This window comes from Natrix helvetica (genome assembly GCF_964273705.1).
Source record: "Natrix helvetica genome assembly, chromosome: 10".
Taxonomy (NCBI): Eukaryota; Metazoa; Chordata; class Lepidosauria; order Squamata; family Natricidae; genus Natrix; species Natrix helvetica.
The window spans coordinates 13124275-13405238 of record NC_138561.1 but is presented as its reverse complement, the minus strand read 5'-3'; the positions used below and the strand labels follow the sequence as shown (position 1 = coordinate 13405238).

The 280964-nt window shown below is 44.7% G+C and overlaps 15 protein-coding genes across 33 annotated transcripts in view; 11 read left to right on the top strand and 4 right to left on the bottom strand.

The window, feature by feature from the left end:
• Positions 1-3997, top strand: part of TSNAXIP1 (translin associated factor X interacting protein 1) — a 21148-nt gene extending 17151 nt beyond the window's left edge. For all 6 annotated transcript variants that reach the window (XM_081963559.1, XM_081963557.1, XM_081963558.1 and 3 more), the window contains 3 exons: positions 996-1113; positions 2264-2370; positions 2777-3997. In XM_081963559.1, the coding sequence (XP_081819685.1) occupies positions 996-1113; positions 2264-2370; positions 2777-3035 (484 nt within the window). In that variant the 3' untranslated portion in view covers positions 3036-3997. The remainder of the gene's footprint in view (positions 1-995; positions 1114-2263; positions 2371-2776) is intronic.
• Positions 3998-4120: 123 nt separating this feature from the next.
• On the bottom strand, positions 4121-20724 carry CENPT (centromere protein T). 3 transcript variants are annotated; one of them, XM_081963552.1, is made up of 18 exons: positions 20476-20724; positions 18912-19020; positions 17598-17691; positions 16281-16414; positions 15851-15884; positions 14919-15064; positions 13691-14221; positions 12335-12541; positions 10581-10814; positions 10219-10449; positions 9838-10071; positions 9451-9684; positions 9069-9290; positions 8676-8897; positions 7297-7393; positions 5648-5812; positions 5277-5381; positions 4121-4721 (listed from the first exon to the last, which is right to left on the bottom strand). In XM_081963552.1, exons 1-18 carry the CDS (start codon positions 20560-20562, stop codon positions 4592-4594), a joined length of 3216 nt encoding a protein of 1071 aa, XP_081819678.1. In that variant the 5' UTR covers positions 20563-20724; the 3' UTR covers positions 4121-4591. The 3 variants fall into 3 exon arrangements, with proteins under 3 accessions (XP_081819678.1, XP_081819680.1, XP_081819679.1); XM_081963554.1 differs by having other exon boundaries at positions 9451-9545; positions 9942-10071; XM_081963553.1 differs by having other exon boundaries at positions 9949-10071.
• A 2523-nt stretch (positions 20725-23247) lies between these two features.
• On the top strand, positions 23248-26728 carry THAP11 (THAP domain containing 11). Its single transcript, XM_081963551.1, has one exon. It carries the CDS (start codon positions 23438-23440, stop codon positions 24272-24274), a length of 837 nt encoding a protein of 278 aa, XP_081819677.1. The 5' UTR covers positions 23248-23437; the 3' UTR covers positions 24275-26728.
• A 2528-nt stretch (positions 26729-29256) lies between these two features.
• NUTF2 (nuclear transport factor 2) lies at positions 29257-43374 on the top strand. The gene is made up of 5 exons (XM_081963453.1): positions 29257-29400; positions 35102-35225; positions 35914-35985; positions 37427-37525; positions 42791-43374. Exons 2-5 carry the CDS (start codon positions 35127-35129, stop codon positions 42902-42904), a joined length of 384 nt encoding a protein of 127 aa, XP_081819579.1. The 5' UTR covers positions 29257-29400; positions 35102-35126; the 3' UTR covers positions 42905-43374.
• Positions 43375-48262: 4888 nt separating this feature from the next.
• EDC4 (enhancer of mRNA decapping 4) lies at positions 48263-84835 on the top strand. The gene is made up of 29 exons (XM_081963452.1): positions 48263-48451; positions 49752-49908; positions 51111-51222; positions 52256-52355; positions 52536-52725; positions 53645-53792; positions 54502-54606; positions 57629-57738; positions 58774-58860; positions 59866-59961; positions 60081-60183; positions 61050-61230; positions 63378-63450; positions 63677-63768; positions 64967-65163; positions 66799-66887; positions 67670-67823; positions 69389-69855; positions 71090-71188; positions 72332-72484; positions 73325-73361; positions 74452-74632; positions 75574-75729; positions 76448-76563; positions 77402-77567; positions 78562-78748; positions 81283-81502; positions 83066-83229; positions 83922-84835. The coding sequence occupies exons 1-29, from the start codon at positions 48376-48378 to the stop codon at positions 84112-84114; spliced, it is 4209 nt and encodes a 1402-aa protein (XP_081819578.1). The 5' UTR covers positions 48263-48375; the 3' UTR covers positions 84115-84835.
• A 6082-nt stretch (positions 84836-90917) lies between these two features.
• NRN1L (neuritin 1 like) lies at positions 90918-104220 on the top strand (the record flags this gene model as incomplete). Its single annotated transcript, XM_081963102.1, has 5 exons — positions 90918-91004; positions 91224-91491; positions 92634-92759; positions 98834-98999; positions 101471-104220. 5 exons carry the CDS (start codon positions 90918-90920, stop codon positions 101754-101756), a joined length of 933 nt encoding a protein of 310 aa, XP_081819228.1. The 3' UTR covers positions 101757-104220.
• A 15724-nt stretch (positions 104221-119944) lies between these two features.
• Positions 119945-147275, top strand: PSKH1 (protein serine kinase H1). The gene is made up of 3 exons (XM_081963450.1): positions 119945-120080; positions 121879-122900; positions 139300-147275. Exons 2-3 carry the CDS (start codon positions 121980-121982, stop codon positions 139615-139617), a joined length of 1239 nt encoding a protein of 412 aa, XP_081819576.1. The 5' UTR covers positions 119945-120080; positions 121879-121979; the 3' UTR covers positions 139618-147275.
• CTRL (chymotrypsin like) lies at positions 146954-156253 on the bottom strand. Its single transcript, XM_081963451.1, has 7 exons — positions 156082-156253; positions 154026-154129; positions 152221-152300; positions 151335-151416; positions 148732-148912; positions 148433-148566; positions 146954-147314 (listed from the first exon to the last, which is right to left on the bottom strand). The coding sequence occupies exons 1-7, from the start codon at positions 156236-156238 to the stop codon at positions 147153-147155; spliced, it is 900 nt and encodes a 299-aa protein (XP_081819577.1). The 5' UTR covers positions 156239-156253; the 3' UTR covers positions 146954-147152.
• A 1126-nt stretch (positions 156254-157379) lies between these two features.
• LOC309397556 (leukotriene B4 receptor 1-like) lies at positions 157380-159311 on the top strand. Its single transcript, XM_081963671.1, has one exon. It carries the CDS (start codon positions 157814-157816, stop codon positions 158798-158800), a length of 987 nt encoding a protein of 328 aa, XP_081819797.1. The 5' UTR covers positions 157380-157813; the 3' UTR covers positions 158801-159311.
• Positions 159312-164312: 5001 nt separating this feature from the next.
• On the bottom strand, positions 164313-180042 carry EXOC3L1 (exocyst complex component 3 like 1). Of its 3 annotated transcripts, none has more exons than XM_081963569.1 (13): positions 179889-180042; positions 178267-178481; positions 176735-176954; positions 173759-174434; positions 172415-172532; positions 172091-172216; positions 171857-171957; positions 170935-171045; positions 170187-170328; positions 168354-168479; positions 166637-166792; positions 165560-165684; positions 164313-164607 (listed from the first exon to the last, which is right to left on the bottom strand). In XM_081963569.1, exons 1-13 carry the CDS (start codon positions 179929-179931, stop codon positions 164421-164423), a joined length of 2346 nt encoding a protein of 781 aa, XP_081819695.1. In that variant the 5' UTR covers positions 179932-180042; the 3' UTR covers positions 164313-164420. The 3 variants fall into 3 exon arrangements, with proteins under 3 accessions (XP_081819695.1, XP_081819696.1, XP_081819697.1); XM_081963570.1 differs by having other exon boundaries at positions 178267-178427; XM_081963571.1 differs by lacking the exon at positions 179889-180042 and adding an exon at positions 178903-178958 and having other exon boundaries at positions 178267-178427.
• Positions 180043-184053: 4011 nt separating this feature from the next.
• Positions 184054-200716, top strand: E2F4 (E2F transcription factor 4). Of its 2 annotated transcripts, XM_081963582.1 has the most exons (10): positions 184054-184302; positions 188236-188345; positions 189562-189725; positions 190917-190958; positions 191238-191299; positions 193527-193809; positions 196110-196301; positions 196929-196976; positions 197629-197673; positions 198179-200716. In XM_081963582.1, exons 1-10 carry the CDS (start codon positions 184174-184176, stop codon positions 198292-198294), a joined length of 1191 nt encoding a protein of 396 aa, XP_081819708.1. In that variant the 5' UTR covers positions 184054-184173; the 3' UTR covers positions 198295-200716. The 2 variants fall into 2 exon arrangements, with proteins under 2 accessions (XP_081819708.1, XP_081819709.1); XM_081963583.1 differs by lacking the exon at positions 196929-196976 and having other exon boundaries at positions 184055-184302.
• A 2944-nt stretch (positions 200717-203660) lies between these two features.
• ELMO3 (engulfment and cell motility 3) lies at positions 203661-232313 on the top strand. Of its 4 annotated transcripts, none has more exons than XM_081963434.1 (22): positions 203661-204138; positions 204262-204325; positions 207219-207332; positions 207490-207530; positions 209612-209684; positions 210241-210291; positions 213157-213326; positions 214470-214569; positions 215031-215182; positions 217123-217201; positions 217345-217395; positions 217650-217772; positions 217894-218025; positions 218135-218239; positions 219698-219806; positions 221100-221236; positions 222410-222573; positions 224323-224435; positions 225903-226007; positions 226834-226916; positions 228605-228682; positions 229711-232313. In XM_081963434.1, exons 3-22 carry the CDS (start codon positions 207255-207257, stop codon positions 229921-229923), a joined length of 2157 nt encoding a protein of 718 aa, XP_081819560.1. In that variant the 5' UTR covers positions 203661-204138; positions 204262-204325; positions 207219-207254; the 3' UTR covers positions 229924-232313. The 4 variants fall into 4 exon arrangements, with proteins under 4 accessions (XP_081819560.1, XP_081819559.1, XP_081819561.1 ...); XM_081963433.1 differs by having other exon boundaries at positions 204262-204349; XM_081963435.1 differs by lacking the exon at positions 204262-204325.
• Positions 232314-232449: 136 nt separating this feature from the next.
• LOC309397425 (uncharacterized protein) lies at positions 232450-249165 on the bottom strand. 2 transcript variants are annotated; one of them, XM_081963437.1, is made up of 7 exons: positions 249069-249165; positions 243936-244037; positions 241648-242631; positions 240378-240593; positions 238944-239156; positions 238361-238578; positions 232450-237157 (listed from the first exon to the last, which is right to left on the bottom strand). In XM_081963437.1, exons 1-7 carry the CDS (start codon positions 249093-249095, stop codon positions 236983-236985), a joined length of 1935 nt encoding a protein of 644 aa, XP_081819563.1. In that variant the 5' UTR covers positions 249096-249165; the 3' UTR covers positions 232450-236982. The 2 variants fall into 2 exon arrangements, with proteins under 2 accessions (XP_081819563.1, XP_081819564.1); XM_081963438.1 differs by having other exon boundaries at positions 238944-239045.
• Positions 249166-249252: 87 nt separating this feature from the next.
• On the top strand, positions 249253-256350 carry TMEM208 (transmembrane protein 208). Of its 2 annotated transcripts, XM_081963439.1 has the most exons (7): positions 249336-249377; positions 249525-249620; positions 249710-249833; positions 251488-251547; positions 252732-252868; positions 255040-255124; positions 255810-256350. In XM_081963439.1, coding segments are annotated over exons 2-7 (546 nt in total). In that variant the 5' UTR covers positions 249336-249377; positions 249525-249618; the 3' UTR covers positions 255948-256350. The 2 variants fall into 2 exon arrangements, with proteins under 2 accessions (XP_081819566.1, XP_081819565.1); XM_081963440.1 differs by lacking the exon at positions 249710-249833 and having other exon boundaries at positions 249253-249377.
• A 1602-nt stretch (positions 256351-257952) lies between these two features.
• On the top strand, positions 257953-278343 carry ZDHHC1 (zDHHC palmitoyltransferase 1). Of its 4 annotated transcripts, none has more exons than XM_081963179.1 (12): positions 257953-258152; positions 264074-264142; positions 265297-265515; positions 266362-266537; positions 267930-268031; positions 268720-268844; positions 269062-269220; positions 270355-270467; positions 271869-271954; positions 274255-274348; positions 275925-276045; positions 276707-278343. In XM_081963179.1, exons 3-12 carry the CDS (start codon positions 265297-265299, stop codon positions 277240-277242), a joined length of 1731 nt encoding a protein of 576 aa, XP_081819305.1. In that variant the 5' UTR covers positions 257953-258152; positions 264074-264142; the 3' UTR covers positions 277243-278343. The 4 variants fall into 4 exon arrangements, with proteins under 4 accessions (XP_081819305.1, XP_081819303.1, XP_081819304.1 ...); XM_081963177.1 differs by having other exon boundaries at positions 264074-264173; XM_081963178.1 differs by lacking the exon at positions 257953-258152 and adding an exon at positions 261160-261317.
• Positions 278344-280964: the final 2621 nt, after the last annotated feature.

The window sequence follows — 280964 nt, the reverse complement described above, 5'->3', positions numbered from 1 at the left end:
CAAAGCTCTATCTCTCTCAATCCCACTATATATATATCTCCTTCTCTCTTTCTCCTTCCTCTATACTTATCTCTGCCTCTATCTCTGTCTTTCTCTTTCCCTCCATCTACATCTCTCTATCTGTCCCCTTCTCTCTCCATCTCTCTCTCTGTATCTATATCTTTCATTCTATCATATTTATCTCTATCCATTTAATCTGTCTACATTCTAATATTTGTCTCTAATCTGTCTACTGTATCATCTGTCTTTCTGTTTGTCTGTCTGTCTGTCTGTATCGATCTATCGATCTATCGATCTATCTCCATCCATCCATCTATCTAATCTACTTTCTCTCTAATATATCTCTCTAATCTGTCTACTGTATCTATCATCTATCTTTCTGTCTGTCTGTCTTCTATCTATCTATCTCTATCCATCCATCTAATCTACTGTCTCTGTCTCCAATATATCTATCTTTAATCTCTGTCTACTGTATCTATCAATCCGTCTTTCTGTCTGCCCTATCTGTGTGTGTCTGCTTGCCTGCCTACCTACCTACCTATATCCATCCATCTAATCTACTTTCTCTCTCCAATATATCTTTCTCTAATCTTTATCTACTGTATCTTTCTGTCTGTCCTCTAGTGATCTAGCGATCTATCTATCTATATCTATCCACCCAATCTGTGTACCCTTTCTCTCTCTAATATATCTGTTTCTAATCTCTATTTATCATCTGTCTATATCTAATTTATCTTCTCTCCATTCCATCCATCCATCCATCCATCCATCTATCTATCTATAAAAATCTGTAGCCAAAGGGTAAGGGAAAGCCAGCATCTTCCACAGCTGGTTTGCTCAGTTTTGGGGAAAGTAAAGTGTCAGACATTGAATACAGTTGTCCGTCCCCTTTTAGAACAGGCTAACATAAGGAATGTTAGCCCTTTTTTTAAAAAGTTGTGCCTGAATTACAGACTGATATCCAAAACTAATATGTTTTCTTTCTCCTGCAACAGCTTTGCCTTGAAGACAGCTTTTCCACTTAAATCAGACGAAGAAATCCTGGAGTTACTTGATGCAGCAGGCTTCGGAGCAAACGTTCATAGTATTATGTACAAGCTGTTATTCTTGGAGGTAAGTTGGAACATTGGATAAGAAGCAGTTCAGTATTTATTGGAGGAGAGGAACTGGGATGTGTTAAGAATACTAGATTTCTAAAACAGGGCCTAACAGAGAAAGCATATAAGATATTATTTACCATTTTAAGTGGGGCGGGGAAACATCACAAGATTTTGGCTTATCTGCAATAGTGGGTGAGTGAAGAACAATATCATTAAATAAAATATTGCTTCTACCACGTTTCCCCAAAAATAAGACAGGGTCTTATTTTCTTTTGACCCCCGAAATAACTGCTTGGTCTTATTTTTAGAGTGGTCTTATTATTATTGAGGTGTAGGAGGCGGCAAGCATGGTCACCTCATGGCTGCTGCTGTGTTGCAGTATTTTCGGGGAGGGCTTATTTTAGCGCATGCGCTCAAAAGCCCAATTGGGCTTATTATCCAGGGAGGTCTTATTTTCGGAGAAACAGGGTAGATATTTCACTGTTCAGTTTTCTCATGTCCGCATGTGGGATTTTGCTCCTGGTGGGAGGGCAAAGGGCTCCACATGACAAGAGACGTTTTAGGAACACAGCCTGTTGCAGTTTTATTCAGTAAACCACGGTTAAACAAGCCTTCGTTGTCAAAATATGTAAACCCAGCTGGTGAATCCTCTGTATTCTTTCAGGGGGGGAAAACAACTCATTGTAATGTTGAGTAATTGCCCACAGGTGGGAGAAGAGAAATGCTTAATAGCAACATATGAACTTACACTCCGCTACAGCACTTAATGTCAGGGTTCCTAGTAACATCCCCAATGAAAGAAGACTCCGAGGCTTGAGTTTCTTCAACCTTCCATTTTATTAGAGATGTCATATTGGCACATCTGGGAAAACCCGAATCTGAAAATTTCCAGGTTTTCCCCATCCAAAAGAAAGTTCGAGTCCCTGCCCAGCACCCAAATGTCTCTTACATGGTCCAATCAAGTACTGTCCCAATTGAAGATGCCTCCCGGACAAGGTGACCTTGACTTTCTGAGAAGGAATGTTATTTTGGCTACACAACTCCTATGCTCCATACAATCCCTCTTCCCAGTTTCCCGCAGTACAATGCGTTTGAATATGTGGCAGGCTTGAGGCCCTATTCAAAGATGGCTTCCAAGCCTGACACTTAACATTCATTTACAGGACGATGAAGGGAAAACGGAACCCATCATTACAAAACTTAGGAACCAATATGTGATGGAGAAACAGACCTATCTGAATGAACTACGGGCTGAACTAGGAACCTTGGTGTGAGTATGTGGGGTGCGGGGGGGACGCCCATTGGTTTAAGTACATCTAAATTCAGATTCGTGGTAATCTTTTTTGGTGTGTGTGTGTGTGTAAGAGAGAGAGAGAGAAACTTGGGAGGAACAAACAGTGTCAACTTTAAATGGGCAACTTGTACAGGGGTGGATTTAATTTGATTTTAGTTATTTGTATTATTGACTGTATGGTTTTAATTGTGCCTGTACACCGCCCCGAGTCCCCTTGGGGAGAGGGGGCAGTCTAGAAGTCTAATAAATAAATAAATAAATAAATAAATAAAATAAACTCCAAAAATGGAATGCTAGAGATTTAGAACGCAGGTTTGACAATAAGATCAGGTAGCTTTTATACTTTCTCAGCAATGGCTTTTCCTCTCTTTCTTCTTCCCAGCGATGTGAGGCCCGATGATCTGAGGGCAGCTTTCTGCATAATTGACCACGGCTTAACTGAGCAGACCTTGGAATCTTACCTCTGTTACGCCTTCCAAGCTCCCAAAGATCAGCTGGACCCTGCCGTCTCCGTTCCCATCGAAATTCTGATGCAAAGGCTTATGACGGGAAATATCCACAGGCAAGGAGTGGCCCAGGGACCGCCGCAGCATGCGCCCCCATCCCACACAGCCGAAGAAACCGATCATTCCGGGATCTGACTCAACCCACTTGCTCTCCCCCTCTCAGATTCCTTGAAACGATAAGATCTGTTGAGGGAGAATTGAGAACAGATCCGCAGCTGGTAACTGAGACCCAGGAGCAAAACGGTTGATTTCCTTAGCCTTAGATAAAGCTTAAAATGAATTACAAAATCCAATGCGTGTGCTATTAAAATGTCTTAAAATCCACTCAAAAGCATTTAGTCCGGGGCATCACATCTCAGACTGGGTAATTTCCACTTGTGTAGGAAGCGTTTAAGGTGAATTGGGCAAGAGCTTCAGGTTTGCTTGCAAAAAGTACCAGAATTTCCTCTCTCGTGCCCATAAATATTCAATCACTGGAACCCACGAAGAAATGATAAAATGACAGTTACAGCCGACTGGATGTTAAAATAATTTAAACCTTATGCAATTTCAGAAGTTTTGGGTTTTATTTATCGCTTTTGAACTATCTGCAGCCCAGCCGGGGGCTAGAAAGTGTAGAAAAGTTTACATTATTAACACACAAACCAAGGGCAGCTAAAGCAAAAGAAGAGGTAGCTAAACAACATAACCCCCCCCCCCCCGGGCACTTCAACGTGTTTTTTCTAAGTTCCAGTTTGCATTGAAAAAAGGAAGGGAAGTTTACCAAGTCTTCAAAATTGATGGTTTCCAGATTAGTGATGCATTGTATATAAACGATGTTACGATACAATAAACTATTAAATAAACTTCTTATAAGTGTTCTATGTCTGAAAACAAAGGGCTTTATGCTAGAGGATTCTTTTTCCAGTGTGTTGCAGAGCAACAGATATGAACTTACAAGGGATGAAAAAAAATCATTTTGTCCATTTTTTAAAATCCAATGTATACTTTCCCTCCATAGTATGTGAAAGGAACCTGCTGTTACGAGAATAGTTTATGCTGTTCTTTCCAAAGTTGCCGTGTAAGTCTCAGCTGGAAAAAATGCAAATGTTGGATAAATTTATATACACAAATCTGTTCAGCAGGATAGACTGTCTCCAGAATATGCGTAGTTGAATAGCTACATCACTGACTTGGATCACCCCATAGTTTGATTTATTAATCTCTACTTAAGAACTGCATTTATCTAGGTTTGGATGTTTATTTATAATCTTAAAACATGGAAGAAAAATAGCTAGAATTACAAAAAAAAAAAGTTCTAATATCTTCAGAATACAAAGAAAGGTTTAGTAAAATAAACATAGGACCACAGGTTTTTGCTTGCTTGAGAACAAGAGTACAGAGAAAACAGTTTTATTCTAAAGTAATACAGATTTTTATTATTTTTTACAAAATATGACTTGCAACCCTGGTACAGACAGAAAATCAAGGCTCCTCCTGTGTCCTGCAGTAACTGGGACACAATAGGTACAATTCAACATTGCTTGTTTCTGAGAAGGTGCCACGATTAAATTAAATGCCGTGTAAATGATTTTGTCTTGGGGACAAATCTCCATCCGTTCTAGTCCAAAGCCGCAGGAGATCTTTTCCCTTCCGCTGCTTATTTCCCAACCAGAAATGTTCTGCCTCTGGCATCCAAACGGCTCAGTTACTCACTTCGGTTTCTGTGGGATCACTTTGTTCCCGCTGGTGGCGATAGGAATTAGCAGCTTCCTGTACTCCAAAGGTAAGTGTCGCTCGACCAGCACATTTAGAGGCATCTTGTCTGTTATCAGTCCTTGCCTGGATTGCGGAGAAAGGGATCACAAGAGAATAAGACCCAAAGAAGCACGCCTGTGAATTGGATAGTGCTCACCTCTTTCCAACCAACCCTGTAACAAGAACCCATGTCCCTCCAGTTTGGGCTTTGTCAGCTGTCCTGAGCTACAGGTAGTCCTCGAATTACAACCACAATGGAGCTGTAGGTAGCTACGTGAGAGATTTGTTAAGTGGGTTTTGCCCCATTTTACGACTTTTCCCATCACATTTTTTAACTGAAACACTGCAGTTGTTAAAAGTTAAGTCACGTGGTTGTTAAGGGAATCTGGTTTCCCCATTGATTTCGCTTGTCGGGAGATTGAGCTAGGTGCGTCTTATACTTCGGAGGGTCTTATATTCCAAAAAATACGGTACATTGTGATTACGATAGCCAGAATTCCCAGGAGCTGTAGTGGCCAGGAGTTCTCGCCCCCAAACATCTGAAGAGCCTTATGGTGGGGAAGCCTTCACTGAGATATCTTCTCAGTGAAGGCTTCTTTGGTTGATCTTGCAACCAACCTCACCCCACCTCCCCCTTACCGCCTCATGAGGAGTTCCAGATCAGCTGCTTCCGCTGTCTTCCGTCGTGCATGGTTCACGTAGGCTTCCAGGTCGTTGCTCAGATGCTTGAAGTAGACATTCACACTGGAAAAATGGGAGCCTAAAGTCAGTTGGGAGAGTTACAGCATTGCTCCCTTCTTGGAAGGCAGGTTGCAGTGCAAACCCCGCCTCCCCCGGTCAAGAAACCTCAAATGTCTGATCGCAATTAGATACCCGCGAGCAGATTGGTTTCTTGGCAAGAAACCCAAGCGTGGCAACAGGAGGAGGTCGCGCCACACATTTTAAGATTTTCTCCGAGCTCAGCATAGTTGGCAAAGCTCTTTTCTCCACAAGGGATTGGGATGACTTACCACCTATCCACAACTTGCAACGCCTCTTTGGTTACTGGCATCTTGACGTAGTGGGTGAACATTTTTTTCACCAAGTTGCCGGGGAGGGACGGCTCCCGTTTTTCCCGGCGGGCTTTCTTAGCTGGCTTGGGAACCCGTTGAACCAAATTCTGTTTCATTGGCGACCTCCAAGGAAAATATCAAAAAGACAGTCTAAGCAATTCAGTCTACTGCAAGGAGAGAAAACCAAGGAGCTGCCAGCTGTTACAGAAAGCTACCGCCCAGGCAATTCCAGATGGCACCATCACCTATCTGGGAAGTCCACACACCTTAAACCCTCTTCCACTGGGTCTGAATCAGAGGCGGGATACAGCAGGTTCCGACCAGTTCTTTTGAGTAATTTTGAGTAGTTCAGACAACCGGCAAATACCACCTCTGGCTGGCCCCGCCCCCATCTATTCTCTGCCTCCTGAGTCCCAACTGATCAGGAGGAAATGGGGTTTTTGCAGTATCCTTCCCCTGCCATGCCCACCAAGCCACGCCCACAGAACCAGTAGTAAAAAAAATTGAATCCCACCACTGGTCTGAATGCCAGTCACGGAAGGATGGAGTTCTTTTTCTCTGGCAGTCAAGGCAAAAAACCCTCAGTGTCGTCTTTATTCTTAATAGTAAGTGTTAGTCTATCCTCACCATCTATTACAATGTAAGCCCATGATGGTGAACCTGTGGAATGTCTGCTCTCTCTGTGGGCACGTGCGCTGTTGCCAGCTGGTCTTCGTGGGTGCTGGAGCACCGGAAAATGGACTGAAAATGGCTGTTTTGGGGCAGTTTTCAGGTCATTTTCAGTCTGTTTTTCGGACCATTTTTAGATCATAATGGGCCATTTTTCAGGCTGGTTTTGACCCAAAAAAGATAATGACCCAAAACCAGGCCGTAAGTGTGAAAAACGGACATAAGTCACTTTTTTCTGCCGTTGTAACTTTGAACGGTCTCTAAATGAACTGTTGTAAGTTGAGGACTGCCTCTAAATACAGAGTGGTTAGGGGGTGTTTTGACCCAGGCTTCCTTAACAAGCAAGAAACGGAGTCTTGGTCCCTGCAAAACCCCTTTTATTTACACGACTGTGAATTCCTTTCATTCACAGTCCGCAAGGCTTAGCAAACAGTCTTTCAGAGGAATGCTTATCCCCACGAACCTTATCTCGTTTGGAGAGCTGCCAAACAACTAGTTTCCAAATGCAGGGCAAGGCAACACTTGGCACAGAGTCTCTTAGAGTCACAAACAGAACTTTCCACTCTTGAAGCGACCGAATGAATGAATTGTTTCCTGCAACAGCCCACTCCCTGTTCGTTCCTCTTTTATGTCCTATAGGAGGGGCCAATCACCTCCAAGACGTATCTTTACTCTAAGTCGACCCTGCTTTCTTAGTTGTTCTTGTCTTCTGGTAGCTCTGCGCATGCGCACACTGGGAACAGACTCTAGCTGTTCCTCTGCCTCACTGCTGTCTAGCTTCCTCTCTGCCTCCGACGCAGAGCCCTCGTCCAAGCTTCCCTCAGCCCCCAGGACTGGCCCCTGTTCCTCCCCAACCTCCGACTATGTTGCTAGTTTTGCTGGCTACCACCAGGCCCCAACAGGGGGCTAAAATTCCATCCCTACAACCGCATACATACCCAGAAGCCACCTCTTTCGAAACAGGTGGGCTGGACAGCAATGGTGTACAGTGAAAAGCTTTAGTGCGGACAAAGGCTGGCGTTCTGCCAGTTGGTTCTGGGAGAGAATGAAAGAAAGCATCTCATATCACTTCCCCAAACACATGACGCTTCTGGGGTGGGGCTTCTATGTCCTTTACAGATAATCCCAAAGTTACTACAAGTAGTCCCAGAGTTACAAACACAGTGAAGCCCAAACTTTGTGGCTAGGGGAGACTTTTGTTAAGTGCAACCCATTTTGCCACCTTGCTTGCCACAGTTGTTAAACGAATCGCTGCAGATGTTAAGTCAGGAACAGAGTTGTTAAGCCAGGGGTGTCCAAACTTGGGAACTTTAAGACTTGTGGACTTCAACTCCCAGAATTCCCCAGCCAGCCATGCTGGCTGGGGAATTCTGGGAATTGAAGTCCACAAGTCTTAAAGTTCCCAAGTTTGGACACCCCTGTGTTAAGCGAATCCGGCTTCCCTCATTGACTTTGCTTGTCAGAAGGTCGCAAAAGGGGATCACATGACCCCAGGACAGTGCGACCGTCCTAAGTATGAACCAGTTGCTGAGCATCCAAATGTTGATCCTGTGACTATGGGGGATGTTACAACGGATGTGAACAAGTCACAAGTCACTTTTTTTAGTGCCGCTGTTAACTTCACTAAGCAGCCACCAGGCAAACTGTTCTAAGTCAAGGATTATCAGTAAAGGACTGGATTTTACAGCATTCACATTAAAATCACTTGATTTATTAAATTTAGAAAGAAAGAACGCTTCTGGAGAACCCCAAATGATGTGAGGAATAATTTGGGAAGAAGTCATCCTTTGGGAGGAGAGTAAACTTTCTGAAGCCCAACCATGACAGCTGTAAATGAATGAAGCTCTCAACATAGGGAACTGATTCCAGGTAAGATTAATTTCTAAATTGACTCTGAGGTCCCCAGGGTCAATTTCTTACATTAATAGCAATAGCACGTAGACTTATATACTGCTTCATAGTTCTTATATAGCCCTCTCTAAGTGGTTTACAGAGTCAGCCTATTTCCCCCAACAATCTGGATCCTCATTTTACCCACCTCGGAAGGATGGAAGGCTGAGGCAACCTTCAGCCTGGTGAGATTCGATCTGCCAAATTGCAGGCAGCCGGCAGGCAGCAGAAGTAGCCTGCAGTACTGCACTCTCACCACTGTGCCACCTTGGCTCTTAATCATTTTGAAATGCACCCAATAAGCCAAGTTTGCTTCAGCTGTGCTTTAGCATAGGGATCTTCCCACCTATCAGCATCTTGCCATCCAGACTCGCTTTTGTGTGACATGGGTGGCTATATACAAATATGGTTAAATAAATCAGCTCACCACCGTCCTCAGATTCTGACACATCCTCAACTTCTGGGTTGCCTTCCGTTTCAAACTCCAAAATCTGTTCCACAGTCCTTATTTCTTTTGTTCTGTTTCTATCACCTGTTTGTGGATTTGTTCTATCTCTCATTGACTTAAAGGAGTCCAGCCTCTTGGGAGTCTTTCCACTTGCACGTCTACTTGGAGTTGCCACTCTAGGACTTTGAGAGTTCTCATTAGCTAAAGAGAAAAAAAGGAAGAAACAAAGAAAGGTCTCCCATCTCCTTCACAGATAATCTGAAGGTTACTAAAGGACTGAAAGTTATCAGCGTCTTGCTCTCCAGAGTCACTTTTATGCAAGATGGGCAGTTATACAGTATAAGTATATATTAAGTAAGTAAATTAACTCACCAACGTCCTCAGATTCTGACATCTCGACTTCTGGGTTGTCTTCGGCTTCAAACTGCAGAATCTGTTCAGTTTCCACATTCCTCATTTCTTTTCTATCACCTGTTTGTGGATGTGTTCTATCTCTCATTGCCTTAAAGGGGGTCCTCTCCAGCGTCTTGGGAGTCTTTCTACTTGCACGTCTACTTGGAGTTGACACTCTAGGACTTTGAGAGATCTCAATAGCTAAAGAGAAAAAAGGAAGAAAAAAAAGAAGATCTTCCATCTCCTTCACAGTTAATCTGAAAGTTACTAACGGACTGAAAGTTATCATTGTCTTGCTCTGCAGAGTCAGTTTTATGTAAGATGGGCGATTATATAAATATGATTAAGTAAATGAACTCACCAATGTTTTCAGATTCTGACCTCTCCTCCACTTCCGAGTTGTCTTCGGCTTCAAACTGCAGAATCTGTTCAGTTTCCACATTCCTCATTTCTTTTGATCTGCTTCTATCACCTGTTTGTGGATTTGTTTTATCTCTCATTGCCTTAAAGGAGGTCCTGTCCAGCGTCTTTGGAGTCTTTCCACTTGCACGTCTACTTGGAGTTGCCACTCTAGGACTTTGAGAGATCTCAATAGCTAAAGAGAAAAAAGGAAGAAAGAAAGATCTTCCATCTCCTTCACAGATAACCCGAAAGTTACTAACAGACTGAAAGTTATCAGCTCTCCAGTGTCAGTTTTATGTGAAATGGGCGGTTATATAATTATGATTAACTAAGTAAATTAGTTCACCAAGGACCTCAGATTCTGAGATCTCCTCAACTTCTGGTTTGTCTTTGGCTTCAAACTCAAAAATGTGTTCAGTTTCCACATTCCTCATTTCTTTTGATCTGTTTCTATCACCTGTTTGTGGATGTGTTCTATCTCTCATTGCCTTAAAGGGGGTTCTCTCCAACGTCTTGGGAGTCTTTCCACTTGCGCGTCTACTTGGAGTTGCCACTCTAGGACTTTGAGAGATCTCAACAGCTAAGGAGAAAAAAGGAAGAAAAACAAACAAAAGAGAAAGATCTTCCATCTCTTTCATAGATAAACCAAAAGTTACTAAAGGACTGAAAGTTATCCGCGACTTGTTCTCCAGAGTTAGTTTTATGTGAGATGGGCAGTTATACTCACCAATGTCCTCAGATTCTGATATCTCAACTTCTGGGTTGTCTTCGGCTTCAAAATCCAGAATGTGTTCAGTTTCCACATTCCTCATTTCTTTTGATCTGTTTCTATCACCTGTTTGTGGATGTGTTCTCTCTCTCATTGCTTTAAAGGAGGTCCTCTCCAGGGTCTTTGGAGTCTTTCCACTTGCGCGTCTACTTGGAGTTGCCACTCTAGGACTTTGGGAGACCTCGTTAGCTAAAGAGAAAAAAGGAAGAAACAAAGAAAGGTCTTCCATCTCCTTCACAAATAACCTGAAAGTTACTAACAGACTGAAAGTTATCAGATCTCGAGAGTCAGTTTTATGTGATATGGGTGGTTATACTCACCCAGGTCCTCAGATTCTGACATCCCCATAACTTCTGGTTTCTCTTTGGCTTCAAACTCCAAAATGTGTTCAGTTTCCACATTTCTCATTTCTTTTGTTCTGTTTCTATCACCACTTTGTGGATTTGTTCTGTCTCTCATTCCCTTAAAGGGGGTCCCCTCCAGACTCTTGGGAGTATTTCCACTTCCACTTCCACTTGAAGTTGCCACTCTAGGACTTTCAGAGATATCAACAGCTAAAGAGAAAAAAAAAGTTAAAAAAGAGAAAGGTCACACATTCCATCAACAGCTTCTGTTTAAAACAAAGGCTGCTGGTATGTGTCACTGAGTCTGTTACTGCTTTGAGATCCTTCTTCCCAAACATTTCCTCTTTATTCATATGTAAAGGTTCATCTCAAAGTACCATCTGGTAGAACAGAGCCAGGAGCTTTTGCCTCTTTAGCTTTTGTGTGCAACTCACCCATTTCAGGTGTTAGGCGACTGGAGGCTAAAACATATAAATAAGAATGGTTGCTGGAATTGGGTAAGTCTAGTTTAATGGGGGGGAAAAGGACTACAGGTGACATGAAGGCAGTCTTCCAATCTCTCAGGGGTTGGCACAAAAAAGAGGGAATCAACCTCTTCTCTAAAGCACCTGTTGGTGGGATATGAAGCAATGGATGGAAACTAGTCAAGGAGAGAAGCAACCTAGAACTAGGGAGAACAATTAATCAGTGGAACAACTTGCCTCCGGAAGTGATGAATGCTCCAACACTGGGAATTTTTAAGTTTAAGAAGTTTTAAGGAAGAGATTGGATAACCATTTGTCTGAAGTGGTATAGGGCTTTCTACCTGAGTAGGGGGTTGGACCAGAAGACCTCCAAGGTTCCTTCCAACTCTAATATTCTGTTCTTGAGATATTGCCAGATGTTGATCATTTCTCCTGAGTTCTCTAAGTTATGTCTTCATTAACTTCAATAAAACTATACCTGTCTGGCTTTGTATCATAATAACTCACAAGCTAGAGGTTAGTTGGGCAGATTTTAGTATTCTGGGGATGATAATGAAAAGCATACAGAGGGTGGATTTCCTAGGCTTTTGTAGGTGTTGGAGTGAGACTCTTTTTTAAAAAAAATATCCATGTTTATTTCAAGGCTTAGATGAACATTTTGGGGTATTTCCTATCCTCAAAATCACAAAACAAAGGCAATTTTCAGCAGCTTTACTTAGAATTGCTCTGGAAGTCACACCAAAAAAAGAGAGAGAGAAAAGACTGGATTCACAAACTACATTAAATCAAAACCAAATGATTATATAGCTTAGTTCAAACTTTGAAGATCTCAACATTATCTACAGACCCTGAGAGTCAATAGTCTGTGTTTGAAACAGGATTCTTTCCCTGTTCTAACTGGAGATGGGAACTGAACTTGTGTTTTTATACATGATAAGATGAAGTGGAGGCGCTTAATTAATTATATGGAGGCAGCACATGTTTCAAGGCAATTATTCCAGAGCGAGGGCCAGAGTGGTAGAGGACAGCATACCTCCATTCCGAGCACTTCTTCACATAATTCTCGCAAAGGCTTCCACACATCTATTGCAGGAGTCTCCAACCTTGCTTTAAGACTTGTGGACTTCAACTCCCAGAGTTCCTTAGCCAGCAAAGCTTAAAGCAAAGCTGGCTGAGGAACTCTGGGAGTTGAAGTCCACAAGTCTTAAAGTTGCCAAGGTTAGAGACTCCTGATCTATTGGCTAACTACCAGACACGTACACTTACTTATTTCCCGAAGAGAAGATTCTTCCTCCGAGTCCACCTTGGCCATACCCTGTCCTGCAACTGCTGGGATGATGTTATCCAACTCCTTGGTAATTTGTGCCACCATCTCATTCACTGAACGCCGGACAATTTTTCTACTCAGCCAAGTTGAGAAATTTCTTTGAGATGCTCTTAGGAGCTGAGCATCTATTTGTGTGGATGGTCTTCCTGCACAAATTGGCAAAAATTAAGAAACAGTCACAAATGTTCAGACACACACAAAAAATAATACCAAAAGGTATTTTTGAAGGTTATACTAGTGCCTAAGCTTATTCTGGATGTACTCAAGGAACCATCGCATTTTAACATTTTTTTGAGAAGCAAGAAAAGCTTCCAAGTCCTGATGGAGCTTTATTCAAAAGGCAACTGGACTTTGTTTTTCCTAGAAGACGTTTTGCTTCTCACCCAAATCTTCAGTTCTGTCTGAGAACCGAAGAAGCATCTTGAATGAGAAGCGAAATGTCTTCAAGGAAAATGAAACGTCTAGCTGCCTTTTGAAAAAGCACCTTGGATGACCGAGCATCTCCACTGACAGAAGCTTCTAAGCCATCTACCAATGTGGAGAGAAAAATAATTGCCATAGATCAGAGTTCCATAACCCTTCTAGGTTTGCTGATGGGTGGCAGGGGCAGGGGGAAAAGGAGAGGGGATGGTTATATTAGTAAATTATAAAATAATAATTTGACTATAAAATATAAAATAATTTACTAAGACAATTATAAAATAATTTACTAAGTGCATTACTATTCTCATCCTTCCTAGTACCTATCTGTTCCCACTTATGACTATAACCCTGTTGCTTATAGCTTTACAATTTATATTGTTTTGTTTGTTTCTTAGCATGATTTGATTGCTTATTAGTAACCTATGACTATCACTAAATGTTGTATCTTATGACTGATGAATGTATTCTATTTTATTTTTCTTTATGTACACTGAGAGCATATGCACCAAAGGCAAATACCTTGCGTGTCCAATCACACTTGTCCAATAAAGAATTCTACTCTACTCCATTCTGTTTTTTCTATTCCCATTCTATTCTGTCTTCCTTTCCTTTCCCCTCCCCTCTATCCTATCCCATTTGCAGTAAGTGCGCACGCTCGCAGCTCCATTTGCACACTCAAACAAATGGATCATGTGAGCATGCGCCTGGGGATGCCACGTGCCCCTGGGCCCTCACCCGCCGCTTCTACAGCCCGGTTCCAAATGGCTCATGGTCCAGTAGCGGGCTACAACCTGGGGATTGGGGACCCTCGGCATAGATGATATATGAAGGGGTTTTTTTGTTTGTTCCTCAAGCCCCAGCAATGAACATACCAGTCTTCAAAGGCTCTGTGGGAGTGAGGAGTTCCTCGTCAGGACTGTTTCCCTGAAAATGCTTTTGCTGTTGCTTTTGAGGGGTAATTATTCCTTTTTGGGGAATGTTTTCTACGCTGCCGGCACCTTCGGGGCCTGGACTTAACTTCTCCTTTCCCAGACTGGGTCTCAATCCTTTTCCTGCATCCTGTGGGCTTTCTTCTGGGTAACCCTCTTCCTTTTCCGTGGATTCAGTTTCTGGTTCAACGGTACTTTCACTTCCCGGCATCAAGATTTGGGGGGGGCTGCTTTCATCCACTTTTTCAACTTCCATGTCAGATATTTCGTCCTGTGTTTGGCTCAGAGATGGCGCACTCCTACGACCTAAAGGTTTACTTGCCAAATCCGGTTCTGGTAGGACATTAGATGACTCCGTCTCAATCTCCTCGCCGGAATGAGGTGGGAGAAAGAGCTCTGTCTCTACCGAAAGAGCCTCTGTGTTGTTTGATTGGAACGTTGTAGTTTTCTGCTCTTCGGGGTTGTTTCCTGCCGCTGGCAACAATTTAAACAAAAATTATCCCTTCAGATGGAAATGTAACTTTGTGTTCTGGCCCAGTTCCCCAAACACGGCAAAACTTCTGAAGTTAATTCAAAAGATTCCTTTATTAGGTGTGCCAGCCACACCGGCAAAAAGTTTCTTTCCGCGCAGGCTAACAAGTCCGGCCAGAAGATAAATAATTGTCTGCCACATCTATTCATCTCCGCCCTCTGCCCTTTATCCCCAGAACTAGGGTGGGGCTTCACTAGCAGCAATGGATCTTCCATCCCAAGGACCAGCCCATAGTTTTCCACTGCTCTCCTCTCTTCTCTGCCTTCTGCACATCCATGCATCAGGCAATGGACCCAGCTGTTCCTCCTCTTCCTCATCAGCCACTTCCAGACCTGGGGGCTGTTGATTCTCCATCTGAGGACTGATGGGCAGCCCAGGTTCTGCCTCTACCTCTACCTCTGCCAGCTCCATTCCCTCTTCCCCCTCGGAGCTCTCAGGTTGCCTTGATGCTGACCCTGACTCCCACACTACCGCCTCCTCCTCTGAACACTTTGTTTTCATTTTCGCTTCTCGACACCACCCCGTGTTCCATTGATTCTGTCTCCAGAACAGATTATAACCCATTCTGACCAGGTTAGTTACCAGGTTGCTCTCTCTAACAAACACACCAGGGAAAAAAATACCCCAAATCAGACTCACAGTCTTTGATCTGCAACAAGTCTTGTTCAAGGCCCCCTTCAAAATCCTTCACATTAACTCCTCGGTAGTTTTTGGGACGACGGATCAAGCCTTTTCTCCCAGCGGAGTTCAGTGGTGCTGGGGTTGTAAAAGAGATCTGAAGAGATCTGAGAACAGAACAGCATATAGGAGTGATAGCTAACCCTTTTGTCCTCACGTGGTGCAAACGTGCCCACACCCATAAAACAATGTCCATGTCCCCCACATATGTACGTGTGACCCTCCCACCCCTTTTTGGACCTAGCAGGCCTCCCTGAAGCCAAAAACCAGGTGCGCTCTCCCTCCCCCCAGTGCATATGCATGCTGTTACCGATGTTATTTCTGCCTTGTATGCAACTTTATTCCTCTCTAGCATTCCTCTCCATTGTTCAGTGATGCATTTCCTGCCTCTCTAGGATTTATCTCTAGCTGTTCCTGTTCCTAGTATATACTTATATTCTCAATGGCTTGTATAGTGTTTTAACTGCATTTTGATTAAACAACATGGGCTGCAGAGACCCAAAAAGAGATCGAACAAACTTCTGGTTGGCCCGCTGAGGCCTTTTTTTTTTTGCCCTCCCCAGGCTTCGGAGGCTTTCCTGAAGCCTGGGGAGGGCGAAAAATGGCCCCAACAGCCCAACTGAAAGTTTGGAACCGATCCGTTTCCGGAGGGCCTCCAGGGAGGCCGTTTTCGCCCTCCCCAGGCTTTAGGAAAGCCTCCAGAGCCTGGGGAGAGGTTGCGCTTACATGCGCAGGGGGTAGCGCGTGCAGGGGGAGGATTGAGTGGGCACACGTACGATAGCGCGTGCGCATGCAATTTTGGCACGCCGTAAAAAAGGTTCGCCATCACTGATCTAGAGGCAAAGGAAGAAACAATAGCTTGAGCACAACCACAAAACAGAATTGTAACCTACTTTGTCAAAGATGTATGGTCCAGCAAGTCCTCAGCTGCAAAGAGAGATTAAGATATATTAGAGGGGCTGTTTATATGTGGAAGTCTTACTACTTAAATACTAATTAATGCAGAAGCAGAGCTATTCATTAGAAGTTGCTGATATTGCTGTCCAAAGCAGGATACATAATGTATTCTATTTATTGCCATGCCATCACTGGGAGTCCAGGCGCTTCAGCGAGCAGCACACTGGATTCGTATCAGGATTTAAAATTATGAATTTAGTGGTCCCTGAGGTCCGAAAGGTTGGTGACCCTTGCTTTAACTGGACTTGTAGGATGTCAAAACATACAGTCAACTATTATCTTTATTTCTTGGAGCAAAACAATTTTTTTTTAAAAAAAAAAAGCATTCAAAATTTGGTCAGAGTCGCCTCCAAAGGCCACATTTACCTGGGTTGGACTGAAGATGGTTGTTCAGATCCCTTTCAAATTCAGAGAGACGGACCTTTTTCGATCTCGTTGGATGCCGTGAAATCCTAGGCTTCTGTCTCTGAATGGAGTCCGACAGGCTGACTTCTAGATTGCTAACGGTCAACAAGACAGGTCTTCAGAGCTACCGGTAGCAGAATACTGTTCTCGAAGGACAAGTGCTTAAACCAGGGGTCAGCAACACACAACTCTGGAGCCACATGTGGCTCTTTCATCCCTCTGCTCTGGCTCCCTGTCATCTTTTGGCACCACAATTTTGAGAGGAGCTTTAGGTTGGGAGGGTGCAAGGCACAACGCGCCAGGAGGAGACTCCATGGCAAGGGGCAGGTTTTCTGGTCAGCTCCACAATTGATAGGGCTTTTGGTTAGGACAGAAACAGGAAAAAGGACGCTGCGCTAGGATACTCTATGGTGGGGGGACCAGACTTCCAGTTGGCTCCAGAATTGAAAGGGGGGCTTCCGGTTAGGACCTTTGTGGCTCTTTGAGTGTTTAAGGTTGTCGACCCCTGGCTTAACCCAAAACCTTAAGCAATTTTAGGCTGACTCAAAATGTACATACTGTACACCAATATGGTCATTCCCATTTTTAATCAATGCTGAACATAACGGACATAGCTACAGAATACCCCCCCTTTGTTAGGAAATAGGGAAACTAGATTATTCAATGAGGCCCAAAATGAGCAGTTATTATTCAGGAATGGCACATAATTCCCAATAAGTAAGTCCACATCCTGCATAAGTATTTGAATTTAATTTAACAGCTTGTATGTACACGTTCATACAGGTTGAACTGCATCTTAATGCAGCGTTCAGCAATCTTTTCATGCAATGGATGCCAACTACATGGAGAAAAAGGGAATGGGATTTTAGCAATATACGTTCCCAGAACTCACAAATGTAGACCATTAAAAGTAGCACAATATTTGCATTAACAATTTAATCAATAAGATGTACTTATTAATTTAATGTCAACAACACAATTAATAGATGATTAATAGATGATTCATTCCTTGCTTGAATGCATGTCAGTATCAGCCATTTCTGGGCTGATTCCAAGAGAAACAGAAATAAATTTTATTTAAGGCTTGGTTTGGAGCTTCGACGTTTTGGCTCTTAAGGTCCATGCCCATTGCAGAGAAAGAAAGATTTCATAGTGTTCGCCTTTTGAGCGCTGCAATTTTACATTGCAGATCCTAAGTATGTTACTCACAACAGTCAAAATAGCGGAAGATTTGTCGCCTTTATTTTAGTAACTGCAAAACACAAAGGAAGCACTTACAGGGAAGAGTCAAACTTCACAGGAAAATGGAAAATTGTATCAATTGGTTTTGGAGAATCAGGTTTCTCAGAAACAAGAGGGGAAACAATTGGTTCTGTCAAAAACAAACAAAGAATGAACATTATTTCAGCAAGGGCTGAATTCAAAAGTGCTTCAAAACCACAGCTACGGTATGTCACTGCCCTAAAAACAAAGACGTCTTCTACTCCTAAACACTGCCATACATTTTTTCACCGTCTGAGGAGCCTTTCATTTTTAAATCTTCAAGTTGCAAACTGTTCTATTTACTTGAGGATCATATTGGTTTTCAGAAATGCACTGAACTTACAGTGATGGATGGATTGTATCCTAGACCAGTGATGGCAAATCTTTTTTTTTCCTTGGGTGCTGAAAGTGCATGTGGGAGCGCAATAGCGCATGTCGACACCCATAATGCGATGCCCTGACAGGACCCAGCCCCTGCGCATGCGATTCCCCTGGGCTCCCCCCGCACATGCGCACATGATCACTTTGATGCTAGCAGGTCTCCCTGAAGCCTCCTGGACCAAAAACGGGGTGCCGCATCCCCCCTACTCTCTGCGCATGCACGTGTGACCCCCCCCAACCCTGTGCATGTGCGCCTCTCTCAACAGTCTCAAAAATCAGCTGACCAGTGAGAAGCGTGCACACATGCGCAATGGAGCTCTCCTGGGCAATGGCTTGCGTGCCTATTGATGGCTCCATGTGCCATCTGTGGCATACGTGCCATAGGTTTGCCATCACGGTCCTAGACTGTCTATCCAGATTCTCAGTTATCCAGGTCATGATTATCCCAAAAGGCAACTGGACTTTGTTTTCCTTGAAGACGTTTCTCTTCTCATCCAAAAAATGGAGTCAGAACTGAAAAAGTTTCTTGGATGAGATGCAAAATGCCTTCAAGGGAAAAACAAAGGAAGTCCAGTTGCCTTTTGAAAAAGCACCTTTGGAACACAATATCCTAGACTCTTCCTCTCATTTGGTACAACACAAAGGTACAACTGACCCTAGGTGAGGAAGAGGCTACTAGCCATCCTTCTGGATGTGGGACATATTATACCTAATAAATTCTGTGCACATCAAGATGGTGAACATTCAAAAAGCAGATTACCCATTCACATTTTTAAACCGTTACTGAAGTATTTTGTTTTTTGCTATATGTTTGCTGTTATGTTTCTGAGTCTTTGCCGTTGTTGTTGTGAGTAGCCTGCAATTAGCAATGACTCGGTTTTATCTGTGATTCGGTACTTCTCCAATGCAGCATGACCTGAAACATTGCTCTCCCTCAATCAGACTTACGTGTCTGTAGGACCTTCTTAAAAATGGTTCGAGGTGTTGCAATATCCATCTGTGCAGAGTTGGTAGGTGCCTGATAAGCCAAGGATCTTTGATAATTAAAGGGTGCAGCCTGAAGTAAAAACAGCCCAAAGAAAGCAAATTGCAATTGTAAAAGACAAGTAGCAACGAGGCACTCTAGTAATTAAATATTAGAATTTAAATACAATTAAGCAAGGACATCACCTCCTATTTTGCTTACTACATAAAAATTAGGCTCAATAATACTATATTTTGTGGCAATTGGTATTTTCATGTAATATAAAGGTTTTTCCCGCACATATGTGTTAGTCATTCCCGACTCTAGGGGGCAGTGCTCATCTCCGTTTCAAGCCAAAGAGCCAGCATTGTCCGAAGACGTCTCCATGGTCATGTGGCCGGCATGACTAAACACCAAAGGCACACGGTATGCTGTTTCCTTCCCACCAAAAGTGGTCCCTATTTTTCTACTTGCATTTGTACATGCTTTCGAACTGCTAGGTTGGCAGAAGCTGGGCCAAGTAATGGGAGCTCACCCCATTACCCGATGCTAGGGATTCGAACCACTAAACTGCCCACCTTTCTAATCGACAAGCTCAGCGTCTTAGCCACTGAGCCACCACGTCCCTTTCATGTAATATAGAGCCATGCAATACATCTTATAGTTATGTTTCTTTTTCTTCACATGCTAAAATGACTGCTGCACAATATTATTTTAGCCTAATCTAGTACATTACGAAAGTCATTTTCCCTAAAGGAAAGCTTTGGAGTTTTCTCTTAAACAACTATGCCTAGGTCTATTGTTCCTTGACAGTCTTTCAAGGAAGTACAAGGGAGAAATCACTGGAGTAAGGTGGGGGGAAATTTTTCTGTCTTTACTCTGAAATTATCCAAGGAAACTGTTGTCCATAAATAGGCAAATCTCAGGTTTTCAATCTTGCTCAGATGGATGGGGAGGTTTATTCCTGCATTTCAGTTGAAGAAGGGCTCACCACAATTGCAGCGACCTCTATTGTAAAGGATAGTCCTTTATTTCAAAAAAACCTGTCATTAGATTTATTGTTTTTTTCTTGCTTTTGCTCTTGAACGTTCCTTTGCAAAGCAAGGCTGTAAACATTATTTCAGGGGGTTTCAGTCCTTATGAGCTGCTTTTTTTTTTTACAGATTTGTCCCTTTTTCAGGCTGGACCTTCGGGGTTTTTTTCCCCCAAGAAAAGATGGTCACAGCAGATATAATCCTTCTGGAGGATCTGAGTCTCACAAGCAGAGCCCCATTGGGAAAGGTAGTCCCACACAGGTGGGAGAGGGAGGAGGGCTGGGGAGAATGGGAATTGGAGTCCTCCCCCACACCCCCTCCAGATTGAAAGAAGGTTGCTTCGGGAATCCGAGTCTCGCAAGCAGAGCCCCATTGGGAAAGGTAGTCCAACACAGGTGGGAGAGGGAGGAGGGCTGGGGAGGATGGGAACTGGAGTCACCCCAGATTGAAAGAAGTTTGCTTAGGGCTGCGGAAAGGAGGGAATGCCGCCGCCCAAGCCTTCTACTCCCCGCACCTTTTGCCTAGCCAGCCGCAGCGACCTCCTGCGCCCTTGCGGTTCCTCCTCCGGCTGCTGTCCTCGCAGGATCCTCCGAGTGGCCATGGCTCGGCCGCCGCCCGCCGAGACCGTTACGACGAGGCAGCAACGAGCCCGCGAGCGCTCCGCAAAGTCTTCTCCCGCGTCGGGATTCAAGCAAGCACCGCCCCTGAGCAAGTCTCGCGAGAACGCCCCACCTTTCCCTGCCTCGCATTGGCCGGTGGGAGATGGAGTTCCTGATAGGGCCCGCCCGGAAACGTTGGACCTGGGTTGGTTTCTATTCCTATCATTCCCCACGGGAGCGCGAGTATTTGACTCTCTGGGTGGGATAGAGTTAGGGAAGGCTGTTGTCCCATATCTGAGATAAGCGGAAAAGGGGCTTTTGAAGGCCGTGTGTGTGTGTGTGTGTGGCTTGCATCATTTTTTTTAATAAGAGTGAAATATAGCATCCAACCATCCTGCAGTGACTTCCTCTTCTGTGCAATCTTGAAAAGGTTCAGCGACGAAGTTGTCTTTTACAGCTGCCAGCTGCATCCTTGTCCAGCTGGACAAATAATTTTGTACACTCCACAGCGAATAAAGGGACCTATCGGCTCCAAACACGGCTATGCTAGCTAGAAATATGGGCGTTCCAGTCCAACCTATTAGGAAGGCAGCATATTTGCTAGCTGGGAGGCTGGGTTCACACAATATGCTAACTCAAAACAAACTAAATAGTGGCTTAATATGCCACTTTTGAATCCCGTCGACTTGGTAATGGACCAGAAACTATAGAGATGTGGTAGCTTATTGTTTATTAACTCAGGTTCTGATCTATTTAGCCCAACGTTAATACAATGTTGGGCTAAATAGATACAAAATGAATACAAAATAAATACAGCAATAGGCTGTGGCCTATCAAAGGCAACAGCAATCATTCTGCATTATTTAAGTCAACAGTGCAATCGGAGACATGACAGAACTTGAAGGCAAGCATTCTCTGGTGGAACTCTCCTTTGGAACGCCTTCCCATCAAATACAGGACCTGAACTCTTGATTTTTTTATAAAAACTTTTTAAAAACAGGACTGTTTTGAAATGGCTGGGGATTGGTAATGGAATGAGCAAAGTACTTAGTGAATTATCTTGCTGAGTGAAGATACTCAGTGCCATACCTTTACACTTGTAAATAAAGTCTATTTTTGTTTATGATTGAGTATTTGTATATTGCTGCTTTTCAGATAAACCTAGTTAATGCCTGAGTTAAAATCTAGTTACTTAAATGCTTACTAGATAGGAATATTGAATACTGGGGGGGGGGGCACTGAGTAATAACTGGAGAATTTCACGAATTGTAGATAATCATTCTTCAAGATCATTAAGTAGTAATGGGAGTGGTTTTTAGAGGGCATTAAATTATCTAGAGCCCAGTGTGATGAAGTGATTAAGCACCAGGCTCTGCTTTAGGTTGGGTGACCTTGGGCCAATTACTATCTCTCAGCCTTAGGAAACAGGCAATGGCAAACTATTCCAAAATTTTGTCAAAAAAACTGCAGAGATCTATCTAGGCAATCTCCAGAAGTCAACACTGGCTCAAAGAAACAAACACAAAACTCACCAGGATTCTATAGACATTGAATAGTAATGATGCTGAGAAGATCTGATGAAGTTATTAAACTAAATATTACAAAAAGCAGTAAAAGCAAATTAACTTTTTTTTCTTGGCAGAGCTGTCCTCGCAATATTAAAATATTAGAAAAATCATGTCATGCTATGCCTTCAGTTTGCTTTGAACTGAAGAAGCTTCTTGGATGAGAAGCGAAATGTTTTCAAAGAAAAAGAACCTCAAGAGTGTCCAATTGCCTTTTGGAAAAAGCACCTCTGGGACATTTCATTGGAGAAGAAAGATACCCCTGCTACTTTCTAGTGATGTTATATTTATAAAAGAAATTTTTTGTTCTCATTTAGAACTTGAGAAATCCAGGAAAATGAAGCTCAGATATTGTTTCTAAGTGATGTAGCAATATGAGAGACCAACACATGTCAGCAGCAACATTGTCTTTTATTTAAAACAATCTGCTTGGCATTCGTTTTATTCTTCGGAAGTGGGGTGGGCTGCAGGTGGGGAGAATCCCGCTAGGCCGACCAACTGGTCCTCGAGGTACCAAGGTTTAGAGATGCTGCTGCGGCGCCTAAAAAAACGGTTGCCATGGCAACAAGCAAAACGAACGCCGCTGCCCGGGCAACTGAGTTCCATTGCCGTAAGAGGCAAATCGAGCGTCTATGGAAGACGCTGGAACCCGAGAGCCCGTTGCACTGTGGGAAGCGTAGTTTCTTTTTCCTCTGTTTTGTTTCCACAATTCATAGGCCGTTCGTGGGCAGTTCCCGCGCTTTTCCTAGACGAGCCTCGCTGAGGTATTATACTGTAAAGCACCAAATGAGAGTAATAAACCGCCATTCCGACAAAAGGGGGGGGGATGAGGAAGAAGAGCAGATGAAAATAATAACAGGCAGACTTATGAACAGCAGCTTTATTAAAAGACACAATGAAAGCCGAGGGATTGTGGGAAGGCGGCATCTCATGATGGCGGCTGGGAGGCGTAGTTCCATCTTCCCTCCGGCCCAGGCTCCTCCTCCCTCTCTACCCCCCCCCCCCCCAATCCAGACTGAGGAGACCCGCGCTTTCCAAGCCTGGGCTTCGCAGCTCGCAGGGCCCGGCGGGAAAGAGAGTTCCGGCGTGGCGTCGCCGCCGCGGTGCTTTGTGGGGCGGGTAGTTCCGTTTCCTGTGGCGCTCTCGGGGAGGGCAAGGCTGCTGTGGCGTCGGCGCGGGAGAAGGAGGCTGCAGCCGCCGCCTTCTTGGACTCGCAATCGGGAGGCCTTGTGGGATCTGTAGTCCCGCCGCCTCGGGCCCGCCGGGGGAAGGAGGAGGAGGAGGCGGAGGAGGCAGGCACACCGCGCAGACCATGCCCGGGTTCACGTGCTGCGTGCCAGGCTGCTACAACAACTCGCACCGGGACAAGGCGCTCCACTTCTACACCTTCCCGAAGGACGCCGAGCTGCGCCGCCTCTGGCTGAAGAACGTCTCCCGCGCGGGCGTCAGCGGCTGCTTCAGTACTTTCCAGCCCACCACGGGCCACCGCGTCTGCTCCGAGCACTTCCCCGGCGGGCGCAAGTCCTACCTGGTGCGCGTCCCCACCATCTTCCCCTTGCGGGGGGTCAACGAGCGCAAAGGGGCCCGCGGGGCCAGGAGACCCCGGCACAACCCCGCCGCCGCCCAAGCCGCTGCCCAGGCGGCCGCCCAAGTCGCTGCTCAAGCCGCCGCCGCAGCCCAAGCCGCGGTGCTGCTGACTTTGCAAGAGGGGGCGTCTGGCCAGCCTGGCCAGGGCCTCATCAGGGCAGCCGGAGAAGGAGGAGGTGGCCCTGGGGGCCCTGGCGGTCTCCCTGGAGAGGATGTCAAGCCTATGGACCTGACGGTGCAGGTGGAACTGGGGGGTCCCGGGGCCATCGTGGCGACCCCGGTCCACCTGGCTTTCCTGGCCGACAACATTCCGCTGGTGGACGGTCCCCCTGACCATTCCTATTCGCTGTCCTCGGGCACCACGTCGGAGGAGCTGCTGCGCAAGCTGAACGAGCAACGGGACATCATCGCCCTGCTGGAAGTCAAGATGAAGGAGATGAAGGGCAGCATCCGGCGACTCCGCCTGGCCGAATCCCAGTTGCGGGAGGAGATCAGGGAGAAGGACCGCTTGCTGCATGCCGCCAGCATGGCTGGGGGGGCACGCAAGCGCCACGGCCTCTGAGGCGCCACAGCCTGCCGGGTCCCGAATATGCCTGGATGGCGGGGTGATCTTGACGGGGAGGTGAGGAGGGATCTTGCATCAAAAAGACTTGCAGAGGGGGAAAGCAGTTGCTAAGACAAATGGTGCTCCAGGCGGATGACATTTTTTGCCCCGGTTAGGCAGCTCTGCCCTGCCACGGGGGAAGTGACCAGTTTTGAGCCACTGGTTCTCTGCTTCCGAAGCCCAGGCTTCTTTGTGCGAGCTGGCCCGGATTTAATTCACGGGACCTCAACATGTGTCCTTAACATTTATCCCACCGAGAGACTTGCTGCGATACATCTGCAAAAGATGGTCTGGGATTCTGGTCACTGGCTTCTACTCCTCTCATTAAATACTGTCCTGAGCATAGTGGCAAGTCGGTGTAGCTGCTGCGGTACTCTGGATGATGCTGACTCGGTTGGAACGAGTCCCTTTTTAGCATTGCCCTCGTGAAGCTAGACTGTTAAGCATCTAACACCTGTAGTCAAATGTTGTACAAAGCTAATTTTGAGGAAAGAATCAGTTACTTTCTAGACAGGCACACCTGGGTTGTAATCGTTCATACTGGAGGAAAAGAAGATGGCCAAGGCACACTGTCACAGCGTTGTACCAGGATTATTCTGTGGGAAATGTCATGTTAAAAAAATCACAGCCATCAGTGCATTTATCTTTCCTTTTTATGAGAGGGAGTTGTAGGCATTTCTTCTCCCCCTGCCCCCCAGAACCTTTTGATGCAGAGTGTGCCATTTTTATTGTCAAAACGAATACTTAATATTTAAAAGAGGATATCAGGAGGATGTTTGTTATCTCCATATTGCCGTTGGGAGTTACTGTTTTGCTTCTATTCCTCTTTCAGCTGACAAAGTTATTGCGGCTTTCCTGACATTTCATGAATCCATGACCTGGGCATTTAAACATTGCTTGTTTCAGTTTTCAACAAATGTATTTTTTTTCCCTTGGAAAATCTGTGAGAACAGTAGCCTTCCTTTATGTTTTTCCGGGTTATAGTCACTGTAGCATAAGAGCAATGGGGTTAACCTCCCACAATTACACATACTTTACTTCTGAATCCACTATATTTCCTTAAGTCTTGAAAAAAAATATGACATGCACATACATTGGAAACTGAACTTGAGAGGAATGGGTGCAGAGTTCAAGTCCTAAGCAGTTTTTTTCACTACGACATTCTCCAGATGAATTAAAATGACAACTCTTATAGTCTCTAATCACATCGTGTAGCCCACTAGTGGTTTGGTTGTAGACTGATACAACTTTATTTGGGGAAGTCAGTGGTTAGCTTATATCTCTGTAAAACTGTTGCCATTTGTCTTAAAAGATGTGTGAGGAGGAAGGACTTAATTTTTGTCATGAAATGTTGATTTTTTTTTTTTTTGCATCCATCCACCTACGGTAGATACGTAGTGCCACTCTGGAATATATTTCAAATACGTACCATAACATTGTTTTCTCAGCTCTTTAGAAGATATCAAATTTTTGTTTAAATTAAAAGGAAGGAAACATTAAAACATAGGGTGGGGGTGTTTTTTTCCTAAGTGGTCACTTTTTTGCGTCATCTTATTAATAAGCACATTGACTTTTGTGTTTCCAGGCTTAAATGTTTCTTTTGTCGGAGCTGCTGTGACTTGATGACATTGATGAGGAACAGAATGGCCAGCTGTCCAATTTTTTTTTAAATTTGGTTATAGTATTTTTTCCCCAGCATCAATATGAATAGGAACCAGTCGTATATATTGGTTATATATGTTGTACCCATCCACAATTAAAGTTAATTTTTAAAGCTTGAAAACATACTATGATGAAAGTATATGTTCAACGTGATTATTCTTTCCCCCTATATTATATGTCATAAGAATCACCCAGTTCTTTTGTTCTTCTGCAGTTGGTGTAAATGACTGTATACGATATGACAGTAGAAATTAGGATTTACATTCAATGGGTTGTACGAACTCTCAGCTGTAGTCAGTGACAGCTCTTATCCAGTCCTTTTGAGTAGAGGTTCCAAGAACAATGTCCATTTTGTGCTATTATTTTGGATTTAACTCCAAATTTAGCAGATTTCAGTGCTGCCCTATATTTCTTATACAGAATATCTTTGCTATTGAGTGTCGCATTTAGGTCAGGCTTGGGCACACCCCTTTATGTTTTGCTCATATTCATCTTTTAGGATCTTGGGCAATAACATTGGTTTTCTCTCTCTCTGTAAATAAATGCCTGTGCATTCTAGCTGGCTGAGAGTGTTTTGAAGGTGTGTGTTGTGACCAATGTGGTACTTTTCTACCATCATTATGCACTAAAACATGTTCAGTCTATTGGACTGCTGAACTGGTTATCTATGTTGGACTGTTCTATTTTCCTGGTTATCCTGAGGTGCTAACAAATATGCTTAATTTGAATAAAATCTATTTTGTTTTGTTACGTTGTCGTGTAGAGTTTGTCCAGAGAGCCTAGAAAATGTTATCCCAGTTTCTTTTCCATGACAATCTCATGCATAGATAAGTAAGCCAGTATAACGTGTTTGTTTTAATTTTAAGTTGACTTTACAACAGTAAAGTTACTGTCCATGTTTTTTACCCATAGTAAGTTGCCTGCCAGTTAAATATATAAAGTCTGCATTCAAACAATATATTAAGGCACAAATCATGTTTTAGAAAATGCAATTGCTGAATCAAAATTATGGAAAACTCTTTGTCTTTTAAGGCACGATGTAGTTTGTTTTGACTAGTTCGGTGAATACAGTTGTGATTTAAAGCTGTTTAGTTTTTCCTCCCTTTAATGTAAATGAAAAAAGTAACGCATTTCACCTGCAAATAGATATGTATTTGGGTAACATGAAGAATTTTATTTTTATATTTAAAAAGTAGAGGATCAACTCGTTTGATTCAGCAATCTAAGAGACATATGATCATACATAAGAGTGTATTATTTCTGCTTTGTACTACTTCTTCCCACATTCCTTCTAAAAACTAACTCATGCAATTGCCGTGTTTCAACATCAGCCTTTTCCTATTATTATTATTTTTTGCATCATCCGGCATGCTCATCTTCGTGATATATTAGAATTACAGTCGCTAGAATTCTTTGCCCAGCATGGCAAAGAGCATTTAGAGAATTCTAAGAGATGAAGTACTAATGTAGCTTGAGCACAACAGGCTGACTAAGGTTCAGATTCTAACGGATGAAAAGTTCTGAAGACTACAAAAGTGTCTACTGTACTGTGATTTTCTGAAGCTTCAGTAGGATGGTTCTATAAAGATACCCATGGTGTAGATTGTTCGCATTCTGTATTTACTCGTTTTACAGATCTTGCATTTCTCAATTATAATTTTTCAGCTTTGCAAAGCCTACTAATCAAAAAGTGGTTGAAGATTGGTGAATCTGTGTGACAAGATAATCTCACTCACCTACAGAAATTTGGGGCCCAATTGGGGTCATAAGTCAAGGGCTACCCGTAAATTGGGGGATTCAGTTAAGCAAATGGCTTGCATGTTATTTTTGCAATCCTAGGCAGCAAATGTTCTTTGCCCCAGATACTTTCTACTACCTTAAAAGGGTAAAGATCCCCCTCGCGCATATGTGCTAATCTTTCCTGACTCTAGGGGGCGGTGCTCATCTCCATTTCAAAGCTGAAGAACCAGCGCTGTTCAAAGATGCCTCCGTGGTCATGTGGCCGGCATAACTAAACACCGAAGGCACATGGAATGCTGTTACCTTCCCACCAAAGTGGTCCCTATTTTTCTACTTGCATTTTTTTACGTGCTTTCGAACTGCTAGGTTGGCAGAAGGTGGGACAAGTAACAGGAGGTCACTCTTACACAGCGCTAGGGATTCAAACTGCTGAACTGCCAATCTTTCTGATCGACAAACTCAGCATCTTAGCCACTGAGCCAACACATCCCTACACCTTAGAATAACTTTATTGTCACTTTAAAGGTACAGTAATTGGTGTACATTAAAATGAATTTCATTGCATACAGCTCTCAAAGGAAGGCCACCCATCTCCAATATACACTATATAAACATGACAAAATAAATAAATGAATACAAAATTATACATATATACCCATCACAGAGAAACAACAGTCTAGTTCGGAGGTATATATGTACATGGCGAGAAAAACAAATCTTGCAAGTTTACCAGATGGATGGCATAGATCAGGGGTCCCCAAACTTGGCAACTTTTAAGACTTGTGGACTTCAACTCCCAGAATTCTCCAGCCGCTGGAGAATTCTGGGAGTTGAAGTCCACAAGTCTTAAAGTTGCCAAATTTGCAGACAGATTAACAGAGTTGGAAGGGACCTTGTAGATCATGTAGTCCAACCCCCTGCCCAAGAATACCCTACACCATTTCTGACTGATGGCAGTCTAATCTCTTCTTGAAAGCCGCCAGTGAGGAAGCTCCCGCAACTTCTGAAGGCAACTTCTATTCCATGGGTGGATTGTTCTGTCGGAAAATCCCTCCTTATTTTTAGGTTGAATCTCTCCTTGGTCAGTTTCCATCCATTATTCCTTGTCCGGCCTTCAGGTGCTTTGGAAAACAGCTTGACCCTCCTCCTCTCTGTGGCAGCCCCTCAAATATTGGAACATGTCTCCCCTGGTCCTTCTCTTCCCTCTGGCATAGATGGAACAAAGCTGGTCCAGAATCTGGTGCCTCTTGTGGTCCTGTCTAACTGGCCGTCAATGCACCATCACCCGCGCTCCCTCCCACCCCTCCTTCGCCCTTTGGCACCGAAGCTCCCCTTCGGGTCGGGCGCCTCCTCGCGCAGGGCTTGCCGGGAGCTGTAGTGCGCGCGTTTCGTCGTCGGAAAACGGAACGGCGAGGGCGAGGGAAGAGACTCGCCTTCCCAGCAGGCCCTGCGAATGGATCCGCGCGCCCGCCAGAGAGAGAGAGAGAGAGAGAGAGAGAGAGAGAGAGAGAGAGAGAGAGAGAGAGAGAAGTGGGGGAACGAGGGGAGGGGGCGTGGCCGGAAGAGGCGGTGCCCGGCGGGCGAAGCGGCGAGAGAGGGAGCGAGAGACCCACACACAGTGAGGCTGCGCTCGGGGGCTTCGGGCTGCGCTCGCCGCCGCCGCCGCCATCGCCATCAGCCTGGTAAGTCAGCGGGACGCCTGAGGCGCGGGGCAAGGAAAAGGCCCAGCGGCGGAGGGAGACCCGCTTTGCAGAGGCTGAGAGGCCGTGGGGCCTGCGCTTGGGCGCTGCCCCCTCAGGGTAGGGGAAGGGCCGGGGAAGGGCGTGTCGGGGGCTCCGCAGCCCTTTTAAGCCCCTCCCCGCCTCAAGGAAGACAGCGGCGGGGGGAGGAAGGGGAGGGGGCGACTCTCCTCCTTGCCCCGCCCGCCCCGCTTCAAACCCGGAGCCCCCACCCCTCCCTTCCCCGCGTGTTCGGGAAACGCACGTGTGAACGAGCAAGTTCGCGCCTCCCTCCTCTCCCGTGTTCGCGGGAGGCCACGTGCTTTTTTGGGGGGGAGGGGGGTTTCCTCCCAGGCGCGCGATTTGAAAGTTCCTCTGCTTTGGGTGGAAATGTCCCTTTTTTCTCCCAATTCCCTCTCTTTTTATTTGGCTGCTTTTGAGAATTCGGGATGAAGCGATGGGACGGAGGGGAAAGCCGCACCCTGCAGTTCCTCGGCCCGTTCCTTTCCAAACAAAACAAAAAAGATATGAATAAGAATTACTGCCTTTTTAAGGGAAGGGCTGGGGTTAAGTTGTGCACGTGGTGTGTGCGGGTGCCGCGTGCGGTGGATCTCGGAGGATCAGCCAAGCGATTACTTCTCCGCAAAGCGATTCCCACTTTTTTTAGACCTTGTCTGTGTGTGTGGTTTTCCCCCGGTTTTTTTTTCAAGTTAGACTTTTGACCAACTTTATTGCCACTTTGAATGATACACTGATCGGTATGCATTAAAGTGAACTTTGGTTGCATATAGCTCTGGCCACTTCCAATATACGCTACATAAATATGGCTAAATCAATAAATACAGAATTATACATCTACCCACCTGTATTATATGGGGACACTTGGCTAAGACCCTGAGCTTGTTAATCAGAAAGGTCAGCGGTTCGAACCCCTAGCGCCGTGTAATGGAGTGAGCTCCCGTTACTTATCCTAGCTTCTGCCAACCTAGCAGTTCGAAAGCATGTAAAAATGCAAGTAGAAAAATAGGAATCACCTTTGGTGGGAAGGTAACAGTGTTCCGTGCGCCTTCGGCGTTGACTCATGCTGGCCACATGAAAACAGGGACGTCTTCGGACAGCGCTGGCTGTTCGGGTTTGAAACGGATATAAGTAACTGCCCACTAGAGTCGGAAATGACTAGCACATATGTGCGAGGGTTACCTTTACCTTTACTTTATCTGTTATATGACACAGAGAGTGAGTGTATCTGTGTTTTTCAAAATTGGCAACTTTTAAGGTGTCTGGACTTCAACTCCCAGAATTGCCCAAGCAGCATGGGACATTCTGGGAGTTGAAGTCCACATCGTTTCAAAGTTGCCAAGTTTGAGAAACTTTGTATATCAGGCTACATCTTATGTAAAGTTTGTTAAGATTCTCAATTTTGGGTAAAAAATAAATTACAAATGACTAGTGCGTTCATAAAAAATGTTCCCAATGAGAAATAACGGAGTGCTTGAGTATCTATAAAGGGATTTCAACTTACCAATGACTGAACAGTGAGAGAGAATAGCTAAGATGCCAAAAAAAAACCTGCATCAAAGTTATAAAGTTATACTGTACTAAACTTTGTGGAAATATGTTGTTGGCATAAATGAATTAGGATGAAATGAATTAGGATGAATTAGGATATGAAATGAATCTTTTCATGGGCCACTTAGAATCATCCATTTTTCATGAATCCTAAGCTTTGAGAAAAAGTGCCAAAGAGATTCAAGCAGGGAGGGACAAGTAAAATATGTGCAGCTTCCTTCTGTGTGGGATATAGAGCATAAGAAAATCTAAGTATCTATAAATCTGTTAGATGATCAGAAGCGTCACATGCAAAACAGTTTGGCGGTTGATACAAGTAGTCCTCAATTTATGACCACAATTAAGCCTAAAATTTATGTTGCTAAGTGAGAAATGTTGTTAAGTGAGCTTTCCCCCCATTTTACGACTTTTCTTGTCACTGTTGTTAAGTGAATCTGGCTTCCCCATTGACTTTGTCAGAAGGTTGCAAAGGGGATCACGTGACACCCCCCCTCCGACACTTCAACTGTGATAAATGTGAGTCAAGCATCTGAATGTAAATCACATGCTGCCATGAAGTGTGAAAAATGATCATAAGTTAACTTTTTGTAACTAAGCGACCTGTTGTAAGTAGAGGACTACCTGTATAGACCTTTGCAATCCGATGCCTTTTGAATGGATTAGTTATAACTCTTAAGTTCTCTGTAAGTATAGTTATTTGGCTGGATGAGTATCTCAGCAGTTGTCAGATAGCACCAGGTTAATAAAGTCTGAACAAAAACATAACTATGCTTCTCTACTTTTACAAGAAAATACAAAATAATATACCGTATTTTTCAGAGTATAAGACTCACATCCCCCCCAAAAAAAAGGTGATGAAATTTTGGGTGCATCTTAAACATCTAATGTAGCCCTCCGCCTGCCCCCATTCCTTGGCCTCTGCCTCCCAGCAATTTGCCTCCTTGCAGCAAATAGCAAACAGCCTGTATCAGTTTCCGCACAGCTTGATTGGCACAAGCAGCTGATTATCGGTTTCAGGCTGCAGGGATTGCTATTGCTGCCTCCGTTTGCCCCTTTTTCAGCCTCCGCATCCCATTTTTGGCCTCTGTGTGCCTGGTTTTCCGCCTCCGTGCACCCCATTTTCCGCCCATTCCGATCCCTGCCGCCCAGAACAGGTGGAAACTGGAGCATGCAGAGGCTGAAAATCTGGGTACGTCTTATACACTGAATGCAGCATCTTTTGTCTCCCGGAATCCTGTCCACTTTGCAAAAATGGCCGTGCATAGCTTTTAGAAGGCTTTCAGAGAGCTCCTGGGGGATGGGGAGGACAGAAATGGGCAAAAAACGGGCCGTTTTTGGGAGGCTTGCAGAGTGCAAAAACTTTTTTTTTTTAAATTGCCTCTTCGAACCCTTGGTGGGTCTTATACTCCGGTGTGTCTTATACTCTGAAAAATACAGTACATAAAACTCCTCCTTCCTACTATTTTCCCCCCAACAACAACTTTCTGAGACGTGGGTTGGGCTGAGAGAGGGACTGACCCAAAGCCACCTAGCCCAGGGGTCTCCAACCTTGGCAACTTTAAGACTTGTGGACTTCAACTCCCAGAATTCCTCAGCCAGCTTTGCTTGTCTTTAGAGGCTGGCAAATTGTCATTGAAAAGCTAAAACTAAAGAACTTTAGCAATTACATATATTTAATATTTACAAGTAGTGCTCGACTTACAACAGCTCATTTAGTGACTGTTCCAAGTTACAACGGCACTGAAAAAAGTAACTTATAACCATTTTTCAAACTTACGACCTCAGAATCCCCATGGTTATGGGATTTATATTCAGATGCTTGGCAACTGACTCACATTTATGACGTTTGCAGTGTTCCCGGAGCCACATGATCCCCTTTTGTGACCTTCTGACAAGCAAAGTCAATGAGGAAACCAGGTTCACTTAACAACCATCTCACTAATTTAAGAACTGCAGTGATTCACTTAAAAAAATGAGGCGAGAAAAGTCGTAAAATGGGGCAGACTCACTTAACAACATGAATTTTGGGCTCAATTGTGGTCGTAAGTTGAGGACCACCTGTATTTAGAATTAATATTTCTTGACCAGAAAGGCTTCCAGCAAACAATAAAAAGGTTAGAATCAAAATCAATTGAAAAGTAACTTAAATCTACGTTATCAAGTAAGTGGATTATGAAAAATTACCTATATTACCTAAAAATTACCTAAGATGTCTTTAAAGTATTTGGCATTCCTCCACGAGAATAGAAAATTGATGGATGTATTGCAATTATATATACTTGTATACTGTATTTTGGACTATTAGACGCACCGGGAGTACAAGACGCATCATGATTTTGAATCACTATATACACTATATACTTTTATTAGAATTTTTAGATTTAGCAGGAAACCATTCTAGCATAAAGCGTAATCGCTCGGAAGAGATGTGCAATTTTCCACTTTTATCACCAGCTTCCTTTTGTCAAAAAAAATGTAGAGGGATTGGCATGGACTTTTGCTTTTTATAAGATAGAACCTTTCTTTCCATTTACATACTTTTCCGCATCCTCAAAAGGTTTGGTCAGCCTTGCAGATGGGTTTTGCTTTCTTTTCGACTCTTTCTAAAGTTTTTAAACCCAAGTAATATTACATTTCATTCAAAATATCAGTGTTTCAGTAGAAGCTCACTGATGTTTTATGTCGGCTGCCCAGCATTTTAAAGGACAGCCAACTATCCAGAATCTGTCAACCTTTCTTGACGGTCTGACCACGTTTCCATGGTCACATTAATCCCAGATTAAAATGAATGTGCAAGTCAAGCTGTGTGTACTGTTGCAAAAACGCTGGACAGATTAAGCCATCTTTTTCTGAACGCTCATCAATTCTTTTACCTTGTTCTTTTCTGCTGCAAACGTTTGTCACCGTTAGAGCTATCTAAATACTCCCTGAGTCCTTGTGAAGAATAATTGACCCCTTAATCTTTTTTTTTTAAATAAAAACATGGCTGTCCCTTTGAGGAAACAAGAGGCAGCTGTTCCTCTGTGCTAATGACAGGAACTTTTTGAGGATCTCTTAGGGCAGTGATGGGGAACCTTTTCAGCACCAGGGGCCCAAACCAGAACATGCATGCATCGGAGTGCCGGAAACCCGAAGAGGACCTGGCCGGTGTGCACTTCAACTTTAGTGCTGAGCACTTCAACTTTAGTGCTCAGCTTATAACTTGGATTGGATAGCTTTGTTGTGTTTCACAAGGAGGTACAGTGTACTATTTTTGAAACGAATTGTAGTTGAGCCTGGTTTTTTGTCATTGACATTAGTCCTCAATTTATTATCACAGCTGAGCCCAAACTTTACGTTGCTGTGAGAATTTTGGGTGTGTGAGTTCTGCCACATTGTACGACATTTCTTGCCACGTTTGTTAAGTGAATCACTGCAGTTGTTAAATTAGTAACGTGGTCGTTAAGTGAATCTGGCTTTCCCGTTGACTTTGTGTGTCAGAAGGGATCACGTGACCCCGGGGCACTGCAATTGTCATACCTGTGAATCAGTTGTCAAGCATCCAAGTGTAAATCACATGACACACACACACACACACCCGGGCATGGGGCAACTGTCGTAAGTGCGAACAATGGTCATACGTCCCCTTTTTCCATGCCATTGTAACTTCGAAACGAACTGTTAAGTCGAGGGCCACTGTCTATTAAACACACCTGCTTTAAAAGTAATTGACCCATCAATTCGACGAAAGCATTTTCATCCAATTGAATGCCATTCCGTATTTCGTTTGTGCTGACTGGAAACAGCGACTTCGGTGTAGTGGTGAAGGGATTAGGATCGAAACCTGGCGGCTTTTTTGTACAGTCACATTCTTTCCAGCTGTTTGATTTTTTTTCCTTCCTTTTTTTCAGATGGCGTGACTAGAACTGTAAACAGCATTCTACGTTTTGTCACGTTTTGTAGATTGATGTTGATAATAACAACATTTGCTTCTTTTCATTATGTTCTCCCGCGTGAAATTTGTCTGCTGTTAACAACAGCTGTACAAGAAGTTGGTGGTTTCATCAACCTGTGCATAAGAAGGTCAAATATCCTGTGTTTTTCTTCTACTTTCCAGTTGCTGGCTGCACTGAGAATTCAGAATGGGAGACAAGCCTATTTGGGAACAGATTGGTTCCAGCTTTGTACAGCATTACTATCAGTTATTTGATACAGACCGGACTCAGTTAGGATCAATATATGTAAGTAACTCTGAAACAGATGCTTTTATTGTGGGATGTTTTATCATTGACCTCCACCTTCCTTTGAAGTCAATAATGCTGGCGCTCTCATAATGCTGTTTAGCAGTACCTTACAGTTAATTTAAGGGACGTGGCGGCTCAATGGCTAAGACACTGAGCTTGTCGATCAGAAAGGTCGGCAGTTCGAATCCCTGGTACCGCGTAACGAAGTGAGCTGCCGTTACTTGTCCCAGCTTCTGCCAATCTTGCAGTTCGAAAGCATGTAAAAATGCAAGTAGAAAAATAGGGACCACCTTTGGTGGGAAGGTAATAGTAGTCTGTGCGCCTTCGGCATTTAGTCATTCCGGCCACATGACCACGGAGATGTACTGAGCCAACAGCGCTGACTCTCGGCTTTGAAACAGAGATGAGCATCACCCCCTAGTGTCGAGAACGACTAGCACATATGTCCGAGGGGAACCTTTATCTTTATCTTACAATTCATGTAATCTCAAGAAGCATTATTACATTCAATATTTGTCACTAATATATTGCCTATATTTATCTAATATATAAAGGTTGTCTTGAATCACTTTTGACTCTGTGAGGAGCTCTGGGAAATTACTAACTTGTTTTTAACAAGTATGTTACTATTTCTAGCGTGCAAAAATAAAATGTTTCTAAGCAGATTATTGTTTTATTGTTTCAGATAGATGCCTCATGCCTTACATGGGAAGGACTACAATTTCAGGGCAAAGTAGCTATTGTTGAAAAACTCTCAGTAAGTTTCTGATAAGTTGTGGTTCTGATGTTCAGCCTAAGATATCCCCCTCCCCAAATTCTAGAAATTGCCTCACCTGTACAATGAAATAAATGTCACCTTGGAAGTTAGCTTTCAGATTTCTTTGGGTGGGGAGCTGCATGCAGGCCACGAGTTTCCTGTTCTTGGCTCAATTCATCTTTATCTCCTGGATAGAGTAATCTTAACCTTTTCACCAAAATCTGTTCTCTGTAAGTAAGCTCCATTTTTTCATGGCATGCTGTTATCACTTAGGGCCGTGATGGTGAACCTATGCCACGTGGGCCAGAGGTGGCACGGAGAGCCCTCTCGGCTGGCACGCGCACCATCGCCTCAGGTCAGATCTCCATGGCATTTCTTTCATGAGCTTCTGTTTCCCTGAAAACGACAAAACAGAAGCTCACGAAAGAAAAAAGATCTTACCTCTTGCCACGCTGCTGGTGTTGGGATGCCCGCCTCCCGCTCAGGGTTCCTAGTAATAGATCCATTGCAAGCAAAAACTCTGAGGCAGGTGGATTCCTCAAAGAATAGCTTTATTGGAAATACCATATTGGCACAGATCTGGTGAAAGCCAACTCTGAGGGGGCCCTTGGTTTTCACCTAATTAAAAGTAAACATTTTTTCCTCAACCCCAAACAATCAGTCACCTGGCCCAATCACAGCAGCGTCCGCTGGTCTGGTGACATCACTCCTTCTGCCAGGTGTGAGAACGACCTTGGTTCCCAAGAGAAAGTATTTTGTTTTGACTATGCAACCCCAGCTATTGCTAATCCCCGCCCCCTTCCCTATCCCTCGCTGCAGAGTGGCAGCACCGAAGCTCCAAGATGGCCTTGTCCAGATCAGCTTCAGGGTTGATACCTGGGATACTAATTGTCATAAATATGAATCAGTTGGCAAGCATCTGAATTTTGATCATGTAACCATGGGGATGCTGCAACAATTGTAAGTGTGAAACAGGCCGTAAGTCACTTTTTTCCAGTGCCATTGTAACTTTGAACAGTTCGTCAAATGAACTGTTTGTCGGGGACTATCTGTAGTTCCCACATTGTAGTACTAATTGGGACTGGTATTTCCATTGCTAAGTGACACAGTTGCAAACTCTCAACATTGCACGACCACGCCACTTAACGATAGAAATCCCAGCACTTCTGGTTGACACAGTTAAGGGAATCACCACGTGTCATTTATCACGTGGTCACTATTTACGACCTCTGGCCAGCTTTCCCATTGTCTTTGCTTGTAGGAAGCCAGCAAAGGAGGTTGCTTGTGGCGATCCTGTGACTGGGATTGCTGCAACCAACATACGACCTTTCGTATCTGCAGCTCATCCGGAGCCCTCATTAAGTTTGAACAGTCACTGAATGAGTGGTTGTTAAATGACGGTGACCTGTAAATCCTTCCGTGTTTCTCCCTTCTCTTTCAGAGCCTTCCTTTTCAGAAAATACAGCACAGCATCACATCCCAAGATCATCAGCCTACACCAGACAGCTGTATACTCAGTATGGTAGTTGGACAACTTAAAGTAAGTCTGTTTTCAGGCTTGGGTTGCAAGAAAAAATATTTAGAACAGCATTTCCTTATCCGGGTGCTAGCTGGCCTGGAAATTCTGGGAATTGAAGTCCTTAAAATTGCCACGGTTAAGAAACACTGATTCAGAGCACTAGTCAAGAATCCGTTCGTAGCCTGCTTGATAGTTGAGTTTGATCATCAGAACTTTGACGGCTATAGCCTAAGCTAGCCTTAATGTCTCAAGACAGTGTCACATATAAGCCAATCGACTTTTGATTAGGTCAGCAAAGCCGAATGCACAGACTTCAACTATTAAGTCACCAGGGTTCTTCACTGCGGTTATTTCTCTTCCTTTATGCATAATATCTAGGGACGCGGTGACTCAGGGGCTAAGACGCTGAGCTTGTAGATCAGAAGGTCGGCAGTTCAGCGGTTTGAATCCCTAGCTCCGCATAACGGAGTGAGCTCCCGTTACTTGTCCCAGCTTCTGCCAACCTTAAAAGCATTCAAAAGCATGTAAAAATACAAGTAAAAAAATAGGGACCACCTTTGGTGGGAAGGTAACAATCTTCCGTACACCTTCGGCGTTGAATCATGCCGGCCACATGACCACGGAGACGTCTTCGGACAGCGCTGGCTCTTCGGCTTTGAAACGGAGATGAGCACCGCCCCCTAGAGTCGGGAACGACTAGCATATATATGCGAGGGGAACCTTTACCTTTATGCATAACATACAACGGCACAGTTATAACAGGCTGCAAAGTCTGCCTGTGCTGGCTGCTGGGAAGGAATCAAAGTAATAATCATTTTGCATTGCTAATTGTCTATGGAGGTTCTCAGTCATCCAGGTCATGCTTGTCCCAAAGGTTCTTTTTCAGGAGGCAACTGGACTTTCTTGGGGTTTTTTTCCTTTTCTTTTGAAGACATTTTGCTTCTCAACCAAGAAGCTTCTTCAGCTGAAGGAACTTCTTGATGAGAAGCCAAATGTCTTCAGAGAAAAAAACAGAAAATCCAATTGCCTGGTGAAAAAGAACCTTTGGGATAATAATCTTTTTATTGCAACCAATTGGAAAGCAGGGCCAGAACTACTTGCAAACAATTCTGATACTCTTGTCATTAAAGAACCTAAATGGGAATCTCTTAATGAAGTCCTGCGCAAAAAGATCCTGTGATCCCATCATGATTGATTGAAAGGATTCCCAATAAACTAAGGCTGTTGGGAAAGCTAAAAAGCTAAAATGGGGCACAGCCTATTACACTAGAAATAAGAAATAAGCCTAATGCAACATGGAGGTAAGGAGGGCACATACTGAATTCCATATCATGGAATTGCCAAAATCTACAAGTAACTACAATTCACTTGATATAATAATGTAGCAGCTTATAGTGTAGTGTTGATATAATAATGTAGCAGCTTATGTGCAGCTGTGATATGGCCATGTTATACCAGTTGCCAGTTTGCTCTCGAGTGCTACTCAAAAGTGCTGCCTTTGAAACCTTATAAGTAGCCTTTGCTTAGTGACCAGTAGGGACTGGCAATTCCCTCGCTAAACAGGGCAGTCGCTGAGCAGAAAAATCACACGATTGAGACCGACTTAGAAAGTCACTTCCCGTTTGGTCCTTATCTTTTTTTTTTTTTTTACTCATTTCCAAGACTTGAACTGAATACAATGACACGATTCATCTGCTCTTAATAACAAACAATTAACATGAGAGTGTAGCTTGCAAGTAGCTCCAAATATGATGAGTCATACTGAGCTCTGTTGTGCCTAGTGTTTTATCCCCTTCACCATGCCTCTTTTTAGAGCACTCCTTCTTAATATTCAGTAATATTAATAATCCTTTCGGGAGAGGGGGCGGTCTAGAAATCCAAATAAAAGTAAAAGTAAAGTAAGAGTAGAACCACCCCATCCATGTTAGTAACCCCATTTTGGCACATTCTATGCAAGTGCCATAAATATATCCCTGACAGAATTTTGCCAAGCTACCGCCATTTGATATTTTGAGATTGTAATGTTTTTCTCCTGTCCTGCTCAGGCAGATGATGACCAAATTCTAGGTTTCCATCAGACCTTTTTGTTGAAAAACTTACAAGGTGCCTGGGTATGCACCAATGAAGTCTTCAGGCTAGCCCTCCACAATGTTTAGCCTTCTGGCCACCTCATGCTCTGATCTTCGCTGCCCCCTCTCTGAGTAAGAAGCATTCTGCCTGTTTCTCTGCCCCACCTGATCTTGCAAAAAAAAAGCATGAACATTGCTTGTGTGTTACCCGAGGAGGGTTGCAGTATGACACTGTGGATTGCTTCAGGTTGATGACTCTCGAAATGAGCAGCGGTGAAGTTTCCTTTGCAGAAGCAGCTGCCAAACAGTTAAATGTAGTGTTTATATATATATATCAATCGGTTGCTTGTTTAACACCTTTAGGATACAAGCGCTGCTTAGAACTCTGGAACGTTGGAGTGGCATACAATGAATGCTTGCCTTGTCATGCCTGAAAACTGTCTGCATTCGTGCCTATAGGTACAACTGTGCAACTTGTTTCTTACACCAGGGTCCCCAGGGCGGAGGGCAGCTTACAGTTTAATCCGTTGTGAGCATGCCATTCGTAAACAGACATTTGTCTCAACTGCGAGAAGTTTCCAGTTGGTATATTAACTACAGCGGTTGATAAGGAAGAGGGAATGTCAAAACAAATTAAGAGTGGGCAAATGCAGTTGTGTTGATTGCTTTCTCTCAGTTAAGGAGAATTAAAGGGTTAAAACGAAAGGTTTTCACAGAAAAGGTGGGTTTAAAGAATGGGTTTGGCCTGGTATTTTTAAAGTGGAACAGTAGGAAGGATCTGGGAATTGATAGAAGGGAATATTTGTAACTCGCTGGAGATTGAACTCTGGAGTCCTTGGTGCTCTCAGCTTGGTTGTTTCCTTGTAGACATTTCATTACAGTTGTGGCCTGTCAGCCACCGGCCCCTCCACCAGCTGAATCAGACGAGGAGGCGTGGGAATCAGGAGTAGCATCAGGGCAACCTGGGAGCTCCGAGGGGGAAGAGGGAACAGAACTATCAAAGATAGAGACAGAGGCAGACACTGGGCTGTCTTATCAGCCCTCGGAGAGCCAACAGCCCCAGGTTTGGAGGTGGCTGATGAGGAAGAGGAGGAACAGCTGGGTCTAGTGCCTGACACACGGATGTGCAGAAGGCAGAGGAAAGGAGAGCAGTGGAAATCTGTGAGCCGGTCCTTGGGATGGAAGAGCCACCGCTGTTAGCGAAGCTCCACCCTAGCTCTGGGCATAAAAGGCAGGGGACAGAGATGAATAGATGTGGCAGACAACTATTCATCTTTTGGGCGGGGCTGCTGGCGCTCCTAATAAAGGAATCATCGATTTAAATACAGAGGGTTTGTCGTGTTTGGGGAGCTGAGTCAGAACAATTACTCAACTAGCCTCATAAGTGCTAGGTGATGTTATCTAGTTGGGTATTGAGATGTCTGCAAGAAAATAAGTAAGCTCAGGAAGCACCAGGACCCCGTGCTTCTTGGGAGGGACGGCATGGCCAGGTACTGCTCTGCACTCTTCCACTTTGGGTGCTGAGAGAAACAAATAGTAAAATTTTGGTTGCAGAAGGACTAACTTTTAGAAGCACTCTTATATCTCTCCACTATGGTTCTATGTTGACTTTCCCTAATCCCAATACGTTGGACAGCTGTTCCCAGCCAACATGAATGTGTTAGCAGGGAATTCTGACATATCAAGATGCCTTTTTGAAACTGACCCCTAAGTGGGGTTTTGCACAGGGGACGATAGCATGACTAGGCACACAATTGTAAGGATTGTCTCAGGCTATTTTTTTTTTTTTTTGAGGGAGGGGGAGAGTTAGAAGAATTTCTGAAGCCAACACAAAGTTTCCAGTCCCAGAATGCATTTTAGTTTGCTTTACCCCAACTGCTAATTGCTGGGCAACAGGCTACCCATAGACATGATTCCTTCTTACCTTTACCAAATATTTAACACCTAGATCTAGTTGATGTGTTGTAACCCTAATTAACTGGCTAGGACACAATTGGGTGAGTTCACACTCTTCTAAGCCACAAATATGGTTTGTATGCAGTGACTGGATTTACAAAGCATACCAGCATAAGAGTTAGCACAGTGTGCAAATACAGCCTTAAGTCTTGGAATGTCATGTTCCTCAACATTCATTAATAATAGCTACGATGTAACCTTGTTTTAACAGACTAATTGGGGAAATGCCCATTGTACAAAATGTCTATTCTATTAGGGAGTAAATAGTTGCACGGCATTTGTCATTTGTGGGATGACATAATTAGACAAATGGTCTAGATTGTGCGTCACATTGATGCTTTGGCTGAGCTGGGGTGGGCGTGGCCTGCGTGTGACGCATCCTGCCTGCAGGTCCCCAGTTTGACACCCCTGGTCTAGATCAGTGTTTCTCAACTTTGAGAATTTTAAGATGTGTGGACTTCAACTCCCAGAATTCCCCGGCCCATGTGCTAGTTAGGAAATTCTGTACATTAAAGAAGTTGAGAAACACTGGTCTAGATTGAAAATTGATCCATTTCCTGTGAAAACCATTGTTATCAACATTTTGCTTGGCTGTACTGTAAAACCAAAATTATTATGTTTGATAGAGTATATGCAGTTCATTTTCAAGATGATTATAGGCGAAGACACTACTCTACCTTAGCCAGTCATAAAAACATCACTGAAGGATCAGGAAGAAGTATTTCATATTTTATAACTGGAAGTGAAACTTAGTTCATTATCCAGATGTAAACTTACAGCTAGTCCTTTATGAGTGCAATTGGGACCAGATGTCTGGTTTTTAGTTGTTGCAGTTTTAAGTTGATGCACTTGACCAGATCTGATTTTACAACACTTTTGGCAGCAGTCATTAAGTAAATCATGATGGTCTTTAAGTGAACGCCACAGTCATGTGAACCCATTGTTCCAAATTCCTGGCTAAGAATTTTGGAAGCAAAAAAACTAAATTGGGGAACGTTGAATAATTACTGCCGCAGTCAGGAACTGCGCTTCAGTTTCCAGCAGTATTTAATAATTAATTCATGTCATTCAGCATCATCATGACTAAAAATGCATGTTGTGTTCTTGCACAGAGACAAAATGACATATGTTAGCTCTGTCACAAAAAGGAATTGCTGGTCAGGGAAGAAGTATATGCATGACAACATTTGGACTCCAGTGACAGGAATTGGATGCGCTGCTCAAAAGCATCTTAATTCTTGTTTTTCCTTTGTCTCTGCAGGCCGATGAAGATCCTGTGATCGGATTCCACCAGATATTTCTATTAAAGAACATCAATGATGCTTGGGTTTGCACCAATGACATGTTCAGGCTAGCATTGCACAACTATGGTTGAAATGACATCCCTGAGGCACCTTGCCTTTTTTTTTCTCCTCCTCTCCTCCTTACCAATATTAATCACACCCATGGAACATTCCAAATATCATACACAAACCTGCACACCATGGCAAGCAAGCAAGATTTGTGACATACCCTTCCGAAGAGTTTTATGTTGTGTCACTAGAAGAGTTCCTTGTGCATGATGTTTGGAAGTTAGAATTAGCTGCATTTGACAAAAGAAGGGTATGTTCTTACCAGCATGCCTTGGGAAGAATCCATAATACAAAACAAAAAAAAAGGTTCTGTTTCTGTACTGACAAGTTTCTCTAATAACCCAAAGAAACAAAAAGGATATGAAAGAATAGCCAGCCTGAAGCCAACTCAGATAATTGATTTCTTTTTTTTTCCTCTTTTTTTTTCTTTTTGTTGTTGTTCACATATTTCAGTGCTACATTATACAATAAAACCATGTGATTTTCTTAACAAGTTTAAATTGTTGGATCTTCAGTCTGTAAGTGGAAAGTCTTGCATTTCCAACTCTTGTGTTTGAATTCTTAGTTTTGGGAACATGTTTGCTGGAGGTATGGTTTTTAAAATGTCCACGTAGGCTTTGTGCTCCTGTTTTTGCTTTCGTTGGGAAGCTTGCGTGGAGTTGTCGCTGAACAATGGCTTCAAACTTGAAATGGGAAATATTACCTCTCTCTGAAAATCAGAACGTGGATTTATATTAACTGCACGTGCAGCAAGTTTATTATACTGATCCTCAAGTCAATTTCCCCGCCATTCTATTATGCAGATGTACATAAAACTCTCTGCAGACCAACAATGTGAATGTGCTTATTTTCAGGTTAATTTCTCCACATTATCCTTTCCTGGTCGGCATCTTGATATCATTCTGCTTTTGACATTCAAAAGCTGAGTCATAATTGCATTTAGCATCTTCAGGGTGCCAGTTTCAAAACGAGATGTTCATTTTGGTGCAGATCGGTAGAGTACTACATCCCATCCCATACTGTCTGTTGCTTATTTTGATATCTCAAGCGTCTGCTGTATCCTGGTTGCAATAAACCACAGCACCAGCAGCGCCATTTCAATGGTTCAGTTGGGTCAGTATTAGAAAACATTTTGAAGTGCCATTCGCTGCAAAGCTGATGAAGTTACAGAAGAGTTATGTATCTTCAAAGTGGTCAGATTGTTCGTCCGGTGTTTAGTGTAAGCTGGGCAATCTTGAATTCATAGGCCTTACGCCATTCCAAGACTATTTTTCTATTTTCGAAACTTAAGTTTAAAGCTGGGTTGGAAGTTAGGTTAACACAGTCTGGTTCCACATGGTCATCAATAGCAAAAAAGAAAGAAAAGGATGCAGTTCTTAATTATTGGTGTTCCATTTTGGAAGAATTGAGATCAAATTCGTTAATTTAGGCCAGGGGTGTCCAAACTTGAGAACTTTAAGACTTGTGGACTTCAACTGCCAGAATTCATATATATATGCCATCAGTGTAGCTGCTTCATTGTGTGGTGTGGTGGCCTAGAGGTTGAGCTCTCGCCTCACAATCAGGAGGCTGTGAATTCAATGAGAATATATCTGCTGAATAAAACTCCGCATTGGTGACAGGAAGGGCATCTGGCCATTAAACGCTGCTAGCTCCATTTCAGTTGCCCTGACTACCCCGCAAGGGATTATGGTGAGTTAAATGATGATGAGTGTAGCAAGGATCATTGCAAGGATCACAATTGAAATGAATCCATCTGGGGCAATGGGTCTTGAAAGTTAGTTTCTTAGTACCTACGAATAGGTTTAGTTGAAAACTCTTGTTGATGGAATTTGTTTCCAACACTAGCGTTCAAAGTATTCAAAGCTGTGACCGGAAGTTTCTTTTTATGAGGAAAAGTTGATGTTTGCGGGCGATTTTGATAGCTCAGCATCACCTTATTCAATATGGCTAGTGACTGTTTCGAAGGATTTCGTGGTATCGTGTTATAGTTGAATAGGTGTATGCCTTAATGAAGCAGTATGTAATAGCCATACATAAACAAAATGCCTTAGAAAAATTCCTTGAATATGTATTCATAGGAACACTTTTTGACTAAAGAGGCTTTACTCTTTTTAGTTAAGCATATGAATGCCTTTTGTCATCCATAAGGAGGGAATGACTCTTTTTTCCACACGTTACTTCAGCTTTCATTATTAGCAGATGGCATTCAATTATTAGACACTGTCGCTTCCCTAAGTGAAGCTTAAGATTTTCGTTGGGAGGCAAGAACTGGCTGCATTCTTCCCTGGATTCAAATTGCAGGAAGGAAAGTTCATCTGAACTATTTTTGAATTAAAGTTGTGTGATGGAAAGGCAAAACATATCTTAAAGACATTAGTTACTACAAGAAAGGATAACAAAATATTTGGTCTGGGAATATGGAAGACATGTAAATAGATTAAGACTATTGAACTGCTGATTAAATAAACTCTTCTTTCTATAAAAACAAAAGGGATATTCTGCTGGGATATGTGTAGATCAGGTCTGTGTAGATGTGACTTGCCACACTCATAACCTATCTACTGTATTGTATGGCTCACTAGGCATGTTATGTCTGTTTTTGTTATATTCTGGGCAAGAAACAAAACAAGTTTTCATGGCCTTCATATGTAAGTCATAAGCTCTAGCATTCTTTCTCCTCATTTTTCACTTTGATACAAAAGTGCTCTAAAACTTTGCTAGTATAATATTCAATTTGGCATCAGTTGCCAGAAACAAAATGTATTCAAGAACTACTAAGTTTACACACTGCTTAATAAGAAATACTTGATGTACATGGTATAAAGAAAGCAGACTTTAATATTGTGAAGCTTGGTTTACAGAGCATCGCTAGTTTTACCGATAAATATGCTGAAGTTTTGTGGAGTAAGGTCATCTACCTATTCCGTTATGGGATGTGTAATCCTGGCTTGTTTAAGACTGTACCTGTGGCAAATGTACTAATAAAGATTCTTTAACAAGCACTCTCTTGTAAGGCTAAGCTTAGAAATTGAAGAAACAATGAAAATGAAGATAGGGATTCTGTTGCTATAGTGAAGCAATGGCCATGAAAAGGTGGCCGGATATCCAGCGAGAGATAATCACTCTAAAATAAAAATGCTTTCAAATTATCCTCTTTGAATTTTGGTGCTTGCCTGTCAAAGAAATAATTCTTTATATTTCTGTAAGCAATATAATAGCTTAGTAAAAAAAAAACCTATATCAAGTAAAACATGTTTCTTCAGGTTTCTGTCATTTCTATGTTACATATGTTGTGATGTATAATAAAGAGGTAATTTTAGCACCTCTTACATGTATCCTATCTTGAACAATTTACAGTAATTTGGGTTGTGATCCTTTTGGTGCTGTAATAGTGCATTGGAACCAATCAAAATGATCTCCCCAACTTGGTCCTTCAACTCTACCAACGCAACCATGTGTTCCCAGTTTCTATGCAAGCACAAGCCACTAAGAAATGAATGAGGTGGTCAGCTTTCAATATTTCACACAGTTCTTGAAGAAATATTTACTGTAAAAAAAGCCATTCCTGTATTTGTTGCAAAAACTTGACAAAGTTTTTTTTTTATAAGAAGATAAAATCTAAGATTAACCGAGAACTGTGGTGCAGAAAGTTTTTCAATCTTGCTATCAATACCTAATATAGAGGCTTGTTTTCTATGTTCGATGGGGGAAGCTGGATATAAATACAATACGCAGAAGTTTCTCCTTTTTATTTTCATATCATTTCTACAGGCTTTGGGCTTGCAAAAAAGATGATCAAATATTACCAATATCATTGGTAATTTGTTGTATTATCAAATGCAGGTAGTTCTCGACTTACGACCACAATTGAACTCAAAATTTCTGTTGGAAAACAAAACATTTCTTATGTGAATTTTGCCCTATTTTATGACTTTTCTACCACTGTTAAGTAAATCATTGTTGTTAAATTACTAACATGGTGGTTAAATGAACCTGGTTTCCCCATTGACTTTGCTTGTCAGAAGGTCACAAAAGATGACCCCAAGACAGTGCAACTGTCATAAATATGATTCAGTTGCCAACCATCTGAATTTGGGTCACTTGACCATGAGGATGCTGCAATGGTGGTGAGAAAAATGGCCATGATGAATCACTTTTTTTCAGTGTCATCGTAACTTTGAACGGTCACTAAATGAACTTGTAAGTCGAGGGCTACCTATACAAATAGAATGTAAATGCTTTTTTTATGCAGAGAGAAAATACAACATATTTTCTAGAGTGTTTAATGAGGAGCTAGTCCAGTGCGTCACCGGGATGGCTGCTTGGCATACAGCTTCTTGAGCAGCAGGACTTCCAGAGGCTTCTTACCAGGCAATCCTGTGCATATTTAGAAATAAGAATCACTGTACTTAATAAAGGGGAATATGGGTAGCTCGGGATAGAAACGAGGGCGTTCCTTGGTGCTCTCTGAGCTTGCTTATTTTCTTGCAGACGTTTCATTACCCAAACTAGGTAACATCATGTTACCTGATTTGGGCAATGAAAACCTCTGCAAGAAAACAACCAAGCTCAGAGAGCACCAAGGACCCCTTAAGAATCACTGTACTTGCTTGCTTAATGAGCAACCAAGGTATAACTGAAAGCCTTACACGATGGGTTGCTCTGAAAACTTAATGTGTCATTGGGGAATGCAGGCTGTGTTCGTATCTTTCTATGAGCCTGGATAGAGTAGGTAGGTAGGTAGGTAGGTAGAGGATAGATAGATAGATAGATAGATAGATAGATAGATAGATAGATAGATGATAGATAGATAGATAGATAGATAGATAGATGATACAGATATACATACATAGATAGATTAGATATAGTAGATAGATGATAGACAGATATACATAGATTAGATAGTAGATAGATGACAGACAGATAGACCTAGATAGATTGGATGGATGGATGCGTGGCCGCTTTTCCCCCCTGGGAAAATCTATATTCGTTTGATGCAACTCAAAGGCATCAAAGGGGTGTGCCTAAGTCCATCAAAGTCCCTACCGTCCCTGTTCCTAATGTTTATTTGTATCCATTTCATGTATTCATAATCATGTTTATACTTATATCTGTTATCTAATACATACTTGACAAAATAAATAAATAAATAATAAAATAATAATAATAAAGGCATGTCCGCCATAAGAGAGGACGAGGCAGCTTTCGTCTGCCCTGGTCTTTGAAACAGACGCTTCCCTGCAGTCATAATGGCACGGCTCCCCTCGCCGGACGCCACGCTCCCCTTCTCACTTTTCCCTTCCTAACCCAACCCCTTGAAGCGTTTTCCAGTCCAGCCAGACGTTGGGCGGAACCCGCGCGCCGGGATGCAGTTTCCGCCGGGAAGGAAGAGGAAAACGGACCGGAAGCGGAAGTGGGGGCGGCGAGTCGGGCTCGGCCTGTCTGGGCGGCAGGCGGGCGTGAGCGGCGGCTTCGGCCTTGGCGGGGCCCAATGGCCTCCGCGAGCATCGACATCGAGGACGCCACTCAACACCTGCGCGACATCCTCAAGCTGGATCGGCCCGGCGGTGAGGCGCGGCGGGGGTGGTAGTGGTGGTCTCGGGCGGCGGCCTTTGGCGGAGCTCCGGGCGGGGTCTGTGATGCAGAGCCGCTTTGGAGGGCAGCTCGAGTGCCCGGCTTGGAATGCCTTCCTTCCCAGGCAATGCCGCCCGCGCCACGCTGATGATACGGAAAGAGCGAGGGGAGAGAAGCAGCGCTGCAGCAAGGAAGTCGGGCTGCCCTTCCTTCCTCGCCATTGCCCCGGTTGGCGGGAGGCGGAGGTTCTTTTCCCCACTCGGGCTTGTTATAGCATCCCCTGCCCTTCCTTGGGAGCCAAGCCTCTCGAAGGAGCTGGGACTCAATCCTATCCGAAGTGCATTTAAACTATTCTGTACATTTCTACTCAAAATGTTGTAATTTCTATGCATAGCAGCCTAGAAAATGGCTTGTGTTATTCTATAACGCTGTATGTTTAATAATAATATTTTATTATTATTTTGACCACTGGCTTGTGGTGTGAAAACTATAAATATAAACCACAAATGTATCATTTCAATAATTACAGTGAATGCATTAGCTCATCTCTGTGTTTGCCCTCTTTTGTCAAGCCTGATTTGCTGTTTGACATTTAGAGTGATAATAAATAACAAGTGCAGCTGTATTTGTAAAAACTGCAATCTGGTAATATTTGGGCAATTGTTTTGATACTTCTGTGCTGTGTGAAAATGTCTGTGGTTTTATATTGTAGGGCTTTTTTAAAAAGAGTTTTTAGTCAATTGCTTTCAATATAAGCAAAGTGAATAGATAGCTTAATTATACTTCATTTGAAAGTCTTGTAGGGGTATCTGAAGCCCTTGAAAAGTTGGGGAAATCATGACGCGGAACTTTTGTAAGTTGAAGGCCACACATCTGGAGAAAGCCTAAGTTGGGGAAAGCTGTTCTAGAAAGAGTCAATAATTTGGCCATCAACGAAATGTTTGATGTAATGTTGTAGATTAACGTTGAAGTATAATGCTCTATGGGTAGATTGTAGACTGGGATATACTTTTAAATCTATGGATGATTTGAAACAGATAAGCAATGTTTCGCCCTCCAAAAAATTCGGCAAGAATGGAAAGACAGTTCTTTCCCCATGCCCAAAAGTAGACTTATAGAATTAACTGCTATAGAAAATTGGCCTTGCTCTATTAAAAATACCACTGTTTCATAAGTCAGCAGTACACGGTACTTCAGTAAAAGGTTGGCTAGTTTAAAATATATGCAACTCTGTGACAAGACTAAGTAAATATGAATCTTGGCTTTTTTCTCTGTGTCCCCCATTCCTTTCAGGGTCAGTGAATGAAAACCAGAGAACATCCAGTTCCTATAATGGCGACCTGAACGGTCTTCTGGTGCCAGATCCCACTGCAGCTGGAGATGGTTCGTCCTCAACTAAGCCTATTCCACAAACCGTTCCTCTCGGAGCGCTACAAGACAAACAGGTTATGTAGGTATCTTAATTGGTGAGGCAAAAGTGAAAGGCTAAAATAGGTGTGATTTGTGGTCTCTGGAATACCAAGAAGCATCCTGGCAAATGTTTTCTCCTGCAGAGATGAGATTTCCCTCTATTCTGCTATGCCTGCTATTAAGGCTTTGTAAAATTGTGTGCAGCTTCTGGGGTGGGTTGAGTTAGTACAGTGCCTCCTCACCCATTGACCCTTAATGCTACAATGCAACCTGCTTTTCTCCAAATGAATTTCAGTTGCCATATTGGAGGCACTCTGTTAATAGAAGTCCAGCATGTCTGGAGAGACTCCAGACAGGTTTGGGGGAAGCTGATTGAGAAGAGCATGTGAGGGCCCGCCGGCAACCAGCAGAGCTGGCAGCAGAGTCGGACAGTGAGGAGGTTGGAGCCAGTCCTAGGGGTTGAGGAAAGCTCAGACAAGGGCTCTGCGTCGCAGGCAGAGAGGGAGTTAGACAGCAGCAAAGCAGAGGAACAGATGGAGCCTGTTTCCAGTGTGCGCATACGCAGAGATGCCAGAAGACAAGAACAACTAAGAAAGCAGGATTGACTTAAGAGTAAAGCCACAGCTTGGAGGCAATTGGCCTCTCCCAGAGAAACAAAAGAAGAGCGAACGGGGAGTGGGCTTTTGCAGGAAACAATTCATTCATTCGGTCTGGAAAGTTCTGGTTGTGACTATAAAAGACTGTGCCAAGTTTTGCCTTGCCCTGCATTTAGAAACTAGTTATTTGGCAGCTCTCCAAAGGAGATAAGGTGCATGTGGATAAACATTCCTCTGAAAGACTGTTTGCTAAAGCCTTGCTGACTGTGAATGAAAGGAATTCACAGTCCTGTAAATAAAAGAGGTTTTGTCGGGACCAAGACTTTGCTTCTTGCTTTCTAAGGAAGCTTGGGTCAGAAGAGAGAAGAAGCCTGTGTTGTAAAGAACAGTCACTGTCAGTTGGGGTTTGCTGCTCCTGATTTATTTTCTTCGTTTGCTCATGGATGGGCAACCTTTGTGTTCAATTTGGATCTGTAAAATACATTGTTGGGAATTCTACAATGTGGTAGCCATGCCATGTGCTTGATTCTATGGGCACAGTGACCATGGTCCCAACTCTTAGAAGAATTCACAGAAAAAGTTACCCTTAATATCCCAAAGACTGACTTCTTTTTCTCTTCACTTCCTGCCCCCGGCCACCTTTTAGCTGCCTCTCTGGAGATGATAATTCCACCTGCATGGTGATTCTCGCAAAAGATGTTGAAATAGTGGCCAGCAGTGATTCCAGCATCACCAGTAAAGCCAGAGGAAGCAATAAGGTAAAATACAAGAAAGCACTTTCTTATTGGGTCATAACTCTCTTCCTTCTCACCTGCTGATGACAAGCGCATATCTATCCTGGTATTATAAGAGGGGAAAAATATGTAAAAGAAATTGATCATTGGCAGATGCAGATGTTATATTGGGTACATGCTCTGACATTGTGCTTGAGAATGTGGCTTTGATATATTGACAGGCTGTGATCCAAGGGGCAGATTGATTGGAAGACTCTTTAGTTCATGCAGGGAAGGTCTGGAGTTCTTTCCCTCTCCCCCTTTCCATATCCAGTCCACATACCTCAGGCCTTTCTCCCCTCAGAAATGTCTGTGAACAAACGAGTAGGAGAACACTATACGTTATTTGGATGGAAACCCAAAAGAATGTTAACATCTTTTGCGACACTAAATGAACGATGGCACTCTAAATATGCCTTCATGTGTATTTCTGCCAATCAGTGCGTCTGTTCTAACAAAAGTCCCTTAAAATGGCTCAGTTATATTACCCGTCTTGTCAATCTGTCCGTGTGCAGTTGTAATTTCAGGAATTGCCAGCTCGTCATTTATGTCTGGTTAAGGAACAAAAGATTTGTTGTCTAATGTCTCTATATGTGGTTGACCATATTCTTTCCTTCTTCATATCATTCCTGATTCTTCTTTGTTGCCGAGAAACATTCTAAAATATTCAAAAGTAATGCTTGTTTGCTGATTTGTTTCTTTTTCACATGACTGTGAGCTTTCCTTCTTCTACAGATTAGACAGTGGCCATCTCCTTCTCAGCTTCACGGCTTTCTATCATAGAGCATCCATAGATCAGGGATGGGCAACAACAATGACCCCTTTACGTCCTGTGGACTTTCAACTTCCCTGCTGGCTCAGGAATTCTGGGAGTTGAAGTCTATAGGCCATAAAGGGGCATAGTTGCCTACCCCTCCTATAGATGGTCTTCTTTATTAGGTGGGGTATTCCTTTTTGACTGGGTATTGAATTGGTTCCTATGCTAGAGCTATTGTTTGTCTTCTTTTCTCCCCGCCAGGTTAAAATCCAGCCAGTAGCCAGGTATGACTGGGAGCAGAAATATTACTATGGCAACCTCATTGCTGTCTCAAATACCTACCTGGCTTATGCTATTCGAGGTAAGACATCTCCCCATCCTCCCACTGTCCATTCTGAAGTTTCAGGTTGGGCTTCTTTTGCATCTTAACTTTTGTCCAGTGGCCTGTGCTGGACTTTGTTCCATCTCCGCAATAGAAAGAGGAATTAGCACTCCCCCGGCTCCTTTGGACTAGGTGTGTTTAACCCATTTTTCCCCCCAGGTGCCAGCAGTGGCTCAGCCATGGTACGTGTCCTGAGTGTCAGCACAGCTGAGCGGACGCTTCTGAAAGGCTTCACTGGGGGAGTGGCAGATCTGGCTTTTGCTCACCTCAACTCCAACCAGTTGGCCTGCCTGGATGAAGCTGGCAACCTGTTTGTCTGGTGTCTGTCTATGGAGAATGGAAAAATCCAGTATCTTACTTCAATGTTAACCATAATGGCAAAGGGTCATAATATTGGTAGATAAACTAGTTGGTCTGTGGTACAATTTGCAAAGCCGTTGTAAACATCTGGCACTGTTTTTTTTTTAAAAAGCACCCCCCACACACACAAAAACCCTCTACAGTAATGCCATTATTACCTTACTTAATTCTGCAAGCCAGAACTAGGCATTGAGCTTTTTGATTTCGGCATGCAAAATCTGAAATCTTGACTAAGTTACGGTTAGAGTCTTGCATTCTAGTCTTCCCGTTAAGAATGTTTCTCAGTATTAACTGTTCTGTTTGTGACTTTTACACATCTATAACCTTCACTTCATCGAAACTAGCTAAAATCGAAGATAATTGAAGCATTTATCAAACAGAAATATAAATAATGAATGCTATAGAAAGGAGAATTCAATTGTGCTATAATGACAATTGTTGATCGTTTTTTAAAAAAAATAGAAATGGAGCTTTCCTGCCCAATCTAGAAAGCAGTGATGAAAACTTTATGCATTGGTTTTTCACATAAACTTTTAACTGTGGCATTCCATTGTCCTTAGTGGCTGAATTCACACATACTTCCTAGGAAGGAATCATGACTTATAAACCACAGTGACTAAGTTCACACAATGGGTTAAACCAACGGTTTAATAACGGTATTGACGGTTTTAATAAAATCTGCTAAGTCAAACGTTGGTAGTTTAATGTTTGCGCTTAGAAGTGGAAGTAGGTTTTTACTATTGCTAAAATATGAGGACAAGATGTTGCCTAAACTCAGATTCTCATTCAGTCATTCATTTATTTCCAACACTCTTGAGATAGACCAAAAAAAAAATCAAAATTGAACTCCTGGGAGGCTTTTGCAAAGGGTATTAATGATGGAGGTCTTCCTTAACTTCGGTGATCAGAGAAGAGATCTTGGTGAACATCAAACGACCCGATGGGACTCCTCTGAACAACTTTCGGAGGATAATCTGGTGTCCCTTCATCCCTGATGAGAATGAGGAGAGCTGCGAAGAAGGCAGCCAGACTCTGGCATTGCTGCATGAAGATCGAGTAAGCATTTCTGCGGCTTTCTTCTTTCCCTTGGCCATTTGGCCACTCGGCGTAAAGTTGGCTTTTTTTAAAGCAACGATGGGAATACAGGTAGTCCTCGTCTTACGTCTATAATGGAGCCCAGGATATCTGTTCTTAGGCACGTGGTTAAGCATGTTTTGCCCCATGTGATGCTTTTTCTTGTCATGGTTGTTAAGTGAGTCACTCCAGTTGTTAAGTGATTAACAGGGTTGTTAAGTGGATCTGGCTTCCTTATTGACTTTGCTTGTCAGAAGGTCGCAAAAGGGGATTACATGACCCCGGGGCACTGCGAGCGTCATAACTATGAGTCAGTTGCCAAGTGTCTGAAACGTGACCGGGAGGGCTGCTACAAGAGTTGCGAGTGTGAAAAACGGTCATGAATCAGTGCCATTGTAACTTGCGATGGTCATTAAAGGATTGGTTGTAAGTCAAGGACTACCTGTAGACTACCTGAGATAGGTAGGATTTATTCTCCACCGTTGAGTCAGCACTGAGGAAGCTTCTTGGGTGAGAAGCGACACAACTTCACGGGGAAAAAACAAAGTCCAGTTGCCTTTTGAAAAAAGCACCTTTGGGACAACCATGACCTGGATGACTGAGAATCTCCATAGGCATCAACCTGTTGGGATGATTCCTAATGGAGCTTTAGCATGTTCTTTTTGCTCACTTTTTCCCTTTGTGTTGGCAGGCTGAAGTCTGCGACCTTGACATAATCCGAGCCAACCATAGTTCATGGCCAGTGGAAGTAACCAACATCAAAGAAGGCTACATTGTGGTGAAGGGTCATAGCACGGTAAACATTTAGCCATTGTCTTGATGTAGCGGCATAAGTGTCTGAGCGAGGTATTATAGCTCTCTGTTCTATGTGCTTTAATTCATGAACCTCAAGTGTTCCTCTTCGCCTTCGTTCCAATGGCTGATGACACTAAAAGCAAGGCATTCTTTTGCAATTATTTCTGGCATTTGCACGTAATAAGCCAGGATGTGAGTGAGCTGTGATTGGAAAAATAAGCAGTGAAGAGTTTTAGATTAAATCTAAACTCAGGATTTTGCTGATGTGTCCTCCGATAATCTAGGATCAATGTCCTCACATCATCCATTTCAAATCGACTGGGGGGGGGCGCAGGGGGGGGGGGGTTTAGCTGTTGATCCTGAATATTTTGGTTCTACTTCCTTGTAATTCTGGATCTTGATCTCATACGATGTTTTCCACCTCCCAATTTGTGTAACTGCTTGTCCATACTGGGGCACCAGCATGCTACCAGTAGAAACATGATTTCTTCAGCCAGGATATCTGGTTTTTATGAACAAATAGACCTACCAAATGTTATCAGAAGAGAGGCTATTAAAAAATAGCCTTGTCCCCATTCTGGTGTGGTGTTGCGGCAAGACAGTTGGGATAGCGGGGCTCTGCAAATTCCCGGTCGATCCTTCTTCGTAGAGAGGCCCTAAATCACCCTGGAGGGGTGACGAAGTAAGGAGGGCTCCCTGGCTGATCGCGAGAGAGTAGCAGCTCGCTCGATCATAGGCACCCTCCCGATCAAGGAAGAGAAACTGCAGTTATGGCCGGAATGAAGCTGGGGCAACCGAAAAAAGAGATGAGCTGGAATGGTTCATGAACAGAAGTTTGGAACTGACAGAGACTATTTTCAACTTCTATATTAGAAACTTAAACCCAAACAAAATAATTTTTTAAAAGAAAGACTCTCCAAAACGTTGAGAAAGCAGCGAACTAATTCATGGAAATAGACAACAGACCCAAAGGAGAAATAAACTTTAATGGAAGACTACAAAGTTTTAAAATATAGAAAGACTGGGCTGGAACCTGTAGTATTGTGAAAGGTGACCTAATTTGTGGGAAATATTGTTTAACTATTGGAAGAAATTGTATAAAGAAAATGTTTTTCCCCATCTTTTGATAATCAGCTGTTATACTTTCGCTTCCTTTAATGCTGGAACTTAGAGCTGGGATGCCACCTACTGGTGAAAAAAGATATACTGTTATATGGTGGGAATAGTCCTTGACAGAGGTTTGATAAGAAGATGAGGTTTGATAACAGAAACAAAGAAGACAAAAACAATGAAATGCAAACAACACCTGGAAAGGATTTTTTAAAAAATATTATATATCTATTTGCTTTTTGGCTGCTTGGGATTAACTAGTGAGCCTATTGAAGATTTTCAAGGCAAGGTGGACTATAATCAACAGAAATTACCCTTGAAATTGGACACGACTGGATTAATGGGATTTCAGGAAATTTGGTGGGCCATTCTGGATTATCAACAATATCTGACAGAACATTCTACGAGGCGAAAGAAGAAAAATTAAACAAGATTTACAAAGTTGGATAACTTAGAGGGAGCAAATTGGAAGATTTTGAGGACTATAAAAATGGTGAATATTGAGTAACAATTCCGGGACTGAGCTAATTTGACTAATATCGGCCTTTATTTTTGGTTTTTCTGGAGAATTGGGATTTTGGTGGATTATTGAGTAACTTTCATCTTATTAAATTATTGCAAAATGTTTCAACAGGAAGAAATAAATACACTTCTAAAAGAATTGTTATTGATGCTTCAATGTATTCAAGAAACTCTGATAAGAAATCATAGGGAGTTGATGACTTTGATGCATGATACAGATGTGAGACAAGAAAACTCAGCAAATGATAATGAAAGATGAACAAAAAAGCCAGAAAATAGAGGAAAAATCAGAAGGAACTGAGGAAAGAACAGGAGAGATAAAACAACAAATGTCACAAGCAGATAAAGATATGGAAGGGACAGCAGAAATTCTTAAAATGCAACAGGTAGATTACTCTTTCAGAGGTCCAAACATAGAAGAGGATATGGAGAAAGATCTAGAAGTGATGAAAGAGTTACTGATGGGTGCTCTAGAGACTCAACAGCAAGAGACAGATGTTGAGGCGGATGAAATACTCAGACTTAAATATAAGAGATATAAGGAGATACAAGATCCCAAGGGAGGAGTATGGAAGATTTACCAAAAAGTCAAGAAGAATTGAAATATTAAAAAGGGCAAGAGATGATGGATAGATATAAATACTTCTTAATATGGCAGTTGCTTCATTAAGGGTTAGAAAATAAGAATTGGAAAATAGCATTACATAGACTGATACATAATAGAATACATTACAATTACTATGCATACGTAAATGTTAGAAGTTGAAAGCTTACCATTATGTATACCTACTGTAAATGTATACCATTAGGGAGGCGGTGGCTCAGTGGCAAGGACGCTGAGCTTGTTGATCAGAAAGGTTCGGCGGTTCAAATCCCTAGCACCACGTAATGGAGTGAGCTCCCGTTACTTACATGTCCCAACTTCTGCCAACCTAGGCAGTTCGAAAGCATGTAAAAATGCAAGTAGGAAAATAGGGACCACCTTTGGTGGGAAGATAACAGCATTCCGTGCGCTTTCGGCATTTAGTCATGCCGGCCACATGACCATGAAGATGTCTTTGGACAGCACTGGCTTTTTGACTTTGAAACAGAGATGAGCACCCCCTAGAGTCGGGAACGACTAACACATATGTGCGAGGGGAACTTTTACCTTTGCAATATCTAAGCAGTATTATTGTTGTTGTTGTTATAAAGTACAGTGACCCAGACAATACATCATTCACTAAGCACATATGGATGTTGTAGAAAAACTATGAATAAAATTATTATTTTTTTAGAATAACCTTGTGCCATCCCCAGCCAGACTAGCAGAAAGATGTCTGTTATTCTGTTTCAACTGTGCTGCAAAATATAGATAACTGCTATATTTTTACCCCTTTGTTCTTGTCTAGCGCCTGAGCGAGGGAGCGCTTTCTCCTGATGGAACTGTCTTGGCTACCGCAAGCCATGATGGCTACGTCAAATTCTGGCAGATTTACATAGATGGACAAGATGAGCCAAGGTAATTTCAGAAACAGAGAACTGTCAGGCAAGGGGAATGTTTGTAGCTCAGGGTTGAAATGAAGGGTTGAAATATTACATATAGTTCGTCTTTCTCTGTGAGGAGAAATATTGGCGCTCTCTTGAGCTCAGTTGTTTTCTTGCAGACATTCCATTACCCAAACCAGGTAAGAGCAAACTTCACTCCTTACTAGCACTGATTATGTTACTTAGTTTGGTAATGAAACGTCTGCAAGAAAACAACGAAGCTCAGAGAGCGCCAATATTTCTCCTCACAGAGAAAGACGAACTATATCTAATATTTTCCCAGGGTTGTAGAAACAGTTTCATTGTTAAAACCATTCAAATGTTGATTCGTCCATCGCCCTCTACATTTTCACATCACACCAAACCAAGAAGTGGCTTGTTTGGAATTCCCTTCATACGGACCTAGCTGTCGTAGTTTATAAACCACAGATTATCCATCTTAAGGGATAAAGTGAACATAGTCATTAGAAACTTCTTCGGGAATGCATGCCTAAAACACACACTGGCTTGGAATGAAGTTGTTGTTGTTAATTGCGAAGTCGTGTCCGACCCATAACAACCCCAGGGACAATGTTCCTCCAGGCCTTCCTGTCCTCTTCCATCCTATGGAGTTCATTTAAGTTCACGCCGACTGCTTCAGTGACTCCAGCCACCTCATTCTCTGTCGTCCCCTTCTTCTTTTGCCCTCAATCTTTCCCAGCATTAGGCTCTTCTCTAGTGAGTCTTTCCTTCTCATTAGGTGGCCACAGTATTTGAGTTTCATCTTCAGGATCTGGCCTTCTAAGGAGCAGTCAGGGTTGGTCTCTAGGACTGACCGGTTTGCTCGCCCTGCAGTCCAAGGGACTCACAGGAGTCTTCTCCAGCACCATCGTTCAAAGGCCTCAGTTCTTTGACGCTTTCTTATGGTCCAACTTTCACAGGCATACATTGCAACTGGGAAAACCATAGCCTTGACTAAATGCACTTTTGTTGGCAGTGACTATAACCACGGTTTGTTTTATTTCTTCAGTCGATGCCTCCATGAATGGAAACCTCACGAGGGCAGGCCTCTTTCCTGTTTGCTCTTCTGTGACAACCATAAGAAACAAGACCCAGAGTAAGTGATTGATCCTGTTCTATATGAAGGAGGGTGAGGGGCCCTTTGCCAAGTGGGAAGAAAATAGCTGCACGCACGCACACACACACACCACCTTGCATTCTTAAGGAAGGTCCTGCAGTTGTGAGGCTGGGCTGTAGAAAAAAGCCCTCAAAAGTGACTTGCAGAGCAGTGTTGTCTCTCTGCTGTAATGTGTCCTATAGAAGCTGTGTGTTTAGGTAGATACTTGACGGAAGAGAGCTCTTTCTCTTTGCAATTAGCAAAATTTCCTGGAATATCCAAGATTTCTACTTGCGGGAAAGATCTTTATCTTCCCAAGCTTTATGTCCTGACCCAGGCTTCCTTAGAAAGCAAGAAGCAAAGTCTCATATTTACAGGACTGTGGATTCCTTTCATTCACAGTCAGCAAGGCTTTAGCAAACAGTCTTTCAGAGGAATGTTTAGCCACACGCACCTCATCTCGTTTAGAGCACTGCCAGGGCAAAGCAAAACTTGGCACAGAGTCTCTTACAATCACAAACAGAGCTTTCTAGACCCGGTGAACGAATTGTTTCCTGCAAAAGCCCACTCCCGGTTTGTTCCTCTTTTGTTTCCTATGGGATGGGCCAATCACCTCCAAGGTGTGGCTTTACTCCTAAATTGACCCTGCTTTCTTAGTTGTTCTTGTCTTCTGGAAGCTCTGCGCATGCGCACACTGGGAACAGGCTCCAGCTGTTCCTCTGCCTCACTGCTGTCTAACTCCCTCTGCCTCCCGACGCAGAGTCCGCGTCTGAGCTTTCCTCAACCCCTAGGACTAGCCCATGTTCCTCCCCAACCTCCTCAGTGTCTGTTGCGGCCGCGGATGGGCCACAACACTTTACTCCAAACCTTGCTAAAGCTATGATCGACTGTATGAATTTACTATGGCTGGAGGAGGTGGTGTTTTTTTTTTTCTTGTTGCAAGCAACATTTCCTTGACCACAGTCTTTTTGAGTCCGTTTTCTTCCCATTCATTCATTTCCGCAGGGTTCCTTTTTGGAGGTTTCTCATCACCGGAGCCGATCAGAATCAAGAGTTGAAAATGTGGTGCACCGTCTCCTGGACCTGCCTCCAGACTATTCAGTAAGGGTTTCTGTAGCTGACATTCCTTTAGTGGGGGGAATCAGATGCCCCAGAAAAAGAAGAGGAATAAGTAAGTTCCCAAGTGTGTCATGACCACTCTCGTCTTCGGTTAATTCCAGGTTTTCTCCAGATATATTTAGCTCTGTGAGCGTCCCTCCCAGTTTGAAGGCCTGTCTGGATCTCTCAGCCGAGTACCTAATTTTGAGTGATGTGCAAAGAAAGGTAGGCACTTGAATTTTATTTTATTTAATATTGAATTTATTCGCCACCCGTCTCACTGACCTGCAGAACAGATGGCTGTTGCGATACAAACGTCTAATCTACCATGGTAGATTAGACATTTTAGTACTTCCTGTATTCTGTTAATATAGTGAGTGGAACTGGTAGTAGCTACTTGATTAAGATGATTAACACTTGCTTATGGTCCTTCGTTTATTTTATGATGTATTTAGAATAGAATAACAGAGTTAGAAGGGACCTTGGAGGATTTCTAGTCCAACCTCCTGCCTAGGCACCTACACCATTTCAGACAAATGGCTATCCAACATCTTCTTAAAAACTTCCAGTGTTGGGGCATTCACAACTTCTGGAGACAAGCTATTCCACTGATTAATTGTTCTAACTGTCAGGAAATTTCTCCTCAGTTTTAAGTTGCTTCTCTCCTTGATTAGTTTCCACCCATTGCTTCTTGTTCTACTCTCAGGTGCCTTGGAGAATACTTTGACTCCCTCTTCTTTGTGGCAACACCTGAAGTATTGGAACACTGCTATCATGTCTCCCCTAGTCCTTCTTTCTCTTAAACTAAACATACCCAGTTCCTGCAACCGTTCTTCATATGTTTTAGCCTCCAGTCCCCTAATAATCTTCGTTGCTCTTCTCTGCACTCTTTCTAGAGTCTCCACTTTTATTTAAATGATTTATGTGGCCATTTATCTGGTAGCAATGAATGGACATCATAGTGTTATTAAAGCAGTACTGCTAGTCCTTGACTTACGACCACGATTGAACTGGGCTTTACCTGCTTCCTGAGCCAAGATGAGACCATGTCTCCTCTTGCAGCCTCTGATGCGACGGATTATCTTTCACAGGTCTTGTATGTGATGGAACTTGTCCAGAACCAAGAAGAGGGCAAAGCTTACTTCAGCTCCATCTCAGAGTTCCTGTTGACTCACCCTGTCCTGAGCTTCGGCATCCAAATGGTCAGCCGCTGCCGACTGAGGCACACCGAGGTCCTCTCAGGAGAAGAGGAGAGTGATGGCATCAGCGCTGGTAAGTAAGTGATGGATGCCTCTTCCCTGAGATGAAGAAGCCCAGGAGACATCATTTCTGGACACAGAACAAGAGTTGGGCATGATCAAAACAAAGGCCTCTCTTGGTCAGTTGTCTCTTGGCATGTTGGTCAACCAGACTCCAAGTAGATGCTCACACCTTCTGCCCAGGTTCTCCAGACACTGGTTTTCTTACATAGTCTTTATAGACCAGAGGCCGGCAACCTTAAACACTCAAAGAGCCACAAAAGTCCTAACTGGATGGTTTCAATTTTGGAGCTGACAGGAAGTCCGGTTCCCCCACCATAGAGTCTCCTCCTAGCGTGGCATCCTTTTTCCTCTACCTGTCCTAACCGAAAGCCCTATCAATTGTGGGGCTGATAGGAAAACCCACCCCTTGCCATAGAGTCTCCTCCTGGTGTGCCCTGCTTTCTCCCCCACCCTAACCAGAAGCTCCTCTCAAAATTGTGGTGCCGACCAGCAACAGGGAGCTGCAGCAGAGAGATGAAAGAGCCACATGCAGCTCCAGAGCCGCAGGTTGTGACCCCTGATATAGACCATGACTAGCCTCTTCTTCCATCCGTTTGAAAAAGAAAAATCCCCCTTTTTTAGATTGTCCATTTCCAGTAGCAAAATCTTCACAGTGTGAAGCTGAACTGGCTTTTATAGCCCTAAATTCCTCGCCCGTTAATGTTTTGATCATCTTAAATGATGTTTAGCATTTTGGTAGAGGAGAAAAGAACATCTTCCGTCCCGAGTTCCTTCACACCATGTGTCATTTGATTTATTTCTCTCGTGTTCCTCTGCTTCCGTTGTTTTTTTCCTTTTAAAGTAATTTGTAGATTGATAAACCATGATTTCATCATTGTGTGTGCAAGGGAGAGAGGGGGGGGGGGAGTTAGATTAGAGAGAGATAGACAGATAGGGACAGATATATTAGAGATAAGTAGATAGATTGGATGGATGGATGGATGGATGGATGGATGGATGGATGGATGGATGGATGGATGGATATGATGATAGATAGATGATAGATAGATAGATAGATAGATAGATAGATAGATAGATAGATAGATAGATAGATAGATAGATAGATAGATGATAGATAGATAGAAGATAGATAGATAGATGATAGATAGATGATAGATAGATAGATGATAGAAGATAGATAGATGATAAAAGATAGATAGATGATAGATAGATGAGATAGATAGATGATAGATAGATAGATAAAGACAGAGACAGATGGTAGATACAGTAGACAGATTAGAGACAGATATATTAGAGAGAAAATAGACATGGATGGATAGAGATAGATAAATAGGCAGATAGGACAGAAGATAGATAGATGATAGATAGATAGATAGATAGATAGATAGATAGATAGATAGATAGATAGATAGATAGATAGATACATACATACATACATACATACAAATGGCAGATGATAGATAGATAGATTGATAGATAGTGATGACAGAGGTGATGATACATACAGTAGACAGAGATTAGAGACAGATATATTAGAGAGAATGTAGACAGATTAGATGGATGGATAGAGATAGATATGACAGAGTGAAAGATATATAGAGAGAGACTGTCTTGTGCCTTTGTGTATAGAACTCAAACCATAGTATTTCAAACAGGAGTTAGCAGAAGATACAACTTGGCACGATATCTCATTGTCTCATCCCAAGCTGTCCAGCTTGCTCAAGGAAGTTTTTATCTTTGTAAAACAAGAGGCACTCGCCACCAGCACCCTCAAACCCAAGGGAAGCTCCTTAAATGTTACTTCTTTCCATGCAAAGCCAGCGGTGGGATTCACTTAGGTTTGCCACCACTTCGCAACTGAGCACGCACGCGCCTTCTGCGCATGCGTGCTGCCTTCCGTGCATGCCCTATGCTTGCGCGCCGGGGGGGGTGCACACATTTGCGCGGTGTCGAAAACGAGGCTACGTAGGACATTTTGGAGCCTGGTTCGGTTTGCCGCTACCAGGCAATCTCTGCTTGCCTGGCTCTTTAGTTCAACCAAAAAGGTTCATAAACTGCTTCTATTTGAGTGTAATGGCTGGGAGATTCCTTTGGCGGCTCTTGGTGGTGACAAGACGGAGCGATTCATTTTCTTCCCTCGACTTCTTCCTTTTTCAGAAGGCGCTCAAAGTTCGGGCGCTTCAGGTTCGGCAGCAGGGGTGCTGATCAAACTCTTCTGCGTCCACACCAAGTAAGTTATTTTCAGCGTCTGCCCTTTCTCTCTCTCTCTCTCTCTCTCTCTCTCCCTCTCTCTCTCTCTCTCTCTTTCTAATGGCCTTCATTCTACGTGGAATGAATGTTGAAATGCTGATGTGAGGGCATCGCTAGCTTTCCACGATGCAGATTGAAATGGAACGGGTGCTTCGGTGGAGCCAGGTGAAGTGTGTAACTTGAAGTCATTTACCTAAATGTTGCAGGGCCCTTCAAGATGTACAGATAAGGTTCCAGCCCCTCCATAGTCCAGATACGGCCACTCCAGTCCCTCCCCACTGTTCCCGCGAAGACTTTGGTGAGTCCTTTTTCCCAGATAAAGTCTAAGCAGAGCCTGCAAGAGTTTTCTTCTTTTGTTTCTTGCTTGCTGTTTACAAAAGATGTATTAATTTTAAAAAATGGAAATTTAGTACAAATGCACATATCTAGATAAATTATTATCAAGATATGTGCGTTTGTCAATAAATAATCTAGATATGTACATTTGTATTGCACATATATAGATAAATTATCAAGATAAGTGCGTTTGTGAATAAATTATCTAGATATGTGCATTTGTATTATTTTTATAAATTTGGTTTCCAAGTTTGGATTTGTGGTATGAAGGAGTCCTTCCTTCCTTCTCCCTCTTTCTTTCCACCTTGTCTCCTTCCTTCCATCTCCCTTCTTCTTTCCCTCCCTCCCTCCTTCTCTTCCCTTCCTCCCTCTCCTTCCTTCATTCTTTCCTTCCTTCTACCTTGTCTCCTTCCTTCCATCTCCCTTCTTCCCTCCCTCCTTTCCTTCCCTCCCTCCCCTTCCTTCCCCTTTTTTTTCTAAAAAAATTATACACACACAATTGCCAAAATAATGTTTACACTTTTTTTAAAAAAAGCTTCTTTAAAAAAAAAAAAAAGAGGACAATCCCAATTAGCTAAACATACAAACTAAAAAGGGAAAGGGAAATTGTACTTAACATTTTTAACTTATAAATAGCCGCTGGTTTATCATAAATACACTACAGCTATATGTTCAGCACAAAACATTTTTGCAAAATGTCACAAAAATCTTTGCCGTAGTAGCATATATTGGCTACATTCTCTGGTTGGTTATAGAGAGGAGGGTTAGAGGAAAGATATTGTGTTTCCCCTCATGGAGATGCATTGAAGCCCTGTTTTTTTCAGTTTGCCAAATCTTTAGGATGGGTAGGTCATCCTCTCAATTGTGTTGCCTTACTCACACTTGCCTGAAGGTCTGTCCCACCATTTCCTTCCCCCTTTGCGTGCCTTTTGTGTAGGAGAAGGAGAAGCAGAGCCTGAGAGGTTGAGTCAAGAGAGGACTCAGCTTGGAATCATTACATCTCCACAAATGCTCCAAATGCACCGCCACTGAATTCCATTAAGTCATTTGTAGTGCCAGTTTAGTGCTGACAGTTGCCTGGATTCTTTGTATAGGTTTGAGCAATAAATCCTCTTGGCGCCTAACACCTTTGTGCTAATCTGTCCCTTTGTGTCCTGAAGCATTCCCTGATCACCTGGCCGACATTGGCATGGAAGGCCGGGGCTCTGAGAAGGGATCCATCCACGGCTCCCAGCCGGACCTGCGACGCATTTCGGAACTGTCTGTACCCGTAGACTTCCTCCCGCCATCGAATGACACCAAACCCAAACTTATGACTCCAGACGCATTCATGACTCCCAGCACATCTCTGCAGCAGGTAACTCCTTCAGCTCGGAAGAGGGCATCTGGTCTTCTTCTTCTTCTTCTTGGCTGGACTTTGTTCTGACCGAGGCTTCCCCAGAAAGCACGAAGCAGAGTCCTGGTCCCATCAAAACCCATTTTATGAAACACATGTGAATTCCTCTCATTCACATTCAGCAAAGGCCTGGCAAACAGTCTTTCAAAAGTGAATTTATAACCACAGACCTTATCTAGCTTGGAAAGCTGCCATGTAAATATTTTCCAAATGCAGTGATGTGCAAGGAAAGACTGGGCACAGAGTCTCTGAGATTTCAAGGACAGATCTTCACACTCCTGAAACGAATGAACAAATGAACTGTTTCCTGAAAAAGCCCACTCCCCTTTCGCTCCTCTTTTATTTCCTATGGGAGGGAACCATTCACCATCCATCTTTGGCTTTACTTCCAAGCCTACCCTGATTTCTGAGCTGTTCTTTTCTTCTGGCAGCTCTGCGCATGCTCACACTGGGAACAGGCTCCAGCTGTTCCTCTGCCTCACTGCTGTCTAGCTCCATAGGCACCTGATCACTGCCAGACGGCCTCTGCCTCCGACCCAGAGCCATCGTCCGAGCCTTCTCTAGCTTCAGGACTGGCCCATGGTCCTCTCCAACCTCCTCACTGTCCGACTCTGCTGCCAGCTCTGCTGGTGGGCCACAACACACTTGCAGCCAGTTTTCCTTGCTCTCCATTCATGCAAAATACAGAACCAAATCGAGATTATATTAGGGTTTCATCCATTATTTCCCAGACACTAACGGTTAAAAGAAAAGAAGCTGTTGAGGCATGGAAGGGCCTTGTTGGACAAAAAGGAACGGCACTGTTATTAAGAAGCTTTTTGAAGAGTGAATTAGCTGGTGTTCCAGGCGGAAAAGTCTATTTCAGGGGTGTCAAACTCAAGGCCCGGAGGTCAGATCTGGCCCGTGGGGTGCTTAGAACTGGCCCACAGGGCTGCCCTGAAAACAGCGAAGAACCAGCCCATGGTTCTCCTACTAGTGAAAATGGGCTACCTATGCTGGACCGAGCACTCTGCCAGTGAAAATGGGCTCCCGAGCTCCGTTTTTGGATACGATGGCCTCCTGCAATCCTCTGCCAGTGAAAACAGAGCATAGGCGGCACTCCCAAACTCTGTTTTGGCTGGCAGAGTTGGAGGAGGCCATCACACCCAAAAACGGAGCTCGGGAGCCCATTTTCACTGGCAGAGCGCTCGGTCACCACAGGCTCCCCCGACACGAGTGAGATTGAGCGCGCGCGCACACACACACACACACACACACACACACACACCGTGGTCAAACACAACCCTGATGTGGCCCTCAATGAAATCAAGTTTGACACCCCTGATCTAGTTTGTTTCGAATCCTCTGCATTGTCCATTCTTAAATTTTCCAAGCCAGCACTTAAGTCTAGGATTCCTAGTGTAGACTGGAGATCAGGAACCCACTGGGAAGTCAGAAAAGCAGACTTAAAGCACAGTAGCTCTTCAGCTGAACTAAACGGTTTTCTTCAGCAACCCAAAATCTACGGCCCTTAAGTGCAAAGTCCAAAGATCTAGTTTTGTGCGATTGATTCCCTCCCTGTCGCATCCGAATAACACACACTGTTGTCTGTCCCAGATCACAGGGTCTCCCGGAAGTAGCATCAGTTCCCTCACGGCTGTGACCCCCATGAGCAGTTCTTCGGTCGGCGAGCCCCCCCTTCCCAGGTAAGTCCCAATCGTGGGTCGAAGTACAACTAAGATTTCAATTAAGGAAGACGATTGAGCCCAGCTCAGCAGCAGGTCCCTGGGTCCATTTCATTGTGTTTCTTATTTATTCTCCTTTTTCATTGTGAGCTGGCCGGAGGAAGACTTTTAAGAAAGTCTTTTCTTAAAGAAAGTCTTAAGAAAGACTTTTAGCTGTACAATTTGGGATGAACACCCTTTGAATGGTGTGAGAGTAGAGATGGGTTTCCAGGTGGGAAAGTAAAAATTACAGACTACAGAAACCAGAAGTGACCCTGAGGCACAGGTAAAACATCCAAGGGGCCTCAACCACCCTCTAAAAGGATGCAAATGACCAGCTGTCTGCAAGGAATATAAATCCTTCCATTCCCCCACCATCCAGTCAGAGCTGAAGAAGCTTCTTGAATGAGAAGCAAAACATCTACAAAACAAAACAAAACAAGGAAGTTCAGTTGCCTCCTGAAAAAGCACCTCTGGGCTGGTGTTAAGAAAGTAAATGCACAGTTGTAATTTGTAAAACGGCAAAACTCACTTCACAACTGCCTTGTAGCAACAGAAATTTGGAGCTTGCTTGCGGTTGTAAGTTGAGGACTGCCGGTATTATGCTTGTGTTTTGGGAATGCGATGCTCCGCATGCTCCCAAGCACCAGAGTTGGGCCCTGCCTTGGGCAGAGCTGGGGGTTTCTAGGTTGCTTCTAACGGGAGGAAGTGGAGGGGTCTTATCCGTTAACGCTGCTCTTCCTCTTTCTTCCTGCCTGCGCCAGGCCATCGGAGGACATGTCCCTGAGCCCAAAGATACAGCTTGATGCCAACCTCACCCTGAGTGGCAGCAGTGGGAGTCTCCAGGCAAGCCCGCGGAACCATTCTGTCCTGCTCCCTGGCCTTCCTGACAAACTGACCCCAAAAGTCCCCATCCCGGTAAGGGAGATTCTCTCGAGACCGTCGTGATTCTTCTCAACTCCCCCTACTCCTTTCTTGCAACATCCGTGCCTTTACTTGCCCAAGCTGTCTCCCCTGCTGATTTCCAATAACCTGACTTCCCCTGCACTTTCTAACTTAAATGTTGATTTTTAAGCAGACGTTTGTTGTGCATATAACATTGCAAACTAAACTGTAAGAATTGGAGTGAGAGGGAGATAGTCTTCTGACCTAGGCTTCCCAAGAGCATGAAGCAGACTCCTCGTCCCGATAAAACCTCTTGTATTTAGATTAAAGGGAATTCCTCTCCAGCACAGTCCTGGCCAACAGTCTTTCAAGAGATTTCACAACTACAGACTTTTATCAGGCTTGGAGAGTTGCCAGGCCAATATCTTCCAAATGCCACTCTGTAGCAGACAATACTTGGCAAGAATTCAGGAATCTTCACCCTAATGAATTGAACTAATTGTCTCCTGCAAACTCCACTCCCCTTTCGCTCCTCTTTATTCCCTATGGGAGGGACCATTCACCGTCCACCTGTGCCTTTACTCCCGAGTCAGCCCTTGTTCCTTAGCTATTTTTGCAGCGGGCTCTTTTTGAGCGGGAGGGAAGGGAAGGGGGTGGAAGCACTTTGCTTCTCCTGCCACTGTTTTTGCGGCGAGCCCTCTTTTTTGCCCTGCAAACTGTACCGGTAGGTGGTACAGTGGTAATGGCGGGGACCAGTTGTGCATGCGCTTAAATAGTTGGGGGCGGGCTTATTTTCAGGGGAGGGCTTATTATGGCGCATGCTCTGAAAATCCCGATTGGGCTTATTAGCAGGGCATGTCTAATTTTCGGGGAAACACGGTATATATAAAAGCTAAATATCACTCACTCATCACAAAATCTCCAGAACCATAAAGCCTACAAACTTGAAATTTGGCACGTATGTTCCTCTCGGCTTCTAGGTGCATGCTAAGAAAGGATTTTTCTAAATGGCCATCAAATCATTAGTATTTCTTATACAGTAATTAACACGCTCTGATGCTAAGGAGTTCTACTTCCCCTCCCCACCTGAAAAGAACTCTGTTCCAACTGCCAGTTGCCTCATATTCCGTTACCTCAGTTCAAACTGGAACACGTTCCACTTCTTCACTCAGGAGCAGTCTGGGGCTCCTTACAGTTCTAAACGTCAGTACCTCAACAAAATATCTATGCCTTCCACTTATGGAACTGCTTCTGGACTCGGCAGCTGGAGTGATATTCCCTTATGTGTTTCAATCACCGACCGCCACTAAGCCAACTGATTGTGAACCAAATTTTTCCTGCATAACCCGATCACATAGTTTTGTCGCGAAGCACGGGTAGTTGCACAATTACTCTCTCGAGATTTTTAAAACCATTTTTTTCTGTGTGAGCTATGCATCTTATTGTTCATTCTACAACTTGTGAACTAAACCATCATTGTTATCATCCGGGCCTGTTAATGGAAAGGGGAAGGTAGGCAGGAGATGCCGGGATTAATTTCCCAGGATCGTGTAACGAATGCTACAAGAGAATCAACTTCTTTGTTTTTTCCGCTCAAGGTTTCCCCAGGGAACCCTCCTCCTTTGGCCCTGGAGCAGGAGGAAGTGGAGCCTCTGGTGGTACCCCAGTCCTCTCCAACTCGTGAGCGCTCCCCAGACGTCATCTCCTCAGCCTCGACCGCCATGTCCCAGGACATGCCTGAAATCGCCTCGGAGACCCTGCAGCGTAGCTTCGGTGCAGCCGCGTCTGGCCTCCCGGTAGAAATTCTGGACTCCAACCATCACACGGACAGCATGGCTTCGGCAGCCTCCGCCCTCCACTTGCTTTCCCCGCGCAACCGTCACAGCTCAGAGCCCAGCCATCATTCCTTGGACATGGCCCCCAACGAGGTGGACATGCTGACCGCCCCCTTGCTGCTGGAGACGGCCTTACCTCAGGAAAACGTGGCGTTGGATAGCGGGGTGAGTCAGCCGTGGCCGGCCGCCCCTGACATCACCAGGGAGACAAGGAACAGCATGGCAGACAGGTAAGGCCAGAGTCCATCGCTCTTCCCTGGGGCCCAGGATGGACCATCCCTTAGTTCCATGATGGCGAACCTATGGCACACAGAGCCCTCACTGTTATCGTCAGCTGCTCTTTTGGTTTTTGGTGCGCACATTTGTGCCGGCCAGCTGGTCTTTGCGGGTGCTGGAGCACTGGAAAACAGCCCTAAAAACGGCCCAAAATCAGGCACGCGCATGCCAGCCAGCTGGCCTTCGGGTTTCCGGTGCTCCGGCTCGTGCATGCGAGCACATGCGCGCATGGGCATTCTGGTTTGCGCACTCGGTGCTGAAAAGGTTTGCCATCACTGCCTTAGTTGGTTCTTGTACACCCCGTGAAATTAAAAAAAGAGCGCAGGAATATTCAGTCCACAATATTCACTGTCTTCAGAGAAAGAAAACAGGAGTCTAGCTTAGAAAAATCAAAAGGATGGTTAAACTTTTAAGAACAGGTGCCTGGTTACAGGTTTCCTTCTCCTTCCCATCCTCCTTTGTTGTTACGCTGCGTCCTGAGAGCAGGACCTGGTGGGTTGAACGATAATGAAAGGGGTTGACCAGGCTGAGCCTGAGCAAGGAGTCAAACGCGTCATCAGTTTGGAGTCATTGTCCTCCTGCAAGAGACCCAAGCCCAGACCCACCCACCCACCCGAATGCCCGCTTAGAGAGGGCTATAAAGCTCTGTGAAGCGGTATATAGGTCTTAAGTGCTATTGCTATGATCTAGCACCAATTTGGCTCACGCTTACTAGGTCAGATTCAAACTCTTTTTGCAGCCGTCGTTAAGCAAATGATGATGTCCATTAAGTGAATCTGTGGTTAAGCCAGGGGTGTCCAAACTTGGGAACTTTAAGACTTGTGGACTTCAAATCCTAGAATTCCAGAGGCTGGGGAATTCTGGGAGTTGAAGTCCACAAGTCTTAAAGTTGCCAAGTTTGGACACCCCTGCTTTATGGCAAGGGTTTTCCAGTCAGCTCCCCAATCGATAGGGCTTTCGGTTAGGACAGGTAGAGGAAAAAGGACGGCACATTAGGAGGAGACTCTATGGTGGGGAAACCGGACTTCCAGTCGGCTCCAGAATTGAATGGGAGTCTTCCGGTTAGGACCTTTGTAGCTCTTTGTGTGTTTAAGGTTGCCGATCCATGGCCTAAACCTTTGGTGCATGAATGGATAAGATACTTGGGTTTGGTGCAACCTGTGTCCCTTGTTTTATTTTCCCGTGCAGCCCCAGGAATGAAGTGGAAGAGAAGCATAAGAGCTCTTGTCACAGACATACCTATCGCTTGCTGCAGCACGACAGCCAAGATGCCAGTGCCGAGCAGAGGTATGGGCTGCGTGCCATTCTCTCTACCTTGATGCTTCTAGCACAACAGATGAATTTGAGGAAAGGGATCAGTTATCACATTAGGCAACGTTTGATCGGAATGACTCATTCCATTTGGAATCGAAATCCCATTTGGAAAACGGATCCGTTTCTCTTGGATGTCCCTGTCCAACCATCGGCCGGATTTGACATCTAGAAATCTGACCCCGAGATCAGACCAGATCAAATCTCCAACACGCTCCTATCGTTAGACCGCCAATGAATGCAATCTGATAACCCTTAAGAGAAATATGGACCATTTGAGCGGTTCAGCATTAGCGTTCTTCTTGGTGGTTGAATGTCAGAGACGACTGGTCAGTAGAGACTAGGATTGCTGGCTAATGCAAGGTGGCCCTGGGATTTGGATGGAGAAGATCTGAATTCATTCCTCCGAAAATCAATTAAATTGTCAATATTATAATGATAGGAAACCAAACATGAAAAGCATTTAAAGCTTCTTCGATCCTGTTGTCAGCATTCCAAATATCATCCAAAATTAAATCAGAGTTCAAGGCACAGCTTTCATCAAAGTTCCAATTTATTAAAAGAGCCATGTTGGCACATCTGTGGAAACCCGAATCTGAAAGCTTCCGGGGTTTCCCACCCAGTTGAAAGTTCATGATCTTGCCCTCCACATCCCCAAGTCCATCACATGGTCCAATCATCCACTGCCATGTGGGCAGTTCCACCCATTTAGTTCCGGTCACAGGCAGAGGTGCGGAGACAAAGAATGACCTTGGGCTCCTAGAAAGGAATGTTTCATTTTGACAAAAACATTCTACTCCTCACTATTCCCCCTCCCAATTCCCCACTAATGAAACAGCATAGTAAAATAAGAGAGAGTGTGGCAGGCCAAAGATCCTAAAAGGAATATGACTGGAGGCTTGACACCTGTGTCTTCTTGGTGAAGAATGGGGTGTGCTTTTAAGGAAAACTGATCCATCAGCTGCTGCTTCGGATGGCAAAATAATAGCCTAAATTCACCCTTTGATGCATGCCACCTTATTCCATGGCTGAGCTAACGTTGATCCGAGACCTCTATTATTATGCTACCATTTGCCGGGACGCCTGACTAATGGCCTTCCCATTCTCTTTCCTCTGCAGTGATCACGATGATGAAGTTGTGAGCTTGGCTACCACTTCCGGCGGTTTCACAACCAAAGTGACCTCCCAGCGGTTGCCAGTGAAGGACTGGAAGGCCAAAGTGTCTCCTCGGGCCTCCCCGAAGCTGAAGAGGAAGGGGAAGAAAGATGACAGGTGGGTGTATTTATGTGGGTGGAAACAGAGGCATTCCACATAGCAACCAATCAGAGGGAAAGGCAGAGAGAGAGACATAGATAGATGGTGGTTGATAGACAGATATGATAGCCATAGGCAGACAGGCAAGACCAGACCGACCATTTCCATAAGCTTTTAGTCTCACATGTCTACGGAGATTCTCAGTCATCCAGCTGATGGTTGTCTCAAAGGTGCTTTTTCAAGAGGCAACTGGACTTTCTGCGTTTTTTCTTTGAAGACATTTCAATTCCCATCCAAGAAGCTTCTTCAGCTCTGACTGGATGGTGGGGAATGGAAGGATTTATACTGCTTGCAGACAGCTGGTCATTTGCATCCTTCTAGAGCAGCGATGGTGAACCTTTTTTGCTTCGCGTGCCATAAGCGGGGGGAGGTAGCACAGGGGGGTCGTGCACGGGCACCCATAATGTAACGCGTGAACCCCCCCCCAGCGCGCACGACAGGCGCGAACCCCCATTTTTTGCATGCTTTTTTTGCCCTCCCCAGGCTCCAGAGGCTTTATGGGAGCCTGGGGAGGACGAAAAGAGCCTTTTTCAGCTTTATACGAAGAGTTGTACTGCCATACCTCTGGGGGAGGCAGCAAATTGGAAGCCACGGCTATCCTTGTTAAGTTAGGAATGTATCCTTGGCCTTTTTACTTAGGTGCTTCCTTTTATTGTTGTTGTCAATCTGGTGTTGAGAAAGCAGGTCCTTGAGTAAGAAATTATCAGAAGAGGGTTGTTTTCAATTGAGGGAAGAGCCATCTAAGTTGATGTTGTAATCGCGACAGGGCATCATTTAACATCTTTTCTTCGGTTTTAGGGATGTGCCACCGTCCCCAAGGTCCTTCGATCAACAGGTTGGTGCAAACTTTTTAAAATTTATTTCGCAGTTTCTCTTTCCCCCAATAAGGAATGCCTTTCTGCTCCCATCCCCTCCTCCAAAATTGCAGAGGTTCAGAATTGTGGGATGAAATTAAATCATGCAATAATGTCAGTTGTTAAGGCTCTGTCCCCAGATGTTGATCGTTTGCATCAATGATCATGTTTGTCTTAAGAATTTAAAACTTTATAGTTACCTTTAGAGCCGTGGTGGCACAGTGGTTAGAGTGCTGTACTGCAGGCTACTACTGCCGGCAGTTTGGCAGTTCAAATCTCATCAGCTTAAGATTGACTCAGCCTTCCATCTTTCCCAAGTGGGTAAAATGTGGACCCAGATTGTTGGGGGCAATAGGCTGCCTCTGTAAACCATTTTAGAGCGGGCTGTAAAGCACTGTAAAGCGGTATATAAGTCTTAAGTGCTATTACTTTTGGTTAAAAGTTGATCTGTTCACCTGATTTACTTCTTTCTATCAAGAGAAAGTAAGGCTGTTGGAATAATTGTCTCTCAATCCAGCCTAAGCCTAGCCACGTTGATGTATTTAAAAGGGGTACAATAAATTAATTTTGAAATCTGTATCAAGGAGGCAAATTAGAACATGGACATTCCCTGTAGTTCTTCTGAACCCAAGGCCCCAGACCTTAATTGAAATAAATGCTTCATTCCAAATGTTTCTTCGTTTGCATCATATATGAATATTTTTCTGCCTTTCTCCCAAACGACTTGCCCACCAATTCATTCCTTACCCGAGGGACAATGGGATTCCCTCTGAATAAAGCAGCAAGACCCACTGAAAATAGCAGTAGCCCTTAGACTTATATACCGCTTCACAGTGCTTTTACAGCCCTCTCTAAGCAGTTTACAGAATCAGCCCGTTGCCCCCAACAATCTGGGTCCTCATTTTACCCACCTCGGAAGGAGGGAAGGCTGAGTCAACCTTGAGCTGGTCAGGATCGAACTGCTGGCAGTCGGTATAATTAGACTGCAGTATGGCACTCTTAACTACTGCGCCACCGCGGCTCATCAAAATGACAGCAGGCTGTTGTTTATCTTGTGCCTTCTCCTTCCAGAGTGCTCCTGAATACCAGGAGGAGCTGATGTCTCTGCTCAGGACCCAGCAAAGGGAGATTGCTGAACTGAGACAAAATCAGATGGATCTGATGCAAAGACTGGCAGATCACCTGGATGCTGTCCAGAGCTCTCTTATGGGTCACATCGAGCGGGTGATCGACTCCCAGCAGGAGCAGGAGCGTATCCTCTCAGAAAGGGCTAACCGGAGTTTGTCCCATTCCCAACCCTGGATTGGGTGATCGCAGTAGTGGGACACTGTGTTCTTGTGGAGTGTCATGTTTCTACACACACACACACACACACACACACACACACACAAATGTACTTGGGCTGGAAGGAGCAGGAGGGGGGTCTGTTTGCTTGACATAGTTAGTGGTTGTTTTTTTCTACTTGCTGTATTTATATCTCAGAATCAGATATTAAAGGGATTACAGGGTCGTAAAAAGACACAGTGGTCCAGTGGCTAAGACGCAGAGCTTGTCGATCAGAAAGGTCGGCAGTTCAGCGGTTTGAATCCCTAGCGCCGTATAACGGAGTGAGCTCCCGCTACTTGTCCCAGCTTCTGCCACCCCAGCAGTTTGAAAGCACGTAAAAAATGCAAGTATAAAAATAGGGATCACCTTTGGTGGGAAGGTAATAGCATTCTGTGCACCTTCGGCGTTTAGTCATGCCGGCCACATGGCCACAGAAACGTCTTCGGACAGCGCTGGCTCTTCGGCTTTGAAACGGAGATGAGCAGCGCCCCCTAGAGTCAGGAATGACTAGTACATATGTGCGAGGGGAACCTTTACCTTTATAAAAAGAAAATAGAGTTCTCTAAGCAGCTTGACAAATTGAGAAAGCAGCAAAGGTTAAAATGTCTATCTGAAGTGAATTTTACTGCACCGATTTTTTTGTTAAATTTTAGATCAAATAAGAATAGGAGAAATAGTATGAAGAATGCCCTCTTTAGCGAAGTCCGGTTAGCAAGGAAGTTTGTGCCATTTCTGTGCAGGGAATTGTCTCCTGTACAGCATTATGAAGCGGTGCATAAGTCTTAAGTGCTTCAGCTGTTGCTATCTTTGGGATCTCTAGTCTGTGCACCCCTTTTCTTTTCCATGTTCCTTAACTCATTGTTTCAGAGCGGAGGCTGGACCAGGCTCTGGCCGAAGGACAGCAGCGCAGTGGGCAGCTGCAAGAGCACCTGTCCCAGCAGCTCTCCCAGTCCCTCTCTACGGCTGCCTGCAATCGGCTGGAGAGGACCATCCGCGAGGAGATGAAAAAGACAGTTCCCCCGTGTAAGTCTTGCACAGGGAATGATGAATTGCTTGCAAAGCATCCTGCAGGGAGAACAAGTTGAAATGGAAGTCCTGTCACCCTTAAGCTAATTTCTCTCAAGGCTCTGGATGCAGAGTTAGACGCTCCACAGAAAAAAATATGGGAGCTAGTTCGAGGGCATGATCTTGATTCCAGGGAGTTCCCATGAGAAGCATTTCTCACTCTCCTTGATAGCACCCGTTAGCCCTTCCTTCCTTCCTCCCCCCTCCCCTCTCTCTCCCTTCCTTCCTTCCTTTCCCTTTGTCCCTCTTTCTCTCTCTCCCTTCCTTTGTCTTATTCTTTCTCTCCCTTCCTTTCTCTTTCTCTCCCTCTCCCTCTCTTCCCCTTCCTCTTTATCTCTCTCCCTTCCTTTCTTTCTCTTTCTCTCTCCTTCCCTCGCTTCCTTCCTTCCTTTCTCTCTCCCTTCCTTTCTCTTTCTCTCTATCTCTTCCTTCCTTCCCTCCAAGAGAAAAAGAATACGAATGCTTACAGTTCATAGCTGTGATGGACAACAGATATTGTTAAACTGCAGTGAATTGTAGCTAACCAGAGCAAGATGAAGGATGCAGGAAGGTGCTGTCCAATATCTGGAGCTGTACGTGTTGCCTTCCCTCCGTTTTCAGAGAGGGTTCATCGCCAGCCTTTCCTATCTGGTTATTCCCCAAATAAATGATCCGCTCTCCTCTTTTTGTTTACCAGGTGTATCTAAGAGCTTGGATCCCATCACTGGACAGCTGAGCAACACTATTGCAAATAAGCTAACAGCCATCGAAGGAACTCTGAAGGAGAACATTGCCAAACTGGTGAAATCAAAGGTGAGAAGTTTCCAAGAACAAATTTCTCTCCCAATTCTCTATGCGATGACTGACACCTGTTTTGGAGCACATAGGAGCACATTCTGTGCTGGCTCTTCTGTTCAGGCGTCGCACCTACTCGGCCTGAAGCTACAGGTAGTCCTCGACTTACGACCACAATTGGGATGAGAATTTCCATTGCTAAACAAAGCACGTCCTTAATGGGTTGCACCAAATTTTACGACCATTGCAGTTGCTAAGTGAATAGTTAAGCCAATCCCACTTTCCTGTTGACTTGTCAGAAGCCATCTGAGAAAGTTACAGAGAATGAACCACAGCGGCACAGTGGTGAGAGTGCAGTACTGCAGGCTACTTCTGCTGACTGCCGGCTGCCTACAATTTGGCAGTTCGAATCTCACCAGGCTCAAGGTTGACTCAGCCTTCCGTCCTTCCGAGGTCGGTAAAATGAGGACCCAGATTGTTGGGGGCAAGAGGCTGATTGTGTAAACCGCTTAGAGAGGACTGCAAAGCACTGTAAAGCGGTATATAAATCTTAATTGCTATAGCTACAGATGGCAACCATTGTAAGTACCTGCTGATTGCCAAGCACCCATATTTTGATCATGTATCTCTAGGGATGCCTCCCCAGTCATCATTCACTTATTTCCATGCCGTCGTTATGTCAGACAAGTTCTAAATAAATGGTTGTAAATCAAGGATTACCAGCATAAACAGCCTTCAGACAGCAGCAGGATTAGTGCTTCAGCCAAAAAGAGTAGGGGGCCACTTCTTTAGTAACTTCTGTGAGATGGAGATAATTTTGCTAATCCTGGGGGATTTCTGCCTCGTTGCTTTCCAGAACCTTACCGATACCATCGCCCGGGCAGCCACCGATACTTTACAGGTGCCCATGCAGACGGCATTTCGAGAGGCCTTTCAAAGTATCGTTCTACCTGCTTTCGAGAAGAGCTGCCAGTCTATGTTCCAGCAGATCAACGACACCTTCAAGCAAGGCACGCAAGAATGTATGTCATTTTTAATTGCCCTTCTGCTTCCCAACTGTTTGCTCCCAAGCCAGGAAATAGGAGCAACGGTTTACGAAAACAGGTGAAACAAATGCCAGTTGAACAGCTTTTGGGATGACAGGGTGTGATCTAACAGTGGAACTTCTGCATTGGGAGGCTGTATGTCCACGGGTGGGATTGAAAAATGCTGGCAACCGGTTTTCTGCCTGGTTGCTGGGTGGGCATGGCCTAATCGGCCTCCGGCACCATGGTGGGGGGAGCATTTTTCCCCTCCCCAGTCAACAGAGACTTTTCCCGAGTCTCCAGGAAGGCGAAAATGACCTCCCCCGGGCTCCGGAGGCTAGAAACAGGATGTCTGGTACTTCTGGTGGGCCAGTTTTTTGCCCTCCCCAAGGCTCCGGAGGCCCTTCCAGAGCCTCTGTGCAGGCCCTGTACTTACCTGGCCGCAAACTCGCTTTCATTGAGGGCCGCATCAGGGTTGTGTTTGACCTTGGGGGCCGGATGGGCGTGGCCAGCTCGACTAGTGTCAGGGGCGCCTATGGTGGGCCACGCGCTCTGGCAAAAACGGAGCTCGGGGGGCTGCGACAGCCTCCTGCAACCCCTCCAGTAAAAACGGGGCTCAGGAGGGCCACACGCGGATTCGGATTCAGCCCACGGGCCTTAGGTTTGACACCCCTGTCGTAAGTCATTGGGGTTGTAAGTCAAGTCACCACGTGATCAGACTCAACTTTACCATTATTTTTACGGCCATCATTACAAAAGTGGCAGTCAAGGGAACCACATGGTCATAAGTCCAAATCCACTTATGAAGAAGGGGTTGCAAGTTTACTTTCCAAGGCGGTTGTAACTTCGATCGGTTGATAAGCAGCCGGTTGTAATCGACGGATTCCAGGGATGGTAAGCAAAGATGACGAGAAGCAGCGCTGGGAAATGAGGGCCATGAGAAAATTGGCTTCAGTCTCCCCAGTGGACATTGATGAATCCTCTCCCATAGATATTCTGCAGTTGGAGGCTCAGTTGAAGACTAAGAAGGCGCGGGAACAAGAAGCCCGGGACTCTCTCTTGGGCCAACTCCGGCAGATGGTCAACTCCTTCCAAACTGCAACTGATCAAATGACCACCGCCATTACAGCCAGCGTGCATTCTGAGATCCAGCATCAGCTTCACGTCATTGTGGGCAAGTGAGTGTCTGGGAACCTAGGTGGGCGCCCCCTGCAGGAGGAGTTGATTATCACCTACTGTGGCAGTGGCCATGGTGCACTTCCACAAAGTCAGACTAAGGGTCGTGGGTCCCTTTGGTAAACCATAGGCAAGATTCAGTGTGCAGCAGCCACCCAAAAAGCCAACCCAATTCTAGGCTGCATAAACAGAGGGATAGAATCAAGATCATGTGAAGTGTTAATATCACTTTATAATGCCTTGGTAAGGCCACACTTGGAATAGGGCATTCAGTTTTGGTCGCCACAATGTAAAAAAGATGTGGAGACTCTAGAACAGGGGTCCCTAAACTTGGCAACTTTAAGACTTGTGGACTTCAACTCCCAGAATTCTCCAGCCAGCTCTGGGAGTTGAAGTGCACAAGTCTTAAAGTTGCCAAGTTTGAAGACCTCTGCTCTAGAAAGAGTGCAGAGAAGAGCAACAAAGATGATTAGGGGACTGGAGGCTAAAACATATGAAGAACGGTTGCTGTAACTGGCTATGCCTAGTTTAATGAAAAGAAAGACTAGGGGTGACATGATAGAAGTCTTCCAATATCTTGGGTTGCCACAAAGAAGAGGGAGTCGAACTATTCTCCAAAGCACCTGAAGGCAGGACAAATGTCAGCGTTCCAAATATCATCCAGAATTAAATCAGAGTTCAAGGCACAGCTTTCATCAAAGTTCCAATTTAATAAGAGAGACATGTTGGTGCATCTGTGGAAAACCCGAATCTGAAAGCTTCCGGGGTTTCCCACTCAGTTGAAAGTTCATGATCTTTCCCCACACCCACAAGTCCATCACATGGTCCAATCTTCCACTGCCACGCAGGCATTTCCACCCATCTAGTTCCGGTCAGGTGCAGAGGTGCGGAGACAAAGAATGACCTTGATTTCTAGAAAGGAATTGTTTATTTTGAAAACAAACACATTCTACTCTTTACTATTCCCCACTAATGAAACAGCATAGTAAAGAAAGAGAGAGAGAGAGAGAGAGAGAGTGGCAGGCCAAAGATCCTAAAAGGAATATGACTGCAGGCCTGACAACAAGAAGCAATGGGTGCAAACTAATCAAGGACAGAAGCAACTTAGGAGAAATTTCCTGGCAGTTAGGAGAATTAATCAGTGGAACAACTTGCCTCCAGAAGTTGTGAATGCCCCAACACTGGACGTTTTTAAGAAGGTGTTGGATAACAAGGCAACTGACTCAATTAGAGCCTTCGTGTGTAAATTATGAGAATTCTGGACCCGTGTGTTTTCTGTCCTGATACGCTTGAGGGTCACCATTTCTTCACATTAGCCAGGTTTCTCAGCACTGGAAACTTCCTTCCATCTAGACATTGAACCTTTCCCTCATCTGGCCAAAAGTTTTTGTGCTCGGAGCAGTGAGGAGAATGTGTGAAAAACAATGACCTGTGATCCACTTTTTTTTAAAATCTCCCTAGAATTTCAGAGACTCTCCCGTAGGCCTGTTCAGGCCCTGTAAGGGAGAAAGGGCAGAGTTTTTGTTAAACCTGGTGCTTTTTCTTTTTTTTTAAATTTCAGTCTGATACATTTAAGGCGCTCCAGGTTGGGAAAGCCTTCAATGAAATTGATAGCATGAAGCCATTTGCTAAGAAGGTGGGCGGTAAAGAGAAGGTTTGGATGGATCAGAGCCAGTTATTTTGTTTTGCTACATCGTGTTAGGTAGCAATAGCACTTAGACTTATATACCGCTTTAGAATAGAGCAGAGCAGAATTGAATTCTTTATTGGCCAAGTGTGATTGGACACACAAGGAGTTTGCCTTGGTGCATAAGCTCTCAGTGTACATAAAAAGACAAGGTACATTGGTCCTGAATCATAAGGTACAACACTTAATGATAGTCATAGGGTACAAATAAGCAGTCAGGAAACCATCAATATCAAAATAAATCGTAAGGATACAAGCAACAAAGTTACAGACATAAGTGGGAGGAGATGGGTGATAGGAACGATGAAAAGATTAATAGTAATACAGACTTAGTAAATAGTTTGACAGTGGTGAGGGAATTATTTGTTTAGCAGAGAAAAAACTGTCCTTGTGTCTAGTTGTCTTGGTGTGCAAAGTCCTATAACGTCATTTTGAGGGTAGAGGTTGAAACAATTTACGTCCAGGATGTGAGGGCTCTGTAGATATTTTCACAGCCCTCTTTTTGACTCATGCAGTATACAGGCCCTCAGTGGAAGGCAGGTTGGTTCACAGCCCTTTCTAAGTGGTTTACAGAGTCAACATATTGACCTCCAACAATTTTGGGATTTCATTTGACCCACCTCGGAAGGATGGAAGGCTGAGTCAACCTTGATCCTGGTGAGATTTGATCTGCCAAATTGCAGGCAGCAGGCGGGCAGCAGAAGTAGCCTAAGCGCTCTAATCACTGTGCCACCGGGACTCATACCCAAGAAGAAGCGTTGAGTGCAAAAAAAAATCGTGTTTTGTCCCGTGTGTTCTGCATCTCTTGTCCTATAGCATCCTTGAGACCTCTTTTCTTCTCCTGCCCAGCATGCAGGAGTCCATCTTGACTCAGGTGCAGCGGGTCATCAAGGGGGAAGTGAGCACGGCCATGAAGGAGCAGCAGGCTGCTGTCACCTCCAGCATCATGCAGGCCATGCGCTCGGCTGCAGGCACGCCCATCCCTGCCACCCACCTAGACTTCCAGTCCCAGCAGGCTCACATGCTGCAGCTCTTGCAGCAGGGACACCTCAACCAAGCCTTCCAACAGGTACGCATCCTTCTTGACTCGAAGGCCAGGTAGGCTCTCCAGTTACCCACAGAAGGGTCTTCCTGCAGGGCCTTCCAGGGACCAGTTGCAGGGCTTACTATTGAAAAAGCCATTGAGGGTTTTTTCCAAAAGTAAGAAAGCGAGTTGCATCCCCTGGTCTCCTTTCAGGAGCCTCTCTCCGAGGCAGGAATATGGAACTTCAGGGCCTCCGAACTGCAGCTCCCAGCTCCCAAAATAAGGGCTGCAGCTAGGGGTGGGGGTTTAGCAACATCTGGAAGATTATATGTTGCCTGTTCCAGCTGTCTGGTTGCAGGTGTTTGCATGCTATCGAGCTTGTGTGTGTTTGTGTGGGTGCGTGTGCGGGTACACATTCAGTACCCACACATCAGGGGTGAAATCATCTTGCCTTCGCTAACAGTTCGCAAACGCGAGCGCGAACATACGCTCGTTTGCACGCGCCACCTTTGCGCAGGGACAGGACCTTCCGCCCGTGCGCAGAGCGTGAAAAACAGGACGTGGTGATGTCCAGGCAGCTGGGCGGGGCCTGCTACCGAGTGCGCTTGCAAAGGTATCCTATTTTGGGGAGCATAAGACGCACCGGAGTATAAGGCGCACCAAGATTTTGAAGAGGCAAATTTAAAAAAAAAACTTTTTGCACTCTGCAGACCTCCCAAAAACGGCCCGTTTTTTGTCAAAAAAAGGGCATGCTTAGCCTTTAGGAGGCTTATAAAGTGCTCCTGGAGGTGGGGGGGGGGAGGCAAAAACTAGCAAAAAACGGCCCATTTCTTCCCTCCCCAGCCCCCAGGAGCACTCTGCAAGGATCCTAGAGGCTATGAACGGCCATTTTGGTGAAGGGGGCGGGGTTTCAGGAGCCCAAAAATACTGTATTAGGTGTATAAGACACACCCAGATTTTCAGCCTCTTTTGAGGGAAAATGGTGCGTCTTATACTCCGAAAAATACAGTAAGTAGAACAGCCGGAGGGGGGGAGGTGTCCACTGTGCCAAGTGATTTATATTGGCTAGAAAGCAGGAAATCCATAGATTCTAGCTAATATAAATCATGTGTCACAGCTGATCATCGGAAATACCAGTTCACCCAAACCAGTAGCTTTTTTTTTTTTACTACTGGTTCTAGCGAACCGATCCAAACCGGTAGCATTTCACCCCTGCTACACCTACAGAATAATGTACAGTTCATTGTATAAGCAGGAATATTTTAATATCCGATATATCCATCCATGTGAAGGTGCCACATTGGGGTAACAGACTCCTTTTGCATTCGGGATCAATCAAAACAGTTCAATAACTCTTTCGCCTTCTTTTGCCTTCTCGTGGCTGGAACATCTGGGTGTTTTAAGAATTCCATCGTAGTCCTGCTGTTTGGGATAGGAATGCCACCAGCGCTTTGAGAGCAGAAATTTGAGCTTTCAAATCATGGAGCGTGGGTGGAATTGCAATCTGGGGAAAGGATCACCCGAGAGCTTCCTTTCTTTTCCTGTTTTATATCGGAAGTTTCCCAGCATTCCTCTGGATCTCCTGTATGCCTCTTTTCACCCTTGCAGGCGCTCACTGCAGCTGATTTGAATCTGGTCCTCTATGTCTGTGAGACAGTTGATGCTCAGCAAGTGTTTGGACAGGACCCTTGTCCTCTGTCTCAGCCAGTCCTTCTGTCTCTCATTCAGCAGCTGTCTTCAGATTTAGGCTCCCGGACAGAGCTCAAACTCAAGTGAGTAAAATTTAGTCATATGTACAGAAAGGTATATGGGGACACAAGGGCTCAGTGACTAAGATGCTGAGCTTGTCGATCAGAATGGTCAGCAGCTCGGCGGTTCGAATCCATAGCGGCGCGTAACGGAGTGAGCTCCCGTGACTTGTCCCAGCTTCTGCCAACCTAGCAGTTCGAAAGCACGTAAAAATGCAAGTAGTAAAGCAGGGATCACCTTTGGTGGGAAGGTAACAGTGTTCCGTGCACCTTAGGCGTTTAGTGATGCCAGCCAGATGACCACGGAGACGTCTTCGGATAGCACTGGCTCTTCAGCTTTGAAACGGAGATGAGTACTGCCTCCTAATGTCGAGAACGGCTAGCACATATGTGCGAGGGGAACCTTTACCTTTAGAGGAAGCTATACCCCCGTGATGGCAAACCTATGGCACGCATGCCACAGGTGGCACGCGGGGCCATATCTGCCAGCACGCAAGCTGTCAGCGCATGCACAGAGTGTCAAAAACAGGGCGTGATGACATCCGCGTGGGTGGGCGGAGCCTCCCGTCACCGTCAAACCAGATAGAATGGGCTGCATTTCATCACTGATCTCAGGCTTTCCTTCACCATATTGTAGCCGGAAATGACCTCTGGGTTAATCTGGGCTGTCTTCTCTCCTTCCATCCCCCCACTTCCCCCCCCCCCACTCTCCGCAGCTACCTGGAGGAGGCGGTGATGCACCTCGACCACAGCGACCCCATCACCCGCGACCACATGGGCTCGGTGATGAACCAGGTGCGCCAGAAACTCTTCCAGTTCCTGCAGGTGGAGCCTCACACCAACGTGAGCAAGCCCGCCCGGCGCCTGATGATCATGCTGCAAGGCCTGGCCACACCCAACATGGCCTAACAGGGCTTCGACCACTCTGGCTTCACGGCGCCCGTCCTGGGCTAACCAAGCAAGGGCGGCTGCTTTTTTACTTTTTTCCCTTTGGCCCTTCTCCTTCTCCTCCTCCTCCCAGAGCTCTTTGCTGACAAAAACGTCTCCGCGCCAAGCCAGACGGGATGCATCCTAGCCCGAGCCAGTTAGTTCCCCTACAGTTTCAAAAATACAGTACACTTCCTTCCCGCGCAAGTCTCTTTTTGCACTTGTGTGAGCAGAAGCACGAATCTCGCCTTTCCTCCCGCTTCAGAGCTCAGAGACCCCCCCCCCCTTCCCAAGCCTTCGGAGAGCGGGACGTGGGGAGGGGGGGTGTCTCCTGGGATTTTGCAGGAGTCCGTGCCTAGCAGGGAATGATGGAAGGGTGGGCGGGCCACGTAGAACCACGGCAGCCGTAGTGAGAGATGCCAAACCGCCCCCTCCCCTCCTGTGTCGTGGCTGGGGGAGATTGCGAAGGCCCCCTTCCCCTTCTGGGGCACAGGGGGCGGGCGGCATTGTTACTCAGTGTGGTGGAGCATGTTTACGGATCAGACAGTTCCTTTTTAGTCGGAGGGGAGGTTGTGTTCACACCACATCTTTTTTTTTTTCTTTTCGTTTTTATCTAGAATCTTAACTCTTTCATTTTTGAATAATGTTTAAAGGCAAGTTCAATAAATGACTTTTTGGAGGAAAAAATAAAGAAATAACGCTCTTTTCTTCTCACCTTGAGGTCCTGGTTGGGTCCCACCTGCCTGGGGAGACCCTCGCCGCTCCTAGAATCCAATGCTTTGCTTTGATTCGGTGGATCACATCAGCCGAGACAAATCTCCGTTTCTTCATCCGCGAGTCCATGGTTAGGAGGAAGTGAGCACATCAGCCGGTGGGAAAACTGACTGCTGGGTTTGTCAGTGACAACGGGTTGAGATGTGCAACACTTGGGAATGTGCAAGCTGGGGCTTGCTTACAAGCCCTCTTCAAGGGATCAAGTAAGACCTTGAGACAGATTTCTGGTCCTGCGTCTGCCCGTCCAATGGGCAGGAAGAGAGAACTGAAGGATGGCAGGAGGAGGAGTGGCTATGCAGCTTCCAGATAGCCCCATTCTTTGCTTTGGCTCTTTTTCTTTCTTTCTTTCTTTCTTTCTTTCTTTCTTTCTTTCTTTCTTTCTTTCTTTCTTTCTTTCTTTCTTTTTCTTCCTTCTTTTCCTTTCTTCCTTCCATTCTCTCTCCTTTCTTTCTTCCCTTCCTTCCATTCTCTCTCTTCCCCCGTCCTTCCTTCCATTCTCTCTCTTCCTCTTTTCCTTCCTTCCATTCTCTCTCCCTCCTTCTCCTTTCCTTTCTTCCTTCCATTATCTCTCTCTTCCTCCTTTCCTTCCTTCCATTCTCTCACTCTCCCCCCCTTTACTCTTTTCCTTCCTTCCTTCCATTCTCTCTCCCTCTCTCCTTTCCTTCCTTCCTTCCTTCCTTCCTTCATTTCCTCCATTCAGCCATGCATCCATCACCGATGCATCCACCATTTATTGGCCGCCCATCTTAGCGCAGGATAACTCTGGGCAGCTCACAACAGTAAAACGATAAAACCCTATAAATTACATATTACAAAAATGCAACAGTTAACAAAAGATTTGTCAGCTGTCGGCACCATCGGGAAAAAGGGTTCCTATTTCCTATGTGGAGTCTGGCTATTTATTCCAAGAGGGCCCAACGTGGGGCAAAATTCATCCCAACCCCAACTGCTCCTTTGCCTGTCTTCTGAGCGGAGTCATCTTACACCCTCCTCGCTCCTTCTCCTTCCTGAGCTGCCCCTCTGTGGGTGATGCCAAACAGATTCCTCTTCGCTTCTGCCCCACTGGTCCTTTTCAAGCCCTCTCTCTCAACGTGGGGGTGACGTTTGTCACCCTGGCAAGCAAGGCAATACTTGACACCTCCTTATCCCCATTTGTTCCTCACCCAGCAGCCGGAAAGCCATTTAACAGGTGGTTAATCTCATCCGAGCATCAGGCTTTTTTTTGCTGGCCTCCACATCTAATAGTCCTGGGCTCTAGGAAGCAGCTGTGACGTGCCATTTTGTGGCCCCCTGTTTCCAGCGGCCTTTGCTTGCAAAAGAGCTCCTTGACTTTTTCTTCTCAGGTACAACAGAAGGCATTCTTGAAATAAGCCCTTGGACTAAAATCTTTGATCATTTGCCACAGGCTGAGGGCGTGATTCAGATGTTACGTCTTTTCTATCCTCTATGGAGTAGAGAGCTGGACTCTGGACAGAAAGCCTCTCAAAGAGACGAGAAGCATTTGAAATGGGGATTTACAGGGCGGCTGTTACATATCAGCTGGGTTGACAACATCAGAAATGAGGTGAAATGCCGCCTGGGGAAGCCAAAGGAAATCATCAAAGCCATTGAAAAGCGAAAGTTAGAATATTTTGGACCTGTGATGCGACACCCAGAAAAATACGGCATCCTTCACTTCATCCTCCAGGGAAAGATTGAAGGCAAAGGAGGTCCAGGCAGAAGAAGAACATCATGGCTTCAAAACCTAAGGGACTGGTTTGGACAAAACTCAGCAGCACTTTTTCATGCGGCTGTTGATAAAAATAGGATGGCCAACATGATCAGCAACATCCGATGATGGATATGGCAGAAGAAGAAGAAGAGGGAGTGATAACAGGGTAGTTGGATCTTATGAATGGAACCCTCTGAAACACCTTTGAGATGGTCTCGATTCAGAATAGAATAGAATTCTTTTTGGCCAAGTGTGATTGGACACACAAGGAATTTATCTTTGGTGCATATGCTCTCAGTGTACATAAGGAGAAAATACATTCATCAAGAATAAAAAGATCCAACACTTAGTGATAGCCAAGGTTACTAATAAGCTATCAAATCGTACAAGGAAAGAAACAGAAACAATATAAATTGAAAGATACAAGCAACATGGTTATAGCCATAAGTGGGAAGAGATAAGATACTAGTAAGGAAGAGAAGAAGAATAGTAATTCAGTCTTAGTACATAATTTGACAGTGTTGTGGGAATTATTTGTTTAGCAGAGTGATGGCATTCGGGGGGGAAATTCCTTGTGTCTAGTTGTCTTGGAGTGCAGTGCTTTTTAGCGTTGTTTTGAGGGTGGGAGTTGAAACCATTTATGTCCAGGATGTGAGGGGTCTGTAGATACTTTCACAGCCCTCTTTTTGACTTGTGCAATATACAGAAGGCAGGTTGGTAGCAATTGTTTTTTCTGCAGTTCTAATTATCCCTTGAAGTCTGTCTCTGTCTTGTTGGGTTGCAGAGCCAAACCAGACAGTTATGGAGGTGCAGATGAGAGACTCAATCATTCCTCTGTAGAACAGAATCAGCAGCTCTTTGGGCAGTTTGAACAATAGCTGCGGGGATGTGACTATGTGGAGTTTTTGGAGATGGCATGGAAGAGAGTCTGCTACTATTCCTGGAATGTGTTTTGATTTTGTAATCTAGTCTATGAAATCAGTTTCCCGGGGAGTGAAAGGCACTGGGCGAGAAGCCAGGAGACTTAGGAGTTTTACTCCCACCTTAGGTCTTGAAGCCAGCTGGGCAGGTTTTGGACCAATCCTCTCAACTCCAGGAATAATGCAAATCCCACTCCTGAAAATATAGTGATTATTTAGAAAGCAAATGTCTTGCGCTGAGATGATGCATTTCAGCCAAAGGCTGTGTGGCGCACCAAGGATGTCTCATTTCTTTTCTCATCAAATTTATATGGACAAGTGACTGGGCAGTGTACAGGGAGACTAAAAACCAATATATTAAAAACAATTAGGATTATTAAAAATGGTTTTAGAAAACAAAAAGGCTGAGAGAGAACAGCAGATCTCAACAGCAATGAAGCCACCTCAATATATCATCGGTCCCGTGGAGTCTAATTAGCAGGCCTAATGGCACGACCCAGATTATAAGGGACTTCTATAACAGCGATGGCAAATCTTTTTTGGCTCGTGTGCCATAAGTAGGGGGAGCTCGGGGGGCTCGTGTGCAGGCGTGCCGCACCCATAATACAATGCATGACGCCCGCCCAGTGCGCATGCATGCACTACAGGGGCTCCCTCCCATTTTTTGCATGCTTTTTCGCCCTCCCCAGGCTCCAGAGGCTTTGTAGGAGCCTGGGGAGGGTGAAAACAGCCTCCCCCGCCCCCCGGATGACCTCCGGAGGCTTCAGGGACCTTCAGGAGGCTTCCCTGAAGCCTCCGGAGCAGTCAAAATAACCCTCCAAGCAAAGCGGAAGTCACTTCTGGTTTGTTTGGAGGGTCATTCTGAGTGCTCCGGAGACGTCAGGGATCTTCAGGAGGCTTCCCTGAAGCCTCCGGAGCAGTCAAAACGACCCTCCGAGCAAACCGGAAGTCACTTTTATAGAATCTATAAAATTGACAGGGACAGAGTCAGGCTCACTTTTTATATCGGACTAACAACCCATGATCTCATGGGTTGTCATTTCAGAGAGATTTCCTTACCAGATTCCTTGATTCCTTCAACAACGGCAGAGCTTGTAACATACTTGAAGAGTTCTTAAAAACTCCGGAAAATGGAGATTTCCCAAAGCACCCAAAAGGCAAGATAAGAGATGGAAGGAGAGAAGCAACCTAGAACGAAGGAGAAAATTACTAATGGTTGAGAGCAATCTCAACCAATGGAATAGCTTGTCTTCAGAAGATGTAGGTACTCCATCACTGGAGGCTTTCAAAAAGAGACAAGGCAACCCAAAGGTGCTTTTTCAAGAGGGAACTGGACTTTCTGGTTTTCCTTTGAAGATGTTTCGCTTCTCATCCAAGAAACTTCTTCAGCTCTGACTGGATGGTGGGGAATGGAAGGATTCTGACCATCCAGTCAGAGCTGAAGAAGCTTCTTGGACGGGAAGCGAAACATCTTCAAAGAAAAACCAGAAAGTCCAGTTGCCCCTTGAAAAAACACTTTTGGGACAACCATGTCCTGGATGGCTGAGAATCTCCATAAACAGATGAGACAACCATTTGTCTAAAATAGCATAGTCTCCTGCTTGAGCTGAGGGTTGGACTAGAAGACCTCTAAGGTTCCTTTCAACTGTATTAGTTATGTTCTAGATATATCTGCCTTGAAAGTAGCCCATGAGAGGTTGTATAACACAATCATCAGACGCTGACTATGGGAGATGCTTTATGGCACTTTGTACTGTGTTTCCCCGAAAATAAGACACGGTCTTATTTTCTTTTGAAGCACTTGGCCTTATTTTCGGGGAGGTCTTATTATTTTTGAGGTGCAGGAGGCGGTGAGCATGGCCACCTCATGGCTTCTGCTGTGTTACAATATTTTCGGGGGAGGGCTTGTTTTAGCACAGGTGCTTAAAAGGGCTTATTATCCAGGGAGGTCTTTTTTGGGGGTAAACGATATTATGTGATAAGATGCTTCCCCATCATTTTACGTCATCAAATGTTTTTTTTTTAATTTTCCAAATTTCAATTCCACAGGAGTCATAGGTCCATAGATTGTGGGTACATTCTGTAAGTTAGCCCACTTGAGGTATTTAGGTTCAAAAACTTTTGCCCTCTGACGTACCCTTTTACCCGGTTAATGGTTACAGACCCGAGAGGTTTAGTAGTATATACCCTGTTTCCCCGAAAATAAGACCTCTCTGGATAATAAGCCCAATCGGGCTATCGAGCACATGCGTTAAAATAAGCCCCCTCCAAAAACAAGCCCTCCCCGAAAATATTGCAACATAGCAACAGCCATGAGGTGACCACACTCACCGCCTCCTGCACCTCAAAAATAATAAGACCTCCCTAAAAATAAGGCCAAGTGCTTATTTCGGGGTCAAAAGAAAATAAGGCCTGTCTTATTTTCAGGGAAACACGGTAGATTAGACGAGGCTTGGTGTGTGTGTGTGTCTCCCCCCTGCACAGCACCTTGTAAATCCCCTCTGATCTCATCTGCCCATGAAAACAGCTGCTAAAGAGGTTAAGTCCTTGTCAGAGGCAAACACATCTGGGAAGGGGGAGGGGAGGGAGAGCGAGAACACCAGAAACACGCTAGCTTGAGGAGATTTCGTAGCATGCATGTCTTCCCTTCCCCAAGAGGAGATCATGGCAAATACCATTAATATTGGGACAGAGGAGACCCACGCGGCTATGCTTATATTTCTAGGTCCACCTGCAGAGTTACTGCTGGAGCGATAAACTGGGATGACGCTGGGAGCGTTTTAAGGATTAAAGAAGAGCAGTGTTTCCTTGCCAGCTGGCTTCCTATCAGGCTGGGGGCTTGAACTGCATTTCTAAGGCTGGGCTGTGTTGGCGCTCTCCTGAGAAAAGCAGAATGGGGGTGGGATGGGGTGGGGAAGCTAAGCCTTGAAGAGGTCCCTCTTTCTTTGGTGGTGGAAGATTGGCAAGCCCAATGAAAGGGCTAATTGTTGCCCAACACGGATCCTTTCCGATTGGGCTACCCTCCTGGCTATTCCCTTCCCCCACACACCATTCAGCCTTTTAGGAATTCGTTTTGCCTTCCAAAGGGATCCGATATCTTCAAATTCCCTTCTTGCGGGCACTCCCAACAAAGATTGGGTGGACAAGTGGAATAATAATCCTCAGCAGCGGTCTGTATACAATATTGCGTATCAACACCAACTCTCTCTTCAGCTACTTCTGGTACACTCTGGGCCCATAAACAGTGTTAAGTAATTAAGCTCCCCGTTAGAAGAGGGAGTATGCAGAGAAGCGTAATGAGAGTGATATGGAATAATGCGCACAAACCAGCATACAGAGACACTGAATAGTATAAAAATATAGTAGTTCACAATTTTGTCATGGACCACCAGAGATCCACGGACCATCAGTTGGTGACCGCTGCTGAGGATTATGGCCTTTATGGGGATGCTGCAAAGGGCCTAACTGTGAAAAAACGCCCTTTTTTTCCCCTGAGTGCTGTTGTAACTTTGAACGGGCACTAAACGAATTGTTGTAGATCGAGGACTGCAAGGACTTGTATTGGCTTCCTGCAGTTTATAGCCCCCACCCCACCCCTCAACCAAACTCTTACTCAAGCATCCCCACCCTCAGCTGGAGCCCCCAACTTAGCCGCTTGGCCCCTTCTCCGACCATTTCCCGCACAGCTGCCCCCGCCCCCCAACAGGCGCTCCCACGTGGTGGGCGGCCAACTTTCCCAAAGGGACGAAAGGATTCCGGGATTCCGTCCGCCCGAGGCTCCCAGCGGCGGGGCGGAGCGGAGCGGAGCCGGGGGCGGAGCGCAGCGGCCGCCTGGAGCCACCGCTCGGCGTTTCTGCAGCCCGATTCCCTCCAGAGCGGGCGGCGGCGGAGGCACCATGGGCTGCGGGGCGTCGCTGGGCGTCTGGGCGCTGCTGCTGTTCACCTTGCATTTGGGTGCGTCTGAATCCCGCGGATGGGACGGGGGGGGGGGAGATCAGACCCGAACCGGGACGGGGGAAGGGGAAAAGGAAAGAGGGAGGGAGAGGGGAAGGGGAGAGGGAAAAGGGAGTGGGAGAGGGAAAAAGAAAGGGAGAGGAAAGGGGAAGGGAGAGGGAGAAAGAAAGGGGAAGGGGAGAGGGGAGAGGGAAAGGGGAGAGGGAGAAAGAAAGGAAGAGGAAGAGAGAAAGGGAGAGGGAGAAAAAAGGGAAAGGGGAGAGGGAGAAAGAAGAGGGAGAGAGAAAAGGAGAGGGAGAAAGAAAGGGGAAGGGGAGAGGGAGAGGGGAGAGGGAGAAAGAAAGGAAGAGGGAGAAAGAAAGGGGAAGGGAGAGGGAGAAAGAAAGGGGAAGGGGAGAGGGGAGAGGGAAAGGGGAGAGGGAGAAAGAAAGGAAGAGGAAGAGAGAAAGGGAGAGGGAGAAAAAAGGGAAAGGGGAGAGGGAGAAAGAAGAGGGAGAGAGAAAAGGAGAGGGAGAAAGAAAGGGGAAGGGGAGAGGGAGAAAGAAAGGAAGAGGGAGAAAGAAAGGGGAAGGGGAGAGGGAGAGGGGAGAGGGAGAAAGAAAGGAAGAGGGAGAGAGAAAGGGAGAGGGAGGGGAAGAGAGAAAGGGGGCACGGGACGAGGACCAGGATTGGGGGGGGGGGGAGAAGGAAGGGGAGGAGAAGGGAAAAGGACCGGCACCGGGAGGCGATCTTGTCTCGGCGGGACGGCAACCAGCGCGCAAAGCGGAGTTCGGACGAGCCGCAAGGCTGCCCTGTTCAAAGCAACCGGCGGGGCCTCCATCCCAGGACTCGCACGTGGGGACGGCCAGGCTGAGGTCCTCGTTCTTTGCCGGCTGGAGGCTTAACCGGCTGTTTGCGGCGCCCCCCGAATTGCAACCTTTGCTGGAAGCAGCTTCTCTTTCCCTGCACCGGGGGGGGGGGGGGGCGGCCGGGTCGACCCAGCCAAACCGGGGCTCTGCACGGGTGGGCGGGCGGTGAGAAAAGGGGCGAAGGAAAAGGTTCCTTCGTAGGAAGCCGCAGGCGCCCCCCGAGCAGAGCTGGACCCCCGGCGAGGGGGCTTTTCCGAGGGCTTTGAAACCCCCGCCTCCTCCCCGGCGTGCCAGATCTGGAGACCCCTGGCAAGTGCCGCCTGTGGATGATGGGGCTTGGAACTCTGCGCGTCTGGAAGACCCAGCGGGCGGGGGAAGAGGTCGGAGCTTTGAGCGCGTCTCTCTCCGTCCGTCTGAACCGTCAGAGCTTCGGGACTGTTTTCCCCCCCTTCCCCCTTGGCTGGAAGTTGCAACTGTCGGCAAGACTGAGGGTTAGAGCAACGGCTTCTTCCTTCTTTCCTTCCTTTCTTTTTCTTTCTTTCCTTCTTCCTTCCATCCTTCCTCTTTCTTACTTTCTTCCATCCTTCCTTCCTCTTCCTTCTTCTTTCTTCCTTCCTTCCTCCCTCTTTCTTCCTTCCCTCCTTCTTTCATTCCTTCCTTCCTTCCCTGCCGCTACAGAATTTTCTCCTCTCTCTCTCCAATGACTTTTCCTTGCTTTTTGGCAAGTCAAACCTTTTCACCGTTCCAAAGATCCTGTAAGTTGAGGCAAGACGCCCTTCTGCTGACTTTTCAAAACTCCTTCCCCAACTGTATCGGGGAGCCCTCCAGGGTGTAGGGGCTCGATCATCTGCACCCCTCGTTGAGTCTCAGTGGCACCGGCTGCCTTCTTCTTGCTGAAAATTAGAAGCTGCTTGCTTTGGCCCCTAATTTGCCTCTGTCTCTCTGTCTCTCTCTCTGTCTTCCTCTCTCTCTCTCTGTCTTTCTCTCTTCTGTCTGTCTGTCTGTCTCTCTGTCTCTGTCTTTCTCTCTCTCTTCTCTCTGTCTCTGTCTCTCTTTCTGTCTTCCTCTCTCTGTCTTTCTGTCTGTCTGTCTGTCTCTGTCTTTCTCTCTCTCTCCTCTCTGTCTCTCTTTCTGTCTCCTCTCTCTCTCTCCCTCTCTCTCTCTTTCTGTCTCTCTCCTCTCCCTCCCTCCCTCCCCCCCTCTCTCTGTCAGGATGTTGCTTGCCAGTGGAAGAAGGAACCTCAACATGTCCTCTTCACAAACTCCTGCTCCTGTCTTTCCTTCTTTCTTAACACCCCCCTCCCCCATGCTTCCTCTTACCCCTTGCAAAACAAGGAAGGCACAATTCCGCTTGATGCTTTCCACAGATGCTCTATTGGTTGTAGTCAGTCTCCTTCCCTACCCCACCCTCTCCACCCCCCAATATCTGAGGGAAAGGATGCTCAAGATAAGGAGATTGTTTTTTCCCCACCCCATGCGCAATTTAAAAGCAAATGAGTTTTGTGCTAAAAGCTTGCTGCGGCTCAGAAAAGCCAGTTGCCTTTTAATAAAATGCATTACTATAGTATAGTCTGAGAATGTCTAGAAGACTTCACAAAGATTCTCCGTTTGGGTCCAATCCTCTGCGGGATCCTTAACAAATGATTCCGTGAATTTTTCCTCCTGCTGAAGTTGGGGATGCCTCTTATCCAGCTGGGGGAGATTTAGGTTCAGGGGATGGGTTGTGAGGTTGCTCTTCCTTAATTCAGTGAAGAATGGGATGGCAGGAAGAGGAGGAGGATTTCTTGCTTTTGAAAATAACATTATGCTTGATGTTATTATTACATTTTTACTAGAAGATACGCTAAGAGGAAAAAATGAACAGGATTGTTACGTTCAGTTGTTTAATATACTTTAATTCTAAGATTAGAGAATTAATATCAATGTCAGTGATGCTGCAAATCTTGGTGGTTATTGCATAGAGATATTTGTACCCAAACCACACATTGTTTAAGGAAAGAGGGAAAGTTCACATTTTTTAAAAAATAAAATAAAAACTTTGTAATAAAAAAAGAAAAAGAAAAGAGGCTGAGGGAGAACAAGGCTTCGGGTGAGGTGCTGGGTCGGGTTCTGCTTGCCTCTGCATGGGAGAAAGGATGACACGAGAAATGTCAGAGAAAGGTTGCTATAGTTATATTCCAGATAAAACTTTTTTCCCTTCTCTGGAGGGTGAGAAATGTGTCTAACTGGCAATTGGTCTGTGTAATACATTAGAGATCGACAGAACTACTTGTCTGCTAATACAGGTAGTCCTCAACTTACAACAGTTTGTTGAGTGACCTTTGAAAGTTACTGATGGCACTGGGGAAAAAAGTTACTCGTGACCGTTTTTCACACAACGGTTGCAGCATCCCTATGGTCACTGATCAAAATTCAGATGCTTGGCAACTGATTCATATTTATGACAGCTGCAGAGCCCCGTGCGTGCGTGTGTGTGTGTGTGTGTGTGTGTGTGTGACATGAACAGCTTTTGCGGCCTTCCAACCATCAAAGTCAGATTCACTTAACAGCCGTGTTCCTAACTCAACAACCGCGATGATTCACTTAACAACTGTGGCTGGAAATGTTGTGAAACGGGGCAAAAATCACTTAACCAATGCCTCGCTTAGCGACATAAATTGTGGTTGTAAGTCGAGGGCTACCTGTACAGCCGGTGTTGGGTGTTGCTGGAGGGCCACAGGTTTCCCAACTCCAGCTGGTACTTGTTAATTTATCCTTATCCATTGCATTGTCTCCAATGTCTGTACCACCTCGCTCCTTGCAACCATCCTCATCACCAGTCTAGAAAGAGAGTGATTGGCACAGGTGTCCCAAAATTGTGTACGTGTTTCTTGGTGTGTGAATAAAATACACCACGCCCTCCATTTTCCTCTTTTACTCATGAAGGAGAGAAAAATACAAGCTGAATGCTAAATAAAGTGGGTGAGGAGAAGAGGCCAAAAGAGTACATTTTGGTAAGGAAGCTGCAGGTATCCCAAGGTACATGATGTTATTTACCATCTGTGGTACCCAGAAGAAACCCTTTTATTTTTCTGCTCTATTTCTATTTATTTCTACTTCTATTTATTTTTCTGCTCTTTTAATCAGCTTCTTCTGCTTTACATTTTCTGGCCTCAGTTGAGCTGGGTTTCCTATATGTCTTTCAATTATTATTAGAAGTAGTACGGCATCATCAAAACATGACCGGCAATGTTAAGATAAAATTAACAATCGGTTAGATTGAAAATGTTTAATTTCCTGTTCCATTCAAAGTATTTTTTTTTAATCCAAAGGTGGGAAGGAACACCGAAGCCGTGTTGTTTTCCCATGTGGAAACATCTCTTATTTTTCCCCTGTCTTATTAAAAATCTGTTAAGAAAATTAAAAAACAAAACAAAACACGAATGAGCTCTTTAGAATCCTGATCAAGCCATTTTTCTGGAAGCCCTTATGGAATTGTAATTTCCTTCCTGCCTCGGTTTTGGGGGGAAATCATCCTTGCTTGTTTAATATCAGAGAAGATGCTAAAATCCTAATGGTTTGAAAAAAGCCTGCATTGGAATAAAAAGTCTGCCTTGCCCTATGATTTGATGATAGAATTGGCATAATTAATCCTAATGCTTCTTATCTGATGCTTTTGGTGGAGCCAGAGTTGTGCATATATGTGTCTCTGTGTGTGTATGTCTGTGTATTTAAATTCTATCTATTTAAATAAGACATGAGCTGGGTGATTGGCATTATCTAGGGATCTGAATACAAAATGCCATGTGTTTCCCTCCAGTTTCCCCCAACCTGCTGTCTTCCAAATGATCTTGAAAACTCTTGCATTGTCAGTGATTAGGATGGGTTTGTTACACAACATGTGGAAAAGGGCCTTCTTGGGGAAAGATTGGTATAGTATGGTCCAGATAAAAACTTTTCTCTGGTGAGAAATATATCCAAATGGCAGTTTGTATTTTGTTCGAATCCCTAGCACCGCGTAACAGAGTGAGCTCCCGTTACTTGTCCCAGCTTCTGCCAACCTAGCAGTTCAAAAGCATGTAAAAAATGCAAGTAGAAAAATAGGAAGCACCTTTGGTAGGAAGGTAACAGCGTTCTGTGCATCTTCGGTGTTTAGTCTTGCTGGTCACATGACCATGGAGACATCTTCGGACAGCGCTGGCTCTTTGGCTTTGAAACAGAGATGAGCATCGCCCTCTAGAGTCAGGAATGACTAGTACATATGTGCAAGGGGAAGCTTTACCTTTACCTTAGGGCAGTGGGTCTCAACTTTCTTAATGCCGCGACCCTTTAATACAGTTCCTCATGTTGTGGTGACCCCCAACCATTAAATGTGTGTTTTCTGATGGTCTTAGGCGACCCCTGTGAAAGGGTCGTTCGATCCCCAAAGGGGTCCCGACCCATAGGTTGAGAACCACTGCCTTAGGGAATGCTAGCCAGCTGCTTTATGTACAGGCAAATCCTTTGTCTTTCTAGCCTGAAAGTGGGTGCTTTCCCTCCCTCTGAGGGCTCCTTTATTTTGTTGAGGGTGCATTTCAGTGATAGGACAGGTTCAAAGCAACAAAACAAATGAATTCAGCCCACAATGTTGGGTATCCTACTTCAGTTAAATTTCCACATAAGGTTAAACCACATTGCGATTAGGGCATCATGCAGACCCAGTTTTGATCATTTGAATATCAGGCTTTGTATGATGCATGAATTTGGGAATTCAGATTCCTCCTGGGTAGTTTAACTTTCTTGTTGAAAAGTTGTCCTTGGTATTTAAGCTCAAAGTCAGTCTCTCTTGCAGAGCTTTTTAGGAGCTGTCCAGAGTTCTGAAGTCCTAGTTTTCTTTGTCTTTTAAAATCACCTTCTTGCGTTCTAGCTTTTAGTGTCTTGGATAACAGAAATCCTGGTGAATATTTGCTTATACCCAGATGAGCCACTAAGGGTTTTTATACATCAAACATTTTTTTAAATGCCTTTTGAGTTAATTTTGACTTCTAATGACTGACTGAACTAGTCCTTGCCAGTTTTCGTGGCAACTTCCCAGAAGTGGCTTGCCATAATGCCATTGCCTGCTTTGTAGAACTGAGAGCGAGTGACTGGCCCAAATTAACTCAGCTGGCTTTGTACCTCTGGCAGGACTAAAACTCAGTCTCCTGGTTTCTAGCCTAGAACCTCAACTCCTACACCAAACTGGTTCTCCATGTCAAAACCAGCATCCTAAATTTTACACACCGTTAAATAAGCAACCATATCAAACAGTCTTAAGGTGCTGCTCTCAGTTGTTCAGAAATCAAACCCGGCTATATATGCAAAATATTTAAACTAAGGAAAACCAGAACATACAGTTAATTGCTTCTTTTCTGGCTCTCTAATAGAACTTATTTCATCAGTATTGGATTGCCCCTTTACAAATGCTCTTCAGGAAATACAGAAAATTGTCTTATCATTTTTGGAATAATCATTACCATTATCCAATGCCTAAACATTTCAATAGAAAGAGGCCAGGGGTGAAACAAGTACCCTTTCGACATGAAGTACATGCTTCACCTCTAGGCAATGATCCTTTGCTGTTGTATTAACTTAGCTAAAAATACAAAGCTTTGTACCAGCCTAAATTTATCTCCAGTGCTGAGATTTAGAGAAAGATGAAAGTGCTTCAGGATACTTTAGAATTCTTGAATAGCAATAGCTTTTGAAGCTATCCCGAAATATATTTTTTAATTTTATGAGGTGTTTTGTCTCTTAAGTTTTCAACTTGCCACTCTGGCCTATAACGGCAAGCAGTGCTCTGCTGGCTATATGATGTATGCTATCCTCTAAGACCTGATCCTCAGGGATGGGGTGGCTCAGTGGCTAAGATGCTGAGCTCGTCAATCAGAAAAGTCGGCAGTTAAATCCCTAGCGCCGCGTAACGGAGTGAGCTCCCGTTACTTGCCCCAGCTTCTGCCAACCCAGCAATTTGAAAGCATGTAAAACTGCAAGTAGAAAAATAGGGACTTCTTTTGGTGGGAAGGTAACAGCGTTCTGTGTGCCTTCGGCATTTAGTCATGCCGGCCACATGACCACAGAGACGTCTTCGGACAGTGCTGGCTCTTTGGCTTTGAAACTGAGATGAGCACTGCCCTCTAGAGTCAGGAACGATTAGCACATATGTGCGAGTGGAACCTTTATCTTTACCTTATCCTCTAAGACAGGAGTCTCCAACCTTAACAACTTTAAGGCTGATGGGCTTCAACTCTGGTGGACTTCAAGCCTGTTGGACTTCAATACTGTGAGTTGAAGTTCTCCAGGCTTAAAGTTGCCAAGGTGGAGGCCCCTGCTCTAAGACACATTCCGGGAAAGTTTAACTATGATTCCATCACCCCATCCTGCATGCTTCCCAGGGATTATGGGGATTATAGTCCTACACAACTATCAAGTTGTGAGCTTGGGAAAGCTATTGAAGACAACACGGTCTAAATATCTCAATTTCAACTTCATTGCAGTGCTGGTGGGGCAGCCAGTGAATGCGGCTGGCTGGAAGTGCAACACTATCTATAAGGGGTTTGCCGAGTGCCTGGTTAGCCTTGGCGACAGCATGGCTCAAAATGTTCAGAAGGATACGGAGGATGACACCATCCAGGATCAAGAGGAGTTGAACACCATCTGTAGGTGAGTGCAGGTCCATCGTTTCAGGCACCCATCAGTAGTCAAGTTATTATGGAGCTGCCTCAAAAGTTTGCGAGAAGATTCCTCAAGCTATTCATCCATCTGAATTGGTATGTCCGACTTCAGCTTTCCCAAGTCTGATACTTCAGCACAGAACTTTAAAAATAGGAAGACTGGTTTTGAGAAAGAGACCAAGCAAACCCCTTGTTTTTCCCCAGCGATGAACCCAAAGGTCACCTATAAGTCTAAGGAAGGTAACACTGCCTTCCAAACGTTGGACTTCAGGACCATCTAGACCCCAGAACTGCAATGCTCAGTTTACCCGCCTCCACCTCTTAAAGATCAGATGAAAAGATTGGGTTAAAATATTGCACAAGTGAAGGTTTATTATTTGTTGAATAAGCCTTCAACAGTTTCATATGTTGCAAAGCCATTAACCATAGATTGCAAACTGCAAAGGATGATATGGTACAAACTAAGCAAATCATTTTGTGGCTAAGCATGATTTGGGAATCCAGCCTAAAGCTCTTTGCATAATACTTAGTCAACCAAGCAAAGTTAAGGAAACAATCTATCTACGGTATAAATAAATGGCTGTGTGCATGTATGTTCCAGCATAATTCTGGAACGCCTCGAGCAATTTCAACCAAACTTGGTACTCAGATGAGTTACTCACTGGAAACAAATATTGTGGTGGTAAGACACCCCTACACCTCTCGAGGGGGGGGGGGGGTTCTGTTCTGTTAAGATACAGTCTGTTGTGCCTTAAAATGGCTTCTACTGTACTGCCGTACAATGGGATCTACGGTACAGCGCAATGGAGTTGCCATGGTAACGGCTTCACAGTACTCCACAAGGGGGCTCCCTCTGGTAAGGGGGAAAATCCAACATTAGAAATTACGTTTGGTCTGGATATTTTCCCCCTATCAATAAATACCCGGGCAATGCGGGGTTATCGGCTAGTAGCTAATAAAATATATGCACCAGAACAGCCACTTCCAAGGAACTGTTGGATGATATTGCTCCCTGAATGCAGACATGGTTTCTTTGAGTTTTCATGTGACACACTAAATCCCGTATGATCTGTCCCAGGTCCTGTATGGATTTACCTGAGGTTTGTTTTCCACCAGCAGTCCTACTGATAATTTTCATTTGACGCAAAATTGACTTAGATTTTGCTTAGGTAAATTTGAAGATTAAGATCCACCACTCAGCATCTGAATTTCAAAGATGGGCCTGAGAGGCCACCTGTGGCCTTTTGAAAGTTTTTAATGATGGCAGCAGGTGAGGCATTTGCAAATTGCTCTGGTGTTCACACGCATTGATGTACAGAACATCCGACAACCCTCCTCATATAGTTGGTGTCAGGGAAGAGGTGCGTGCATTTGTAGGAGTTGCCTCTTCATAATTAAGATGATGAAAATCCTGAGCAAGCATAATACTTCATGTCCTCCCAATGCAGTCTTAATACATCTTGTTAAGTAAGTAAGCTCCCCGTTAGGAGAGCGAGTGTGCAGAGAAGCGTAATGAGAGTGGTATGGATGAACACGCACAAACCAGCATACAGGGACACTGAATAGTATAAAATATAGTAGTTTACTATGTGGAAATATAGAGGTATTCAGAGTCCGGTTAACAGTCCAAGTCATACATGGCTCAGTCATTCAGTTATCAAATAGTCAGTCTAGCACACAAAATAGCTAACAGTAGCAAACCACAGTACCTCACAATACTGCGTCTAAGAAACAGAGAGCTAACAGTCATTCTGGCTCCCTTTTATGGCTGCTTGAGGTAAACAACCAATTACATCTCTTTAGCATTTAAAGTAACAGATACATTTGTTACAATCATAGCTTATATACATTGCCAGGCCAAGCCTAGGGTTACATCCCTAACACATCCATGAAGATCAGAGCAGAACATTAGAATGAAATACAGGGAAATGCCATGCAAATTGAATTTTTAGATGGCTATGCTAGTCTACAGCCCGTAGTTACAGTAATACAATTGTTTCTTCTTACTGGTGTTCCCTTTGTGACCTTTGCCAATGCTACCTTCTGATGCTTGTAGTCAAGTAGCCAAGGCTGTTTCTAACACTAGCCCCTTCTTGGGGGGGGGGACCCAAACTAAAATAGAAGGGAATGTTGTGTAACCATTGATCCATACAAATAGAATCATGCTCCCACTTTGTTTTCTATGGCTTCAGCATAAATTGAGTTTAAGAGCCGAGGTGGCGCAGTGGTTAGAGTTCAGTACTGCAGGTTACTTCAGCTGTCTGCTAGCTGCAGTTCAGCAGTTCAAATCTCACCGGCTCAAGGTTGACTCAGCTTTCCATCCTTCCGAGGTTGGTAAAATGAGGACCCAGATTGTTGACTCTGTAAACCGCTTAGACAGGGCTGTAAAAGCACTATGAAGCGGTATGTAAGTCTAAGTGCTATTGCTATTAATCCTCACTGAGCCTTCTCTTCCTACAGGTCCTGGGATGACTTCCATGCCTGTGCCACCAAGGTTTTGTCCAATTGCCCTGAAGAGGCAGCCAACATCTGGGAGTCCCTTCGGCAAGAGTCCCGAAAGATCCAGTTCCAAGGCAACCTACATGACCTCTGCAGCTCACGAGCCCAGCTGGCTGGTGATGGGAAGGCTTTACGTGTAGATGAGACCAACCAAGAGACTTTGCGGGGGGCAGCTTCCCTTCTCTGGCCCAGCCTCATGGGTAGATTGACTCTTGTAGCTCTTGTGGCTCTGGTACCCTTTGCTTAGTCTAGGAACAGTGGAAAAGCCCTTCCCTCCTCTATTGTCCATCACAGTATGGACTGGGGACCTTGTTCTGCTTCTGTCTAAGGAATATTGTCAAGCTTAGGGGTTGATGGCAATGCCTGTTGTGTCCTGATTACAGGGCATCTGGTCTCTTATGTAGGAGGACAGGAGGTGATGGGGCTTGCCTGCCTGGAACCTGCCTAGGTCGAATCACATCAGGTGTATGTATTTAGTCCATTTATTCTCTCAACCTATGACTCAAGGCAGCACACAATCTAAACAACACTATAATGTACATGTAATTAAATGCAATACAAGTCACACTAGAGGCAATATAATAACTAAGCACAACCAACATGGACTGGTCCAGAAGACCTCCTGACCCAATGTCTGGGGAGAAAAGAAGTCCTCAAAACCTAACTAATAGTAGGGAGGGGCGAGTCATCCAGATCTTGGGGGAATACTATTCCATAGGGCAAGTGCAATAACAGTGAAGCAATGACATCCATCAGATGTCATTGCATAAGTGATGGGAATTGGAGCATGCCAACTCTCTTCAATCTTACTGGAGATGCCAAAATAATCGGAGAGAGGGGATCTCACAAAAACCCGGCTCTATCATGAAAAGCTTAAAAGCGATAACCAGCACCTTCAATTGTATCTAGAAGCTCACCGGCAACCAATACAGCTCACAAAGTAGATGTGTTAGTTGGGAATATAAGCTACATTCATGGCTGTGTCCACTGCTGCATTCTGGACCAGTGGTAGCTTCTACGTGATCTTCAAGAGTCAGTACCACGTGGGTTGCGTGGCAGAAATCCAGAAAGGAGGTAGCCAAGGCGTGGCCATGAATAGGACCCCCCAATTCAGGCTTGGTTGCAATTGTTGCACAAATGAACGGACAAAAGAACCCTGAGCCATGGCTACCACCGCCTGCTCTCTAAGCAGGAGTTGTGAGTTTGAGACGTTCCCCAAATCATGCAGAAGAAGAGATGGAAAAGTCTAAAAAATCCATAGTCCCTTCATCATACAAAGATTGAACCTAAATCTGTTCCTCCCCATCCACAACTCCTACAGCCTACAGATATTGACCTGGAACCTAGGTGGCATGAAGCACAACCTTTGAATGTGCTAGAGGTGCACCTTACACGTATTAATCATGGAAGCTGCCTCATACTAGGAGTTGCAGGTTCCAATCCCAGGTCTCTATCTGGTCTCATCCTTCTATCTTCTGTGCTTAATGTTTCTCACCCTCTTCTCCTTCGTCCTGGACTGGGCTATGAGACCCTCTCCCTTGGTCATGTCCATATGGATTGGTGGAAGGCAAAGCTTTCCCTCGAAAGAGTAGGGATTAATTCCAGAACACGCTCCATGCCAAGCAGGTGTGGGCTCACCACCATGACCCTACTCAAGAGAACTTTTCTCAAAGGTGCTCAAATGTGTTCCAATGTTCCACAGTCCTTGTGTCCCACGTTCTTGGCAGTATCTCATTAGGAGAGTCAACCTGGGCCAGGTGAGATGACATGGAGGTGTGGTGATCCTCAATAGAGCTCAGCCACTTCAGTCTGTGCGCTAATCACAGAGGTGGGTTCCTACCGGTTTGGACCGGTTCAGCCGAATAGTAGTAGTAACTCAGCCGGACATGTGACCAAACTGGTTCTATCTTTGGCCGCGCCATCTTGATTTTCTGTTCTGCATGTGCACAGAACAATCTTCATTGAAAAATGTAATTTCCCCCCTCTTTTAATGTTGTGAAACGAGCGTGCGAGCGCAAAATTTTTCGGCCGCCGAATCGGTAGTAATGCTGGCAGGAACCCACCCCTGACTAGTCAATAAGTATGCCCTGACATTTGTTTGGTTGCTACTTTATTTGGTGGCTTTCCCAGCTCCTCTGTTCAAGAAGACAGCATCTGTAGTTGTTTCTTCTTCTTCTTTTGTGGAAAGCCATTATTTTATTTCTGCCCACTTGGTACTTTTATGTTTCCCGTTGGGTTCTCCCATGTTTGGCCACCGTGAAGGCAAAATGAATCCAGTGCTGTTTGTGTGTTTGTGCATTTTTTTAAAAAAAAAAAGATTTCCCCCCCCCCCCAGACCTCCTCCCTCCCCACTGGACATAGCTAGTTGGGAGCCTCACTTGTATGGTTGATGACTGCAGAGCTTGTCCACTGAGCTTGCGACCAATCAGAGGGTGCATGCAATATTTGTAGCACTGCTGTTTGCAAGCCTAATTTTGACCATTCTGCATTCTCCGTTTCCTTACTGACACGGGGCAATTATGAAACTATGGGTGAAATGGGATAGTCTTCACTGTTTTGTTGGCCAAAAAAATCTTTTTGGGAAGAGCAGGTGCAAAGGTATCTTGTCAGCCTGGCCTGTCTTTCTTACAAAGACATGTCCATGTGTTGTCACTCCTCACTGGATTAGAGAGAAATCCTCAGCTCTTGTCCATTCATATCTGCTGTTTAAATGTGTATCTATATTTCTATTAAAAGGCATTTTTGCATTTCTTCTGTCTTGCCCTGGGTGTTGTGAACTGCCAGCAGAGCTGGCAGGAGATTAGGACAGTGAGAAGGTTGGGGAGTAACATGGGCAGATCTGGAGTTCGGGGAAGGCTCTGACGAGGGCTCTGACGAGGGCTCTGTGTCAGAGGCAGAGAGGGCCAGAGCTGTCTGACAGTTATCAGCTGCCTTCAGAGTCAGACATCAGTGAGGCAGACAAACAGCTGCAGCCTGTTCCCAATGTGTGTACATGTGCAGAGTTCCCAGACAAAGGGACTAGCTAAAGAACAGAGGTCGATTTGGGAGTAAGGCCACAGGTGGACGATGAATGGCCCCTCCCAGAGGAAATAAAAGAGGAGTAAAAGGGGGTGGAGTTTGCAGGAGACAATTAGTTCGCTTCATTGGTTCGTGACTCTCCAAGACTCCTTGCCAAGTTTTGCAGATATCGGCCTGTCAGCTCTCCAAGCCAGATAAGGTCTGTGACTGTAAATCCTCCCTGGAAAGGCTTTGCTGGATGTGAATGATCAGAATTCACAGTCAATTAATAAAAGGGGTTTTTGTCGGAACAAGGAGTTTGCTTCATGCTCTTAGGAAGCCTCGGTCAGAACACACGTCTGCGCACAACACTTCATACACTTCACTTTGTGCACCATACTGCCAATCTTAATTTTTTTGCTTAGGAGCATACAAAAAAAATTGCATTTTTCAAACATTAGAAAATTCAGCAAAGCTAGCATTGATCCCATGGTCAGTTTGCTTTCTCTCTTTTGCTCTTGACATAGCAAAGAAAAAAGAAAAAGAAAAAACCGGAGATCCTATCCTTCCTCCTGTTTCCAATTTCATGATCTCAATCTTGTACTTACAACCAAAACCACATCAGTCAATAACTGGGAGATACCAGCAAGCTTGGGGGAAGCCCAAAGTTTGCAACACACACAAAAAGAGGCTTTGAGTTGAGTGAAGAACTTTAAGGGAGGAATGCAGCATGTAATCTGCATCCTTAGTTGGTAGATTCTGGAGAAAGAAGGAAAGTGCATCTCAGATAAGTTGCACAGGAAGTTGCTTCACTGTGAGTCCATCTAGTGCCAAATCAAGCCCATCAAACCCTTAAGCCGTGGTGGCACAGTGGTTAGAATACAGTACTGCAGGCTACTTCTGCTGACTGCCGGCTGCCTGCAATTTGGCAGTTCAAATCTCACCAGGCTCAAAGTTAACTCAGCCTTCCATCCTTCCGAGGTAGGTAAAACGAGGACCCAAAATTATTGGGGACAATATGCTGACTCTGTAAGCTGCTTAAAGAGGGCTATAAAGCACGTAAAGTGGTATATAAGTCTAAGTACTATTGCTAGCATCGTCTATATTATTTGCAAATAGCTCTCTGGTGGTGCAGTGGTTAGAATGCAGTATTGTAGGCTAACTCTGCCCACAGTCTGGAGTTTGATCCTGATGGGGTTCAAGGTTGACTCAGCCTTCCATCCTTCTGAGGTTGGCAAAATGAGGACCCAGATTATTGGGGGCAATAGGCTGATGTTGTAAACCACTGTTTACAACAAGCACGGTCATTGAACCAGGTTTTGGTGCTTTTGGCAAAAATTGCTCTCATCAGAAAAGAGGACTTTGGACCACTGTGCTTCATTAAGACCAGGGATGCTGACTTCATTTTCCAGCTGCTCACACTGCCAAAAGCACCAAAATCTGGTTCAACAGGACTTGAACTATCTTGTTTTGCATGTAATGAGTCTTATCTCATATATTAGTTTCACCTTTTAAGTTGCATTACTGAAATAAATGAACTTTTGCGTGATATTCTAATTTTTCAAGTTTCACCTGTAAGTCTAGGTGCTATTGCTAGGCAGGACTCGTTCCAGAGGTGGTATTCAGCTGGATCTCTCTGGTTTGGGTGAACCCATAGCGGTGGCTGCAGGAGGCTCCTCCCACCCACCCTGATGTTATGCGCAAGCCATGCACATGCGCAGAAGGTGGCGTGCACGTAAAGATGCAGCGTGCCCACACTTACATTTGCGGACCAGTAGGGAAGGCAAGTGAATCCTACAGCTGACTCTTTCCCAGCTACATCTGAGTCTGAGGGACCCAAGGGAGCATGATCATGCATGGAACAGCTTTCAGAATGGCATGTCCATCGTGGAAAACTCTACATTTTGTAAATTTGGATCTTGAGTCCTGAAGATCTTGTAGGTCACACATTTTAGCAAGTCTCATACGGTCAACATGGTTTCCTGAGAAAGCTACTCTTCACGGTGGCTAGAATAAGGACCTCCGTTTGCTGAACTGTAAGTATGAGAACGCCGTAAGCTGCACCTCCCATCAGTCATTTACGGTGAGAAATGAAGGAGAATTCTGGAGAAGCCACTCACCCATGCATTATGTAGGGATGGGAGACACAGCAGAAGAACATCTGTGCTAAACCTCTTTTAAAAGGTCCTTGCCCCCCTTTCTACTCTGGAATGCAGGGCACAAAGAATGCCATTCTAGCACTGATTTGCAAGGGAGGGCAAAAGTTAACTCGCAGATGCCTTCCTCCCCATCCGGGTATTAACAGTTTGGCTTAGTTTCTTGCCTGGTGCTACCATTGCTCCCTTCCATAATTTAATTAATCTCCCTATTTGCTTAAAACCTTAACACCTGTCTTGGTCCAATTAAATCCATGCCTTTGGTCTGCAGCCATGCTGCTCATTTCCAAGCACCTTCTGGGCGTGAGAGGGGTTTTTTTGTTGTTGTTGTTGCTGGTGTTGTTTGCCATCCGTTATAACAAGAATCTCAAGTTTTATTGTCACTGATGATGAGTTAGTTTGGAGGGCGTTGAGCACCTCACGGAAATAATCAAACTGAGTCGAAAGCATCTTTCTCTTTTTATGGCTCAGGATACCTGCTTAACTCTGTCGAAGGTAAATCTTATTTACAGGATGTTTCCCTTTCTAAATGGATGGCTGCATTTCTCCCAGTAGAATATTGCAAAATTTATTGATGCGTTCAGATGTAAACACCTGAATTAGACGGAGCATATATACAGGTATTGTTGTAAACTTAAGAGCGAGCCTCATAAACTCGGTTGTGAGGTTTTAATGGAGCAGGGAGTAAGTATTTGGGATGCGTATTTTTTTCATTCCCTTTCTTAATCGTAAAGTTGGCTTCCCTTGGATACAAAATTAGAAAAGCAATCAACACGGAGGGGTTGCCTATGGAATCTGGCTTGGGAATCAGCTGATTCTCTCCAAAAATTAATCCCCCCACTGGAAAACAATGCAAGCCATCTATTATTTCAACAATCTAAGCAATAAAAATATTGTGATATGGTATCAATAGTGAATTTAGAGTAGCCGTTTAGAGAAATGGTTTCTTCTGCATCCTTGGGATGTTAATACTTTCTCCCTGATAATTTGGGCTAAGAGGCAGCTCCTTGTACCCTGTTTCCCCGAAAATAAGATCCAACTGGAAAATAAGCCCTAGCATGATTTTTAGGATGCTCGTAATATAAGCCCTACCCCCCAAAATAAGCCCCAGTTAAGATTGTCAGCAACGGAGGCGTTTAGTACTATATTCCCATCAAAATAACATCTAATCAGAAAATTAGCCACAATGCGTCTTTTGGAGCAACAATTAATATAAGACCCAGTCTTATTTTGGGGAAAACACGGTAGCTCATCCTATGGAGCAGGGCTCTCCAAACATGGTGACTTTAAGACTTGTGGACTTCAACTCCCTAAATTCTTGGAGTTGAAGTCTACAGGTTTTACATTGGTCAGGTTTGGAGAGCCCTGCTCTAGAGACAAATGCAAGGCACTTGCCTTCTTCTAAGCAAGCTTAGGTAGAGACAAGATAGAGTTCTTCTCCCTTCTTTCCACTTATGGAAACCATGCATAAAGGCAGTTGGACTACCAACGGCACAGCATCTGGGCCACTGGTACAAAATACTGTATTTGCAATCCTAGCAGAGAAAAGCCCAGTGTTAAAAAAAGCGATCCCTGCAATCGTATTCATGCTGTGCTTTGTGTAGACCTGAAGAATAGAATAGAATAGCAGAGTTGGAAGGGACCTTGGAGGTCTTCTAGTCCAACCCCCTGCTGAAGCCGGAAACCCTATACTGTTTCAGACAAATGGCTATCCAACATCTTCTTAAAAACTTCCAGTGTTGGGGCATTCACAACTTCTGATTAATTGTTCTAACTGTCAGGAAGTTTCTCCTCAGTTCTAAGTTGCTTCTCTCCTTGATCAGTTTCCACCCATTGCTTCTTGTTCTACCCTCAGGTGCTTTGGGGAATAGCTCCCTCTTCTTTGTGACAGCCCCTGAGATACTGGAACACTGCTATCATGTCTCCCCTCGTCCTTCTTTCTATTAAACTAGACATACCCAGTTCCTGCAACCGTTCCTCATATGTTTTAGCCTCCAGTCCCCTAATCATCTTTGTTGCTCTTCTCTGCACTCTTTCTACAGTCTCCACATCTTTCTTTACATTGTGGCGACCAAAACTGAATGCCGTATTCCAAGTGTGGCCTTACCAAGGCATCACAAAGTGGTATTAACACTTCACATGATCTTGATTCTATCCCTCTGTTTATGCAGCCTAGAACATGAAGGACCACACTGGCAGTCCCAGAAACACCCAGGTAAGAGGTCAGATGCAGTAGGAGCATCCAGGTTGAGCCAAGGGGGTTTCGTGTTGCTTGATTGCCTGACAAACTGCCCACCAATCCTTGGCTGTCACCAGCTGGCAGTCTTTCGGTCCGAATGTGTGAGAAGGTATGGAGTTGCAAGATGATCCCTCTGGAGGCCATGAGCTCAGTGTTTGCTGAAAGCACAAACAAGAGCTGGAGGCCTCCAAGGAGCTCAAAGCTTGCTTATTTCCATCTCTCGCTCTGTGCTGGCACGCTTCGGGGAGAAGGAGTCTCTTCCTTGTTAGGCCTTATTATAGAATCAGGTGTGCTGGGACAAGCAAGGGAGACACAGGTTTTCTTCGCCGATAGTCACGGAGTAGGTTCAAAGCCTTGAAGCTCTAGGTTGTCTCTCTGTGTGTGTTTGTCAGTGGTGGGATTGAAATAATTTCACAACCGGTTCTCTGCCCTAAGGACCAGCTGGGTAGGAATGGCTGGGTGGCCATGTGACTGGGTAGGCATGGCCAACAACATCACTCACATCGAGGGGCGCTTCTCCTCGCCTGGCCTCTCGTGACTATGGGGATGCTGCCACGGTCGTAAGGGTGAAAAACGGCCATGTCACCTTTTTTTCAGTGCCATTGTCACTTTGGATGGTCACTAAATGAACTGCTGCAGGCCAAGGATTACCTGTATAAAAAAATACAAAAAAGCTTCTTTGCTTGCAAAAAGCTGCCCTAAAGGACCAATGACTAGATTAGAAATACCTGCAACCCAGAGTTACAAAATCAGGCAGGGTGCCAGAGCACCTTGAGGAATTGAAATAGTTAAAATGCAATGATTTCTTCCAACAACCGATTCTCCTGACTGCTTAGACAGTTAACAACCGGTTCTAGCAAATAGGTGCCAACTGGCTGAATCCTACCGCTCTCTCTGTGTGTGTGTGTGTGTGTGTGTGTGTTTCTTTCAGCCAGCCCTGTCCCCCAAGCCCTGTTTTGGCTTCCAGGTTGGTGCAGGAGGCCTTCCAGACCCAAAACGGTGGTGGGTGGGCGCACGCCTCCCCCTGCGCCCCATTTTGGGCCTAGAAAACCTCCTGCACTAACGTAAAAGCAAAAAATGGGCGAAGGGGCAGGCTGCATGTGCAAGGGACGGGGGGATCACGGGTGTCACATATGCATGCATGGGGGGCAGGGGACACGGGGGGGGGGCACACACATGACACACAATGACAAAAAGGTTAGCCATCACTGACCTAGGCCCTGTCCTCTCAAAATAGAGCAACTCCAGTGTTTTAAAGGTAGCCTGCAGACCAGATAATCTGCGTGTTCTTCACGTATCCGGCGGACGATCCTGTGTTTAAGAGTGAATTAATCTGAGGTCCCTGCAGGATTCAGCTAAGCTGCAAATATGGGTGAACAACAAAGGGTACAACACGCCCACCGAAAAGTTCCTAGACATATTTGCTAATTCAGGATGTTCTCACGTTTGCTTTGTACGAATTAACAATTGATGAGATCAGCCAGTCCTCCAAATGTGGCTTTCGGGCTTGCTTGAACGGTTGTTGACATTGGCATTTGGATGAAGGAACTCAGAGAAAACATGTCCCAGGCTCTTCTTCAGGAAGGAGAAATATCTGGGCCAGCCTAGCATTTATACATCATGAAAAAAGAAAAGGAAGGAAAAGACATATTTAATAGAATAGAATAGAATAGAATAGAATAGAGTAGGGTAGTGTAGGGTAGGGTAGGATGAATATAATAGAATAGGAAAGAATAGAATAGGGAAGAATAGAATAGAGTAGGGTAGGGTAGGGTGAATAGAATAGAATAGAATAGGAAAGAGTAGAGTAGAGTAGAGTAGAGTAGAGTAGAGTAGAGTAGAGTAGAGTAGAGTAGAGTAGAATAACAGCGTTGGAAGGGACCTTGGAGGTCTTCTAGTCCAACCCCCTGCTCAGGCAGGAAACCCTACACCACTTCAGATGAATGGTTATACAATATCTTCTTAAAGACTTTCAGTGTTGGAGCATTCACAATTTCTGGAGGCAAGCTGTTCCACTGATTAATAGTTCTAACTGTCAGGAAATTTCTCCTTAGTTCTAGGTTGCTTCTCTCCTTGATTAGTTTCCACCCATTGCTTCTTGTCCTGCCATCAGGTGCTTTGGAGAATAGCTTGACTTGACTCCTTTTTTGGGGGGCAGCCCCTCAAATATTGGAACAGGAGGATGTTAAGATGGTCACCATAATAACAGAAAATCTGTGCAAACTTTGAGAAAGAATTCAGTGGCAGGAAAGGAAATAAGAGCTAATCACTGTATATAGAATATCAGGGTCTGAAATGTGGTTTATAACACCTTCCATCATGCCTATCTAGATCCAAACTCCATTTCACTTTCTAAAATGAAAATTCATTTTAAATAAGAAAACCAAGAAGCACCAGCTTCCAGCACAACTTTATTCCCAATCATGTCTTTATGCCCCACGTGAGACTTACATTCTTATAAAATAATATCAGCAATTGCAGCCTGGTCTTTTCTTTGGAAAATCTACCTTCTTGCTCTGTTAAAAAAAATCCTATTGGCTTGTCTCCAACGAAGCAGATACCTCATGAGCTGCCAGGCTGCCATGTGGCAGCCATTTTGTGAGTGTACCCACTGGATCTCACTGTGACTCACTGGAGAAGAGCCTCATGCTGGGAAAGATGGAGGGCAAAAGAAGGAGACAACAGAGAATGAGGTGGCTGGATGGAGTCACTGAAGCAGTGGGCATGAGCTTAAATGGACTCCAGAGGATGGTAGACGACAGGAAGGCCTGGAGGAACGTTGTCCATGGGATCGCGATGGGTCGGACATGACTTCGTAACTAACTACTACAACAACAACCCACTGCATCCTTTCAAATTAACCAACATGCCCAATCAAAAGGTTAGACACTTTTCTTCACTGGTGTGAAATTTCACCTGTAATCCTGCAGACTTAGAAGTGCTATTACATTGTATTAATGCCATTTGTCAAGTGGAAGCAACGACACAAGGAGCTGATCAGTATTTATTGCTGCTCGCCTATCGATTGGAATCTTAACTAGATTAATCTACTCACTCCAGAACTACTACGCAAACACTGTGGAAGTTTTAGGGAGAATCTCCTTTCAGCTGCTTCCTCCCCATCAGCGATTCAAGGCTAGGAGCAAAGAATTAGGATCACATGATTTATAGTTTATGGTTCATGCCTACACACGGGAATCTACTCAACGAATGGTTAGCGCTATTTCGGTGCTAGGGTTAAGGCGGTTGAACTTAGTCCCTTTGTGGCTATGTAGAGATTCTAGGCTGATTTCTCTTTTGACCCCACCCCCAGATTCTGCCATTCCTTCTCCTACATTCCCTCAACTCAGCTCTAGATTCCACCACATCTTAGATGATTTTAGATTGCAATGCTCTTCCCACTTTTAGGATGCCAGTCTCTTCAATGGGCATAAAACTAATTCAGTGGCAGTTGAGGCTCTGCTCATCCCAATCTGTTGACTATCCCAAATGCCTGCCAGGCATTGCTATGGTGTCAGATCTCTTGATACATGCACACAACAACTGGTAATGCTTTCAATTCACCCTTATTGGTATCTGATACTTTTGGGGGTGAAGCAATATGTTTCTGCAGCATTATCCAAGAAATTTTTTTTTATAAGAACCTGACAAGTTGGAATTCTTGACAGTGTATTACAGGAGTGTCAAACTCAATTTCTTTGGTTTAGGTTTAGGTTTAGGTTTATTTGGATTTATATGCCGCCCTTCTCCAAAGGACTCAGGGCGGCGTACAACATTAAAAACACACATCACAAAAGTTAAAAAAAGATTAAACCCAATTCCAAAAAGACCAAACCGATTTTTTTTTTAAAAAAGAAACAGTACATTTAAAATAAATTAAAATTAATATTAATATTAATGGCCACATCAGGGTTGTGTTTGACTTGGGGGGGGTGGCCAACTGGGCATGGCCAGCTCAATGTCACTCATGTAAGAGGCCCTTGTGATAGCCTGAGTGCTTGTGGCCCTCCCGAGCTCTGTTTTCACTGGCGGAGAGGCACTGCGGGCCGATCCTTCACTGTTTCCAGGGCAGCCCTGCAGGCCAGATCTAAGCATCCCGTGGGCCAGATCTTGCCCCTGGGCCTTGAGTTTGACACCCCTGGTGAATTGGATGTAGCATCTCTAGCTGTAGGATCTCCTGGGTAGAATTTTGAGTAAAGGAAGAAGATGGTGAGCAACTATTGTTGAGATTCCTAAATTCTGGATATGAAATCCAAGCTCAACTGATATGGATGCCCTTGTTGCCTAGACAAACAGAATCTTATCTGGAGTCATGACAATCCTTTCCACTGCCTAGTCATTGCTCTTTATAGTTGCTCCCTCTGCATTCCCATCAGACATTGTTGACTACTGATCTGAGAGCTCTCATGTTAGCTATTCTAATAGTTCCATTTCATTTGGGCCCAGCTGTATATCGATATACTCAGAATGTGCTGTGTAGGAAGCAGGAGGATTTGAGAGAGGCTATTATGCAGTATGGATAAGGCAACCTGGGGTCTGACAGGGCTCAATTAAATCACAACAAAAGGGCCAAATGTATGCTTGTATAATGAATGCCAAGTACACAACCTGAAGACACTGTGCTGCAACAAATATGCAGCTGCTCCCCTCAAATCATCTGCAGAAAGTTGAGAAAGGGGTGCTTTAGGAGCACAGAGTTGAGAAAGTAAGAAACCTTTCACCGAATATATGCTTATCACCCCAAGCTGTAGTTTGTTAAAAACACACTTGATTGGATGTGTACAATGCACAAAGTCAGCACCCCCAAAATATGTTTTCCATATACCAGCATAAGAGTGAAGTTTGGAAGGAGGCCCAACTCAGTGGAACAGGTATATACGTAAATAAGGTTCAATTTGCTATTAGGGAGCTGTCCAAGATGCTGAGGCTTGTTGACTCCTTGCTGATGTTATTGTGAAGATGATGACTCCTTGCTGATGTTATTGCTGTTGTGTAGATGAACACCTTCATCTACACAACAGCAACCATCACCCTGCCATCTTATTCACAGTTCTAGGCAATTTATAACTTCTCAAAGCAGCAGGAGTCACCAAAGCTCCTGAAACAAAACTACTCGAATCCAAATCAAGAAAGCGACAGCACTCATACTTTTCCTCTAGTTTCTTATGCCTTAACTGTTGGAACGGCAGTGAATGCAGAATCTGATGTATTTGGAATAAGCCCAATTTTAAATTTTCTAATTTTATCTTTGTGATAAATGGCGTGATGGACAGATTCCTTATTGGAACATTAATATTCTACTAAAACCTGCTAACGTTTTCCAAAAGTCTCTTCTCCTGCATAGATGGAGGCCCTCATGAGCTCTCTGACATCCTGTCTTCTTCCCCTTTTTGATATCTTCTGGCAAACCCACAGGGGGAAGGATGGTTATTTGCAAAGGGATCTTGAATCTCTTTGGGGAAAGAGCATCTTGTAATCCCAGACCAAAGGGAATGCAGGCATAGTCCTACCATGCAGAGGTGGGTTGCTACCAGTTCACACCGGTTCAGGCGAACTGGTAGTGGTATTTTGGCCTGGGTCACAGAATTGGCAATGACTCAGGCTGGCCACGCCCCTGAACCGGTTCCCCTGTCTCTGCTGCCATTGTCGGCAAGATTTTTAATTAGTTTTTAATGGTTCTTGTGCATTCACAGAACAATTTACATTGAAGTGCACATGCGCAAAGCGCACACAAAGCAAACCAACAGCAACGCCAGCAGCCACCCACTCCTGCTACCATGTATCTCATTTTCCTATTGCCCATTTATACTTATTCCTTCCGACTTTTCTTACTTAAATCCACACTGCAGTAAGCGAAGTCTGTATTTGGATGAATAATTCAAATCGGGCCAGAAAAACAGGTCTCCGAAGAGCATCGTGTAGATGCTACAGAAATGAACCCCCTTCCTGGACCATTAAAAAAAAAGAGAGAGAGAAAATCTCCCGTGACCTACTTTATCCTCTCTGCCTTTTCCTTAATTCTTAGAAATGGCTCCATTCCAGATTTTGCCCATCAAGGCAAATTAATTGGAGTCAATCCTAATTTGCTCTCTATTGCTGCTTAGGCAGAAGATTAAATGCTTTGTAGACATTATCCCTTTCTCTGTCCCCTTGTCTCTTCACTAAGGGACAACCTCTTTCCGAACTGGAAAGGATTGTGGATGCTAGACTGGGGTGGGGTGGGGGGAGGGAGGATAAAGGAAGAGGATGATGCTCTGATTCAGAATTGGTAGTTGTGGGCGGGGTGGGGGTGGGGAGATAGAAGCTGTGCCATGGCTATTATTCAGAGATTAGGCACCAGCTGGTAGAGAGCGTATTCCGGGCAGCTGTGTGAAAGCAGTTAGTAAACACTTTAAAAAGGTGAAGGCCGTGTGAATTACAAATTATACTTTGAATGTTGGAATGCTTTCTAGCGCCACCAGCTCTTCGGAGGATAGCTACATTCAAGGATGAGCAAATGAATGTCAGTGTCTCATATTTGCCCGTATATCAAGTTCACATCATCCAATGTAAGATAGATAGATGATAGATGATAGATAGATAGATAGATAGATAGATAGATAGATAGATAGATAGATAGACAGACAGATAGATATAGATAGATATAGATAGATATAGATAGATATAGATATAGATATAGATATAGATATAGATATAGATAGAGATAGAGATAGAGATAGAGATAGATATATAAATAAAGATAGAGATAGAGATAGAGATAGAGATAGATAGATATAGATATAGATATAGATATAGATATAGATATAGATATAGATATAGATATAGATATAGATATAGATATAGATATAGATAGATATAGATATATATTTTTAGAGGAACCAATCTGAGTCAGACACTGGGACCAGAGGTTAAGTCTTCTGAGCTTTCGGACTTGTGCTGGAGCCCATCCAGAATGATGGAGAGAAATTCCCGGAAGATGGGCACCAACATGGAGTTCAGAAGACTAAATATTTGGTTCTCGTAACTGACACAGATTGGATCCTGGGACACAAATATTCTCCTTCATTTGTAATTTTTTTTAAAAAATAGAATCTCTAAATTCTGTGTTACTTTTGGGGCACATATCTTCAAACATAGGGAAACGCTTGCCTGCCCTTGTTTATCACATCTGTAGTGTAATTTCCACCCAATGTAATGCATTTTTAACATATTTGTGGGAATCAGCCCAGTCTTGTATAGTCATTTTTCTATTGTAGCCTTTTTTTAAAAAAGTCATTTTGCATTATAAAATTTGGAAAATATTATAGTTTGACTATGTTTATGGAGATACTCAGCCATCCTGTCCCAAAGGTGCTTTTTCAAAAGGCAACTTGGCTTTCTTTCTTTTTTCCTTGAAGAACTTTTGGTTTTCATCCAAGAAACTTCTTCAGTTCAAAGTATTTTGAATAATACTAACACAAAATTCAGTGTGTACGTTAAATTATAGTTCTGGTTCTCCAGTTCTCATTACCTAATTTGAAGTCCAAGATACAAATCACTTACGGCCAAGTGTTACTGCAATATTAGCCAACAGTGGCTGAGTTTGTCGATCAGAAAGGTCGCCAGTTCGAATCCCTAGCGCTGCGTAATGGAGTGAGCTCCCGTTACTAGTCCCAGCCTCTGCCAACCTAGCAGTTCGAAAGCACGTAAAAATGTAAATAAAAAAAAATAGGAACCACCTTTGGTGGGAAGGAAACAGCATTCCATGTGCCTTCTGTGTTGAGTCATGCTGGCCACATGACCATGGAGACGTTTTTGGACAGCACTGGCTCTTTGGCTTTGAAACAGAGATGAGCACTGCCCCCTAGAGTCGGGAATGACTAGCACATATGTGTGAGGGGAACCTTTACCTTTAATCGTTTGCCAATCCCTTGAGCTGATACTCCTGGAGCTACTGATGGTTTGGCCCTGCTGAGGTTACTAGATAATTTGCTCCTGAGAGCTTAAGATTTTCCATAATTTATTTTCTGCAACATCTCTCGATATTCGGCCTTTGTGTTATGAGACAGCAGAAAAATCTACTTTTGCAGGACACTGGGGAGAAAAAGGAATAGGACGAGATGTTCCATCATAATTTTTTCTGATAGCTCAGTTTGAGAAATAGATGCGGGGGTTTTATATATATATATATATATATATATCCAGCTATTTCAGTGGGTGAAAGTGGGCCCTTGTGCATGATAAGAGCCCTAGAAAACCTTTTAGAAGGATTGAGGTATGCATATCAACCCTATAAAAAAAGCCTTCTTTGGGTGGTGTCTGTCTGCATGTCTCTGTGTATGTCTGTGTAATATCATATAAAGGTAAAGGTCCCACATGTGTGCTAGTCGTTCCCGACTCTAGGAGGCGGTGCTCATCTCCGTTTCAAAGCCGAAGAGTCAGCGCTGTCCAAAGACATCTCCGTGGTCATGTGGCCGGCATGACTAAACACCGAAGGTGCACGGAACGCTGTTACCTTCCCACCAAAGGTGGTTCCTATTTTTCTACTTGCATTTTTACGTGCTTTCAAACTGCTAGGCTGGCAGAAGCTGGGACAAGTAATGGGAGCTCACTCTGTCACGTGGTGCTATGGATTCAAACTGCCAAACTGCCGACCTTTCTGGTCGACAAGCTCAGCGTCTTAGCCACTGAGCTAATGCATCCCTCCATACAGTTGTTAATTTACATTTTGGGGAGAAGCTCAGATTTAATATTTCACCTATTGTGTCCATATTTGTGTTGGAATTCTTCAAGTTTTAATCTTTTTTCTTCTTCTACAAATGAGGATGAGGATTGAGATGAAAGGACGCTAATGACCATTGCACAGTTTCCATGGTTGTTTGATCAAAATACAGACACCTGACAAATGTGTCATATTTATGACGTTTGCAGTGTCCCGGGGTCCTGTTAATTGGGAAGCCAGAGTGACTTAACAGCCATGTTATTAATGTAACCATGACTCACTTAACAACTGTGGCAAGAAAAGGTTGTAAAATGGGGCAAAACTCACTTAACAAATGTCTCACTTATTTTTATTTATTTATTTGGTTTAGCAAACATATACAAGACAACAGGTATAAGTCTAAACATGGAAATGAACAAAAGAAATGAGTACAAATAAATGGGGACAGTAGGACAGGGGCGGTAGGCACGCTGGTGCACTTATGCACTTCCCCTTTACGGACCTCTTAGGAATGGGGTGAGGTCCATAGTAGACAGCTTAAGGTTGAAGCTGTGGGTGTTTGAGGATGTAACAACGGAGTCAGGTAGAACATTCCAAGAGTTGACCACTGTGTTGCTGAAGTCGTATTTTCTGCAATCAAGTTTGGAGCGGTTTACCTTGAGTTTGTATCTATTGTTTGCCCGAATATTGTGGTTGAAGCTGAAGTAGTTGTTGACAGGTAGGACGTAGCAGACAATTTTGTGTACTAGGCTTAGCACACAGACCGCAATAGAAATTTTGGGCTCAGTTGCGGTGGTAAATCAAGGACTACCTGTAAGAGAATTTCTGCCAACAAAGCGCTGTTGATCACCATTTCCTTTGAGGATGAATCTGTGGAAAAATCATTTGAGCTAGTAATAATCACGCATTCAACCTTTTAGAATGGGTGCTCGTGGGTGGAGTTTAGCCCTTGTAATAAATCCACACTCGGAGCCCTTATTATAAAGATGTCCGCAATCTGATCTGAACACGGAAGTGTAGAACACTACGCAAAACGGAAAAAGGAAATATGCCACAAGAATATTCTTACACATTTACCTCTCCCCCCCCCCAAAAAAAAGTCTGAAGGGGGCAGATGTGAGACTGGCAAAAAACAATGTTTTGCAGTAAAGAATCTGGAACTAATCATTTTATTATAAGCTGCTTGGAGTCACTCAGGAGAGATGGGCAGTGCAGAAATGTGATAAATAAAGGAATAAATACTTTTTATAGAAGCATGCAATAAAAGCTTTCTACAGCATCAATGAGTATTCCCAGCCTTTTTTTTTTTTAGAAGATACGGTATCAGTGGGATTACAAACTGCTTTTTACTAATTATCATGAGAATATTGGAGTATATTAAAGGCATTTTTTCCAACGGTGCCACAGGAGGCTCTGAAGTTTACTATTTTCCATAAAGAAATTCACGGCATCAATTAACGGAAGGATGTCAAACTGGAGTGTATGGAAAAATAAAGCCTTCCTCTCAATCAAAAGGATTCTAACAAGGGATTTAAAGCAGGGCAGGTGCCAACCTGATGCCAATGATCTTTGAAAGACAAATAAGACAGTCTACATGTAAAAAAAAAGGAGGTCTGTTAATTGGGCATTGTAATTCAAAGAAATCAGAGGAAGGATTTCCATCATGAAGACTGCATGGCCACAAACATAATTATTTTAAAAGAGAGATTTATTGGGCTAATAAATGGCATTTTCCTAATATCACAGCATCCAAATTAATTCCCCCCCCCAGTTGTTTTTGTTTTCTACCTTTTGTTGTCCATTCATTCATTCATTCATTCAATAGCTGCCTATTTCACATTCCTAGCTCTGGATGGTTTAAAATTTATAAAATTTATAAATAATACCTCCCCAAAATAAAGCAACCGTTACAATAGCAGTAGCATTTAAGACTTATATACCCCTTCACAGTGCTTTGCAGCCCTCTCTAAGCGGTTTACAATGTTAGCATGTTGTCCCCCAATAATCTGGGTCAAACAAACAATACAAATGTTTAAAACAGTAAAAAAAAAGTGTTCGTCCACTCATTCCGAAATTGCAAGGTTTCTTTTAAAAGGGAAGTAGAATCAGGTTTTCAAAAAGGCGTTTTAAACCAACGTCCATCAAACGACACAGAAAACTATTTTGCAAATGGATAAGGCAGGTCAAAAAAAGAAGAATGACAGCCCTCTACAGGCGGGGCTTAAGTTTCCCTAGCAACCGTCGCCAACTGTTCCCTCCTCTCTTCCCCCTCCCTCCCTCCCTCTCTAAGGACCAAGGAAAGTCCCGCCCCCGCTCGGCTGGTCTGGTCCAATCACAGTAGAGGAAAGCGGCCTGCGGTACCTAGCGTTGTGTTCCCCGAGCGCGCGTGTTGATGATGTCATGACGGCCGCGCCAGGCCAGGCCAGAACCCCCTGTGGGCTTGGGCTGGACCCGGCGGCCTCCCTGCCGCGGGTTGAGGTGAGTCCCTTCGGGACGGCCCGGCGAGTTCCGGCCCTCGCCCCGCTCCTCGCCCCGCTCCTCTTTCTCTGCCTGGCCTCGACGGGGCTGGGCTGGAAGGTCTCGGCCGACTCGGTCCTCCCGGGCCTGCGCTTGTTTTCCACCTGGTCCGCGTGCCAGGCCCGTTTTCGGTCGCCCCCGGCGAGCGCTCCTGAGGAGTCCGGGCCTCCGTCAGGCCGCCGCCTTCTCCCCCGGGCAGAGTTTTTCCATGCCAGGCAGCGAGGGGTCTGGGAAACGCAGCGCCGCCTTTGGACAGCTGGTTGCCCCCCAGCCCGTTGTTGTTTGGGGTCCTAGGACCCATAATTCCCAGCTGGCATGTTATCCCAAACCATCTGGAAAGGAAATACTTAAGGAAGCTGAGCTATGACGTGGTGTAGGGTTTCCTGCCTAAGCAAGGGGTTGGACTAGAAGACCTTCAAAGTCCCTTCCGACTCTGTTATATTCTATATAGAGCTTCAGGGGGCAGGATAGGAAATAGCAGTAAAGGAGAAAGGTGAGGTCCCCACTGGGGGACAAAAAAGACTAGATTTAGCTCTCTCATTTTTTAGATATAGAAATCCTATATATTTTTATACAAAATGTTCTACAGGGGGCATCTACTGCCAGCAAGACTGACAAAAATGTTTAGTAACCTGTTTACAAAATGCTGGAAATGCAGTATGTCCTCAGGCACATACTACCACATGTGGTGGGTGTGCAGCAAAGGAAGAAAATACTGGGAGAAATTACATAATTGGCTGGAAGAGATAACTAAACAGAATATAGATTCGAAACCGGAATGATATCTGTTGGGAATAATAACAGAGGGTTACAATAAAGGGATCATATATTTAGCTTGCATATACTAACAGCAGCAAGGATTATATTTGCCAAATGCTAGAAAAATGAAAATACTCTGCCACACAAGGAAGTAATTCGGGGAAAATTAGAGTGTTCTGAAATGGATAGGTTAACTTTTAAAATTAAGGATAAAGAAGACTCAGAATATTACCTGACATGGAACAGTTTCTATGAGTGGTAGAGACAATGGGTAGGAATTAGAGGGGGGGGAGGCTATGAATGTATTAAAATAGAGATTGTTTTCAACTATAAGTATAACCTATAAAATGTAAATAGGCCAAAATATAAGAAAACCAATTAAACCAGTTTAAACTATTTGGTTATACTATTACAATTATATTTAATACAAGTGTTATCATATAATAATTACAGTTATGAGTTAATGTATTAATATTTGTGTAACTGACATACCCTATATTCATTCTCTCTCTCTCTCTCTCTCTCTCACACACACACACACACACACACTCACTCACTTTCACTCTCTCTCACACACATACAGAGAGATCCTATATTTTAGTAATATCCATCTGCCCCAGGCAGCTCCCCCATCCTTTCATCTAGCCTGATCTTTTAAGCTTTACAAACTCTTTCTAACTGTTACCAAGGCGACCCCAACAATCTGGGTCCTCATTTTACCCTCTTCTGAAGTAAGGAAGGCTGAGTCAACCTTGAGCCTGGTGGGATTTGAACTGCCAAACTGCAGCTAGCAGTCAGCTGAAGTAGCCTGCAATACTGCACTCTGAACACTGTGCCACCTCAGCTCTGAAACGCGAATGCTTTCTAGCCATAGAAACCGGGTGTTATCTGACTACAGCATTTTTGACATTTCTCAAAAGTTCCTGATGTTTGAATTAAGCTGTAGATGCAGGAAAAATAAACCGAGCCAACACACTGACTGTTCTTTCTTCCTTTTCAGCATCATCTTGGGATGTTGCAATGGTTGGAATTGTTCCAGGCATGGTTGCTGTGGGGCTATCCTGGGAGACCATTTTGATGGATGACTAGTACCCTTCAGTGATGGGCTGTGGGACTAGCAAAGTCCTTCCCGAGCCTCCCAAGGATGTTCAATTGGATCTTGTTAAAAAGGTCGAGCCCTTCACTGGTTATAAAACGGACATATATAAACATTTCATCAAAGGTGATGGAGATGCCATCAAGCCTGCTATTCCTTCTCCTCCGTGTCACACCAATCCGTATGTGGAACAGCAGGAGCCCCGCAAGAACAGAGTGGCAAAGTACCGAGCCAAATTTGATCCCCGAGTGACAGCCAAGTACGACATCAAAGCTCTGATTGGCCGGGGTAGCTTTAGCCGGGTGGTACGAGTGGAGCACAAAGCTACCAAGCAACCTTACGCAATCAAGTTGATAGAGACCAAATACCGCGAGGGGAGAGAAGTATGCGAATCGGAGCTGTGCGTGCTACGCCGAGTGCGGCACACCAACATCATCCAGCTCATCGAAGTTTTCGAGACTCAGGAGCGTGTCTACATGGTCATGGAGCTGGCCACCGGAGGCGAATTGTTCGATCGTATTATTGCCAAAGGGTCTTTCACAGAAAGAGATGCCACCCGAGTGCTACAGATGGTATTGGATGGGGTTAAATACTTGCATACGTTGGGCATAACTCATAGAGACTTGAAGCCCGAGAACTTGCTCTACTATCACCCAGGTATGGACTCTAAAATCATGATCACCGATTTCGGGCTGGCGAGTGCTCGGAAGAAAGGAGATGACTGCTTAATGAAGACGACCTGTGGGACCCCGGAGTACATTGCCCCAGAGATCTTGATCAGGAAGCCTTACACTAACTCTGTGGACATGTGGGCGCTCGGGGTGATCTCGTACATCCTACTAAGTGGGACTATGCCTTTTGAGGATGATAACCGCACCCGTTTGTATCGGCAAATTCTGAAAGGAAAATACAGCTACTCTGGGGAGGTGAGTAAAGGGATGATGATGATGATGATGTGTATGATGAGAACATGACAGAAGAGAAATAAATACACGCACACACTCCATGTAATTATAACTAATACTTCTAAGGGTGTGTGGCAGTGGCCTCATAACTGGAGGTCCAATTCACCTATCCAGGCTATCACCTCTGGCGTTGCTTCAGGCAGATCTAGGGAACCAGGGAATGCCCATTGTGGCCAATCTTGCACAATATATTTAATGGTTTGTATATCACCACCACACTCGCAACAAGAGGAATATTTCCATCCCCCACTGATACAGGGCAAAGGCACTTCTTCCAGTATCAAACCTATTTAAAGGAAATAAAAGAATAGCAAAGGACTAGTGCCCTCCCTATAATGTTATTGCAGTGACGTCTTCAATATTTGAATCACTTCTCAAAGAGGATCATCTGCTTTTTGTGAATTGCTCTGCTCTGAAAAGTGGATCTATTGTAGGAATATGCCTGTTGCAAGGGAATGGCCCAAAATTGCTGCAATGTGGCCCTACCAGAAGAGTAATGGTAGAATAAACTTTTAGCACTGCGCAGCTGTAATAGCAATAGTACTTACCATATTTATCGGCGTATAACACGCACAGGCGTATAACACGCACCTTCATTTTAAGAGGGAAATTTCAGGAAAAAAATTTAAATTTCAAATAAAGAACTTTGAAGCAAAATAAGGGTAGCTCAGAACTTTTTTTTATTAATATTATTACCACTTATAAGGTAAATAATGTAAAAGGACAGTAAAAGCAACTATGAACACTGCTGCTTTCACTGCTACTATCTTCCACCCTCCCTTCCTCCTTCCCTTCCTTCCTGCCTCCCTTCCAGTTCCCTCCTTCCTCTTTCCTCCTGCCTGCCTGCCTTCTTTCCCTCCTGCTTATCTATGCTTCCTTCCTTCCTTGCACCTCCCTCCCTTCTGCCTGCCTGCCTTCTTTCCTCTTTCCCTATCCTCCTATCCTTCCTTTCTCCCTCCCTCCTTCCCTGCCTCCCTTCCAGTTCCATCCTTCCCTCCTTCCTTTTTTTTATTAACTTTTAGTCGGGAGTCCGGGGAGAGGAGAGACGGCTCATCCAGTCTCTCCTCCTCTCACCCACACCCCGCTGTCTAAAGCGCTTCCTTTCGCCCGCCCGAGCTCTTCCACGGGCGAAAGAAAGTGTTTTAGTCGGGTGTCTGGGAGAGGAGAGACGGCTCATCCATTCTCTCCTCCTCTCGCCCACACCCCGCTGAGTAGCGCTCCGTGATCCTTTTCTGTGCGCCTGGTGTTTAGATAGATAGCCGGATGTTTAAAACGCCAGGCGCACAGAAAAGCAGCTGCTTTTGGGGCGAAGTGCTCCGCGATCCTTTTCTGTGCGCCTGGCGTTTAAAACATCCGGCTATCTATCTAAACGCCAGGCGCACAGAAAAGGATCGCGGAGCGCTTCGCCCCAAAAGCAGCTGCTTTTCTGTGCGCCTGACGTTTAAAACATCCGGCTATCTATCTAAACGCCAGGCGCACAGAAAAGGATCGCGGAGCGCTTCGCCCCAAAAGCAGCTGCTTTTCTGTGCGCCTGACGTTTAAAACATCCGGCTATCTATCTAAACGGCTGCTGTTGGGGCGAAGCGCTCAGCAATCCTTTTCTGTGCGCCTGGCGTTTAGATAGATAGCCGGATGTTTTAAACGCCAGGCGCACAGAAAAGCAGCTGCTTTTGGGGCGAAGCGCTCCGTGATCCTTTTCTGTGCACCTGGCGTATATCGCCTGGCGTATATCGGCGTATAACACGCATACATCATTTGCCCCCTATTTTTCGGGGGGGAAAGTGCGTGTTATACGCCGATAAATACGGTATATTCCACTTCACAGTGCTTTACAGCCCTCTTAAGTGGTTTATAGAGTCAGCATATTGACCCCAACAATAATGTTCTTAATACTCCACCAGTGATATATGGATGCGTACTATTTCTTAATCTTGTTCTTGAAATTTTGCCTTGACAGGGGGGGGGGGAGGGGGGGGAGGGAGATGCCTTTCAGGTGTGCTTATAGGTTAAATTTCATGGTATTTCATTTGACATGTTTCTCTATGTATGTTTTGCGGGGTTATGTCATGCAGACATCTTTTATAGATGACCTCCAGTTCCTCTTGAGAATGGTAACTTGAATTCATATATGTTGACTTGTAAATGCTTCTGATGAGACTTAAATCCTAATTCCATCAGATGTATATCAAAAAGGCAAAGCTACAGTGTCTTGCCAAAACTGTTTGACTATTGAGTTTGTCTCTCTTAGATTCAAGAGCTGACTTTTCTCACTACCTGCATTTGCACATAATAACAACAACAAAAACAGTTTTGGTGCATGACTCTTTGCAAACCTAAGTGGAGCCTCGGATTTCTTTACTGTCCACTTCCTTCTCTTCCAGCCTGAGAGTCAGAAGAAGAATTATGTACAACTTAATTTAGCTGTCCACATTTCTTGTTTCTAAATCAAAACATGATTTAAAACAAAGGATTAGTTACTGGCTTCCTTAGCACTTGGCAAAACATGATTCCTGTTTAATTCATAATAACCAGCCAAGAATGGAAGAAAGATAAACACAGTCTATTAAGAGTCTTCCTTTTAGCAGAAAGCTGAATGCCCCCTCCCCTCCCCGGTGTTCTCCCATATTTTCAAAGAATTGTCTGCAGACTATACTAAATTATGGCTTGGCGCTACATACAATTAGGCATAACATTTAATTTCTTTTAAAGGATTATTGTTTGCTTGTTCCCAGCATCTTTCCTATTTTGTGTTGCAGAGTTAACTTCCTATGCACTTGTCCCAAAAGTGCTTTCTCAAGAGGCAGCTGGACTTTCTGGTTTTTTTCTTTTTCTTCATTTTTTCTTTTTCTTTCTTTCTCTTTTTTTCTTTGCTTTCACTTCTCATCCAAGAAGCTTCTTCAGCTGAAACGTCTTCAAAGGAAAAAAACAACAACAGAAAGTCCAGTTGCTCTTGAAAAATCTTGACCTGGATGACTGAGAATCCCCATAGGCACTTTTTGTGAGGGAAAAAAATTCAGGAGGTTGAGCTCTTGTGTCAAAGAAGTATTTCAGCAGCAGGGATCTTTCTCCTTTTCCACTCTTTCAAATCCAGTGCCTTTTCAAAACTGAGGCTGGGCTCAATTCCGTAACTAAAATCACTGAGAGACCGTTGACAGCGAAATGAAAATCGAAGTGTAGATTGACAAGAAAAATCTGACACAGGTAGCCCTCGACTTGGGACCACAATTGAGCTGAACATTTCTGTTGCTAAGTGAGGCGGTTGCTTAGTGAATTTTGCCCTGTGTTATGAACTTTCTTGCTATATACCTCTGATGGAATTAGGATTTAAGTCTCATCAGAACCAGTCGTTAAAGGAATCACTGCAGTTGTTAACTTAGTAACACGGTTGTTAAATGAATCTGGCTTCACCATTGGCTTTGCTTTCTCAGAAAGTCGTGAAAGGCGATGATCACATGACCCCAGGACACTGCAGTTCCCCTAAATATGAGTCAGTGGCCAAGCGGCCAAATTTTAATCACATGACCAGGGGAGGCTGCAACGGTCGTAAGGATGAAAAGTTTGTAACTTCGAACGGTCACTAAATGAACTGTTGTAAGTCGAGGACTACCCGTATTGCAGTTGCCTGCCTGCCAGTACAGCAGCAGATGTCTTCCTAATGTGGTTCCATTCTGTTTTCCAGAGGCTATTAAGCGATCAATGGCCACGCTACTCGAATAACTCATTCAGGTTCTGCTGACTTCAACTGCTCTAATTATTATTTTTTGCCTCCTGGATGATGTGTAGTTGATGACCAAGAAGGGAAATTTAATGCAGTTTGGAGAGACACTCGAAACACTTCTGATGATGTTAGCTTCCCGCGTTACAGGCCTGATCAGAGCAGGATCAGCTCAATTTATCTGTTAGGAACTAATTGTGTTTTTCCCTGCACTCTGCAGCTTCTTTGCTTTATCGGGGCTTATTTAAATAAGCAGAAGGCTTTGTTTTGCCGTATAAAATGAAAATAAAAATCGGGATACGCAGCAGAAAATGCTCCTTCTGTTGGGTCTGGTGATTCCAGATGAGAAGTCAAATGGTTTGATATATCCCATCGTTCTGCTCACTTATGATTGATAAAACAAAAACTCCAGCTAAAAGTATCCCCCGATTACCTGCCTGCATCTTTGACTAATTTATGAATGGGGCCACATCACAGGAAGCGATGGGAGAAGAAGGCATCCGTGTTTTACATGTTTTTATTGCAGGTTTTAAATATGCACTTTTAAATGTTCATGTATTTCACACCTCAGAAATAGCAGGACGTGATGCTGTTAATCTTCTCAAACCATCTGAGCAGCCAGTTTTTGTTTTTATAGTTACACTTAGACCGTCCTTAGATTTTCCCCCAAAGCTCAGCAATAAATCTTTGTTTGGGAACTTGGATAGATAAGTTGCTTGTATTGCAAGGTACAAGAAGCCCTAATGCCAATAAGCTGCTGTACAATACCGAACCCTCTTTAAAATTCTTGAAAGAGTTTCCTTCTCCTATCTTTACATGGCAATAGACTTCTGGCCACTTGTTTCTCAGCCTTGCCTCCAGGGGTGGGGAATTTAGCAAGGGGTTCTCTGGCATGGCCTAGTTGGCCTCCTCCACCCCAGTGGGGGGGGGGGGAGAGGCGATTTTGCCCTCCCTGGGCTCTAGAGGCTTTTCTCAAGCCTCCGGGATGGCAAAAACGGCCTCCCCAAACTCCGGAAGCCCTTTGAAGGCCGGAAATGGGCACGTTTCCGGGCTTCCTGAACTTCCGGTAGGCCTGTTTTCCCCTCTCCCTGAGTCTCCCCGCGCGCCCTGCACTTACCTTCATCCAAAACAGGCTGCGTGGGGACTCCTGGGAGGGCCGGAGTGGGGTGAGCAGGGCCAGCCAGGAATGGGATTTGGGGGTTCTTCGAACTGCACATAATCTTAGCTAGATGTTCCCCCGAACCCCTGTGAACCCCCAGCGGCTCATCCCTGGTTGCCTCCTATTTTGATAACATCTGCTCTAAGGTTGTTAGTTCCGGGCCCTCCCAGCTTCACAATTGCACAAAATGTCTTCAATACGTGTAAACGCTCAATACGTTCTACCTGTTAACCAAGGGCAGACGGAACTTCAGTAGCAGGCCTGCAGTTATTTCCACGGTTCCCAATTGAAGTGCTCTTGTGCGTTGCTCTGTTATGTCATCCTCCAGGATACTCCATTCTGTCCAGTCATTTCATTTTAGGTTTCTCATTTTCTAATTAACGCAAAGTATTGGGTGGTTTTCTCATTAGCACGCGATTAATGAGTTTTTCCCCCCTTCTCACCTCTGCAAACCTTAAATTCCCTCTGTGCTTGGCGATACGCCCCTGTCGAAGCTCAGTGACGGAGGTGGTTCTAGCTGTGTTTTGTCTGTCTACTTTAGTGGCTGTCTTCCTGCTTTCTCCCGCAAAATCTCACTTGCAAAAGCAAAGGTTGGTTGACAAGCATGCATGGAGCCCAAGATTGTCTGGAAAGGCACTATTAAAGGTTAGAGAGGCCTGGTTTCAGATCTCAGGAAATATGAAACTCATTGGCAGACCTTGAAGAGTCCCTTCATGTAGTCCTCGACCGGGATCAGAAAGGAAAAATGTTACCCAGGCAATGGAAATGTTTATTGCTAAGATATTGAGTAACACACAGGCAGAACACAGTTGAATTTGCACATACAGGTAATCCTCGACACGACAGTTTACTTAGTGACGGCTCAAAGTTAAACGGCACTGAATAAAGTGACTTAGGACCCTTCTTCACACTTAGGACCTTTGCAGCTTCCCCGTGGTCGTATGATTTACATTCAGATACTTAGTAATTGACGCGTATTTATGACGGTCGCAGTGTCCTGGAGTTATGTGATCTCCTTTTGCGACCTTCTGGCAAGCAAAAGTCAGTGGGGAAACCAGATTCACTTAACAACCAGGTTACTAATTTAAGAATTGCAGTGATTCCCTTAGCAAATGTGGCGAGAAAACCCGTAAAATGAAGCAAACTCACTTGACCGATTTCTCACTTGGTGACATAAATGTTGGGCTCAGTTGTGGTTGTAAGTTGAGGACTACCTGCATTAAACCTTGCCAGTTCCTTGACTCTTTTTTTTACATAAATATCTTTATTGTACTTTTTTTTTTAATAGTACATCACAATTCCAGTTTTGCAATGGCAACGTACTGGCTGTATCCAGTCCTTTTTGAGTATAAATAGTTGTATGCACCCTGATTATAACCAATATTTTCTTAATCATACATTTATAGTCTCTTTTAAATACATAACGTTGAACGTCATAGTTATAGGCATTATTTTCATAATTGTACCTTAACATTCTGCATATATTAAATCTCTCTCCTTTCCCCTCTCTCCTTTCTTCTCCTCCCTTCTCCTCTCCCCTCTTCTCTCTCCTCCACTTCCCTCTCCTTTTCTCTCTCCTACTCCTCTTGTCCATTTCCTTTTCTCCTTTCCCCTCTCTACTTCCCTCTTCTTCCTTCTCCAATTCCTTGGCTCTTATTTAATAATGATATTAAGAGGAAAATGCTGTGAATAATGCATTAAGCTTAGAAGAAGGCGAAATAAAGCAAACACATCGGTCCTCCCTTTCCTTTTTCATTCAGGATTTGTTTTTTTTTTCTGTTTTGCTAAAAACTGAAAAGGGAAGAGAGCCTATTATCTGGAAAGTTTCTCAGGGTAGAGACGAAGTAAAGCAAAATGCAGTTTGTAAACTTTCCCCCATCATTTGAAAGGCAGAGGATGTATCATCTGCCTGGAAGAGTGGCTGAAATTTGTCGTTTACATTTATCAGCTTGCCTGGGAAAATGGTCCAACAACGTCACTCCCTCCCTGTTGCTTTGTGACTCACATCAGCTTTTAATTTCTAACCAATGGCACTTCCACTTGATACAAAGTTTAATGCACCTTGACGCAGCACATACTTCAGAAAGGTTTGAGGCGGATGTTGCCTTGAACACACCGTGGTGCCTCACCGATGAAGTATTGACTTACTCGGTGGTGTAATACAGAAATGTTAAAATTTGTAGAAAAGATTAGATACTGTGAGGAAGGCTGCCTTAAGCATCATGCATAAATTGTGCCCCTTTTGATGATTGTAGTCTTAAATTGTGAGACTGGATTAGGTTTTTTTTAAAAAAAATATTCCAGTTTTCTTCTAGATCAGGAGTGGAGAATTCTGGCCCTTTTACGATTTGTGGACTTTCAACTCTCAGAATTCCTGAGCAGTGTGCCTGGCTCAGGAATTCTGGGAATTGAAGTCCACAAGTCATAAAGGGTCCATGTTTCCCCATCTCTGTGCTAGATGCCTAAGCTGTCTTACATGGAGGTTTCCTCTCATTTTACATTAATAGCAACGACTCTGTTTATTACTGAGCCCAAAATTCACTCATCGACATTTAATGATTGAGAATGGGATGAAATCTAGGGTGCAGTGTTTAGAATGCAGAACTGCAGGCTACTCCTGCTGACTGCCGGCTGCCAGCAATTTGGGCAGTTCGAATCTCACCAGGCTCAAGGTTGACTCAGCCTCCCATCCTTCCGAGGTGGGTAAAATTAGGACCCAGATTGTTGGGGGCAACAGGCTGATTGTGTAAACCGCTTAGAGAGGGCTGTAAAGCAGGGGTGGGATTCTATCAGTTCGCGCCAGTTCGGGCAAACCGGTTCGCGCCGATGATCAGATGGGGCCACCCACCCGCCCGCGCTATTTTCCTACCTTCTCAGCTGATTTGCATGGCAGAGTGGATTGCCACGCCTCAGCTGTGTTCCTCCCCAGCAGTAACACGGAAGTGAAGATTTAAACTGCGCGCACACACGCGAAGCACACCATCACCGAAGTGGTTGTTAAACCGGCAGGATCCCACCACTGCTGTAAAGCGGTATATAAGTCTAAGTGCTATTGCTACCTGTTCTATCCTGACTGCTTTCTCACAACGCCCCTTCCCTTGTAAGATACTTTTAATTCTGGATTGAGAAACAATTATTGCAGGTCTGGTTGGTTTCCAGTTCCTAGCAGCCAGCAAACAGTGTGATGGAGGTTGGAGTCCAGCAGGAGTTGTAGGGCCTTTGGTTTCTACCCTTCATTAGTGTTACAGATACTTAGCACCGAGGGCTCAATTTTCAAGTGCATGCAAGAATGAAGAAACAAATCCATGAAAATCTTGGATGGAAAGGAGACTACAATATTCTACTCTTTAAGAGGACCTTAAGAGCGGTCCTATCCTTTCTTAGAAGAGAAATCCATTTACCAAGGAATGTGTTTTTGCATCAGAGAGATTGAGCCAGTGATGGTGAGGCTTCATGTAACCTTTTCAACCTTCTGTTGAAAAGGCAGAGTGTTCTTCCTTTTTTCTTTCATTTTAAAAAGAAAAATATTGAACAGAGCTTGAAATAAGATGCTTCCATCCCTGAGGTCAGCCTGACAAATGCACATTCTGAAACTCTGTTTTCTTTTCTCCCCCGGATCTTCGCTCTTTCCCCCTACCCTTAATACAGCTGTCCAGCTGACAACTTAATGTACCTAGAGTTTGCTCCCTTTTGTGCTGATCTGATTGCCTCAGCTCTGTGGCCAGATGTGATGCAGTGGGCAGAAATGTTCACAGAAGCACAGATTCATTTAGCATTTGCTCTCTTTCAAAGTTGAAACGGCCACGGGCCTGTTTGCTTGCAACCTTGACTTATACTGTAGTTAATCAGAAGCCTCGTACGCAAGATGTTGCGGTGAGAATAGAGAGGGGTGAATTTGGGCTAATACCCTTTGTGGACTTTAATTTTCCCCACTGCGTATGGACCACGAGAACACAGATTATTTGATTGGGATCAAAGTCATTTATTTTACTTTCAATTGCTTAGATTCAGGTTGATGTACCTGGAAAAATAGACACAGACTGGATGGTGGTCAGGAAAATTGTTTCTTATTTCTCTACTTAATTTTTGTAGCGGTATGGTAGAATGCAGATTAGACTCAGAGAAGGAAGAGGAGAATACCCAACCATTGCAGAAAAGATATTCGTATTCTAAGAAAGTAGAAAGTGTGAAAAAAACCCAACTCTTTCTTGATTGGGCTAGGTGTAAATTGACGCCTAGAGAAGCTCTGACAGGCTTCCAGGATTCTGTTACAGAATCTGTTATCCACAATTCAAGTATGCTTAGATTTCCTATTTCCTAAACTTCAGTATCTCAAAGGGTGGACACATTGTCTCTTAAAATTTATGCACCATAGAATCATAGGGCCGGAAGGGACCTTGGAGGTCTTTTAGACCAACCCCCTGCCCAAAGCAGAAGTCCTTATACAATCCCAAATGGATGTTCAGCGTTGGTCTCCCCCATCTGTTAAGTGTCCGCAAGTTTCTTTTTTTCCAACCTAGTGCCAAATTGTTCTTGAAGCTTTGCAGCATTTATCTTTGAAAAATGTGAATATTGAGGCTTTCGTTCAAATTTTGGAATCTTGGGAATATTTTGATGTACCGTATTTTTCGGAGTATAAGACGCACCCTTCCCCCCCTAAAAGAGGGTGAAAATTAGGGTGCGTCTTATACACTGAATGTAACCCCACCCACCTACCGGCCCCAACCCTTTGGCCTCTGCCTCCCAGCAATTTACTTCTTTGCGGCAAACAGGAGCTTGCCAAGGCTTCAATAAGCTATAGCAATCCCTGCAGCCTGTTAACAGCTGATGATGGGAGAAATTGAAAGTGAAACTTGCTGTTTGCTCCACATGGCAAATTGCTGGGAGGCAGATTTTTTTCCCCTTGTGCTAATCAGGCTGTTTGCTACAAGGAGGTAAGTCAACAACTATAAATGCCTATAGAATGTTCGAATTATTAGACTTATTTTTTAAAGACTGCTTTATTACTGTTCTAGACAAAAATGAAGAAGCTTTTTAAAATAAATGCTTGATCTGAAGAGGACCAGTGCTATTCTTTTAAACAGCAGAGAATAACTATCCTTCCAGAAAGCACATCAATTTTAACAGCATCTGTACAAGTACAGTCTGAAATATAACACTACAAACAGTGTATATTCTCTGCACTGTTTGTTGCAAGGAGGCAAATTGCTGGGAGGCAGAGGCAGATATTTTCCCCTTGTTTTCCTCCCCAAAATCAAGGTGCGTCTTATACTTCGGAGCGTCTTATACTCTGAAAAATACGGTATGTGTTTCTAGGAGCTTTTATCATTTTTTCATTTGTATAAAGTATGTAGTAAGTTTGTTGAAAATCACTGGAACATGATGACCATGTCAAAAGTCATTTCATTACCCTTCCAGTATTTGGCAATGATTTCTTGGAGAAACAGGGGACAAAGAAAAAGGTGTCTTATAAAAGTGAGTTCATGAAATGGCATATAGAACTACAAAAATAGATTTCTCTCCCTCTCTCCCTCCATTCATATCTCTCTCTGTCTGTCTGTGTCTCTGTCTTTCTCTCTCTCTTTCCCTCTTTCTCTCCTCTCTCTTTTCTTTCTCTCTCCTTCCTTCCTTCCTTCCTTCCTTCCTTCCTTCCTTCCTTCCTTCCTTCCTTCTTTATCTCCTTGATTGTTCCAGCATATCAACCATTTGTTCAGGGTCAGCCTTTTGCATCTCCTTTACCACACAGCCCACCTCCAGTCCATCATACCTGGTACATAGGTTTCAGTCTGCCCACCCTAGCTGGTGTCAATGGGTCACTTTGTCTCTTATCCCTTCCTTTCCTGAACTGGGTTTAGAGACATGTTTCCCAATTAAGGCTGTTTTGCTGCTTGGACTTGAATGCTTTTCTGGGGGATTGGCAGGCTTCTTCTGAAACCTGAAAATGGACTCCATTGAACGATCAGTGTCAGTTGGTAAAATTGTGCACGTAGCTGATTGTGCGGAGGAGGCTTCCGGTTGTTGGTTCTTCGGAACACCTGCTGCTGCATTCACTAGCTGGGCTGTATAAATACAAGCTAAATAAGTTGTATTGACACAAGCCTGCAGATTACATAGCAAGTGCACAGAACTTCCATTCCTACAGTGGAAATCAATGTTTTGAGATACTTCTGGTGATCAATTTAGACGTTATTTGGTAGCTGTTGGAAAATGAGGTTAGCAAAGACTAAGGAACTTCAAGTTGTTACAAATTGGATCATAAATAGTACTGAAGGATTCATTCAGCTTCATCACTTTTTAGTGCAAGAAAACTGTATTTATACAATAAGGTAAAGGTAAATCGCATATACATGCTAGTCGTTCCCGACTCTAGGGGGCGGGGCTCATCTCCGTTTCAAAGCTGAAGAGCCAGCGCTGTCCAAAAACGTCTCCATGGTCATATGGCCGGCATGACTAAATGCCGAAGGCGCACGGAACGCTGTTATCTTCCCACCAAAGGGGGTTCCTATTTTTCTACTTGCATTTTTACATGCTTTCGGAGTCCTAGGTTGGCAGAAGCTGGGACAAGTGACGGGAACTCACTCCGTTATGTGGCACTAGGGATTCAAACTGCCGAACTGCCGATCTTTCTGATCGACAAGCTCAGCGTCTTAGTCCCTGAGCCACCGCGTCCCTATTTATTTTTATTTGTACAATAAAAGAGGCCAAATTTTACTTACCGATCCAAGTTATTATCTTCTCAGTTCCTGGGAAAGAGAAAAGAAATTTTGAAAACTTTCCAGGTTGAAAATATCTACACGTTCTTCCATTGTGTGGAAAATGGATGATTACTGTAGCTCTTGTCAGAAGTTTGTTAGCAAGAAAATGAAACTGCTAGATGCATTGGGTCTTAAAAACAAATGCATTTAGTTGTAGAAACATCAAGGAATGCCCTGTGTCCTCTCCGCTAAGGAAGTTCATCTGGTGGGACCAAGAAGAGGGGCCTTCTCTATGGTAGCTCCCTCCCTGTGGGACGTCACCCCCAAAGAAATAAGATTGACCCCCACTTTAGCCCTCTTTCACAAGGACTGGTTTTGCCCATGGAACCCAGAGTGTGATGGAGCCCCTCAAATGGCTTGTTTGATTGATTGTTGTCGCCGGGGGTGGGGTGAGGTAGTGGGGCTTATATCTCTTTATTGTTTTTTATATGATATTTTTTTAATCTTTGAAAGCCACCCAAAGTTTAAGAACGATGAGCTGGGTGGCCGTGTATAAATTTTCTTAAATAAGTATCCTAATCTTTCCTCCCTTTTAATACATATGGTTGGAGAATCCTTTTGTGAAAATCTCATTTTGGTTGGTTTGGCTATTAAAACATTCACAGACTAATAAGGGTGGCATACACACACACACACACACACACACACACACACACACACACACACATATACACACACACATACTGTATATTTTTTATATATATATAAAATATATATATAACCCATTCTGGATGATGTTGCCAAGTGAATTATACTATAGATCAGGGGTCTCCAAACTTGGCGACTTTAAGACAAGTTTGGAGACCCCCGCTATAGATCGTTTCTTAACATGATTGTGACAATTTTGGATGTTTAACACGGCTACTCTACAGCACGGTCACTTATTTATTTCCAAATATATGTATTGTTAAAAGTGAGCTGAACAAAATGGATACAGGACTCATGAGAAGAGAGTGCCTGAGAAGCCCCTGTAAATACCTGCTATAGCTTCAAAATGCTCTGGGCAGTACATCACCCAATTTCTCCCTGTTTAGCTTGCTAAATCTTTTGCTGACAACGACCGTTTCACTGGCAATCTGTTACTTAGCGGTACTTATTCCTTTTCTCCGGTGTGCAGAACAAGAATATTGCTTGTTTCAGTCGGCTCAATATATTTAAGCCTGTGCTTTCCCCAAAAGGCTTGAGTCTATACTTGGGACTCCTTGAGCTGTCCAATCACACAAACTGAAATAGAGCGGCAATTTCTTGAAGCTCTGCTCCAGGGGTGTCCATCTCAATTTCATTGAGGGCCACATCGGGGGGCGGGGGGGGGGGGAAGAGCTTGACATTACTCATGTCAGGGGTGCCTTCAGTGTCCTGGGTGCTCCACCAGTGAAAATGGGCTCCTGAGCTCCTTTTCCGGCTGTGACAGCCTCCTGCAACCCTCTGCCAGTGAAAATGTAGCTTGGGGGTGCCGTGCATAGCCCTCCCAAGCTCTGTTTCCGGCTGTGACAGCCCTCTGCCAGTGAAAATGTAGCTTGGCAGGGGGGGGCATGTGGCCCTCCCGAGCTCCCTTTTCACTGGCAGAAGCACCGCAAGCCAGTCCTGGTGCTTGGGTTTGCTATTGGAGCAGTATCTCCACACAAAAGCCCATGAAGGAGGCTCTGAATGTCTATAGCAACAGCTATGGATTTTGTCTATTGCTGCAGTTACCTGCGGAGTCCCATTTAGCTCTATCTCTGTGGCGGCTGCTGCTTTCTTGTTCTATTGGTTGAGCTTGGAACAACAAAGAGGAGGAAAGGAGTCAATCTGGGGGGATTGGAATTCCAGCCCAATGGAACTTTATCTCAAAAATACAAATACTGTAGCACATTTCTTCCCCTGCGGATTTTACCCGCTCCAGACTAAAATGGATGAAACAAGTGCATGGTTGACTACTAGGTGCCATGCTACACCTAGTTAGGCAAGGATAAATTGGCACTGAATAACCTGTGGTTCTGCTTTTAGAACCAAAAACTTTGCCTTGGCCATTTGCCCCGTTTGACGTCACATCGCGCTGCCGTTGTTAAGTGAATTAGAGCGGTTCATAAGTTAGTCACCCCATTGTTAAGTGAATCTGGCTTCCCGCATTGACTTTGCTTGTCAGAAGATTACAAAAAGAGAATCACGTGACCACAGGACCATGCAACCATCATAAATATGAACCAGTTGTCAAGCGTCCGAATGGGAATCGTGTGACCTTGGAGATGCTGCAACAGGTATACGTGTGAAAAATGGTCCTGTCACTTTTTTCCAGTGTTGTAACTTTGAACGGTCACTAAATGAACAGTTGTAAATTGTAAGATTATACCTGTATAATCCTTTCCAGTAAAGTAGCTAAATGAATGTCAATACCTAGAACGTTTTTGAATTCTATGCTTTAGATCAGGGGTCTCCAACCTTGGCAACTTTAAGACTTGTGGACTTCAACTCCCAGAATTTCTCCGCCAGTTTTGTTGGCTGAGGAATTCTGAGAATTGAAATCCACAAGTTTTAAAGTTGCCAAGGTTGGAGACCCTTGTTTTAGATTGTCCAAGCAGTCATTAGTGTTGGGTCTGATTTGGTTTAGGACTCAGAGGGGGGAGATAAGCCCACCCTCTTTCCTGTCCATGAACTTGTTGTATACCAATCATCTTTTTTCCCTTGCTTTGACATTTAAGTGATACCCTAAGACAGGGGTGTCCAAACTTGGGAACTTTAAGAATTCTGGGAGTTGAAGTCCACAAGTCTTAAAGTTCTCAAGTTTGGACACCCCTGCCCTAACAATTGAGTTCAAATGCAGGTTTTTAACATTGCATCCAATGTAACTCTCCTTGAGGAAATACTGAAAAAAAATTAATATAAAGAAGTAATATGAAGCTCATGAAACTGAGATTCTGCGGCCAGCATTCCATGTTTTTCTCATTTCATCCTAGGAAATAAAAGTGATCATTTTAATGGGCGGTAGGCAAAGAAGCCAGTAAGCTCGTCTCACTTCTAACCTTAATAGGTGTGTGTGTGTGTGTGTGCGCACGCGTGTATATATCTTTTCTTCAGAAGGGTAGCTTAATTAAATCAAGCCAAAGATACATACTGTACAGCAGGTGAAGCCTCCAGCAAGATAAACAGATCAATAAACCAATTTGTGTTTGCTGACTAGAAGAGATTTCTAATTATTAGTCCTCTCTGCTTACCATTTCAGAGGGTGGCGGAGTAATTGAAAGGATAAGAAATCCAATTCCTTGTTGTTGGAGAATTTGTTCCTGTTTAGCGCCCCTTAACTGAGCTGGTAATGCTGACTCGCTTGTCAGATTGAAGGTGATAATTTATTGCTGCCTGTCTCAGTTCCCCATTCAGGAATTGCTTCACATTATGGTTGAAATAATACTGGTTGCTTAAATTGTTAAAATAACATTGAAACATTCACCTTGATTATTTGATGATGATAATTAGCATTTTAAAATTTTAACATTCTTGCAGTATGTGAGTTTCACCTAACGCCTATTTCTAACTACAAACGCGGTCCTTTTTTTTTTGTTTTTATTTTATTTTGGTAGAAAATCGAGATCAAGGGTGTCAAACCCAAGGCCCAGGGGCCGGATCCAGCCTGCAGGGTACTTAGATCTGGCCCGGGGGGGGGGCCCTTGGAAACAGTGAAGAACCAGCCCGTGGTGTTTCTGCCAACAAAAACGGGCTTCTAAGTACGCAGCCCTCCTGAGCTCCGTTTTCACTGGCAGAGGGTCGCAGGAGCCTGTTTTCGCTAGCAGAGCGCTCAGACCACCACCGGTGCCCCCAATAGGAGTGGCGTCAAGCTGGCCATGCCCCCTGGCCACGCCCCCCCAGGGTCAGACGCAACCCTGATGCAGCCCTCAATGAAATCGAGTTTGACACCCCTGATCTCGAGGAAACCGATTCTTATTTGGGATATCACTGTGATGCCCATTATAGTTAATCAAAGGATAGAGAATAGGTCCAGCATAGATTATGCACAAATGTGAAATTGCAGTAGCCTGGTGGTACTTTGTACTCCTTTCCCTCTTGGCATTGATTGTGCTGGAAACAAATTTGTGCTATAAGTAAACAAAGCAAAGCTTCCAGCCTCAGTAGTATTAATTGGGCATGCATCTAATTAGCCAGTGAATTCTGTCTGGAAGGAACACTGAGAGACCACAGTAGACATTTAAAAAAATCTGTCTAACCCTCTAATCTCAGGGGTTATTGAATATCCGTTGATACTATAGTGCAGGGGTGTCAAACTCACGATGTCATGTTGTCATCGCGTGACATATCGCGACTTTCCCCCCTTTGCTAAACCAGGGGTGGGCGTGGCCATATACCCATTACTTTGGTAGGGAAAATCTAACATAAGTCATAGTTGGAAGTCCACAGACAAAGGAATGTCTAGGTAGAGCAAATGATGGGGTACTTGCAAGTGCAAAAGAGAAAACACCCTGTTTAAAGAAAAGCAAGTTTGTTTGCTTATTGCCAACTTTAATAGCAATAGCAATTAAATTTATATACTGCCCTCTAATGCTTTGGTCTGTTTACAATGTCAGCCTATTGCCCCTAACAATCTGGGTCCTCATTTTACTGACTTTGGAAGGATGGAAGGCTGAGTCAAGCTTGAACCGGTCAGGATCGAACTGCCAGCAGTGGGCATAATCAGCCTGCAATACTGCATTCCAACCACAATTTAACGTTTTCCCCATCCCTTTGTTTCTCCTTCATTTTCAGCCCTGGCCCAGCGTGTCCAATCTTGGTAAAGATTTCATTGACCGCCTGCTCACCGTGGACCCTGGCGACCGGATGACAGCACTTCAAGCCTTAAAGCATCCCTGGGTGGTAAGCATGGCGGCCTCTTCTTCCATGAAGAATCTGCATCGCTCCATCTCTCAGAACCTCCTCAAGAGGGCGTCGTCTCGTTGCCAAAGCACCAAATCAGCTCAGTCTACCCGTTCCAGCCGTTCCACCAAATCCAACAAGTCCCGCCGAGTGCGGGAGAGGGAACTGCGAGAACTGAATTTGCGGTACCAGCAACAGTACAATGGCTGACAGCTCCCCAGGAGACGATCTCACTTCCTTCTTTTCGTCACTGGGGGCAAAGTGCCCACTAAGTGCTCCAGCTGCCTTATTTCTTCTCTGAAAGTTCAGTCCCTGTCTCTGTCTGTCTTTCTGTTTTGAAAGAAATGGAGATTTGGGGGACATTGACGCCTTGGGGGGGAAATGCCCTACCTAGGCAGGGTCAGTACAGTATCTCTGCCGTGGTGGGAAATGAGGAAAATCCATTTTGGCCCTTCCCTGGGTCAAGTCCTGAGCTGATGGTCTGAAATACTGGAAACACATGGAAGAGAAAATGCTCACTCGGTTTAAAATCCTTGCTATCACTGCTTATTTAATGACGAAAGTCAGTTGCTGTTGTTGTTGGCACAGTGTCCGAAGGTTAGTAGATTTAGAAGGCACTCCTCTCTGCCAATTTACCTGGAAATAAGCTTGATTAAATTAAGGGGGTGACTTCCGTGTAGATACATACAGAAGTTCACACTAGGCTCACTTGCGTAAGATCTGGAATCACCTGGAGTTCAAAGCATTTCCAGGAGTGCACAAACGGACAATCGGTTTTCTTTACCAGCGTAACCTCTTGGACTGTGCTAAACAATTTTTTTTCTAGAGATTCTCGTAACATTTAATGTGTGTGTCTGTGTGTTTTTTGGGGGGGGGGGTGTTCTCTACATCTGGCCCAACATTTAGTTGGAAATGGCTTGGAATGAGCTTTGTTCTTCCTTCTTGCCTCTTTCGTATTTTGTGGCATTGCTTTGAACTTCATTTTTGTTTTTCTCCACTTAATGTTGGGATGAATTATTATAATCCCAGTTGTCATTCCAAGCCTGCCAAATTTGTAGGATGTGGTTCCGCTTTCCCAGAGCCTGGAATAACCTTAAGAACTTTGTCTTCCAACATCATATCCTCCTATAGATGTCCTGTTACAATGACAGAATGAGCAGTAGAAATCTCTCATCAAATGTTGGGGTTGAAGTTTGACTGTTGTGTCTGCCCACAGAATGTGCAGAGAATACAGTTTAGAATCGTTAACTTACATAGTTTAATGAGATCCACAAATACGCTACACCGCAAAGACCCCGAAGGATTAACCCGCTTTAAAAAAAAAATTTGTACGGTTGCAAACAAAGAGTCCGGAACCAAAAGCAATAATCCTGCCATAGCCATTTTTTAAATAAAGTCATGTGAGGCAATGCGAACGATTATAACAAGAAGATTTGCACATTACCAACACGCATCTGCAAAATCATTAACCAACTGGAAGGAGAGTTGAATTCTTCTATCCTTGTTTAAGCCTGATATAATTATACAGCCAAAGGAAGTGTGGGAATTTTGACCACAGCATGAATCCTTTTCATTTCAAAACAGTGTGGAGAAAATGCATCTCCCTGAACATACAAAGCTGGCACATCAGGGAGTAGGAGGGAGCCTTCAGAGGCACTAAATCTTCATTAGCAAAAAGATGATTTGCCGAGCTTGGGAATTGGTTCAAAGTGGTACCCCTCCCCGCTCCCCTTCCCCTTTGCATGGTGAAGTGGTCCAATGAATTCTACTACCTCATTCTGCGGCATAGGAAGACTCTTGTGAGTAGTTAAGGCTGGTCAAAAGACCATCTGGAGTTTCCGAGTAGTTAATCTTAGCTTTGAAAATAAACAACCAGAGTGATGCCTTTAATTCTCTACGTCAGCCCAAACCGTATTTAGCTGACCTAGTCCTCTTGATCTTTTTCTGTCCTCTTTCTCCAGTTTGGAATTGTGGCCAAGACAGCTATAAAAAAGTGCCTTTTTATCAGAAACCAGCTCCTCATACCCTCTGGCAGATCCTGTTTAGAAATGTAACTGTCTCAAAACTAACACAGATGTCTTGAACGCTAATTAGCTGGCAGTTTAAAGTTTAGCATTTCTTCGGACTTGATACTCAAGGGCTTTTATCATGTTGGGCAGTTAAAATGACACTGAATTTGATGAGCCTAAAGATAAGTTTTACTCCAGTGAGTGATGATTCTAGAAGAGTCCCTGCGGCTTATTTTTTACATTCCCTTGAGCACGGTGTTACTCTACTTTTGATTTCTTTCTACTCCTGTACTAAGCACACCTTGTGTAGAATTGGTTTCTCAGGCCAGGGTGCCATCTAGTGGTTCAGGATATTCTTGCCTGTTGGGTCAATTAGTTGCAAACATCTAATAACACGTGACCTCATATCCTGTCATTGTTTACTGTACCATAATTGGCATACCTTGATTCATATTTTGATAGCCGTTGGGCCATACCAAATTTCCCATTGGCATTTGTGCCTCACAGGTGCTTCTTCAAGAGGCCACTGGATAAAGAAAGTCCAGTTGCCTCTTGAAAAAGCACCTTTGGGACAACCCTGATCAGGATGATTGAGAATCTCCATAGACATTGGCCATTTCCAACTTCTTTGCTCCATTCCTTCTGGATAAGAGGCCAATTTGAGAGAGAGTCACTGCTTTTGACCCCCTGGTTGTCCATGGAGATCAGTACCATGTAAGCACAGAAGCAGAAAACTTCCATGAAGGATGGCTAACTGTAGTCTGCTGGCCTGCTATAATGATAAGCAAATCATTCACAGTTTTTGTTTTTAAGTCCATGCCATAATTTCTAAGACAAGACAAAATATGTTTATCTATCCAGGTTGCAGTATAACTGTTCATCCATGCTTCCTCCTCCTCTCGTGCTCCAATTCATTTTGGGGTTTAGCTGCTAAGTTGATTTATAATATGTACGCAATAACGACCATTGAATATTCTCCTGACCTTGAGATTAGGTTGCGCCCAGTGCCCATGCCCCCTTTTCTCACTCTTGGAAATACCTAAACCATTGTAAATATACTGGAACTTAGCAATACTGTGTTGAAAAGTACAATTAGTTTGAAATCCATCTGTGCCTTGGAGAGAAAGAATGGAAAGTTGGGGTTATGTTCTAACAATGGGACTCTGAAGATGTCATCTATACCGGCTGCTGTGGTGGAATACTTGGGCCCCAGAATCCTTGCTGCGGCCTCTATATCACCAGGCCGGGCTGGTTCAGTAGGCTTTGTTGCTGGGTCATCTCCAAACCCGTGGTGACCATCACCCCGGCTGGTATGGCCTGATGCGTAAAGCTATGGGCCGAACTGCCCTGTGCTGAGTGAAAGGAGGTAGACACACCACTCAGTGGCGCTGTGGCTTCTTGGCCTGGGAAGGTGAACGTAGGTTGGGCCAAGGTCCATCTGGGCTGCTCGGTGCCAAGGGGTTGAACGGCGCTGCCGACGCTGAGTTGGCCAAACTGCTCCAGGAGACTGGCTAGCGATTGGCTACGTGACGGTGGCAGGAATCCCCATTCCCTGGAGTTCTTGTGGGGCATCTGCTCCGCCATCCGAGGGTCAAGGCCTGTCCCGCTTGGCTTCCATCCATCTGTGGTTCCAACAGCATCGCCCCGGTCATCTCCTGGAGTGGTGTAGTTCCCACAGCTTTGCCTTGCAGGGTCAGGTCCAGTTGCACGACCAGCTCAGATACCAGCACTTTGGGCTGGGCACCCAGCTGATGCTCCCTTTCTGCGGCTTCTGCTTCCAGCACCACTCAGGAAGTGTAGTAGATGGTCTTGACATAAACTGCCGAACCATCTCCTGTGGCTCCCTCCGTGGGGCTATAGATTAGAAGTCACTTCTGGCCCACATTTTGCCATTAGAAATATATTCTTTTGATGTCTTGCATTTGAGCATCAGTGGGTCCTTTTATGCCAGTCTCTTCCTGTCACTTTCTAAGGGCTGGCTGGACTAGAGCCACGTTTACCCAAGGGCTGGCAACAAGAAGTGTCATCGTATTACTGCCGAGTAGGAAGAAGCATTAGATCTTTTTCTAGGACAGCGATTAAAAGAAGGCCATCTGGAGCCAAGCATCTATGTATTCCACAGTGTCAGGATATTTAGCTTTTATCAGGCATTCTTATTGTCTGCCTTTAAACTGCCAACACTTTTTTTAAATCCAGGAACTCTTGCACTTTATCCTGTCCCGATAATTTAATATTTCCTATGAGCCACATTTTTCAACAGTTCCCATCATTTCATACGAAGCACAAATTCCAATGTTTCCCAACATTTCCACAAGAGTCACAAAACAGCGCTTTAACGTTTCTGGCTCTTTTAACGACTTTTATTCTCCAGTGGAAGAGAATTCAAATGTGAAGATGTTACTGTGTCCGTATGGTAATTCACAAGCCAGTCTGAGCTGCGTTTCTGGTGAAATTATTGCCAGCAAGAGACTCCTGTCCCAATCTTCCTCTGCTTACTAGCCCATGGTGCACCAACATGGATTTCCCCGCGACCGGTGGAGAGGAGATGACAGGAGGTCACCTTAAGCAGTCGTCCTATGTCTGCCATAATGCCTAGGTTGGCCTTTAAACGTTTATTTCATAAATGACCAGGATTGTTGTGTGTGGAAGTTTCAGCTTTGATGAGTAAATAGGAGGTGAAAATGGAATTAAAGTAGTTTTGTGTTCTTCCGTGGTTTTGTAAACAAAATTCAGCAGCTGGAGAACTTTTAAGAAAACGCATTTGGGGAATAGGATCAGTTGCATATTTGGGGAATAGGATCAGTTGCATCAATCCACACCGGTCATTTTGACAGTACTTTCAAATAGTTGCCTTTATCTCAAGATGGATATAAATGCCATTTGGCCAGTTTAGTGCCTTATTTAAACCACTCAGTCATTATTCTTGGAAACCTAGGACTACATTACAAGGAGTTCACAGTCCAAAGAACCACTCTGCTGATGATGCATCCTTAGTAAGTCCAGACTGGTTCCCTTTCTCTCCGTGTTGTGTTACAAATAGCTTTTGAAACACAGTGTGTCAAAGGAAGTCTGATGTAACACAAGGGACTCCTGTGTTCAAAGGAGGGGAAAAACCATTACAAATCTCAGCGACCATTTTTGAACTACTGGATGACTCTTTGGGCTCCATCTGATGTCATGGAAGGAGAAACAATGCTACAAAAAAAAAAAAAAAAAAAAGGAAATTCGCCCTTGTTGCCTGCTCTGCTTTTAATTTTTCTCAGTTTGGTTCAGCAAGCCACCTATTTCCAAACTATTTATCTTAGGGAGGAGATTCTATAGATTAACTGAAATCCTAGATCCATGATGGTGAACTATCCAAAGTGGCACACGAAGCCATGTCACCTGGCACGCGCAGCCTTGCCTGTTTGTCTTCCAGGTTTCTGGCGTGCGTCGTACACGACAATCAGCTGCCCTTCACATATGTGGCAGTGCCAAAAAACTGCATGCCGATTGTTGAGTGCACATGCTCACACTGTTGGCTTTTCCGGAGCTCGATCCCTTCATATGTTCGCGGCAGTGCTCAAAACTGGCCTGCACACGCATGCCGGCCAACTGATTGTTGGGTAAGGAAGTTTGGCTTTTCTGGAGCGTGGCCCCCGACGAAAAGGTTTGCCATCCCTGTCCTAGATGGACAGTTGCTGGCTAAGATACTGGTATTACAACTAGTTCTTGGCATACAACTCTTTGTGTAGTGACAATTAGAACAGTACTGAAAAGGATGGTTTATGACCATTTCCACACTTACGTTGCAGAATCCCCCATGGTTATGGGATCAAAATTCAGGCACCCGGCCACCAGCATGCATTTATGACAGTTGGCTATCCAGGGGTCATACGATCCCGCCATTTGCGACCTTCCCAGTTGGCTTCCTACGAGGCATCAACGGGGAAAGTCGAGCTCTCTTCACGACCCACTGAACAATTGCAGTGGTTCACTTAACAACAGTGGCAACAAAAGATTGTGAAACCGGGTGCAACTCACTTGACCACAGAAATTTAGGTTTCGGTCGTGGCTGAAGTTGAGGACTGTCCTGTAATTCTATGTACAGATAGTGTGTCCAGACATATCTCGTAGCAGCTCTATGGTGCTGAGATTGTTCAGCAGTGAGGGACTAGCCGTTTCATTGAGGCCCATTAACTGTGTTTGCCCCCAATTAAGGCTAGATAGGCTTTCCAAGAACCTCAGGGCTGTCCCAACATGGAGAGTGGTTTAAAAAAAAAAGGATTGACAGGTTACTCCTTTCAGATAACTGTTGGGAGAGAAGGCACAGTTCAAATATTCTGTACGCCAGCTACCCCCAACTATATCTTGCTGCCTTCCTGCCAATATCTGGTGCGCTGCGAATGTTGTCACTTTTGGCACTACTACAGCAAGGATGTGCAACCTCAGCAAGTTTGTGGACTTCAACTCCCAGAATTCCCCAATCAGCATGGGATTCTAGAAGTTGAAGTCCACTAGTCTTAAAAGTTGACGAAGTTGGATAGCCCTGCACTACAGTGTCCTTTGGCAGTCCTCCAAGGTAGGAATTAAGCAATTTTAGTCCGATACTTCTTCCCGTCACCATAACATCCGATTTGTCAAAAATCATTGTTTCTAGAAACTCCCTTACCACTTTTTCATACATCAGCGACTTCCCTTCCCTACGTTTTTTCCCCAAGTATTCATTACCTGTGATTTTTGTCTTTGGTGCCTTTTGGGGTTATTATTTTTTTTTTTTACACAATGGAATCTCTACTTTTTTAGAGGGTGATTTGATGCATGACAGTTAATCTGTAATGTTGAAATTAGTGTATGGAATTATTTATTTTGTGTATTCAAGTCTATTTTTAAATTTTTTTAAAACTGTAACCTTTTTATTCAGTAAAATGTTGATCCTCCCAGAGTAGTGAAGTATGGTTTATTTTTTTTTGTTTTTTTTTTTGGGGGGGGGGGTATGGTTGTAATGTATGGCTGTGAAAGATGGACCATAAGGAAAGCTGAGCGCCAAAGAATGGAGGCCTTTTGAATTATGGTGCTGGAGAAGACTCCTGTGAATCCCTTGGACTGCAAGGGGATCCAACCGGTCAGTCTTAGATGAGATCAACCCTGACTGCTCTTTAGAAGGCCAGATCCGGAAGAGGAAACTCAAGTACTTTAGCTACCTAATGAGAAGGAAGGACTCACTGGAGAAAAGCCTGATGCTGGGAAAGATGGAGGGCAAAAGAAGAAGGGGACGAAAGAGAATGAGGTGGATGGGTGGAGTCACTGAAGGCCTGGAGGAACATCCATGGGGTTGCGATGGGTCGTATACGACTTCGCAACTAACGACAACAACAATGGTTGTAATACATGCTCTAATGAAAGGCAGGCTTTTTCAGGTGAGGCCCTGCACTTCTGAACTCAAGTTTGTGGATGAGGATAAAAATAGTTGTTTGAAAGTGATTGTAGATCATATTCATTCCTATATTCAGTCATTTTTCCCATAAACCTTGAAAGAGAGAAGGCTGGAACTGCTGCCGGCTTTTATGCCTTTTAATAGATATTGAGGTATCTTCTAATCACATTTTTTTGATTATTTTTTTCTTTGAAATGAAAACTGATGTGTTTTTTCCCCCATATTTCAGTTGCAAGAATGTACGTTGATATATTTTCTACATGGGGGGGGTGGGGGGAGTCCCAATGAGAGCGTTTGTCTTGTGTCTCCCAGGCGTGTCATCAGCGACTGGCTACTACTTGGTCAATCCAGTTGCGGAATTTGGAGACTCGGGCATAGACAGCAGGAATAGAGACATTGCAGCTGGAGTTTCCCCAGGAGACGACCCCGACCAGATACCAAGTTGGGCCGTTCTGGCATACCAGAGGACCACCAGAATCACCCTAAAAGGAAAGAAAAGCAAATGCTTTTTAAGAAAAACTTTTTTTTTAGCCTGGAGTCAGAAAAATTAGCCAATTTGGAGCCCAATTTGTCCCAAAGGTGCTTTTTCAAAAGGCAACTGGACGCTGTCTTTGTTTTTCCTTGAAGACGTTTCGCTTCTCATCCAAGAAGCTTCTTCAGTTCTTCCATCAGAAGTGAAGAAGCTTCTTGGAGGAGAAACGAAAGGTCTTAAGTCCAGCTGCCTTTTGAAAAAGAACCTTTGGGACAACCCGGGTGACTGAGAATCTACAAAGACAGCCCAATTTGTACTTGAATAACGGGCCTTTGGGGAAATCGAGGATTACAAGCTAGCCTGAAAAAACTGAACTAGCAGCCTGGACGAAGACAGCAGTGGTCAACCATTTTTGTTGGGCTGTCAAGAAGATCACATAGTCATGTCCTTGATGCCACCAGGAGCTGACCTCAACCCAAAGGAGATAAATTTGACCTTAAAAAGCCCCTGGAAGCTCTTCATCAGGCCCTCATCTTCAGATCATGATTGGCACTCTGGTATCCTTTACAATACAAGAGCAGAGTTGGAAGGGACCTTGGAGGTCTTCTAGTCCAACCCCCTGCCTAGGCAGGAAACCTTATACCGTTTCAGACAAATGGCTGTCCAGCATCTTCTTAAAGACTTCCAGTGTTGGGGCATTCGCAACTTCTGGAAGCAACTTCTGTTCCACTGATAGTGGATAGAACCTTTGAGTGAGTGGAACTCTTAAGGCCTCCTCCAGTAGGGCCAAAGGTATGAAACACCTAAAGAATATTACTGGGTTCATTTATCTACCTTACCAAAATAAGTCCATGGCTGGACACAAAGAACCTCCCTCGCAGTTCAATACGCTGCAGAGGTGGTATTCAGCCAGTTCTCTCCGTCTCTTCTCAGTCAAATCGCTAGCGGAGGCTGCGGGAGTTTTCACCCACCTGCCCCAATGTAATGCACGAGCACTGCGCATGCGAAGAAGGAGGTGTGCATGCACAGACGCGTTTCATGCATGCGAGCTCACGTTTGCGATCTGGTAGGGAAGGTACATGAATCCCACCACTGCCTTGATAAAATCCTTTTTATAGAGAACCTTACATGGCAAGACGAGGCACCGGCTCCACCCGCACAGATCATAGAACTGGTGATTGGCCTGTTATGTTTTTCCTGGCACTCGTTGACTGGCACCAAGGGAAGAACGACTTGCTGTAATATGACTGCAGACTCATGTGCTGGCAGAAAGAAAGAAAAAAATTGGTGTAAGAGGAAGCAGCCAGTTGGAATTGTCGGATTGAATGAAAGAAGGCAGGCTGGTGTCTTCGCTTTCTCACTTGGGTTTTCTCAGCCCGCCTGACGGCCACTTATAAGACAGGTTACAAGCCTAAACGGCCACTTACAAGACAGTTTGTCCCGTCCCCAACCAGATGTGACACACTTTAAATCTGGGGAGAAAAGTTCCGTGGGAGAAGCGAGGCAGACCGGAGATACGTAGTCGTTCAGCTCCACTGGAGAAGACAGCTTCAATAGGGCGAGGTCATTATCTATATTGTAAGAATCCCAGTCAGGATGGGTGATTACCTGGAAAACATCCGGAGTGGAGGGAGAAACCTTAAAAAATCATCGTCTCTGCTTGATTTTAAGATCTTAGAAGTCCATCGCTCCCTGCTAGGCCCTTGAGAGCTTTTCCCATCCCAAAACCAAGATGATCAACAATACGATTATGCAAGACTGATAATTGCTGGTATTTCTGAATGGAAATACTGGGGTCTCTCCATATCACCTTTAGCTCTTAAATCTAAAATCACAGATTGTGTGAGTGGTACAATGAGGGATACAATCAAAATCAAGTGAGGTACTAATACCACTCTATAAAACCCTAGTAACATCATACCTAGAGTACTGCATGCACTTTTCATCATCATACTATAAAAAAGATGTTGAGACTCTGGAATGAGTGCAGAGAAGAGCAACCAGGATGATTAGGGGACTAGAGACTAAAACATATGAAGAACGGTTGCAGGAACTGGGCATGGCTAGTCTAGCGAAGAGAAGGACCAGGGAAGACATGATAGCAGTCTTCCAATATTTGAGGGGCTGCCAGAGAGGAGGGGGTCCAGCTATTTTCCAAAGCATCTGAAGGCCGGACAAGGAATAATGGATGGAAACTAGCCAAGGAGAGATTCAACCTAGAAGTAAGGAGGAACTTTCTGACAATGAGAACAGTCAACCAATGGAACAGAAATTGCCTTCGGAAGTTGTAGGAACTTAATCACGAGGCTTTCAAGAAGAGATTGGACTGCCATTTGCCAGAAATGGTGTAGGGTCTCTTGCTTGACCGGGGGGAGGGGGAGATTGGACTAGATGACCTACAGGGTCCCTTCCAACTCTGTTAATCTGAGTGCTGTCTTTTCCTTTGTTAAGATTCTCTAAAGGAAAATAAATAAGTACAAAGAAAATAAGAGCAGGAAAAGAATTTGAGGTTTTGCCAACTTAGTATACTCCAGATTTATGGGACTACATCTCCCATCATACCCAACATCATCAGAAAGTTGAGAATTATAGTCCAGTGCATCTAGAAAACACTAAGTTGGAGAAAATTTAGTGTAGCTGCTATCTTAACACAATAGCTAGAATCAATGTTAAGATGCTGAGATTCTAGAAAGTCCAGAGAAGAGCAACAAAGAAAACGATCTGGAGGCTAAAACATACGATGGGCAGGAACTAGGAATGTCTAGTCTGACTAACAGAAAGACTAGGGATGACATGATAGCAATATTCTGGTAACTGAGGACCAGTCACAGAGAAGAGGGGGTTGGACCTACTCTCCAAAGCATCTGAGGACAGGGCAAGAAATATGGAGGCTTATCAAAGAGACATCCAATTTAGAATTAATTCCTGCCATAAGAACAATGAATCAGTGAACTGGCTTCCCTCCAGAAGTTGTGCAATTCTTAAGAAGAGGGACACCCATTTGTCCAAAATGGTATAACTTTTCCTGCTTGTGCAGGGGGATGGACTAGAAGACCTCCAAAGCCCCTTCCAACATTGTTATTCTAAATTCTATGTTATAATATGAAGGAGATATGGGATTAAAATAGAATATAGAATAACAGAGTTGGAAGGGACCTTGGAGGTCTTCTAGTCCAACACTCTGCTTAAGCACAAAACCCTACCCCACTTCAGACAAATGGTTATCCAACATCTTAAAAACGTGCAGTGTTGGAGCATTCACAACTTCTGGAGGCAGGTGGTTCCGTTGATTAATTGTTCTAACTGTCAGGAAATTTCTCCTCAGTCCTAAGTTGCTTCTCTCCTTGATTAGTTTTCACCCATTGCTTCTTGTTCTACCCTCAGGTGCTTTGGAGAATAGCTTGCCTCCCTCTGTGGCAACCCCTGAGATATTGGAGCACTGCTATCATGTCACCCCTAGTCCTTTTTATTAAACTAGACATACCCAGTTCCTGCAACCGTTCTTTATATGTTTTACCGTCCAGTCCCCTAATCATCTTTGTTTCTCTTCTCTGCACTCTTCAATAAATATGGGTCTGCAGATATTGAAAGAGACAATACTAGACTGAAATAAATTATGCCATAATGAAGGTGAGGAAGGGAAGTCAACAGCCATTATCCTGGGCCATCTACACAGAGGCATAAGGCAAACATCAATGTTGACTTAGCAAAGCCAACCACCATAATTTGCAAAGCAGCTTTTATAACTTAATGTATAGTGAACCAATTAGGCCAACAAACCATGTCTTATCAGAACTGTTTGTCATGCCATCCACAACTGTGGGGTTGCATTGCCCTGTGGGATGAGCTTCAATAAATAATTTTAAACGGTTTCCATTATAAACCGCATAGGATTACAAGGTGATTGGGAAGTGGGACAAATAAACAAGTAAAAATGGTGATCTTACTTCTATCCCTGATGCCTAAATATACTTTCCTTGCATGATGCACTCTTTGGTCATTTGGACATGGTCCCAAATAAGCCACTCACCTTGACTATGGATCGCGTTTGGACTGGCGCAGCATCATCAAATCTGTTTTGCAGTCCAAAGTAAGCAAAATCTGCCCCGGGTCTGGAGAAATAAAAACGCAACTCATCATGTCTAATGTGCTATTGTGACCTTTTTCTCTCTGATGCGTACATGCAGCTAAACTGAACATTGAGACATACTGTAAATCAATGCCTTAGTGCTGGGGATGAAAGAAGTAGGGTAGGGTAGGGTAGGATAGGATATAAAATAGAACAGAATAGAAAATAGAATAGAACAGAAATAGAATAGAGTAGCATAGAAATGGAACAGGAATGGAATGGAGTAGAAAGAAATAGAATAGGAATAGGAACAGAATAGAATAAATAAAAGAGTAGGAATAGAAGAGTAGAGTAGAGTAGAATAGAGTAGAATAGAATAGAATAGAATAGAATAGAATAGAATTCTTTATTGGCCAAATGTGATCAGACATAGAAGGAATTTACTTCCAATGCAAAAGCTCTCAGTATTCACACGTAAAACAACAAAGTGATAGGTCATAGATCATAAATAGATAATAAATAGGCTATCAAAAATAAATAGCCTCTACCGATATTCAGACTCTTGAATCTCACATCATTTTGTTGATTCAGTAGTTCAGAAAGGGATAGAATAGTTTGGAGATGCAGATGGGGAAAGAGATGGTGAAATCAGATTAGGCCTTTTGATGGACAGAGCTCAAAGGCGAGAATTCTCTTTCACGTTTATGGGAGGCATACAGTCTTAGAGCAGGGGTGTCCACGGCATCTTTTAGACTTCGGGATTTTTAACACTCGGCCTCTGATGATTCCAAATAAGGATGAAACTGGTAACACGGACAGTGATCAATATAAGAAGAACATTACTTACTCCGGAGTGCAGTGAGCAGCCGTAATAACCCAGTTCTCGTTGATCAGGGAACCGCCACAAAAATGGCGACGTGAGCGAGTCTAGAGGGGGGGAAATCAAAATAGCACAGATTTGGAACACCCGAAAGATAAAATGCATCAAGAAAACAGAACGTTGGACAACTTTATGCTCCTAATTTTTCCTTCTTTGCTCTCCCCTTTCATTTTTTTGAGGACTTGAACTAAACAGATGAGGGGGAGAAAAACGATCTGTAGTTCACCTTTTCCAACCTGAATGAACCCCAAGTATGGATATGAATGAATTCAAAAGCCAGGTCCTATTGGCACTTAATTTGAGCATTCCTTTCACTTTGGAAGCAAAAGTAGAAGCAAATAAACTCTAAATAAATCTGTCTTCAAAAAAAATTGCACACCCTCTTCTACCAGGAATCCAGAAAGAATATACAATACTAAAAGTTGCTCGCATATAGTATTAGTTAATTTATAACAAAAAAAAACAAGTTTGTACAACAGAGAAAGGTAAGTAGTCTTTGATTTTTTTTAAAAAAGCAGTTTATTTACATTTTAAAATATCATTTTCATGAATTTTAGGAATTGGGAAAGGTGCAAACAAGTGCCTGCATACATTCTGAAGGTCAGCAAAAATGACATTTCCACGTTTTTAATTTTTTTTAAAAAAATACACTGTTGTTATCAGCAACAAAATTTTAGTCAGTTTTTCTGGGGCAGCTTCAAACCCACCCTACCCTATTCTCACCTATGCACTAATATTATGTCTTAAAAGGGTAGCCTTGTTATGCCAAACTGCGCTTGTCCAATTGCTCATTTATTTTTATGAGTAACAGACTTACTAAAACCATCCAGAGTTTAAACTAGGATTAATAGAGCTGCAGCGTCTTTTTCCCACTTCAAGGATCATTGTGAGAAATAGACCTATTTAAGGCAAAGGTAAAAGTTCCCCTCGCACATACTGTATGTGCTAATCATTTCTGACTCTAGGGGGCGGCGCTCATCTCCATTTCAAAGCCGAAGAACCAGTGCTGTCCGAAGACATCTCCGTGGTCATATGGCCGGTATGACTAAATACTGAAGGTGCACGGAACATTGTTACCTCACCAAAGGTGGTTCCTATTTTTCTACTTGCATTTTTTACATTCTTTTGAACTGCTACCGTGTTTTCCCAAAAATAAGACAGGGTCTTATTTTCTTTTGACCCCCAAAATAAGAACTTGGTCTTATTTTTGGGGAAGTCATATTATTTTTGAGGTGCAGGAGGCGGCGAGGGTGGTCACATAATGGCTGCTGCTGTGTTGCAATATTTCCGGGGAGGCTTATTTTGGGGGGAGGGCTTATTTGGGGGGAGGGCTTATTTGAGTGCATGCACTCAAAAGCCCGATTAGGCTTATTATCTGGGGAGGTCTTATTTTCTGGAAAACAGGGTAGGTTGGCAGAGGCTGGGACAAGTAATGGGAGCTCAATCCGTTACACGGCGCTAGGGATTAAAACATCTGCCACTACCTGGGGTTGAACTCTCAACCTTATGAATGTGAGGCAGGTGTCTTCACCATTAGGCCACCACACCATTCTACCTTCTATTATTAGCAATGTGCTTTAATTGTGCCCGCATGTTGATTCAATTCAACCCGACAACAACTTGGTGCTCCATCCTCTATCTTCTTCCATTCCAGGGTCCTCAGCTTGCCTGCGGTGCCTAAAATGCAGTTCAGCATCTTGGATATAAGGAGAATAGTACTTGCCCCCGCCCTCCACTAATGACCTACCAGTGACCATGGGAGATGTCCTTACCTGCAGCGAGACTTGCCAGGGCCAAGAATTTGGAATGGCATCTACCCCGTTGATAACTCTCTGTGTATATTTCACGTCGGGCTTAATGACTGGGATCCCACAGCCTACAAAAAGACAAAGAGGGTCAATCTGATAAGTATCTTAGATCTGGACTGAGTAGCCTTCCGTGATAGGCAAGAAGGTTGTGGAGGCCGGTTCAGATTTGTTCGTTCGCTGCTTACTTTTGACAAGCTCAGAGCAACCAGAAGCTGCACACAACTGGTTGGCTGTTACACTTTAGGCTACAGAATGGGGGCATTTTAAATTTTCAAGTTGAGAAAGCCATAATTGGCCCTTGACTGATACATGTGGCAGCCAGGTCCACATTCTGAAAATTTCCTGGACAAAGTAGGGTCAAAGTAAATTTGATGTAACTCCGCTTGAATGTCCATTTCAATCTTCTAAATGAACTATCCTCAACGTTGCTTTCTATATGCTTTTAATCATGTCCCTCTTTGTCTACATATAGAATAGAATAGAATTCTTTATTGGCCAAGTGGGATTGGACACACAAGGAATTTGTCTTTGGTGCAGATGCTCTCAGTGCACATAAAAAGACAAGATATGTTCATCCAGAGTCATAAGGTACAACACTTAATGATAGTCATAGTCATAAGCAATCAGGGAACAATCCATATTAATGTAAATCTAAAGATACAAGCAACCAAGTTACAGTCCTGCAGTCATAAGTGGGAGGAGATGGGTGATAGGAACGATGAGAAGACTAGTAGTAATAGTAATGCAGCCTTAGTGAATAGTTTGACAGTGCCAAGGGAATTATTTGTTTAGCAGAGTGATGGTGTTCGGGGAAAAACTGACCTTGTGTCTAGTTGTTCTGGTTTGGAGTGCTCTATAGCGTCGTTTTGAGGGTAGGAGTTGAAACAAGTTATGACCAGGATACGAGGGGTCTGTAGATACTTTCACAGCCCTCTTTTTGACTCATGCAATATACAGGTCCTCAATGGAAGGCAGGTTGGCAGCAATTGTTTTTTCTGCAGTTCTGATTATCCTCTGAAGTCTCTGTCTATCTTACAATACAATAGTAGAGTTGGAAGGGACCTTGGAGATCTTCTAGTCCAACCCCCTGCCTAGGCAGGAAACGCTATACCGTTTCAGACAAACGGCTATCCAACATCTTCTTAAAGACTTCCAGTGTTGGAGTATTCACAACTTCTGGAGGCAAGCTGTTCCACTGATTAATTGTTCTCACTGTCAGGAAGTTTCTCCTCAGTTCTAAGTTGCTTCTCTCCTTGATTAGTTTCCACCCATTGCTTCTTGTTCTACCCTCAGGTGCCTTGGAAAATAGTTTGACTCCCTCTTCTTTGTAGCAACCCCTGAACACTGCTATCATGTCTCCCCTAGTCCTTCTTTCTCTTAAGCTAGACATACCCAGTTCCTGCAACCGTTCTTCATATGTTTTAGCCTCCAGTCCCCTCATCATCTTTGTTGCTCTTCTCTGCACTCTTTCTAGAGTCTCCACATCTTTTCTACATCGTGGAGACCAGAACTGAATGCAGTATTCCAAGTGTGGCCTTCTTGGGTTGCAGAGCCAAACCAGGCAGTTCTAGAGGTGCAGATGACAGACTCAATAATTCCTCTGTGACATTATCTAGCAGAGCAATTTTTGAAGAAAAAAAAAAGCCACTGCTGGAGTTGGAAAGAGCATCCCAAAGAAGGTGGCAACAAGCTGCTTTAACTGCCAGAAAACTTCCTTGGCGTCATTCACAGTTCCTCTTTGAAGAAGAGTACCCCCACCCCCGAGTTGTAGCTGGAAGCATTCTTCCTTTCCCAGCCTGTTGCTCTTTTGTTTTTGTTTTTTGCAAGGGAGGGGAGTTCAGCCAAGCAGGTCTGTGAATTAGGCAACGTGGGTTGTGCGCTTGTGTGTAATGTGTTGCACGCAATGAACTTAAGCATGCTCCCCCCGCCCCCCCCCATAGGAACTGCATGATCCCTCGGCCGTGATGAAAGAATAGGAAGCAACCACCCAACCTAGAAAGGCAACAGATGCTTTACTCACCACAGGCAACATCAAGGAGCACTAGGTAAGTGAGAGTCTTCCACAGGAAAGTCATTTTGGCTGCTACTCCCTGGAGGTTTAGGTCCCCGGGTGCGAGGTTTTTATTACTATGAGCCGTGGCGCTTGGCCAGGTGTGGTTGACCTCCCCTCCCCACATCCTTGGATTGATGATAGCAGGAGCAGACTAAATTTAGCCTTGGTGGCGTGGTGCAGGTGCCTCGTCAAGGACGTTTCACCAACAGTGCCACAAAGTTTGCAAGCAACACCTGTGTCCCATAACGGCTTTTTTCTTTCAAGCTGAAAGCTCCGTGTTGGCTAGAAAAAAACAATGGCTGCCAACTTGCCTTCCATTGAGGACCTGTATACTGCGCGAGTCAAAAAGAGGGCCGAGAAAATATTTACAGACCCCTCACATCCTGGACTTAAATTGTTGCAACTCCTACCCAAAAATGATGCTATAGAGCACTGCACACCAAGACAACTAGACACAAGGACAGTTTCCCCCCCAGTTTAGCATCACTCTGCTAAACAAATAATTCCCTCACCACTGTCAAAACCATTCACTAAGGCTGCATTACTATTACAACGTTTTCCCAAAAATAAGACAGGGTTTTATTTTCTTTTTGACCCCCGAAATAAGTGCTTGGTCTTATTTTTGGGGAGGTCTTATTATTTTGGAGGTGCAGGAGGCAGCGAGTGTGGTCACCTCATGGCTGATGCTGTGTTGCAATATTTTCGGGGGAGGGCTAATTTTAGCCCATGTGCTCAAAAGCCTGATTGGCCTCATTATCCGGGGAGGTCTTATTTTGGGGGAAACAGGCTCCTATCACTCATCTCCCACTAGTGACTGCATGACTGTAACTTTATTGCTTGTATCCTTACGATTTACATTGATTGTTTCCTAGTATGATTTGATTGCTTATTTGTACCCTATGCCTATCATTAAGTGTTTTACCTTATGATTTGTGATGAATGCATCTTTTATTTTATGTACACTGAGAGCATATGCACCAAAGACACATTCCTTGTGTGTCAAATTACGCTTGGCCAATACAGAATTCTATTATTCTATTCTCTATATTCTATATTCTATATTCTATATTCTATATTCTATATTCTATATTCTATATTCTATATTCTATATTCTATATTCTATATTCTATATTCTATATTCTATATTCTATATTCTATATTCTATATTCTATATTCTATTTCTATCCTATCCTATCCTACCATTTGTAGAGTTTCAGACTTAGGCTAATCACCGCTGTCGTCTTTTCACCCAACCATTTCTAGAGCCTTTCCCAGGGGGTCTCCTTAACATCTTATCACCCTTTCTCCAGGAAGTCTGGAGTCACTAACTGGGGGCCCCTTTCTGGGAACACCGTGCGTTGTTGCCTGTGATATAGCTCCATTCTGTAGACCTGCTTTCCTGGCAATGCCACTGCAGACATCAAAACAAAACTCTTACTCAACATGGTAGGAATTGGGCCATAGGCAAGAATCCTCTGAAAGGAAGTGGACTGGAGAAAGCTTCTCTGTTTCTCTGTTGCAGAACCAATCAGGATGTCCCAGTCTGAGTAAAAAAAAAAACCACGACACTCTTTTTAAAAGAGACTGGCCAGTGCCAAAGAGATCATCTTCTTCTTGGGGAATCTCATTGACACCGTGGGGATTCTGTGCATTTGTCCTGAGGCTGTTTTGCCTTTAGACAAGATTATATGGACCCAGGATGTCCCTTCATGCCACAGGGACACCAACCAACCAGACTACCGAAGGCCTGGAGGCCAAAGTGATTCCAACCGTGTTCCTGACGATGTGCTTCCTGATTGGGATCCCTGGCAATGGTCTCGTGATCTGGACCGTCCTTTCCAAATTCCCCCAGCGCTCATTCACCATTGCCCTCATCCTGAACTTAGCGGTGGCCGACTTCCTGGTCATATTGACGGTGCCTTTCTGGACGTACTATTTTGCCAAAGGCTGGGTTTTTGGGGACTTCATGTGCCGGTTCCTCACGTACCTTGTGTATTTGACCGTCTACACCAGCATTTTCTCCATCACCTTAATGAGCCTCCACCGCTTGGCTGCGGTGGTCCTGCCCTTCGCTTCCCAAAGATGGCGGAAGCCGAGGGAGGTGCATGCGATCATGCTAGCCATTTGGTTGCTAGCGGGAGCTCTCTCCTGCCCTTGCTTGATATTCTCATCCAAAGAGATGCCCAGAGGGAAGTGCACGGATGACTTTTACGACTCTGACAACCAGCAGATTGCGGTTAACCTTGTGGAGACCCTGTTTGGCTTCGTGATCCCTTTTGCTGTGTTGGCAGTCTGCTACACTTACGTGGTGAGGAAGATTCGGACTCTGAAAAACCACAAGGAAATGAAAACCGGGAAGCTGATTGCTGCAGTCGTTGGAGCTTTCTTTGTTTGCTGGCTTCCTTTTCACGTCTTAAACCTCATCACCGTTTCGGCGTTGTTGTTGAAGCATGCCAAGCCCGAGGTCAGCCAGAACTTACTCAAATCCATGAAAATTTTAACCAACGTTCACGGTGCGGTGGCTTTTTCCAGCAGCTGCATCAACCCTATTCTCTACGCCTTCGCAGCACGGAGTTTCCGCGGAGGGCTGCGTGAGACAAATTTTGCAAAACTGTTTGAAAAACTGCGCAACGACACCGAGGAAAAATTAACGAAGGACAATACCGCTTCCCTGCAGACTCTGTAGCTTGAGAAGAACCGATAGCAAAACCCTTTATTTTCTGAGTGGAAATATAAGTGTTGCATCTAGAAAGAACCATAGGGGAAGATTTTAGATAAAAGATTTTAGAGGATATAGAGAAACTGAGGTGAGAACAAAAGTCTTCAGAGAATTATTTTAGTTGGAAATATTGACAATTCCATGATGGCAATTTGGGGATTTTCTCCTGTGTGACTTGTTTAATTATTACTGTTTCATTTGTTTTTCCCAAGTAGTTATATTGCTCTACTCCTCCCCTCAGACCAATCGTACAGAAGGAATTAGTAATGTTTGCTTCTTATTGCTTATTGTATCCAGGTCCAAATTAACTATAGTTAGACCTTATTGGAATTTAAAAAGACACACAAGCATTAAACTTTAATTCATGATCCTGACTTATCTGCTTAATTAAGCTTGAATTAAATTCTGACATCCATAAGAAAAGGTACCATGTTTTCCCCAAAATATGACAGGGTCTTATTTTCTTTTGACCCCTAAAATAAGCACTTGGCCTTATTTTCGGAGAGGTCTTATTATGTTTGAGGTACAGGAAGCAGCAAACGTGGTCACTCATGGCTGCTGCTGTATTGCAATATTTTTGGGAGGGCTTATTCTTGGGGGAGGGCTTATTTTAGCACATGTGCTGGGCTTATTATCTGGGGAGGTCTTATTTTAGGGGAAAGGCAGAATTTTTAAATGGAAACACTGAAGTAAAACCTTCTAATCTTACTTCAAGGATGTACCAATGAAAAGTTGAAGGAGAAACACGTGGCTTTTCCCTTCCTGCTAAATCATGGGTTATTTTTTCCAGGGTTTGCCACAATTAGCTGAATCATGAAATTTATTAAGTCAACACGGTTGCTATACCAGTCCCAAACCAGATTATATTTTAGTGCAATGTATGAATTTCTTCAGTGACTCATGCGTGGCTATCCAAAACCATATTTTAATGTTGGACAGATCAAAGTGAGGTGAAGCACCTCCATGCCTTTGTTAAATTTCCCTTCAGTGGGAATATTACCACCAGAAAAGAATTTGATAAGGATCTGATAAGACACTTCCTGAAAATGTATGTTTTGTGGTCAAATTTCCTACTTTACTTTGGCAATGCATCACTTCCTGTTGTGATTTCAAATATTGCACAGCAAGAATCTCTTTTTCTTCTTGGTGTTTTGGGGAACAGTGGGGGTTAATAGAGAGGACCGACTCCTAGTTTTCTCGATATTAATAGTCTCTGGAAACAAATCCCAGTTCACTAAGTCTTTAAAATAGTTAATTAAAACATTTCGAACCCAGTTCCAACTGTTGGTTGCTTTCTTCCTGCTTCTGAAGACAATTGATGCTCAGTAATTTATTTATGAGGGGTGTATTGTTTATTCTGTATTGTTTATTTATTCTGAAGGGACATGGTGGCTCAGTGGCTAAGACGCTGAGCTTGTTGATCAGAAAGGTCAGCAGTTTGGCGGTTCGAAGCCCTAGTGACACATAATGGAGTGAGCTCCTGTTACTTGTCCCAGTTTCTGCCAATCTAGCAGTTCAAAAGCATGTGAAAAATGCAAGTAGAAAAATAGGAACCATCTTTGGTGGGAAGGAAACAGCGTTCCATGCGCCTTCGGGATTTAGTCATGCCGGCCACATGACAATGGAGATGTCTTTGGGCAGCGCTGGTTCTTTGGCTTTGAAACGGAGATGAGCACCACCCTCTAGAGTCGGGAACAACTAGCACATACGTGCGAGGGGAACCTTTATCTTTACCTTTATTGTTTATTCTACACAATTCCACATCACCTTGAACAATTAGAAAGAATGGACATAAAAAGCAGCTACTGAGTAACAGTGGGGCTGCAGCTGACAATAAGTGTCCAGAGTTATTTCCCACACTATATGGTATATTGCAAATATGACTTTGTCCCAGAAAATCCAATTGGCTACTGCGACTGAAAACAGAATGAAAAACAATTCAGTTACTATATGTCTGAAAAATATATGTGCAAAAATCACATTAATACTCTTCTGTTGAGCAGTAGGACATTATATCCCTTGGTTGTTTTCTCTTAGGCATCTATTTGGCCATTAAAGAACACAGAAGTAGTCTAGATTAGCCTTTGCTCTGATCCATTATGACAGGGTTCCCATAGCAAGCAAAACTCTGAGGCAGACGAGTTCCTCAAAGAATAGCTTTATTGGAGTTATCATAGTGACACAAATCTGGTGAAAACCGACTCTGAAGCTTCCCATGGTTTTCACTTAATTAAAAGAGAAAGTTTTCCCATAACCCCAAACAATCGGTCACATGGTCCAATCAAGACGCTGTCTGGTGACATCACTCCTCCTTCCTCGGCCCATGTATGAGAATGTCCTTGGTTCCCAAGAGAAAGTATTTTGTTTTGGCTACAAAACCCCAGCTATCTCTAATCCCCCACTCCTTATCCCTCAGCTGCAGTGTGCCAACACTGAAGCTCCAAGATGGCTCCGGTCGGGTCAGCTTCAGGGTTGACACATTAAGGCTGCTCTTATGTCTTTCAGAATGTTCGTGTACCTGTATTATCATCTCAGTTTAAATCATATATCCTTGACTTCATGTGCCTAGCCTCTTGTGAAGGTAGAGTTTCAAGTACATCCTAACTCAGTGCGTAGAAAACCTTAGTTCATAAGGAAAGATACCGTTCAGGTCAGTCAAAAGAGGCAAAGATGTTCTGTGAACACAGTAACGCTTTCCCCTCTCCCCCATTCATAATATTCAAGGTGATGATGGAACAGTGGTGGGATTCAACCAGTGTAACAACCAGATCGCTTCGCCGGGCACGCTCTCTGCCTGCTCACAGTTCGTTTTAAAACAGCTCTAAAACTTAACTTCTACTGCAGCCCCATCGAGTAAAGCAGCTGAGGCGTGGCAATCGCTCTGCTGCGCCCATCAGCTGGGCTTCAAACAAAGGAAATATAGGACACACTAGCGCAGGGGTGGGCGGGCGGGGCCAACTGATGTCTGCAACTACTGGTTTGTGCGAGCCTGTCCGAACCGGCTGAATCGTACCCCTGGTTGGGAACCCCCAAGGACTTCTTCTCCCCTCCCCAGTCTGAAAACTGACTCAGTTTGTGACAGTAGGTGTTTGGAAACAAGAATGACATGTTGCTGGTACAGTATGACTCAGAGAAACTCTTTTACTCTGCATGTCATAGATACAAAGCGAAGCCTATCTCAAAGGTTTAATATAGTCAGGGCAAAAGTATTAGAAGGAGGCTGAAGAAACGTTTCCTAACTTTGCATTACTAACAATTGCAGAAGACTTCCTTTCACGAGATTCTTTCTTTCTCTTTCTTTCTTTCACAAGAGTCTTTAGACGTCCTAGATCTGAGAATCAGCGTAGGCTAACGGCAGTTACGAGACTAGCTTCCTGAACTCTGGCAGGTGTTTTCTCACGGATGCCAGAAATGCTATTTATGTTCAACTCTGCCCAGTAAAGGCGCAGAATTTCAACACTGCAGTGCAAAGAACAGGGAGAGATAGTCACCTCTCAAAAAGAGATTTGGATTGTCCATTTCCCTTAAGGCCTGGAGGGGTGATGGTGGTTTGCATGCTAATCTTTTAGTAAGATCTGGACTAGATGCTTTCTTGCCAGTGAAACATTTTCCAGGAATGTAGCAATACGAGAGGTGGAAATCTCAATCCAAAATGCCAGCTATAGGATCTTTTCCCTACTCAATTACATCAGGCCCCAAGATTTGAACTTACCAATGTTTGTTTTTAAACACTGCTTCTAATTCTCAGCCTCTGTGCTTATTTCTATTCCTGTTTTCCTTTTCTTTGCTGCAGGGAGAAACTTTCCACAATCTCACATCTGTGATTTCTCTAACCAGTCCGATTTGTCCTCCCGTTGCAGATCCCGAGGGAAGAACCTTGGGGATTGCAGCTGGGTGACAAGACTTCCAAATATTCGTGCTTGGACTGTGACCTTCCCTCGACAGGCAGAAACCTTTGGTTTTTTTTGGGGGGGGGGGACTAGTATTGTCTCTACTGGCAGATAAGCTCGTTTTGGGTGTGTTTTGGGATCTAGAATTTTTGGCTTATCCATGAATATATTCAGTATCTGGTTTCCTAGCATAAAATAAGATTGTTCTGGTTCTCAACCTTTAAACCCCTGGTTGATTAAACGGCCCACTGCTCTACAATATATAGCACTAGCAATAGCACTTGGAGTCAAGTGCTCAGAAAGGAACAGGATCAGAAGAGAAAGGGGGAAAAAAAGCCATCAAAATTGAAGCCCTGCCCACTTTGAGGAAGAAAAATAGCCCTCGGGTTACAACAGTTCAATACAATACAATACAATACGATAGTAGAGTTGGAAGGGACCTTGGAGGTCTTCTAGTCCAACCCCCTGCCTAGGCAGGAAACTCTATACCGTTTCAGACAGATAGCTATCCAACATCTTCTTAAAGACTTCCAGTGTTGGAGCATTCACAATTTCTGGAGGCAAGCTGTTCCATTGATTAATTGTTCTAACTGTCAGGAAAGTTCTCCTCAGTTCTAAGTTGCTTCTCTCCTTGATTAGTTTCCACCCATTGCTTCTGTTCTACCCTCAGGTGCTTTGGAGAATAGTTTGACTCCCTCTTCTTTGTGGCAACCCCTGAGATATTGGAACAATGCTATCATGTCTCCCCTAGTCCTTCTTTCTCTTAAGCTTAAGTTCATTTAATGACCATTAGAACGGCACTGGAAAACAGTGACTTACGACCTTTTTTCACACTCACGACCGTTGGACGCCATGGTCTTGTGATCAAAATCCAGATGTTTGGCATTTGATTCATCTTTACGACGTTTGCCGGGCCCTGGGGTCACGTTGATCCCCTTTTGCGACCTTCTGACAAGCAAAGTCAATGGGGAAGCCAAGATTCACTTAGCCACCTAGTTAGATTCACTTAACAATTGAAGCAATTCACTGAACAACGGTGGCGAGGACGGTCGTAAAATATGGCAAAATGCACTGAACGTATGTCTCGCTTAGCAACAGCAGTATGGGGCTCAATTGAGATCTTAAGTTGAGAACTACCGTGTTTCTCCAAAAATAAGACCGGGTCTTATGTTATTTTTTGCTCCAAAAGACGCATTAGGGCTTATTTTCTGGTTAGGTCTTATTTTGGGGGAAATACGGTACTAATTGCATCCGTCTGGCTGATGACTTTAACTGGCGCTTATTTTTGCGGTAGGCCTTATATTATGAGCATCCTGAAAAATCATGCTAGTGTTTATTTTCCGGTTGGGTCTTATTTGGGGGAAAAACAGGGTATATACCACTTTACAGTGCTTTATAGCCCTCTCTAGGAGGTTTACAGAGTCAGCCTCTTGCCCCAAACAATCTGGGTCCTAATTTTACCCACCTCAGAAGGATGGAAGGCTGAGTCAACCTTGAGCCTGGTGAGATTCGAACTGCCAAACTACAGGCAGCCGGGAGGCAGCAGAAGTAGCTTGCAGTACTGCGGCCCTCAATGAACACAATTTTGACACCCACCGTGCCAAGGTTGCCAACTGAACTCTGGGCAGGTCGGTGAACTCAGACAGGCCGTTGAGACAGTCGGCAGCAGGAGGAGGAACAGCTACAGTTAGAAGCTCTCAGGCACACTTGGACTTGCCAAGGCAGAGGGGCAGCTCTGGAGCAGGAACCAAGATATTGCTGAAAACGGGTTGGTAATTCTCCGGGAGGACTTGAGGATTCTGCACCATGATTCCCAGCACGTGATTGCAGATTTCTTTGGAAATGTCGCCCCGCAAGTAGAAGAACATGGAAATGTGATCCTCGCTGGAGAAACAAGATGAAAAACAGGTCCCAGAAGGATAAGCGTGCTACATGTTTTTACACCCAGACACGAGAAAAGACTTCAAAACCAACATTATAATGGAAGCTTGTATGTGCCACACTGAGAACAATTCACCAATGGAAAAGAAGTTGCCTTCAGAAGTTGTGGGAGCTTCATCATGGAGGCTTTCTACATTTAGGCAAGAAAAACGAAATGCGCAGGGACAGTATATGTGGTACCTTGCTCAACAGTAGTAACTGTGAAAGGGATCTTGGAGTCCTAGTGGACAACCATTTAAATATGAGCCAGTTGTGTACAGCAGCTGCCAAAAAAGCCAACACAGTTCTAGGCTGCATAAACAGAGGGATAGAATCAAGATCATGTGAAGTGTTAATACCACTTTATAATGCCTTGGTAAGGCCACACTTGGAATACAGCATTCAATTTTGGTCACCACGATGTAGAAAAGATGTGGAGACTCTATAAAGAGTGCAGAAAGGGGGCGGCGCTCATCTCCGTTTCAAAGCCAAAGAGCCAGCGCTGTCCAAAGACGTCTCTGTGGTCATGTGGCCAGCATGACTAAACGCCGAAGGCGCATGGAACGCTGTTACCTTCCCACCAAAGGTGGTTCCTATTTTTCTACTTGCATTTTTACGTGCTTTCGAACTGCTAGGTTGGCAAAAGCTGGGACAAGTAACGGGAGCTCACTCCATTACGCGGCATTAGGGATTCGAACCACTGAACTGCCGACCTTTCTGATTGACAAGCTCTGCGTCTTAGTCACATTACTGATGCCTAATTATCTCTATTGTCCTAGTATACCAGTCCTGAGTATCTGGTGTCAAAAGAACGCTATAGCAGTTTCTGAGTTTCTCGTTCAGTCCCCAAATGCAGAGGATGTTGCAATCAGATGATGGGAAATGGTTCTTTTTTTTGCACCACTTGGTGTCCTACCTGATATCAGGATACTTTGACATGAATCCCAACACTTCCAGGCCAAGCATAGAAGGGTCCTTGACACTGATGATCTGCTGCAGATCTGCAATGACTTTGAGGGACAGTTTGTCCTCCTCCAACCCCTGGCATGAAAAGAAGACCAGGTAGCTCAGAGCCCATACCTTCACTTACTTTCAAAATAGAGCAAAACTCAATGCTGAAATCTCATACCCGCAAAACAGAAGTTTGAAAGGGACGTAGGGGAGAATTGCAAAAATGCAATCAAGCAAGACTGGCAACAGTTGGCGTAGACCAAAAGAAACGACAACCAACTTTCCATGCTCTAGAAACCGTCAACTAGAATGTCTATGAAGATTCTCAATCATCCAGGTCATGGTTGTCCCAAAGGTGCTTTTTTCAAAAGGCAACTGGACTTCTTTGGATTTTCTTTGAAGACGTTTTGCTTCTCATCCAAGAAGCTTCTTCAGCTCTTGAGAAGAAGCTGAAGAAGAAACTAAAGAAGAAGCTGAAGAAGCTTCTTGGAGGAGAAGCAAAACGTCTTCAAAGGAAAACCAGTTGAAAAAGCAGTTTTGGGACAGTCAACCAGAAATAAAATTGCACATACCTATTTATATTTATTGGCTCATCAAATACACAAATGTTCAGACACATTTGGAATCACAAATGTGACCCAATTACTTCCAGTTGCCTGTTTTTATGCCATGGATATTTCATTGTAGTTTATTTTGGTCTATGCCAACTGCTGCCAGTCTTCCTTGATTGCAGTGGCGACAAATCTATTTTTATTTTATTTTATTTTGCAATTCTCCCCCTATACCACTTCTGTTTTGTGGCTCTGCGATTGCAGTGTTGAGTTTTAGTCTATTTTTAAAAGGGCATAATTAAACCATGCAGAACTGAACCAAGAATACATTTCTGCTTAGGTTGCCCACACAGGTTGGAGTAGTCGTTCTCCCTTACCTTTGTTTGGGCCAAATAAGTCTGTCTTTCCCCAGAGATTCCAATCCCCCCCTTTTTTTGCAGCATTTCTACCCAGTCTGTAGAGTTGTTCCCCGCCCCCCCTCTCTTTCTCACCAGGGCACAGAAGAGTTCCTTCAGCTGAGAGGTATCCTGCAGCATCCTTGTGGACATTTTGGTCCTCTCCTCGGCTGATCGACACGTCATCCGTTTCTGCAAGAGGGACTTCACATATTGGCTCATGACCAGGTGTTCAGCTTCAGACAGCAGGTACTGAGTTGGGCGTTAGAGGAGAAAGGGGAAAAAAAGAGGTGCAATGTTTCTGGACATCCAATTGGCGAATATGTGCCCCCCAGGGGTGGGCTTCAAAAATTTTAGCAACGTGTTCTCTGCCCAATTGTTGGGTGGATGTGGACATCTTGGGTGTGGCCTAGTTGGCCTCCTGCACCAGGGTGGGGGGCGTTTTTGCCCTGCCCGCGCTCCGGAGCTTTTCCTTGAGCCTCTGGGAGGGCGAAAACGGCCTCCCCATGCTCTGGAGGCCCCCTGGAGATCTGGGAACGGGCCCAGAACTTCTGGTAGGTCTGTTTTTCACCCTTCCCGAGCCTGCACGCATGTCCTGCACTTACCTGCATCCAAAGCAGGCTGTGTGGGGTCTCCTGGGAAGGGAGGGGAGGAGTGGGCGGGGCCAGCCAGGAGTATGATTTGTGGATTCTCTGGACTGCATAGAATCTTAGCTAGAGGTTCTTCCTATGAATCCCCAATAGACCATCCCTGGTGCCCTCACTAACTAACCTGGATTGTTCTGAGCTGAAATTTAGGAAACACTGCTTTAGGGTCATGATTTGTGTGTGGGGGGGAAAAGATTCTGTCTTCACTCTTGGCATTTCTAGATAGGACAACATGGGCACCTACAATGCTAAGATCAGGGGTAACCTTTGACTGAATTTTAGGTATCCCTCTGCGCGTCATCAACGATGTCTCTTTTCTGTAGAGCTTGGGTGAGAGAGAGAAGGGGATGTGAAAAATAAAGGGCATACGGGGAAAAAAAAAGATTATCTCAAAGTAGGAAGGAAAGAATCAGAGCTGGATTGCTGCCAGTTCGGCCCAGAACGGGCGAACTGGTAGTAGCGGAAGTGGGAGGCTCTGCCCACCTGCCCAGACGCTTCTGCACACGCGCATACACTGGAGGGCGCCTAAATCGGTAGAAACAAAATTGACAACCCACCACTGGAAAGAATGATGGAAAAAAGGCGATTTCCAGCTTTTTCCCCCCTCTGTTCCTCACTGCTGGTTCTTATTCCCTCTGTCATATGGTATTTTACAGATTATCTTTGCAGGAATTCAATTTTGTATAGAAAAAGGCTTTCCACTTTAATTTGGAAGGATTAAAGGCAGCATTCCATGATATCTTTGTTCCCCTTTCTCTCATTTGCACGTAATGTCTAGACTCTCCTTCATTCAGAGCCGCGGTGGCGCAGTGGTTAGAGTGCAGTACTGCAGGCTACGGCTGCTGCCTGCCGGCTGCCTGCAAATTGGCAGTTCGCATCTCCCCAGGCTGAAGGTTGACTCAGCCTTCCATCCTTCCGAGGTGGGTCAAATGAGGACCCAGATTGTTGGGGGCAAGAGGCTGCCTCTGTAAACCGCTTAGAGAGGGCTGTAAAAGCACTACGAAGGGGTATATAAGTGCTATTGCTATTTGCCTCTTGTTTTGCTAACAGACTGATCTGGCATCAGGCTTGTGATGATCTCAGGATAATGCTCACCCTGGGATTTCAGTAGTGCATAGATCTTCATCCCCCACCACTGATGTTCCCAGCGATGGCCGGGATCTTACCATGCTGACAGGTTTGTGAGTTCTGCCGAAACCTTCCGCATGTTTGTCAATCACCTCGCAGATGTTGTTCGTCAGCTGACAGTCATCCAGCAGCCACTGGCGGGAGGGCAACTGGGCCAAGAGTGGCTGGAACAAACCACAAGAGAAAACAAGTCTTCTCTCCTCTTAATTAGAGGAGCTCAGAACAGCATTCCAAGTAGCAAAAAAAGAGAGAAAATGCTGGTAGCTTTTAAATAAAAGTTAATCTACAGCTAGCCCTCGACTTATGACCCCCAACTGAGCCCAATGTGTCTGTTGTTGAGGGAGGCATTTGCTAACTGAGTTTTGTTCCCTTTTACGACCTTTCTTTCCACCGTTGCTAAGCGAATCACTGTGGTTGAAAAGTTAGTAACCCGGTTCTTAAGTGACTCTGACTTCCCCCTTGATTTTGCTGATCAAAAGGTTGCAAAAGGGGATCACGTAACCTTGGGACACCGCAGCGGTTGTAAGTGTGAACCCGTTGCCAAGTATTGGAATTTTGCTCACACGAGCATGGGGCTGCCACAAAGGACGTAAGTGTGAAAATGGTCATAAGTCACTTTTTTCCACTGCCATTGTAATTTTGAACAATCACTAAATGAACAGCTGTAAATTGAGGACTACCTGTATTTGAAATTAATGCTACTGTGTTTCCCCGAAAATAAGACAGGGTCTAATCTTCTTTTGACCCCCCAAAATATGCACTTGGCTTTATTTTCGGGGAGGTCTTATTATTTTTGAGGTGCAGGAGAGGGCGAGCGTGGCCACCTCATGGCTGCTGCTGTGTTGCAATATTTTCGGGGAGGGCTTATTTCAGCGCATGTGCTCAAAGCCCGATTGGGCTTATTATCCAGGGAGGTCTTATTTTCAGGGAAACAGGGTATCAATATGCGATGCAAGGCTACACAAGTAGACTCGAAAAGAGCAATCAGTACAGACAGATCTAGAGGCCTAAAAAACCCAATTGGTTTGCTTTGATCTATATTATAATGGGGCTCAGAGGTTAAAGATGCTGAGCTTATCAGCTAGAAAGCTGGCAGCCAGGGGTTCGAGACCCCGAGGGCTCGGTGGCAGGGTGAGCTCCCCTTACTTGCCCCAGCTCCTGCCCACCTAGCCGTTCAAAAGCATGCAAATGTGAGAAGATAAATAGGTACCATTTCGGTGGGAAAGTAACAACTCTCTTCAGACAACGCTGGCTCTCTCCGCTAAGAAATGGAGATGAGCATTTCCCACTAGAGTCAAACAGGACTGGGCAGGGGAAAACTTTACCTTATAACATGCCTGGGAGTGACCAGATGAACTGTTTATATCAACATACAGCAGAGGTGGAATTCTGCCAGTTCGCCCCGATTCGGGCGAACGGTAGTGGCGGTGGGGGGAGTCTGCCTACACACCCAGACGTCATCATGGATGCTCTGTGCATGCGCAGAAGGTTCTGCATATGTGCAGAAGCACTGCGCATGCATGAAGCGAGCGTCCACATGTGCGCGCTCCCGGTTCCGATTCAGTATCAAATGTAAGAGGATTTCATGCCTGACATCCAGTGAAATACAGCTTTTGACCATTGGTTTGCTTCACCCTTATAAGGGTGCAGCTTTCGCTTCTGGAGCGGTGGGGTATATTTGTGCGAGGCAGCTGGAATCTGCTCTGTTGTGCCAGATGTGTAGCAATCAGTAACCTGGTTCAGGTTGCAAGTGAAGCCATGGATTGCTTGATCATGGCATATCGAATGACCAGTGTTAGTTAGTTTCTCCAAGCACCCTAAGCCAGAACCAAAGCCACCGCTCTGTGTGCCTGATCCTGAATGAGGAGTACCTTCAAGTCACCCAGCATCTCCTCCAATAGAAGTTGGCATGCCTTCTTCTGAGTCTTCTCTAAAGCTGCGTGTAAAGATGGTAGCATCCTGGCAGGCGCTTCAGGGGGCAACCCATTCGCACACAAGGCTGAAATGGAGGAGCTGCCAGTAAAGAGAAGAGAAATAATTAAGAAAGAGCCTTCTGGCTGATGGCTAAGAAGATGAAGATAACAGGCCTGGAGGGGGAGGAGGGGGAGGGAGGGAGAGAGAGAAAGAGAGTGATAAGAGAGAGGGAGAAACAAAGTGGAGAGAGATGAGAGATAGAGAGAAACAGAAAAAAAGAGAAAGAGAAAGAAAGAAAGTGTGAGAGAGATGAGAGATAAAAGAGAGATAGAAAGAGAGAGAGAGAGAGAGAGAGAGAGAGGAGAAAGGAGCAAGAGAGAGAAAGAGAAAGATGAGAGAGAGAGAAACAGAAAAAGAGAGAAAGAGAAAGAAAGAAAGCGAGAGAGAGATGAGAAAAGAGAGACAGAAAGAGAGAGAGAAAGGGAGATGAGAGATGAGAAAGAGAGAGAAAGAAAGAGAGAGAAAGAGAGAGGAGAGAGAAACAGAGAGAGAGATGAGATAGAAAGAAACAGAAAAAAAGAGAAAGAGAAAGAAAGTGTGAGAGAGATGAGAGATAAAAGAGAAACAGAGAGAGAGAGAGAGAGAGAGAGAGAGAGAGAGAGAGAGAGAGAAGTATTGAGTACCAGAAACAGCCTTCGTGAATACCTGAGAGCCAAGCAGTTGTTGACAGTGGAGAGCAATCTCTCTGTGTAGTACTTAGATGCCATGGGCTCTTGCTGATGTGCTTTGCAAAATTCCACCAGTTTCTCATACAGCCTGCAGGAAGGAAAGATATATTTATCATGAGGGCTATGCTCACCCAGAAGCCTTTGGTGCGTGCTAGTCGTTCCTGACTCTAGGGGGCAGTGCTCATCTCCGTTAAAAAGCTGAAGAGCCAACGCCATCCAAAGTCATCTCCGTGGTCATGTGGCCAGCATGACTAAATGCTGAAGGCGCATGGAACATTGTTACCTTCCCACCAAAGGTGGTCCCTATTTTTCTACTTGCATTTTTTAATGTGCTGCTGCTGTGGCCTAGAGGTGGAGCTCTCACCTCACAATCAGAAGGTTGTGAGTTCGATCCTAGGATCGAGGCAGATGTAGAGTCTCCTGCTCGGGCAGGGGGTTGGACTAGATGACCTGCAAGGTCCCTTCCAACTCTGTTAATCTGTTAGCTGCTAGGTTGGCGGAAGCTGGGACAAATAACGGGAGCTTACTACGTTACGCGACGCTAAGGATTTGAACCGCTGAACTTCCGACCTTCTGATCAACAAGCTCAGCATCTTAGCCACTGAGCCACCGCGTGGTGAGGTTATAGGGGGAGTGAAATGATCCATGCAGTCGTCATACTTCCAGCTTGCAAGCCAGCCCCTTTTCCCCACACTGATGTACAACCACCAATAAGCTGACGTAATGGTGGACCAAGATGGATCCAATTACAAACCAAGAAACTTTCAACTTGATTCAGCTCAGATGTGCCTACTGGTTGGATCCAAAGATCCTTCTCCTACTGAGGTGTTGAGGTTATAGAGGGCAGCGCCATTCTGGTTTTTTTAAAAAAATTAATTGGCATACAAGATGAAACTGACCTGCCCAAAAAGGCCTCCAACTCTCCCAAAGCCATTTCAAGGACTTTCTGCTGGAAAATACCAGAAATGAGTGATACCACTCTCACGTTTTCATCAAGCATCTGTGGTATGGGAAAGAGAGAAAAGAAGAACAGATGGGGGAATCAAACTCCTGATTTGGCTTCTACGATTAAAAATGTCTTCTTTGTTCAGTTAGCTAAGTCTTCTCTCCTTGCCTCCCCAGTTCCTCCTAACCTTCATGACGATGGTAGGCAGAGTAGTCTGGAAGAAGCCTTGATAGTCGGATTCAGGTTCTTTTCCACAAAGCCATTCCTCAAACTCCATTTCTAGAGCCTTCTGCATCCATTCTGCAATGCTAGCCTACAGGAAGGAAACAAAATGGGATCACGTAATCCCCAGCCCCTTTGGTAGGAGAAAAGAATTTGCCTGAAACCTTGAGTGACCTTTTCAATGTAACCCACAGACTCAAGTTCAATCACTCCTAAAGACATCCAGACCTCCTTCTGTGCCCACAGATGATTGGATTTTCCAAATCCTGACCCTGGTCTTCTAACTCACCTGCACTTTCTCCAGATAAGACTCTTCCAGAGAGCTTATTGTGTCTGCTGGAAGCAGAGGACTCATGGTTGAGATGTCCACTTCAGGAAGCAGATCTGGGTGAGCCATCATTTCAGAACTGTTTAAAAAAAAAAAGGGGGGGGGAGTCAGGACCAAAAGGCAGAAGAAGGCTCTTAGCAGTCTCCTTCAACATTCCAGGGCTACATTGGTTATAGTAAACCATAAGTAAAATTCTAATATGCACCCATGTTGGATTCCTTCTAATGAGACCTAATGTGTATATATCAGAAATGGTATTCAGCGGGTCCTGATCAGTTCTGGAGAACCGGTAGCAGAAATTTTGAGTAGTTTGTAGAACTGGCAAATACCACCTCTGGCTGGCCCCGCCCCCATCTATTCTCTGCCTCCCGCGTCCCAGCTGATTGGGAGGGAATGGGGATTTTGCAGTTTCCTTCCCCTACCACACCCACCAAGCCATGCACACCAACCCACACCCACAGAACCAGTAGTAAAAAAAATTTGAATCCCACCACTGCTCCAGATGTTGCTGAATGTTGACTCTCGAGACCCACATGTTAACTCTCGAGATCCACAGGGCCAATGGGGAAGGATGCTTGCAGTCGCCCTTCAGCCTCGAAAAGACCATATTTCCCATCTATGATTCACGTGGGGATTCACTGATACTTCACCCATGCTCTGTTAAACCCCAACTGTGGTTCACAGCACAAGAAGCAACTTCCTGCCCTTCCACCATTCGTATATGTGGATGCTACAATCATCAATGAGCCTTGGTGGTGCAGTGGTTAGAGAACAGCACTGCAGCCTACTTCTGCTGATTGCCAACTGCCTGCAATTTGGCAGTTCGAATCTTACCAGGCTCAAGGTTGACTCAGCCTTCCATCCTTCTGAGGGGGGTAAAATGAGGACCCAGATTGTTGGGGGCAATACGCTGAATCTGTAAACCGCTTAGAGAGGGCTGTAAAAGCACTATGAAGTGGTATATAATTCTAAGTGCTATTGCTAGTACCCTCCCTCCCTTCTTTCCTTCCTGGCCCAGGGGTTAGAATGCAACATTGCAGGTGGATTCTGCCCACAACCAGGAGTTCGATTCTCACAGGTCTCAAGGTTGACTCAGCTTCCATCCTTCTGAGGTGGGTAAAATGAGGGCCCAGATTGTTGGGGGCAATAGGCTGACTCTGTAAACCACTTGTAGAGGGCTGTAAAGCACCGTGAAGTAGTATATAAGTACTATTGCTATCAATTTCACTTCTAGATCTTCTTCCTGAAACGTTTTGGAAATGCCTTTGCCTCACAGCCTTCAGCACCACTAGCAACGGCACCCACCTTGGGTAGACATGGATTGCCCAGTGGAGGAGAGCAAAGATCTCTTGTTTGTCTAGGTCCCTGGTAAGAATATGATGCAGGTGATGGGTTAGGCCTTGGTGAAACATGGTGGCGAAGGCCGCGAGGATGCTGTAATGAGGAGGGCAGCACTGGACCATCCAATCTTTCACGATGCGTAATTCAGCCAGGATGCTACTCTGCAGGGATACCAAGTGGCTACTAAGCCCCTGGCCTTGAGTCTCCTTTGGCTCAGCCTGGAAAGAGGAAGCTACCACAGTGTCTTGAATGACTCGGAAGAATTTCCTTCTCCAGCGTTTTGGGCGTCCCGGTGGGAGGAAGCCATGAGGTTGGGAGCTCAGCAGAACGACGGCATCTATATTTTCTTCTCTCTCAATGATCCGTACAGCTGACACCAAAAGAGATGGTTCCTCCAACACCAGTTTTGTGGCTCGGGCAACTGTACGCCACAGATGCTGGGCCAAGGAATCATTCAGCTCCAGGAGACCTCTGAAGTAAGACTCAATGCTGGTCCGATTCGAGAGACTGAGCAGGTTGCAGTTATGCACCTGGGACAGGATGCTATCTCGTAAATTTTCCAAGTCCATGAGCCCAAGATGAGCTTTCAAGAGGTTCTGGCTTTCTAAGAGACCGAAGCCTTCTGAAATGAGTTGAGGTACTGCAGGGAGAAGAGCAGAGGTGGTATTCAGCCACTTCTTACAGGTTCTGGAGAACCGGGAGCGGACATTTTGAGTCGTCCGGAGAACCGGCTAATAGGCTGGCCCAGCTCCCGCTGCCTCCCAGCTGATCATCTTTTGTTACCCTGAACAGGAGAACGGAGCTGGGAAACAGGTTACTGGGGTGGGGAGGGAATGGTGATTTTGCAGCATCCTTCCCTTGACACGCCCACAAAGCCACGCCCACAGAACTGGTAGTAAAATGTTTTGAATCCCACCACTGGAGAAGAGTAAAGGAGAGGCAGGGATTGAGCTTAAGCTTTCCAAATTGAAACCTCTAAAAGGAAAGGAAATCAAAGCAATATTGAACAGTGGTTGGTCTACTGAACAGAGTATATATATTACTTTCCTCAATCCCTTAGAAGAGGGATGTCCAACCTTGGCAACTTTAGGACCTGTGAATTTCATCTCCCAGAATTCCCCAACCAGCAGCTGGTTGGGGAATTCTGGGAGATGAAATTCACAGGTCTTAAAGTTGCCAAGGTTGGACATCCCTGCCTTAGAAGAAAAATGGGATGAACAATAAATCATCATCTAGTAAAGAGAAAATTGCACAGTAATTAGCCGTTCCATTAGCTTGGCCACCGATTATTGGTTTTACGTCCCCTCCTTCCATCCCAACTTTTTAACTGACGTTTCCTACAAAATTTTCTATTTTCTTCATGGCAGGCAATTAAAATTTCTTTTTTGTAAATTATTATTTTTTAAATCAGCATGTAATTAAATTGGCCCTTTAATTTCATGTTAGATTTCCACCTTTTTTGACAACTTGATATAAAAACAGCAGATAAACATTGGGCTCCAGTGGGGGAATTCATTCTGGTACTTTCAAAATTGTACTTAAATTTGCACTGATCAAGACAGCAATGAAAATAATAAAGAACAAAGAAGGGAAAAACAGAAACCGTGCCGTTATAAAAATGATTTGAGTATATAAATTTCCATTCCTGGTTTGGGGAAAGCATTTAAAATATGCACATGCAAAATTTTGGAGGCTGAAATTTGGTCTTTGAATCAAGAGAAAACCGTTGGGGCTAAAAGAAGAATAAAATATTATGTTAAAGGTAAAGGTTCTCCTCGCACATGCGTGTTAGTTCGGGAACAACTAACACGCATGTTAGTTAGGGGTGCTCATCTCCATTTCAAAGCCAAAGAGCCAGTGCTATCCGAAGATGTCTCCGTGGTCATGTGGCCGACATAAGTAAATGCTAAAGGCGCATGGAACGCTGTTACCTTCCCACCAAAGGTGGATCCTATTTTTTCTACTTGAATTTTTACATGCTTTCGAACAGCTAGGTTTGTAGTAGCTGGGACAAGTAACGGGAGCTCACTCCGTTACACGGCGCTAGGGATTCAAACCGCCAAACTGCTGACCTTTCTGATCGACAAGCTCAGCGTCTTAGCCACTGCACCACCGTGTCCCTTACAAATGTCATGTTACTGACATTTAATTGAAACCGAAGTAATAACAACATTCAGTTAGTAAGACTATTTCCCATATTCTTAACATTTTCCCCTTTCTGAGACAAATGTATACATAATACAGGAACTATATCAGGGGTGGTATTCACTTACTTTCCCTACCAGTTCACAAATGTGAGCAAGCGTGTCCATGCATGCACTTGGTCTTCTGCACTTGCGCTGTGATCATGTGTGCAAGTTGCACACATGCGCGCGGCTCGAAAATGTGCCTAAATAGGATGGCATAGAGCTGGGGAAGGTGGACAGGTGCGCAGGCCCACCCGCAATTCCCACTACCTGTTCAGATACTGGTCCGAACTGGCTGAATACCCCTTCTGGTATTCTATATGTGAAAGGAATTGAATCTAAGGTTTTCGTGGGGGCTAGGAAGAGATCCAGAATGAATGTGAAAGGAATTAAATCTAAGATTTTCGTGGGGGCTAGGAAGAGATCCAGAGTGAATGTGAAAGGAATTAAATTAAGGTTTTCATGGGGGCTAGGAAGAGATCCAGAGTGAATGTGAAAGGAATTAAATCTAAGGTTTTCGTGGGGGCTAGGAAGAGATCCAGAGGAATGTGAAAGGAATTAAATCTAAGGTTTTTGTGGGGGCTAGGAAGAGATCCAGAGTGAATGTGTAAGGAATTAAATCTAAGGTTTTTGTGGGGGCTAGGAAGAGATCCAGAGTGTTATGCTTCTGCGTTAAGGCTTTCCCCATCCGTGGTTGCCTGGCATAAAATGTTGCAATGGGTTTCGGAATGGCACAGCAAGATGCCCTAGTCACCTGAGAATAGCTGGGGCAACATCTGGACAACTGCCTCCAGCTGCTCATGTTCCGTGGCCAGTTCTCGTAGCTCCTGCAATCTCGGAAAAGAATCGATGCATGACGTGAGATCCTTCTGAATGGTCCCCAGTGCTTCTTCCACCTGTTGGACGTCAGTGAGGGCAGAATGCAGTTCCTCCAGGCCCGTGTTCATTCCTTCCAGATAGGACTGAGCGGTGGACTGGAGGCAAAGCCAGAAGTAAGTCCTCACAGGTAGTCCTCGACTTACAACAGTTCATTTAGGGACAGTTCAAAGTTACAATGGCACTGAAAAACAGTGACATGGGCATTTTTCACACCACCGTTGCAGTATCCCCATCGTCACATGATCAAAATTCGGACACTGGGCAACAGGTTCACACTTATGACAGTTGCGGTGTCCTGGGGTCGCGTGATCCCCTTATATGACCTTCTGACAAGTAAAATCAATGGGAAAGCCAGAGTCCCTGTGTTCGCAACTGCAAGTGATTCACTTAACAACTCTGACAAGAAAGATTGTAAAATGGGATTACATTCATTTAACAACTGTCTCGCTTACCAACAGTTGTGGGCTCAGTTGTGGTCGTACGTCGAGGACTACCTGTACAGTTTATGGGCAAAGTAAAAGACAGGCTTACATTTCGCCTCCTCCTTTTCCCCCTTTTGCCTCTCCCTATTTATTTATTTCTCAATTTTGTGTAACACCCATCATATTATGTGACTCTGGATGGTTTAATTTTAGAGTCCATGTTTATAAACTGCCAGTTTTTTTTTTTTAAAGAGAAAGGTACAGTATATGTAAGCTCACTATAGGTAAATAAATAAATATGTTTGACGATTCGATCCCAAGAATAAAATTAAATGGATAAGGAGTTTTGGGGGACTGTTGTGTGAGCACCCAGTTCCTGCCAGTATTAGAAAGTTTTGGAAAGATTCTACATTAGAGAAATTCTCAGCTTAATATAAAATTATGGGTAACTTCAAAAAGGATTCAAACAAACCAGAAACAAACTGGGACAGGTTTGTTCCCCCCAAAAAGCAATAAATATTAGTTGGAATATAAGCTAATTGTAACTGGAAAGACTGACGGAATAAGCTATTCTTAGCCTGAAAGAAAATAAAACTCAGTACAGATCGTTCTTATGTAGCAATTGCCTCGTTGATCAACTCTTTGCTGTTCCAATGGGGAATTTAAAATTGTCTTATGATTAATCCTCACATTTGTGACCTTCACAGGTCTCTAAAGCAAGGGGAAGCTAACGTAAGATCACCAATAAAACCAATTGTGATTTCATTTAGCAACCACTTTATTTAGCAACCGAATTGCTGGCCCCAAGCACGGTCACTATACGAGGACTCCCTGCCAGGGGTGGGTTGCTCCCGGCATTACTGCCGGTTGTAGCACTGATGAGGTTACCTAGTTGGGTAATGAATCGTCTCCAAGAAAACAAGCAAGCTCAGAGAGCATCAAAGACCTCAAGATTTGATGAAATTACCCTGCCACGCTTACCTACCTTGATGCGGGATTCGATGAACCTGTTACGCTGCATCTCCCGAACCCGGTACTGCGGAAGGCTATCCAGTTTGTCGGGTTGGTAAAACACCCCCGATGCCCACTTCAAGGCAGCCCCTCTTGCCAGCTTCTCTGCTTTTTCCAATTCTGGCCATTCTCCCACTAAGGCGAGAACAATGAAAGGAAGTAAAATTCCAGGCAGTGGAAATGCTTCATCTAAGGATGCAGAAAGGAAACGGGAAACGAATGCATAACTTTGTCAGCTGGTGGAACGTGGGCTCTGGCTTCCCCAGGCTTGAAAGATCTCTCTGGGAGGGGCTCCTTGCTACACAGAGGAGGTTGGGGATTTTAGGGAGCTTTGAGGGAGAAGAAAGCGATTGTAGAATTGGAGCTATTTGGCAAAAAGGCAACGGAAATGCAGCCTCCCAAAACCAGTCAGCCAAGTTGGTCCCCAAACAGAATGAAATGATAGACAGGAGCATGGAGGACCCTGTGCTGTAGAACAGGGGTACCCAACCTATGGGCCACAGCCCACTAACGGACCGTGGTCTGTTGGCCACCAGGCCACATGATTGGCTTGTGTTAGCGTCGCTAAATTGGGAAACTCTGCTGAGGAATATCAGGGGAGAAGCCCTACCAGCATTGAATCATGAAGAGGTTGTGGGAGCTTCATCCCTGGAAGCTTTCAAGAAGAGACTGGAATGCCATCTGTCAGAAGTGGGGTAGGTTTCCTGCTTGGGTGGAGAGTTGGACTCGATGACCTACAAGGTCCCTTCCAACTCTGCTATTCTGTTAAAACTTGGTGTCAATACACCTTGGATTACACACTTTGCTCAGGCTGAGTTGTCCCTAAACCAACATTTTTAAAAGCGAGAGATGGAGGGGGGTTTGTGGAACGTCGCCAAATTAAAGCAGGCTGGACTTTCTGCTCCAATATAAACCAGATTCCAGGTTTGACCTGGCTGCAAGCCACCAAGTTTGGGAATTGAGTTCCTGCGTTCGTCCCCCTGTAGGAATAAAATGACCCTTTGGCTGCGACAGCTGCGGAAAGCGTGAAAGGAAGAGAGAGCTCGACGACTAAGTGAGTGGCTTGTGTATTGGGCTATTGTTTGGTAGAAAGGGTTACATATCCCATGCTGCTGCCCCTAAAAATAAAAATCCCCCAGCCTTCATTTCTTTTTTTTAAAAGAGTTTTATTATTTTTTAGTTACAAAAATAAACATTCCATCTTTCCATAAACAGTGTGCCTTCTGGGTACAATCATCTCTGTGCAACTTCATTCTTCTTTTGCCACATCTTTCACATTCATATTAACATTATTTCCCTAAGTTTAGTATTATAATATATTGAGCATTTAAATGTTATGGAGCTCTCAATTCTTCTTAATATCTTCTAGTAATAATATCATATCAACATCCTTATTCTCATCATACACATACTAAAGTTTTCATCCTCATTACATCTCTATCTAAGTGTATTATCTACTTATCTTTTTAGCTTTCTTCATTTCCAAACTCCTTTCCCCCTCCTCCCCTCCAACCATTGGTAAAATACTTCCCAAATCATATAACATTCAGTTTGCTCTTTCTCCTTAACCCCCAGCCTTCATTTCTCAATTGTTACCTCTGGGACGAGTGGAATTGCTGTCCTTGGCAGCCATCCCCATGACTTTAGAGCAGCAGGATCCCTCCGGCTGAAAGCTTAGGACTGGACGGGGCCGAGCAGAGGAAGGCGATCCAGTGAGTAGCGTTTCCGTCAGTTAATACTCCTCACGTCTCCTTGCTCTGGGGTTGCTCTGTAACACTGAAGCCAAAACACTCAGGATGTTGGAATAGGAAGGCGGGGAAAACAGCAAATCTACCGGTCAGTTTCATTCTTTGGGAACGCAGATGAAAGAGCACAAAAGAGCTCAGCGCATCAAGGCCGCTGCTGGCATTTGACCACAGCAAGAATCCATGCATCCTGCTTGCCACGATTCAGAGAGTTTTCTTATTCTGCTCTGCCTGTCGATGCAGTTTCTTCGGGAATATTTCCTTTTTATTTTGAAACATTCAAGTCAACTAATGCATTATTCAAGAGGCTGCGTGTTGGATGATGGCAACTCTGGAGCTGAGCTAATGCATCCATAAGGGGGAAAAAATTGTAAATTTCCTCCAAAGGTGCTTTTTTTAAAAAAAGGCAACTGGACTGTTGTTGTTTTTTCCTGAAGGAAGTAAAAGAAAATGGCATTTTGCTTCTCATCTAAGAAGCTTCATCAGTGTGGACCGGAAGTCTTAAATGATGAGTATTTGAGTCTCTCATCTATACCTCTATTTTGTTCTGTTCTGTTCTACTCTCCTCTCCTCTGCTCTGCTCTATTCTATTCTAACTTTAAAAAAAAGTTTTTTTTATTAAACACATTAAAACATTGGACACAGTGTAACCGTCCTGTCAGTATCTTTGCCATACATACTAGAATATAAAGTTAAATATTATAGCCACCATGCTTATTTACAATTGGTCTATTCAGTATTTACAAATATAAGGATATCGTATTTCCATCCAAGTTGCTTTGTTCTTGTCTTATACATTTTCACTGTTACAATTTCATTCATAATTCTAATCTCCATTCTATAAATTTTGGTCATTGCTTAGTTTGAGACTTTCCTTTTTTTGTTCCAACCATCAATAAAATTTATCCCAGATCTTATAATATTCTGATTCGTCTTTGTTGTTTAATTCCCACATCAATTTATCCATTTCAGCACAAATCAGAATTTCCTAATTACTTCCTCTTCTTGTACCTCTATTCTGTTCTGTTCTGTTCTTTTCTCTTCTACTCTACTCTACTCTACTCTACTCTCTATATTCTGTATTCCATTTCATTATTCTATTCCACTTCTATTCCATTATATTCCATTCCATTCCACTCAGCTTCTTGGATGAGAAGTGCAATTTTTTCTTGTTCTTCCTTCAGGAAAAAAACAGTTCCAGTTGCCTTTTTGAAAAAAACACCATTGAGGCAATTATGGCCTGGATGACTGAGAATCTCCATAGACATGTAAATTTTGTCCCGTTTTATCAAATCATGGGGTATGTGTCCCATGTGCTTTATTACCAAATATGCTTATTTCTTCTCAGACGGAATCATGATCTGCTCCTGAAAACCATGTTGGTTTCCTTCTATCCATTCTTGATAAAAATTTATTCATGTTCTTTTCTAAAAAGTCCCCTGGGGATCCTCAGTCACAGTAAATTCTAAACCAAAGATTTTAACATGTCACAGCATTCGTCAGTTAAAAGGGTAGAGTGGTCGATTACGCTGCCAAGTTTAGTCCAATGTAGAAACATCCCATATATGCCTACTTTTTCAGGAATAAGCACATTTTCCTGGAAGCAGAGTGCTTTCCAATATATTTGTTCCCAGAGTCTATATAACACCAAGGCTGCAAAAATTAACTGGCAAAGAGGTGATACTTTATGTGCAACTATTACCGTACATAGGAATAATAATTCCCAAAGACATTTCTAAAACATAGCAATATCTTACAAATCCAATATCTTGTTCCCTGAAGGTATTTGCATCACAGCAGAGAACACTCTTGGGAGTTTTGTATTTTCAGCTATCCGCAGAAATTTGTTCTCCCTCTCTCTTTCTCTCTCCCCCATCCCTCTCTTTCCCCCTTTCACTCTCTCTCTCTGTCTCTCTTTCTCTCCCTCCCTCCGTCTCTCTTTTACTCTCCCCCCTCTCTCTTTCTCTCTCTCTCTCTCTCTCTTTTTCTCCCTCTCTCCCCTCTTCCCTTCCTTTCTTTTTCTCTCTCCCACACACCCACACACATCCACACCCTGTTAGTATGCATGTTTTTCAACTATCAATGTTCTCAGACATTAGCTGCTTCCGGATGACTTGAAGATCAATAGTTCCAAGCCACGGAAGTCTGATTATCTGACTAGATAGCAGTGCAATTCAGTTGCCGTCTGAAACCTAATTCCCAGATAACTCTTAAGGCGTGTGTGTGTGTGTGTCAAACTTCATTTCATTGAGGACTGCAGCGGGGTTGTGTTTGATCTTACAGGGCTGGGGTGGGTGAGGCCAGGGTGGGCATGACCAGCTCGATGTCACTCGAGTGCCCTGCCAGCAAAAACAGGTTCCCAAGCCTCCTGCATCCCTCTGCCAGCCCTTCTGAGCTCTGTTTTCGCTGGTAGAGGCACCCCGGACGGGTCCTTCGCTATTTTCAGGGTGACCTCACGGGCCAGATCTAAGTACCCCGGGGGTCAGATCCGGGCCCCAGGCCTTGAGTTTGATACCCCTGTTCTAAGGCATAACAATTCACAAACTAATTATTGGGATTGCATTTCAGGGTGGGAAACAGAAATATAAGAATGGTCTGGAAAATAACAGAGGTATCCCTATGTAGAAGAGGTTTCCCTGAGATTATTCACATATCGTGTGGTTCTGTTTTGGAACTTTATCAATTCGGGTTGATTAAATTATTCTGAGAAAAAAAAGCTTTTTGACTTATATCGTAATAGAATGCATGGGGTTGCATATCTGGTGTCCTGATAAAAAGGGAGGGAATTTGCAGAGGTTGAGCAGGCATGACCGTCTCAAGGTCACCGAGCTGGCTTTGTGCTTAAAGTAGGACTAGAACTTCTGGGCTCTATATATCGTTACCACTACATTATTGCTTTATTTTTATTTATTTTTTTGTATTTGTTGTTTTATTTACAACTATTATTGTTTTTTTAATTAATTGTACCTCAGTGGCTAAGACGCTGAGCTTGTCGATCAGAAAGGTCGGCAGTTCGGCGGTTCGAATCTCTAGTACAGGTCTCCTGCGTGAGCAGGGGATTGGACTAGATGACCTCCAAGGTCCCTTCCAACCCTGTTACTGTTTATTGGTTTTTTTTGTATTAATCGTATTATTATTTTATTTTTTTCAAGCTTTTGCAGTCCACATAGCCTTGCCAGCTAGGCCAGTCCGGTGTGTGTGTGTGTTGTGTGTGTGATGAGAGCTATAATGCAAAGCAACTGCGCTGGCTGGGGATGATGGGAACTTTGCCAGCAGCCAGCCGCTCTCTTCTCCGCGATCAAGAATTTGCAAAGAGGTTATGTTATGTTTTGATTATATGTTAATGAAGAATGAATTAATCATATAATAATATATAATACATAACATATATTAATATAACATATAATAACATATAATGAAGATTATATGTTAATGAAGAATATGTTAATAAATAATTATATGTTAATGTTGGGGCATGCATAAGTGCACCAGAGTGCCTTCCGTCCCTGTCCTAATGTCCCCATTGATTTGCCCCCATTTCCTGTGTTCTTATTCATGTTTATTCTTATTCCTGTTATCTTGTACATGGGTGACAAACTAAGTAAACAAACAAACGAACAAACCAATAAATAAGAATCGGTTGGAGAGGATATGGAAAACACTTTTTGAGACACATAATTTATTATTTTTTTAATACAGAAATGCAATCCCCTTTGGTGTAAAGAAAACACTGCAGCACGTTTTCCATAAAGCTGAAGTTGGCATTGTAAAAAAAAAGAGAGAGAAGAATTTGCAATGAAGGGAGGGCTCCACCGTGTCTGTTCGTCTCCTGGCCAGTAGGCGTCGCTACACCCAGAGAGCATCCACCAGCCATCTCTGCCGGCGGAATGCCGCGCAAGAAAACCAACCAAGAAAAGCCGGCTGGAGGGGGAGGGCGGAGCTTGGAGAAGAGGGCGGGAAGGCGGGCCGGCGAGGCCCCGCCCTTTCTTTCAAGACGGAGCGCCTTGGCTCCTCCCCCTCCCGTCATGCCCCGCGGCGGCCGGAAGCGGCGGCAGCGGCGGAGTGGAGGGGGGGGGGCCGCGGCGGAGTGAGCGCTGGGATCCGCAGCACACCGGCGGCAGGTGTGAGCCGTCCGGATGGCGGAGTCCGGACCGCAGCCGCCGGGCGGCGCACCCAGCCGGCACGAGAAGAGCTTGGGGCTGCTCACCACCAAGTTCGTCTCGCTGCTGCAGGAGGCCAAGGACGGCGTGCTCGACTTGAAGCTGGTGAGCCGGGGGTCGGCTCGGGGGCTTGGGGGTGGTGGTGAGAGGGGGGCGAGGGCAGGACCCTCTCCTGGAGAAGCACAAGACACCCACCCATCTCCCCCTCCCCGAGGAGAGGCAGCCTGCCCGCAGGTTTGCAGGTGTGTGCGTGGACTACAAAGCCCATCCGCCTGCGTGGGGGTGGGGGCTGGGGGGAGAGGAGGGAAAGGGCAGGATCCCCGCCTGGGGATGCACAAGACCTTCCCCATTTCCCCCTTCTCGGGGAGAGTCAGCCGGCCCGCAGGTTTGCAGGTGTGTGTGGACTACAAAGCCCATCTGCATGTAGCCGCGGGGGTGGGGGGCTGGCAGCGCTCTCAATGCCTTCCCCGGTCAGGAGAGGTTTGGGCAGCTTCAGCTTCCAAGGAGGGGGACTCTGTCTGTCTCTCCCCCCCCCCCCATGTGGGTCTGGGGTTTTTTTCGCTGGTGGTCTTCTCTCCTTCCACCAGCTGCAAGGCGAGGACTACAACACCCATCTGCGGCCGAGCCTGGGGAAAAGAGGCTGCCACCTGGGGTGCTAGGGGGTTGCAAAGCTGGGCGAGGGAGCAAAGGAGCATCCTTTGCCCTGCATGTGTGTGGCTTTCTTGTGTGTTGCACGTGTGTGCGGCCCCTGCACATGCTCCCTATTTGGTCACATTGACACACGGCTTCTGTTTGAGCATGACTCAGTCCTTGGTGTTGTGGGGGGGGGGAAACGATACCTCTGGTGGCGGGGGGAAACGATACCTCTTCCACCCCATCTCTCCCTCCGATGAGCTTCCTTCCTTCCTTCCTTCCCTCCTTCCTTCCTTCCTTCCTTCCTTCCTTCCTTCCTTCCTTCCTTCCGGCTTGCATCCTATATCTATCTATCTATCTATCTATCTATCTATCTATCTATCTATCTATCTATCTATCTATCTATCTATCTAATCTTTCTATCATCTCTGTATCTATCTTTCTAATCTCTTATCTGTCTGGTTATCTATTTATCTATCTATCTATCTATCTATCTATCTATCTATCTATCTATCTATCTATCTATCTCTCCTTCCCTCCCTCCTTCATACTTTCCTTCCTTCCCATCTCCTTCCTTCCTTCCTTCTGGCTTGCACTCTATCTATCTATCTATCCTTCCCTCCCTCCCTCCCTCCTTCCTTCCTTCTTTCTTTCCTTCCCATCTCTTTCCTTCATCCTTCCTTCCTTCCTTCCTTCCTTCTTTCTTTCTCTCACCCAGCATCAGCAGGGCAACGGGGGTGGGGGGATGGCGTTCAGCTCTTTGTCCTTTCTTTCCCTCCATCCTGCCAGCTGGTGGGAGCCCTTTCTTCCCTTTTTCTCCCCCACCTCCCTTCCGCTACCTGCGTGCTTACAAAGGCACGACCTCACGGAAGCGGCTGCGTTTTGTGTGGCGGCTGGGCAGGAGCGAATCTGCCCGCGTTCTGCCGACATGCAGGTAGAAGCGATTCACGGTGGTGGTGAAGAAGGGGATGATGTCTTTGCAACGGCTTTGGTGTCCCGTGCAGTTCTTTCTTAGGTGTGCTTGGGAGGATTTAGATTTCTGCAGAAGATTTTAGATTTTATTGGCGGGGGGGAGGGAAGAGTCCCAAACTTCTTGAAACTAAGGACAGTTGGTAGCAAGGCGCAGCAGGGTTTCCCCCATACCTAAGAAACCTAGAGCAAAGTCCCGGGCAGGAAGTTGCTTTTGGTGCTGTGAACCACATCTGAGGTTTAACCGAGCATGGGTGAAGTATCAGTGAATCCCCATGTGAATCATAGATGGGAAATAAGGGCGACTCCGAGCATCCTTCCCCGTTGGCCATGCGGGTTGGGTCTCAAGAGTTAATGTTGAGCAACATCTGGAGGGCTGCAGCTGTATAGTCCTCTGTTGCATAAATTAACAGCATTAACCCGTGGTTCCTACACAGAATGGATAGTTCTCGACTTAGGATCATAGTATATAGTCTTTATTGTCGTCGTACAAAATAAATACAACCAAATCGGTTACACAATCGCAATGGAGCCCAACATTTCCTTTGCTAAGTGAGACGGTGAAGTGAATTTTGCTCCATTGACAACCAGTCACTGCAGTTCTTCAGTTAATGACACGGTTGTTAAATGAATCTGGGTCTCCCCACCACCACCACCCACTTTGCTTGTAAGAAGGTTGTAAACCTCCTTTTTTGTAACCGTCACAAGTACGAACCAGTTGCCAAGCATTTGAATTTCGATCATGACCACGGGGATGTGGCAATGGATAGACGTGTGAAAAATGCTCATAAGTCACTTTTTTTCAGTGCTGTTGTAACTTCAAAGTGTGTAACTCTTGTAAGTCAGTTAGGACTATCTGTATTTATTCCAAAAGGAAGCGGTGATTGGAAGTATTGCTACAGCATTTATAAATATCATGGCAGTACAATCCGAGGTGTGTTTATTTAGAATAGAGGTGTCCAAACTTGGGAACTTTGAGACTTGTGGACTTCAACTCCCAGAATTCCCCAGCCAGCTGGCTGGGGAATTCTGGGAGTTGAAGTCCACAAGTCTCAAAGTTCCCAAGTTTGGATAGCCCTGATTTAGAAGTAAGCTCACCTACATTCAGTGGGATCTACCTTTAAGGAAGTATGGACAGGCTTTGTCAAATCCAAAGAGTAAGACTGTTACTTCTTCTGCAGTGAAAACAATTCTTCGGCGTCATAAAAATGCATACATCCTATACGTGTGTATTTATCTGTGGGTCATTCTTGTTCAATTGAAAAAAATGTGCTGTGAATAGCCATGTTCAGGATGATGCTTTCATCTAATGTATTGCAGGAAAATTTAAAAAAAATGGGTCAAAGTTCACTGGCACAGCACTGCCATTTCAGTATTTATCTATATACCTAGGCAAAATGAAAGAGAAATGATTTAACCATGTCAAATAATGAAATAAATTTGCAGCAGCAGGCAGGAAACAAAAGCAGAGGGGATGCAGTGGCCTAGAGGTGGCGCTCTCACCTCACAATCAGGAGCCTGTGGGTTCGATCCTAGGTAGAGGCAGATATTGCTCTCTCTCTGGGCACAATGAGAATATATCTGCTGAACATAACTCTGCGTTGGCGACAGGAAGGGCATCTGGCCAGTAAACGCCCCATTCAGTTGCCCAGACTCCACTCTGCAAGGGATTATGGGGTCGTTAAATGATGATATGAAGAACGGTTGCAGGAACTGGGTATGTCTAGTTTAATGAAAAGAAAGACTAGGGGAGACATGACAGCATTGTTCCAATATCTCAGGGGTTGCCACAAAGAAGAAGGAGTCAAGCTATTCTCCAAGGCACCTGAGGGAAGAACAAGAAGCAATGGGTGGAAACTAATCAAGGAGAGAAGCAACTTAGAACTGAGGAGAAACTTCCTGACAGTTAGAACAATTAATCAGTGGAACAGCTTGCCTCCAAAAGTTGTGAATGCCCCAACACTGGAAGTCTTTAAGAAGATGTTGGATAGCCATTTGTCTGAAACGGTATAGGGTTCCTGCCTAGGCAGGGGGTTGGACTAGAAGACCTCCAAGGTCCCTTCCAACTCTACTATTGTATTGTATTGTATTGTATTGATGATGCAGGAAGCAAATTAAAATGGAATGCAAACAAACAAAGAAAGAGAAGGCCCAAGAAACAAGATTGTGAGCCATTCTTGATTGGCAACCATTGTTGATGAATTGACGAAGCAGTAAGCACATTAGCCTAATCTGAACAAGAGTTAATTTTTGCATGAGGTGCTCTGTTTTACGGTCATTGCAGCCGCTTTCTACAGTGTTAGATTTGGTGATGAGTTTATTATTATTATTATTATTATTATTATTATTATTATTATTATTATTATTATTATTATTATTATTTTTACACTATGGCATCTTTGAACTGACCTCTTTTTTATTGGTTCGCCTTTGCAGGCAGCAGATACTCTGGCAGTGCGGCAAAAGAGACGTATTTATGATATTACAAACGTCCTTGAGGGCATCGGGCTAATCGAGAAGAAGTCGAAGAACAGTATTCAGTGGAAGTGAGTAGGGGGATACAGAAGCCCTGACACTAACTTCCATTGGGGGGGGGTCTGCAATTGCATCTATCGTTAACCAGCCAGACGGGTGAATCAGGACAATTTCTCTGAACAGCTGCCGGGTGTCTGTGAAGTTTCTCAGTTCTCAGGCATCCCAGTCGTGGTTGTCTCAAAGGTGGTTGTTCCAAAGGCAACTGGACTTTGGTTTTTCCTTGAGGAAGACGTTTCACTTCTCATCCAAGGAGCTTCTTCAGTTCTGACTCTATTCAGTCAGTCAGAACTGGAAAAGCTGCTTGGATGAGAAGTGAAACGTCTTCAAATAAAAAACAAAGAAAGTCTAGTTGCCTTTTGAAAAAGCACCTTTGAGACAGCTGGTGTGTGTGTATTTTTCCCTGAAGCTAGTTTTGGAAGAACTTTATCAGTTGCTCTACTGAGCGACTGTAGATAACATACATACATACATACATACATACACACACACACACGGTACCTGGTATGCCCAAATATGGGATTTTTATTTCAGGGTAGTATGCTCCCTCCCATATTTGGGCATACCAAGTGCCTTGACAAAACATCTAATCATTCCCCTGGCTCAGTTGATAAGGGAGGAGAGCTTGTGGCTTAGAGGTTATTATAAGTACATAACATGTAAAATAGCCCAAGTTTGAATCCCAGTAAGGGTATGGCTAGCTGATGAGAGCTAAATAGCTTGAAATAGATCTATACTAGTCTCCCTTCATTTATTTATCAGCAAAAAATTACACACACACACACACACCACAGTAGAACCTCTGGTCACGAACATAATTCGCTCCATAACTTTGGTCACAAATCGATTTGGTCATGACCCAAACCTAATTTAGGAAATTTGACGCTTATTAAAAAAATGGTGCGGAAGAGGAAATTGGCCGAGGGAAAAAAAAAAGATCTTCCAGGTATGAGAACTTTTGAGACTTTTACTAGCGGATTTCCCCACCCACTCAGGGAAAATATGAGGCAGAAGAAGAACTTTAAAAAGGGTCTTTGAGTTCTCTCCTGGGTGCATTAAAGGTGTCGCTGAATTCTCTTTGAAAAGATAGAACTAAAGCAAAGAAAACCTGGAAAGGTTTCCTTCTGCAGGCTTCCTTCTGTGATTAAAATGGCCATTTGTCTCTGATATCGGATTCTTTATACGCTGTGGAAAAGGCTGATCCCTTGATTTCTCTTGTTTTCTTGCCAGAGGCGTGGGACCTGGCTGTAATACCCGAGAAATTGCCCACAAGTTGATTGAGTTGAAAGCAGAGATTGAGGATCTGGAGCATCGGGAACGAGAGCTGGAACAGCAAAAGATGTGGGTGCAGCAAAGTATCAGAAATGTCACCGACGATGTACAGAACAAAGAATATCCTTGGAGTCTACTCTGATTCTTCCTGCTTTGGGGTTTCTTTGAAGCTAAAACGCAGGTCCTTTCTGATGATTCTGCTCTGGCCTAACTTTACTGTTCTTCCTCCCGTATATTTGAGATGGCAGTGCCCAGGATTCGGTCATGTTGGCTGGGAATTCTGGAGTTTGTAGTCTCAGAGTGAGAGCATCTCTCATCTTTATATCATTGACTAGCCGATAACCCGGCGTTGCCCAGATATTTATTTATAACAGGAAAATGTCCAGACCAAATGTAATGTTCTAATGTTGGATTTTCCCCCTTACCAGAGGGAGCCCCCTGGTGGAGTACTGTGAAGCTGTTACCATGGCAGCTCCACTGCATTGTACAGTAGAAGCCATTTTAAGGCAGTACAGTAGAAGTCATTTTAAGGCACAACAGGCTATATCTTAATAGAACACATACTCCAAGGGGTTGTGGGGGTATCTTACCCCATAATATTTTTTTCCAAAGAGTAGGTCATCTGTGTACCAAGTTTGGTTGAAATTGCTCAAGGCATTCCAGAATTATGCTAGAACATACACACACACAGGGAGCCATTTTATTTATTTATATATATAAATATATATCTATATATGTATAAATTGGCATATATATATAATGCCAATTTGTATAGGGCAAGTTTTTTTATGCAAGCTATTTCTAATAGAAATGTTTCTAGGCAGGTAACCTAATTTGCACAGGATAACAGAAAAACAGCTAACGTCAAATTAGAAAAGGCTCTTTTATTCCGCTGTCCTAATAACGTGAAATAATAATGTTTCAAATTAATATCCTTTTTCCTAGGATTGAGACTTTTGGGTGTATGCTACATGTTTGTTTGTGTGTGTTTGTGTTTGTTTGTGTCTTGGAATGGCAGGAAACTACTGCTCCTTTTCAACAATCCAGGTTGTGAGTTCAATCCTAGGCAGCAGCGACCGATGTTTTATCAAGGCACAGAGAGTAAATATCTGTTGAGAACTCTGCATAGGCCACTGGAAGGGCATCCGGCCAGTAAATGCTCAGCTCCATTCAGTCGCCCTGACTGCACCCCGACAAAAAGGGGATTACAGGGTCGTAAAAAGAAGAAGAAGAAGAAAAAACTATTGGGGGTGGGGGAGATAATCTTGCAGAGTTTCAGAGGCAGCTGGTTTTTCCCTTAACTTCAGGAACATTAGCGTATGTGACAGATGAGGACCTTTGCAAGTGCTTCCCAGGTAAGAATGACGCGTCACTTCATCCCTGAAATCCCTGCCTAATATAATCCCACCCTTGCCACATCTTCATAAGAAGCTGATCCTTCCCTGGATCAACGTACCTTTGATTTGTGTTCTGGGTAGAATTGGGAGTGTGGGAGATGGGGAGAAACTTCCTGGCGATCAGGGACCGAAAGCATTGTGCCCAGCTGGCGTGGAAGAACTGACCAATGCACAATCTTGTGTTGCTCTCCGCTTGGCTCCGTTTCCTGAATGCAGCCTTTTGGTTTCTCGTTACAGGCGACACTCTGCTGGCCATCCGGGCCCCATCAGGAACCCAGCTAGAAGTTCCTGTCCCCGAGGTGGGTGTAGATGTTTGAAGATGCTAGCAGAGAGCTCTCTTCAAGTCAGCTCCGATGATCAAGGGTAGAATAGAAATAGAATAGAATTCTTTATTGGCCAAGTGTGATTGGGCACACAAGGAATTTGTCTTTGGTGCAGATGCTCTCAGTGCACATAGTTTAGTTTAGTTTATTAGACTTCTAGACCGCCCCCTCTCCCCGCAGGGACATAAAAAGACAAGATACATTGTTCAAAAATCATAAGGTACAACACTTAATGATAGCTATAGGGTACAAATAAGCAATCAAATTATACTAGGAAACCATCTAAATCGTAAGGATACAAGCAACAAAGTTACAGTCATAACTGGGAGGAGATGAGTGATAGGAACGATGAGAAGATTAACAGTAATGCAGAGCAGACTTAGTGAATAGTTTGACAGTTTTGAGGGAATTATTTGTTTAGCAGAGTGATGGCGTTGGGGAAAAAAACTGTTCTTGTGTCTAGTTGTCTTGGTGTGCAGTGCTCTATAGTGTTGTGTTAAGGGTAGGAGTTGAAACAATTTGTGTCCAGCATGTGAGGGGTCTGTAAATATTCTCACAGCCCTCTTTTTGACTCGTGCAATACACAAATCCTCAATGGAAGGCAGGTTAGTTGCAATGTTTTTTTTCTGCAGTTCTAATTATCTTCTGAAATCTGTGTCTGTCTTGTTGGGTTGCGGAACCGAACCAGACCGTGACCGAGGTGCAGATGACAGAGTCAATCATTCTTTTTGCAGCCAAACATATTTGACAGGTTACAAGCAAAAAATAAAGAGGAGGAAGCCCTCTGCAAAAAGTTACCAGTCGAACGTGGCATTCCAGAAACACTCAGTTGATAGTTAGATACATTCAAGAGCAGTCTGATCTAGCACGCTTCCCGGGGAATCAAGATGCAAAAGGAAGACAAGAAAGTTAAGAGGGGAAAAACGGAGACCAGGAAGAAGAAGAAGAAGAAGAAAAAAAAAACCAGCAGTGAAAAAGAAAGCGACTCAGTAATCCCATCCACATGAAGGATTACTCCCAAGGGAATATTGCTGTGATAGAAATACCCCGTATTTTTCAGAGTATAAGATGCACCCTTTTCCCTCAAAAAAGAGGCTGAAAATCTGGGTGCATCTTATACACTGAATACAGCATTTTTGGCCTCCCGAAACTCCGCCCCCTTCACCAAAATGGCCGTTCATAGCCTCTAGGATCCTTGCAGAGTGCTCCTGGGGGCTGGAGAGGGCAGAAATGAGCGAAAAACGGGCCTTTTTTTGCTCAATTTTGTCCCCCCCCCAGCCCTCAAGAGCACTATAAGCTTCCTAAAGGCTATGCATGCAATTTGTTTGACAAAAACGGGCCCCGTTTTTACAAAAAATAGGCCATTTTTTGCTCATTTTTGCCCCCCCAAAGAGCATTCTACAAGCCTCCTAATTCATGCCTTTAAAAAATAAAATGGGCCCGGGTCTGCAGAGTGCAAAAACCTTTTTAAAAAATTTGCCTCTTCGAAACCTTGGTGCGTCTTATACTCCGAAAAATACGGTATTTGGCCGGGAGGCAAGATTTCCCAACAAGAGCAACATGAAGAGACCTGGACTTCCAACTCCCAGAATTCCCCTGGCTGGAGAAGCATGGGAGTCGGAAGTCCTTGCATCTTAAAGTTGGTCTACCCTGGCCTAAGGGGTGTTAGTGAATACAATTCTGTGCAGGTCACATGTTCACATTTCCTAGGGTCTCTAGTTAAAACAACGGCCTGCTCTAAGCAGGGGTCTGCAACCTTGGCAACTTTTAAGACTTATGGACTTCAACTCCCAGAGCTTTGCTGGCTGAGGAACTCTGGGAGATGAAGTCCATAGGTCTTAAAGTTGCCAAGGTTGCAGACCCCTACTCTAAGGTGTCTGGAACTGTGTTAAGCTGACACACACACACACACACACACCCATTCCGCTTGGCACTCTAGGCTACTTTCATCCATGGAGCATGTTGCTGGATGTGGGATTCAACAAATTGTGAGGGGCCTCTCCTTTTGTGGTGACAGAGAAGGTTTGGGGGGGTGTCACCTGAATATGGAGAACACCTGGAGAAAGAATTCCATACTGACATCAATGGCTTCCTCTCAGTCTTGTATGTTCCTCCGATCGTGATGACACCAGATGATGTCCTTGCACCAACACTGTCTTCATATACTTGTGTCCATGCAGCCTCTCTTTTTCTTCCTCTCTAGGGCTTAAATGGCCAGAGGAAATACCAGATCCACCTGAAGAGTAGCAACGCTTCCATTGATGTTCTTCTAGTGAACAAGGATGCCTGGAGCTCTCCTCCGGTGGTGCTTCCTGTCCCTCCCCCTGAAGACCTCATTCAGTGCCAGCCAATCACGCCCTCCACGAAGGCATCCGTTGCCCCGTCCCAAGAGACCTCTCTCCCCAGTGGTGCCCACCCTCCTGTATCTGTACCCAACAGCACGCAAGACCACAGATCCTCAGTGCCCAAATCGGCCACCGGGACAGGTGAGCTGTTCAAAGGGACGAGTGGGAAGCACAGAATTTGTTAAGTTTAAACACACATTTTAAAGTGCAGACCGGTAGCTACGCTATTAACATTGGCTGACTCAGAAACTTTGGTTCCCAGGGCACCTCCAGAAGATGAGGCTGATCATGGTTAAATTAGGTTAATTCTATAGAAACAGAGTCACAATGAAATCAAGGACCAAATTTAGGAACCTTGCCCTGTTTTCCTTTCCACTGTTATAACCTTTCATCCTCATTTGAATCTCTGCTATAGCCAGAATCTGAGATTTAAAAAAATCACATAATGGCATGTCCTTCCTTAGCAGGAAACAAGCACATTGAGCAAAAAGTTTGTTGTTGATACTTTATCAAAATAATGGAATCTTCTCTATAAGGTCCCTTCCAACTCTGTGAATAGAATAGAATAGAATAGGAAAGAAAAGAATAGAATAGAATAGAATTAGAATAGAATATAGAGAATAGGAAAGAAAAGAATAGAATTGGAAAGAAAAGAATAGAATTAGAATAGAATATAGAGAATAGAATAGAATATAGAGAATCGAATAGGAAAGAAAAGAATAGAATAGGAAAGAATAGAATTAGAATAGAATATAGAGAATAGGAAAGAAAAGAATAGAATTGGAAAGAAAAGAATAGAATAGAATATAGAGAATAGAATAGAATATAGAGAATAGAATAGGAAAGAAAAAAATAGAATAGAATAGAATATAGAGAATCGAATAGGAAAGAAAAGAATAGAATAGGAAAGAATAGAATTAGAATAGAATATAGAGAAAAGAATAGAATTAGAATAGAATATAGAGAATAGGAAAGAAAAGAATAGAATTGGAAAGAAAAGAATAGAATAGAATATAGAGAATAGAATAGAATATAGAGAATAGAATAGGAAAGAAAAAAATAGAATAGAATAGAATATAGAGAATCGAATAGGAAAGAAAAGAATAGAATAGGAAAGAATAGAATTAGAATAGAATATAGAGAATAGGAAAGAAAAGAATAGAATTGGAAAGAAAAGAATAGAATAGAATATAGAGAATAGAATAGAATATAGAGAATAGAATAGGAAAGAAAAAAATAGAATAGAATAGAATATAGAGAATCGAATAGGAAAGAAAAGAATAGAATAGGAAAGAATAGAATTAGAATAGAATATAGAGAATAGGAAAGAAAAGAATAGAATTGGAAAGAAAAGAATAGAATAGAATATAGAGAATAGAATAGAATATAGAGAATAGAATAGGAAAGAAAAAAATAGAATAGAATAGAATATAGAGAATCGAATAGGAAAGAAAAGAATAGAATAGGAAAGAATAGAATTAGAATAGAATATAGAGAATAGGAAAGAAAAGAATAGAATTGGAAAGAAAAGAATAGAATAGAATATAGAGAATAGAATAGAATATAGAGAATAGAATAGGAAAGAAAAAAATAGAATAGAATAGAATATAGAGAATCGAATAGGAAAGAAAAGAATAGAATAGGAAAGAATAGAATTAGAATAGAATATAGAGAATAGAATAGAATAGGAAAGAAAAGAATAGGGAAAGAAAATAATATAATTAGAATAGAATATAGAGAATTCAGAATATAATTAGAATAGAATATAGAGAACAGAATAGAATTCAGAATAGAATAGAATAGGAAAGAAAAGAATAGAATTATTTTTCAAAGCCCCAGAGGGCAGGACAAGAAACAATGGATGGAAACTAACCAAGGAGAGGAGCGACCTGGAATTAAGAAGAAACTTCCTAACAGTGAGGACAATTAACCAGTGGAACAGCTGGCCTCCAGAAGTTGTGGGTGCTCCATCAATGGAAGTTTTTAAGGAGAGACCGGACAGTCACTTGTCTGAAATGGTATAGGGTCTCCTGCTTGAGCAGGGGGCTGGACTAGGACAGCGGTCACCAACTGGTGGTCCATGGGCCACTGGTGGTCCGCAAGAAAATTTTGATGGTCCAAAGAAAAAATATCTGCATTTTTTAATATTGCACTAAATACTATTTATCTTTTGAAAAAAATCATATTGGTGGTTTGCGGGATTCAAGATTATGAACTTAGTGGTCCCCGAGTCCGAAAGGTTGGCGACCCCTGGATTAGGAGACTTCCTAGGTTCCAGCTCTGTTCTGATCGGTTGAACTTAAAGTGCTTTTCCTGACGGTTGCTATGAGCTTGCCAGCTGCTTTTCCCCAGCTGTGTGGAATCCGTCCTACCCAATAGGCCATTGAGTGGCACGCGTTTAAATAATAATTTATCTTTCCGCCACCCTCTTCCCATTGCAGAGACAGACACCTCGACAGCAGAATCAAAAAGCAGTGGGGAGTTGGAGTCGCTTACCCCTTCGACCGTACCGGCCAGCCCGCCGGCTGGCCTTGATACGCAGCCTCTTCAATCCTCTGCCTTGCTGGACAGCAGCTCTGTCCTACCCAGCTCCTTTACCTCTTTTGAACCAATCAAGTCCTTCCCCACAGAAAGTAAGTGCTCTGGGTTTCCAGCTATCGGGTGGGCGGTTACGATGGATCAAAACAGACAGAACCTGTGGCTGCGTTGGTTTGGCTCTGACCCCTGCATCGTACTTCGATGGGTTGTTTTCCATTCCAAAGTCATTGGGCGTGCTTGACAGTCTTCACTGGCTCCTTTCCTCAAGACGTTCTGCTAAAATTAAGCAGAGATAAGAGGAAGTGATCAATAACCAGGAGAAACGAGCCATGTAGATTCAGGGTTTCCCAACCAGGACACACTCTTAAGCTGTGTGGATTTCAACTCCCAGAATTCCCCAGCCAGCATGAATTCCGGGACGATGTCCACACAGCTTAAAGTTGTAAAGCTGGGTGGGAAATCACTGGGGTAGACAGTGGAAATCTCCGAGTGACATATAAGCAAGAACTCTTAGCAGACTGCGGTTTCTGGAATGGTACCTTGGCCTTTTTCCTACCTGGGCTCCCGAATGCGTTGGAATTCCAGAATTCCCCTCCTTATTCTGATGGGGAATGCCAGCCCCAAAGGATTTCAGATTGGAAACAGAGCTGGCCTGCACTAGAATAATTGCATTGGTCTTTAAGATGTGCAACGTTTGTTCTTTTTTTGTTTTCTTTTTCCAGTACTGGAATTTCCCAAAGAGCTTTCAGAAATGTTTGAGCCAACCAGAGGTGCGTTGTTAGTGTCCCTGTAGCAAACCCTTGTTCGTGCTTTGCCTTTTTTTTCTTTTTTCTTTTGGAAGTTCAAAAAAAAAAAAAGTCAGGCTATTTTAAGCAAACTTGAATCAGGCCCTTCCCTCCTAGAGTAGCAACAGAAGGAAGCACTTTCCTTGGCTTGCGTCTCTTGCGCTGGTTTTCTGCTTGTAAGGAAGACTTTTACCTGCCGAAAGATTGTAAAACATTTAAACCTGTTACTGAAGGGACATTTCATTTGGTTACCTGCGTAGACCAAATCCCCAGGGAAAGGAAGCAGTAGCTGCTAAAAATGCATTCTTTTGATGTTGCTCATGCAGGAGCTTGCAGAATCTGCCCAATTACTCTTATGTAGTCAAGAGAGGAGTGAATTATGAGACAGAAGAATCTGGGCTGGAATCAAACTTGGGGCACGGGGGATATTTTTCATGCACGTAAACGTCTTACGCCTTCTTCTTCTTCTTCTTCTTCTTCTTCTTCTTCTTCTTCTTCTTCTTCTTCTTCTTCCTTCCTTCCTTCCTTCCTTCCTTCCTTCCTTCCTTCCTTCCTTCCTTCCTTCCTTCCTTCCCTCCCCTTCCCCTTCCCCTTCCCCTTCTCCTTCTCCTTCTCCTTCTCCTTCTTCTTCCCATAGAGTGCGTGAATTCCGAGTTGCTTGAAGAGCTGATGTCATCTGAAGGTAGGACTGCATTTCTTCCAACTCCCAGGTTTAGAGTGGAGGCCCCATCAGATAGCAGAGAAGACTAGGGAACACAGCCGTACCGTGTTTCCCCGAAAATAAGACAGGGTCTTATTTTCTTTTGAACCCCCAGACTAAGCGCTTGGCCTTATTTTCGGGGAGGTCTTATTATTTTTGAAGTGAAGGAGGCGGCAAGCATGTGTCAGCGTTCCAAGGGCTGACAGTGTGGTCACTTTGTGGCTGCTGCTGTGTTGCAATATTTTCAGGGGAGGGCTTATTTTAGCGCATGTGCTCAGAAGCCAAATTGGGCTTATTATCCAGGGAGGTCTTATTTTCAGGGAAACACGATAAATATCTGAATTGTTTTAGTTGAGAACGGCTGGCTGGGGAATTCTGGGAAACGGTCATCTTAAAAGTTGGCTGAGGTTAAGGAAGATTGGGCTCGGGATTGCCGAGTCGGAAGAGGCACCGGCTTCCTAAACTTCTCCTTTTCTCTCCCGGGCAGTGTTTGCTCCTTTACTCCGCCTCTCCCCGCCTCCCGGAGACCACGACTACATCTACAACTTAGACGAGAGCGAAGGGGTGTGCGACCTTTTCGACGTCCCGATTCTCAACCTCTGACTTTGACTGCCTGGATGGATGGACTTTGGGATACGGATTCTTTCCCCCCTCCCCTTTTTTTAAAAAGAAAGAAATCTGTCTCGAGGGAACTGGTGTGGGGGGGAAACCCCCCCCAACTCTTCATTTTGGTTTTTTTTTTTGTCTGCTAGTGCTTGAGTGAAACAAAGCTGCTTTGGTCTACACCAAAAACCAAGGAGGAGGAGACTCTCGTCACCAGCTTTTTTTTCCCCTTTCCTTTTCTTCCCTGGCTTATCTTAGTCCACTTCTTGTCCTTCCATGGATCCTGGATGGGCCTCCTTCTTCCCTCCCAGGCCCTTGCTGTTGAACCTTGCCCAGCAGCAAAAGCGCTTCCTTGGGTCTGCCCCCTCCCTCCCCCTAGCCTGTTTTGGCATCCCTGCACTGCTGGGGACACTTTGCATCCACCCCATCCACACACACCCCGCAATCCTTCCTTCCTTCCTTTCTGGTTACCAACATTACAGCCGAATCGTAGCCAGGTGGTTTTGGGGGGAAATGCCACCCGTGGCCTCCCTTTTTTTGGCTCGTTCGTAGAATTCAAACAACGGGGCCTTCTCAATCTAGGCATTGTCTACTTGCGGCATGATGGAATGCAAGCGTCTCAGCTGCTCTCAGGATCGGTTCTGGGTTGTTGTTTTTTAATGTGCTTAGAAGTGCTGTTTCAAGTAACCCTCCTGGGGCATCTCTTCACACAAAGCACGAAGCCCCTTTTCCCCTTTAGAGGGTGTGCGTGTGTGTGTGTGCGTGTGCGTGTGTGTGTGTGTGCATGTTTTTAAGGTGCCAGTTTTGCACAGTCACTTTTCCCTCCAAAGAGTCAGAAGTGAGAAAGGATTTGTAAAAAAGGACGTGCGAAAACCAAGCCGGGGCTTCAAGCAGGTGGCTCAGCGCAAAGTCCTCTCTTGCACACCCATCCGGGGTTGTCGTCATCCCGTTGGCCTCCCCGTTTGCAGCTGTGCTGCTTCAGCAAAGGATGAGCTGGCTGGGGGCTAATTGGGAGGCTCTCAAGAACCACCCACCCCAAAATGTCTCCATCGGGAGCCTCCGATGAAGGCGATTTAGTCACCCATAGCGAAGTGAGCCTCGAGAGCGTGTCCTCCTTCCGTAGCTGCTAGAATAGGGCTTTCCCGGATGCGCTGGGAACGCGGTTTCCCTTCGCGATACGCTAGCGGCATGACTCCGCCGCTCCTGTTGATGCAGTCCGACTTCTCTTTGGAACTCAACCATGGCGTACCCCTTTCCTGCATTCTCTTCGATACGCTCCATCAGGGTCCTCTCCTGATCCTTGGGATGTGGAAGCAGCCCCTCGCTTCCCCCTTCCTCCCCTCTGCACTTCCCAACATCTTCCCCCTTGAAAGCCATATCCTTTTCAACGCCCGTCGGCCTTGGGGTTACGGTGTGTGCAAAACCTGAAGGCCACTTCCCCGATTCCCAGGCTTTCGCGGGTGCCGCCGTCCCAGTGAGCGAAAGCCCACCTCTTGCCATGTGGCTGGTAGGGCGGGAAGGGTTTCGATCCGAAGGGGGAAAGCTCACGCTCTCACATCCCAGCCCTTATAAGGGACCTGGCTGAAAATCTCTGATGGGGAATGAATGAAGTGTGCTGCTTAGAATTGTGGAAAGTTTCGTGTGAGCGGGCAGGCCTGATCCTGACCTCCCCTTCCCCCTGTAATCAGGGAATATTTCTAATGTCATTAGGGAGACCTAGGCAACGCTGCCCCCCCACCCCCAGTATCTCAACCTTGACAGCTATTGGGCGGACTTCCGCTTCCAGAATTCCCTAGCTAGCCCAATTGCCTGGGGAATTCTGGGAGTTGAAGTCCCCCCCCCAATCTTCAAGCTATCAAGTTGAAAACACTGGGCTCTAAAGGATCCACAAAAGCGACTTTTGACTTTTTCTGGATAGGAAATAGATCTAGAGATTTTTCACCTCTCCAGCTTAGGAGCATCTTTCTCTGCCTCCAGGCACAGGACTGTCTCTCTCAAAAAAAAAAAAGCCTCTGGAGCCCCTGTTTACCTCTCCTGAAAGGACACAGTTTCCTCTTCCAGGATTTCTGAGCTGTTTGTCCAGCTCTTGTGTGGTCATCCTGGGCGAGCCATAGGACTTCCTTCCCTGCCTCCATTGCATCCCCTCCCTGCCTATATCGTATGTGGTTTGGGCCTGCTCTTCAGCCGCTGAAGCTTTGTTTCTCCTGGCTGTCGCCTCCTTGCGCCCGTCTGACCCCTTAGGTGACATTCCCCCAAAGGATGCATGGAGGAAATGTTTTTGGGGGTGTGTGTGGAAGGGAGAGAAATGGGTTTTGATTCATATAAAAAGATTATTTTTATACTTTTTTGCAGCAGAAGAAACTTGCCTGTAATATTTGTACAGTGGTTTTTTTTTCCTGAGTGAATAAACCAACTTTCCAAAGCTTCCAGCCTATCGTGTTGTCCAAAAGAGGGCATTTCATACCCTTCGTGGCACCTCTGCCACCTTGTGATGCTAAGGGTTTGGACTACAAAATGACCTGAGTGGAGATTGTTTTAAGAGTTGGCATCTGACTGCCTGGGTCTTCCTTTCAGGTAGATTCTTGGGTTCCAGGTGGGTTTATTGTTAGTACTGACAAGATGAAAGGCAGAAGTGCGATCCCACATAAGGACATACAAAGATAAACAAGTGCTACCTGCTTGGATTGAAAATCACTACACAAGCCCTTAAAAAGGATTCCAGAGTTGATCTACATAGCATCAGATTTGGGGTCCAATTTGATGTAGGATCAACAGTAAACCAGCAACTACTACAAAACACACAAATGAGGCTTTTACTACACGTATTGTCCCTGAGTGATGGAGAAGGAACAGTCATTGCATCCAGAACGCATCCAATGGTGGAGATGGCGACATGATAAAATACCCTCCCCCAAATAATGGTTTATTTCGGGAAGGGTATTTTTTCCGTGTCTCCGTCTTTCCCACTTGACTTGTTCTGGTTGCAAGACTGTTGCAGCATATAGTATTTGTAGTATAGCATAGCCTTTATTGTCATTGTACATCATGTATACAATGAAATTGGTTTTAGCCTCGCTGGTGCAATCCATGACAAATATTACAAACAACATAAATAGTATAAAGAATCATCGCTATGCAAGTCATTAGAAAAAGAAAAGAAGAACTAATCCTACATTTCCACTTGGGCGTGGAGTGATTGTGGTTGTGTTTTAAGAGTCTTGACAATAGAAAGTTATTTTTATTGGTGTATATATGAATGGGATATTTAGAATATTTTATTTAAAATGAAGAAATAATAATTGTAGTTGAATATATGAGATACAATGATAAAGATGTATTTATATATATATATTGGATAGATATTTTATGATTTTACATTTAATGGAAAGTAATGATACACAAATATAAAATGTTGGTGAACCTTTTTATATATATATATATATATACTGCAAGAAATACCAGAATAAGACAGATATGTTTTTTGATGGGCCTCGTTGACATCTACAGTTGTCCAGGGCTGGAAGTGGAATTTGCTTCTCCAAATGGCTGACTTCCTTAGTCATCTCCATGCTCGTGGACAGCGGAGCCTCTCCTGAAGTGGAAGTCCCGGAACTGGCATTCATCAGCTTAGCCATCGTGGGAATATGAAAATGCTCCAGTATGGGACTCACTGGGAAGACTGGAGAACCTCGACTGTGGCAAGAAGAGGAAAAGTTCTTTGCAAGGCATCTGAAGCCCTGCAAAGAGACTATCAATGCAGTCTGTGGAAAGTCTGCGACTGGCACCCGGAAAGCCAGCTGTTCCTGTTGTTCCTCTGCCAGCCAGAAGCCACATCTGTTGGCCAGTCTAAATAGTTGCCAGGGATTGTTGCTCGGCCCCATCTTCCTTCTGGCAAAGGGCCAAGAATTGAACTGCCTTAATGAGAAAGTGGGCATCGGAGTACAATTCCAGGATGGAGCAGAATGGAGAATTTGTGGGGAAAGGAGAGGGGGGAGCTGGCCTGGGGAAGGGTCCACAGCTCTTTGATGCAGCTGAAGAAGCAGCCATGAGCTCGCTGGACTAACTTTCCTTGGACAGTTCACGTAACCTGCTGAAAAAAAAGCCCAAGACCACAGATATCGCTGTCAGGACTAAAGCCCAGAATTTCCATTTCATTGAATTAAAATTTCATTTTAATGTATGCCTATTAGCATACATTCAAAGTGACAATAAAGTTATTCTACTTCTGTTTTGTTCTCTTCTACTCGACTCCTTCTCCACTCTTATTCTATTCTACTCTACCCTACTCCCATTCTATATTTTCTTTTCTATTCCATTCCATTCTACTCTACTCCTCCTGCTGCTACTCTACTCTTTATTCTATTCTATTCTACTCTACTGTACTTCTCCACTCTTATTCTATTCTACTCTACTCTATTGTACCCTACTCCTATCCTATATTTTCTTTCCTATTCCATTCCATTCTTTCCTATTCCATTCCATTCTACTCTACTCCTACTCCTGCTGCTACTCTACTCTTTATTCTATTCTATTCTATTCTATTCTACTCCACTTATTCTATTCTACTCTATTGTACTCTACTCCTATCCTATTCTACATTTTCTTTTCTTTCCTATTCCATTCTACTCTACTCCTCCACTCCTATTCTACCCTACTCCTATTCTATATTTTTTCTTTCCTATTCCATTCCATTCTACTCTACTCCTACTCCTGCTGTTACTCCACTCTTTATTCTATTCTACTCTACTTCTCCACTCTTATTCTATTCTACTCTACTGTACCCTACTCCTATATTTTCTTTTCTTTCTTTTCCTATTCCATTCTACTCTACTCCTACTCCTACTCTACTCTTTATTCTATCCTATTCTACCCTACTTCTATATTTTTTCTTTTCCATTCCATTCCATTCTTTCCTATTCCATTCCATTCTACTCTACTACTCCTGCTGCTACTCCTACTCCTACTCTACTCTTATTCTATTCTATTCTATTCATTCCTTTCCATCCCATTATATTCCTTCCTATTCCATCCCATCCTAATCCTACTCCCTTCCATCGCATCGCGGCGGTCTCAGCCCCGCTTTTGGGAACCTCGCTGACCGCCCCGGAGCTTCCTCCGCATGTGCCGAACGCGCGCAACAGGCTCTGGCCAAGGACCCGGCGCGTCTGGCAGGCAGGCAGGTAGGCAGGTTCGGGCCAGCATCGCTGGGAGCGGATCTGGCGAGGGAGCCCCAAGGCGGCGGAGGGTGGGCTCCTTGGCGCTCCTCCGCCGGCCAGCCCGCCCGCCTCCCTCTACCCAGGGGCGGAGACGGCCGTCCTCCTTCGAGGGCGGGCAGCCTGGTCCGCCACCGCCCCGGAACTGCCGGAGCGCCGAGCGGGAGAAGGACGGCGAGCCAAGCGGGGTGGCTGGGTGGGCAGAAGGCGGCGGCGGCGGCGGCGGCTGATGCGGCGCCCGTTCCCTGGCCTCTGCCCAGCCCCGCTTCGCCAACAGGCGCCCGCCTTGCCCTCCGCGCCCGCCGGCCTTGCGGGAGCCTCTTTCGGGCCGGGGCCGCCGCGGCTGCCGCGGCTGCTGCCGCTGCTTCCTCGCTTGGAGAGCGCTGCTGGCTTCCCAGCCCGAGTCCGGCCAGGGATGCCCGGAGGGAGCCCGAGCTAAGAAGCGGAGGCGGAGGGGAGCGGAGAGCTGCTGGCGGACGCGGAAGAGGACTGTGGGATCCGAGGGAAAGTTTGGGGAACGGGGGGGGGGTGCAAAGAAAAAAAAAGCGAGAGCGGGCAGGCTTTGAAGTTTTTCGGCTCCTCCTGGCACCGTCTGGCTTCTCTCCGAAGTTTTCCTCCTCTTTTCGTCCGGGTAAGACGGGGAGGAATCGAAAGCGGGCATCGCCTTTCTCTCTCTCTCTCTCTCTCTCTCTCTCTCTCTCTCTCTCTCTCTCTCTCTCTGTTTTTGCTAACTCAGCTTTCCTTCCCCGCGAAGCGTCCGGCTGCTCTCAAGTCACCCGTGGAGCCCTGCGAGGTAGCCTGGGGTGGAAACGTCCAAGGTGAGCGCTTGCAAGAACTCAAAGGTGAGCTAAAGCAGCTGTGTGTGTGTGTGTGTGTGTGTGTGTGTGTGTGTGTGTGTGTGTGTGAAAGAGAGAGAGAGAGAGAGTTTTGAACAAGGTGAAGGTCAAAGGGATTGCATGCATTTTTAAAATTTAAGTGCTGGATTAAAAAAAATTGAGAGTTTTTTTTTAAGTTAATTGAGATTTTTAAAAAGTTAATTGAGATTAAGTTTGAGTTAATTGACATCGACTAAGAGGTTTTTGTGTGTGTTTGGGGGTGTAAGTTTTGAACAGGGTTGAGGGTCAAAGGGATCGCATGCATTTTTTAATTTAAGTACTGGATTTTTCTTTAAAGTTGATTGAGATTTTTTTTTAATGTATTGAGATTCTTTTTCAAGTTAATTGAGATTTTTTCAAGCTAATTGAGATTTTTAAAAAGTTGTGATTTTTTTTAAAGTTAATAGAGATTTTTTTCAGTTAATTGAGATTTTTTTAATTGAGATTTTTTTAAGTTAATAGAGATTTTTTTAAGTTAATTGATATTTTTTTAACTGAGATTTTTTTCAGTTAATTGAGATTTTTTTAAAGTTAATTGAGTTTTTTTTAAGTATTCAGTGATGGCTGTAATGTAAGATGGATGTATGGGATGGCAGGAAAACAATCTCGAATAGATTACTGTATCTTTAGGGGAAGAATGGAATTATAAATGTTACAGGATAATGTATTACGCTAATAATATTTATGAGAAATATATATTTGTGAAATGTATGTATGCATGAGTAAGAAAAATAATAAACTTTTCCAAAAAAGAAAAAAAAGGGTTCAGTGATGGCTCAGCCTCCCATAAGGCGCTGGGTGGAAGAATGCCAAGCACGCCAGCCAGCTCTCCATGGGATTAAGAGGAAGTGGCTTGAATCATCCAAATGACAAACTCTACTTTTAATCATTAAGCAAGGGTCGGTTCCTAGAATTAGATCTATTTGTGGGTTTCTACTTAACTCTCCACCCCGCTCCGACTAATAAATCCTTCTCTGCAGGGGCGCCTGTCAGACAGATGTGACTTTGAGTGATTTTCCTCTTCCTCCTCCTCCTCCTCCTCCTCCTCCTCCTCCTCCTCCTCCTCCTCCTCCTCCTCCTCCTCCTCCTCCTCTCTCTCTCTCTCTCTCTCTCTCTCTCTCTCTCTCTCTCTCTCTCTCTCTCCCTCCCTCCCTCCCTCCCTCCCTCCCTCTCTCTCTCTCTCTCTCTCTCTCTCTCTCTTCACCCCCACCTCAGTTGCATGCAAAGTTCTGGGAACAAGGGAGCAATGATGGTTTGTAAAGTAAAGCTGTGGAACATTTCGAATTTGATTCTAAAAAAAAGGCAACTCTTTAAAGCAACTGAGTCTTTCCCCAGGATTGGGCCTCTTATGTCAGGGAAGGCACATTGACCATGCCTCTCGACTCCACTTCAGTCCTGCAAGGGGAGAGAAATCTGTAGAGATTCTCAGCCATCCAGGACAGGGTTGTCCCAAAGGTGCTTTTTTAGGAAGCATCTGGGCTTCCGTGTTTTTCTTTGAAGGCGTTTCGCTTCTTATCCAAGAAGCTTCTCCAGCTCTGACAGGATGGTGGGAATGGAAGGATTGATACTCCTTGCAGACAGCTGGTCATTTGCATCCTTCTAGAGAGTCATTGAGGCCACTTGGAGGTTTTGTTCTGTGTTTAGGGTCACCTGAGTGGTGCAAATGGTTCCTGTAGTCTGCATTTTTTTCCTCTGGAAATCTATTCCTACTCCCACATCAATCAAAGAGTCTTCAGCCCAAATTGTATAGCTAAAGGTCTGTAAAAGGTTCTCATTCATCCGGGTAGAGGTTGTCCCAAAAGTGCTTTTTCAGGAGGCAACTGGACTTTCTTGTTTTTTTCTTTTGAAGACGCTTCGCTTCACCTCCAAGAAGCTTCTTCAGCTCTGTCTGGATGGTGGGGAATGGAAGGAAGTATACTCCTTGCAGACAGCTGGTCATTTGCATCCTTTTAGAGAGTGGTTGAAGCACTTGGAGGTTTCAAAGGGTGTTCGTCCCAAATTGAATCAGAAGACTGAGAATCTCTACAGACTTTTTAGTATAGTATAGCCTTTATTGCAGTGGTGGGATACGACCGGTGCACCCCAGTACGGGCGGAATGGTGCCTGCTGGGAGCACCAGGTACCGTTCCTGTACGGTGCTCCGGAGGGCCCGCCTGCCCGCCCATCCTCCTTACCGGTATTTGAGCCGATCCGGGCTTCCGCACACAGAGCGTACAGCGCTTGCGCTCCGCTGAGTAGCTGGAGCATCATGGGTGGTAAGTGCGCATGCGCGCACTGCACACATGCATGTAGTAGACGCCCAGCCCCGTTGCACCGTACTGGTTGCAACGGGATCCGGAATCCGCCACTGCTTTATTGTCGTTGTACGTCATGTATGCAACGAAATTGTTATCAAATATCTTAAATTAAGATATAAAATATCTTGGTGGCCCAGTGGCTAAGGCGCTGAGCTTGTCGATCAGAAAGTCCAGCGGTGCAAATCCTTAGCGCCACATAACGGAGTGAGCTCCCATTACTTGTCCCAGCTTCTGCCAACCTAGCAGTTCGAAAGCATGTAAAAAATGCAAGTAGAAAAATAGGAAGCACCTTTGGGCGGGAAGGTAACAGCGTTCCGTACGCCTTCGGCGTTTAGTCATGCCGGCCGCAAAACCATGGAGACGTCTTCGGATAGCACTGGCTCTTTGGCTTTGAAACGGAGATGAGCACCCCACTCCGCCCCTAGAGTCAAGAACAACTAGCACATAGGTGCAAGGGGAACCTTTACCTTTATCTTAGCAATACATTTTCCGTTGCCTGGATAGCATATGTGATGAGGGACCTCTGCATGCTTTCACAGGAAGGACCTCCCGGTCAACCCAGAGAAGGGCTGACCATGCCACCTTCCAAAGATGTGGTCAAAATCGCTGTGCAGATGATGGGGGCGATTCCCCAGCTCATCGAACTGAATCAGGTAAAGGATCCTGGCATCTTTTTTTTTTAACCCGTTTGGCACACGGAAGAGTGGTTGCCAGCTGAGAGGTGCCCAAATTTATTTTCCGTGCACCGGCTCGGCTTAAGGTTCAAATCATGTGGAAACCCTCAACATGCTGTTTTATGTTTAATTACAGGCTAAGCCTCTGTCAGCAGTTGTGAAAGAAGTCTGTGAAGTGTGAGTAGCTATTCCTTTTATTTATTTTTTGCTTTTGCAGCAGATCAGCAGAAAAAGCCTGAGACTGATTCGCAGGGCAGTTTAGTGACAGAAGCTGCTGGCTGCCAGATGTTTGCAAAAACTGACTGCCTTTTCCCACGCCCTTAATATGCTTTAAGGGAGGTCTGTCTACTTTCTGTTTCGTTAATACACTTTAGCTTTCTTAAACTTGAACGTTGAACACATTTTCAAGCTGTCAAAGTTGAGACGCACGGCTATAAATCAACAAAGCCCCCAAACTCCTTATAGCAGCCATTTATCTAGATGTTTGCCCCTTCACCTCTCCTTCACTCCCTTTCACTCTTTCTTTCTCTTCCATCCTCCTGCTGGAATTAAAGGCCTGTCCTTGTCCATATAATAAAAGAACAACAGAATTGGAAGGGACCTTGGAGGTCTTCTAGTCCAATCCCCTGCTCAGGCAGGAAACCCTACACCAGGGGTGTCCAAACTTGGGAACTTTAAGACTTGTGGACTTCAACTCCCAGAATTCCCCAGCCAGCCATGCTGGCTGGGGAATTCTGGGAGTTGAAGTCCACAAGTCTTAAAGTTCCCAAGTTTGGACACCCCTGCCCTACACCATTTCATCCATATGGTTGTCCAGTCTCTTCTTCAAAACCTCCAGGACTGGAGGCCTCACAATTTCTGGAGGCAAGTTGTTTTACTATGAGGGAATTTTCTCGTTAGTTCTAGGTTGCTTCTCTCCTTGATTAGTTTCCACCCATTGCTTCTTGTCCTGCCTTCAAGCTGCTTTGGAGGATAGGTGACTCCCTCTCCTTTATGGAAACCCCTTAGATATAAGAACACTGCTATCATGTCGTCCTTCGTATGTTTTAGACATGTTCTAGATAAGCGAAGGGGATTTGTATCTGTGAAAGAATAGAATAGAATTCTTTATTGGCCAAGTGCAGGGGTGAAATTCAGCAGTTTCTGACATATTCTGGAGAAACCGGTAGCAGAAATTTTGAGTAGTTTGGAGAACCAGCAAATACCACCTCTGGCTGACCCCAGAGTGGGGTGGGAATGGAGATTTTGCAATATCCTTCTCCCAGGAGTGGGGAGGAAATGGGGATTTGCAATATCCTTCCCCTGGAGTGGGGAGGGAATGGAGATTTTGCAGTATCCTTCCCCTGCCATGCCCACCAAACCATGTCCACAGAACCGGTAATAAAAAAAACTGAATTTCATCACTGGCCAAGTGTGATTGGACACACAAGGAATTTGTCTTTGGTGCATATGCTCTCAGTGTACATAAAAGACAAGATACATTCATCCAGAATCATAAGATACAGCACTTAATGATAGTCTCAGGGTACAAATAAGCAATCAACTCATACTAAGAAACAATCAATATAAATTGTAAGGATACAAGCAACAAAGTTACAGTCCCGGGAGGAGAGGGGTGATAGGAATGATGAGAAGATTAATAGTAATAGTAATGCAGACTTAGTAAATAGTTTGACAGTGTTGAGGGAATTATTTGTTTAGCAGAGTGATGGCGTTTGGGGAAAAACTGTTCTTGTCTAGCCCGTTTACATATTTGCAAGGGAGAGAAGAATCAATTTTACGAATTGGAAACCCATGGTAAAAGAAATGAAGTTTAATTGGCAGTTAGTTCAATTAGTATGAAGAGTTATTTTGTCTTCACTATTCCCTGTTTTGGAGAGTGACTTCTGGTTTGTGCACATGCACAGATGGCCTTGTGTGCTGCCTGCACAACATGTTTATGGAGGTAGGAAACCATCTCCAGGAACTGGTAAAGGCTGAGTAGGCTGTTGCACAGAATTTTACTCCCCCAGTATGGGTGTGCATGTGTATATACACAAATATAGGCATGTATAATTTCTCCTTAATTCACAGAATTTGATTAAACTTTATAGAAAACTTAGTTGAGTAGCAGAGGAAACATTTGCATGATTCAGACAATTTATCTCCTTGAAGATCCATGTTTTTTTTTCCTGAGAGATTGAAACACCCCAATTTTTTGGGGGTGGGGGAAAATCTCTGTACCCTGGCAAAACTCCAATTGTTTGTCTCTAACATAGGTGGAACCTGAATAATTCCGAGCGCTATGCTCTGCAATATGTGGATGGCCAGCAAGCCTACATTACCGAACTGGTGAGTGCATTTGAGAATGAGTTTAGTAGACAAGCCTGGTGTTTTTAAAAAAATGCCTGCTGTTGTGACCGAAGCTTCCCAAGAACAGGAAGCAAACTCCTTGTCCCGACAAAAAACCCTTTTATTAATTTACTGTGAATTCTGCTCATTCACATCCAGCAAAGTCTTTCGAGGGAAGATTTACCGTCACAGACCTTATCTGGCTTGGAGAGCTGCCAGGCTGATATCTGCAAAACTTGGCAAGGAGTCACAAATCAATGAAGCGAATTAATTGTCTCCTGCAAACTCCACTCCCCTTTCGCTCCTCTTTTATTTCCTCTGGGAGGGGCCATTCACCATCCACCTGTGGCCTCACTCCCAAGTCGACCTTGTTCCTTAGCTGTTCCCTTTGTTTGGCAACTCAGTTCTCCTTAGAAGGCTAGTTAAAATGTTGGCAAGATAGAAATTTGGAAGATTGATTTGAACTTTTTCCTCTCCAGTTTCATCTTTGACTGCTTTTATTCAGTGTTTTGAGATTTTGATTGTGCAATTTTTTTTTCTTGTGTTATTTTGTTAGAACCGTGGAGAAATTAAGAATGGGAGTATACTGCAGTTGACAACTGCTCCGGTAGGTCCTACTGTAAACAGGATAAGCATTCCGAATTTTATTTTTGCTCAAGGACAATGTCTATTATAGAAGATGTAAATTGCAAGCACGTGATTTTTGCATGCTTTTCCCCCCATTATTTTCAATATATATATATTGGGTTTTTGTCATCTTGCAAATATTGCAGAGAACAAAATCAAATATTTGCATTAGAACAAAACGAGATAACCCCTTTGCATCCTGCTGGCTCCTCCATTTACGCACATCCTTAGGATGATGATGCATTATTTTATTTTATTTTTGGCAAATACAGGAAACAGAGAACGTTTTATAGTTGTGTTATAAAATACTTTCAGAGCGACTTTCAGATGCTTGCTTCCCACTCGGAAGGTTGAGAGTTCAATCCAAGGCAGCGACGAATGTTTTCTCTATCTGGGCACAAAGAGAAAATATCTGCTGTGAACTCCATGTAGGTGTCAGGAAGGGCATCCAGCCAGTAAATGCTCAGCTCAATTCAGTCGTCCTGATCCCACCCGAAGCAAGACATCGTAAAAAAAAAAATAGAATACTTTCACATGAGGCTTTTATTGTAAAATCATGCAGTTTCCTCCGCTGATTTTCATTTTTTATTTTTAATAATTGGATGGATAATGTTAATGGCCAAAGGTCATTAATTTCTTATCATGGTAGCCCTTAACACATATTCCGACTGCTTCTTTCTTCCTCATTTGGAGGAAATCCATAAGAAAGTAAACAGTGACTTGCTACAGAACGCTTTAAAAAAAAAAAAAACCACCCACATCCTGGATACTATATTTACCTTCTATTTATATCAATACTTTTTGATTGCTTTTTGTTTTTGCTACTTTGGCTAAATTTCACAGTCCTTACTGTTTTAAGGTTCCAGGGCTTAGCAGCAAAATATTATTATGCCCATTCCAAAGGCGGATAATAGAAGCAGCAACGAGATGCGCTGCGGTTGTGTTCCTTTTGATGTTTTGGCATGGCTTTCCTCAACCTAGATCCCTCCAGATCTGTTCGTTGGGAATCTTAGGACTTGCCCTTCCTACACATCTGAAAAATGTGAACTCAGCAGCAGTTGCTTTAATGTAACTTTTGCTGTTGCCTTGAGTCAATTCTTGGTTTCATTTAGTTTTGTTTTTTTTTTGGGGGGGGGAGTAAATCACCTTGATGCAAATGCATAACTTACCTAAGGTAAAAGTTCCCCTCGCGCATATGTGCTAGTTGTTCCCGACTCTAGGGGGCGGTGCTCGTCTCCGTTTCAAAGCCGAAGAGCCAGCGCTGTCCGAAGACGTCTCCGTGGTCATGTGGCTGGCATGACTAAATACCGAACGTGCATGGAACACGGTGGTCCCTATTTTTCTACTTGCATTTTTTACGTACTTTCGAACTGCTACGTTGGTAGAAGCTGGGACAAGTAACGGAAGCTCACTCTGTTACACGGCGCTAGGGATTCGAACCAGCGAAGAGATGACCTTTCTGATCGACAAGCTCAGCGTCTTAGCCACTGAGCCACTGACTCCTACCTTCCTACTATTCCCCCAAATGTGATGCAAATATATATATACCGTAACAAGAGGCTGTGCTGAGATTGAGAGAGGAAAAAAAGGAAGAGGATCTGTAGACACTTATCAGCAGATAAGGCAGCCTGCTACGGACTTATCACACCCACGTGGATTTTCAGCCTGAGGGATGTGCAAACAAATTGGGAAAAAGAAATCCAGAAGCATCGGAGGAGACCTGCCTGAGCTACATGAGCTCACCAATAAAAGGAGGGCTGGGGGATTCCTATCTCGCTTCTTACGCTTTTTGTAATCGGAGGCTTATTTCTTGTTGTTTCAACTCATTTAAAGAATCCTCTTTCCTTGATTGTGCTCTGCAGTTAACCTGGCAGAGGAAATGTGCTCTTTTAGTGGCATTAAATAATTGCCGGTCATTGGATCGACAAGGATTTTGATTCGGTGGGAAGAGCTGAGTTACCCCTCTTTCCATACTGTGCATTATTTTAGAAAGCCTTATAAAACGCCTTTACGTTTTCCCACCCCTCTATGCCATAAACTAGCCATCAGTACAGGTACCCTGTTTCTCCGAAAATTACAGCCAACAGGAAAATAAACCCTAGAATGATTTTTTTCAAGATGCTCGTTATATATGCCCTGCCCCCAAAATAAGCGCCCGTTAAGATTGTCAGCTGGACGGATGCAATTAGTGTGCCGCATTTTCCTGAAAATAAAATGCAACCAGAAAATAAGCCCTCGTGCGTCTTTTGGAGCAAAAAATAATATAAGACCCAGTCTTATTTTGGGGGGAAACATGGTAGTTCTCGACTTACGACCACAACTGAGCCCCAAACTGGTGTTGCTAAGCGAGGCAGTTGTTCGGTGCATTTTGCCGCAATTTACAACCCTCCTTGCCACCGTTGTTAAGCGAATCACTGCAATTGCTAAGTTAGTCACGTGGTGGGTAAGTGAATCTTGGCTTCCTCATTGATTTTGCTTGTCAGAAGGTCGCAAAAGGGGATCAACGTGACCCCCCCAGGCCCCTGCAACCGTCGTAAATACGAGTCAGATGCCAAAGGTCTGAATTTTGATCACAAGACCCTGGGGTCCAACGGTCGAGAGTGTGAAAAAAGGTCGTAAGTCACTGTTTTCCAGTGTCATCCTAGTGCTCATTAAATGAAATGTTGTAAGTCGAGGGCTATTTTACTTCCTCAAAGTGGGCAGGCCTTCCATTTTGATGGCTTTTTCCCCCCCCTTTCTCTTCTGAATCTGTTCCTTTCTGAGCAATGTGGCCGGAAGTGAATGCAACAATATTCCAAGCGTGGCTAAATCATCCTCTTTGTTTCCCCCAAATATCCCCTGGCAGGATCAAGAGGCAGCAAAGCTACACGGGGGCATTCAAAGCAACAGTGTGGACGTGAAGACAAATTCTTTGAAGAAGTTGGCAAGCCTCTCGCGGGATGTGGCCTTTGCCCAGGAGTTTATTAGCAGAAATGGCCTTAATCAGCTCTTCCTGATTGTGGAAGAAGATAATAAGTGAGTATCTTCAAGGCGGAAGGGTCCTTCGCTGCTGCTTTTGGCACGAGTTTTCATTTTCACCTCTTTCTAGGATATTTTCTCTGCAGCTCCTCAGGCAGTGGTACTATTCAGACGGTTTGTATCGGTTTAGGCCAGGGGTGTCCAAACTTGGGAACTTTCTGGGAGTTGAAGTCCACAAGTCTTAAAGTTCCCAAGTTTGGACACCCTTGGTTTAGGCGAACTGGCAGTGGTGACCTGAGGGTGGGGATGGGCCCGCTCTTACTCCGGCACAATGCTGTCCTGTTTAGCCACAGTTTTCTAAGCCACAAGCATGTGTACAAGCCGCGTGCGGGAGCAAACGCATGCACGGAAGGCGTGCATTCACATTTTCGGAGCACAGCGAACGGAGGGGAGGGGTAAAATTATGTGAAACCCACCTCTGTCCTCAGGTAGCTACGGGGTAGACAATCCACGGCATATAAACGGAATCTGCTCTACGGCAATGCCCTCCATGCGATCCCTGGAGCCAAGTGAAACGTGAACATGGCTGCGATGTTAAGAACACCGCTGGTTTTTAAGCTTTACCTTCATGGAGAACAGGTTGCACATATTTCTCGCTGGGAGAAAGAGCTGCTGAAGAAACTTCATCTGCTAGGTTTCACGGAGGATGCCTTGGGAAACTACGACCTCAAGGATGCCCAATTTAGGATAGTCCAACGGCTTGTGGACATTGATTTACAATATCTACGAGCCAGAGCCAATAAAACTTGCTCCCCCCTGACTCTCAACCAAGTTAATAACTATGGATTGAGGATGGCTTCCTATTTTTATACCCTAACCATTCCCAAGTATAGAAGAGCTTTTTCCCTAGCTCGCTTCAATGTCTTGCCCTCAGCACTTCTGGATGGTTGTTTCAAGAGGCTCCCGATGATGACCCTTGAGTTTTTCCTTAGTCTGCCACATCTCTTTCTGCTTCCTTGCCCCCCCCCCCCAATCCCCGGGGACGTTGGCTTTTATGGAGACATTTCCTTTTTCTTCTTCTTCTCCTTTGTCCCTTCTCTCTCCTCCTAGGTTCCTCTAATGCATCCTTCCTATGGTTTCTGAGTCTGAGTCTTCCACCCGCCCTTTGGCTCTTACCCTGTTTGCTGTCTGTTACTCCAGTACAGGGGAGGTTCTGGCGTATACCCTGAAGGCCTTTGTGGAGCTGATGGAACATGATTTTGTTTCCTGGGAGACCCTCAGCCCCACTTTCATCAAAAAGGTAAGGGTCATGATACATGGAAGCAGCTCCTGGCTTCTAGATTTCTCTTCAGGAGATGGTCAGGATTTAGTGAAGCTGCAAAACTAAGTTTGGCAATGTGGACTTCACAGACGTTTCTTTTTGGGTTTATAAGATCCCTTTTCTCTTTCTGTCTCTGTCTCTCTCTCTGTGCCTCTTTGTCTCTTTCTCTCTGTCTGTCTCTCTCTCTGTCTGTCTGTCTGTGTCTGTGTCTGTCTCTCTTTGTGTCTGTGTCTGTCTCTCTGTCTCTCTTTGTGTCTGTGTCTGTCTCTCTCTCTGTCTCTCTTTGTGTCTGTCTGTTTCTCTCTGTGTGTGTCTTTCTCTCTCTCTCACACACACACACAGAAACACACACCTCCCTCAAATCAAAGCGATTAAGTGAACGAAGGTATCAATCCCTCTCAATTGGTCTTAATTATCTGTCATCTGTTCTTTGGCTGTAGATTGTGAGTTACATCAATATCAGTCCCCTGGATGCTTCCATCCAGCAGATTTCCTTGGCCATCTTGGAGAACATGGTGCCCACCAGTCGGGCTCTTTTTGAGCTGGTCAAGCAACAGGTGACCCTGGATCGCCTCATTGCCCTCTTGCAAGTGTAAGTATAGGATGAACCCTAAGGAGCAGCTTTCCAGCAGTCCAACCTCCAAAAAAACCCACAACCCACAAGATTCTCAAAGGGTCCTATTGTTTCCCAGCAGTGGGTCTCATTTACTGGCAGAAGGGGGGGAGTGGGGACTCGCACAAAAAAAGTTGCAGGACGGAATGCAGCATTTTAAGGATGCGGCTGCGATTTTCTAGCATTTTGCCCGTAAAGAGGGACTGTTCATGGTGTATCCACATCTGTCAATCACCTGCAGTTGTTTTGGGATCATTGCCATCTCCCGGATGTGGGGTTTCCAACACCCCCACCCCCAAAAAAACCACCCCACCATATAAGATGCACCGGAGTATAAGACGGAGCAAGATTTGGAAGAGGCAAATTTTTTTTTAAAAAGGTTTTGCACTCTGCAGACCTCCTAAAAATGGCCCCGTTTTTCATGACAACGGGCCTGTTTTTGTCACTAAAAAGGGCATGCATAGCCTTTAGGAGGCTTGTAGAGTGCTCCTGGGAGCCTTGGGTGCAAAAATGAGCAAAAACTGTCCCGTTTTTCGCTCATTTCTTCCCCCAGCCCCCAGGAGCACTCTGGAAGCCTCCTAAAGCCTGTGCCATTTTTGCAAATAGGACGGCGTTTCAGGAGGCTAAAAATGCTGTATTCGGTGTATAAGGCGCACCCAGATTTTCAGCCTCTTTTTTGAGGGAAAAAGATGCGTCTTACACTCCGAAAAATACGGTATTTGTGGGAGTTACATGCCCCAAAATTGGGATTTCCACCAGCTGCAGTGTGCTGATCCCTCTCTCAAGTGGGCGACGGTAATGTTAAGGCCCTCCCAGCTTCCTCATGCTGCCTTGGGAGGTAAGGGAATCTCTTAGTGATGACATTGAGAATCCTTGGTGAGGCTCATGGGGGTTATGGGGAAACCCAAGCCTTCCGGTAGCATCGCACTCACGTGGGACGCCCCATGGTGCTTTCAGGTTGAAAGGATTAGCTCCGTCATGGCGAACCTATGGCAAGCATGCCAAAGATGGCACGTGGAGCCCTCTCTGGGGGCACACGAGCCGTCGCCCAGCTCAGCTCCACCATGCACACGCGGGCCTCCCACCCGCCAGCTGACTTTCGGGATTCTGCACGTACGGGAGATGCGTGCGCCTGCACGGGTGGGGTCGGAGGGGTCATGCACACATGTGGGATGCGGGGGACACTCTCTGTGCCTCATTTTTGGTCCCAGGAAGCTTCAGGGAGACTTGCTCGGCCCAGAACAGGACCTGGGGAATCAGGCACAAGCACGAGGTGTGTTTGTGTGTCACGCACATACACCAGGGGGGGAGCATATGGGGGTGTCATGCGTGCTTGCGCAAGGGGGCGGGGCGCATCACATTGTGGCTGTGGGCACGTGTGTGTACTTGCGATTTTGGCACGCCAGGACAAAAAGGTTAGCCATCACTGGATTAGCTGGCGATACTACCATTGCCCTGGGGACATCCAGGATGGGGCCTCCTTTCCCGTCCCCGGCAGAAGCTGAAGCGAAGGACAGGAGCCCATTCCCACCCCATGGCAGTGCTTGGGTCTCAAACACGGGCTTGCTAACCTCAAACCCAGCTTCCTAACCTTGTGAGCCTCTATGCTCCTTTAGCCTCCGGGTGTAAGATGTAGTTCCGACGCGCCCTAAAAAGTTGGCTTTTCCAGCAAGCCGGCCTGGCCTGTTAATGTTATGTTGATTTTAATTTATTTTAAATGTACTGTTTCTTTTTTTTAAAAAAAAATCGGTTTGGTCTTTTGGGAATTGGGTTTAATCTTTTTTTTTAACTTTTGTGATGTGTCTTTTTAATGTTGTACGCCGCCCTGAGTCCTTTGGAGAAGGGTGGCATATAAATCCAAATGAACCTAAAACCTAAACCTAGTTTAATTTCTGGCTTCCCCCCCCCCTCTGTATTAGAATGAACACACAGCTGCAACTCAAAGCTATGGCGCTCCTAATTGCTCTCCTCCTGAATGCTGGCGAGGCCGAAAGAAGGGTAAAGCAGACGTTCTAAATCTTCCATTTTTAGATTTACATTTGCCTATATTTGCATCGGTCTGCCCAGCCAACCTGCTAGAGAAGGATGGCCTGGGTAGAGAAGGTGGTAGGGTTGTCTCACTGCCTGCTTTCCATTTCTAGGAGATGATGGACTATCTAGGGGAGAAGAACCTCCGGCAATTTATCCACAAGGTGGGCATGGAGGTGGCATCTTCCGTTTCCATCCCCCGAGCTTCTTTGCTTCTTCCCACCTTGGCTGCCAAGTCTTAACTTTCAGGGGGTCTCTTTGCTCGATCCTCACCTGCCGCTTCTGGGCATAACGCTTTCACCTCTGTAGAGAGGCACGTTGGTGCTTACTGAGCCCTACGTTGGGAAATAAGATGCTTGCTCCCAAAGGGGAGGATGGGGCAGCGTCATATTTGTGCCTCTCTTGGACTCCCTTTCAGAACATTGTCCACGCTTCGGACCCGATTGCGGACGAGATGGCTCACTACCTCTATGTCCTGCAGTCACTCACACTCAACCTCCTGGAGCGTCGGATGAGGGCCCCCATGGACCCCTACTCCCAGGTCTCTTCCCTTGTCTTGAGTTCCTCTTCAGGGGTGGCAATTGTTTGTTTGCTGGATGCCCTGGGTGGCAACTGCCTTCCTCCTCCACCAACTAGAACGTCTGGTTATTTTCGATGTGCAGGAACAACGGGACCTGCTCCAGTCTTTGCGCCATGCTGCCTTTGTGTCCGAGAACGAGTCTTCCGCTGGCAGCTATAACACCGAGCGTCGACACTCGCTTTGTGCTAAAGAATTCCGCAAGCTGGGCTTTGTGGTGAGTTCTGCTCAGGCGCTTTGAAGCGGATTAGATGCAGGAGGGGGCTTTTCATGGTGAACATAGCCAGTACCGACCTTCCTTCCATCCATCCATCCTTTTCTTTCAGAATAACAGTAACCCTGCCTTGGATTTGCACCGGACTCCTCCGGGGTTGCTTGCGCTGGACAGCATGGTCTATTTCTCCAGGCATTTCCCAAATGTGTACAGCAGGGTAAGAGAAAGAGGTTTTCCTGCTAATGCAGCTCCTTTGCTTGAGGGTTGCTTGCTTCCTGGATTTCTTCTCTAACAATAAGACGCTCTGGGATTAACTAATAGGATTTGTACTCAGAGTAGCAATAGCACTTAGAACTCTGTACCGCTTCACGGTGCTTTACAGCCCTCTCTAAGCGGTTCACAGAGTCAGCCTATGCCCCCCCCCCAACAATCTGGGTCCTCATTTTACCTACCATGGAAGGATGAGTCAACCTTTAGTTGGTCAGGATCGAACTCCTGGCTGTGGGGCAGAGCCTGCAATACTGCATTCTAACCACTGTGCCACCACAACGTCTTCATGGTATGTCTGTTTTTGTTTTTTGCTTTGTATTCTGCCCTAAGCATTAGTCTTCTTTAACCTTTACATCCTCCCATGTGTTGGACCTCCCATGTGTTGCTCTTGGGAATTCTGGGAGTTGCAGTTTCAAGATAACTGGAAATCTTCCTGATGGAGTAGGTTGAGGTTTTAAACTAGATCTTGTTTGGTCTTCATGTTCTGATCTAGGCTTCCCATGAGCATGAAGCAGACTCCACGTCCCGATAAAACCTCTTGTATTTAGGTTAAAGGGAATTCCTCTCTAGCAAAGTCCTGGCCAACAGTCTTTCGTGAGATTTCACAACTACAGAGCTTTATCAGGCTTGGAGAGCTGCCAGGCCGATATCTTCCAAACGCCACGCTGTAGCAGCAATTCCTTGGCAAGAAGTCAGGAACAGATCTTCACCCTAATGAATTGAACTTATGGCCTCCTGCAAATTCCCCTCCCCTTTCGCTCCTCTCTATTCCCTCTGGGAAGGGTCAATCACCATCCACCTGTGGCTTTACTTCCGTGTTGACCCTTGTTCTTTAGCTGTTCCCTTCTCCTGGCAGTTCTGCACATGTGCACACTGGGAACAGGCTCCAGCTGTTGTTCTGCCCCACTGATATCCGACTCCGAAAGCAGCTGTTAACTGTCGGACGGCCCTGGCCCCATCTCTGCAAAATTTGGCAAAGAGTCTCGGAGAGTCACGAACCAATGAAGTGAACTAATTATCTCCTGCAAACTCCACTCCCCTTTCGCTCCTCTTTTATTCTCTCTGGGAGGGGCCATTCATCGTCCACCTGTGGCCTTACTCCCAAATCAACCCCTGTTCATCAGCTGTTCCCTGCACATGTGTACCCTGGGAACAGGCTCCAGCTGTTTGTTTGCTTCACTGATGTCTGACTCTGAAGGCAGCTGATAACTGGCATATGGCTCTGTCCCCCTCTCTGCCTCCGACACAGAGCCTTTGTCCAAGCCTTCCCCAGACTCCAGAACTGGCCCATGTTCCTCCCCAACCTCTTCACTGTCTCAGTCTGCCATCAGCCGTGCTAGCAGGCCACAACACTTCATGACATTTTACATTCAGCAGGTTCTAATATTGACCTTTTTTATCTTAGTTTATTCTTGAGAACAGCAGTCGAGAAGATAAACACGAATGCCCATTTGCTCGTGGCAGCATCCAACTTTCCTTTATGCTGTGTGAGATTCTTCATGTAGGGGAGGCATGTGAGTATTTGCTTTGCTTCTAGACATTCAGAATGTGTTGACACAGTGGTCCTACGAGGATCTTCTAAGCAGAGTTTTCCAACCTTGGCAACTTTAAAACTTCCCAAGAATTCTGGGAGTTGAAGTCCATAAGTCTTAAAGGGATAGCTTCCAATGGTGGCTGAGGAATTCTGGGAGTTGAAGTCCATAAGTCTTAAAGGGATGGCTTCCAGTGGTGGCTGAGGAATTCTGGGAGTTGAAGTCCATAAGTCTTAAAGGGATGGCTTCCAGTGGTGGCTGAGGAATTCTGGGAGTTGAAGTCCATAAGTCTTAAAGGGATAGCTTCCAGTGGTGGCTGAGGAATTCTGGGAGTTGAAGTCCATAAGTCTTAAAGGGATAGCTTCCAGTGGTGACTGAGGAATTCTGGGAGTTGAAGTCCATAAGTCTTAAAGGGATAGCTTCCAGTGGTGGCTGAGGAATTCTGGGAGTTGAAGTCCATAAGTCTTAAAGGGATAGCTTCCAGTGGTGGCTGAGGAATTCTGGGAGTTGAAGTCCACAAGTCTTAAAGTTGCCAAAGTTGGAAACTCCTGTTCTACAGTATGCCAAGAGGAGATGGGATAATAAGAGTAGGTCACCTGTTTCTCATCCCTGGAAAGTCATCCTGTTCCTGGGAGTATTGCATAAAATAGAGGTGGGCAGGAAGTAATTTTGGATTTATTAGCTGGATTTTGGGGGCTTTTGGACTGAGAAGAAGTCCTGATAGATTGGTAAGAATTGGATGATGAAGTGCGTCTACTCTGCTCTCCATCTTTATGCACTGATTTGTTTTTAAAAGTATATATTTAAATCGAAAGCGGCTTTGTTATCTCACAGTTCAGCTACTATAGATTTTTGACACGTGTTTTTGTTGTGTTCGTTTTTGTAAGGGCTTTTGAAAATTGGATTCCTTCCCCCTCCAGGATAGCAGAAGCAAACATAACTTCTCCCATTCTAAATTATACTATTTGTTGAAATTAAAAACCACGGGGTGAAACAAGTAGTAGACATCTGTGTAAAAGAAGGAAGCAATAGCATTTAGACTTATATGCTGCTTCATGGTGTCTTATAGCCCTCTCTAAGCAGTTTACAAAAATCAGTCCTCAACAATCTGGGTACTCATTTTACTGGACCTAAGAAACATGGAAGGCTGAGTCAACCTTGAACCAGTCAGGATCGAACTGCTGACAGTCGGCAGTGAGTTAGCATGCAATACTGGATTCTGACCACTGCGCCACCACGGCCAATTCAAGTATTCTGCTAATTCTCTTGTTGCAGGCTCAGAGACAGCCCAGGCCTTCTACCCCATGTTTTTTGGCCAAGAACACTTCTTTGAGGAGGTTTTCTGTACTTGCATCCAGCTGTTGAACAAAACGTGGAAGGAGATGCGAGCTACTCAAGAGGATTTTGACAAGGTAAGACCCAGGTGGATTGCAGCGAGATTTAAAAGGGACCATTTGGCTGATAGGTTCTTGAGCTGCACGGTTTTCAGTACAGGGGATTGAATGTTTTTCTTTTTAAGTGGTGTTGGATGTCAGTCTGAACTGGGCTGAAAGAGAGGAGTGGTAGAATAATGGCATTCATTGGGGTCTCTGCCTGATCTCCTCAGATTAAAGGCAGTCCACTGCCACTCAAAACTGACAGTCCTTGCCCTGTCATTTGCATAATGGAAGGCTCTACATCATTCATTCATTCATCTTTGCCCTATCATTTGCATAATGGAAGGATCTACATCATTCATTCACTCACGGGTTTTTATTTGGGTATTTTAATTGCATTCAATTACTTAGGGGTTTTTAAACATTGTATTTTATTGTTTTTATTCATTAGCCGACCTCCTCCTTGTACATGTCTTGGTATATGTTTTTGTAATATGTATGTCTTGTCTATATATTTATTTCATATGTTTTATTGTACGCCACCCCGAGTCCTTCGGGAGAGGGTGCGGCTAAGAAATAAATATTTATTATTATTATTATTATTATTCATTCATTCATCTTTGCCCCATCATTTGCATAATGGAAGGCTCTACATCATTCATTCATTCATTCATCTTTGCCCCATCATTTGCATAATGGAAGGATCTACATCATTCATTCGCTCACTCGCTCACTCACTCTCCCCCATCATTTGCATGGTGGAACAATCTACATTATACATTCATTCAATCAATCAATCAACCAACCAACCAATCAATTTCTACAGCCACCCATCTTAATCCAATTGACTTTTTTATAGAATAGGATTAGGAATTGGAATTGGAATAGGAACAGAAGAACAGAACAGAATTCTTTATTGGTTAATTGTGATTGGACACACAAGGAATTTGTCTCCAGTGTAGAATCTCTGTGTTCACACAAACAACAAAGTGTTAGGTAATAAATCATAAATAATAGTTACAATCATTAATCACAAGATACAAACAACAAGTGAAAAATCATAAGGTACCAATAGGAGAAGATAGTAGGAGAGATGAGAAGGAGAAGAGCAGTATAGCCTACTATTGTCAATCAAATTGACTTTTTGTGATGAGAGATGGGGGTGCAGAAGACATACCTGTGCAGGTAACTCTATGGATCTTCCTCCAGGTCATGCAAGTGGTTCGGGAGCAAATCACACGAACCCTGGCCCTGAAGCCCACTTCGCTGGAGCTCTTCAAGAGTCGAGTGAACACCCTCAACTACAGTGAGATCCTGCGTCTCCGGCAGACAGAACGCATGCATCAAGAGGAAATTCTACCTGTCCCTGTCCTGTGAGTAAGAAGGCTTCCAGCTGTATCTCTGATAGATAGTTGTTTGTTTGTGTGTATGCCTATGCAAGAGAGAGGGGGAGAAAAAGACACCTCCCTAGAACATGTAGGACTGAGCTCTGTTCAAGTATTGCTTGCCATCATGCAAAGAGGAATCACTTGAATTGCTTCCATGGACTTGCCCCTTTTCAGAGATGGACACCTTGTTGAGATGGAAGACTTTACTCAGTTGCAGGAAGGATTTTGCGCTGCGTCAAACATTGCTCTTTCTTCTTGGCTTGCTCTCTGTTTTTATTTTCCAACTAGCCGATAACCTGGCGTTGCCCAGGTATTTATTTATAGGGGGAAAGTGTCCATACCAAACCTAATTTCTAATGTTGGATTTTCCCCCTTACCAGAGGGAGCCCCCTTGTGGAGTACTGTGAAGCTGTTACCATGGCAACTTCCACTGCGCTGTACAGTAGAAATCATTTTAAGGCACAACAGGCTGTACCTTAACAGAACCCACATCCCGACGGGTTTTAGGGGTGACTTACCCCCACTGTGTACCAAGTTTGGTTGAAATTGTTCAGGGCGAACCAGAGTTATGCTGGAACACACAAACACACACACACACACACACACACACACACAGAGCCCTTTATATATATTGGGATGAAAACAGAGTGAAGCCAAAGGAGAAACAGCAATCTTTGGATAGATGCCTGCCTCTTGATACGTCCCTGGGGTCCTTTCAAGGAAGGGCAGTAAGATGCCTTTTAAATAAAAGAAACCGTGATCATTTTTATTTTCAAGAGAGCTTAATGCTGTGCCCTGGGTGGTGTACATGTTACCTGAAACCTAGTGTGAAAATAAAGCAGCATAAAATAGAAAACAGTCCAGTAAGACAAAAATCTTCAAGAGGAATAGCAGTGCAAAATAATAATAATAATAATGACAAAGAGAAACAGCAATAAAACAGCCAGGTTCTAGAAATACGGTATCCATTACAATTTGCATTCTAATGGACTCGCTTTTAATCATCTGTATTTGTGGGGGGGGTTTGGTGGTGTTTATTTTAGAAGGCAAGCTCATAGAGTTTCCTGTGTGAACTGAAAGATGGGGGGGTGGGGGGTGGGTTAAAGTGAGGTAGAAATGTTAGAAATAAGCAATGTGTTTGGTAAAACAAGATGGCTGCCCTCCCAAGGAAGAAGAGTGTTGTTTTCCTTCGGCTTTTTGGCACCAAGTGCAAAGACTCCCTCTCTTTGTGGCCATGCTTGTTCTGAAATCTGGGAATTGGGCTCTACCTGGGATACCAGTTTTAGAGAAAGTCCTTAAGGTAAAGAAAATTCTAATTCCATTGGAAGGTCACTGTCGGACCTGACATAGCTTAAACCTCTAAATAGAAATTTGGCTCTATTTATTGAGAAAGGTATAGTTTTAATAGAGATCAGCTGTACTGCAGTATAGCAAAGCCAGAACTGAGAATCACGCACCAAAATTCCTAAATTCTACTTTTTTCTCTCCCTTAACTATCACTCGCTGCCCACCAACCAGGTTCAGGCAAGATGTCTTCATAATGGCATGTGGCTCCTTCCTTTTTCCAGCTGGGTGACCTTGAGGCAGCGTCTCGAGGAGATAAAGCACTTACTTTCATTTCCCCAAGCATTCCGCCCTGCAGCGCGTAGCAGCGAAGCATAAGCAAGCAGAGGGTGGAAGCTGGCAGTCACTTAGCCCACGTGACAAAAAGCTCTGCTCCATTTTCTGCTCCAGGGAATTGAAGGAGCGGCTGAAACCCGAACTCATCAAGTTGATCCAGCAGCAGAGACTCCTGCATCTTTGTGAGGGGACACTTTTTCGCAAAATTAGTAGCCGCCGTCGGCAAGGTAAAGCACAATTCCGCAGGTTCGAGGGGAACGGGTGGAAAAGAAACCTGTGCCTTGAATATGACCGAGGAAAGGAGGATGTAAGTGCTTTGAGACTTGGGAGATTATGTTCCGGTAACCTTACAGTAGAGGTTGTGTTAGTACTTGTGGTTTGTGCTTCTTGTCTAGGCTAATTCAGAGGGCTCACATCAGTTCTGCGAGACTGAAAAGCACTTTACCCCCTCCTTTCCTTTTGCTTTTAGAGAATTAAGGACGGATGTTTCTGAGATGCTTCCCGCAGCCTTTTTTTCTTCTGTGGGCTCAATACCTTTTTTGTGACAGTTGTCTGGGCTACAGCTCTTCCTCCTGTCGCCCATGTACCGTTCCCACGTTTCACTAGAGTACTGTGTAGTTGAATACTTTGTGAATTGGCAATCCCGCTGTCCGTTTTATGAGTCATCCAATGACCAGGTCTCCAAATTCCATACGGGTAGCCCTCGACTTAATGACCGTAATTGAGCCCAACATTTCTGTTGCTAAGTGAGACATTTTTTAAGTAGGCTTTGCCCCATTTTACGACCTTTGCCCCCCCCCAGTTGTTGAGTGAATTGCTGCAATTGTTAAGTTAGTAACCCGCTTGATGAAGTGAATCTGGCTTACCCATTGACTTTAGTTGTGACAGAAGGCCGCAAAAAGGAGAATCACATGACCCCAGGACGTTGCAGCCATCATAAATATGAGTCAGTTGCCAGGCGACTGAATTTTGAGCACGTTGTCAGGTTTCCGAAAAATGCCCTAATTAATTCATGAGTCTCGAGCCGAGTTTCAAATAGGAACACCATTTCAGCAATACCCCATTGCAGTCAGATCTGACCTCATTTAAATTATGGCTGAACTTTCCCCCGTTTCTTCCCTCCCCTCAGTCTGTGTCATAAATCACATTCTCCAACAAGGTGCACGTCTCACAAGCCTGCTGTAGTAATCTGAGATCTGAATCTAGCCGAAGGTCCTGTATGCGTGGAATGCGTTCCCATCCTTTCCTCACCACGGCAACTTGATAACAGCCATGCAAGTGGTTTATGAGTTGACACAGGTGACCATGGAAATGCGGCAAGGGCCATTAAGTCAAACAGTCAGGGGTCAAACTGTCATAAGTCACTTTTTTTCAGTGCCTTCATAGCTCAGAAGAGTCACTAAACGAACCGTTGTAAAGTCGAGGGCTGTCTATAGATCCCTCTTGGCCTCAAAAGTCCCCAATTCCTTTTCCAGACAAACAGTAAGATTTGGAAATGCGTGATTTCTGAGTCATTAAATGTCCCAGGGGGAATGAGAGAAACACGAACCATTTGGAATTCCTAATATTTTGCATCATAAATGCCGTCTGCTAGGAAAGGTGGTGGGAGGGAAGACATTACGTGGGAACGGTTGACGTTGAAAGATGGGAGGGAATCTATTATGGACTTTGAATGTTTTTCTTCTCTTTGGCAGATAAGCTCTGGTACTGCCGTCTTTCTCCCAACCATAAATTTCTCCATTATGGAGATGTCGACGAAGGGGTCGAAAACCCACCAATTGAGAGTCTGCAGGAGAAAGGTGCGTGACAGTTTCCCCGTCTTTTGTAGGCTTATTTATCTCATCTTTGCTCCCGGGATGGAAAAGCAAGGCTATTTGGTTTCCCTGTGGCGCCCACAAAGAGGAAGGGAGTCGTGGAAAGATTGGGGTGCTAAGTTTGCTCCCGAATGCTTTCCTGATTTAAGATCTTGCCCTTTCCAGGTTTATGATTCTAGTGCAAGGGTCGGCAACCTTAAACACTCCTTAAACCTTAAACACTCCTTAACAACCTTAAAAGCCACAAAGGTCCTAACTGGAAGCCCCCCCTGTTCAATTCTGCAGCTGGCCGGAAGTCTGGTTTCCCCACCATAGGGCATCCTTTTTCATCTATCTGTCCTAACCGAAAGTCCTATCAATTGTGAAGCTAACCGGAAAACCCGCCCTTTGCCATAGAGTCTCTTCCTGGCACGCCCTGCTTCTCTCCCCCCCCCCCTCTCAAAATTGTGGTGCCGGCTGGAGACAGGGAGCCGCAGCAGAGGGATCAAAGGGCCACATGCAGCTCCAGAGCCACAGTGTCAGCTTAGTGAATTTACCTTTTTTTTGGTTGTTTGTTTTTAATGGATTTGATTGTTTCCTCTTGGAAAGCAATAGCAATAGCACTTAGACATATATACCCCTTCACAGTGCTTTATAGCCCTCTCTAAGCGGTTTACAGAGCCACCCTATTGCCCCCAACAATCTGGGTCCTCATTTTACCCACCTCGGAAGGATGGATTTCTTAGATTTGAGGTTTTCACATTTCCTCATTGATCTTCAAATCTTCTTCGATCTAGGTAGACTTTAACCTGCAAATTACTTTTCTCTCCAGTTTCTGTGGCTGACATGAAAGCGTTGCTGGTGGGCCGGGAATGCCCCCACACCAAGGAAAAGAGTTCGGGCAAGCAGAATAAGGTCAGCCAATGTCTCACCTGCGCTGGGAGGATCTCCTCCACTTAAACCCTTGCACACACACACACACACCCTCCGAAAAACAAGATATAAAAGCTGGCTCTACATATTCAACAGTTACTGGAGACTTCAGAGAGCTTGCAGCCTGTTATGACCTAGGCTTCCCCAGCAGCACGAAGCCGAGTCCTTGTCCCGATAAAACCCTTTTTATTTAATTACAGTGAATTCCTCTCCAGCAAAGCCTTTCCTCTCCCACAGTCTTCCAAGATAGTTCACAGTTACCGACTTTTATCAGGCTTGGAGAGTGGCCAGGCCGATATCTTTCAGACGCCGCAATATTTGGCAAGAATGCAGGAATGAACTAAGTGTCTCTTGCAAACTCCACTCCCCTTTTGCTCCTCTTTTATTTCCTCTGGAAGGGGCGATTCATCATCCACCTGTGGCCTTACTCCCAAGTCGACCCTTGTTCCTTAGCTGTTCCCTTCGTCTGGCAACTCTGCTCATGCGCACACTGGGAACAGGCTCCAACTGTTCCTCTGCCTCACTGATGTCTGACTCTGAAGGCAGCTGATAACTGGCATACATCTCTGGCCCCCTCTCTGCCTCCGACGCAGAGCCCTCATCAGAGCCTTCCCCAGACTCCAGGAGTGGTCCAAATTCCTCCCCAACCTCCTCACCGTCCAGATCTGCTGCCAACTGTGCTGGCGGGCCACAACACAGCCATTGGATAGACCAAGGGCTTTGGCTTAGCTTTGCATTGAGGTTGATTGTGATGGTTGTTACTGCTGTTGTTTGGCTTTTGCCCCTGGTAGTTTTTTTTTTCTTTTTGGTGAAGGAAAGGTGGATAAGTCACTGTAATGAATACAATAATGGAAGAGCTAGCTAAGTCTTGCTCATTCTTTAGTGTCTATGGAGATTCTCAGTCATCCAGTCATGGTTGTCCCAAATGTGTTTTTTGAGAGGCAACTGGACTTTCTGGTATTTCCTTGAAGATGTTTCTCTTCTCATCCAAGAAGTGTAACGGAGTGAGCTCCCGTTACTTGCCAACCTAGCAGTTCGAAAGCATGTGAAAATGCAAGTAGAGAAATAGGAACCACCTTTGGTGGGAAGATTAACAGCGTTCCGTGCGCCTTTGGTGTTGAGTCACGCCAGGCCACATGACCACATGAAGAGTGATGACTCTTTGGCTTTGAAACAGAGATGAGCACCGCCCCTTAGAGTCAGGAACAACTAGCACATATGTGCGAGGGGAACCTTTACCTTATAGACCGAATGCAAGCGTTTTTGGGCTCCCAAGCCCTCCCTGTGTTGCATTTTTGCCCTCCCAGGCCCCCAGAAGCACTCTGCAGGCCAGAAATGGGCGTGTTTTGGCAAAAATGGGCCGTGTGGAGCACTGCAGAATGCTTCTAGAGGCCTGGGTGGGCGAAAACACGACACGTGGAGCCCAAAAACCATTTTTTTTCTTATTTTCCTCCTATAAATTTAGGTGTGTCTTATAGTCCGAAAAATACGGTACTAAGACTGTGTCTGAGTTCCTGCCTCATATTGACCCCCCTAAAAAAACAACCTCCAATTCCATTTTCAAGCAGGCTTGTTGTTTTGCTGATCCGGTTAATAGGTTTTGAATTGCCTTTCCTTCTGCCAGCAATAGTTCTTCCATTAACCATCCTGCTTTCTCTCCCCTCCCTCAGGATCTCCTTGACCTTGCATTTTCCATAAGTTACGATGTCGGAGAGCATCTGAATTTCATTGCCTCTACACGTTATGAGGTGAGTCACCGCGGGGAAACCGAACAGCCCAGCTGGGTTATCAAGAATTCCCCCAGGTTCTCTATGCCAAGTGAGAAAATGGCTTTTGAGACATTCTGCGTCTGAAATAAAACGCAGGCATGCACCAACCTTCTGGGAAACTCATTCTTGTGGTTTAGTTTTGTCACGTTGCAAACTTTGAAGCTTATGAAGAGATGGGGATTTTATTTGTTTGTTCTTTTATTTGCAAAATGTATTAGCTGCCTGTCGTGCCACACGGTAACTCTGGGCGACTTACAAGATTAAAAGATAAAACTGTATAATTTATAATAATATAAGTACAATAGTATAAAATCGACCTAATTAAGGGCTGTGGGGGGGGACTCTCTGAGCCGAGCTTCCTCTGAGGCGACCCCAGGGTTGCCCCCCTCCCCTCGGCCCACCCTCTTCACCCCATGCCCCGCCGGCTCTGGGTGCAATTGCTGCCTGCTCCTTGGAGCTGAGTCGGGATCCAGCAGGCTTCCTGGATCTGAGCCTCTTCCCCCCCCCCCCCCCCCGCCCAAAAAAGAATCCCATCTCCAGTCTTCTCTCCGGTCTGACCCCATTGCGATGGACAGCAAGCCACTGCTGCAAGACTGGCTGCCACCGTACAGCCCTTATGGGCCATTGGGCAACTATGCAGCCGATACCTATGGGGCCATCTCGCCGGCAGCATTGTATCCGTTCCCTGCAGAGACTGGACCAGGATATACCGCTCCAGCTAGTTCCCAGCCGCACAACTATCTCAATACTACCTAATTAAAAACATTATGGGAATATTCAGTCAAGGGAAGACTGCGGATGTAATTTATATTACAAGAAAGTGTTCCATCCTTGCAATTTGCTGAAAATTGTATCTTCACCCATCAGCTTTGCTATTTTTTTTAATATATATATGTATGTATGTATGTATGTATGTATGTATGTATGTATGTATGTATGTATGTATGTATATTAACTGAAGGGGGGGGACCGACAATATCTGATGAGATTTATCCCTCTTTCCCCAGTTCTGTTTGTGGACCGATGGACTGAATGTGCTTCTCGGCCGGGAGATGGTCAGCGAAAGGATGCAGAGCGAACTGGATATCTTGCTGTCGATGGAGCTCAAGTTGCGATTGTTGGATCTGGAGAACATTGCCATTCCGGATGCCCCACCCGACATCCCAAAGCCTCCCAGCAACTTAAATTTCTGCTATGACTTTACCCATATCGAACAGTAAGAGTCTGTCCTTTCTGTCCTTAGCACACAGTGCTCCCCACCCCCCACCCTCCTCAAGCAGGATCTGCACACACACCGCTCTACGAATTCACGGGTTCAGATCACCCAGAAAGCCGGATCAGAAAAACGTGGCATGGAAATTCCCTGCTCTCATCCCACATTGTTCCAATTGCTTTCTCTATTGTTACCTTTCGCCCGAGTATCATTTACGGGTGACATCAAAGCCAGGGCAAACTACAGGTAAACCAACGCTGTTCAAACCGCACCTTGTCAAAGCAGGGTCTGAAGATGAGCGGTGACCACGGATTGCCTAATTCAGACATCGCAACAAACGAAGCGAGGCCAAGAGGAAGGAGTGGGGCAGCTTGTGGTTTGCTCACAGCCTCCCCAACCGAGCCCTGGTTGAGGGTGCGTGTTTTTTGTTTTTAAATCTAGAAAATCAGTTCTTTGAATTGACGCTTCCGGGTGCACAATTTTAGGGGGCTTCCTTCCAACCGAGGTGCCATCAAAATCTGGAATGGGGAATAGCTTTGCCCAGGAGAGAGAGAGACAGAGAGAGAGAGGCTGGCAGAGAGGCCTTAAGAATAGAAAATGAGCCCTGTGAAAAGAGGAACAGAGAACTGAATAACCACCCACTCACCACAATATTTGTTTCTATGAGCTACCATGTTTCCCCGAAGGGCCTTGTTTTCTTTTGACCCCCGAAATAAGCGCTTGGCCTTATTTTCGGGGAGGTGTTATTATTTTCGAGGTGCAGGAGTCAGCAAGCGTGGTCCCCTCACGGCTGCTGCTGTGTTGTAATATTTTTGGGGTGAGGGCTTAATTTTAGCACATGCACTCAAAAGCCCAATTGGGCTTATTATCCTGGGAGGTTTATTTCCGGGGAAACAGGGTAGCATCTGTAACTGGTGTTCAAATGTTGCCTGTAAAAAAAGACACACGCATGTACACCAAAAACAAACAAACAAAAACCCACAAGGGAATTTACCTGCCACCTAGGTTGGCTTGTACTCTGCAAAGACCTCCTTCTGCAATCTTTAGCGTTATCCCTACTGTAAAGGGTAGCCATATAGATTACCGTTTGCCCAACAACACTTCAGACACTATTAATGCCACAACCTGCCTCAACCATGCAATCACCTTAGCTTTTGCATACAGTGCAAGCTAACAATCTCAGTTGCTGCCTGTGTGGGAGCTGAGGGAAAGGATTGGCTGTTAAGAGTGTGCAAAAGAGGCAGACAGTCCGCCTATTTCTCATCAAGACGAGCCTTGATCTCAATTCCAGTGAGAACAGGATGACCATGGGCTTCAGCGGCCTGAAACCATAAGGCTTCTAAGGGCCGGTTGTGGAGGAAGAATGAGCTTTAAGTTGGTTTCAGTTTCAGAAATGGGTATCTGAATTCTCTCTGCTAGCTGTCCCTGCCCTCCCACCCCCAAGTTTGTTTGGAATTACTGAATTTTTTGGACTATAAGATGCACCTTTTTCCCTCAAAAAAGAGGCTGAAAATCTGGGTGCATCTTATACACTGAATACATTAATTTTTTGCGTCCCAAAACCCTGCCCTCTTTGCAAAAATAGCTATGCATAGCCTTTAGGAGGCTTCCAGAGTGCTCCTGGGGGCTGGGAAGGGCAGAAATAGGCAAAAAAAGGGGCCAGTTTTTGCTCATTTGAGGGGGGCACCCTCCAGGATCACTCTGGAAGCCTCCTAAAGGCTATTCATGCCCTCTTTTTTTAAAAAAAAACGGCCCCGTTTTCACGAAAAATGGGCTGTTTTGGGGAGGTCTGCAGAGTTCAAAAACTTTTTTTTTTTAATTTGCCTCTTTAAAATCTTGGTGCGTCTTATACTCTGAAAAATACGGTACACTTCCCCGGGAATTGCACAAGGGACTTGGAGATGTGGAGTGGACTGATGGTGGCGGATTAGGGATGGTGGTGGATTTCCTCTGTTTTCCTTGTGTTCTCCCTCAGGCAATGGGTCTGTTCTCCACCCCTTCCTAAGCTTGTGTGGTTTCAATGCTGTTGAATGCCTTTTGGTACGTTTCGCACTTTACACTTGGCCCCTCTCGCTGTATAAGGATAGGAGGCAATGCGGTGGTGGCTCCAATCTTCCCAAGCAAAGGGAGATGTCATGTTCAAACCAGGAGCACAATTAGCTTTAAGGGATCCATTTAATTTTTTTTTTTTCTACTCGTGATAAGTTTGCAAGTACGATGTACGGTACGGGGGAAGAGATTCCCGACGATCTCTCTTTCAAGAACTTCTTTTTAGGGTACAGTATATTCCTTGCTGCTTAACGGTCGGTACTGAAGCTTTTGGACAAGTGTCAATAGTCTTGATTCTGCCCCAGTAATAGTTGGGATTCTGGATATGCCATGAAACATGCAATTTTTTTTAAAATTGCTTTTCCTTATTCCAGTGGCCACCTTGTTCTGTGCCTAAGCAAGGTACAGAACCTCTGGGGATCTTAAAAGGGAAGAGCGGGGGATGAGAGGTCACTTTGCATCACACAAGGGATTAAACCTGACCTTGGTTGCGCAACTATGCAACTTTAAGACCTGTGGACTTCAACTCCCAGAATTCCAGAGGCAGCTGAAGTTAGAAGTAGAATAACAGAATTGGAAGGGATCTTGGAGGTCTTCTAGTCCCAACCTCCTGCTCAGTCAGAAAACCCTATAACCATTTCAGACAAATGGTTGCGCAATCTCTTCTTAAAAACTTCCAGCGTTGGAGCATTCACAACTTCTGGAGGCAAGTTGTTCCACTGATTAATTCTTCTGACTGTCGGGAAATTTCTCCTTAGTTCTAGGTTGCTTCTCTCCTTGATTAGTTTCCATCCGTTGTTTCTTGTCTTGCCTTCGGCTGCTTTGGAGAATAGCTTGACTCCCTCTTCTTTTCTGGCAACCCCCGAGATATTGGAACACTGCTATCATGTCAAGTTGGAGTTGAGGTCCACAGGTAGTAAGGTTGCTTTAGCAGCCCACCGCTGAGCAAGACAGTCTACGAAGCTCAGCCTGAACCTAAGATTTTCTTGATGGACCAAGGATTGGAGCTTTCCCCCTTTAACTGACCAAGGACAAAGGCTCTTCGGCCATCACTCTGTAAATGACGGGATTGTGACTAAGGCTTCTTTCAATAGAATGGTAGTGTAGCCTTTATTGTCATTGTCCATCATGTGTACAACGAAACTGATTCCTTCATTTGTTTCTCTTAACCTATTTCGAAAGGAAGTGTGGCAGTTCTTTACTTATGTTATGTACATTCGATATATGTGTGATGTTATTTTTTTTTCACTCTCCCCACAACGGAGGTGGAGTTCATTGCACTGGATCAGAAAATTCATTTTATTTTTAATTTTTCCTTGTAGCTCTTTGCGTACGATTTAGTCTTGCACCGTGAAAACTCTTCATAGGTTACGAACAAACCTTGTCTGCTCCAATAGAGGTAGTCCTTGACTTACTGCCACAATTAAGGCCAAAATGTCTGAGGCTAAGTGGAAACATTTAAGTGGAATTTTACCCCTTTTACGACCTTTCTTGCCACGGTTGTTAAAGTGGATCTTAGGGAGTTGCAAAGTTAGTTAACACGGTTGTTAAATGAAACTTTGACTGTCCCGTTCGCTTTGCTTGTCAGAAAGTCACATAAGGGGAATCACATGACCCAAGGACATTGCAATCATCGTAACGACGTTTGCCAAGCATCCAAATTTTGATCACATGGCCATGGGGATGCCGCAATGGTCGTAAGTGTGAAAAACCGTCATAAGTCACCTTTTTCAGTGCTGTTGTACCTTTGAAAGATTAATAAATGACCTGTTGTAAGTTGAGGGTTACCTGTAAACCGTCGAAAAGGGGTTCCTGGGCAATCCCCCCATTTTCTTCCTGCTCGGATGATTCTACTGTAACAAATTCACTGTGGTACTACCTTGGGCATAGAAGCCATTAATCATTAAAAAAAAGAAAGGAAGAACTACCTTTGTGGCTTTGTTTGATTGCATGTAGTTGCAGTTCCTGTACGGAGCACAGAAACCGGATGGAGTCAAAACCCAACGAGGAGTTTGATCTTTTGTTTTTTCCCAGTTAGAAAAAGAAACGATTGAGTAGTAACCTCTTATGCTACAGGGGCAGGTGGTTTGGGAATATTCTGTAGCCTAACGTGATTTGGCTTGCAGGCAGAGCTGGCTGCAGACTCAGGCAGTGAAGAGGTTGGGGTGGAACATGGGCCAGTCCTGGGGTCTGGGGAAGGCTCTGATGAGGGCTCTGTGTCGGAGGCAGAGACAGAACCAGGGCCGTCCAACAGTTATCATCTGCCTTTGGAGCCAGAGATCAGTGGGGCAGAAGAACAGCTGGAGCCTGTTCCCGATGTGCGCAAGCGTAGAACTGCCAGGAGAAGGGAACAGTTAAGGAACAAGGGCCGACTCGGGAGTAAAAGCACAGGTGGACGGTGAATGGCCGCTCCCATAGAGAATAAAGAGCGAAAGGTAAATGGCGTTTGCAGGAGACAATTAGTTCGATTAATTTGTGTGAAGACTTGCTCATGATTCCTTGCCAAGTATTGTCTTGTACAGCAGTTGCGTTTGTAAAATATCGGCCTGGCAGCTCTCCAAGCCTGGTAAGGTCTGTGGTTGTATATTCACCCTTGAAAGACTGTTTGCCGGGACTTTGCTGGAGGTGAACGAGAGGCATTCATATGAGCTTAATAAAAAAAGGGGTTTTGTCGGGACAAGGAGCCTGCTTTGTGATTTGGGGAAGCCTAGGTGAGAACACATGGGCCTTCTGTGGAGGATTTATTGCTTGTGAAACAGAAGGAAATGGAAAAGGACAAATTGACAAATTATCTTTACTGGGAATCAATAAATCATCTGTAGCAAAATAGCTGGCAAATAATTTTTTAAGAGTAAGTAAGTAAGTAAAATAAGCCTTGCAGGCATCAAGATCAAAATGGTTGAAAACCTGAAGACAATTCTCTGCTCAATGCTGACTTTTTCCACTAGATCATCATAAACGTTTGGGAGATTTAAGGGGGAAAGTTACATCTTCATTCATTTTATGCCTCTGCGGGCATCATATTAGGTGGTGTTAGGATATTACTATATCTGATAATATTAGAGCATCTCTAACATCATTAGATATAGTAATATACTAATACCACCTAATACGATGCCCACCATCCCTCTCTTTTGTAATCTCAGGTTTGGGTGGATTGACCTTATGGATCAGAACTCTGAAATCTGTTTAGTGCAGCCAGTGGAGTAACTAGCTCACACGAACAGCTGCTTGCTAAGCAGAGTACATAATTCAGGACTGTTTGATCGGTAGAGAATCAAACTCAAAACATCTTTTGGTGCATCTTCCTAGTTGTATTCCCCCAAATGGTCATTAAAAAGAAAAGGCGCTTAAAGTTGTAATGGTCAAACGATGCCATAAACCTCCAGCAGACGTATCCAAGGAAGATGAACAGCTGACAGAGAGCAGGAGAGTGGCTCCGTTGGCTGTGGAGGAAACTGGGAAGGGCAAAGTCAGGCTGGGCAGAGCAGGAGGAGCGGCAGAACAAGGGGGAAATGGTTCAGATGAAGACCAAGGCCCACCCCCTCCTCATCCTAGGGCACGCAGGGAAGAACGGAGAAGAGAGTAATGTGGGTTGCGTGGCTTACCAGAGAAGAAAGGGCCCTATTCCCTTCACGAGGCACACCTGGGGATGGAGTTTAAAGGAGAGGCAAATGGGAGGGGCGGTTGTCGGGAACAATCTCTGAGTTCATTTGGTGTTCTGCTTTATCTGGCATCCTCCCAACTGGTTTGATTTACTGCCGTGCTACTTCCCATCTGGAACTCCTTATCTTGCTTGCCCTGCCAGATTAATGACCTTGTCTTGCCCTATTGGATTTATAGTTGGAAGTTTTCTGCTTACAACGTTTGGACTGGGGAGCTGTTACAGGTTTGTCGAAGAGCTTTTCTCCAGGCTGGAGAGTTGAAAGGGACGTTGGGGCCACCGTTGGTTCTCTGGCTGTGTTGCCTTTGTGCCACACCCTGAGGTCATCGCAAGATGTGTGGGAGACTTATTTATCACGTGGTTCACAATTTCCCTTCTTATTTTTGTGGCAGTGGGCTGTTAACTGGCAGGCCTTTTCTTTTTACCTCTTGTTGTGCACAAAGCTAACTTTCAGACACGATTTCAACGTGGCTCCCAGTGCTGTTTTGTGGAAGGAGGCATCTGGCAGACCTCGGGCTATTTTGGATTACAACCTGCAGGGGTTTTGTGGATGGTGAAATCAAATGCATAAACTCTTAGCCAAGATGAGGGAGTTGGGTTTAATAGCCTGCTTTGTCCTTCGCCGCAAACTCCAAAGCACGGATACGATGGCAGCCCTGTTTTATATTTCATACACACACACACACACACACACACCCCTCTCCAGGTACACAAACTTGAGTCCCAGGCTTAGGAAGACGAGATGGATGCTATCGGAAAAAGTTGCTTTTTTTCACCCTGTTTGCAAGAAGAAGTCAGTGGGACATCTCGCTGTGTCCGAACAGTCGAAGGACGCTTTGGTATCAGTGAGGGCAGACTTTGAAAGCAGAGGCAAATCCAGATTTCCTCTAAAATTTACAAAGGGACCTTTTAAGGATTGGCCGCTAAGAATGTACTTGTTCCGTCTGCGTAGAGGGAATTCGCAGCCTTTAGGAGGGACGAAAGAATGCCCCTGTCTGGCTATATCAAAGTTGGTATGAATAACAAGACTTGTCCTGCTGTCTTGTCGGGATACCACTCCCAGCACTTACCTCGTTTCAAACTCTTGGAGCAAATAAATATCTTCCATTCTGCTTGTTAGAATACCGAAATTGCTCCCCTTGCTGAATAACGTCTGGAAAATAGTCTCGGGACTACCGCGGAAGGTGGGTTTTGCTTCCTGGATGGGGCCTTAGGAGGCCGTAAGAGCGCAAATCATTTTCAGCCAGCGGGCAAGAGGCCCTCCAAGCTGTCCAAGAGGACCTCCTGCCTTCCCACTGGGGTGGAGAAAGGTTAACCAAGATGTCTAAGCTCACAGCAACCCACAAGGATTCCTCAAAGGGTGATGGAAAGGTCTGCTCCACCCACAAACCGTGACTGGATGCTGGTCTGGCTTTGCGGGGGAAGCTGCGATTGGAAGCGTTCCACGTCGGCCATGTTGATCTTGCTGCACATGGAGACATCTAAGGACTTCAGCTGCTGGCACTCCCGACCGATGGACTTCAGGGTCCTAGAAAGGGGATATACCAATATATCCACCTCCGTGAGGAAAGCTCTGCTGTAACCTTGCCATCCCCATCTCCTTTGTAAGATCATGTCTACAGTGAGGGACTTGCGGTTTGTATTCGCCAGAGAAAATGGGAAGGGCCCTTTGCAGGGGGAAAGGTTTCTAAACCAGGGTGTTGTGGCCTGCCAGATTCGGTCAGTTGGGGAGGAACATGGACCAGTCCTGGAGTCTGGGGAAGGCTCTGATGAGAGCTCTGTTGGGGGCAGAGGGGGGACAATGCCAGTTATCAGCTGCCTTCGGAGTCAGACATCAGTGAGGCAGAAGAACAGCTGGAGCCTGTTCCCAGTGAGAGCATGCACATTGTTGCCAGGTGAAGGGAACAGCTAAGGAACAAAGGTCAACTCAGGAGTAAAGCCACAGTGGACGGTGAATGGCCCCTCCCACAGGAAATAAAAGAGGAGTGAAAGGGGAGTGGAGCTTGCAGGAGACAATTAGTTCATTCCTGCATTCTTGCCAAGTATTGTGGCGTCTGAAAGATATCGGCCTGGCCGCTTTCCAAGCCTGATAAAAGTCGGTAATTGTGAAATATCTTGAAAGACGGTGGGAGTGGAAAGACTTTGCTGGAGAGTAATTCACTGTACATTAAATAAAAGGGGTTTACTGGGACAAGGACTTGTCTTCGTGCTGCTGGGGAAGCCGAGGCCAGAATACAGGGGTCTGCACCCACCCAGGCCCTGCACCGCTACTGGACTGCAGCCCGTTGGGAACTGGGACACCAAAGTGGCAGGCGAATGCCTGAAGCTTCATTTGCACATACACAAGTTTTAGGTTGAGCGTGTGAAACTCTTCCCCTCAACCTATGGAGATACTCAGTCATCCAGATCATGGTTGTCCCAAAGATGCTTTCTTTCAAGAGGCAACTGGACTTTCTGGTTTTCGGTTGAAGACGTTTCGCTTCTCATCTAAGAAGGTTCTTCAGCTCTTGGATGAGAAGCAAAATGCCTTGAAAAAAGCAGCCATTCCCCTCCGCTTGCCGAAAAACCACCGAAGCTGCTACCAATGGAACCAAAAAAGGCTGGGGAAACACACACACACACACACACCCCGGTTCTAAAGAATTTTTCAAGGTCAACTGAGGAGCCTTTAGACTGGGATGCCCCAAAGCTTTCGGGGCTGACCCATCTTTTGCAAACTTCGCTTGCTTACCTGGGCGTCAGCTGGTTGCAGCCAGAAAGAACGAGATGCTGCAACCTCCCAAAAGATTCAGCTGCCTTGGCAAAGCCTCCGTCCGTCAGGTTTGCGCAGTGGCTCAGCGCAAGGTGCTCCAAGCTCCGGCAGTTGCGTGCAACAGCGAGGAGGCTGGTGTCGGTGATGTTCGGCACGAGGCTGAGGGAGAGGTAGCGAAGATCTGGGAAGCTAATAACCTGGAGGGGAAGCGCAGAAGCAAATCCTGCATGAGGAGCAAGGCTGATAGAAAATCACCCCTTTTCTCAACCTTGGCGACTTTAGCTGAGCTGCAGTGGCACAGTGGTTAGAGTGCAGTATCGCAGGCTACTTCTGTTGACTGCCGGCTGACTGCAATTTGGCAGTTCAAATCTCACCAGACCCAACAATCTGGGCCCTCATTTTACCAACCTCGGAAGGATGGAAGGCTGAGTCAACCTTGAACCTGGTGAGATTCGAACTGCCGGGAGTCAGCAGAGGCAGCCTGCAGTACTGCATTCTAACCACTGCGCCACCACGGTCCTGTCCAAAAGATCTGCTTGCCCCAACCCAGGAGGCTCTGTACCTTGGCTATGCTCATGTCCGTCAGCTTCCCGCAGGCGGTCAGATCCAGCTCTTGCAGACGGGTCAAGGCGTTCAAAGAGGTTTGGCGCTGCTCTTGGGCCTTCTGTTGGTTGAGATGAATGACCATCATTTTATCCTGCTCCAGAAACTGGGGTGGGGGCAGGAAAAACCCCATGTTGCCAAAGTTCCTGCTGAACTTTGGGCCAGCATCTTTCTGTCAAAGCAAGGTCGGGAAGGGTGGGTAAAAGGAGACGAAACCTTTCTCGGTTGCTTAGATGGCCAGGTCGCCCTTCCCCTGCTCAGGTGTGCTCTAATGGCCACCTTGGCTGGGGAAGTGGAAGTCCACGGATGTAGCGGACATCCAGGAAAGGACCATAATGGAGTATGATACAGGACCACTGATGCTAGGCCTCCAAAACACGAAAAGGCAAGTGGCGGTTTGCAGGCCGCTCCTGTGGCTACTTCAACCTCTCCTCACAGGAAAACTTTCCCACTGTCACCGTGGAGGACAGCTCTTTCTCTCAGGTTATGTAAACATTTTGGGTGCTTGTGCTACCAGAACAAATGTTCACTGTTGTGGCCCGCCAGCAGCCAGGGGATCTGGTAGCAGAGTCAGACAGTGAGGAGGTTGGGGAGGAACATGGACCAGTCCTGGAGTCTGGGGAAGGCTCTGACGAGGGCTCTGCGTTGCAAGCAGAGATGGGACCAGCTATCAGCTGCCTTCGGAGTTGGACATCAGTGAGGCAGAAGAACAGCTGGAGCCTGTTCCCAAGTGTGTGCATGCGCAGAGCTGCCAGGAGAAGGGAACAGCTAAGGAACAAGGGTTGACCTGGGAGTAAAGCCACAGGTGGACGCTGAATGGCCCCTCCCATAGGGAATAAAGAGGAACAAAAGGGGAGTGGAGTTTGCAGGAGACAATTAGTTCAATTATTAGAGTGAAGACCTGTTTCTGACTTCTTGCCAAGTATCAGCTGCTAAGGAAGGGCTTTTGGAAGTTATTAGCCTGGCAACTCTCCATGCCTGATAAAGGTCTGTAGTTGTGAAATCTCTTGAGAGACTGTTGGCCGGGACTTTGCTGACGAGGAATTCACTTTAAACTAAATAAAAGGGGTTTTATTGGGACGGGGAGTCAGCTTCGTGCTTTTGGGAAGCCTAGATTAGGACACTCGCCAGCCAATAAGCTGCTTGGCCATTAGACAAAAAAAGTCTGTGTTTATGAGGTGAGATAGACCAATTAATCAATGGAACAATATGCCTCCAGAAGTTGTGGTTGCTTCATCACTGGAGGTGTTCAAGGAGAAACTGGACGTCTATTTGTCCGGGATGACATAAGGTTTCCTGCCTTGAGCAAGGGGTTGGGACTGGAAGACCTCCAAGTTCCCTTCCAGCCCTATGACTCTATGATTGAGTATTTCTATGACTGATGTCCTCTCACCTCTTTGGCGCTTTCACGCTCCTTTCTAGGCTCCTCGATCCCCAGCAAGCCCTCGTCGGTCAGTTCTTTACACCAAGCCAAGCGGAGGACAGTCAAGAGTAAAAGGCTGGAAGTGATGGCTTGGACACTCCGGTTAGAAAGCGACACGCAAGACGACAGATCCAAAACCTGAAGGTTCTTGCTTAGAGCTTCGGCCAGAGAAAGCACAGTGCTATCCTGCAGAAGAAGAAGCAAAATTGATTGGCTTCATGTTCGCTTGAACTTCCCACAGGAACCTCAGAGGGGGCATTGCTGTGTGTGAATTTTTGCCTCAAGCTGGCAAGATTCACATACAAGTAGTCCTTGACTTTAGGGACTGGTCGAAGTTATGATGGATTCCAGCAAAGGCGCTTAACAACTTGAATTTGAAATTCCAATGTCTTCCCCCTGGTCCTCCCCTGCAGTCATTCGTCTTCCGGGTCTACATCAAACTTTAAACTGCCAGAAGGAAGTCACCTTCTTGGCTTTATCACTGGCCAAAAATAAGTCATTATGGGTACATGTTTTTGGTAGTAGCTACCAAAGTAGTTGCGGATTGGCTGAGATCTGTCTCTCTACATTCACCCCGCAGTCTGCACTACAGCTATTTGCAGCTCCCGTGGTTAGAGGACCTAAATTTTCATCTTTCCCTCCCCAGAAACTAGTGTTTACTTCCAGTTTTCAACAAAATGCACCAGTGGTGAAATTCAAATTTGTTTTACTACCGGTTCTGTGGGCACGGCTTGGAGGGCGTGGCAGGGGAAGGATATTGCAAAATCTCCATTCCCTCCCCACTCCCAGGGCCAGCCAGAGGTGGTATTTGCCGGTTCTCCAAACTGCTCAAAATTTCTGCTATCGGTTTTCCAGAACCTGTCAGAACCTGATGAATTTCACCCCTGAAATACACCCAAGGGCAAATAAAGAGTTTGCTTAATGTGACCGCCATGTTGGCTTGATGGCTACCACAAAAATGGTCAAAATATTGTGTGATGATGGTGATGTGATGATCTGCTTTACCCCGACATAATTTAGGATTAAAATTGAGGGCTCTGTTATGGTCTTACGTCTAGGACTGCCTGGATTGCATTAAGCCAATTATTTAACCATGGTTTAGTGAAGAAAGCACTAACAAGATCCACATGTTATATTAAGCTAAAGCCAAAGCAGTTCATTATGGCTTGTGTGTGAACCAGTGGTTGCATCACACCGCTGACCTCAAAGAAATCAATTAAAGAACCATCTCAGAACTTACCCTGAGTAATGAACAAAAGGCGACCTTCAAAGATTTTAGCTTGGGAGGTCTTGCGTTTGTGCCACAAGCTTTCACGAGCTCAGTGCAGCTGACCAGACTGCATTCAGACACATCCAAGCTCTGGAGATGCTTCAGGTGTGACATTCCCTGGAAGCCAGCATCGGTCAGTCGCGGGAGCTTCCCCAGGCGCAGGCACTGGAGTGCGAAAAGCCGGGAGCTGATGGCCAGGCCAGCCTGGTCCGAAAGCTCAGAGCAGCCGCTGAGGTCCAGGGTGGTCAGATGGGGCTGGTGCTGACACAGGATGCTGACCGCCTCGTTGGTCAGATCCCGGCAAGCCTGCAAGATGAATTCCTGCAGCTGCAGGTTCCCCACTTGGACCAAGGTCGTCATTGCCTGGCCGTTAATGGTGGTGCCGCTCAAATCCAGAGACTTCACGCTAGGGGCTCGCCGGCCAAGGAAGTGTATGAGGTTGCGGAAAGACAGCAGGGCCGAGGAGTTGTAGTCGTGGGAGCCGCTGTAGCTGTCGAACTCAAAGGTAAGGTGGCAGCGGGCCAGGGCCAGCTTAGCCAGCTGCGGACAACAGCTGGTCAGGCGGTTGAAAGAGAGATCGGACAAGTACCTTACGCTGGACACGTTCAGTTCCCGCAAATTGGCTAGCGCTTCTTGGGCTTGCAATAAGATCTCTCTTTTGGAGAGCAGGGTGCCGGACATGAAGATGCTGTTGCAACCGCTCAGGTCCAGGGCTACGAGGCTGGGGCAAGCCAGGAGGAGCTCCTCGAAGCTGGCTTCGGTCAGGCAGCTGCCGTTCAGGCAGAGGCTGCGCAGGTGGGGGCCCAGGTAGTTGGCGATGCATTTGATGACATCGCGGGAAGTGGTAGAGCTGTCCAAGTTGGCCATCTTGACGTTGCATACGTGCCTTTGGGCCAAGGCCCGGATGGTGCCCAGGGAAGCAGAGGTAGCTGGGATGTTGTAGAGGACATTCTCCTAGAATTGAAGCAAAGCAGGGTCTGTCATGGGGACGTGCAAGCAGCCCTCGACTTACGACCGTTCGCTTAACCACAGGTCAAACAAAGCCTGGGGAAAAAGTGACTTACAAGCCCGTCCTTGAAGTCACAGCGGCTGCACCACTCCCCTATGGTCACGTGACCGCATTCCAGGCGCTTGGCAACCAGCTCGTGTGTCCAACGGTTGCGGTGGTAATGGGATCGTGATTGGCGACCGTCCGAATTGACTTCCAAACAAGCAAAATCAGTTTGGGGGAAGCCGGATTCAGGGAACAAGCCATGATTCGTTGAACGGTGGCGAGATTCGTTGAACACATGGGATGATTTATTTGATCGTCAGAATCAAAATGGCTGTAAAAAACCCCCTGTCTACTCAGGGGATGACTCATTTTACGACTGCAACAACTTGCAATGGAAAATAGCAATTCCCAATTGCAGGTTTTCAGTCAAGGACGGCTTACGTTATCAAGGAGGCCAATTTGATATACCTTACTTCCGAATCGATTGCCATGATCTTTTTGATGTTTGGAGTAACGTTTCGTAGAGGAAGGAGGATGGTTTTTGGATCCCCTTCTTTTAAAGAGGGGAATTTGAAAAGGAGATCTGGGAAGTGAAACACTCTTATTCCCGTTCTTCAAAATCATGTCAAACGAGCCAATCTTCCCCACTGTAACATAACATATTAACATATGTGGATAGGCATATTAACACCCGCCACAGGGGTGGGCTTCAAAAATTTTAGCAAGGGGTTCTCTGCCTGGTTGCTGGGTGGGCGTGGCCTAGTCAGCCTACTGCATCATGACGGGGTGGGTGGGTGTTTTTGCCCCCCCTGGTTTCCGGAGGCTTTCCTCGAGCCTCCGGAAGGGCAAAAACAGCCTTCCCATGCTCCGGAGGCCCTCTGGAGGCCAGAAATGGCCGCGTTTCCAGCCTTCTTGAATTTCTGGTAGGCCCATTTTTTGCCCACCCCGAACCTCCGTGTGCGCCCTGCACTTACCTGCATCCAAAACAGGCCGAGTGGGGATTCCTGGGAGAGGCAGGGCAGGGTGGGCAGGGCCAGCCAAGAGTGGGATTTGGGGGTTCTACAAACTGCACAGAATCTTAGCTAGCGGTCCAGCAGCCCACCCCTGCATACAGTCACTGGCAAATTGGAAGGCTGAGATGATGCTCCCAAATCAGTAAAAAAATGCCCAATCCTGATACAAGGGAGATTTTCCAAAAAGGGGGGTTGCCTTTGGAAGGAATAGAAAGGGTAGGCGAGTGTGTTGAAGCCCACAAAGGTTTTACCTGTCGCAGAGAGTCTTGGGCTGCAAAATACCAGGTTCGGTCAACCAAAGACGCCTCTTTTCGGTCAGAGATAGGTAGAAAATTCAAGATATACGTGATGACCTATAAATGAGAAAGCACAGGCCAACTTAATTGTTCCAACTGGGGAAAGAATCACTTTATCCAATGGGAAACGTCATCTAAAAGTTCTTTTTTTTAATGTTTTATGTTACGTTCAGAATCTGCTGAATTTCATCACTTTTTATTCAGTGCGGTTGTAACTTTGAACGGTCACTAAACAAAACTGTTTGTAAGTCGAGGACTACCTGTATTCTTTCCAGAATTTAAAATGACACCAACTGAATCACTGGACAGAAGTCTTCAGATATACCAACGTTTTGAACATTTATCGCCACAAAAGTCCAATGCTTTCTGATGCAAAGACAGCCTCAATTTTCACTAATTGAACAGTCCGTTAACTGTTGAAAAAGGAAACATCCGGTTCTCTTCTGCTTTGGTTTAATATAGCAAGAGTGAAGTTAATTTCAGATATTTGTATGATGGGAAACCATGTGGCTTAGAAGAAGGAAGTCCTCTGCAAATCTTATTATCCACTTTTTCAGTTTAATTTGCTCATAGAATGCCAGGGGTTGCTAACCTTTACGAAGGGCCAGATGTGATGAAGCTTATAAAATAGTAAATAATTTACAATAATTGCCTCTGAACAAGTATTCTGAGAACAGCAGCTATTATCCATAAGAAAATAATTTAATTACAGTACTTGCTTGTTTTATCTGGATTGAAAAAAAAAAGCCAGCATATCTCCTTCTGGTTTGAGGTGAATAAGTTTTTATGCTTACCTATCTTGGGGGTTTGCCATAAATCTATTCTGATCTAGATAAGATGGCACCATCAAAACCAACAAGTATTTTGAGAAAAAATTAAAGTAAGCTATAAGCCACAGTTTACAAGTTACCGCCTAAGTAACTTGGAGCTACAGTTGGGCCTATGCAACTGGAAATCAGACAATATCCAGTTTATTTTAGCACCATGCAATAAAAACCAGTCAAACTTTTTGTTAATATGGCGAATTATAGAAACAACTGAATGATCTGTTAGTCTATCTTCTATCTATCTAGTCTTAAATGAACGGTTTGTGAAGCTTTGAACAAAGAAATCATTAAAAAAAATAATGTTTAGCAGTGTTTTAAGTTCTATATAATCATTTTTGGAAGCAACTTTTTCAAGGAGTGGCTTTCATCCTAGAAAAGCTGTGTTTGTTTTAAAATAAAAAGACACATTTTTAAAAGCAGTTGTGCTCAAAAAGGCAACAAGTTATCTCAATGGGAAATGAAAAAGGGGTGGGATTTTTTTATTTTTATTTTTACATACATGCAGTGCAGTGGTGAAATTCAAAAATTTCCCCAACCGGTTCTGTGGGCGTGGCTCAGTGGTCATGTGACTGGGTGGGCGTGGCTGCACAGCTGACTCACACACAATGTAAAAGCAGCTGGACTTCACACAAAATGTCCCCCCCTCCCCCCAACAAGCAAGGATCTCACAGACAATCAGGCACAACTGATCGGTAGTAAAAAAAATGCTAAAAAAAAGTTTAAAAAAGTTCCCACGATTGCCCGACAGAGCTGATTGTCACATAGCTGATCCTTGGAACTTTTTTTAAAAAACTTTTTAAAGCATTTTTTTTTACTACCAGCTCAGGCGAACGGGCCCAAACCACTAGCATTTCACCCCTGGTGCAGTGACATGTTTATTAAATGTTTTGAGGGGAGTGCTACAAAGCACTTCAGGAAATGAGGTCTGGATTGGGGTTGGTTTTCTTTCTTTAAAAGCAGTTTCAGTTACTTGATGAGAGTCTGTGGCCAAACCTTGCAATGGCAAAATGATTATTTTCACGCTAAGTTCCTACAGCAACATCGGACTGTTTTGGGTGGGCTAATTCAGTGTATTACCTCCACGCCTTCCAAATAGGATTTTATTACCCACTTCAACGTTCCAGTTCCAGATAGTTGTGTATCTGTCCGAGGAATGTGGTCATAAGCTCTACTATTAGAGAAAACTGTTTTTTTTTTAAATTAATGTGGCTATCAATATTTACTCATTGCTTGACCCTGGTGCCGTGTTTTGGGTTATCCAGTTACCTGTGCCTTGTTGAATGTGAAAATTATCCTGTTGTTTAAACACGACATAAGCCGATTTTCATGTACAAACAGGGGGATTCTTTCATTTAAAAGGGTTTCCAATGCAAGAACAGAATAAACGAACCAGCAGCAGTAAATATCTATACCTAAACTATAATAACAATTGGAAGAATTTCACTCTGATCAAAGAAACTAAAAACAAAAATAGAAGGAAATATTAGTAGCTCAGGAATGAATAGTACGGTCTTTGGTACTCTCTGAGTTTGATTGTTTTCTTGTAGATATTTCACTACCTAATTAGGTAAAATCATTACCTAGCGAGTGTGATTTACTCCCTGTTTATATACAGCATATTGCCTTGCCAGTGTTGGTAAGGATGTGGTTTTCTCCTTGGCCGTTCTTTGAATAGGATATTCTCTATTGCTTGACTGTCTGGTTTTAATCCCTGCTTATCGGGGTGTTGGTTGCTGGAGAGGATGTCTTCTGATCTTTTTGTTTCCTTCTTAACTTTATTATCTCTTTTAAATGGTGTATAAATGGGATTGGTCTCTTTGTGTTTGTAAGTTGATTGCAGATTTGTTGCAGGAATTCACTAGTGATTTTGGATTTAGCTTGATCTAGGATTCTCATCAGTTTCCCAACTTAAACTATGGTTGACTCCATGTGTTGTGAAATTAATTAATGAGTTTTCATTGTGTCTTGTGATTGCTGGTTGATTTTCAGAAAAGGGGAAAAGTGGGGGGGGGGGCATCAAGAAAAAGAATTGGGTATCTTGCACTTATTGCTCAAAATCCAGGCTTTCAAATTCTGCCTCAAAGTACTGTGAAAGTGTGATGAAGTTCCACAAGCGACTAACAATAACAAAATGTAATGTTTACTTGAATGCAGTCAATTTTCTGTCATGTAGTTTTAACCCTTGATCAGGAATGCCAGGATTTATTTTTTTTCAAATATTTGCAAAAAAAGTGAAGATCCTAGAAATTTGAAAATCCATCCCCTCGGGCATTACACAATGTATTTGGTTTTGGTATACCACATTGTGTGAACTACTCACGTGTTGAACTTGATGCATTTCAGTTAGGATCGATTATTATACATCAATTATTTTTATTCCTCAGCAATTAAATAATAATAATAGGAACTTGGTTGCCCAGGGCAAGGAATCTCTTGTCAGCCCTGTGTTGGTTCTGCATAAAATAGAATAGAATAATAGAGTTGGAAGGGATCTTGGAGGTCTTCTAATCCAACCCCCTGCTTAGGCAGGAGACCCAAAAATGGTTATCCAACATCTTCTTAAAAACCTCCAGTGTTGGAGCATTCACAGCTTCTGGAGGCAAGCTGTTCCACTGATTAATTGTTCTAACTGTCAGGAAAGTTCTCCTCAGTTCTAAGTTGCTTCTCTCCTTGATTAGTTTCCACCCACAATTTCCTCTAAACCTTGCTATTTTCTTTTTGAAATCCCATGTGAGTCTCACACTTTCTGAATCACATTTCAGGGACAGATGTCCTTGCTGCTAAAGAAGCAAGAATCCGAGTAGACCCAAGGTTATTTTAGAGTCTGGGAAGAGCAAATACACAGTTCCTCATTTAGGCATCTCCAGAATGCATCTTAAAGCATCTGCACATAATGATCTCCTAAGCATTTTGTTCAGCACAATCACGTTTTCCTCCTTCAGGACTCTGCACTGCAGTCCCCCCCCCCCAAAAGCATTAAAAAATAAATAAAAAACATTGCGTTATATAATAATCCCAGGCCACGGCAGCCAATAATCCTCCTTGCTCCTTTTAAAGCACTATTTAGCCGCAGCCCAGCTCCTCAGATTTCATATCATAAAATACCTTATGCCGCCAGACTTGAAATATTGGGCTTAGACAACTTAGAACTTCGCTGCCTTCGGTCCGACCGAAGCGTAGCACATAAAATTATCGGCTACAATGTCCTACCTGTCAATGACTACTTCAGCTTCAATCACAACAACACACACAATAGAGACTAACATATGGTAAACCGCTCCAAACTTGATTGCAGAAAATACGACCTCAGCAACAGAGGGGTCAACGCCTGGAATGCTCTACCTGACTTTGTGGTTTCTTCCCCAAACCCCCAAAACTTTAACCTTAGACTGTCTTCTGTTGACCTCACCCTGTTCCTAAGAGGTCTTTAAGGGGCGTGCATAAGCGCACCAACGTGCCTACCATCCCTGTCCTAATATTCCCTTTTATTCGTATCCATTTCATGTATTCATAATCTTGCATGTACTTATATCTATTATCTTATACATGTTTGACAAAATAAATGAATAAGAATAAATAAATAAAATCCTGCAGCTGGAAAGGAGGACCCCAAGCAGCATCTAGTTAGTTCAACTTCGGGCAGTAACATCACCATCCAGGTGGCTGCCCCGCCTCTTCTGAAAAACCGGGCGCGATGGAGAACACACCACCCCTGCAAGGTAGGCTGTTTGGCTCCCCTGCGCATCTTTCACCGTTAGGAAGTTTTTTTTCCTTAGGGGGATGCAAAACGTAGGAACCTGCGAATTATGCACGCGGCAGAAGATCAAAGAAGGAAAAGGACGATAACCCGGAGGATGACAAATAGGACATTTAAGGAACAACCGCGAAAAAGCGTCTGCAGACACGTCTGGATGCAAGCACGCGAGTCGCGTGAGAAGATCAAAGAAGAAAAAAAGATGATCACCCGGAGGAAGAGAAATAGGACATTTAAGGAGCAACCGCGAAAAAATGCTAGCGCCCGACACTCGTTTGCAGACACGTCTGGATGCATCCCCGCGGGTCAAGTACGAAGATCAAAGAAGAAAAAGGATGAAGAGAAATAGGACATTTAAGGAGCAACCGCGAAAAAAATGGTAGCGCCCGACACGCGTTTGCAGACACGTCTGGATGCAAACACGCGGGTCGAGTGCGGAGCGCAGTGCTGAGCAAACCTGGCAGGACTCCATATAAGCAGCATACCCGCATCCTTGGCCACCCTTACCTCTACGGGCAGCCTGCAGGTGTCCATCGCCGGCCGGAGGTCATAAGACGAGCGAAAACAGAGAGATGCAGAGCCGCCTCCAACGGCCGGTCCCGCCCACGCCCCGCCCACCAGCTCCTCCCCCGCGTTCCACGATCCCCAGGACGACGGCGCGGTGCTTGTCGGGAACTGTAGGCCTTCCAGAGGAAAGGGTTTCTGGGCGGCGCTGATGTGACGCAAATGCCGCCGCGCCGGAAGCCTCGCTGGTGTTGAGTTGGTGGTGGACTTGCCTGCGTGCCCTGTAAGGCTGGCCGGGGAGTCGCCATGGCGGTGAGTCGGGCATGGGACGGGGACGGGGACGGGGACGGGATCAAGCCTGGGCAAGCGGGGGGGGGGGATAGTTAAATCAAGATCGAGGAATGGGATAGTTTTTAATTTAATTTTTAAAATATGGCCTTTTATTCCCCCCTCCCCCAGCCGAAAGGAAAGGTAGGAACCAAAGGCAAAAAGCAGATATTTGAAGAAAACAAGGATACGCTCAAGTTCTACCTACGAATCATCCTGGGGGCGAATGTAAGTATGGGGCGCTGGATCTCGGAGATGGAGTAGTGGGCGGGTGGGGGGGGGAGATGAGCCAGGGCAACCTGCTTATTTTTGCTCAGGGAAGAAGAACAGAACAGAATTCTTTACTGGCCAAGTGTGATTGGACACACAAGGAATTCGTCTTTGGTGCAGATGCTCTCAGTGCACATAAAAAGACAAAAAACATTCGTCAAGGATCATAAGGTACAACACTTAATGAAAGTCATAGGGTACAAATAAACAATCAGGAAACAATATCAATATAAATAATAAGATGCAAGCAACAAAGTTACCGTCTTGTAGTCATAAGTGGGAGGAGATGGGTGATAGGAACGATGAGAAGACTAATAGTAATAGCAGCCTTAGTGAATAGTTTGACAGTGGTGAGGGAATTATTTGTTTAGCAGAGTGATGGCGTTCCGGGGAAAAATGTCCTTGTGTCTAGTTATCTTGGTGTGCAGTGCTCTATAGTGTCATTTTGAGGGTAGGAGTTGAAACAATTTATGTCCAGGATGTGAGGGGTCTGTAAATATTTTTACAGCCCTCTTTTTGATTTGTGCAGGGTATAGGTCCTCAATGGAAGGCAGGTTGGCAGTAATTGTTTTTTCAACCAAAACTGTTGTCATCATAACTGGTATTATCCTAAAAGAGGACCTGACCTGGGGAGCTCACATTGCAGCACCGGTCAAAAGGGCCCAGCGGAGATTATATTACCTGAGACTTCTCAGGAAACAACAACTGATTGAAAAACTGCTGGTGACCTTCTACCACTGCACCATAGAGGGTATCTTAACTTACTGTGCCTGTGTATGGCTTGCCAATTGCACAGTGGCAGATAGGACAGCGCTCCAGAGGGTTAATGCCATTGCCCAGAGGATCATTGGTTGCCCTCTCCCCTCTTTGGAAGAGCTTTAGAGCTCCCAGAAAGTTCAAAGCATTCTTAAAGATCCATCTCATCCTGGACACCCTCTTTTTTGAACTATTACCATCTGGCAAATGGTACAGGATAATAAAAACAAGAACAAATAGGCTGAAAACAGCTTCTATCCCAGAGCGGTAACTATACTGAATTCTACTGTATAGTGCAATATTAATGCGATATCAGGGGTTTTCAATTCAATGGCATAGAATATGAAGGATGTGCTTTTTTGTTTTATTTTTAGTTTCCTTATGTATGATGTACACTGAAGATGGCGTTTAATTTTGTTGTACGAGGTGCAATGACAATATTAAACAAAATCTCTTTTTAAAAAATCTTAAAAGCTGCAGCTATAGCTTCCCCCCCCCCCATTGGGGGCAGCAATAGCTGCTCAAGTCCCAGTCCACAAAATCCTATTTCTGAAGGTAAAAAGTGGAGTTGAAGTTTAATTGGGGGACTTAACAGGTGTAGATGGAGCCATGGTGGTGTAGAGGTTAGAGTGTTGTAGTGCAGGCTACTTCTGCCTGCAATTTGGCAATTCAAATCCTCACCAGGCTCAAGGTTGATTCAGCCTTCCATCCCACCAACGTGGGTAAAATGAGATCCCAAATTGTTGGCAAGATGCTGACTCTAAACCGCTTAGAGAGGGCTGTAAAGCACTGTAAAGTGGTATATAAGTCTAAGTGCTATTGCTAGATTGACAATACTTTTAGACCAGTGTTTTGTCAATCTCGGCGACTGGAACATGGGGTCTTCAGTTCCCAGAATTCCCCGGACAGCATTGCTGGGAGTTAGAACATAGAACATCATCAGAGTTGGAAGAGACTTGGAGATTGAAGTCCATACGTCTTAAAGTTGTCTAGTTTGAGAAGTGGCTTTAAACAAAGTGCTCAATGTGTCTTTCTCTTTCTCTCTTATTTTGATATCGCTTCCTTCCAGGCCATTTACGGAATTATCAACCTTGGGATCTTCTACATAACAGCCACCATTTGGACGTGGGTGAGTTCTATATATTTTCAGACTGTCATTTCTTTGGAGTCAGGGACTGTCAATCTGTGTTGCACACCGAGAGTTGGAGGTTGATTCAGGAGCGTTCTTTGTGTTTCGCTCCTTTCTGCAAAGAAAGAAGTCTTTATCGACCTGTTTAAAATATTGGCTAGGAGAATATTCATATTCAACTGCTATCCCTCTGTCTTCACCAATCCTCCACAGCTGAGATTCTGTATCATGTTTGTAAACTTGGGGGGGGGGGGGGTGTTCTGACCTAGGCTTCCTGAGAAAGCATAAATCACAATCTTAGTCCCCAAAACCTTCTTTTATTTATATGGCTATAAATTATGGTCATTCACAGCCCACACGGCTTCACAAACAGTATGTGAAGATTCTGACAGATGTCTGCTCGAGTTGCCACAATCTTTCAGGGGAATATTGATAAACACCCACCTTATCTCCCTGGGAATGCTGCCAGAGACCTAACTCCCAAATGCAGAGCAAGGCCAAACTTAGCACAGAGTCAAACAGAACTTTTCAAAGCTTGAACCGACCAGATGAACTAATTGCTTCCTGCAAAAGCTCACGTCCCGTTTGTTCCTCTTGTATGTCTTATGGGAGGGCCCAATCATCTCCAAGCCTTACTCCCAAGTCAACCCTATTTTCTTAATTGTTCTTGCCTTCTGGCAGCTCTGCGCATATGCACACTGGGAACAGGCTCCCGCTGTTCTTCTGCCTCACTGATGTCAGACTCCGGAGACTCTAGAGGCAGCAAATAACTACCAGATGGCCTTGGTCCCCTCTCTGCCTCTGACACAGAGCCCTCGTCTGACCCTTCCCCAAACTCCGTTCCTGTGTTCCTCTCCAATCTCCTCCCTGTCCGAATCTGCTGCCAGTATCTGGCCGCTGGCGGGCCACAACAGGAGGCTCCACATGTAACCATCAATAAACCATTCTTCCATTAGAGCTGTCTTAATCCTTAACAGAAGTGCTTGCATCCAGTCGCGCCCAGTAATCCTGGTTAAAAAGATTGCACCAGCTACAAAATATATTTCTCTTCCTGTCTATCTTTGCCAAGTACAAACCTTTGTGCGCTTCTCTAACTTTGTAGTAGTATCTCCAAAGTAGGAGTATCTCCGAAGGGTTTTACTGGTCGTTTTTTTTCCTGGCTGATTTTCATATCCTCCCTTTAGGTTGCCTTTGTGTTCAGCTTGATGGTCTATGGGGCCAGCTACCAATCCATGAGGTCAATGGCCAAGCCTACTTTTGCAGAGGGCGGCAGCCTCGCCGATGGCGGGATTGATCTGAATATGGAGCAGGGAATGGCAGAGTGAGTGTCAACCCTACCTAAGTCCAGGTGAGCAGATCCTGCTGCCTGAGCGCATACATAGTTTTCCTTCATAGCTGTTCTGACCGAGGCTTCCCCCAAAAGCACCAAGCAGAGTCCTGGTCCTGACAAAACCCCTTTTATTAAATAAATGTGGATTCTTCTCATTCACATTCAGCAAAGGCCTGGTAAACAGTCTTTCAAAGGAATATTTATGACTACAGATCTTATCTATCTTGGAAAGCTGCCATGTCAATATTTTCCAAAGGAGGTGCTGTGCAAGGAAAGACCGGCACAGAGTCTCTGAGATTCACGGACAGATCTTCACACTCCTGAAACAAATCTAACGACCGAATGAACGAATTGTTTCTTGCAAAAGCCCCTTCCCCCTTCGCTCCTCTTTTATTTCCTATGGGAGTGGCCAATCACCTTCCACCTGTGGCTTTACTTACAAGTCGACCCTGATTTCTGAGTTGTTCTTTTCTTCTGGCAGCTCTGTGCATGCGCACACTGGGAACAGGCTCCAGCTGTTCCTCTGCCTCACTGCTGTCTAGCCCCGAAGGCAGCTGATCACTGCCAGACGGCCTCAGCCCCCTCTCTGCTTCCGACACAGAGCTCTCGTCTGAGCCTTCCCCAGCCTCCAGGACTGGCCCATGCTCCTCCCCAACCTCCTCACTGTCTGACTCTGCTGGCCACTGGCGGGCCACAACAATAGCCTCAATCAGTGGAGGGACACACTGGTCCCAAGCCACCTGCATCTCCTTGTGTTTGAGACCCCACCCCCCAAAAAAACCCCACATTTTCAATAGAATGGTAATTTTTAACATTACATAAATTATTAAATTGATAAGAGATGGATAATTGTGTTAACAATTGGGTTCTCGGTGTTCACCGAGCTTGGTTGTTTTCTTGCGGATGTCTCATTACTAATCGAGGTAACCTCATCAGGGTGCACGAGAAAAGGGTGTTCAGCAAACTCTAGCCCTAAAGCCGTCTGTTCCATTGCTGAATATCTTCTACCACTAAAAACGTACCTTCTAACGTTCAGTTGTGATCAACATCCCTGCACTTTCTACCTGTTAAGTCCAGTCCTGCCTCCTGGGATGAGTTACACAACTTCTGTGTAACTTCAGATATTTCATCATAACTCTCCAGTCTCTCTTTACGGGTAGTCCTCAACTTACGACCATAATTGGGAGCCAGAACCTCCATTGCTAAACGAGAGCGATTGTTAAGTGACTCATGCCCGGTGTGATGACCCCTTTTTGTCAGGGTTATTCAGCAAATCATGGCAGTTGTTATGTGAATCACATGGTCGTTAATGCAAATTCGGCTTCCCCCGTGGACTTTGCTTGACAGAAAACAGCCGGGAAGGCTGCAAATGCCAACCCCATCTCCCTGGGATCCTGCAACAGTTGTAAATGCATACTGGTTGCCAAGTGCCCAAATTTGGCTCATCATAACTGTTGGGATGCAGTGGTCATAAGTTTGAAGACAAACTGCAACTCGCTTTTTTCAATGCCGTTGCAACTCAAACAGTTACTAAACTTATGGTTGTAAGTGGATGACTACCTGTAATTTTCTCCAGATTCATCATTCTTGAATGGTCCTTAAGCCATTCTTCCTAGGACTTTATTCAACACTCTTTGCTTTCAATTGTTAACAATAATAGAGCCAAGGTGGTTAGAGAGCAGTACTGCAGGCTACTTCTGCAGACTGCTAGCAGTTCAAATCTCACCAGGCTCAAGGTCGTCTCAGCCTTCCATCCTTCCGAGGTGGGTAAAATGAGGACCCAGATTGTTGGGGGCAATAGGCTGACTCTGTAAACCGCTTGGAGAGTGCTATAAAGCACTGTGAAGTGGTATATAAGTCTAAGTGCTATTGCTATCTCAAACGGATCGCAATAATCCAAAACTGGTTAGCAAATCCATGATTTCTTAGCATAACTTGAGGCCAAGCCTCTTCTCTGTCTTTTAACCAGACGGTTGTAGGACTTTTCTCTCTCTTCTCAAGTCAATCCTGTTCAGGCACAGTCTAAATTTTTGATCCTCCGTACCTTTTTTAAGCCAGTCCTTTTCATTTCTGGAATGGAAGGTTGGAGAACAATAAAAAGATGCTGAGACTTTTATCTTCTGCTCTAATAAAAATTAGCCTTTTTTTCTTTCCACCCTCAGGCACCTGAAGGATATGATTTTGCTCACCGCCATTGTCCAAGTGCTCAGTTGTTTTTCCCTCTATATGTGGTACTTTTGGCTCTTGGTAAGTTTCTTTTCTTACTTATTTGTCCACAGTACATTCTTCCTCTTTCCAGCTACTGTATTTTTCGGAATATAAAATGCTCTGGCGTAAGCAGACGCACCTTAGTTTTTGGGAAGGAAAATAAGAAAAAAAAATATTCTGCCTCTGCCTACCAGCATCCATTGGTTTTTCCTCTGGCTGCTGTCCTTAGCAAACAGCCTGGTCAGCTTCAGCACATTAGCCTGATTCAGCACGAGCAGCTGATTGGCGGGTGGATCAGCCTCGCGGAGTACCCCCCCATCAGCTGTTCCCAGAGGTGAACTTTAGCAACAGGTTCACTGGTTGTGAGGACCCAGATTGTTGGGGGACAATATGCTAACTCTGTAAACCACTTGAAGAGGGCTGTAAAGCACTGTAAAGCGCTATATAAGTCTAAATGCTATTGCTATCGACTCAGCCTTCCATCCTTCCGAGGTGGGTAAAATGAGGACCCAGGTGGTTGGGGGCACGAGGCTGACTTTGTAAACCACTTAGGGCTGCAGAAGCACTGTAAAGCGATATATAAGTCTTATTGCGATTGCGAAATGGGATGTCATTCCTTAACAATCAAAACCTGAGCCGGCTTTTTTGGGCTGATGCTCAGCTGTAGCAACTTTGCTTGCGGCATGCCTTAGTAGGGTTCCCTATTTTTTGTTCCCTCTTGCAGGCTCCGGGGCGAGCGCTCTATCTCCTTTGGGTTAACCTTCTGGGTCCTTGGCTCACCGCGGAATCACCGGCTGCCAACCAAGAGCCCAACGAGAAGAAACAGCGCCGGCAAGAACGCCGGCAGATGAAACGGTTTTAAGCTGCGCTCCCGAGCGCGAATGCCAGGCCACCTCGGGGGCCTGCTGTTTTATCAGGGATTTGAACCAATCGGAAAACATCAGGGGATTTTTTTTTTGCCCCTCCCTTGCTCTTCCCCTGACACCTGTCCATCCTAAGGCTAGATGCTTGCAATGGGAGGAGTCGGGGGAGAGCCCCAGGCAAATCGTGTCACTTTTTTTAACCCACCTTAGGGCGGGGGGGGGGGACCGCGGGGAGAGGGCTGCAGATGGGTAAATGCCTTTCTCAAATGATGCTGTAATATGAATGGGACGATGAAGGTCTTTCGGTGTTGGAAGCAACAATGCATTAAAGAGACAGCCGCACGCACAAAACGTTTGCCAGGCGAGGGCTTGGAATTTGCGTGGGTTTCCTTTGGTCTTTTCCTTGAGTCTCCTGTTTTCGTGACCGCTCTGGTTTCGGCCCATCTCCCCGATCGCGACAAACCCTCTAGATCAGGCGTCACCAACCTTTCGGATTTGAATAAGCACACGCGCACCAAGGGAGCTGGTCTTCCGTTTTTTGTGGTGCTCCCCAGCGCACGGGCTCCCGTTTCGGGCACTCCGTTGCTGAAAAGGTTCGCCAACACTGACCGACAGCAAACCCCCCCCCCCTTCCCTTTAGCACTGATGATATTACCTAGCTTGGTAACGAAACGTCTGCAAGAAAATAATTAAAACACATAGAGCATCGAGGATCCCATCAGAATTACAAATATTTTCTTTTTATCAGAAGTGGAGTAACTGGTAAAGAAATGATGAAAAGAAGCCAGCAGGCTGTCCATTGTTCAAACCCCCTTTTTTGTGGCTTCTGGAAGTCTTCTCTAGCCACGCGTGCCAAAAAGGTGGGGGTGGGCGGGCAAAGTTGACTGTTGCATTGAAATAAGACATACCCCTTTAAAATATACAAAACATACTCATATAACTAGCCTGGACACTGTGCAGGATGGTCCAGATTTGCCATCAGTGATCTGACATCTATAGACTCAAAAAAGCTGCCCACCCATGTTTGCCAGCAGTTCCTTGCTTCCCGACAGAGGAGCAGAAAAAGCAGGAAATGAGAATTTAGACTTGGCAGGAAGTCACATGGGAGATAACATCTTGCTGCAGTCAAGAAGGGAAAATATTGGAAGTTTAACAAGGAGGAAGTTTAATTCGATTAAAATGAACCTGATTTGAGATCTGCCAAGCCCAGTTTCGTGTTGTAAGACGTTAGCACCCACCCCTCTCCTAGGAAAAAGATACTTTAGGAAATATTTAAAAGGAAGAATATTTCTCCCTAAAAGGGAGGCAGAAACTCAGCCCCCCCCCTTCCCATCTTTGTCAATGGGCCATTAAGGCCTGAGCCAGTCTATTCTACCTAACAAAGATCGATTTCCTTTGGGTAGAGCTATAATAGGAATTGACCAAAGCCCCTTCATTACATCATTCATCACCCAGCAAGGCTCAACCAAGTCTGGGACACAGACAACCTACAAAGTTACCCCTGCATGGCCCCATGGGAGTCTGACAACCAATCAGAGTACAAGCTCAAATTCAAAAGCCCAGAGAGAGCATAATACCCAGGAACTCTCAGCATCTCTTCCCTTTGTGCCCAGGATCTCAAGCCATGTGATCCTGTCCACCATTAAACCATCTTTCCAAGCAGCCTCCACGTTTCCAATGTCTTTCCTCCCCACTTGCAACTGAACCCAGATGGACATATCTTCCAAGAGTGTATTCAACTAAAATACCCTCCTCTTTCCCCCTTAAGTTCACGCCGTCATATTTGTGTGTGTCTTCAGTTTATTGCGGTGGCTTATCTGGGGTTTGTCTTGAACGGCTTCCAAGCTAGTCTAGAAAGGAAGTCTCCGTTCCCTTGTTTTCAAAATGTTTTTCGCATTAGATTCCTTCCAGCATTCTGGATTTCTTCCAGTTGTTCTGTTTTGAGATGTGTTGCTATTTGCCAGCCAAGCCGGTTTGCAAAAGGCCGAAAAGGGTGGGGACTTGGTGTAAAAAAATTGCTGTATTCCTCAGCCTGCTGAAGTCGGATCCCGGATTGCGAAGTGAAAAATGCAGGTCTGAAGACAAAATAAATCTTGCTCCGGTTTTTTTTTTTGAGGTATTGGCTGAGGAAGGTATCCAGGCAGAAATCCATCAGTTCGGATTATGTTGCCAGAACGGGAGTGGAAACTTTTCTATAATTTAATGTAAGTACAGTTTGTAAGAGCGTTGGGGATGTTGAGAGAGAAAATTCAACCTATTGCATTAAGTTAGAGGAAACGGCTTCTTTTATAAACATTGGACATCTGGCATGCTTGTCAAGATTTCTTTGCTTCTGGCTTCTATAACTTGCCTTTCAAAACGGGATATACTGTTAGAAACCTTTACTGTTGTATTTTGGTAGATATGATTCATACTTCTATTTTTACCAAACCAGGAAGCGATTTCTGGTATATGGGAGGCTTAGCAACTGAACTAAATGAAAGGAGAATTCTCCAATTTTGGATGGAAAGAGGCGACTTGGTGGAACCAAAGGTTGTGCTATGTTCAGAGATAAATGTTATTTTAAAAAATATGTTAGAGTCTTCTAAAGCTGGAGTCGAAGGACTGTTATCCTGTTTGACTGAATTAGCAAATCAAATGCGAAGGCCCCAAATGAGAAACAGGAATTCCAATAGCAAAGCTGTCACTTTGAATGAGAAGTGAAAGCGGGGCTGAACCTCGGCACCAAAAACCAGAAGCCACAGCCGCTGGGATTCTCAGATGACCATTCTAGAGACTAGAGCAGTTTTTCAACCAGTGCGGACATCTGCTGGCAAACTTTTGCATGCCATTTGGAGAATCCTGGCAGTTGGAAGTGCACATCTTCAATATATATATTCCAGTAGAGGGACATGGTTGGCTCAGTGGCTAAGATGCTAAACTTGTCAATCAGAAAGGTTGGCAGTTTGAATCCCTAGCGCTGCATAATGGAGTGAGCTCCTGTTACTTGTCCCAGCTTCTGCCAACCGAGCAGTTCGAAAGCACGTAAAAAATGCAAGTAGAAAAATAGGGACCACCGCGTTCCATGCACCTTCAGTATTTAGTCATGCCAGCCACATGACCATGGAGACGTCTTCGGACAGCGCTGGCTCTTCGGCTTTGAAATGGAGATGAGCACCGCCCCCTAGAGTCGGGAACAACTAGCACATATGCGCGAGGGGAACCTTTACCTTTATATTCCAGTATCCTTAGGAGAAATCTGGAAAGCAGAACCCCATCATGGCTGAGCGTTCCAGTTTCATTGCATTTATTTTTTCCCACATTTTAAAAATCTTATGGTTTGGGGGTGCTGAGCTGCTCTTGATCCCAGCTGGGAGTGGCTCCTTTTATTTTTAAAATATATCTTCTCAGCCATCAAAGGAAGTTTCCTCACATCATATTCATATACAGGGATATAAGGGTTTACAAGCCAGAGCAATTGATGTCTCTCTTTCTTGCTCCCATCCTGGTTTGTATTTTGCAGCCGGCTTTGTTTCTTTTGTGTTTCTTGTATTTTTGCTTTTAAATGCTTTTAACAATTTGCAAGCGGGCCCAGTCATGGAGAAAATCTAACATTGTGGTTGCAAGCAGTAGGAAATGTTCTGGATGGCACCAAATTGATCAATAAAAAAAGCTGCCCAGTCACTGAGAGTCAGGGGTCACATACATTTAATAATTATTATCTATTATTATTATCTATTATCATCATCATCATCATCATCATCATCATCATCATCATCATTTGTCCTGGCTCTAAAATGACTATAATATCTTGGTAAAACCACACTTGGAATACTGCATGCCGTTTTGGCCGCTACCATGTAAAAAAGATGTAGAGACACTAGAAAGAGCGCACAGAAGACCAACAAAGATGATTAGGGGACTGGAGGCTAAAACATGAAGAACGGTTTCAGGAACCGGACATGTCTAGTCTAGTGAAAAGAAGGACTAGGGGTGACATGATAGCAGTGTTCCCATATCTCAGGAGCTGCCACAAAGAAGAGGGAGTCAAAACTGTTCTCCAAAGCACTTGAAAGGAGGACAAGAAGCAATGGATGGAAAGTAATCAAGTAGAGAAGCAACTTAGAACTAAGGAGAAATTTCCTGACAGAACAATTAATCAGTGGAACAACTTGCCTCCAGAAGTTGTGAATGCTCCAACACTGGACATTTTAAAGAAGATGTTGGATAACCATTTGTCTGAAGTGGTGTGGGGTTTCTTGCCTAGGCAGTGGGTTGGACTAGAAGACCTCTAAAGTCCCTTCCAACACTGTTATTCTATTCTATTCTGTCTGGTTATTTCGCATTTATATAATACAAATTTAAGCCAGAATCAACCGATCCCTTTATAGCAATAGCACTTAAGACTTATATACCACTTTGCGGTACTTTACACCCCTCTCTAAGATGTTTACAAATCCAGCATATTAACAGAGTTGGAAGGGACCTTGCAGGTCATCTAGTCCAACCCCCTGCCCAAGCAGGAGACCCTACATCTGCCTCTTGTCCCCAATAACGTCCTACCTGTTAATGACTACTTTTACTTCAACTGCAGTAACACAAGGGCTATCAATAGATACAAACTAAATTAATCCGATCTAATCTTGATTGCAGGAAAAACGATTTCAGCAAGAGTAGTAAATGTGTGGCGCCCCCTAGCGGATCCTGTTGTTAATTCCTCTAACCCGATATCTTTTATCTTAAAACTGTCTACCATGGACCTTACGTGTTTCTTAATAGGTCCCCAAGGGAGCATGCATAAGTGCGCCAGCGTGCCTACCGTCCCTGTCCTACTGTCTTCATTTATATGTACTCTTTTTATGTGTTCATGGCTATGTTTTGCTTATTTATATCCATTTATTTGTGCCATTTGTTCCTCTGTGTTCATACTTGTTTGCCTGCACTTGTTGACAAATAAACATAAATAAATTAAAATAAATAAAATGTGGGTCCTCATTAGCTCCATAAGAAGAGGAAGGTGGTTATGCCCAGTGCCTGTAATTAAACCCGGATTAAATTAGGAGTTAAACCTGCAAGAGGAAACACACGCACCCCTCCCAACTTTCAGTGTAGCCCGCGTGGGGCAAAGCCGCCCAAGCGCTTCCTTGCAAACCCAAGAAGGCGGAGTCCCGAGGGGGCGTGGCTTGGCGGGACTGAGGCGGGGCTGTGGGCGGTGAGGGGCGGAGCTGGCTCGCTCGCTGTCCCGGCGGTCGCCATGGAGACGGGCCCCGCGGCCTGACCCGCAACGAGGAGCCTTCGGTCCGCAGGGCCCAGCCTGAGGTAGCGGGCCCCTCCCGGCATGAGGCGGGTGCATGGCCGCCCCGAACCACCGCTGAGCTGGAGGGGGGAAGGTGAGACGAAGCCGGGCCGCCCCTCGCCCGCCTTGGGGGGGGAGGGGTCGAAGGAGCCGTTGGAGGCGGGGAGACCCTCCTCCCTGCGGATCTTTCCTATGGTTTTCTCCCCCAAAAATGCTCTCCCCGCCTATCGTCCGCAGCACCCCGTCCTCTCTGGCTGGCTGCGGACGATGGGCCGGGCACCCCGGTTCCTGGGAAGAAGCAAGCTCCCGTCTGAAGGAGAGAGCCGGGCGGTTCCCGGGGGTGGGAAAGGAGCAAAGGCCGAGATGGGGAAGGGGCTTTTCGGGAGGAGAAGGAGGGAGATCCCGGCCAAAGATGGGGGGCTTAATGGGGGACCCACGGGGTGGTGGTTAAAGCCTTCAGGGTGAGAACATAGAATAACAGAGTTGGGGGGATCTCAAGAGGTCATCTACTCAGGCAAGAGACCCTATATCACTTCAGACAAATGGTTGTCCCGTCTCTTTGAAAGCCTCCAATGATGGAGCGCTCACAACGTCTGAAGGCAACTTCTGTTCCCTTGGTTGATGGCTCTCACCCTTAGTCCTTTAGTCCTCAGTTGCTTCTCTTTCTTTCTGGTTAGTTTCCATCCATTGTTCCTTGTTGTGCCTTTTGGGTGCTTTGGAAAATAAGATTGACCCTCCTCCTTTTTTGGGGTGGGTGGGGGGAAGGAGTCCTTCAAATATTGGAACAGTGTTATTTCATTGGGCTATTTTATTGTGAGCTGGGAGCGCTGTTTTGTTGTGAGTTTTATTGGGAGATGTTTGGCAAAATTAATTAAATCAAAAAAAGGGGGGGGGCATGGTTGAATTTGCTTTTTCAGTCCTATCGGCACTTCTCTAGATAAAAAGCGAAAGATAATTTTAAAAAGTATCATCACCAAAAGAAAGAAAGAAAAAGATCGCCAGTATTGCACAGCTGGGGCAATTTTTGCCGTGTCAATTTGAAACAGTCTCAAAATTTCCAATGGGAAGAGCACATCAAATGGGTGACTTTCCATTTACCTTTCTGTAGTTGAAAAGATCGTGCCAGTTTGATGAAAGGTGGATGTCTCAGCTTTCTTCTCTCTGAGATCCTCTGGTTTTTTGCTGTAGAAATCCCTTTTTAAAACCGAAACGGCCTCCCTCTTTCAGCCGCTCCTTTCTCATTCTCAGCAACTTTTAAGATGGGTGGGCTTCAACCAGTCCACCGAAATGTATTAGGTGCCTGATGGGAGTTGTAATCCAGCACACGTCGCCCTCCACGTACGGCCACAATTGAGCCCCACAATTCCCTTTGCTAAGCAAGGTACTTTGGGTGGGTTTTGCCTCGTGGTGCAAAACGTTCTTGCCACTTTTGCTTAACAGCCACTTGCTCAGGAACTTTGTTCTGACCGAAGCTTCCCAAGAGCATGAAGCAAACTCCTTGTCCCGACAAAAACCCCTTTTATTAATTTACTGTGAATTCTGCTCCTTTACATCTAACAAAGTCTTTCAAGGGAGGATTTATAGTCACAGACCTTATCTGGCTTGGAGAGCTGCCAGGCCGATACCTGCAAAACTTGGCAAGGAGTCTTGGAGAATCATGAGCCAATTAAGCGAACTAATTGTCTCCTGCAAACTCCCCTCCCCTTTCGCTCCTCTTTTATTTCCTCTGGGAGGGGCCATTCATCATCTACCTGTGGCCTTACTCCCAAATCAACCCCTGTTCTTTAGCTGTTCCCTTCTCCTGGCAGCTCTGCACATGTGCACCCTGGGAACAGGCTCCAGCTGTTCATCTGCCTCACTGATGTCTGACTCTGAAGGCAGCTGGTAACTGGCATACGGCTCTGGCCCCCTCTCTGCCTCGGAGGCAGAGCCCTCATTCAGAGCCTTCCCCAGATTCCAGGACTGGCCCATGTTCCTCCCCAACCTCCTCACTGACCGAATCTGCTACCAGCTCCACAACAGACTCCACTAAATGAGTGGGACTTACAATCAAGTCTATAATATCAAGTGCATTTGCATTCCCTTCCGAATAGGGGAAAACTCACCACTTTTTATGACACATAGGCAGCTAATTTATCAGGGAGCAGCTTCCACATTTTCTTGGCCTGGCACAGAAATTACTGTTCTGGAACGTACTTAACTGGAAATGCAGAAAAGTAGATCAGTCCCCCCATTGTGTGGACGATCCTTTATTGAAGGGGAAGGTGTTGCTTAGCCACAGGATCTCATTTTCAAATGAACAACAAAGGAAGCTAATCGAAACCAGCTTCTTTGCATGAAACTGCCATCGATCACGAAGCGTGCGTAATGCCGGTTTCCTTTAAAAGAGCCTACTGTGTGCCAATCTGGCCACTGAAGTTTTTAACAGATTAACAGAGTTGGAAGGGACTTTGTAGGTCACGTAATCCAACCCCCCCCCCACCGCCCAGTTATTGGACAATATACCCTTTTTAGGTTTTGTAGCCCAGTTTCAGTTTGTAGAATATTAACAGTCCCCACCATTTAGGAATAGGTAGAAGAATTATAATGATAGCAATTTGCAGGCAACGAGTCAGTCCCACAAACTGTCCCTCGGTGGGTAAAGGTTATGTAGGACAAAGAGCCCTGTGATTGGTGTGAGATTGTTTTCTATTCTGTTGGATTGTTTTGAAAGCAAATAATTTTTTTATGGTCTGAAGTGGAATTTAAGCCTTAGGCCAAGCAAATGGAGACACACTTTTTTCATATTCTCCAAAAGGTTTCAATTGTTCTGATTTCACTTATCTTTATTTTTTATTTTTTTGCTTGCAGAGAAAGAGACTGTGGACCTTATGAGAACACTTTAAGAACTACGTGATTGGATTAAGGGAGGCCTGAACTGTAAGATTGAGGCAATTATCTTCAGGCGGGGGTAAGGGGGGCCCATATGATTTGTGGCATTTTTCCAGTCTTGCAAGTTTCAGTTAATCTAGATTTAAATTGTGATGTGACGTATGATGTTTCCCTGGGCTTTCTGTTTGTTTGCGATGTATATCACATATACAGTATAGTGGCGTATTGAATCTTCTGTTTTTCATTCAGGAGTTTCTTAATGAAAACATATTGGATGTATTTAAATGAAAATCATTTTCGCTTTGTCCCACAAAGAGCCCAATGCTGCTTCTCTTTATGGTTATTTCTTAAAGTTTGAACATTAAAAATGGAGTTCATTTCAAAATTACTTTTGCCTCATCAGATAGGCTGTTGTATAGGTGGCTCAGTGGCTAAGACGCTGAGCTTGTATATCAGAAAGGTCGGCAGTTTGTCGGTTCGAATCCCTAGTGCCACGTAACGGAGTGAGCTCCCGTTACTTGTTCAGCTTCTGCCAACCTAGCAGTAAAAAAATGTGTAAAAATGCAAGTAAAAAAATAGGAACCACCTTTGGTGGGAAGGTAACAGCATTCCGTGCACCTTCATCGTTGAGTCATGCCAGCCACATGACCACGGAGACGTCTTCGGACAGCGCTGGTTCTTCAGCTTTGAAACAGGGATGAGCACTGCCCCCTAGAGTCAGGAACAACTAGCACATATGTGTGAGGGGAACCTTTACCTTTACCTATAGGCTGTTGTATTGTAATGAAACAATTTCCTACCTCCTCCAGTGCACCTGTACCCAACATGTAAAGTTGAGCCACTGGGGAATGTGGGAAACGCCACTTGATGTACGTAAGTTCAGAGCAACAGCTTCTGTACACTTAATTTTTTCCTTCCAAAGGGTAACCTAGCAGCTGGCAGTCCTTGGCAATTTAGTTCTGGCCTAGTTCAGCCTCCAAGGACAGGCTGTGACAGTTTTTACTTTGGCCAATTGGGTTGCCTTTTCTAAAAAGCAAAACTATTTGGTGCCTAGCGTTGCATGGTGCTCTCTGTGATCTTCTGAGACTCTTTCCCGCACACAATGCTCCACTTGCAAAAAGGTTTGTATTTTAAATACGCCTTCTGCAGCTTTTTCAATGAAAATACTTTTTTTTTCTTACTCTCCCTCTTCTCTCCCGCAGATGAACATCTGCAGTAAGCCACCTAACAAGACAGCGCCAGAGAAGACTTCTGAAACAACGTTTGAAGTTCAGTCGCAGCACGCCAGGAGAAATGGCTGGAGTTGGCCTCCACACCCCTTCCAATTCGTTGCCTGGTTACTTTTCTTCTTCTTTGCACTGGTTGGTTTTGGCATCCTTGTGCCTCTCCTGCCCCTTCGCTGGGTACCTGCTGGGTACATTGTATCCTTTATGTCTCGCAAATATCGTTGTACCGAATCCGTGATGGTACAAGTGGTGGAAAGCTTTTCTTAAACGTTTCCTAAAACTTTCATTTAGGAAAGGTGGAAAAACGTTCGTTCGTAAAAACCGCCAGTGCTTCGGTCACCCCCTGTCTGCTTTCCCAGCTGTTGTTTTTAAGCGGGAGTTTCCCTTGTCATAATGACTTACAACAGTTTGTTTAAGTGACAACGACACCTAAAAAAGTGACTTAGGACCGTTTTTCACGCTTAACGACCGTTGCAGCAACCCCATGGTCACGTGATCAAAATTTGGATGTTTGGCAACGTTTGACTCATATTTATGATGGTTGCTGTGTCCTGGGATCATGTGATCAAATATTGCGACCTTCTAACAAGCAAAGTCAAGGGGGAAGCCACTTAACAGACAGGTTGCTAACTTAACACCTGCAGCAATTCGTTTAGCAAGTGTGGCCACAAAGGTCCTAAAAGGGGGCAAAACTCATTCAACAACTGTTTTCGTTTAGCAACAGAAATGTTGGGCTCAACATGTTGGGCTCAAGTCGTAAGTCGAGGACTATCCGTATACACAATACTGCTTTTGTTAACAGTTCCTTTTGCCATCAGAATACCTTTCATGACCTTTTGTCCCTCCTCTGCCTTTTTTGGGCTTCTGTGAAGAAGCCATAAGATGCATCTTTGAAGCTATCTGGCACCAGTTTTTCTTTTTCTTTTCTTTTCTTTTTATTAAAAGGGTTTTTAACCTCGGTGGCATTTTTTCCCCGTGGCTCCTTAAAAGGTGAACATCGATAAATCTCAGAGAGAGAAGCCTTAACTCTGCACACTTCAGTGTCCCGGCATCTTCTTTCTCTGCCATCTAGTAGTTCACCTTACCGCAGTTTCCATTGATCCGGCCGATGACAGTGTGCGGAAGAAGAATTACGAGGGGCCCCTGAGCGCCTTCAATCGCAGCCAGCACGCTCATGTCATTGAAAATCGCCACTGTCACATCTGCGATGTTGATGTGTGAGTTATTTGTTTTGCCTTCTTTTTTATATGAGTTGTGAGTTAACTGCGCCGATTCCATTCCCGGGCAAACAATCAGTGCTAAAAACGTCAGAGAAAACTTTCAAGTATTTTGCAGCTATCGGTATTATGCCTTGATTTACTGCCACCAGACCGTAATAGAACTGGCTGGATTCACATGTCCTGCTGAACATAAAGTGGTTTGTTTGGTTTTGGTTAAGCATGTTATGTAAACACGGACAATGTGTTTTGTAAACTGTGACTTATGCCTTCGTCTGTTGTATGAACCAGTCAATTGTGTTTATTCAATAAGTCATGATTAAACAAACAGTTTAGCATAATAGATGACTCAACCATGACCTTGTGAATTGAATAACCACTTGGGGTCTTAAACAGTGCAGTACTCCCTCCCTCCCATCTCTGCATCTTATCCTCATCAATAATATACAGTAGCTACATCCGTGAATTCTTAAATTAACACTTTGTTTCAGCTTTTTCTTACTAGATTCCAGGTAGCTAAATTGTGCTGGCCAGTATGGTTGACAAACTTGTAAGACTTGCTGTTCTCCCAATAGATTATCATTCCTGCATTGATATTTTGATTACAACAGTCTAACTCAGAAGGGGAGGAAGATGGAAGGGAGAAGGAGAGAAAGAGAGAAGGAGAGAGGGTAGGAAGGGGAAGAGGAAGAGAGGAGGAGGGGAGAGGTAAGGGAAGAAGGAAGGGAAAGGAGAGGAGGAAAGAAGAAAGTAGAGAAGGGAGGGAGAGAAAGGAAGAGAGGAGATGAGAGGAAGAGGAGGGAAGGAAGATAGAGAGGAAGATGGAAGGGAGGAAAGAGAGAAGGAGAGAGGGTAGGAAGGGGAAGAGGAAGAGAGGAGGAGGGGAGAGGTAAGGGAAAAAGGAAGGGAAAGGAGGAAGGAAGGAAGTAGAGGAAGGAGGGAGGGAGAAAAGAAAGGGAGAAGAAGGTGGTGTCAAAACAGGCGAGGGATGGAAATAAAGCAACCCAAGTGGAATATTATAATTCTATAAATGGAATGACAAATGTATAAGAACCGTGAATGTAAAAAAAAGAACAATAACTATGTGAATGTATACCTATAATTATATAAGAACAAAAAACAAAAAAACTTTATATGGAAAAAAAAGAAGGGGAGACTTGGTAAATGAAAGCCAACAATAAATAAAAGGACATAGTTCTCAAACTCCCATGTATTTTAGTAGAATTATGCTACATGTAAGAACAGACTTAATTGGAAACAACATTCATTAGTTTGTTCTTTCCTCTCTTTTTTTTTGCTACACATCTAATTTAGCACCCCGAATTAATCCCGGAAAACAACTGCAGAGTATAATTAGCTCCCATTTTCTCTCTCTCCCTGTTTTATTATTAGGAGCTCCAGATCAAAACATTGTGGGTCCTGTAACAAATGCGTATGTGGCTTTGATCATCACTGCATGTGGCTCAACAACTGTGTGGGAGAGAGAAATTATTGGTATGGTCTTGTCTATCACACATTAGCCCATTAAGCAAAGCCTGGGAACGTTCATTGAACATATCTAGCACCTTTTAAACATCTTTTTTTCAGCCTTCACAGTCTAAATACCTGTTTTCCATTTTCAAATTGCATGTTGTTATAGGGAATATACTTAAGATCATAGTTAGAAATATATATACACCTACTATTTCGAAGAATATATAAAGTATCCACCTACTATTTCAAAGAGCCGTCTAGAATCTTAGAGCCTTGGGTTTGGGACTTTTAGTCTAGCTGCTTGTTTTGATTCCTGGCTGAGATACATGGAGGTCCTGCTGGTTATTTGGCCATTAAAACTAAGTGTTGTATTCTTCGTCCAATATTGAGGTAAACTGCGTTGGATGTGATAAAAATGATTAGTTACGTGTAGATTTCTCAAATTAGAGTTCCACTCTAGAATATGCTAAACTGTAGATGTCTCTGGCTCTTATGAAGGCCCTACTCTCTTCTGCTGAGCTAGACAAGCAAAGAGGTATAGGAGAGTCAGGCAGGAGTGTGGCCCTCACTGTACATCTGCCAGGGTTAGGAATGGCACCGTTTCTTTGCCAGAGATTCTCATTGCTAAATGTGACAGCTGTGGCTGAAAATTAATTTCTCTTGTGTTTCATTGTGAAGGTGGCTAAAGGTTCCTCTGTTTTCTTGACAGGCTGTTTCTGAACAGTGTAATATCTGCCATCCTGGGCCTTCTCCTAATCCTACTTGTTGCTTTCTATGTCTTTGTTCAATTCTTCCTTGATCCCATGAAGTTACGCACCGGACATCACTTTGAAGGTACCCTTCTGCAACCTGCTTTGATCTTCTTAGTCAGAAGCACCCGTGTTGAGTATCTAAGTTATCAATCACTGTTCTACATTTGTTTCCTAAGAAAAGATATTCAAAGTTTGGGCAAGCTAGATAATTGCTTGAGAGCCCATTAAAGTGATTTCCACAATTACAGACTGATGAAGGTTCAACTTCTCCTCTCTTTTTTGTCTGTTTCGTTTTCTAGACTGGAAGAACCAAACAGATGTCTGGTTTGTGTTCCTTCCTGTTGCTCCACTTAAGACAAAAGCGCCTGCAATCTTGTCTTTGGTTGGTCTGCTGATAATTCTGGGGTTACTGACTCTGTTCCTGTTGGGCCACCTATTAGTCTTCCATATTTATCTGAGTAGGTACCACTTTTTTCTGGTTTTCCTTCTCACTTCAATTGAAATATTAAAATTAATATTAGATTAATTCTAAAATTAATATTAATATTAAAGTAAAAGAGGGCTGTGATGTCTACAGAATATCTACAGATATTCACATCCTGGACATAAATTGTTTCAACTTCTACCCTCATAACGACGCTATAAGGCACTGCACACCAGAACAACTGGACACAAGAAGAGTTTTTCCCCGTATGCCATCACTCTGCTAAACAACTAATTCCCACAATACTGTCATATCATCTACTAAAACTGTATTACTATTCTTCTTCTCTTCCTTCCTATTACCTATCTCTTCCCACTTATGACTATAACCATGTTGCTGGTATCTTTAAAATTTATATTGTTTTATTTGCTTCCTAGTATGATTTGATTGCTCATTAGTAACCTATGACTACCACTAAAGGATGGCGAACCTTTTCGGCACTGAGTGTCCAAACCAGAATGTGTGTGTATGTGCGCCGTAGCTCTGGAAACCCGAAGACCAGCCGGCCTGCATGGGCATGATGATTTTTGGACATTTTTCAGGCCGTTTTTGGGGCGTTTTTGGGCTTGTTTTCAGGTTGTTTTCTAGTGTAACAAAGACCAGCTGGCCAGCATGCACATACCTGTTTTTGGCTGTTTTTCAGGCCGTTTTTGAGCCAAAAAAACCTGGCCTGAAAACGACATGAAAAACGGCAAGTTTGGGGGTTGTTTTTTGGGCCGTTTTCAGTCTGTTTTCCAGCGCTCCACCGCCCACAAAGACCAGCTGGCCGGCACGCAAGGGCACGCTGGAAACCAGGAGGCGACGGCCCACCTGCCCACAGAGAGGGCTCTGCATGCTACCTCTGACACACATGCCATAGGTTTGCCATCACGGCCCTATACCGTTTCAGACAAATGATTGTCCCTTCTTAAAACCCTCCATTGTTGGAGCACCCCAAACTTCGGGAGACAAAGCCTTTCCACTGATTAATCGTTCTAATTGTCAGGACGTTTCTCTTTAGTTCTAGGTTGGTTCTCTCCCTGATTAGTTTCTCTCCCATCATAGCCTCTTACTTCATGTCTTGTTCTCTGCATTTTGAAGTGAATTAATCTTCTCTCCTTCTCTTTAGTGTGGCACCGAATGACTACCTATGAATATATTGTCCAGCAGCGTCCTCCACAAGAGGTGAAGGATCCCGAGAAGCAGCCAGAATTCTACCCTCCCCCAACAAGGCCCACTCAGGCAAGGCTGCAGCTTTTGTTTAAATAAAAATGTGATTTTTTTACATATCCAGCATGCCATATGTTCATAATATTTCCTTCTAGCATTGCTTTAATTCTGCTATCTGTAAAGTCTGGGGTTTATGTATTTTCCCATGGTAGAAGACAAGAGTGAGGCTTACAGATTTCATGCTGTTATTATGAGAGCCAGTTCAAGAGGATAATCGTTCTTTTTTGTGTTATAGCAATACTATTATCCAATCAGAGTATCCATAGAGGTCATTTCTTTGAATTTTGGTGATCTGTCCTGACTACATCTCAATACAGCACAATGTGCTTCTTGGGATTCAAACTGGTTTTACGGTCTAGAAGAGGGGTCGGCAGCCTCAAAGTGCCACTTGGACTCGTTTCCCACTGAAAAGAAAACACCGGGAGCTACAAAACCTTTTTGACATCCGAAATGAAGATAATGCTGCATGTATCGTTCTTTACCTTTATGCTACGTATAAGAAAACGATAGTGCGTTGCATTTACGAAATCAATCATCTGCTACAGAGAAAATGCATTTTTATTTCTGCACGCAACAAAACCATTTTGAACCCCCTCAAAAAAAGATGGGTCGAAAAGCTCAGTAAATCACATGCTGGCGGGTGTCGCACATTGGCGGTTGTGACGCATATTTTGAGTGACAGGGAGCCGCAGCAGAGGGATGAAGGAGCCGCACGCGGCTCCAGGGCCACGGGTTACAGACCCCTGGCCTAGAATGTAATCCAGTTCTTTGGACGTGTCGAGATCTTCAGCACCCAGTGAGGGCATATAGCAATGCTGGCTCATTCTCTTTGTTAGGTGAACAGTTGAATAAACGATTGCCAAATTGAACTGAATGCCAAATACTTGACACCTAAGCAAAGCTATTCCTTAGCTGAACCACTCGGTGATTTGTGATAGGAGAACGTATTAATTGAAACTCTTGATATTGTTGCTCCTTCTTCAAACATTCCATTTTTATCAAGTGAAATAGAAATTGTAAATAGTGCAGTACTTTGTTTCCAGAAGCACAGAGGACTTTGCTACACCCTGGAACCTACTAAAGGCTGAGATTAAGTGACTGGCTCAGGGCCTCCTCGTGATCATCATCACCAACTGTGTATTTAAGCCATGTTTCCCACAGTCCAAGGCCAACACAATAAGCACCGTATCTTTCTAGCTCCTTTGAAGATCACATGCAAATATGAAGTTGCTTCTTTAAAGTATGCGGTGCATCTCCTCTGGGCCAGGAGCAAGTTGGAGGGGAAAGAGGTCATTTCCCTCCCCCACCCTCCTCCCAACCATCTGATCAGGGCTGCACAGGCAATGCTCCTCATTTTGTCTGTGCAAAGGCTGCAGAGCAGGCCCTAAAACTAAAATAGCTTGTTTGTTTCAGGATATGCAGTTTTATGCAGGGAGTCTTGGATATACCAATTCTGAGATGCAGGTGGAGAATTCATCAGGATTACCACCTGGGAGAGAGTAAGTAGAATGAAGGCCGACTTCCTTGAATTGGTTAAAGTGGGTGAGGTGCTTACTTGGATTGACAGTAAGTTTATATTAAATGTAATTTTCTTCGCTTCTTAGGAATCAGAACAGCTTTCTTAACAGTAAACCCAAATGAGAATTTATATCTCTGTTTGGCTTTTGTTGATAAGAAGAGGAAATAAAACCAAATCAAGCAGCAACAGTAAGAGTAGAATTCAGCAGAAAATATTGCAATTAAAAACAACATGAAACGCCACAGCAAAGCAACATTGAGCGGCCTAGATTTTGCAAGGAAAAGGATTTATAGATTGATAATGTTTAGGGCTAAATCCAGAGTGGCCAAGCTCACGGTCTCTCTCTGATCCTCCACCACTTTTTATTTGGCCCACATGCTTACTCCATTGGCCAATGGATCCTCCTCCTCCATTTGCCAGTTTTGAAAAAGCAATATAGCCGGGAAGGAAGGCAACCGGGAAACCAGCGTTTTAAAATGAGGATTATTAGTACAACCATAGCAAGGAGAAGTCAGTTATTTGTACCAAAATGTTAACCATACCCAGCTGGGCAATCTTAAATAAGCAAGACTTTTGCAGACTTCACATCTTGGACTGTGGTCAAGATAAATACAGAATTTGAATTCGAATTCTTTCTTGGCCAAGTGGAATTAGACACACAAGGAATTTGTCTCCAGTGCATACGCTCTCAGTGTACATACAACAATAGCGATGGGTCATTATCATCGTCATTGTAAAAATACATTCATCATAAAACATTAGGTACAACCCTTAGTGATAGTCATGGATAATAAATAAGCAATCGGCATAAATCATACTAGGATACTGATGGAACAATTTAAATCCTAAGATACAAGCAACACGTTACAGTCATAAGAAGATAAGGTGATGGGGAAGATGAGAATAATGATGGTAATACTGTCTTTCTAGATACTTTGACTGTGTTGTGGGAATTAGTTGTTTAGAGGAGTGATGGCATGTGGGGGAAAATGGGGAATTGTGGAAACCGTGATAGGATTTTCCCCACTTCTGGTTTTCAGAGTCCCTGTGAGTGTTTTGAAATACATTTTTCCTTAGAAGTCTCTTCATTGGGCTACGTTGCCATTTATGAACTGAGCTATCAGCTGATTTGCCCACTCTCTTGATTTCTACGTCTGTCTGCTCTTCATTCTTTTCCCAGCCCCTTTACAATCTCTCACATCAGGTTACTGGGGGGTAAGCAACTCAATTGTTGCTAGGTGGTCAGATAAGCTAATAATATACAACCATCTTTATGGTCCACACTTAGAAGCTTTTCAGCTTGACTGGCATGTTGAAGAAGAATAGAATAACAAAGTTGGGAGGGATCTTGGAGGTCTTCTATCCCAACCCCCTGCCTAGGCAGGAAACCCTACACCACTTCAGACAAACGGTTATCCAACATCTTAAAAACTTTCAGTGTTGGAGCATTCACAACTTCTGGAGGCAATTGTTCTGATTAATTGTTCTAACTGTCAAGAGATTTCTCCTTAGTTCTAAGTTGCTTCTCTCCTTGATTAGTTTCCACCCATTGCTTCTTGTCCTGCCTTCAGGTGCTTTGGAGAACAGTTTGACTCCCTCTTCCTTGTGGCATCCCCTGAGATATTGGAACACTGCTATCATGTCTCCCCTAGTGCTTTTCATTAAACTAGACATACCCAATTCCAAGGGTTGCGGTGGCTCAGTGGCTAAGACGCTGAGTTTGTCGATCAGAAAGGTTGGCGGTTCAAATCCCTAGAGCCGGGTAATGGAATGAGCTCCCATTGTCCCAGCTTCTGCCAACCTAGCAGTTTGAAAGCTTGTAAAAATGCAAGTAGAAAAATAGGAACCACTTTTGGTGGGAAGGTAACAGCGTTCAGCATTTAGTCATGCCGGCCACATGACCACGGAGACATCTTCGGATGGCACTGGCTCTTCGGCTTTGAAATGGAGATGAGCACCGCCTCCTAGAGTTGGGAATGACTAGCACATATATACGAGGGGAATCTTTACCTTTACCTTACCCAATTCCAGCAACCGCTCTCCATATGTTTTAGCCTCCAGTCCCGTAATCCTCTTTGTTGCTCTTCCCTGCACTCTTTCTAAAGTCTCAACATCTTTTTTACATATGCATGGCAACCAAAACTGGATGCCGTATTCCAAGTGTGGCCTTACCAAGGCATTATAAAGTGGTATTAACACTTCACGTGATCTTGATTCTATCCCTCTGTTGATGCAGCCTAGAACTGTGTTCTAAAGCCAATGCCCTGTCTTCTGTTTCAGCCTCCCCAAGTTTTGTATCCGCAATGATGGCATAGACAACAAGACCGTACCATCTTCTGAACTTCCAGATTTGCAGTCTGGAGACCAGCGACAGGTAAGAGAGGTGTGACTGAAGCTTAGCCTGAGGGGGTTACTTTACACCAGGGGTGTCCAAACTTGGGAACTTTAAGACTTGTGGACTTCAACTCCCAGAATTCCCCAGCCAGCTGGCTGGGGAATTCTGGGAGTTGAAGTCCACAAGTCTTAAAGTTCCCAAGTTTGGACACCCCTGCTTTACACAGTGATGTGATTGATTGTACCACCCTCGGACACTTTCTGCTCATCAGCAATTAACAATTTCTGATGGCTTACTGTATCTGGCATTTCCTATTCCTATTCCATGCATGTTTATTTATTTATTTATTTGCGGAGTAGTTGTTACGTGAGTTTTGGCTGGCAAAAATGCAGAACTCTTTCTTTGTTGCCATTGTAAAAAAGTTTTGGTGCTTTTTAACAATGTTACTTATCCTTTGAGTTGTGTAGCAAAAGATACACACCGATTCGTTGCTCCTGTTAAGTCAAAACTATCTACCCATTTTTTAAAAAGCCTTTATTTCAGAAATAGGAGGAAAGATGAACTGCATTTTAAAACCAGTTTCACAACACTAATTGCAGCTACCGGCTCCTTGGCCATTTTAAGACGTCAGGACTTTAACTCCCAGAATTCTCCCCTTCACTCTTGAGTTCTGGGAGTTAAAGTCCACACATCTTAAAATTGCCACGGTTAAAAAAACAGTGTCGATATTTATAGATCTTGATCTCACCCTCCCTTCCCCATGCCGACCTCAATAATCTAAGCTGGAAAACTGTGACTATTCCAAGTGAAGTTCTAGAACTGAGAAAACACTTGATTTGCTAACCTGTCACATTTTGTTGAGCCCAAAGGTACTTTTTCGAGAGGCAGCTGGGCTTTCTTTGTTTTTCCTGGAAGACGTTTCCCTTCTCATCCAAGAAGCTTCTTCAGTTCTTTCTGGGATGAGAAACAAGACGTCTTTTTTAAGACGTGACTGAGAATCTCCATAGACATTTTGCTGAACCCCATCACAGTTCAAGGGGTAAAGTCGTATGTGGATGAAAATGGTCATTGAATTCATTCTGCAAAGCTCTCTGAGTGGCTAGATGGTGTTTTAAGCTCTCTGCTTCATACTAAATTATCCTTCTAAAAATCCTATAAAGAAGAGTAGATGAGATAGTGTAACTAAGCTTCATGGCTGGGTGGAAATTTGGCCCGGGTTTACCAACAACCATAATCAGTGTATTCTAGAGGTGGTATTCAGCAGGTTCTGACCAGTTCTAATAATAATACTAATTTATTAAATTTCTAGACCGCCCCCTCTCCCCGGAGGGACTCTGGAGAACTGGTAGCGTAAAGTAGTTCAGAGAACGGGTAAATGCCACCTCTGACTGGCCCCACCCCCATCTATTCTCTGCCTCCCGAGCCCCAGCTGATCGGGAAGGAATGGGGATTTTGCAGTATCCTTTCCCTGCCACGCCTAAGCAAGCCACGCCCACCAAGCCACACCACGCCCAGTAAGCTACGCTCACAGAACCGGCAGTAAAAATGTTTGAATCCCACCACTGGTGTAGTCGTATTGATTCTAAAACGGATGCCGCTTTGGTTTATTGTGTAGCTTCAGAAGAAGAAGAAGAAGAAGAAGCGGAAGAAGTTGCAGAAGGTTTCCTCTTCTGGGTTGGAAGAAAACTCCAAGGTGACACTTGCCCCGTGGACCTCTTCCCCAGTTTTACAGTCAGGTAAGATCAGCAGCTCAGGGGTTCCATCCTAAAGGTCTCCTTTTGGCCTAACGAGAATCCTGGAGATTTAAATATAAAGCTGCCAAATGACCTGTGAACAGCCTTTGGGTTGTTGTTTTTTATATACAACTCAACTATTTCTAATAGCTTCCCCTGGGTAGCAGAGCAATGGTACAAAACTCATTAACTTTTCCCTGGTTTCTTGCTGCCACTCGCACGATCTCCAACAAGCCCCATTGCTGTAGAACGGGGTGTGTGTGTGTCAAACTCGATTTTATTATGTGCCACATCAGGGTTGTGTTTGACCGTGGGGGCTCGTGTCAGGGACATCTGTGGTGGCCTGAACACTCCGCCAGCAAAAACAGGCTCCCGAAAACCAGGCTGCTGAGCGCAGCCCCCCCCCCCCCCCGAGCTCCATTTCCACTGGCAGAGGGCGGCAGGAGACCGTCATAGGCAAAAATGGAGCGGCCCTCCCGAGTTCCATTTTTGCTGGCAGGGGCACCATGGGCCAGTCCTTTGCTGTTTCCAGGGTGGCCCCATGGGACAGATCTAAGCAGCCCGCGGGCCGGATTCAGCTTGCAGGCCTTGAGTTTGACACCCCTGCTGTAGAAGGAGGGAAGTGACCATTTCTGCTGCCCTCTCCTCCCTTTCTTGTTTTCAGAATCGTCCATCACTACCGCCCCCTCTTTAACCGCCTCAACGTCCAGCCTTCGCCTCCTTGCGCTGCCTGGTCCTCCTAAAGCAGCCGTACCTACCAGCAGCACGGGTCCAGTCCAAGCCGCAGGTCCTCCGGCCGATTACCACTCTGAGTCCGCGGAGTCCATGGAGGAGATCCCCGTGGCTCAGACCCGTCTGGGGAGCAGCGCCACGGGTGGAGCTTCCAAGAGCAGTTCTCGGCGCCTTCCTTTTCCCGCCGTCTACACGAAGGACACAGGGGAGAAGCACCGGAACGCCGAGCACGGCACAAAAGGCAAGAGCTCTCAGCCAGGCAGGGCCCAGCGAGCGGAAGAGCTGGAACTGTCTCCGAAGATCCCCTCCGTCTTTGTGAGCAGAAGTAGCGGGGAGCCTCCGGTCCCCAATCTCTGGTCTGGCGAGACCCCGTCCGAACCTTCTCACAGAAAATGTTCCAGCAAGCGGCACATCAAGGATCAGAAGTACCACGTTTGGGAGTCCAGCACTAGTTCCACAGCGGCCTAGATGCCTGGTAACCCGAGAGAGAGAGCTATATCAGCCGAGAGAGAAAGCAATAGTATGTGGCCTGATCACTCTCCAAATATATTGGTGTTCATGGATTTAATCTCGAGTGATCTGTCTTGCTCTCTGGAGCAGGCTGGTATTTTGCTTCTTATTAATGCCTTTTGTTCCCCGGGGGGTGGGAGTGGGGGGAGGGCAAACGGGGTAATTCCTTGCCTGTGGCAGCTGGTGAAGATAAATGCTTTGCTTCCGGAGGGCAGCCAGAGGGTAGAGTTAGCCATCTCCCTAACAGGCGTATCCAGGGTTTGAAGATTTCGGGACCAAACTTTGCAGATGCTGAGTTTTGAAACCCGAGCTCTTTTCTAGACCCCGGCCAAGGCAACCTGCTTCCCTGGAGTGCCAAAAGTAGCTCTCTTCTACCCCCTAAGCAGAGCAGGGAGTCGGAAAGAGCCTACTGTCCCCTGGGGAAGATTTCCCCTGAAGTGCTTGTGTCTGAAAGGAAGACACGGAAGGGGTTGTTCCCGCCTAGAGACCCCTTTGCCTTTTTTTCTCTGCTGCTTATTCTTGCCTTGCAACGCAAAACCTCAGGCTTGGGTTTTTTTTTTTAAAAAAAGGCTGACGCGGAACCCTTGCGTAAATGTGGAGAGGGTCCGAGCCAGTTTCTTCCCTTGGGACAACTTCCCTTGAGAACCTCTTTGCTGGTAATCCAAAACCTTTGGGTGCATGATGGATCTCGGGTAAGAAGATGCACCATAAAGGCCTCTCTTGGAGCCAGGAATGCAAGAAGGCTGTTTTGTCTCTTTCATGGCTCCTTGGACATTTCGGGGTCGTTATGTTTTTTTTACTTTTCAGGAGAGACCGCCCTCGGTATCCCCAAAGTTCAGGTCCTTCCCTAAACATCTAGTTAAAAAGGATTAAATAGCAATCGGTGGGAGAGACCTTTGCCTGAGACTCTGAAGCTATGCTACTGGTCAGACTATAAGACTAGGTGGACTCATGATCTGGCCTAACGGAAGGTAGCTTCCAACATTCATTTAGCAATATTATGGAGCGCTTTGAACAGTTCTGTTCTCAATAAATATTTTTTCTATGCTCTTTGCTAAATACTTCTCCTTTTTTTTCCCTGCCCGGCATTTGCTGATACAAGAAGCAGTTTTGTCATCATAAAGGGACTCGAGATGGCCCCATTTATTAGCCCCCGAGCATAGCATTCCATGTGTGGAACTCATGACATCATTATTTTGTGGGTTGAAGCTAATGTTTGCATCTTTCCTCAGATCAGGACACTTTTTCAACTGCTCCGGTTCTACTGCACTAATGATTCTGATGGACCCGTGTTTCTCAATCTTGGCAGCTTGTGTTCTGACCCAGGCTTCCTTAAAAAGCATGAAGCAGAGTCTTGGTCCTGGCAAAACCTCTTTTATTTACACGACTGTGAATCCCTTTCATTCACAGTCAGCAAGGCTTGGCGAACAGTCTTTCAGAGGAATGTTTATCCACACGCACCTTATCTCGCTTGGAGAGCTGCCAGATGACTAGTTTCCAAACCCAGGGCAGGGCAACACTTGGCACAGAGTCTCTTATAATCACAAACAGAACTTTCCTCTCTTGAAAGGACCGAAGGAACGAATTGTTTCCTGCAAAAGCCCCCTCCCCATTCGCTCCTCTTTTGTTTCCTATGGGAGGGTCCAATCACCTTCCAGGTGTGGCTTTACTCCAAGGTTGACCCTGGTTTCTTAGTTGTTCTTGTCTTCTGGCAGCTCTGCGCATGCGCACACTGGGAACAGGCTCCAGCTGTTCTTCTGCCTCACTGCTGTCTCGCTCCCTCTCTGCCTCCGATGCAGAGTCCTCGCCTGAGCTTTCCTCAATCCCCAGGACTGGCCTATGTTCCTCCCCAACCTCCTCACTGTCCAACTCTGCTGCCATCTCCACAGCAGCTTGAAGAAATGTGGACATCAGTTCTCAAGGTTCCCCTCCCAGTCAGTGTTGGCTAGGGAATTCTGGGAGTTGAAGTCCCCACGCCAAGGTTGAGAAACACAGTCATAGACTTGTCGGTACAAAACCAGAAGCCGTTTTGGAAAGGACAGGGCTCAAGCATTGTGTACGTTCTGGATGTAGGCATCAGTTTTAATCCCTGGGATTTTGAGCCAAAGGACCCTAGAGTTGGAAAAACTCTCTCGTCCCCCCTCCCTCTCTCCATCACTCACTCTCCCTCCCTCCCTCCCTCCCTCCCCCCCTCCTTGTCTGCTTCCTGGAGAGTTACTGCGTCTCGGAATAGATTTCATCAAATCGGTACAAGGCAGGATTTCATGGGATCGGTACACTAGAAATCACCCACGCAACTGAAGCTGATTTCAAATGTTTGTAATCCAGGACCTGCATTGACGCAGACCGATTCTGAGTGTGAATATCAGCCACCAAATCAGTGGAATGTAATCTCTTGACAGCCAATCTTGGTGCTTTTGGGAGCCTTGATATCAACCACTCTCCAGCCTCTACCCCTTCTGCTCAAACAGGGGGGTCATTTAAGGCTTAAAAGCAGCTAAGCTATGAATGAGTTGGATGTCTTTACGCTTGGAACAATGGGTAATTAAAATGGTGTGGGGGGCAGAGTTCATCAAGAACACGAGGTGGCAGATTTTAACCCTTTTATCACCTCTCTTGTGAGCAAGGTAGAAATCCAATCTTGGATTCTCCCTGCCACTAGCTGTGCCTTCCGTTACAATGTCCACATGGCTAATTTATTGAACCTTCTCTGTGCTGGCGCTTAAAATCCTTTGGCTTCTAGAGGGCATAATCTGAATAGTTGCGTGACACACTTTGGGCATGATTGGCATGCATTAATCTTGGTAGCCATGGCGCCCACATACTCCTGGCATCAGAAGCTACAGGGAGAGATCTGAGGTGGCACCAGAGGGGGGGTGGGGTTGTGATCCTGGAATATCTAGTCGTCTGTAGTTGCTGGGCGGATGATGATGATGATGGAATAACTCTTGATGTTGTTAGGAGACCCGTTAGAATACATATAGTCCTCTCGGCCAGAGCAAAAAAACTCAAAGTTTTAACGCCTAAAGAAATATAGTAGAGAGGAACCATTTCCCACCTTGCTTCAGGCAGTGTGCCATTCAGGAAAAAAAAAGAGATAAATGCCACCGGAAACTTGAGATGGCCGTGTCTTGGTTTGTTGTTAGGGTTTTCTAGCCTTGTGATTGTCCTGTTGTGCAACTTTGGTTTAGCCTAGAGCCTGCCCTCGCAGTCCGTGGAACCAGCTCGGGGTCTCGTTTCTGCCCTCCTGCTGTGCTCAGCTGCCAAGCAGAATCCAGCAGCTGCCCCAAATGGTTACAGGATGCCAGTCGAGTGTCCTGCAGAAGTGGCTGTCTTTTAAGGTCCCTGATAAACGTGTCCCTTTCCTTCGCACTAGCTAGCCTTGCTCCAAGAATCCTTTTTCCGTGACTCGCTTCTTCCTCAAGTGACTTTATATTTATTTACTAGCTCATAACCTGGTGTTGCCCAGGTATTGCTTTCGAACTGCTAGGTTGGCAGAAGCTGGAACAAGTAACGGGAGCTCACTCCATTATGCGGCGCTAAGGATTCAAACCGCCGAACTGCCAACCTTTCTGATAGAGCATCTTAGCCACTGAGCCACCATGTCCTTCCAGCATCGTTGGGGCCAGTTAATTCCAGCTCTCAGCCAGGATGGGAAATGTTTAAAAATCCTTCCACCC

Coding starts and splice junctions, on each gene's coding strand:
- TMEM208 (XM_081963439.1), top strand. Junction 251,548..252,731: donor CAGCCACCATTTGGACGTGG/GTGAGTTCTATA, acceptor TCCTCCCTTTAG/GTTGCCTTTGTGTTCAGCTT. Junction 252,869..255,039: donor ATGGAGCAGGGAATGGCAGA/GTGAGTGTCAAC, acceptor TTCCACCCTCAG/GCACCTGAAGGATATGATTT.
- LOC309397425 (XM_081963437.1), bottom strand. CDS start 249,095: ATGGACACCTGCAGGCTGCCCGTAGAG. Junction 244,038..249,068: donor CCTGCAGGCTGCCCGTAGAG/GTAAGGGTGGCC, acceptor TCTCATTTATAG/GTCATCACGTATATCTTGAA. Junction 239,157..240,377: donor AGCGTGAAAGCGCCAAAGAG/GTGAGAGGACAT, acceptor TTGCTTTGACAG/AAAGATGCTGGCCCAAAGTT.
- CENPT (XM_081963552.1), bottom strand. CDS start 20,562: ATGGCCACTCGGAGGATCCTGCGAGGACAGCAGCCGGAGGAGGAACCG. Junction 15,885..16,280: donor CCATCTTCAGTCCAACCCAG/GTAAATGTGGCC, acceptor CTCTCTTTGCAG/CTGAGGACTTGCTGGACCAT. Junction 7,394..8,675: donor GTCAGAATCTGAGGACGGTG/GTGAGCTGATTT, acceptor ATTCTCTCCCAG/AACCAACTGGCAGAACGCCA.
- ZDHHC1 (XM_081963179.1), top strand. CDS start 265,297: ATGAACATCTGCAGTAAGCCACCTAACAAGACAGCGCCAGAGAAGACT. Junction 268,845..269,061: donor CACCGGACATCACTTTGAAG/GTACCCTTCTGC, acceptor TTCGTTTTCTAG/ACTGGAAGAACCAAACAGAT. Junction 274,349..275,924: donor AGTCTGGAGACCAGCGACAG/GTAAGAGAGGTG, acceptor TTTATTGTGTAG/CTTCAGAAGAAGAAGAAGAA.
- E2F4 (XM_081963582.1), top strand. CDS start 184,174: ATGGCGGAGTCCGGACCGCAGCCGCCGGGCGGCGCACCCAGCCGGCAC. Junction 191,300..193,526: donor TAGAAGTTCCTGTCCCCGAG/GTGGGTGTAGAT, acceptor CTTCCTCTCTAG/GGCTTAAATGGCCAGAGGAA. Junction 196,977..197,628: donor AATGTTTGAGCCAACCAGAG/GTGCGTTGTTAG, acceptor TTCTTCCCATAG/AGTGCGTGAATTCCGAGTTG.
- EDC4 (XM_081963452.1), top strand. CDS start 48,376: ATGGCCTCCGCGAGCATCGACATCGAGGACGCCACTCAACACCTGCGC. Junction 49,909..51,110: donor CTACAAGACAAACAGGTTAT/GTAGGTATCTTA, acceptor GCCACCTTTTAG/CTGCCTCTCTGGAGATGATA. Junction 71,189..72,331: donor GATGCCAGTGCCGAGCAGAG/GTATGGGCTGCG, acceptor TTTCCTCTGCAG/TGATCACGATGATGAAGTTG.
- NUTF2 (XM_081963453.1), top strand. CDS start 35,127: ATGGGAGACAAGCCTATTTGGGAACAGATTGGTTCCAGCTTTGTACAG. Junction 35,986..37,426: donor CTATTGTTGAAAAACTCTCA/GTAAGTTTCTGA, acceptor CTTCTCTTTCAG/AGCCTTCCTTTTCAGAAAAT. Junction 37,526..42,790: donor TGGTAGTTGGACAACTTAAA/GTAAGTCTGTTT, acceptor TTGTCTCTGCAG/GCCGATGAAGATCCTGTGAT.
- THAP11 (XM_081963551.1), top strand. CDS start 23,438: ATGCCCGGGTTCACGTGCTGCGTGCCAGGCTGCTACAACAACTCGCAC.
- LOC309397556 (XM_081963671.1), top strand. CDS start 157,814: ATGTCCCTTCATGCCACAGGGACACCAACCAACCAGACTACCGAAGGC.
- EXOC3L1 (XM_081963569.1), bottom strand. CDS start 179,931: ATGGGGATGGCTGCCAAGGACAGCAATTCCACTCGTCCCAGAG. Junction 174,435..176,734: donor GTTGCCCCAGCTATTCTCAG/GTGACTAGGGCA, acceptor TTCTCCCTGCAG/TACCTCAACTCATTTCAGAA. Junction 171,046..171,856: donor TTGGAGGCCTTTTTGGGCAG/GTCAGTTTCATC, acceptor TCCTTCCTGCAG/GCTGTATGAGAAACTGGTGG.
- PSKH1 (XM_081963450.1), top strand. CDS start 121,980: ATGGGCTGTGGGACTAGCAAAGTCCTTCCCGAGCCTCCCAAGGATGTT. Junction 122,901..139,299: donor AATACAGCTACTCTGGGGAG/GTGAGTAAAGGG, acceptor CTTCATTTTCAG/CCCTGGCCCAGCGTGTCCAA.
- ELMO3 (XM_081963435.1), top strand. CDS start 207,255: ATGCCACCTTCCAAAGATGTGGTCAAAATCGCTGTGCAGATGATGGGG. Junction 217,396..217,649: donor TCCGGCAATTTATCCACAAG/GTGGGCATGGAG, acceptor ACTCCCTTTCAG/AACATTGTCCACGCTTCGGA. Junction 226,008..226,833: donor TGAGAGTCTGCAGGAGAAAG/GTGCGTGACAGT, acceptor TTTTCTCTCCAG/TTTCTGTGGCTGACATGAAA.
- CTRL (XM_081963451.1), bottom strand. CDS start 156,238: ATGTGGGGAGGGGAGGTCAACCACACCTGGCCAAGCGCCACGGCTCAT. Junction 152,301..154,025: donor CCTGGCAAGTCTCGCTGCAG/GTAAGGACATCT, acceptor CCCCCCCTCTAG/ACTCGCTCACGTCGCCATTT. Junction 148,567..148,731: donor GGGACGGGACAAACTGTCTT/GTAAGTGGCCGT, acceptor TCTTTCTGCCAG/CACATGAGTCTGCAGTCATA.